At 42.3% G+C, this 246,479-nt stretch overlaps 1 protein-coding gene and 1 long non-coding RNA gene across 4 annotated transcripts; both read left to right on the top strand.

Annotated features, from left to right (window-relative positions):
- Positions 1-96,777: 96,777 nt before the first annotated feature.
- LOC133470382 (cadherin-12-like) lies at positions 96,778-229,656 on the top strand. Of its 3 annotated transcripts, XR_009785967.1 has the most exons (15): positions 96,778-97,059; positions 105,179-105,380; positions 127,526-127,961; positions 143,630-143,924; positions 151,404-151,523; positions 154,832-154,999; positions 159,088-159,275; positions 179,207-179,460; positions 190,823-190,959; positions 196,827-196,948; positions 198,876-198,993; positions 201,147-201,398; positions 205,053-209,251; positions 225,014-225,127; positions 229,459-229,656. XR_009785967.1 is itself a non-coding variant. In XM_061758733.1 (13 exons), exons 3-13 carry the CDS (start codon positions 127,704-127,706, stop codon positions 205,589-205,591), a joined length of 2,451 nt encoding a protein of 816 aa, XP_061614717.1. In that variant the 5' UTR covers positions 96,778-97,059; positions 105,179-105,380; positions 127,526-127,703; the 3' UTR covers positions 205,592-210,898. The 3 variants fall into 3 exon arrangements, 1 of the variants encoding a protein (XP_061614717.1); XR_009785968.1 differs by lacking the exons at positions 96,778-97,059; positions 105,179-105,380 and adding an exon at positions 112,782-112,995; XM_061758733.1 differs by lacking the exons at positions 225,014-225,127; positions 229,459-229,656 and having other exon boundaries at positions 205,053-210,898.
- A 1,013-nt stretch (positions 229,657-230,669) lies between these two features.
- On the top strand, positions 230,670-235,114 carry LOC133470189 (uncharacterized). The gene is made up of 3 exons (XR_009785905.1): positions 230,670-230,771; positions 231,700-231,784; positions 235,000-235,114. It is a non-coding gene; the product is annotated as an uncharacterized LOC133470189 (long non-coding RNA).
- The last annotated feature ends 11,365 nt before the right edge of the window (positions 235,115-246,479 follow it).

Here is a 246,479-nt window from a genome sequence, read left to right as displayed (position 1 = left end):
GACTCACCGGAAACGAGCTTTTAGCTTGGTTATTCGGGACTGGTCTTGTTGTGCTTTCACGCTACTAAAACATGCAAAGTGAAATATCGCAATGGAGCCCACCTGCAGTCCTTGTTCATGTCTTGTACCAGAGCTATTTTAAAAGACAGAGAGACAGCATTTCCTCAGAAGCTTTCATCTGACACGGAATTGGAGCCATTGGAATGTCTGAAAATGTATGAAAGATGTATTTACAAGTTGAAAGGTTGAGCCTCACTAACTGATCATGAATGCATTGAGTGGTTAGCACTGCTGCCTCACACCATGTCCCTGGTTTGATTCCAGTTTGGGCCACGAACTTCTGTGTGGCGTTTGCATTTTTGTCATCACCCCTGCATGGATTTTCTCCAGTTGTGTTCCAGTTTTCCCAACAACCAAAAACCTTTCCAGTCAGGTCCTAGATTAAGGCACTAACACAATAACTGAATTCTCAACATGTTTGTTGCCCATTGCTCCTAAGTGATGGGTTGGATGCAGCAAAATTCATTTCGCTGTACCTCGTACACGGGATATAAAGTAACTTTGCCTGTAACTTACCTATGTCCTTTGAGGAGATGTCAGAATGATTAGACAGGCAGGATACTATCAGGAATTGTTAAATCCAAAAATCCATTCAAGAGTCCCAAAAGGAACATCATAATTCTTCTGAGAATTTACTTCGAACCTAGTGTGAGTCTTTACCAAGTGAAGAAACTATCCAAATGACAATTAAATCGGTTGATCCTTTACATCATAGTCCAGGTCTTTTGGCTCTTGGGTTCGGGGGCATCTGCAAGTCACCAAGTGTCCTGACACCTTTCTACCACAAGCAGCGTCGAGGTTTTCAGGAGGTCGGAGTCCTGGGTGGGACAGGAGCAGACGGCATTGGCCTTCACACCTGCACATGCATTACTGAAGCTCCATCAGCCATGTGTTCACACCGCGCTTTTAGGACTTCCTGCCGGCTCCTGATAATTTGTACAAGCAGAGGAAGCCAATTGTGTACGTGTTTGTTGTTTATTTCCTGCTGTGCGTCGTCTTGAAAAGGCTTACAGTTAGCAGGTCAGCCATCTTGTGCTCTGCTCGAGCGACTTGCGGCAAGGGACCATGGACAGAAACCATGACCGTGAGGCGTAGCGGAATTGTGGAGTGTTGAAGTGTAAGTCATCCTCACCGCGCCTCTGATACTCCCATCTCGCCTTCATCTTTAACCCGAGTATGAATCCAAAGAATGACATTTTGTAGTGTGACGACAAGAAGCAAATTATTGGTTTGACAAAATGTTAGGGTTTAGATGTCATACTAAGATAATGTCATAGTAAATACATATAGAAACAGTTGAAGTATTGAGGTCAGCGTGCCTGTTAATAGAAAACTAATTCTATAAGACCATGCATTAGGGTCACCGGTGAGCTGGAGCCCATCCCAGCAGAATTTTTGTACAGCCTGGACTATTTAAAAGCACCTTGCGGCATCGGAATCATCCTTATTGGTCAAGTATGTTAAAACACACAAGGAATTTTTCTCTGGCAGTTGGAGTCACACACAAAAAAAATACACTCCAACAAAATATATATTTAGGACCTAGAGACAAATGTACAAATTACAGACTGTCGTCAAACACTATCAAGTATCCAATAGTACAGTAATACTAACAATAAATGTGCAAATGACACAGAGTGACGGAGCTACAATTATGAATCAAGTAATAATATCATGGATAGTTGTGCAAATTGGCAGAGTGTCACTATGAAATTACGAATCAACAGTTTAAGAACTTGCTGGTATGTCAGCTGGTTTTGGTGTACATCAAGACAAACAACTGTTCACAATCAAATTCCTGCCTAGGGACAATAGGTTAGTGCGATTGGCTGGCAACGAGTCGCCTCTCGCCCGAAGTTAGCTGGGACAGGCTCCAGCTCACTCACGACCCTAATGAGGATAAGCAGAATAGAAAATGGATAAAAGGACAGACAATTACAGTCTTCAATGAAGCTACCGTTTATGGAATGCCGAACCCTAGAACTTGTATTGTACTAGTCTAGTAGATTTTCGACATTTGTCGTTTCAGTTTGGGGATGCTCCAGTTCTGTTCCCAATGCACAAAGTAAGGTTCATCAGGACAAATGGGCAGACATTTCCACACTCCAAACAATCTTGAAGAAAATCTTCCCAGAAGAGTGAAAGCAGTTCTTGAAACAACTCCAACATTTTTATTCCCGTCTGTGAGATAGGCTTGTGCTGCAATACTTTTGCCCACATGGTATATTCACATGCACGTTCTTGACAGCACAGGTGGAGCGCAGCCTCCCCATCGGTAAGCAGGACGGCGTGAAAGGGAGTAAATCCGAGCGGTCCAGATGGCCTTGCAGGGTGTGACTTAAAACCGCATGAAGAGCAACCTGTCCGTGGCGGAGGTCAGCGTCCCGAAAGCAGCCTGCGAGCATTAACGCGTGCCAGGATGATCATCATCTCGCAACTTAGATTTTGCAAATATACTCGACTAGCCTTCATGTTTCTTGGCGCCTCGCTCTCGGGTTCAAAGCAATTTCAGTGAACAGACGTGGCAAGAACCTTAAAGAGCGAGAGAAACACAAGGCAGGCTATTCCCTTCAGGCGAGTCAAATGACTTGGGGAGCACAAAGAGAATGCATCAATGGCGTGGCGCCTACTTTATTATAATTACGTGCAAAAGCAATTGTGAATTGGCATCTTAACGAGCAAACAAATTGTTGCACGTTCTCAGCCCGTCTGGATCATTTTCTATGGGGAAATGTAAGTGCCGAACTGAAATGGGCAACAACAAAAAATAACATATAGGATGCATATTGCTACTCCCTTTCCCCCTGCTTGGATATTATTCTGTCAGATTGAATCAAATCCAGGTAACGTAGGCCAGTTTGCTCCTCTGTGTCTGTCAATTCAACTCTAATGGACAATAAAAGCTCAGACTGAGAGAGCATTTTTGCCCTAAATATATGTGGCCTTTTGGGCCCTGCAATGTAACCTCACGTGTTCAACACCAGCTAATTCCTCTGTTGACTATCTGGCTCCATCTCCTGGAAGATTAAAACCACAACAGATCCGTTCTGGGTTCCCTATCTTGAAATACTGAAGCCCGAACCCTTGTTGGAAACCCTGCTTGAAAACCCTAGTGTGAAGCCTCGACCTATACTTGAAACCCAAACTGCTAATCCCTAACCCCAAGGTATGAAACGCTAAACAAGGCTTTAAATTCTGACTTGAAAACCTAACCTTGGTTTGAAACCCAAACACTTATTTGAAACCCTAACTTCAAGCACTAACTCTGGCTTGAAACCCAAACCAAGACTGGAATTGGAAGCCTTAACCTAGACTTCAAAGACAAACTAGAAAACATAACCCTGGCTTGAAACCTTAATTTGAAGTCTCAACCGAGACTTGAACCCCAAACTGGAAAACCTAACCTTGATCCTAATGTTGTTATTTTTTTACATTTTTTTTAATCAGTGTTTCTTCTACTTTTATTTAAAAAAAAATGTAACCAATTTAAATTGTTTTCTATTCTTGCAAGGTAAGCGTGCGAGTAAGAATTTTATTGCATTTTATTTATTTATTTATTTTTTTAAAATCATATGCACATGACAATAAACCCCTTGAATCTTAATTTTTCATCAAGGCTTGAAACCAGACAAGTTTTTGACAGATTTTACAGTTCGATATTCACCAGCAGAGGGAAGCAAAGCTCTTTCGACATTTTGCATCGCTTCTCGTGGCCGGGAAGAATACCCATTAGCTCTAAATGTCTGAAAGTAGATGTTCATTGGCTTTGACTTCATCAGTAATATGATGACAGTAAATAGCACTCGATGTCCTCCATTATGCAGCCTTGACTTTAAAGGTAACAAACTATAAAGTCACCCTTAAAAATAAAAGTTTTTTTTTTTTTTTTTTACCCCGTGCCACATTTATAACTCATACTTCTGGAGATTATCTCATTTCTTTTGGAAGGTTAAAAGAACAGAAAATACATTTGCGAAAGTAACGGGCCCACACAGCCCAAATAACATGACCTTGGGGCCCAAGAAGCCGTTTAAAAAGAAATACAAGAAACACAAATGAGACGATTATGACGCCAGTTGGAAGGAAGAAACCCTTGGAGGAGAGTGGATTACAGTTGTACAGTAGTCATTCATGAGGTTGTGATATTTGTTGTTCGGAAAACACTGGTTCTCAAATATTTTACACCAAGTACCACCTCAAAAAATATGTTGCTATCCAAGCACCACCACATTAAAACACAGTAGTGTAGTGAGCCTAAGTGCTCATCAAAAACAAGGCAGAAGAAAAGAACAGTAAAAATACATAAAAAAGAAGCTTCACAGCTCAATTGTCTGAACGAGATCTCGGGTGCACTTAGCTCCACGGCTGGAAATCGTGTCTATCGCTTATCGCGGGGGTTACATTCCAGACCACTCCGCAATAGACGAAATCTGCCAAGCATCGCCCAAGTATTTATTGTATTACCTTTACTGTATATACAGCATTTTGAAGCTTCATGCATACACTACACTGTATTACCGGCAATAAGTATGTGCATGTAAGGGGAAGGTGTTATTTTTGTCCACTTGGGGTCACCAACATCACATTCTACACTGCAGTTACTGGGACGTTCAATGTGTACCTGCCTTTAAACTCTTTCCCTGCCATTGACAAATAAATTCGTCAATTTGAAAACCAAACGTTCCCGGCCAATGACGAGAAAACTCGTCAATTACGTTTTTCTGTGGGGAGGTTTTTCAATGGAGTAGGCCGCTCAGAAAACGGCTGGCAGTGAAAGATTTAAAAGGCGTGTCTGGCCTGTTGAGTGATGTGGACGTGACCGTATGAGGGCGTACAGATGGCTGGCTGTTTACTGGCTTTCGCTTTTGGCACTTTGTGTGTAAAGCGACGGCCTCAACTCGGCTAAGAATATGCTTGTCTTTATTGCATTTTGTTACCGTTTGTTCAACAAAACAATTGAAAGTGCATCAGCGGCTGTTTCCATTCTACGTCTATCCAAAACACCTGTTATGGATTACAATCTGTTTTAACTTGCCATTTATTGCAGTTGTGTAATTTAAAACAGTTGTACTTTCCAATAGGCACATTGCACTTTAGCTTCTTTTAGTAAGTGTGAGACAGTCTGTATGGAAAAATAATCACCACCACGTTCTGTGATAGAGTGAATAATCCAATGCATGAAAAATGAATTTAAATACAATAAAAGAATCTGATCTGCGTCAGTAACTCTGTCCATACTGTACTGTGGGACGCACACCTAACAGGTTTGTTGAAAATGTACCACAGCGAACTACTGTACTGCATATTTGCAGTTTGGCATTTGCAAATTTGCGTATTCAAAAAACTGCTTTTTGTACCATCTCTTAGCCAAGGCAACATGATTAAATAAAGGAGAGAAGCTTCATTTAGTCAGACCCTAGCCTTGTCTTGTCGGGGACCTTTTCGAGTGAGCGACAATTACTCGCTGGTAACATTGTAACAACCAAGCTGACTTCTTGCCAAACTTGAAAGAATTACTCTATTGTGTTGACATGTCGCACTGTTTGGGGTGTTTTTCGGGTGCCTTCCAGAGGTCATTCTCCGGCTCATCTCCCGTCCAGCGCCTCAGTTAAGCGCCATTCGACTAAGCGTGTCAGAAAGGGGTGATTTCGTGTTCAATTAGGCAGGGCAGACACAGAACATTCAACACAATGTCAATGAGACGTCGTTCAGTTGACGGGCAGTCAAAGAGGTGCGTAATAAGCTGTTGTACCAGTGGCACCCGAGGCCACGGAGACCATTGAATTGTAAGTCACAGCTCATCGCTCGCGGATGGACGAGAGCGGCTCGTGTAATTGTGCGTCCTTCGCAAAGCCCAGGTAAAGACACCCGCCGGGCTGCACAAAGCACTGCGTAGTCCTCAGGCAATAGGCCAGTGAGCGCAATAGCGTGAGGGATGAAAGGCACATGCACGGCGTGCTTGGGTGTCGCGCGGAGAGCCACATTTGACCGCCGCGGCGCCAGGCGGCCGGGCACAAAAGGACGCGGTGCCCGGGGAACCCTATCCGGCCAGGTTGCACGCGCTGATAAAAAGCTCAGCTGGTCTCCTGTGGCGCCGCGTAGATGTCCCAAAATGCAACAGTGGATTCAGGTCAGATTGTGATGCTCGGGATAATACTTTCATTCCAGAATTTGAAAGCAATTTTGCACGCCAACATTTAAACAAAAACAAACAAAACAAAAAAACAAACAGACCATTTTAGAATTTTGCGGGTCTGTGTATATTATATAGGTCGTGGTGGTTTTTTATGGTTGTTTTTGTTTTGTTTATTGTAGCTGATTTTTTTTTTTTTAAGATACTGCTGTTACTGATGTATTCATTTTTATTATTGTATTAATGGATCTCGAATAGGGTAAGGATATGTATATATTAATATTTCTGCCTTATTGTATTATCATTATTATAGTACTATATTGATGTTCTACAGGATTATAAGGGTAGGGGTAAATAAGTTATACTTCTTCCTACTCCTTTTCAAATATGTATAATTTAACTTATTTTTTGTTCAAATCTTTTTGTTTTTCTGTTACCTTTTTACTTTTTCACGTTCCAAACCTAAGTAATAAACTGTTATATAATTTGAATTTTTAAGAAATATTGAACTTGTGTTTAGCGCAGCCCTAAGAGACACTAAAGAACCTGTAAAAAAGTTTTTTTTTAAATAGTGCAGAATAATAAAGAGTGAAATTTCAACTGAATAAGAATTTAATGTTTGATAATACGCAGGGACGCTTACCTCGCTGCTCCAATTTGAGCACAAGGGTTGCAAGGGTCCAATTCCCCTCCTTGACCCGTCACCTTGTCGTGGTGGAGGGGTTTGTGTGTCCCAGTGATCCTAGGAGCTAAGTTGTCTGGGGCTTTATGCCCCTGGCAGGGTCACCCATGACAAACAGGTCCTAGGTGAAGGACCAGACAAAGCACGGCTCAAAGACCCCTAATGATGACGACAAACAATGGATTTCGTTTTCCCTTGCCCGGACGCGGGCCACTGGGGCCCCCCACTGGAGCCAGGCCTGGTGGTGGGGCTCGAAGGAGAGCGCCTGGTGGCCGGGCCTGCACCCATGGGGCCCGGCCGGGCACAGCCCGAAAGGGTAACGTGGGTCCCCCTTCCCATGGGCTCACCACCTGTGGGAGGGGCCATAGGGGTCGGGTGCAGTGTGAGCTGGGCGGTGGCCGAAGGCGGGGACCTTGGCGATCCGATCCCCGGCTACAGAAGCTGGCTCTAGGGACGTGGAATGTCACCTCTCTGGCAGGGAAGGAGCCCGAGCTGGTGTGTGAGGTCGAGAAGTTCCGACTCGATATAGTCGGACTCGCCTCCACACACACCTTGGGCTCTGGTACCAGTCCACTCGAGAGGGGTTGGACTCTCTTCCACTCTGGAGTTGCCCATGGTGAGAGGCGCCGAGCAGGTGTGGGTATACTTATTGCCCCCCGGCTCGGCGCCTGTACGTTGGGGTTCACCCCGGTGGACGAGAGGGTAGCCTCCCTCCGCCTTCGGGTGGGGGGACGGGTCCTGACTGTTGTTTGTGCCTATGCACCAAACAGCAGTTCAGAGTACCCACCCTTTTTGGAGTCCTTGGAGGGGGTGCTGGAGAGCGCTCCCGCTGGGGACTCCATTGTTCTGTTGGGAGACTTCAATGGTCACGTGGGCAATGACAGTGAGACCTGGAAGGGCGCGATTGGGAGGAACGGCCCCCCCGATCAGAACCCGAGCGGTGTTCTGTTATTGGACTTCTGTGCTCGTCACGGATTGTCCATAACGAACACCATGTTCAAGCATAAGGGTGTCCACACGTGCACTTGGCACCAGGACACCCTAGGTCGCAGTTCGATGATCGACTTTGTGGTCGTGTCATCGGACTTGTGGCCGCATGTCTTGGACACTCGGGTGAAGAGAGGGGCGGAGCTGTCAACTGATCACCACCTGGTGGTGAGTTGGCTCCGATGGTGGGGGAAGATGCCGGTCCGACGTGGCAGGCCCAAACGTATTGTGAGGGTCTGCTGGGAACGTCTGGCAGAATCCCCTGTCAGAAGGAGTTTCAACTCCCACCTCCGACAGAACTTTGCTCATGTTCCGGGGGAGGCGGGGGACATCGAGTCCGAGTGGACCATTTTCCGCGCCTCCATTGCTGAGGCGGCCGACCGGAGCTGTGGCCGTAAGGTGGTCGGTGCCTGTCGTGGCGGCAATCCCCGAACCCGTTGGTGGACACCAACGGTGAGGGATGCCGTCAAGCTGAAGAAGGAGTCCTATCGGGCCTTTTTGGCCTGTGGGAGTCCTGAGGCAGCTGATGGGTACCGGCTGGCCAAGCGGAATGCAGCTCTGGTGGTCGCTGAAGCAAAAACCCGGGCAATGGAGGAGTTCGGTGAGGCCATGGAGAAAGACTTCCGGACGGCTTCGAGGAAATTCTGGTCCACCATCCGACGTCTCAGGAGAGGAAAGCAGTCCACCACCAACACTGTGTATAGTGGGGATGGGGCACTGCTGACCTCGACTCGGGACGTTGTGAGTCGGTGGGGAGAATACTTCGAAGACCTCCTCAATTCCACCGACACGCCTTCCCATGGGGAAGCAGAGTGTGGGTTCTCTGAGGCGGGCTCTCCTATCTCTGGGTTTGAGGTCACCGAGGTAGTTAAAAAGCTCCTCGGTGGCAGGGTCCCGGGGGTGGATGAGATTCGCCCGGAGTTCCTAAAGGCTCTGGATGTTGTGGGGCTGTCCTGGTTGACACGCCTCTGCAACATCGCGTGGACATCAGGGACAGTGCCTCTGGATTGGCAGACTGGGGTGGTGGTCCCCCTTTTTAAGAAGGGGGACCGGAGGGTGTGTTCCAACTACAGGGGGATCACACTGCTCAGCCTCCCTGGTAAGGTCTATTCAGGGGTGGTGGAGAGGAGGGTCCGTCGGGAAGTCGAATCTCAGATTCAGGAGGAGCAGTGTGGTTTTCGTCCTGGCCGTGGAAGAGTGGACCAGCTCTACACCCTCGGCAGGGTCCTCGAGCGTGCATGGGAGTTCGCCCAACCAGTCTACATGTGTTTTGTGGACTTGGAGAAGGCGTTTGACCGTGTCCCTCGGGGAGTCCTGTGGAGAGTGCTTCGGGAGTATGGGTTACCAAACCCCTTGATACGGGCTGTTCGGTCCCTGTACGACTGGAGTCAGAGTTTGGTCCGCATATCCGGCAGTAAGTCAGACTCGTTCCCGGTGAGGGTTGGACTCCGCCAAGGCTGCCCTTTGTCGCCGATTCTGTTCATAACTTTTATGGACAGAATTTCTAGGCGCAGCCGAGGCGTAGAGGGGGTCCGGTCTGGTGGCCTCAGTATTGCATCTCTGCTTTTTGCAGATGATGTGGTTCTGTTGGCTTCATCAAGCCGTGACCTCCAACTCTCATTGGAGCAGTTCGCAGCCGAGTGTGAACCGGCTGGGATGAGAATCAGCACTTCCAAATCTGAGACCATGGTCCTCAGTCGGAAAAGGGTGGCATGCCATCTCCAGGTCGTGGATGAGATCCTGCCCCAAGTGGAGGAATTCAAGTATCTTGCGGTCTTGTTCACGAGTGAGGGAAGAATGGAACGGGAGATCGACAGGCGGATCGGTGCAGCGTCTGCAGTGATGCAGACTTTGTATCGGTCCGTTGTGGAAAAGAAAGAGCTAAGCCGAAAGGCGAAGCTCTCAATTTACCGGTCGATCTTCGTTCCTACCCTCACCTATGGTCATGAGCTGTGGGTCGTGACCGAAAGAACAAGATCCCGGATACAAGCGGCCGAAATGAGTTTCCTCCGCAGGGTGTCCGGGCTCTCCCTTAGAGATAGGGTGAGAAGCTCGGTCATCCGGGAGGATCTCAGAGTAGAGCCGCTGCTCCTCCGCATTGAGAGGAGCCAGATGAGGTGGCTGGGGCATCTGATTCGGATGCCTCCCGGACGCCTCCCTGGTGAGGTGTTCCGGGAATGTCCCACCGGGAGGAGACCCCGGGGACGACCCAGGACACGCTGGAGAGACTACATCCTGCGGCTGGCCTGGGAACGCCTCGGGATCCCCCCGGAAGAGCTGGATGAAGTGGCTGGGAAGAGGGAAGTCTGGGCGTCCCTGCTGAAGCTACTGCCCCCGCGACCCGACCCGGATAAGCGGTAGAGAATGGATGGATGGATGGATGGGTTGCAAGATTTGTGCTCAAGAGTACATGCTAGCTGTGTTAGCTGTAATGCTAACTGGTCAAGAACAATCAGCAATATAATTTTTAAAAAATGCCGTTTTGATAATATGAGTAAGAGTGTTGCATTGGTTAGAGTGACACGCTTGACGAGATCACTTGTGCTGAGTCGTTTAGCTCGCTTTTATTCCCCTTCCCCCAAATGGCTAAAACGTTTTTAGGTTTTGTCTGAACGTTGCAAGCGACTTCAAAGCATAATAAATACTACGATTTGAAATAGCGCCGTGATCAAAATACATCTTTTAACAATTAAAGTGCATGTTTTTCTATTTTGTGTCAGGATTATTTTATATTTTGTTTGGGTGGGGACAGAAAATGTCCTCCAATTCTGAAATTAACCTCTCCAGATATAAACAATTAAAATGGCAACGAAGATTTGACACTTTCATTGGGAGTCGATTTAAGGCCGGCTAACGATTTGCTGATTTCATTTAGCTGCTCGCTTCTTTTGTGGATGAAATTCGTTTGAGAACAAAACCCAGGCGCTGGCCTTCAAGGTCCACATGCAGGTTTTTTTGTGAAGACAATCTAGAGGCCCCACATGAATCACACCTAATTTATTTTATCAGAATCATCTTTATTTGCCAAGTATGTCCAAAAAAACACAAGGAATTTGTCTCTGGTAGTTGGAGCCGCTCAAGTACGACAACAGACAGTCAATTGACAGAGAATACTTTTGGGACATAAAGACATTTTGAAAAACAGTCACTGAGCCATAAAGGGTTGCTAGTTATCTGGTAATGCCGGTACATTTTTATTTTTTTTGACAATTGTGCAAAGAGATCCAGAGTCCTCTCGCACTTAGAGCAGTTCGAATGACTAATATAGCAATAGTCCGATGCAATGACCATTGTGCAAAGGGCGCCGAGACTTCAAGGAGTATATGCAGTTTAAAGTGACTAGTAGCGCGATAATCTGGGACAATGTTGATTGTGCAAATGTTGCAGATACTCCTCAGTCAGTGTGCAAGTGGTGCAGATGCTACTCTGGCATGAGTGGCCAGTATTGGTCAACAACAGATATGCAAATAGTGCATATCTGTTGTTGACCAATACTGTCAACAACAACAGACGAGTCAACAACAGACTACTCACTGTAGTAGTCTGTTGTTGAGACTACTACAGTGAGTGCACGAGTAATGTATAATTGGCCCGACAGAAATGTGACAACAAACTCAGACAAAAAAAATTGGCAACATGTTGCAATGGAATTGTAGGTTAGCTGTTTAAGAAGTTGATTGCAAGAGGGAAGAAGGTGTTGGAATGTCTGCTATTTCTAGTTTGCATTGATCGGGAGTGCCTACCTGAGGGAAGGAGCCGGAAGAGCTGGTGACCGGGATGGGGAGGGTACGAGAGGATTTTGCACGCGCTTGTCTTAGTTCTGGCAGCGTGCAAGTCCTCAAGGGTGGGTAGGGGGGGTACCAAAAATCTTTTCAGCAATTTTGATTGTCCATTGCAGTCGGAGTTTGTCCTTTTTTGTAGCAGCACCAAACCAGACCGTGATGGAAGAACACAGGAAAGATTTGATGACCGCTGTGTAGAACTGCCTCAGCAGCTCCTGTGGCAGGCCATGCTTTCTCAGAAGCCGCAGGAAGTGCATTCTCTGCTGGGCATTTTTGAGGACAGAGTTGATGTTGATCGCCCACTTTAGGTCCTTAGAGACTGTAATTCCCAGGAACTTGAAGGTCTCGACGGTTGACACAAGGCAGCTGGACAGGGTGAGTGGCAGCTGTGGCGAAGGATGCCTCCTGAAGTCCACGATCATCTCTACAGTCTTGAGCGTGTTCAGCTCCAGGTTGTGTCGGACGCACCGCAGCTCCAGCCGCTCCACTTCCTGTCGATATGCAGACTCGTCACAGTCACTCTTCTTTGATAAGGCCAATGACACTGGTGTCATCTGCACACTTTAGGAGTTTTACAGCCGGGTGCATTGAGGTGCAGTCCTTCGAGAGAAGAGCAGTGGAGAGCAGTGGAGAGAGAACACAAACTTGGGGTGCCCCAGTGCTGATGCTGCATGTGGATGAGGTGGTCTCCCCCAGCCTCACCTGCTGTGTCCTGCCCGTCAGAATGCTGTAAATCCACTGGCAGATGGCAGGCGAGACGCTGAGTTGGAGAAGCTTGGAGGAAAGGAGTTAAGGGATGATGGTGTTGAACGCTGAGCTGAAGTCCATGAACAGGATCCTCGCGTAGGTCCCTGCACTGTCGAGGTGTTCTAGGATGAAGTGCAGTCCCATGTTGACTGCATCAGCCGCAGACCTGTTCGCTCGGTAGGCGGTCCAGCAGGGGACCTGTGACGCTCTTGAGGTGGTCCAGCACGAGACGTTCAAAGGACTTCATGACCACAGATGTCAAGGCGACAGGCCTGTAGTCATTTAGACCCGAGATTGTAGGTTTCTTGGGGACTGGAATGATGGTGGAGCGTTTGAAACAGGATGGTACTTCGCACAGTTCCAGAGATCTATTGAAGATCTGTTTGAAGACTGGAGCGAGCTGGTCCGTGCAGACTTTGAGGCAGGATGGGGACACATGGTCTGGGCCTGCCGCTTTGTTAATCTTTTGTTTGAAGATGCGTCTCACATCCTGTTCGTGGATGGTCAACGCAGAAGTCAGGTGTGTGATTGTGGTCGTTGGTGCAGCTGGGTGGGTGTGGGGTGTGAAAGTGTCCTTTTCAAATCTGCAGTAGAAGGTATTCAAGTCGTTGGCTAGAGTGCTATTGTTCTCAGTTTGGGGTGATCGTCGCTTGTAATTGGTCAGCGATTGGAATGCATGCCAGACTGATTGAGTCGTTAGCGCTAAACAGTTTTTCCAACTTTGCTGCATAGTTTCTCTTTGCAATGTTAATTTCTTTAGTCAGCTGGTTTCTAGCTCGATTATAGAGGGCCATGTCCCCGCTCTGATATGCGCCCTCCTTAGTTTGGCGCATTTGCTTAAGTTTGGCAGTGAACCACAGCTTGTTGTTATTGAATGTGCGAAATGACTTTGTTGGTACACACACAATATAGGATGTGACAGTGTCCGTATATTCATCCAGGCCAGCTGAATTTTCAAAGACACTCCAGTCTGTCCAGTCTAAACAGCTTTGAAGTTCTATCTTTAGTTCATTGGTCCACTTTTTCACTATTTTCACTGTGGGCTTCAGCCATTTAAGTTCTTGCCTGTATGTCGGTATTAAGTGAATTAAGCAGTGAGGATTTCTGTGTTACCGTCAATAAAATACCAGATTTTATTTTGACACCTGTTTGCTATCTTGAAATCCGGAGTTATTTCTGGAGTTCTTGAAGGAACGCAAGGTCGTGTCCTAACACATGACACAATTGGCTGATTCACGTCTGTTGAAAGACGACACGCCGCAGTTTCTGTCTTTCAATGAGCGCATGTCAGCAATGGCCACTTGTTTAAAAACCTCCTTTCAAACCCCGAGGACAATTTGAGCCCACGCAGGGAACAATAATCCCTATCTGAAACCCTAATTTGAAACCTTAATTTCAAACCCTCCCCTTTACTTGAAAGCCTCACCCTGTCTTGAAATCCGGTATTTGAAACCCTAACCGAGCATCGAAACCCCAATTTGAAACTTTAAGCACTGTGTGAAACGCTAAATCTGGTTTGAAACTCTCATATGATACTTTCAACCAAACCTAATTTAGAAACCGAACCTAGACTTGAAACCCTAACCCTTGCTTGAACCCCAAACCACTTGAATCCGCAAAATTGAAACCCTAAAGGAGACTTCAACGCCAATTAAAATACCTGAGGCTTGTTTCAAAACCTAACCCATGTTTGAAAGCATAGTTGGAAATCTTAACCCTTGTTTGGAACCCTAACTCTAGCTTGACGCCCAAATTTGAGACCCTAACAAGAACTTGAAACCTTACTTCAAACCCTCACCCTGACTTGAAACAATTGGTTGAAACTGGAGTTTGAAACCCTAATCTGAACCCCTAAATCTTGTTTTAAACCCTATTACAGGCTATACCATAATTTTAAACCCCAATCCCCGTTTGAAACCATGACCTTGTTTTTAAATCATAATTTGAAACCCTTACCTTCGCTTTAAACACAAATTTGAAACCCGGCTTGAAACCTTAACTTGAAGCCTTAACCTGGACTTGAAAACCCAACCCTGGCTTGAAACCCTAATTTAAAATCCTGACCCTCGCTTGGCTTGGCCCACGAAGTCGACAATATTGATCTAGATTTCTGACTCAAGTCATTTAAACAGGTCGCCTTTAGGTCAACAACCATGGTTGAAAAGTAGACTTATCCATATTTAATAACGAATCAAAAAGTATATCTAACAAAGACGAGGTATCTGCTTTCAATGTCACGAGACCCCCAAACGTAGCGAGAGGACGTTCTTCCGCTCGTGTGCCGCTGACAGGTGCCAGCGTGGCTGCCCCTCGCCAATACGCTTCACATCTTTCATACTCATAACCCGCCTTGCATTATTTAGGCCGCCCAAGACAGTCCATTGAATCCAGATGACGCCTGGCCACCTTCAAAGGAGACATACTACTGTATGTTATACAGTGGCACCTTGACTGACAAGTTGTTCTGTGACCAAGCTTGTAACGAAAGTTACTTACATACACAGTATGTACATCGAATCGCTAAATGAATGGAAATGCCATTAATCTGTTCCAACCTTCCCAAAAACATCACATTTTGATCATCAGTCTGCTTTCAGAGGACTACAGAAATGTGAGAAAGTTAAAAGTTAAAGTTAAACAAGTTCTCTAAACGTGTGTGTGTGTGTGTGTGTAAAATGCTTCACAAGTTGGATTGGATAAACGATTATCAAGATATTTGTTGATTAATCTGCTCATCGATTGTTGTTGCACCTCTAGATACAGTACATTTAAGCACTAGAAATTGGAAATGAATACATATGAGAAAAGTTCCCACCCACCCTCGGGAAGTGTCAGGTGCTCAGGTGGTTAAAAGGGCTTCGGCCAATCACGCGGCTCCTATGCCGGGATTCACCTCCACTCCACCGAGTCCTTTCAATAAACATGTCAACAGATTGACCCAAAGCTATTTGGAGCCTCTGTCCTTTGTTTAACATTAAAGCTTCATGAATGTTTAATAGCCGCCGTGTTTCGCGCAGCCGGGGGAGGTTACAGCCAAGTAATATAACCTTCACGTGTCACATCTGAAGACCTGTCAATAGAACATCTGGATCAGCACTTCGGACGACGACGACAAACGCCTCCCTCCCTCTCGAGCTGTCTGTCCATTTATACGGCGTTTGGTGAAGGCTATCAGCGCCGGGACACGATAAGAGCGTGTCGATACAAGATTTATTGAGGCGACGCGGCGTGCTCTACATCATGTCGCACTTATCTGCGGAGAAGCGGGGAGGGTTTTGGGAGGACGGCGGATATTTGAGGTTCGACCTTGGCGGGGTTTTTAGGATGCGGCGCGTTATCTGGCGCCGGGATCAGGAGGGGAGCGTCGTCGTCACCTTTTGGATTCACGGAGCTGAGACGTCCACAAGCTGTACTGCACTTTTAAGGCCAAGTGACGCCAAGACAAAGTGCCAATACTAATGTACTCGCAGCAATGGACGCCTGCAGATTATCTAGTTCCATCTACCTTTGAACACCAAACCCACCTTGAAACCCTTAATTGAAAGCCTAACCCAGGGACGAAACTGTACCCCAACCTTATACCCTAGCTTGTAAATACTTTGAAACCCTGCCTTTATATTTTAACCCAACTAAAACCCAACTTCAAGTCTAAAATTTAACACAAATGTGCACCAACACGTCTCGTTACCATCAGGCTCGGGAAATACAGTAGTTTTGCTTTTGCCTTCTAACAACCGCCTGAAACGATAAATCGTTGGTCGAAATAGTTTCTGTTTTGTTTCGCCGCTCCCAACCCTCCTCCATGAATAATTAAGGACCAGAGTCAATACATCACACATTGGGACAAATTGCTTGGCAAAAAAGAGAACAGATGTAAAGAAATGTAATTCAGCAGTAAAGCGTGTGCATAAAGACGTCTCTGGCCACCCCCCCCCCCCCCCCAAAAAAAACAAACAAAAAAAAAACTTCAAACATAAAAAGAAGACAAAGCCTCTTAGCGCGCTGCAATAAAACCAATAACATCTGCTGGCTCTAGCGCCACCTTCGCGGCAGCTGTGTTGATTCCTTTGCAAGCCCCAAAAGAATATAACGGCACAACTGTCAGAGCTGTTTCATTAACACGGGACAAAGGTTTGTTTGGGCTCACTGTGTCCGTTTATTACAAATTACCTCACACGCGCTTTGTCGCCACTGTCAACTTTCAAGGCCATTTTGACTTATCACAATGGAAATTCACCATGTGAGCAGACGAGTGTCTTGGTGAAGCAGCACGTGGCTCATTATCCCCGATTATTTTCGAACGGCTGTTTACGCAGGAATTGTCAACAACTGGATGGTTGTGATCAGGGGGTCGCTCGGTGGTTTGTAAAAGTGAGTCAGAAGACCTTGTACATTGAATTCTGTATGTGGAATTTTTATTTTTTATTTTTAACAATCCATTTTCTATACCACTTGTCGTCAGTCAGTCAGTCCCAGGACACATACAGACAAATCACTACATTATGTACAGTGCATCTGCTCTGTAAAAGCTCTTCCCTTCCTTGCAAAAAAATAAGTGTTTTTCCTCAATAGGAGAGATGTTTATTACAGTGATTTTGAAAATATGCATGACGAGTATCTCCGTTAGCTACCTGAACTGTCCTTCAAAACCCATACTTTCTACTACATACCATCATTACACGAATAAACACGAATACATACAGCATTCCATGTATTTTGCTCTGAACAATCTCTTTTCTCCCTTCAAGGCTGCGTCAATCAAAAGTGAGCTTTTTTTTTTTTTTTTTTTTTTTATAATCTTTGTAAAGTCCGAATCTCGGCTCCCATTCTTGCCCTGGATCTCATTTGATTGGACTGGCTATCACCAGGTGGGATTCCAATTTAGGCAACTCAAATCAGACCCCATTTTCTTACAGCTTTAACTTCCGATTGCTATCGTCCGCTGCCCGTGTCGGGCAGCGGACGTGTTCCATGTGTCCGTCACAGCAGCGAGTCCACTTTTTCCTCGTTAAGTGTGATCAGATATCAGGATCCGGCAGCATCCGCCGTAACGTTTCTTGGCTAAAAAAAGGCTGATTGCGCCTCCTCGCAGCACCCCCCCCCCCCCCCCCCCCCCCCCCCCCCTTGAGGTCCCAGAGCACTCTTGTAAATTGGACAATCAGCACTACTATTTTACAGCATTAAGAGTGCAGAAGAAAGGAAGGACACTTGAGTTATCATCGGGATAATGGGGCTGCCGCCTTGCACTTTGTGGCCAATGAAATGGGACTACGTTAATTAGGCCTGCCATTAATTAGGCCATCCTATCAAGGAGAAAAGGGTTACTCTTCAGTGACAACGGTGCACTATATTGAATTACTGGCCTCCAGAAAAAGTTTTTTTTTTGTTTTTTTTTTTGGTCTCTTCTTGCAATCACTGTGGTATGTGCTTTAAAAATGTCGGGGCAAATGTTCACAGAAACAAAACATGACAGCACAGTGAATTACCATCTATTCTATTGTATTATTCATTCAACTTAAAAATGCAATCTTAAATTCTGAACCTCGACCTTTCACCGTGTTGGACAAAATCAAATCCGTCGACACTTGAATATTCCATCTTAATGAGAAAAGACAATATATGAAAAGACAGACAAAAATATTTTGTTGGAGGTTCCCTGCTCTAACAAGCGCTTGAATGTTTTTCCATGGAAACAGAGTTCTGCCAATGTCATGAAAGAAAGCTTTTGAAGTCACAAAGACATGCTTTCTTTTGAGTGGCCAATTAGCTTTCAGTATTTTTCAGACTGATCCAAACTGTATTATTCCCAAATCTTCCTATACGACAGAAGTATATTCATGGATTCATCATTTTAGAACTGTATAAAGACCACAGAAAACTACACAAACCTCCACCAAGGCTAAATCTGTTTCCTGGTTGATGGAGGAGGACGGCCAGACAGCAGGTGCCAAGTTGCATGGATGTTCATTTTGTATGTAAAAAAAACAACAACAAGAATTGAAAGGATGAGTCGTTCATTTCCGATATAAAAATCCAAATTTTCCTCCATTGGCATTGATATAAATGTTGTCTTTAGTTTTTACAAGCTCTGGATAAGCTTAAGTTGGCAAGAATACAATATTCTTGCAAGAAAGAACCACCACCATATGGGAAAAGGCTTTATCTGACTGCCATTTTCTTCTCACATTGCATGAAGATGGTCCAGTCTTTGTCATCCTTTGATTTAATCAAACAGGAACTGCCCCCCCCCCCCCCCCCCCCAACAGCAATTATTATTCAAGTGTCTAATCAGTCATTAGTCAGTGTTTATACAAGTGGGAGATATGCAGTTCTGTAAGAATATACAGAACTCAATCAATGGTTGTATACATTTTCCATCAACTGTCAACCAAGTAGTGTAAATGTAAGAGTCAAGACCATTCCTCAAATTCAAATGTCACATAAAACATGTTCTATAATCCACTTTTTTTCCAAATGGAGATGAAATGAAACATGTGACCGTCGAGCTAATTAAAGGCCTCGCTTGCACGTATATAGATGTCGGTGGGGGGATTCACGGGAGGACGCTGTGTTTATTTGATGGGTGGCCCAAAGGGTCCACTAAAGCCGCGCCACTCCCTTTATGCCTTCGCTCTACGAGGCCGCAGGCAGACGCTTTATGGTCAACACGTCAATGAACGCAGAAGCAGGGAGAGTAAGTGAAGAGCGTGTGCGTGACCGAGCAATCCAGACGAGCACTTTGTCTTCCTGCAAACTTTCCGGTCAGACCAGCAAGTGGGAGTGGACTCATTACAATGCGGGTCTCCAGGAAGCATTAGACGGACCCTTTGATCGCATTCTAACTCGATTCCAGGACACAAGAACATGCTTGGCACTTCTGGATTCCCCCTGCAATTTCATATATGTAAATGTATAATCTCCTCTTATTTAAAGATGCGCTAGGGGATGCAATTATACATTAATAAATACCATAATTTCTGCCTTGTGTGGTTCAGACTAGAAAGAAATATTAAAATGAGCTCATTAAGATCCTTAGAAAGGCAACGTGTTCTTCTCCCTCATTAAAAAAATAAATAAATAAATAAATAAAAAATAAAATATTCATCTTAAATTGCAGTGCTGAGTGGAGGACGTCTCCTCCATCATAAATAAGATGCTTTTTGGAAGCCTTTAAACATCCTTGTTGCTCAATTTTCCTTTTCCAAAAATCCATATTCGGTGTGTATATGGTAAAAGAAGTCTTATCATTGTTACTGTTGTTGTCGTCATCGTGCTACTGATTGGCTCTGCTGGCCTCACAATGAGGGGCTGTAGCGCCACCTGCTGCTGTCTGCAAATGTGTTTGCATGCAGATTAACACAATTCTTAATTGCCTGTCGGGGGGTTAGATGTTAGGGTTAGGGTATCTTACTGATGGTGAACAAGGATATGTGTGTTATGCTGAGGTTCCATTTTGGCTTAGGTTGGTTCAAATTAGCGTTAGGTGCTTAGGTTAGCGGCTAAGGATAAAGTAAATACAATTTTAAAACAAACACTGTTAATTACTTGTTCAATCACCCAGGAACCGAACATCTGGTTAAGGTTAGGTTTAGGGCTGACCGAAAGTCACAACAACCACCACAATTAACACGCCACCCACAAAAATAGCCAACGCATCTTTGTCATTTGCACTGAACTTCAAAACAAAACAAAACAAATCCAAGAGCTGCGTGCAATCCTGATCCCAGAATCAGAAACCCATTTTAATGAGAAAACTATTTTCTCCTCACTTTTGCGACAAGCTATTGGTCTAAAAATATCAATTGAAAATCATGTGAACAGGAGACGACGAGTCGATAAACACATTCTTGCTAATGAGCTAGACAACATTGCTTTTCACTAAACATTTGAACTCTTGAATTCTACGCTGTGCTTGTTTGAGCACATCCAGATGCAAAATATCAACAAGCATCCAACTTGAAATGATTCAAGTCCAACGTCTGACTGATCGTCAATTGTTGTGTCTTAACACTTTTTGTCCACATAATGTACCTACATCTCGTCAAATACAGTATGCACGTGCGACAATCTCTAAAAGGCCAATAAGTGATCCCAAACTTTTCTCTTCGTCCTTCCCCGCGGCCCGTACAATGTTGCAGCAACTTTGGCTTCCTCGTCCTGCGCTGCTATTGATTGCGGCGGAGAGAAGGGCATCTTTAATTGTACTCAAAGTAAAGCTCCCCGGACTTGCACTTGTCCCTCAGCTCGTTGCTGGCTAGCCAAGGATTAATTAACAACATCTACAAGCGGCGGAGAGTCACGTTCACCAAGCAGTCAATGATTATCTGTGACGGGCCCTCGCACCCTGGAGGGCAACGCCACACGGTCGACACCACGCAGGCAGACGCTGCGCTTTGTTTTACTTTTCAATAAAAGTGGACATGAGTGTGCTGTGAATATTTGTTTAGTGGGCAATTTGACTTGTTGGTTCACTGATGTTCTCGACACGAAGTGAACTTGCAGCACCGAAATCCTAAAAATAAAACTGTTAATTTTGTCAGCGCTTCAAGAATGATTGAAATCAATGAGCTGAGGTGGGTAGTTAGGTGCTGCTTGGATACACTGTACTTGTCAGAGTAGTTTTAATGCAACATACTTTTTACTTGAGTAATTTTATTAAGAAAGGCTACTTTTGATCCATTTCATTGAGCTACATTGCACTCGCTACTTTTATTTTTCCTTTCATCCATTATTGCTTGCACGAGCTACTTGGGTTTTTTTTTTCGGTTTAGCAGAGAGACTGCCTCGGGCGCCGACACATGACTCCGTTTCACCAATCAAAAGTAACCACTCGTGACGTTCGACTCCATTTCCCCAATCAAATGGAGCCAGGCAGTGACTTGACTGCACACAACGTCTCCGCGGCCTCGCACAGAAACAATGTTTTCAAACTTTCAAAGTGACATTTACATGAAGCGTGGCAGAACCAACAGCGCACGACTCTCAGTCACAAGAGGCACAAGTCTGCTGGCCTGACATTCAATCTAGGTTTCCTTTCCAGACTACGAAAAAGAACGGCTTTGTGACCCACTGTCTCTGTCTGCCTTAAAATGTTGCCATTTCAGCCTACAAGAAGGCCAGTTCAAACACCTTACGGTTTTCTATGTAATTTCTTCCTGGTGAGCCTATTGAGCCTTTTCACAAATGTCAACAAAGACAGTTAATGGAGGACCATTTCTTGTGGCTAAATTTGCCTTAATTTATCTTATTTCCTAAAGTTTTAATTTGTTATTGTTTTAGTTAAAGTGATATTGTTGGGCGCATATTATATTTTTGTCTATTTGACATTCATAATCTGATTTATTTGAGTCACATTTTTGTACAATTATGGCTACTCTACCCACCTCTGGCAATTATGTCATTTTAGCGTTCAGATTTTTAATCAGAATCCATTTTACAACCACACTCAAACAAGGTTTATTTTTCAAAAATTCACCAATTTTTCTTTTTTCGTCCTGACTAACATGACAGCTGTCTAACTTCTACTAAACAATGAAGCACCTCGTTATTGAAAAGAGAATTGTTGACAGTTACTTGGAATGGAGAGTTGAAAATAAACTTGTGTAACGAGCCTCCTGCTTTTCCACCAAATCGAAGGACCAAGACGTGCAAAATAACCTTGGCTCATGAGCCACATGCTGCTTCGCTGAGACTAAAGAAAAAGACTATCTGATCACATGGAGCAGACTGCTCTGGTGAATTTCCATTACATACACAAATGTACAAAGTAGAAAAAAACCCTCAGACAGTTTTGGATATTTACAGTTGTGTAAAGTCTTCAGTGTGACCATCACTCCAAATATGTTCAGCCAATCACTGGCTGTGTGTTAATTTGTGTTTGGCGTGTGATTTATCATCCCCGTGTTGGCAGCAGGAGCGGAAAAGATACGGCCTTAAAACCGCATCCGAGCAGTAATTCAAACCTCTGCATTAGCTAATGATGTTTGACAAGCTGTGCGATAAGATTCACTTTATTTCATTCTCCTGACCCCCCCCCCCCACACACTCGTTTTAATCTGGGAACATTATGCCTGCAGCGCGAACACCATATTTCACCTTGAGAGAGGCGTCATCAACAAGAGGAAAATGAAATTTCACAAGATGGACGATTTGGGCCTGCAAACCAGCGCGGCGTCGCATACCATAACGTGGGGAAAAAATGAGTGGAGGGATATCGGGGGGGGGTGAGTGATGGCAGCGAGGCAGCCTATAGACAATCTGTCCCACCGTATAATATCTGCGCAAATGATAATGTTAAAGGTTATTGTCATGCTTGGCTGCTGGCTGCAAATACAATGAGGCTGGCTGATCATTAAGTCAAGGTGTCAGGCGATGCAGTCTTGCTCAGTGGCATTCTCCCAAACCTAAAAGCTCTTCTGTGCCGTTCCCAGCGCGCCAACCCAGAAAAAAAAGGATGCCCCAGTTATCTCCGGAATATCAACCTCACTGCTGAATACTAATATTTTCTTTTAACCTTGAGAAAACTGGTTTGTCTCCTGGCATCTTAATTTTTTTTGTGGCACTACGAGTGCCAGGATTTTGTATCACAGCCTCCTACATCTACGCCGGGTGAAAAAATTTATCTGATTCCTTATGGAAACACTAATCAACCTCCAAACATGGGAAAACGGACACAAATGTATTTGTCAAAATTCCAGGCAAGGAGGGAACACAGTGTAACGATCCGGGGACGTGTAATTACACAGCGACAATGTAGCTTTGAGCTTGACCTTACGTGGGGGTGATGAATGACGGCGGTCGCGTCCGTGACATAAAAGCGCCGTGCCGTCAATGTTTGCGGACAACTGAGAGCCACGAGGTAATTAATCACGCAACACGCGGCCGGTGAGGCTTTTAATTAAACAAAAAAAATTTAATAATTTCTCGCATGTCCTACGGCACCGCAGTGAGGACCGGACCGAGCCGAGCCGGAACCGCCTGGCACCCATCATCGCAATCTTTGCTTTTGTGAGCCTACCAGTTTGAACTTTATCAGTCGGAAAACTTCTCTCTGGATCTATCAAGTAAATTCTCCACGTTTGCCATTTTCATCAAAAAAATCAAAGCTGAGAAAATGTCACTGAGAGACATTTTCCAGCACAGTATTGATTGTTTTGAGGGTCCATTTATTTCTCCTTGAAAACACAAATGACCTCAAATGTAGTCTATAATTATGAAGGAATGATTGTAGTGACATTTACCTCTGTACTTGGTGCACTGACCTGCCTGGTCTACTTAAATAGGTTACAGTCAAATCTGTTCCTAAATCCAACCAAGCACAGCACAGACCAACAAAACATGAAAATAGGTAATAACCGAAAACTAAAGGATTAGTACATTTGCGAGAAGGGCTTGTCTTTTTCGACCTAACCTCTAGTTTAGCCTCTAGCTGCCTTCCCTACATCAATGTTATCTTTTCCCATTGCCAGTATTTTTCTCCTGGGGGTAGCAATCCAATATTTTCCCATTTAGAGTCAATTAAATAGTTTTTTTTTTTCTTTTGAATAAGATGATAATTATATTATAATTATATTGGTGAATTGCTACTTCCTCTCGGCTGCGAACCACCCCGGTAAAGAGAGGCTGTTCAAGCCATCGATTTCTCCCGTCTGCATGGCGGAGGGACAACTCATCTGACAGCGATGATCACTCATGTCAAAGTGTTCCGTTGAGAGCAGCCAGTGTTCCTGGAAGAGGCGGGGAGGCTCCCAGCCGTGTTGTAGGTTAAATTACCGAGCCGAGGGACGTAATTGCATCATCAAGCGCTGTGCTGTTTTTTGCGTTGCTAGCGCGACACCTGTTTGAGCGGCGGGCCGGCCGGCAGCTGCGGGAACAGACGGCCTAGGTATGAAGAGAAAGTACAAGTTCCTCGCTTGGGTGACCCCTCAAACCTTGAGCCAAATTATTTACAATCAACGCACAGTTTCATATCTGCTTAACATTCCAGGTAGAGCTTTAGACGCCTAAAGCGGTGCTAAATGTCAACTGGAAAGACATCCGGCTCTGACGGGAAGAGCATCCGGCGAAGATGCTGGCAGGATGCTAGCTGCAATATAAAAGTAGTCCAAGGCAGCAGCTGTAAGAGTCTCTGGGGGAATTACAAGATGCCAGAATTAAATGTCTTGACTTTTGTTGTCAGGAAGCAGCAAATGTGCCTTTTTTTAAACAGAAGCTAAGAGAATGAACATCAACCTTGAAGAAGTTCGCTTATCAGACATGCATCTGAGTACACAATCACGCATACAAGCGCGAGCGTGAAAAAGCCCCTCTGGCACGGAGTTATTTGCTTCATTCACTAAACCCTCACATCCGAGCTTCATGCATATATTAATAACGCCGTGATATACGAGAGACGGGAGGGCGAGACGGGAGTGATAGCGTGTTCCTCGTAGCCAAACAAGCCATGCAGCATGGAAAAGAGTCCCGCGATAACGGAAAGATTGATGAACCCGACGGGCTTTAAAGCTGCCGGTCCGTGCCCTCGTGACTTCAATCACAGAGAGACAACACGCCGTGCACTCGTTTGTGGGCCGGAATCGGTTACCATGGAGTCATGGAAGTTCCCCGGGCGAAAGTGCAGCTGAGAATAAAAAAAGGATGTGAAGTGTGAAGCTGTCGAGTTTATACTGCACATCATGGACGGTGCAAGTCTTCGCTGATTAGGATGGATGACAATTGTTGTTTAGGGTTAGAGTAAGGGGCTAGGATTAGGATAGAGCGGTGAGGGTTGCGGTTAGTCTACATGTGTAATGGCTATCGTTTTTTTTTATCGTTTCCTTTTTTTAAAGGATATATCCAAGTTAAATATGGAACTACATGGATAAATTATCACGGAAGGGAAACAAATTGGCCCTGCGATTGGCTGGCGAACAGTTCAGGGTGTACCCCGCCTCTCACCCAAAGATTGCTGGGATAGGCTCCAGCACGCCCGCGACCCGCGTCAGGAGAAGCGGAAGGGAAGATGAATGAATGAATGAAACAAATTGATTATGTTTCGATTGATCATATAGAAGATACTCACACTCAGCAGCTAAATTTTGTTGTGTTGCATTAGAAAGTACGATTATTGCACAGGTGTGCCTTAGGATGCCCACAATAAAAGGCCACTCTAAAATATGCAGTTTTACTGTTTAAATTTAAGGTCTAGCAGTTTAGATTAGGGTTAGGTTTAGGGGTTAGGATTATGGGTTAGTGTAGGTACATTTATGCTTGCTAGTTGGCATTAAGGTTCAGGTTAAGGATAGAAACAGAGCACTTACAGAAAAACTCACCTTTTTGATCTGTTAAGCCAGCTACCACAAGTGTCTGCGATAGGATATTAATATAATATGAAATAATGGACTTAAAATGATCTCTGAAATTGTCAGGAATGCTTGGAAACTGTGATGGGTAGGCTGATAAAAATGTTATGATGATAAATGATAAAGTTATATTCATTGGACCAAAAGCATCCCCTTCATTTTCCACTGGATATAAGAAAAACTTCTGAGTGAGAAATAAAAGGTCTTGATGAATCTCAAGTAAATTGGTTGAAGAGGGTGAACAGAGTGTTTAATGAAGGTACCTTTTTGACATTTGATTTAATCATCTGATTTAGGGATGCTCAGAAATCCGTAGTCTGTAATTCGTGATTGAAACCTTGCACCAGTGGAGCGCTGACAGGAAGGTCCAACAGGCACGGGGGAGACCGACGCTGAATCCAATATGGTCCTGTTGTTTGCAGGGACAATAACGAGGCGACTGGCCCTGCAGCTAATGAATCCGCTAATGACAGCGGAAGAGCTGAAGGAGTGTCAACGCTAGTGTTTTGCTGAAGGCCGTTTGGTGATTTAATGCTTGCAACCCTTTTTCCAAATGTCTCAGAAAAAGGGCTTTGTCACGGTGCTCTGCGTCAACATTCCGAAGCACAATTTGCTCACAACAAACACAAATTGCAAATTGAGGAATTCTCACACTCCGACTGTAATAAAGATGGTAATTGGCCCGAGGTTGCTCAGCCGCCACCGTGATGCCCCATTTGGATGTTTCGGTTAGCCTTTGTCAAATTTAGCCATTAGCTGCAACCACAACTCATTCCGAGGAACATACAAATGGGGCTACTGTACTTTATTAGCATAATACGGACAGCCATCGGGCATCAATCCGAGCTCATTAATGTCCCCTCATGGCTGGCCGCGGAACACTTACCACGCCCACCTCTCGACAATAATGTGACCAATTGCGAGGACAAATAGGACTTTTCTGCTCATCCAGCTCGAGATGGGAACGTTACAGCAGATGGCGGAGGGGGCTGTAGGTGCGTGACCCGGCATACTGATGCACCGCTAACAAGCGGAGGCATGAGAGCGGCAGCGTCACGGCGAAGGCGGCATCCAAAGCCTCACCGCACCATGCTCAGATTCTAACAAAATCGGATTATTACATTTGCTAATTTGCTAGTATCGCTTACATCCAGCTCACATCTGGCTGCAATCAGGGATCCGTGGCACACGTAAAATGTAATAATGGCATGTTAGGGCTCGAGTGGGATCTCATTTCATGCAAGGCCACTCTGCAAATTGTTGCACAAGCAATCGCAATCAGCAAAGTGCTTTTACCCTTTGACGGACACATGCTGCCAGAGACGTCCTTCGATAACAATCAGAGTTGGACTCTCTGCTTTTTTATTGCTTTTCATTGAAAACACCATGCTGTCATTTCTGTTACCCCATACTCGAGACTCTCTGAGAGGGTGACGCAATGTCCTGGATCTCTGAGCCATGTTATTATTTTACAATAACCAACCAAAATCATTTCACAGTTGGCTTACACATATAATTATGCCAGGGCCACTCAAAAGAGCTATACTTATCTGCACTTAAAACATGTCAGACATCTCCTTTCACTTTTGTCATAGCAGTGGAGAAAGTACAAATTCAAGATGATGACCAGTGGTAAAGCATGTCATTTTAAGTCACTAAACAACATTTGCAACAAAAATAGATGAGCATTCTCCCTGAAAATGGATAATTAATACGGTAAATATATCAACCTAAATGCATCTTTAAAACAACCTCAAACTCAACTCTAGCCATTAAAACTTAAGTGATCAATGTTTTTTTTTCATGACGGGAGAATAGCAACAATACCTGTGCACACCAAAACAGAGTGGCACGATTTGAACCGATAGCCGCAAGAATGCAGACAGCCGGTTCGAAAAGAAGAGCAAATACAACTCAAAACCTGTTTGGAATGTTCCACAGGTAAGCAGCCCAAATAACTCTTTCACTGCCAGCCATTTTCAATGCAACCAAGTCTCATAGTTTAGGAAAAATACACTCTTGAAAGTCACTTCTACTGACAAACAGTTGTGAAGAGGTTCTTTTGTGGCCTGGTGACCCTCTATGACCAACATCTCTCGTCTTTCTGCTGCTTAACACCTTAACAGTCTGAGCTCGCTGTTTATTTTCAGGATGGAACCCAAAAATGACCTTGTCTTTGTTAAGCTAAACAAAAATAAACAAATAAATGGAACAGCTGACCCAAGCCCAGAACAGAAAGTGGCACATATCATCCAGGGTGCCCTCTGCTTTGGCGGTTATGACCAGCGTGACAAGTTGCGCCATGCGACAACGTGCCCTGGTGTCCCTGCTGCCACTTCCACTCTATGACATAAGGCCCGTAATCAAATCGGAGACACTGTTAAGTCACCGGAACCATACGGGCACTCGGAAGGACGCAAAAGTCTTCGCCTCGATGAGCAAGCTGAACAATAAGTTTTGGGACACAGCCTTTAATCAATGAACGAATCCATCAGAGGTTAGTTATTTGTCCATGAATTTTAATGGTTCGTCTTGAGAAATATTGGACCGTATTTGTCCATACAGTGTATTCGGAGGAGATTTGATGTCTAAACTGTTTTTCCAACATCCCCATCAGGATTTAAAGATCCACCTGCGTCCTGTCATCCGAGACATTCGCCCACAAAACTGCAGGGGTAAGCGCCGCAAACGCCATTCCACGCATACACAAACCTTAAAAACTAGCATTCCTCCTTTATCACTTCTGCTTCAGTTGCCTTGCGTTGCAAAGGCAAAAGGAAATGTCCAAATTCTAATAAATGCACGTTTCGATCCCCCGTGAATAAAAGCAAGCAATACGTGTCTTGTTGAAATAGGAATGATCCTGTTCACATTCAAGATAATAATGCTTTGATTATATATGCGAGTCAATCAAAACATGATTAAAATGCTTGACAACGCGTAGGCAGAAAAGTTCCTCAAACTATTCCAACAACTCCACCGAGGGTCAGATGTGTCAGTACCATTCACGTTATAGCCAGGCTGTGCAACAGTATACATAATTAAGGGAAAACTCATGTAAGCGGCACTTAGCAGCCGCTAAGGCGTGACCTCGGTTTGGACGACTAATGAACAATCTCAGTGTGAAAAGGAGAAGGAACTATTGGCTCGACATAAACATATTTCGCCTTAATAGTTGGTCCATCCGATGATTATTAACATCATTTGAATGTGTGTCTGTACACGTGCCAAGGCTCTTGGGTTGGGCAGTGTTGGGCGGAAGGGGCTCGGTCCACCTCTGAGGAGATATCGAGCTCCGATCTGTCCTATCAGCACATCACGCCCACGTGCGACAATCACCGCCGCAGAATGAAAAGCGCCATGAGGCAAACAAACTCCATTAATGTATCGAGCAGCACTCAATAAGACAGAGATGTCAGCAAACCATCGATTGAGAAGTGCTTTTCTTTCTGTTTTTTAATGATGCCTCGGCCAGGTGGTGGCGAGAGATTGATTTTATTAGGGGAGGAAAAATCATTTGAAACATAATTGAATGAAAATTTCTGACTTTGGGGCTGCTGATGGAAATGTTTATCTCTCCAAAGGAAAACACCGGAGCTTCGTTAGAAAATAAAGCTAATGCAAATCCATGAAAGGTTTGTTCATGTGCTGAACCATTCTTTCCACAATTATTCCAATCACAAACTACAAAATCTGCAATATTTTTAAATGTTAAACTGGAAACTACTGGATTGGACGATTGCGAGACATTATGCAAACTCTGCACAGGAAGGCCAGAACAGAGATTCAAACTCCGAAACTACTAACTTCAAGGAAAATGTGCAAACCGCTGCGTGACAGTGTTTCTTTCATTATTAAATTTTCCAAAAATGGAATGCTTCCTGTTGTGATATTAATATTTAGCTGGTCGGTAGCAGTTTTCTCTCACGTTGCCCAGGCTTCGTGATGCCAAAGAATAAACGAAATAAATGACCCGCTGCGTCCTTCCACTCTGGTTGCTCACTCGTCCACAGGGCCACCTTGTCGCCTGCGATTAGGCTGAAGTGAGACGTGCAATTACAAAGACAGGTGGCTGCTTCATCTTGTTACTACGACCGCGACGGGATGAGCGCTGTCACGAGCCGGAGCCTATCCCGCCATCTCCGGGGAAGACGAACGGCACTTCTGGAGGACTCGACTGTGTTTATTCCCAAAACGGAAAACTCATTTCCTGCTAATTTAATGTGCAATTTGAGGGTTTGTGCTCACTATCAGGAGGTCTTCTGGAGTTCACAGAGTTAGAAGTTTATCATCACATAACCCACTTGAAGATACATTTGGCAAACTTGAACAATCCCACTGATGTGTGACATTGTTGAACTATGACACCATGGACTTGGTCATCACTATTTTCCATGAATTCCTCAGATTATTATTATTATTTTTTAAATATATAATAACAATGAAATACAGGGGTATTTGTGGACAGGTAACATTATGATGTGATTATACATTTATACGGTTTTCAGTCATAATAGCCCTTACCAAACAAACTTTCAAGGTGATTTTTCTGCATTTTTACAAGAGCACGCCGCATTCACTGGATGTTTTAGCTCCAGCAACCTTTGCTTCTAAGGAACCCGTAAATATCCCATTTATGTTCCAACCCTTTATGCTGTCCCGGGAAGGTAGCGCACATGTGCTTTTTCCTGCCGAAATCAACTTCCTTCCACAGCTAAAGACGACGGCGTTTTGTGACAAAAATATACATATGAAGCAAAACTCGGCATGAGTGAGGTTGACTGCCGATTTGATAATTATCTTTGGGTTCATCTGCTCCGCCGAGCGCTTTCACGTGTAAGCAACCATTGATTCAGTATTAATATCTACATGTGGATTAAAGCCGCCTTAAAGCGCATCAATGGCCATTGAAAGCCTTTTTCCCGATGCAGACTCATCCGCTGCAGAGGAGATGGAAAGGCGTGCCAGGCTAATTTGACTAGGTGGCGACGTCAGTCATCAAAACCTGCCATCGCGTCCGCATTGACAAGGTTGGAAGCGGCGCCACGTTGTGTGAACGCACTGTAAAAGGCGAGCAGAATCGATAGAAAAGCCTGGCCTGGGAAAGGGTAAATGATGTTCTGCTTGACAGAGCTGCACTGGGGGGGGGGGGGGGGGGGGGGGGGGGGCGTCATTTTATATGGTGACACCGCGGCCATCATTAGGCCTCCCATTGCCCCTCCATCCCTCCGTGTGCTTCAAACTGGGATTTTTCTAAGACATACAGTATCTTCGCCCTCGTACTCGTGCATTCACAGACGAGAGCGCATCTCTGCAAACCAATTAGGAGGCTAATTCATGGCCTGCTTCCTGGTGGGGAGTCTCTTATGGCAGCGGACAGATTGCTTGACCTCTGAATCCTCTCAGCTGCATTGAATGCACTGAAATGAAAAGCTTGTTGGCAAACAACGGCGCGCGTTACCGAGCTAACGCCGCTTCGGCCGCGCAGTAAATCGACTCCTCCGGTGAAGCGATCTGGAGTGCACGCTCACTCCATATGGCTCGCAGGAGAACCCGAGACGGTTGAGCTTTTTCAGGTCTCGTTATCGTCACAAAGCCTCAGTGTTTCTCGAAGGCTAAAGAAGTGGAGGGTTGCTGCTGATTTGACAGTCCACGAACTATGCTATGCTGTGCTTGCAGAAAACCATCCAACTGGATTATTTCTGTCATATCCTGTTTTGTTTGTTTGTTTCCTGTGTGGAATTTTCTGTTGTGTTGTTGCAGTCCCTGCGTGCAGGTCGGTGGGCGGAGTCTCTCGCGATGCAGCTGCTGGTGATTTGTCATCAGCAGTTTATTTAAGCACGGGAGACGCAGGAGGAAAACGCTGAGAAATTGTACTTCGCTTGATGCCATTACCTTGCCAGCTTTGTTACATTCTCGCGCATTTCCACATTCATTCCGTCCTGCCAGTAGCTCTTTTCGTCTGCTCTTTTTCTAGTAAGTACTACCTTGTTTTTCTGTTCTTGTTTCTCTTCCTTGTGTAGGTTAGAGTTTATTCTCCTAGCTTCCTTTACTGTTTTCCTCCTGTGGCTCTCCGTCCACCGTCCTTATTTAAGTACCGGTCCGCTAGATGGTTTTCACGTTGCCCTCCTGTCACGTCACTTCCTGTTTATAGTCATCTTTTCACGTCAGCGTGCTCCCTTTGTTGAATAAAGTCTGTAAACGTGCATCTTGTAAACGTTGTTTTGCTTTGGGGTCCAAATATATTGTGTTTGACGCAGCCGTTACAATTTCTTCTTGTAGCCACAAGTACCATCCAGACCAGGGTGGTCCAAAGATTGGTCCAAGGGGCATTTTGTGTTTGGGGACTAAAAATACCTTTAAACAAATTGTAACGACTATCGGTTTTGCCTATAAGAAAAAGCCAAGCTGTAGGCTTTTTTTTCTTTCAATTCAGGAGGGGTGAAAATGCAGTTAAAGTGGTAACTTGCGTTACAAAAGGAAATTAACAGTATACCTAATTTTTCACCCCCTCCCCACCTGTATATTTACCCGCTGAGCATATCTTCACACACTGTAAAGCGGATTAGCCCTAGCATGTTTAAGAAAGCATCATGAAAACTAGCTAAGCGGTTTGTAGTTGTTTTGAATGCAGCAGTTCATATTTCACGGCTGGACTAAGACTAACATGAATTCTGCTTTCATAAGTGCACTTTGTGCCCAAGTATCCCTAAGCTAACATCCTTTGTATAACTTAAGTCAACTCGTGTCATCTTGCTTTAATAAAATGGTTAATCAAGCTTTCTAATAAATGAAAAAACAGTGATTCATCATCATTTTTGTGACCTCCACATAACTATGTAAATTAAATTTCAAATTCGGGTCTCCCTTTGCAGATATGACATCTTATCTGGTGCAGATGTGAACTTCTTGTTGCATCATTCATGAGCTCAATGAAGAGGGTGTGGTACCTGCTATTCTCCTGAGACTTCTTTTTTTTCTTCTGTTAGTCTTGCAATTGCCGTGTGGCCGACGTGCAACTGTACTCGTATATTTAATTAGCATTTCAAAAACACTGCCACCCGCTGCGTCAACCTGCATCTCATTAGTGGTCTCTCTAGTAAAAACAAAATTCTACACTTCCATCATTAACATAGGTAGCGTTCTTGTTGATGCCGTTTCTCCAGTGTCTTTTTTTCTTTAAGAAACTAGATATTGATACACAGAAAAGGATGGAATTCACTGGGTTTTTATCAATGTTTCCCAAAGGGACTCATGTCCGTGGGAGATTTGGTTTCGACTGCGAAAACACACTGCCAATTCCTCACATACTGTATCTACGTTACGTTTGTTGTTTTCAAGGCTTCTGTGAGAGGTCACTTGCTTTTGTCATGGTTTACAATAAACCAGAAAACCCGTACTACAAATGCAAACACTGGATTCTAAAAAAGAGAATGTAAAAACATCAGCATTCACATCATGCCGATGCTGCTTTTTGTGAACGTACAAGGACAACACCAATCACGAAAATGTTCCTACGAATATTTTATGCTGTAGTGTTTTCCCCATCTGAAAATGTACATGTACAAGTGCATTGGCATTGTTATGCTGCGTGGCTCCCAGCTACATCATTATGTACAGTGCTTAACAAATGTACTGTATAAGACCACTTGTCATGAGGAGACAATTCAGCATCATGAAGAACTTCAATGTGGACTCACTGAGTTCTGGATGTGGAGTGTAAATACTTGACAATCCGGGAGGAACACTGCTGGGAGATGATCAAAATAAAAAAAATTAAAAAGATGTTTTAAAATAGCCCCTATCACAGCACCCATCAAAGCCAGCTTTTTCCTGGGTCACTGTCCTGTAGGGCTGCAACGATTATTTTAAGAAAAAAAAAAAAACATCTCTCTGCCCCGAAGCTTTGCAGGGATAATTTTTCCACACAGACTAATGTTACTGCAGTCGAACACACCACTCAGTGTTGAAATAAGTTGGTGCGATGGTGGCAAGACAGGAGGAAGGATTCCGTGAAAGATTGCGAATGTCAAACGTTTGGGATCATGTTAGACTTACAAAAGAAGATTAAAGCGCAACGTGTTCCTCAACTGTATGTCTACAATTGCCAACACAATAGGTAACGTATCGATGTTAGCTAATTTAATATAGCTAACCGTTTCTCGTTAGAACCTGTAGACTTTATTGTGCACTTTATTGAAGAAAGGGTAAGAAAACAAACAGGTAATAAGCACATTTGTTCACAAGCTGCCGACGGCCACAACTAAAGCAACACGCGCATAAATGGACTACTGGGTTAGCGAGTTAACAACCAGCCAACTTTACACTCTCATTCACTGACGCCCACGTCACTCACCAGCCCAGGCTTTGCCTTTTAAAGGTATACACACTCAAAAGTCACAGATCCTCCAGTAGAACGTACAAAAACAGTACCTGCATCTCACATGTACGTTATTGTATTTGATAATGTGACATCAAATTTACATCTGATTACGCTAATTATCCAGATAATCAAAAGAATACTATGATAAAAATACTCGATACCTGCAGCTCATACTGTCCTGTATGTAAGGTACTGATATGGAATGGGGGTGTTGAAGTCGAGCCGCAAAGTTTGCAGCTTCCAACGTAGTTTAAGACGCGTAATGGGCAGAAAAGCCACCTGCGTGTAAATGGACAGTGGGAAGCTAGGAACGAGGGTATGCAGCCTAACACACTTACTGCCCACTATACATACAATAATGTCGGTGGGTTCTGTACAAAAGGAACTGGCAAATAAATGCCCGCTCTACACTTTGATGGAAAAGCAGTACAAAAGGGGCTAAGCAACACTTTCGCTCGGTTTCTTGGGAGAATGCTGATTCGTCCACACAAATAGACTATGCTAAGAAAAGCACCAAGGGAGGAAGGAGTTCAGCAAAGCAGATAAGAGATGGATTAGAGAAAACATCTGTTTATGAAATGAGACAGATGCCCTCACAAACTTTACGACTCATCATAGTAGCTTTCATCATCCACTGATTCACGAGCAGATCAAATTGTTTTGTTTCTTCCACCATTGCCCGAGGGAGGTGGAGACCATTTTTTCGCAATAAATACTCAGTAAAAGACTTTCAGTGGGGTATTTCCCTCGAGCGGTCATGTGGCTGGTCACAGTAAAGACATTTTGAAGCATTTCAGAAAAAGAGTAAGGCACCGTTATTACTAGAGATATACAGTATGATGAAATTTTTTTGGGGTCATTAATAAATGCTCCCTCACACTACCTGGTTTGAAACCATATCGAAATGTTATTATTGTAGCACAATTTGCCTAAACATCCTTTAGAGTGTTTAAACCCTTTTACGGCAATGCTTTTTGAACAATTTTCTACTCAATTTTTGGTTGTGTTTCAATTATATATTATATTTATCCATTGACCTCTAATTTCGAGTCACCACTGATCCAGTTTCAAAGAAATTTGCCCACTTCCCAAACATGTAAATGCGGTGCAGTCTGTTCCATGAAGGGACCAAGATGAACAATGTGTGCATGTTAATGAAGGCATCATTACCGCACACACAGCTACTAGAAAAGAGTAAATATTTACTCCTACCGGAGCTCCGTCATGGAGACAGTTGTGACCCATTTTGGCATGACACTTCCTCACAACGAGTAAGACGAGGAAGGGTTTTAAATGGGTTTCATTTGCAATAAAAATGATAAAATGCCAGCAACAACAAGACATGTGCCAAAGTCCTTGCAATGTGTCTTGATGCAGTCAAATAAAATAAACTCGAACAAGAGCAAGACTGCATAATTTTAAGAAAATTACCATACGATGTGTTAGTGTAAAGTAGGTTATAGATGAGAGAAGACAGTTGTTGATAGAATTGCTACTATGGCTTTAAACCACATTTTGGGGCTACAAAGTATGATTTTAAAGCAGGAGTAGGTTTTGAGCTAGTGTTATGGTTTCAAAACAGGCGTTAAAGGTAACGTTAGTGTTTAAAACGCTCATAGCGCGCCTGGGTTAGGTTTATAAAGTAGAGTTCCGAGTCTGGGTTAGGGTTTGAAACTTGACTTTCCAGACAGGATTAGGGTTTCAAGCCAGGGCTATGGTCCAAGACAAAGCAGGGGTTTCAAGCCCAGGTTAGGGCTTCAAACATTAGGATTTCAAGCCTTGAGGTAGGCTTGGAATGTTGGATTTCAAATTAGGGGATTGAAGCCAGCGTTAGAGTTTCCAAATCAGGTTTAGGGTTTCAAGTCAATGATCGAGATTCAATTTAGTGTTTCAAGCCAGATTTAGGGTTTTCAAATCAGGGATTCAAGCCAAGGTGAGGGATTCAAAGCAGAGTTTGAAACAAGGGTTAGGGTGTAGAATTTGAGTTTTAACACAGTGTTTCAAGACACAGGTTGAGGGGTTTAGATCAGGGGTATGCCAGGTTTATACAAATAAACTTGACAACGGTTAGGGTTTCAAAGTTATAGTTTCAAGTCAATGTCAGGGCTTCAAATTCAAGGGCTCGAGTTTGAAATGACGCTATCGAGACAGAGTTACGGTTTCAAAGCATTGGTTCATTTTATGGACTTTGGGTCATTCGCTAAAGTGAAGAGGTTGTCATCAAAATATTAAGTTGCAATACCTCTGCTATACTTTTGCTTTGGATTTTTGCGGCTTTTAGTGCACAAGTGGGAGCAGCTTCAACAAAGGACAACAACACATCGAACAAAATTGTCATCATTAACATCGCTCCAAGTTTATTTTGTGCCTGCTAACATCAGAATTAAATTGACTGCATGAAAGTATATCTACCACAATTTTTCCAGTACACTCTTGTGGGTGAAGAAAGTTTTCCCACACACTGTCAAGTTGTATCCTAAAATAAGTGTCACAACGACGTCCCTTTGAGACCGGCTGTCACTTTCTATTTAAAAGTGCGTGGCGTTCGACAGAGAAGTGTGATAAATTGCTTATGTTCCATTTAAAACGTCGACTGTTCCATGCTTGCGTGCACTTCAAGTGCGAGCAAACTTGTGACATAAAAGAGATGAGGATTTAAAAAGTTGTATCCCGGGAGGTCCTCTTGTTTCCTCCGGTAGCGCCCGACCCGCCAAGCGCCTTGGATCGGCGCTCTTAAAGCTAAGCTCATTATCCCAAAGACTTCAAGTGAAAAGTAATATCACCACCGGTCCCCGTCGTCCATGCCAAATACATTTAATTCACTCGCCGTCTCCGGAGGACCAGGCAGTAGTTGTACAGGACGAGCGCTAAAATGCTAAATCAATCAGCTGCGTGACTGAACGCTAGCTCCCGACACAAGTGACGTGTTCCACATTTAAAAAGATCCTCAAATGAGACGACAAAAAAATGTTTCTGTCCCATCTTTTCTACAGCTGGCCAAAAGCTAGCCCCAAAACCATTTTTTAAAAATGTTTTTACGAAATAAACTGTTAAGGCTCGATCAGCTACAGTGGTACCACGACCTATGAAATTACTTTGTTCCTTGACCAGGCTCGTCGTAACTCAGTTTACTTCAGCAAATCAAAAATTCTCCACCATTGAAATGAATAGAAATGCCATAAATCCATTCCAGCAGCCAGTAAGACACTTTGTAACCGTAAACAATTGTATGTTATGATTACAAGGCAGCTTCATGTTTAGTTTAACAGTGACAGCAGCCCCCTTGTTAGTCAGAAGACCTTGCATACGGCATTCCATGTTCCTGCTCTTTATACCATCTCTCCTGTAAGTAATAAACTAGAAAGATAACTTTTTTTACTGTTTCCTACCATTGTATAGAAAAGATTGCCATGGAAACTACTACAGGAGGCGTTGAATTGAATTCTCCTATGTAACAAAATAGCTCATTGGTATCACCTATTGACATTGACGTCACGATCGACATATAGTACAATAATCCCTATTCACCCTTAAATTGTTTTCCGGTCAAATGTGACCGATTTAAAGGTTTTACCGCTGAAAATTGCAGTTTATTTGTTCAGATTGACCTGAGATTTGACAACGAAGATTTAAACACACAAAATAAATGTATGTTGTATACGAGTGATGATTTTGGAATGTGGGAGGAAGTCATAACCAGAAATAAAACTCACACAGAGATATAAGAAAATACACTCAAACCCGAATCTCCTGACTGTGAGGCAGATGTGCTAACCACTACCGTGGCGTGCTGCCCAGGATATGAACTACTGCTAGAAAAACACAAAATGTGATCATATTCAACATGAAACTGGAAACTGCTGTATCTGAGTGAGACATAATACAAGGTATCTGCCTTAAAAAAAAGTGCACATTCCAGTGCAGTCATGTGGTCGGTGAACTGATGGCTTGCAGATATATCGGCCCCCAACATACGATGCCCCGTTGGTGAACCACCTCGCTGGCAGCTGACAAGAAGCGGCTGACCAATCAGGACATATTGGCCACGTAAGGGGAACGGCGCGCGGTGCCGAGGTCAATAGGGGGCGTCGGCAGGGACAAGGCCGAGCGCGGCCATGAAGTCTGTCATCGCTAAAAAGACCACGATGACGTCGGGGGAATAAAGTCACCACTCGTGAAAAAAGTGACAGCAGCCTCGCTGAATGACGGCCTCCATTCCCATGAAATATTGCCTGACACTTCATATTTAAATGGTCTTTCGCAACAAATCACTCTGAGTGCCTCCCCCACAAGCAGCATCCAGCGGCCACGACGTGTCTGATCCGAGCCGGACTTGAGTGACAGAATAATTCTCCATTAATAGAGAGGCTTGCTCGCACATTTATTTTTTTCTTTTTCTTCTTGTCTGCCACACATGACAATCAAATATCAAAACCAGCAGCAGAAAGAGAGGAAAAAAGGGAATGAGAAATATGTTTTATTTATTCCTTCATTGCTTATTTAATTCAAGCTTGCATTGCCATTCTTTTAGTCTAAAATGGATTAAAGTCTTTCCTACACTCAAATTACGCTTTGTAAGCATGTTGATTTTAACATCACGTTTTGAAGCACATTTTTGATCGGTAAGATGAGTGATGCTTCCATTTAAAAAAAAAAAAGATTATTAACTGTTTCTGAAATGCAAGCTTATATATTATTGAAATGTACATGATCTGTCAGAAATAATGATGAAGAATTAACACGCATCCAGCCTCACTCACAGTTGGTGGTTTATCGATTGCACAGAATAGAACAGAACAAAAGGAATGAGGCTGATTAATGGCCAGCAGCACTCTAGGTGGCAATAATTTGAATTCTGATGTTTCGGAACACAGTACATAGTTAAGTAAATATGATCAGAAGCAAAAATAGTCAGCAGCATTGTATGTAGCGCCAATGAAATAAACCCCACCAACACTAACTATCCAAGGGGTAAATGTGAACAGCAGCAAGATTAGTCAGCAGCATTATGTAGTAGAACCTATAAATAAATGAAGTTAACACTTGACTATCAGCAGATGAGTGACAACTATACATACGTACATACAGTAGATACCATCATTGTATGTTTGTAGCAGATGGTTATCATGACGACTGTGCGGTAAAAGCTACTCATCTGGAGTTGAACATTCCCGAGCAACTTTCAAGCAAGCAAATAGGGGCGGGTGAGCAGCAGGTCCGAGCAGGGCGTTTGTTATGAATGGCGCGAGAGAGGGCAGCTGTCAAACATGTTTGAAACCAAGGTGACACAGTAACGCTGAATTCTAATCGCAAGACACTCCCTTTTGAAGTTACTCGGTCGGGAGATGTGAGAAAGCCTTTTTTCCCGGCTAATTACAGAATCGTGGCAGAGATCTAATTAGAGGTCTGCTAACGAGACTTGTTTATTCTTATCAGCTGTCTGACTGAAAGTGTCTGCCATCCAAAGGAAGGTGCAGAAGTCTCTTCAGCATCTTTCGCATCTCTGTGTCAGCGTTTGTATTGTTTTTAAGTGATGGGATTAGAGTGTACTTAGACTTTAATACGGCCCGCCAGGACGCTGCAAAGATACCGCAACAGGTCCTCGTACTCATTTAAGTTAATACACATTTGAAATATTCCGGGAAAACAGTGGCTCTTATTTGCATGCATTTGCTTTTCCTGAGAGCTGCTTCTCATATGTTGTTTACTTGATTTAGCCACACAGGTCAACATATTAGGAACAGCTCTGCGTATTATGCGAGTGCACCTCTATACCACGCCGCACAGAAATGATTAACTGAAATATGAGGAATACAAACAGCAAATACCGTGAAGCTGTAAGATTGGAACGTCAACATACTATATATGTGTTACACCCCCCCCCCCCCCCCCCCAAAAAAAAAAACAACTTTGTACAACAGTTACAAATGTTGACATTTAAACATTGCCTGCATGTTTAAAAAGTCATGAAGGTGAAATTTGACCCTGGAGACGATTTATTCTTCTCTACTACACATTGTGTTAAACTTTAGAGGTTCTACTTAAGTTCCAAGTTCTGGGCTACAGTTCCTCCTTTCAGGGTAAAGTTCCTAGTTCCAAAGTAAAGTTTCTAGATCCATGGTAAGGTTCCTAGTTATGGGGTCAAGTTCCTTTTCAGGGTAAAGTGAACAGTTACGGTTTTAAGTTCCTATAGTTCCTTTAAGTTCCTAGTTTCAGGGTTAAATTCCCAGTTCTGGGGTTAACTTCCTAGTTTCAGGGTAAAGTTCCTAGTTTCACATTTAAGTTGCTAGTTCTGGGCTAAAGTTGCCGAGTTGCTGGCTAAATTCTTAGTTTCAAGGTAGTAATGTTTTTAATTTGCAGCTCAAGTTCCTCGTTCTGGGGTAGAGTTCATATTCTGGGATACATTTACTAGTTCTGGGATAACGTTGCCTGTTCCAGGGTTAAGTTCCTTGTCCCGGGATAAAATTCATAGTTCAAGGGCTAACTTTCAAGTGCCAACTTCAACAAAGGTTAAAAACGACGTAAAGGACCCAATGCTGCCTGATTAAAATCAAGATACAGTCAACCCGATTGGCCCACAGACTTGACACATGACCGGACCTTAGTCAGAATCAGAATCATCTTTATTTGCCAAGTATGTCCAAAAAACACACAAGGAATTTGTCTCTGGTAATTGGAGCCGCTCTTCTACGACAACAGACAGTCAATTGACAGAGAACACTTTTGAGACATAAAGACAGTCACTGAGCCATAAAGGGTTACTAGTTATCTGGTAATGCCGGTACACATTTTTTATTTTTTTTGACAATTATGCAAAAAGTTGCAGAGTCCTCTAGCACTTAGAGCAGTTCGAATGACTAATATAGCAATAGTCCGGTGCAATGACCATTGTGCAAAGGGCGCAGAGGGTCAAGCAAGTAGTGCGATAATCTGGGACAATGTTGACTGTGCAAATGTTGCAGATACTCCTCAATCAGTGTGCAAATAGGGCAGATGCTACTCTAGCATGAGTGGCCAGTATTGGTCAACAAAAGATATGCAAATAGTGCAGCGTGGCAAGTAATATATAATTGGCCCGACAGAAATGTGACTGCAAACTCAGACAAAAGAAATTGGCAGCATGTTGCAATGGAATTGTAAGCTAGCTGTTAAAGAAGTTGATTGCGAGAGGGAAGAAGCTGTTGGAATGTCTACTAATTCTAGTTTGCATTGATCGGTAGCACCTACCTGAGGGAAGGAGCCGGAAGAGCCGGTGACCGGGATGTGGAGGGTCCGAAAGGATTTTGCACGCTCTTGTCTTAGTTCTCGACTTCCTGTCGATATGCAGAATCGTCACCGTCCTTGATGAGGCCGATGACAGTGGTGTCATCTGCGAACTTCAGGAGTTTGACAGCTGGGTGCGTTGAGGTTCAGTCGTTCGTGTAGAGAGAGAAGAGCAGCGGAGAGAGGACACAACCTTGAAGCGCCCCAGTGCTGATGCTGCGTGTCAATGAGGTGGCCTTCCCCAGCCTCACCTGCTGTGGAGGAAAGGAGTTCAGGGATGATGGTGTTGAACGCTGAGCTGAAGTCCATGAACAGGATGCTCGCGTAGGTCCCTGCACTGTTGAGGTGTTCTAGGATGAAGTGCAGTCCCATGTTGACTGCATCAGCCGCAGACCTGTTCGCTCGGTAGAAAAACTCTAGGGGTCTAGCAGGGGACCTGAGGTGGTCCAGCACGAGACGTTCAAAGGACTTCATGACCACAGATGTCAAGGCGCCAGGCCTGTAGTCATTTAGACCCGAGATTGTAGGTTTCTTGGGGACTGGAATGATAGTGGAGCATTTGAAACAGGATGGTACTTCGCACAGTTCCAGAGATTTATTGAAGATCTGTGTGAAGACTGGAGCGAGCTGGTCCACGCAGACTTTGGGGCAGGATGAAGACAGATGGTCTGGGCCTGCCGCTTTGTTAATCTTTTGTTGTTTGAAGATGCGTCTCACATCCTGTTCGTGGATAGTCTACGAAGAAGACAGAGGTGTGATTGTGGTCGGTGGTGCAATTTGTCAGCGATTGGAATGCATGCCAGACTGATTTAGAGTCGTTAGTGCTAAACTGTTTTTCCAACTTTGCTGCATAGTTCTTCTTTGCAATGTTAATTTCTGTAGTCAGCTGGTTTCTAGCTCGATTATACAGGGCCCTGTCCCCGCTTTGATATGCGTCCTCCTTAGCTTGGCGAAGTTGCTTAAGTTTGGCAGTGAACCACGGCTTGTTGTTGTTGAAAGTGCAAAATGACTTTGTTGGTACACAAACATCTTCACAGTATCTGATATAGGATGTGACAGTGTCCGTATATTCATCCAGGCTGCCAGCTGAATTTTCAAAGACACTCCAATCTGTGCAGTCTAAACAGCTTTGAAGTTCCATCTTTGCTTCATTGGTCCACTTTTTCACTGTTTTCACTGTAGGCTTCGCGCATTTAAGTTCTTGCCTGTATGTCGGTATTAAGTGAATTAAGCAGTGATCAGACGAGCCCAGTGCTGCACGAGGTTTGGCTCGGTATGTGTTATTTAGCGTAGTATTGCAGTGGTCCAAAATGTTATTTTCCCTGTCACAGTCGATGTGCTGCTTGTATTTATGGAGTTTGTGGTTGAGTTTAGATTTGTTAAAGTCCCCAATAATAATGAGGGGTGAGTCCGGGTGTTTTTTTCAAACAACAACTAGCATTCGTTGGGGTGATTGTTGGTTTGGCTGAGTCCAAATGAATCTGCTGCTCATGCTAAATAAAGTAGCTGCTTCAGAACAACGACTCCCTGGAGAGAGCGTGATGAATGTATCAGCTCGCATCACCTGGTTAGACGTCGGATTAAAAATAATGCGACCCATCCCAAAATGGCGGCGGATGGGCAGAGAAGCAAGTCATGCTTGATGATGGCATTAAATGGATCAGATAATTGCACTGACCTTATTGTCTTCCCCTGAGAAAGTTTTTTGTTTTTTGTGTGTGCCGCGGTTGCTAATGTCCTTTATTCACTCATTTATTCTTATCGTATCTTTATTATTTATGGCATGCTGTTAGAAATGTTTTCGGGAGCATCTGCGCGGGATAATGACAAATATCGGCAGGGATATTGAGCTTCATTACCAAGCGTCCTGAAGATGATTACCTCTGCCAAGAAGGTGATGTTTTCATCAGTTTGCTAATTGGTTCTTGTTCATACTGGATTTTTTCAAGTCGGCTCGGTATTCACCTGAGGATTGTTGTTTTAATATTTTGTGCAAAACACACTCAAAATCAATCTTCAAAGTTCCCTATTTGCGAAAATGCTTAAAAATAATCTAAATCATCGTCCCTGTCAAAATGCATACGCAGATTTGCAAGTCGTGATCTCAATCCGGATCTGATCTAGACATGATACAGATTCAACACCAGTGTAAATATAACAAATTCAACAGGTTCTGACATTCATCTGATGAGACTGTCATTCATCTTGCTCGAGTATTATGTTGCTCCCTTGGACCTTTTGAGTTATTAAGATTCTGGATGGTTCCTTCATGATGACAAATGTTTAAGTCTTCACCTTCTCTTTCCAGTGCTCTTATTTAAAATATTTTTGCAGATTTTACAAACGAAATAGAAATCATCAAGATAAACCGAACTCATTTCAATGATGCTGACTTGGGCCGAGAGCAAAATCATAAATCATAACCGCCCACAACCCCCCCCCCCCCCCACCCCACAAATCATACCCCCCCCCCCTCCACACACACACACACACGCGCACACACACACATATATATAAATCATAACCCCCCCCCACACACCTTGTAATAATAATAGTTTTTGGTGCTGCATGTTTTGAGCTGAAACCATTTACTATGCAGACAACATAGTCTGAATACATAAAGCTCACAAAGACACAAGCAACACTTCACAATAGAAAAAGTGATCCGGAAAAACGTGCACCCTGAACATATTTCAAAAACCAATTAAAGTGGGGAAGTGAGCCAGATGGAGTACTCTTTGCAGGAAATCAAAGCATCAGGAGCAGAGTTATTACATGTATACATATCTGACAATAGGGGGCACCTATGACTATGACGTATTATTCAACTTTTTTGTTTAATTGTTTTGGCAGCCTTCCTGTGTCTGGATTCATCAGACGATTTTGTGGGTCTACTCATGATAGACAAGCCCACAAAATGTCATGACGCCAAGTGAAACTGTCTCTGACCTTGGAGAGTTGAGTTCTTAGACTTGCACATGCTACAGCAGATGATCAAGGTTTACTGTCATGACCTGCCCACAAGCAATAATAAAAAAAACATTATTTTTTCGGCACACATCAGTCTTCTATACGTGGTTCAAATTTAAGTAGCAATCGGACAAAATCTTGTGGTCGTGGTCTACTAATGATAGACATGCCTATCAAATTTCATCTTGCCAAGTAAAACTGGTTCCTGGGTCGGAATTTTCAAAAACTTCCAGGTATGAGACAGTCCTCAAAGTGGCGATTTATTTGGCCCATGAATAACAATGACAAGGAACCAAACTAATTTGTAGGATTCCAAAGTGGACCCTTGTCAAATCGGACAAGAGAAGAAAGGCCACTATACCTGAGCCTGAAGACAGAAAGAGGAGGCGAAATGTGGTCTCCTATAAATACGCACCAACACCCTCAGACAAAAGCTGGTTGACCCCAAAGACAAAATCCCAAAAAGGAAACTCAGCAATGTTGTTTACCCAGTGCAGCGCTGCAATGACCTCTACCTCGGAGAGACTAAGCAGCCGCTGCACAGGCGCATGGCGCAGGATTGACGGGATGGGTCCAAGTTCTGGATAGGGAGGATCACTGGCTTGAAAGGGGTGTAAAAGAAGCCATCTATGTTAAACTAGAAAAGCCGTCTCTAAATAGAGGAGGAGGTTTCAGAAATCAACTATCGTCTGCCTATGACGATGACCTGACATCTCTCTCCCACAAAGATCGCCTCATTCAACGCGAAGTGTGGCCTTAACTTGTCACGTACGTGATTAGGGCGAAGGCGAGGAACGCAAGGCAAGAACATGGTGGACCCAATTGCAGGGAAGCAGTGAGGCAAGGCAGGAGTGCGGGAATCTCAAAATAATATTTATTCTTCAAAAAGGGAAAACAAGGATATTGGATAAAGCAAAACTGAACGAAGTCCCACAACAGATAACAACCAAACCAAAGCAACAAAGAAACACTTGAATATCTAAAACTGGAAACAAACTATGACCTGTGAGTAAGACGTGGAATAGATAGGGAAAATGACACCTGACAATGAAATACCACAATGATAAAGACAACTGGCGACTATGACATGGCAAAGACATGTGACAACGACAATGAACCGACAAGAACTGAAAGAAACCAGGGAACTAAATACAAACAAATTGACGAGACAACGAGGAACACCTGGACAAGACACGAGTGGCTGGAGAGAGCTGATTGGTCGACACAAAGTAGACGAGAACAGGTGGACACAACAACCTAATGAGCACACGACAAACATGGAACACAAGAAAAAATGGAACAAAACTAAACACAACCCAAACCAAAACACAGGACCATGACAGTACCCCCCCTCTAAAGGAACGGATCCCAGACAACCAAAAAGTCTCCAACCCAGGGTGGGCGGAAGGGGGCCTTGAGGAGGGTACAGAGTCCACCCCTCAGGTCAGTCTGGTGGCCATCCAGGCCACCCGAGGTGAGGTGCTTGGCTGAGCGGTTCAGGAGGTCGTCCAGGACGCCAAGCACCAGGGTCTTTACAGGGCCATTCAGGCGGACGGCCAAGGTGCCGAACCCAATGGTAATGCAGGGGCCAGGCAATAGGGTTGGGTGGCGGCCGCTGGACGAGCGCCGCCGGAGCAAGGACGGGTGGCGGCCGCTGGACGAGCGCCGCCGGAGCGGGGTCGGGTGGCGGCCGCTGGACGAGCGCCGCCGGAGCGGGGACGGGTGGCGGCCGCTGGACGAGCGCCGCCGGAACGGGGACGGGTGGCGGCCGCTGGACGAGCGCCGCCGGAACGGGGACGGGTGGCGGCCGCTGGACGAGCGCCGCCGGAGCGGGGACGGGTGGCGGCCGCTGGACGAGCGCCGCCGGAGCGGGGACGGGTGGCGGCCGCTGGACGAGCGCCGCCGGAGCGGGGACGGGTGGCGGCCGCTGGACGAGCGCCGCCGGAGCGGGAAGGGTGGCCGCTGGACGAGCGCCGCCGGAGCGGGGACGGGTGGCGGCCACTGGACGAGCGCCGCCGGAGCGGGAGCCTGGCGGAGCTGCAGAGGAGCCGGAACGGGAGCCTGGCGCAGCTGCCGAGGAGCCGGAACGGGAGCCTGCCGCAGCTGCCGAGGAGCAGGAACAGGGCCTGCAGTCACTTCCTCAGCCTGCCGCCATTGAGGTTTGGGAGTTGAGGGTACGGGAGTGGAAGAGTGCACAAGGTCTCGGGAAGGTGAACTACGAAAAATAGCTGGTACTGAACATGGTGGCTTGGGGGCTGGTTTGACTAGACGTGACTTAATTGGAGCCGTGGAACAACGTGTGAGAACAGGTGAAAAATTAAGTGACTTGTGAACAGGGGGGAAAATACGAGGGGGCAAAATTTGACCTTTACTTGGGCGCCTCCGTTGGCCACCACGCGGTGGTCCCGGGTAGATGGCCAAACGGGTGCCCAAGAAAAGGTCCGAGGGAAAGGATTTGGACTCACTGGGGTTGGAAACGGGGAGACGTGACAAAAACTGACGAGGACGGGATAAACTAGGGAAGGAACCAGAAAAATCTAAATCTGTGTCAGATTCAGAATCAGACAGGAGGTTAACTAAATCGGGGCCATCTTCACAATCAGAAAAATCAGAATCTAAAGAAACGTGGATGTAAAATAGTAGGGCATGGTGAATAACTAGGACAAGTGGGGGGACCCGATGAAAAGGACAGAAAAGACTGAATGATAGGGCTTACTGGAGGAGGGTAGGTATGGATGGCAGGCTGAGGACGGTGGGAGGCAGTTTGGTGGTGTCCAGGGTGACGCCATGTTCTGCCCGCTGGGTCCTGTTCTGGTCGGTTCATTCTGTCACGTACGTGGTTATGGCGAAGGCGAGGAACGCAAGGCAAGAACATGGTGAACCCAATTGCAGGGAAGCAGTGAGGCAAGGCAGGAGTGCGGGAATCTCAAAATAATATTTATTCTTCAAAAAGGGAAAACAAGGATATTGGATAAAGCAAAACTGAACGAAGTCCCACAACAGATAACAACCAAACCAAAGTAACAAAGAAACACTTGAATATCTAAAACTGGAAACAAACTATGACCTGTGAGTAAGACGTAGAATAATGACACCTGACAATGACATACCACAATGATAAAGACAACTGGCGACTATGACATGGCAAAGACATGTGACAACGACAATGAACCGACAAGAACTGTAAGAAACCAGGGAACTAAATACAAACAAATTGACGAGACAACGAGGAACACCTGGAGAAGACACGAGTGGCTGGAGAGAGCTGATTGGTCGACACAAAGTAGACGAGAACAGGTGGACACAACAACCTAATGAGCACACGACAAACATGGAACACAGGAAAACATGGAACAAAACTAAACACAACCCAAACCAAAACACAGACCATGACATAACTTGCTGCTGTATTGCCTCAAGCCGAGTGAACGACTGATTGGTATGCAGGACGGTCATTTTTACTAACCACACCGAGCATCAGAAACAACCTACTGTTGACCACCCCCAAGGAAAACACCAACCGAGGCATAAATAGAGGAACTCCACACCGGAATTTAGAACTGAAGAAACCTTTTGGATTAAAGGTGAAACATCTTTAACAAACAAGAACTGTCCAGTTGCCTTTATTCAACCTTTGTGAATGACAAAGAAACAAAGCAATTTCCAATTGCTCCATTTCCATTTTCAACACTGCTAATCCTGGTTAGGGTCGCGGGGCCCTGGAGCCTATCCCAGCGGACTTCGGGCGAAAGACGGACTACACCCTGAACTGGTCGCCAGTCAGTCACAGGGCACATTCGACCATTCGCACTCACATTCACACCGTCACTGAGTAGGAACTGAACCCACGCTGCCTGCACCAAAGTCAGGCGAGTGTACCACTACACCATCAGTGACTTCAAAGCAATTTCTCTTTCTAATAAAACCGCTTTTACTTTTCCTTCCGACGGACTTGTCTCTCCAGACTTAAGAGCTGGCACGGGGGCCTAATGACAAGAAAAAGGAAGCACATTGACAAATGGCTGGCAAAAGTTACAGCACTGGAACATTGCGGCCGAGCTTCACGTTGGAGTAAAATTTGAAGTGCGGTGATTCATACCGGCGATCGTCACGGGCGCCAATACATCAGGCCATCTCATTTGTGGCGGTGTCAAATGGGTACAGCCCACTAAGACATTTCCACTAAAGGAGCCGTGTGGCTACTGCAGCTATAAAGAGATTACGATGACATCACTTACATGCCGCTGACAGCTCACCCGGACACAGCCTTGATGCGCCGCTAAGAAGGTGTCAATAACGCAGCAAATACTTTATGGAGGTGAAAACATTCCCTGACACCTATTGGTGAGGAGAAGATTCATTTAAAAAAAAAAAAAAGATGGACGACTGGCACCAGGGATGCAAAGCCGTATTCTTGCATGCCGTCTTTTTTTTGGGGGGGGGGGGGGGGGGGGGGGGGTGATGGGAGTGAAAACGATGGTTCTCATACATCACAGTCAAGGATTAGCAGCAATAAACATTCATCTTGCCACCCTCTTAAAGGGATATTTTAAAAGTCAACGGATTAGGGCAGAGCATGCTTGTAATGACTCGCGGGAGATAAAAGCGGTCACGTCTTCCAATGCCTCCAATTAGCCGAGATATACTACCTGTCAGCCTTTCAGCGACATTTTTACAATCATTTGTTGAGCCCAAATCATGAGGTCAGAGCATACTGTTTTTTTTATTTTTGTATGACATAATCGTCAATAAAAAGGTAACAAATGGAGTGTTCTCACGATGACAAACTGATTGGCGCCCCCCAAAAAAATCCTCAAAAAAATATTCGTTGAAAGGGAATAATTGGCATATTCAAATCTTCTAACTTGACTGTGATAAATTTTCATTTCCCCACGGTGATGTTTACGTTGACAATGTACAATTCAAGCCAGTAAAACGTTACAGCAACACGTGTGGTCTGTGGGGGATGGGGGAGGGGGGTGATCTCTAATCGTTCATGTGAACTTTCAGACATGCCAAGCCGCAACGCTCGGCTACGCTTATTCCTTTTCATCATGTGATGTGAAAAGTCAAGCTGATATGATAAGAAACTACAAATATTGAGTTACAACAAGAGCGGCGTCATAACTTTTGCCTTTAAACCAGTTTAACTCAGTTTTGACATATCTAACTGTCAATCAAGTGCAAAGAGAAGTACAATGAAAGTAAATACAAAAAAATAAAGTGAAAATACTCACCTTTTGAATGACAGACACGCAAAGCAGAGAGAACAGTCAGCTCATGGCATTTTATAGTAACTGATGGAATTAATTATTGTTCCGTCTGTTGAAAACGTGCTGACGAAAAAGCAAAACACACCTGTGGTGTTAACTTAATAGATGTTAAGTGAGATAAGGTCTCAAGATTTGTTTGTTTCAACTGAAAATCTGGGTTGAATCTACACTTTCAGGACGTTCGACAACTCACCATTTGGCCTTAATCTTGTCTTCCTTTGTATGATGTTACCGTGGCAACAAAATACATGACTCCTGCTTGAAACACATACGGATTTATATTCTATAATGACAATAACTCTCCAGTGCTCCAACATTTTAAAAAGCCACAGACGTTTTAGCCGTTTATTGAACACTGGCAAGCAGCTACATGTCAGCTACAAAACTCATGTCCGAGAGCTTACACAAAGACTAACCCGTGAAGTTCCTGATGTTAAAAATGTAAAAAAAAAAAAAAAAAAAAAAAAAAAAAAAAAAAAAGCATGTGGTGGTTATTGGACCTGGAACAGATTAATGCAAAATGTATTTTCAATTCATTTCAAGGTCTTCGATGAATTGAGCTACGAGTTTGTTCACGGAACAAATTAAACTTGAGAGTCAAGGTACAGTACCACTGTAATGGCATATTTACGGCTCAAGCATACAATATTTCCTGTTTACGATACAGAGGATTCCCGCTATTGGCGGGGATAGGGACTGGACCGGACCGCAAATAGCAAAAATCTGCCTATATTTTACATTATAATTGCATTTATTTTTTGAAAAAAAGTTTTAAACCCAAAAAATTGATGAAAAAGTGGGGATAAATTGGCCCACTCCCAAAAAAACAAAGGTATATTTTTTTAAATAAAAAAAAAGAATTGGAAAGAAATCTGTGACAAAGTGCATCCGCGGGTGCTGAACTGCAAATATGCGGCGGTCCACTGTATTGCCATACGTCAACATATACAGCAGGAATGCCAACATCTAGTTCTGGCTTTGCTAAATAAACAACACCTCAAGAGAGTTCCCTTAAATCCACATTGTTTCAAGAACACGGTGACTCCAATGCAGCCTCATCATCACATCTCCAGCATGTGTCCATTAGTCTTAAGAAAAGACAAAAGCCTCGGGGGCACTGTGCAGCCTCCCCATCCGTGCTAATGTGCTCTCTTATGAACAAATACATTAGCGAGCATTCATATCTGATGTACTGTCAACCGCTCGCTGCTCGGCCCCGATATTTACGCAAACTTCTGTCTTATTACCGCGCACCCTATAACCCCCCTCAGGAGATTGTTTCACGGGCCCGTGACAGCGAGCCGGTCAGTGCGCCCATTAGGGGAGCGGCGAGGGGCCCTGAGGGCGCGGCAGCCGCCAGCTGTCTTGCCTACGCGTTCATCTGACTGACGCGCAGCAGGGAGGCGAGGGCCAATAAACTAGAAGCAAAAAAAGTTTTTTTTTGTTTTTTTTTTATGCTGCTTTTAATTAAGTTTCTGTGTTTTTTATTCTGCTTGCGTTTACCGTTTTTATCCCCAGGAGAATTAAATGTGCCAAACAGATGAATTGGCCCGCGCTGCGCCTAATGGATGTGAGGTATCACCACAGACGCTGGAGCAACTTTGTAACACCTAAAATGTTTCATGTTTTACCAGACGTTCCCCGCCCGGAAAGCGGTCACGGTGGCCACCGAGGCCCATTTAGGTAATGGCTTTGAAACGCCAACGTGCAAGATAAATAGGGAGAACTGCAACGGTATAAAGAAAGCGCATTAAAAAAACCATGATTAAGAGGTTCTCTGTAGGTCAATACGTATCAACGCGAGTGTATTTCAGGTCACGGAAAGTGGTTTAATACAAACACGAGAACAGAACGCCGTGTGCGAATTATCACAAAAATATATGTTTGACCCATGGAGAAGTTTACTTTGTTTCACAGTAGCTGTAGCTAACTGAGTATTAAATAGAGTAATTATATTGTAGATACCAGATTTACATTACCTCCAACATGGAGATGTTGTCACAAAAGGTAAACACTGATTTTATAGCCAAACATAATATAAAGCTATTATGTGGACTCCGCACATTCCAGATTTAGCATTCGTGAATCCGTCTATTGTCAGTTTGGCAAGTTTGAGGGGAACCGAGTCGCCATTGTTGGCTGAAAATTTGCAATTTCTTTTTGAACAGGATTGCTTTGGCACCATCTGGTGGCATCTTGGTTCCGAACCGTTGAAGTGAGTTGAGGAGCCTCATTTGAGCAAAAGTAGTCCTTTGCCACCACCTTTTGGCATCCCAAGGCAATTACAGGATAAACCTGTAAGTATAAACCTTTTTTGGCAGAAGTCAATTCCTGGCGTATTTACGCCATTCACATCAGGGTTCGCTTCACATCGCCGCAAATATTGGATGTTCACTATATCAATATTTTATTATTATTTTTATTATTATTTTTTGACTGTTTCTGATCTGTATTTTTTTTTCTTAACTTCAAGTTACTTTTGGGGCAGGGGGTTCGCTAACTTTTTTTTTTTTTTAGCATACCATACAATTATGTGCTTAGCAAATCTGTCTCCCAGTTCTGAAATTCGGAATTTGCATGTTCGCCACGTGCTTGTGTGGGTTTTCTCCTGGCACTCCTAATCCCTCCCACATTCCCAAAATGTTATCTTCAGTGAAGACTCAGAATCAGAATCAGAATCAGAATCATCTTTATTTGCCAAGTATGTCCAAAACACACAAGGAATTTGTCTCCGGTAGTTGGAGCCGCTCTAGTACAACAGACAGTCAATTTACAGAACTCGAAACTGATTATCAGTATTAAGTGTACGTAAAAGCTTGTTTGTCTCTGATTGGCTAGCAACCAGTCAAGACTGCACTCTGCCTCAGGCCCAAAGTCAGCTGGGATGCAGAGCTAGATAAAATTAGGCCCACTGGGTAGCAGCGTAGGGATGACATTGATGCGATGTCACATTCTGATTGGACGCTAACTGTTTAGCTCGTTTGAATTGACTGAGCGAGGACGCTGCTATGAAGCAGGAGAAAAAAAAGTGCACAAATCCACGTGTGACTGCTGAACAAATGGCTAGGGAAAAATGTGGGGGGGAAATGAGAGTAAAAGCAGATTTAAGCAGTTGTAAGCTAACTGGCTAGCTGCTAAGATTCACAAAATGGAGGGAGCCACTGATGTTCGTACTAAATCTGGAGTTTGATTATTTGTATATATTATTCAGTAAATGCTCTAGCAATTGTGATGGATGTGGTCTAGTTTATTTCTTTGCAAGAAAGGAGATGATCAGAAGGTCTACTGACTAACAAAGGAGATGCTATTCTGTTCCGCCTCGTGATCACAAACATAGAATTATTTAGTTACTTGGAACAAGACAAAGACATCTGATGACATGTACATTTCCTTTACACACTTCGAACTCTTCAACACTGCAATATAACAATCGCAAAAGCTGATGAACGATGTTTAATGTCGTTTTCAAAGTTTGTTCAACTTGTTCGTTTTGGACTTTGGTAACCACAGGGGAGGGTTTATTTAGTCCCATGTAGTCGTGGCAAAATGGCAGTGCCCGGGGAGGCGCTCATCCATCAGCGAGATGCCCTTGCGGCACATTCCTATTAGACGCTGTCAGGTGGGGCGGGCTCATTATTGCATCATCGTAATGGTGCCATTTCTGAACTTCATCAGAGTAATTGCCGCAATTTGTCAGCCCCGATGGAGAGAGTGAAACGTAGCCCGTGGACGAAATGTTAGCCTCAAGACACAACACACTCGGGTCGTAAAAAGGAAAATAATTATACAGAACACGAAACATCTGGCGGCACATGATACAAAAACAAAACAACAACAGAAGTGAGTCGCCGATAGAGAACTGCGTGATGACAATTATCCTCATCTTAAGATAGATCAACTTTCTGTCCAAGTGTAACATTCCAATTTCATGCCGATATCCCATTTTTTGATCATCTATTTCCATGTACATCATGAGGGACGCATATCCCATATGACTATGTTTGCATTTACGGAACACAGGCAGGCATGGGTGCCATTGATTTAAATGAGAGTAACCTCCACATTACTGCACAAGTCATCGTTTGCCATTACTTTACTTAAGGATGGACACGTTAATGTAACGTTAATGTTCAGGCTAGGAGCCATGTCAGCTGTGTAGAGACACTTTGGCAAAACCTTGTTAGCCAATGGCCATTTATTATTTTCATTCATGTATTCTTATTTAATATGCTGGTGTTCTTTGAGCAAGCGTGGGTGTGTATATAACGAGTGTGTTGCTTTTCATTAGTGTGCCTTGAGAAATTATCAGGTGTGATGCGGGAAATTGTCATATTGCACTTAATTGGTCTGATTTTTAATCTATTTACTACAAATAATGTATCCTTGTTCATCTCGCTATGCCAGGGATGTTTAGTAACAGGCAGAACAATTAAATGCTCTTCCACTAGAGGGCAGAAGGCACAATTAACGTGTATACACCTTAATAAATGTGTTAATAAATTGAGACAGGATAATCGTTATTTTAGTATGTATACTTTTTTATCGACCTCGGTAGGCCTGATTCCGATTCGAGGCTATCCTAATTGTGCCAGTTGAGATCAAAAATATTGGAACTTTAACAAATCCGTGCAAATCCATCCTTAAACTATATTGGCATGTTTTTCCAAAAATGCTGATTTTGGGCTGTAGCAAGATGAAGAAGCATTGTTGTGGTCAGCGATGCTCGCGGACCGACCAAACGAGAACGCAATAAATGTCACAAAGGGAACAATGTTGCGCTTTTCAACAAATGCGCAGTGACAGGATGCCCTGAAGTGTGCAAAAAAGGGGAAAACTGGGTGGGGGGATTGTGCACTCAAAAAGGCCATTTAGATATTACCTACTGTCACAAAGACACTTTTGTGCTTTTAAAGAACAATAAATAATAGATGTCAAGCAGATGCTAAATCTCCTCCCTTAAAAGGTTGCAGAGAATTAAATGCATACACCTAATACTGTTAATGCATTTCACCCCCCCCCCCACACACACACACACACAAATAAAATGTCAAGGAAGTTAAATCTAATGCACCAAATTGTACGATAAAGCACTTACCATAACAGCGTTTGTCTCGTCTGCTTAAATTTATAATCTCATTTAATTCCGAGTGTTTAAAAGCATTTTCTTGAAGCAAAATATAAATTAGGTTGTCTTAGATCCACTGTAGCTGCTGTGCAATAAAAGGCAATTAAAAAGAGAACGTAATCAAAATGTTTATTTATTTTCTTTAGTTTATGTTTGTGTTTCATTAAATCTGCCTGAAGTCGTCAAGCATTTCATTTTAGAATAATATCTCACTGCATTGTATTTGCACGAAAATGACCGAGAATATTAATTTACCGGTTTGGTGGCCTCAGCATTGCATCTCTGCTTTTTGCAGATGATGTGGTTCTGTTGGCTTCATCAAGCCGTGATCTCCAACTCTCATTGGAGCAGTTTGCAGCCGAGTGTGAAGCGTCTGGGATGAGAATCAGCACCTCCAAATCTGAGACCATGGTCCTCAGTCGGAAAAGGGTAGCGTGCCCTCTCCGGGTCGGGGATGAGATCCTGCTCCAAGTGGAGGAGTTCAAGTATCTTGGGGCCTTGTTCACGAGTGAGGGAAGAATGGAACGGGAGATCAACAGGCGGAATGGTGCAGCGTCTGCAGTGATGCAGACTTTGTATCTGTCCGTTGTGGTAAAGAAGGAGCTGAGCCGAAATGCGAAGCTCTCGATTTACCGGTCGATCTACGTTCCTACCCTCACCTATGGTCACGAGCTGTGGGTCGTGACCGAAAGAACAAGATCCCGGATACAAGCGGCCAAAATGAGTTTCCTCCGCAGGGTGTCCGGGCTCTCCCTTAGAGAGAGGGTGAGAAGCTCGGTCATCCGGGAGGATCTCAGAGTAGAGCCGCTGCTCCTTCACATCGAGAGGAGCCAGATGAGGTGGCTGGGGCATCTGATTCGGGAGGAGACCCCGGGGACAACCCAGGACACGCCGGAGAGACTATGTCTTTCAGCTGGCCTGGGAACGCCTCGAGATCCCCCCGGAAGAGCTGGATAAAGTGGCTGGGGAGAGGGAAGTCTGGGCGTCCCTGCTAAAGCTACTGCCCCCGCGACCCGACCTCGGATAAGCGCTAGAAAATGGATGGATATTAATTTACATGGATGTTTTTTTGTTTTCTAATTTATGGTCTAGTTGTCCACATCAGCTCCATTGTACTGTATGATTTGGTTGCTCTGTTTAAAAGATGAATACATAATTAATGGGACATGGTCAATATAGTACCAGAAGAAAAAAAATAATCCAATCAAACCAAATAAAACGCAGTCATCGGGAGCATGCTCTGAGTGGTTGATGTAACTGAATGTGAAAGCGGGACAAGCCAAATTGGAGGCGAGTGTTTTAGGTTTCCATTACAGCACTGAGGAGAGCATTTGAAGGGTGTTTTGTCCATTGGGCATTGCCGGTGCCCACAGCTCTATCTGCTGCTCTCATTATCAGCGAGACAGCCACATGCAACCTGAAATGGAAAGAAGGAACGAACAAACAAAATGTTTCGAAATGATGGATGTGCCGTGGAAGCTGCCACATTTACAAGTTGATTCTATGAGCAGCTGCTGGGTGGCGTGGTGACTTGAGAAGTAGCCATTTTTCTTTTTTTCTTTTAAGAGACATTGAAGTTTTAGGAAGAAGTACATGCTGATCCAGCAACCAACAAGAAGGCAATATGGAGATTGGAAATTACTACACCGAAAGACAGTGAGTGTCCATTCTTCTCTGGTACGACTTTCTCCAACAATTTGGTGTCCATTCTTGCAGAAGGACATTTGTGAGATTCCCTCAAAGTTGGAAGCATACAATTGCTGAAAATATCTTAAGAATTCTGGGATACCTTAGGGCTCTCGTCCAACGTCTGATTGATTACCCACTTGATTAAGAACGTCCTTATACCTTTACACATTTACAGTAAGATCGCAGGGTCCAAAAGCCCTGTTAATTGAAAAGATGTTTGATGAATTGGAAACGTTCTCAAGGCCAAGACTGAAAAACATTTTTGTATAAATTCTTGAAGCACAACAGTGGTGATATAACAGACACATGTCCTGTTATTCTCTCGACAACTTTATTTGAGTATTGTATCGACACCTAAAATGTCAGCAATCGTAGTGTCCGTGGGGGGGGAATCAAGTCCGGACATTGGCGAGGCCAAGGAGCAAATGAATTTGTCATTGCTCCCGATGTAAAAGTAAAACGACTACTGGTGGAGAAAACAACCACGAGCTGTGACTTGTTTGTCCGGTAAGACAGACCTAGCTTACTTGAGTCAGTTTAAGGCCTTAATAGGCAGTGGTTTGACAAAACAAACACTGCCGGATAGAAGCAGACATTTTTAGTTAGCTGAAGTATCATTCTGTTGGAGCAAATCCATAAGATCCTACCTACGGAATTGTGGCTCTGTTGGAGGCAAGCACGAAGCGAGTCGACTCATTCAAGCTCATTATATATCTCACCGAGCATCGTTACTCGTGCAGTGGGAAGCTGGGAAACAAGGAACGATTCTCTGCTTCCGACTTGACCGTCGGATGAACTTCTTGCGCGTATGTGGACATCCTCAACAGTGATCTCGTAGAGTTGAAACAGACACGAGTGGTTTTCCCTTACAATTAGGTGAACAGTTGACTAAACTACAAAGGAAATCGTCCGTCTGTAAGCACCTACTGTATGTCTCTTTCTTTGAGTTGAGAACTGACAACTGAAGCACATTGCTTTGTTGTCTACAGAGTGTGGTAATTTCTTCTGGATTTGTTTTGACAGTTGGCACCAGTTAAAAAAACAATTATTAACCTACTGTATGTCTTTTGGGGAGCTCAAAGACTAGTCTTCTTCAATTAAACTAATGTATGGGTTATTCTAAACATCAAAGACAGTGTAGTCTTCGATATAGTTATGTCTCTCAGTCGGTGTGTATAGAGGGAGCACTAATTAGCTTTGACTCTCTTCGCAGGCTACTTACTCTGGTATGGTTTTTTATGTACAATCCCAATTCCAATGAAGTTGGGACGTTGTCCATCCATCCATCTTCTACCGCTTATCCGAGGTCAGGTCGCGGGGTCAGTAGCTTTAACTTCCCTTTCCCCAGCCACTTCATCCATCTCTTCCGGGGGGATCCCGAGGCGTTCCTGACGTCTGACGATAATTGGGACGTTGTGTTAAACATAAATAAAAACAGAATATAATGATTTGCAAATCATGTTCAACCTATATTTAATTGAATACACTACAAAGACAAGATATTTAATGTTCAAGCTGATCAACTTGATTGTTTTTAGCAAATAATCATTAACTTAGAATTTTATGGCTGCAACATGTTCCAAAAAACCTGGGACAGGTGGCAAAAAAGACTGAGAAAGTTGAAGAATGCTCATCAAACACCTGTTTGGAACATCCCACAGGTGGACAGGCTAATCAGGAACAGGTGGGTGTCATGATTGGGTATAAAAGGAGCTTCCCTGCATTGCTCAGTCATTCACAAGCAAAGATGGGGCGAGGTTCACCTCTTTGTGAACAAGTGCGTGAGAAAATAGTCAAACAGTTTAAGGACAATGTTCCTCAACGTACAATTGCAAGAAATTTAGGGATTTCATCATCAAAAGGTTCAAAGAATCTGAAGAAATTACTGCATGTAAGCGGCAAGGCCGAAAACCAACATTGAATCCCCGTGACCTTCGATCCCTCAGGCGGCACTGCATCAAAAACCGACATCAATGTGTAAAGGATATCATCACGTGGGCTCAGGAACAGATCAGAAAACCAATGTCAGTAAATACAATTCGGCGCTAAATCCGTAAGTGCAACTTGAAACTATACTATGCAAAGCAAAAGCCATTTATCAAGAACACCCAGAAATGCCGCAGACTTCTCTGGGCCCGAGCTCATCTAAGATGGACTGATACAAAGTGAAAGTGTTCTGTGGTCTGACGAGTCCACATTTCAAATTGTTTTTGGAAATTGTGGACGTCGTGTCCTCCGGGGCAAAGAGGAAAAGAACCATCCGGACTGCTATGGATGCAAAGTTCAAAAGCCAGGATCTGTGATGGTATGGGGCTGTGTTAGTGTCAATGGCATGGGTAACTTACACCTCTGTGAATGCACCATTAATGCTGAAAGGTACATACAGGTTTTGGAGAAACATATGCTGCCATCCAAGCAACGTCTTTTTCACGGACGCCCCTGCTTATTTCAGCAAGACAATGCCGAACCACATTGTGCGCGTGTTACAACAGTGTGGCTTTGTAGTAAAAGAGTGCGGGTACTAGACTGGCCTGCCTGCAGTCCAGACCTGTAACCCGTGGAAAATGTGTGGCGCATTATGAAGCGTAAAATACGACAACGGAGACACCGGACTGTTGAACAGCTGAAGCTGTACATCAAGCAAGAATGGGAAAGAATTCCACCTACAAAGCTTCAACAATTAGTGTCCTCAGTTCCCAAACATTTATTGAATGTTGTTAAAAGAAAAGGTGATGTAACACAGTGGTAAACATGACCGTCCCAGCTTTTTTGGAATGTGTTGCAGCCATAAAATTCTAAGTTCATGATTATTTGCTAAAAACAATAGAGTTTATCAGTTTGAACATTAAATATCTTGTCTTTGTAGTGTATTCAATTAAATATAGGTTGAACATGTTTTGCAAATCATTGTATTCTGTTTTTATTTATGTTTAACACAACGTCCCAACTTCATTGGAATTGGGGTTGTAAAACTAACACTTCTGAAATGTGCATGCTCGGCTTTGGAGGGAGTTGCTACTTGCTTCCGCCACCAGATTGCTCGCTCTTGTGTGCCTCAATTGGTTTCCTTTAAATGTATAAGATGTGTGGTTCTATACAGCTGCTCCATATGGACCTCAAGTGCCTTGCGGTAATGCCTGTTGTGAATTAGCGCCGTATAAATCCAGTTGACTTGACATTTGAACTTGACAAGAACGCCCTCAGTAAAGCAGCAACAATGGATCCAACTGACGAGCAAGCGCCCTAACCGGCAGACACGGCAGGATGTGCCGGGTGTCATATGCCATGTGGGTACGACACCATGATGAGTGACTGCGCGGAGCGGTCGGGAACGCTTGACTGAGAAGTAAACGCTTTGATCTCCCTTTATATTTTCCATAGCCGAGAACCCCACTTTGTCACGCCGTCATTTGCTCCGAGGGTGAAGATGAAAAAGCAGGTGAGACAAAGGCTAAATTGCTTCTCTCAATGACTCAACGAGTGACGGCGTGCGAGGGCGGCAGGTTGGGCTCGCTCAGGCACTTTCAGATTGTTCGCAGGCCCGCACATTTACAGCATTAGTCACATGACCGCTCCGGTGTCCGCCTGATGGAGAACCTGCGGGGACGACCCATTTCTTTTCTCCAGCAACTCCATCTCTCTCCCCCGCTCGCCGACACTCTCAGCCTTTATAATAAGGTCAGCGGGGATGCAATCATAGCCAACATGAATTTGGGACCAAAAGAAAGTTCTGAGTTCCAGGTAAATGAAAACCCCCCCCAGATCCCTCAATATGTGGACAGGGGCGAGGAGAGGTCGATAATGAGGACGATCCAGTGAGTGGTTAGCCGGCGGAGGCTCCACTGGTGGAGATTATTTTGATGGCTACTTTGAAAGCAGAAATGGCAATCCTCATTTTCCATCAGGAACTAATTTATGGGCCTTTTACACCCGTTTCTCAACTTATCGCAGTATGACATCCTAATAAATGTTTTTACACAGCCAAACCTCATCTCGTCTTTTTTTCTGTGGCGCTTATGCTGTGCAGAATTTTGGTTCAAGGAAGTTTGCACCAAATGACTAAGAGGCGGGGGACACCCATGTCAATCACAGCACATGCACTCAACCTTTCACAACTATACAACTATAAACAATTTAAAGCCTTTAACTTTTGTAAACAACAAAGAACATTACATATTCAATTAACCTAACTTTCAAGCTTCTTTGAAAGCTCTAAGACAATTTCAAAATGCAAAGAACCTAACGTACTTGTTTTTCTAAAGATCAGACAATTTTATTATTGAACTAACGTGCAGATGTTTTGTAAACATTGACAGCAGAATAGTCTTAGATACTCAGCTCCACTCAATTTGACCAAAACTACCACAGGCTTACTACCAACTTTAATGACTACATTTTTAAGTTTTTACTTAACTTACAGCCAATCTTTAATGAAACTAACATCCAAGCTTTTAGCTTGTACTTTATGCTTTTTCAAGCATAAAGTATAATTTAGTCTTCAATAAACCCAACATAAGTTTTATTCTATTTAAAGGCAATTTAGTCTTCAATAATCCTAACGTGTTTTTGTAAAGATCGACCAAAAAAAGTTTGAGGTAGAAACGTTTGCAAACATTGACGTCAATTTACACTGTATAATGTTTAATTACACTTGAACCTCACCCATCTATCTTCGAAACGGTTTGCCCACATTGCATATGCTGGTGAGCTAGTGTCTAAACGTGCGATAAATGCATTTAAATAAAATAGTATCTATGAATCACTGAGTCAAAATGTAATAAAATGGCAAATAGCAAAGTCATAATAGGTATTTTTACTATATGTAAGTATAGTTAGAAATGATATTACAGTGTTTTGGGATCATAGTAGGGGTATATTTAGGGATAAAGTACTACCATAGACAATAAAACAAAAATAAAAATAAGAGGTGAGCCCCTTACTTGCAAATTTTAGCTATTGGCATCTGGACTTGATTTGTTCCCTAACCTCTGGCTATAGTGAGGGTTCAATGCATCAAGTGCTCTGCCTCTCAAAGCCAACTAAAACATGACTCTGCACAAGTGGAATACAAAAACAGATGAATTAACAGATGTTTGTTAATTATTGGCGACCCCTTCCATCTCTACGAGGGGCTGTCAAATGCGTATTCAGCCAACGCGTGGAGCTGCCGGAGCCTCTGAAAGGCTACCAAGTGAAGAAAAGAGAACATGAACTTTGCTTGTCAGCCTCACAGTCCCCACGGTGACGTGGAAAGCACTTAACCTGCCAGCCGGTCGCTCAGCGGGGTTTCCATCTGAACACGGCGCCTGTCACGAGACGGCGGTCCTGGCGATCTTAAAACAAAGGCCGAGCGCACACAAGAGCCAAGCACTATCCGTCCACTCCTGCACTTATGCAACAGGACAACAGTGTCAGGCTGAACGAGACACCTCCATTTTTTTGTTGCATTCCAAAGATTGCTGAGGCGCACAAAAGATGTTTTCCGGTGGGATGTATAAATTGTGTGGGGATGAAGAAAGGCTAAGAGAGAGTCAGTTGTTTTCCCCTCACTAGAGGAATCATATGGGGCATGCACATCAGAGGAAATGTAGAAACTCTCATAGGTTGAGAAAGAGAAAAAAAAATAAATAGACACCCGAAGCAACAATTGGCACTGTGAAAGCATCTTAGAGCGACTCATCTGAATATGGATGACGAATTCAGCAGAGAGCACTGCATAATTGTCTTTATATAGGAGCTCCATGGCAATGAATCATTGTGGGAATGCAACGAGGCGAGCATTAAACACTAAAGCTGTCATGCTTTAAAATGTATCTCCCTTCTTTCATTCTTCTACTTGCTCCATTTATCCAGGAAAAATAAAGAATCTCCACAAATTCAAATTAAACCATGGGCAACATCTTCGAGCTGCACCATTTTGATCCATGGGTGGGCTCTTCCAATCACGCCATAGTGGGCCAAAAAGTGAAATTGTAAAAATATTATTTTGTACTGTATCCTTTAACGTGCCACAAACTTTAACCAGTGAAAGAAGACAACAGAAAAGCCACAACCGGAGTGTGAAAACCTGACACTCTACTTCTACCATCCGTTTGCATTGAAAGCAATTGTCGCAGTCCGCCAACTACTTTATTTGATGATGTCGCCGCGCATTAAATTATCTGATTGCGGGACGCTGCATCACCTATCCATGTAACAATCCGCATTGCGTATTAAGACGTGAAAGTTTTGACCAGGTGTTTCAGTTTTTAGCAGTGTTTTCAGCTGTTTGGCCTGAGAGCAAACTGTTTCCAGAGATGATTGGACGCACACTGGGAAACTTATTTCTATAAAAAATGAAATAAAAAAAAAAAAAAGCCCTTTGGTTGTTTAGCACAGAGTGTCTCATAAAGTTGATATAAATTATGAAAAGAGCTTCCAGGCTGACTTTTGTTTATTGGTGCAGGGGTAGGAGGCGGACAGAGTTCTGACCATCAGTGCGTAGTCTTCCTTCAGTTCTGATCACATTGTTTTTTTGGGTGCAAAAACTCACTTCCACAATTTGACCTCTTAAACATATGCGAGTATAAAGTGATGACTGACATTATTATAGTCAAAGCGCTCTCTCCACTTTGGAGAGAACAAATCAATAGAAGCAAGCAGAAGTGTGAGCTTTAGAAGCAATCAAAGATACACAGAATCAGAAGAGCGATGGCAGAGTAGGTTAATTAAAAGCAAGCAGAGGAAACGAGCAGGAAAATGAAACGTGGTGCGGCACATACATTCCATATTTCTCCCTCTCTTGACTCAAAGCTTAAAAATAAAATCTGAGGGGTTATTATAGTTCACGTAAAAAAAAAAACACTTTTTCAGATTGTAAAGGTATTTGGTAAGTGTTTAAATTAAGTGTGGGCTTCGTCATCATCGGTTATGCGGAGCGTAACAGACTGATTTCAATCAATGAGCAAGCGCAAGTTCATCTCGTGACCCTTGGTGATTACAGTGAACCCCTAGCGAATCACAATTCCCCATTTTCTGTAAGACCTAACTTACAAATATTCACTGAAAAAATGCTCACTTTGTTGTGGGGTTGACACCGGAGAAAGCAGGTTGGTAAACCTCTCAAGAAAGATCAGAATCACTATTGGCAGTGGTGGAAGTTGACAACTGATAACGACAAGCTGCTCAACATAAGGTACAGCATGGTAAGTGCAAAAACAGAATTATGTACATGCACATCAGAAACAGAATCCTCAAAATTCTCTTTCTTAAGCATGTCTTTCTTAGCCTTGAGCAATTCAATGGCAAGAAAGTGTTGGAGTGTCTGCTTGTTTTAGTTTGCATTGATCGATATCGCCTACCTAAGGAGAAGGAGATGGAAGAGGTGGTGACCAGGATGTGAAGGCTCCAAGAGGATTTTGCATGCTCTGGCAACGTGTAAGTCCTCAAAGGGTAGGTAGGGGGGTTCCGACAATTTTTCCGGCAGTCCCGATTGTCCATTGCAGTCGGAGTTTGTACTTTTTTGTAGCAGCAACAAACCAGACTGTGATAGATGAACACAGGACTGATTCGACGACTACAGTGTACAACTGCCTCAACAGCTCCTGAGGCAGGCCGTGCTTCCTCAGAAGCCGCAGGAAGTACTTACTCTGCTGGGCCTTTTTGAGGATGGATTTGATGCTGGTCTCCTACGTCATGTCCGGAGAGACTGTAATTCCCAAGAACTTGAAGGTTTCGACTGTTGACGCAGGGCAGTTGGACAGCGTGAGAGGCGGCTGTGGCGAAGGATGCTTCCTAAAGTCCACGATCATCTCTATAGTCATGAGCGTGTTCAGCTCCAGGTTATGTCAGCCGGACCGAAGCTCCAGTCTTTGATGATTTTCGATATTCATATTGGGGTTTGGTATCTAATGGCTTGGGTTTACTGTATTTGCTGTCATGCTGCCGCGTCGTCTCCTGAATGCACCGAACGCACCACCACTGCCGCCGCCTCCTCCTCCTGCGAGTGTCTGACTTTCAGAAACATCGCCACGCCAAAAGGTTGATGAAGAGTCAGGATGTTGGACAGGCGAGAATAGGGTCCAGAGGACAGGAAAAGAAATTAGAATGAAAGGAAACGAAGGCGGACAATTCGCCAGATGGCGTGACCCCGCGCTTAGCTGCAAGCTATTGGTGATATTAGCGAGCTTGTGGTTCATTGTAGTGACGTTTCATCCAGCGCACACACACACCCTCTCTCTCTCTCTCTCTCTCTCTCACACACACACACACACACACAACACACACACTCTGGCTTCAAACCCTAATTTGAAGCCCTAAACCTGACTTGCAACTCTCATTTGAAACCTTAAGCCTTGTTTGATATGCCAAACATGGCTTTAAAACCCCAATTCAGAACCTTAACGTAAAACCCTCACTTGAAATGCTATCCTTGTCTTCGAACCCTAATTTGAAACTCTAACCTAACTGATTTGAAACCCTAGTTCCAAACTCTAACCCTAGTTTCAAACCCTGAATTGAAACCCCAACCTTAGCTTCAAACCCTAATTAGAAACTCTAACCCAGGCTTGTAACCGTAATTTGAAATAATTCAACAAAAAATCTAATTTGAAACTTTAAACCATGTTGAGGTGGTTTACATTCGGGGATGTCGTCACCCATTGCCAACTGTGGGCCTGTGAAGCCCTTTGAGACTTGACTTGACTTGGAAAACCCTAACCCAGGCTTCAAACCCGAAGGTAAAACCCTAACCCCGCCTTTAAATACTGCCATTGGCTTAAAACTCTAATTTGAAGTCAAAGTCCTTGTTTGAAAATCCAACCCAGGCTTGAAACCCAAATTAGAAACCTGGAGACAGTAATGTAATGTAAATGTAATCTGTTAATTTGACGAGGTTGACGTGATGAAGCTTTTATTTTGGCGGCCTCGGTGCTCGGTGGGCATCGGAGGTCAAGCAGTCCAGTGAATTGCAGGCGGTAATTACAGCACGCCGCCGATTACCATGCCGGACACGTTAGGTGTGTTTGTGTAATTAACACAAAAACATTGCACGGTGGCTAATTAGCCAGCACGTCTAAAGAGGTATGAAAACAACAGTCATTCCGCTTGCCTTGTGAGACACTTTGCAACATTTTATTTTTCACCTCGTCACCCGTGTGCTGGAAAAGAGCCAGAAGGAGGCGGGCAAGGAGGTGCAGACGCGTTGTGGGTGGGGGACAGATCCCATGATTGCTATCCCGCCTCGCAGGGACGCTCGAGTCGAGCCTCCGAGACGCCCAAACTTTCCACCAGTGTTCCTTTCAGAGCCATTTATTACAAGTGGACTGAAAATGGCCAAATAGATCAAGTTTAACCGCGGCCAGGTGACTCCGCATCACATCACTTTCACACTGTTTGCGAGAAAGTGATTTACTGCTGTGGCTGAACTTCCCACCACGCTGCTTTTACGAGAATTTCTGTGCAGGAGAGTCACTTGAGTCACTTGACGCTTTCTGAGACAAAGTGCACTCGTCCACAAAGGGAAAAAATCTTCTATCAATCTGTTTATTTCAATAAAATGACATAAAACAATATGTATATAAATTTTAAATATTTTACCCAGTCCTCCTAATCCTGCCATGAAACCTTAATTTGAAACACCAAACTGAAAACGTAACCATGGTCGCCAACCCTACGTGGAAAACAAAAGAGGCTTGAATTTATAACCCAAATTGAAATTTCTTAGAACCCTAACCCTGGCTTGAAACCCCAAATTAAAAACATAGCCCAGACTTGAAACCCTGCTTTGAAACCCTAACCCAAGCTTTTAACCCTAATTTAACACATTAACATTTGCTTGAAAGCCTAATTTGATGACCTAACATTGCCCTTAAAGCCTATATTTGAAAGATCAAACTTGCCTTGAAAGCCTACTTTGATAACCTAACATTTTCCTCAAACCCTAACCCGGGTTGAAAACCATAACTTGGGTTTGCAACTCCTTTTTTTGAAAGATTTGCCTTGGTTTTAAACAATAATCTTATTTTAAAACCCTAACCCAAGCTTAAATTGAAACTAATTTTCAAATCTTCAAACCCTACACTGAAAGATTGAACTTGGCTTGAACCCCTAAATTTAAACCGCAACATTATTTTAAAACCTTAACCCAGGCTTAAAACTCTAATTCGAAACTATAACTTTGGGTTGCAACCCTGTTTTGAAAGCCTTGGTTTTAAACTGTAATCTTATTTTAAAACCCTAAACCAGGCTTCAAACCCTATATTAAAAGATTGACCTTGGCTTGAAACCCAAGTTTGAAGCACTAACCCTGGTTTGAAAGCATGAAATGAAATATTGAATCTCTCACCTTTTCTTAAAACTATCATTTGAAAACCTAACCCCGTCTTGAAACCATATTGTGTAAACCTAATTGTGTCTTGAAACTTAATCAAAACAATAGAGAGTTAATAAATGAAGTCCAACACGCTGTCCCAATAAAAGAATCCGTGAGAGTTGCTCTTTGAGTAGTTCTGCTCGCTCGCATTCTCCCTTTTTAGCAGAGAGAACAAGAGGCAGACGAAAGCAATTTGCCGTCTTTGTCATTCAAATTGATAGAATTGGTCGGCGCGCACACCTCTTGAAGGCCGGCAATATCGGAGGGCACGGCGCTATAATAGGACGGACGGGCCGTGCATACACGGACAAAGGAAGGAGGGCGGCGTGGGTGGGGGCGGGGTGGTGGAGGTGGGTCGCCAGCGTGCGGCCCGGTTAGATTAATCAACTTTCATAGGAGGAGCGAGTGCGGTTCACCGGCTTGATTATCGGATGGCAACGGAGGCGGTGACAGGCCACCTTTTCTTTGCTGGCTCTCAAACCTGATTTTGTTTGTTTCTTTTCTTTCTTTTTTTGAGAGCTGCTGATATTATAGCGCGCTCGCTGTCAACAAAGTATAAACATTACGCACAAAAAGTCAGTGACGGTTGGTTGGGCTTTCAGGTGGAATTTCAAGAGAAACTTCAAATGCACTACAGTATAACCTTTACAGCTGAACTTCATTTGAGCTTTTCTAAACTTTTGAATGCACTGCTCATTGTTCCAGTACTTTTTTGCACAAGCTGCCGCTGTCTAACAAAGAGCTGAACGGCAAAATTCACAACAGGTGTTTGAGTCTTGTATGGAGCAATTTGAATGTGTATGTAAACACACTGTAAAGTCAATTCAGAGATGTGTTTCTCCATACACGTTGAAAGATAATTGCTGAAAACATGGGCACAGACTTAAAACTATGTAGTACAGAACTCAGTTGTGGAGAGATAAGGTGCAACAATTAAACGAACATCAAATTAGACAACTATTTTGACAACCGATTAACGGTTGAGAGAGTTTCACAGCTCATTAGAAAGATGCTTGACAAAGTAGCATCCATTTGTCCAGGAGTAGTAGTGGTATTTGATTGACAGTTGAGCCTGGCGTGGTCTTAGCGCATTCAGCGGACACTCCCACAACACTTGAAAGCAGAGAGAACAGCATTTGGTTTTTTTTCATTATTTTGAAGCCTCGTTTTAAAAACTTGGTGATTTCTTGAACAAATTACATTTGCCAGGATAGTCAACAACACTGGAAGAGTCACAGAAAGGCATAGACGTAAAAGTCCTTGGAAATACTTTGTGTCCTGAAACATTGAGCAGCTGGATAAGCTTTCAAAACTTTAGAAAAGGTTGAGTTACTTTTGAAACCTATTTGTGAGTAGTGGACTCGTCAAAGTCAATAAACCAGCACCGTTTTCCATGCGTGCCTCAACTGTCCTTGAACGACATGCGTGGCCAATGCGCACACAGAAAAAAATGACCCGTAATAATTTTACCAACCTTCAAAGTCTTTTTTTGGACTCCATTAAATGTGCTATAATCACCATGCAGAGCAGGAGAGTGGAGTAATGTTTCAATTTTCAAAATAAAGGGTTATTTATGTTAGTTTGTGAGTTGCTAGGTTGTTACTTCCTGGTTGTTGTTTGATCAGACAAGCCGATACCATTAAGATTCGGAGGGGTGCTGTTTCATGTTCAAATCAATATCACAAACTTAAAGCTCACTCAAATTGCATACATAGCAGTACAAAATGATAAGATTCAGCTTTACCACTTAAGAGCTCATTCTCCTGTTTCTTAGTATTAGTAAATACTTACATTAGGGCTGATATTTTGGATGTCTGTTACATTTGCTGCCATTTTTACCCAAAATACACATCTGGGCTACACAAACCTATGTTTTGTTACCAGTTATAAAAGAATAAATTGTGATTTTTACCTCTAAAGATCTCATTTTCTTGCATGTTTCCCCTTTGAATCTCCAGGTGCATTGTGTGATTTCGAGCTAGCTGCATTCAGGCACATGCTGTAAATCATAGCTTCGTGGGTGCTCCATGCCACTGAGCTTGATTACGGGGCCAAGAAAAGGAACTAGCGTCATTATTCCAACAGCCATTAGAACACATGCAATCATCACAGTGAATCATTCCCCCTAATGAGTAAAATGTTACATTGGATGGCAAAGAGATGATCACATCCACTTAGTCAAGCAACTCATTATAGGTTTGCTATTCACAGCTCACCACTTGAAAACAGCAAAAAAGCAAGAGTCTAATGAGTATGGACGGAAGGACAAGGTGAATAAAAGCATTATGAAAGCCGGGCCTTCATGTGCAACTTGTGAAGCACTTATGGAGAAAAAGAAAAAGAAGTTGGCATGAGAGTATTGAATGATCGCGAACATTTGCTGGCTTTTGTAAGCTGACTGCGCCTCAAAAGCTCATCAGCGGCTCAAAGAATCCAAGAGGAATATCATACAGCAGCTAGACTTGAAAGCATCACCCTGGCTAGAAACCCGACTTTTTAAAACTAACCCATTTTTTAAACCCAAGCCCAGGCTTGAAACCTTAATTTGACCCCCTAACCTGACCGTGAAACTCTAGTTGGAAACTCTAACCCAAGGTTGTTTCAAACCTAAACCCTGTTTTAAAACCCTACTTAGTAAACCCACTTGAAACCATACTTTAAAACACTTAACCTGCCTTTCATCCCTCATTTGAAACCCTAACCATATCTTCAAATCCTAATTTTAAGCCCTAACCTTGACTGAAAACCCTAACTTTAAACTCTAACCCTTTTGGAAACCCTAACACTGCATATATATATGTATTTATATCAGGCTGAAGGTTGAATGGCCGATTGCCGGATTTTGGTGTCGTATTAATCTGTGAACTACGGCGCTTGTGTGCGTGCATCTCCACAGCAGGCGTCCACGCTGAGCACAGTGGGCGGCGGCGAAATCACAGGCCTGCACCTGAAAGGTTCGTCCACGCGAGGTCACAAAGCTCACCGACAGAGCAACTCTTTTTCCGGAAAGGCTTGAATAGATTCATCTCAAGTGGATTTCACCTTTGCTTACTGAAGGGAAACATTTCTCACATCAGGCGTGTCGCCGATTAAGCCGAGAATGTGGTTTATTTACAGCAAGAGAGGATTATAAAGAGTTCAAAGGCTTTTTATTTGAATCTTTACTTGAATGTGTGGGCTGTGTAGTGGAATACTCTCCTGGAATAATGTGACGATAGCTTACTAGCTAATTGTAAAGCAAGCCAAGCTTTTCTTTATTTTTGTCCATTCAAGTACAAGTAAATACCAACCAGTAGCACAGATACAGTTTCAGATTATGTTTTGATAATTATTGTGGATCATTCTCATCATCAAATTGCTGAATCTGAATGAATTTCCATCATTCCAAGTCAATGCAAGTCCTATATTGTCACTACCAAAACCAACGTCAATTATGTTTAATAATTAGGTGCACTGTCACCATCATCATCAAATTGCAACACATGGCCAGTATTACCGGTACCGATACGTACATCAATATCAACATTAACATTTAATAATTATCTGGCTCATCATCATCAAATTGCTAAATAAATCGGAATTATTTTTTTATGATACGAAGCAAATACAGGGCCAGTATTGTCAATGAGACATATGGCGACACCAACGCTGAAACGTGTTCATAATTAGGTGTATCATGCAACTTCCAATAGCTAAAACTGAGTGAATTTTCATGATACCAAGTACTATAGATACAGTACAAGAATCACCACAATTTCATAAATGTGAATGCATTTTCATGACATTTTGGATTTTTCCATTGGAAAACTAATACAAATTTGTCAAAACACCAGGCGAAAGTGTGGGCAAGTAAATAGAAAGAAATACTTTTGACTTACTCATAAATGAATTAGAAATATTCTGAGACAAGAGAAGAGTACCAAAACATTCTTAAGCGCACAAAAACATTTTGTTTTGTTTTTTTTCCAGGTAAAGTCATCAGAAATTAAAATGCAAAAATTCAACAACATTTCTCCGTTAATTAATTGCACTTATTTTCAAGACAAAATCACAGCTCAACAAAAAAATCTTAAAACATTTTCAAATGGCTTTTCAATTTAAGGAAATACAATACACAAAATAGATAATGAAACAAGATGTTCCCCTGTAGTGAATTTATTTCCTGGAACCTGAAACCTTCACTTCAAAAAAATATTGGCCTATACAGTATATGATGAAACCGTAAAAACTGAAGCAAAAGTATCCATGTAATAACACGGGTATCCATTGACATTAACGCCGACGTTGTTATGGATATTAACGACATTTGGATCAATCCAGGCACCACTACAACACACAATTGAATTTCAGGTTGCACACTCTCGTAAGCCGCTTCAACCTAAATGCATTCCCCGCTGGCTTCCACGAGAAGATTTTCCAGCGCCCTCGTGGGCCAACGCATACAGCACCCGTCTCCATTGTTGGCACAAAAGTACCATGTGATGACGATAGCGGTGGCACCGAGAGGTGCACGCTAATCCTGGCAAATGGAGCTTGCGCCATCTTGAAACGCCAGTTCGGTTTCAACAGGTTCGTCTAATATGCCAGATGGGGAAATCCCCTTCATTGCACACAGCCTCGAACCCCGAATTTAAACCCCATACCTTGGCTCGACATCCTAGTTTGAACTCCTAACACTGGCTTGAAAGTCTCATTTTAGTTGCCAGATGGGAAAATGGCATTCACTGTACCGAGCCTTTGCCTGGCTTATTGTGCGCAGGCTTTACACAGCACACGACATCTCACTTAAGCTTGTAAACAGCACATCCAAAGTTCCCATTACGTTTTATTTGTGTTGTGTGGATAATCCCATTATAAAAGAATTAATGTACTCCCTGTGAAGCAAACTCCTCTGACAAGTATTATGTCGGCACTAAGTGAAGTCCGGGTAACTCGGCGGGGGGGGGCGACCATTAAAAGCAGGGGGAAGAAAAATTACGAGCAGAGAGCGTGAATATTCTTGTTCAGGCAACACGGGAGCCTCTATCCTGTAACCTTAATTATTGCCCGACAAACATCATCGGTAGCGGCAACAACGCCGCGGTCCCCGACCACGGCGGTTCGTTATTAGGCAGGAACCCAGCGGAGCTCGTTAGTGGGATGAAGGCCGGCATGGTAAATAAGGTTAATTGGCCGCTCTGTCAGTCCCAGGAAGATGCTTACAATGACACGCAACAACTGGAACATGAATCCTCACACCCGCCCAGTCCTGTTTGGGATTATTAACTCTTGTGACGCCGTCACCGTGGTGATCGCCAGCAGGAGGAGATTGAATGTTTTTGTTAGTTCACTTTCTTGTACATTTTTCCGCAAAATGACCACATCACTCTTAACAGGAGAGCCCAATGCTACCCTAACCCTAACCCACTTACACAGCTGTGCCTTTCATACAGAACACAGCGAAGCAGGTTTTGACCATGTTTCACCTCTGACGGTAGTTTGGAAGATGAAAAATGTCAATGCTAACTTTGCGCCGTGTCAGTGGCTTCCTGTGAAAGTTTCTGCCAAATGGCCACATCAGACATAACAGTAGAGCTGGCATTTATTCACCTGTGCCTTACATGCGCAACTCGAGCAAAGCAGCACTCGACCACATTTACGCACACCAGCGTCTGGTATGACTTACAAAACAGCGACAATTGCTTTCCACAGAACAGGATGGGAGAAGTGAATTGTATTGAACTTTGCAGCCCTTTCTCACACCACTGTTACGCCTCCGATACTTATTTGCAAGATGGGGAATTTTGGATTTGCGTTTCAATCAGATGGCAATGCGATACGATTATATTACGATGCGGTCCAATCCAGATATGATGTGATACGATTCACTCTAATTACAATAATGAGAAACAATTATATTCAGATGTACTATGATATGAGTAATTCCAGATAGGATGCAAAATGGTTCATTCCCGATACAATAAGATACGATTTCCATGTAGGTGCCTTTCACACAGACAGCTTCTAACAATCATTATACACAAATTGAAAAGAACAATCTCTCCAGTCCAACTCTTCTTTTTTCTACTTTTGTGTTTGAGCACAAACGAGGCGAGCGAATGACGCAAATGTGCATGGTGAGGGAGTTGCGGACGGAGGTCGCGATGGGTGGGCGTGTCAGCAAAAAAATCGCCCGGCTGTGCTGCGGGACGTCCAATTACCATCTCCCGCCCGAGCTAACCTTAATGATACCGTTGACAAAATGGAGGGCGCAGAGCAAGCTGCAGAATAAATGACGCGCTTCAAGTCATCTGCAAGAAAATATTGTTTGGAAGTTTGTTCCGGTCGCTCAGCCCTTTTGCAAACTTTTTAAGCCATGCGCCCTCTTCGGCTTCCCACAGAGTTGTTACACCCCTTCTCCGCCGAGTAAATGTTTATATTTAACATCAAACACTGCAAATTACACTTTTAATCTCACCGCCTGGAGGGCACCCTCAGTTTGGGAATCCCTGCGGGAGATCAATGTATCATAAGCCTCTTTCACTGTGGCCATCCAAGACGGCTTTTTCCCAGCTCACAGCACTCTGTGTAAGGTACCGATGCGGGATGAGGGGTTGAAGTCGGCTCGGTAATTACCCGGCTTCTGACCTAGTATCAGAAGCATTACACTGTGAAGTTTAACACTCGAGACTCACTGGCCATGGCCATTTGCGTTGAAAGAGACGTCTGTAATTATCTGAATGCACAAAGCTGCAATGTCTTAGATGTCCCATTTTGGGGAGTTCTGTCTGAAAGAACGTAGACAAAGGGTCTGACGTCCAGATTTACCTCTCAGTTTTCTTGATGTTTCAGCTCTTGTATTAGGTTGCACTGATATTGTGGTCGCTGAGTTCCTCATATAGACTGCTGCTGTACTCTTCCATGTAAAGGTGACAGATATAGCAATTAGCCAAGAGAAGATAGAGCCACATCATTGCAAGTATGCAGGTTTGAATATATGGACATTATAAGCGCTGGTGTTTCTTTTTACACTCATGGTAACTAATCAAATGGAAAGTATGATTCGACGGGAGGGAGACGGGTGCCCTCATGGGCTCGAGACTTTCTGCTGCTCTGCCTAATGGCAAAAGACAGCTCATTAAAAGGTCTTGTCTGGTGGGAAATGTATCCCCCTCATTGTGCCCACTCAACCGACAGCAAGAATTCAAAAATGGGTGCAGGGTGATAAGTGGAATATTGTCATAATGCTTCACTTTTGATAGTTAAAAGGTGAGCAAAGTCATTTGAAAGAACCAGGACCAAGACAAGTATGGTACCTGAGGGGGGGGAGGCAAGTGACATGAAATGTAAACCATTATTCCCAGCTTTGTATTTGCTTGAGGTTGTATCTCTGCGGATATGAACCCACCAGACCTTTTCTCCCCATTAGCTGGTCCGCCTATGGAGCTAATGAAGCGTCCCCTGGTTATAGGTTCAACGAAGGGGCTTTGAACAGGCGAGCCATGCTACCGCTGGTCTTTTTCCAAAGAAGATGGTGCTGTTTTTTCCACCAGCTGGAAAGTTTCAGCGAAACTCACTTCTTGACTGATTGTCAAAGGGCGACCTGATTTAATGTAAAAGGAAGTAAAAATCGCTGGACTGTGGATGCAGCAGTGGACTAGTGCCTTTAAAATGTCTTTTCCCCCTCAGGCTGTTATATAATGCTGCTATTTAAAAGACCTTATGTCTTTTTTTTTCATGGTTCGCAGTTTGATATTTCCTGAGTGTTAATATCAACATTACTCCATATACTGTACAATGTGATACGATTCAGTCCAACTACGATGCAATTCGCTAGGAGTCCATTTAATTACGATGAGGTTAATGATTCACTCCAATTAGGGACGGGATACAATTCAATTTCAGCTATGATTCACATAGCTCCAGTTCTGATGTGATAAAATAAGATCCAATCATGACAGGACACGACTCACTTTAAATAATAATTATTTGGAATCTTAATTAATCGGATTGCGATGCGACACAATGTGGTTCGATTCAATTATCGAGTGGTACGGTTGAATTTATTTACGTTACACTCCAACTTCAATGTGATCAGGTTTCATTCAATACAATGTGATACAGTTCAATTCCATTGCAATTCGATTGACTCAGGTTTCAGTAATGCAATATGATTAAATTCAATTATGATGCAATACATTTCAATCAAATTACAATGCAAAACGATTTGATGAACTCCAACTGCGATACGATACGACTCACTCCAATTATGATGTGATATGATACTAGCCAATTCCGCTACAATCTAATTACGATGCGATACAGTTCAATAAATTACGATGCACTCCAATTCCGATCCAATCTGTTTCCAATACATCACGAGGGAATGTATTAAATCCAATTACGGTGCAATACAATTCACTCATATTTTGATGCTATGTGATTCTATTAAAATACAACATAGTTCAATCCCATTAATTAGCGATGCGATACAATCCCAAAATGAGAATGCAGACCTCAGCCAAGGCTAAACAACCGTACACCTTCTGACACCATTGAATGGAAAATCCCGACGTGTCGGGCGATACTTTTTTCACGCCGGTCCTATGGGGGGCAGTAATGCTTTGTAGCCCCAGTGCAAGCGGACTGTAACAATGAAACTGTTCTTCAAACTGTTTGACAAACCGTAATTTTCAGGGTTGGCAGTGGAAACTACTAAAAAGTGTCACAGACTATTATGTAGCATCACAGATATTTGACAACGTGATGATGTCATCCGAAGGAAGCAGGTTAAAGTGCTAGCGAGCATCCTGGATTTATTGTAAATCCTTAAATGAAGCACGCTAATGAACACCTTCGCTAAGTGTCTGACCTTTAGCACTAGTCAGCGTTCTTATATATGCAACCATTCTTTGTGATCACACCGCAATAAATCCTAGGTTAAACTACAGGAGCACTCATGTTAAAAAGACACGACGGGAAGAGTTTATGAGTGCCAGGAACAAAAGCTCTCATAAAACAGGAGCGCATTTAATCAGTGCTGGATGGTGGGGGCGGGGGGACGACGCATCAGTGGGACTCCCCAAAGGCAGAAGGCACGGTGCTGATCATAAATCAATAGTTAGCCATAAAGCGCCAATGCTAAATAGGCTACTGACAGAAATGTGCACTTTGGAATTTCAGCCCTGCAGCCTGAGAAACAAGATGAGCGGTGATAAGTCCTGCTAATGTGGCCGCTTTAATGAATTGCAGCGGATGTCGGGGCACGTTTCTCGGGGGCGCAGACTTCAGCAGTTTGATGATTGACTTTCACAGTCCAAATGAAGTTTTCACATTATGACACATGGTTCGATGCAAGCTGCTGATTTGTTTTTGTTTCGTGCCCGCTCCCTTGTTTTAACAAACTTTAGCCATTACTGTCTTGGTACCCCAATGAACAGTTGCCACAGGCTTGCACAGTATTTATCAGCTATATTGGTAGCTTTCACACCAATGACAATGAAAACTCAAATGTCTTGCAGGGACACTATTGACTTTGAAGTGATGTGGATCTCCATCACTGAGGCTGCTGCGATCCATAGCGTGATAGACTGCCAACGCTACGATACTACTTTCTCGTATAAAGCGATGTGATAATAATTTCGATGTGTTATGATTCAGTCCAGATATGATTCTCTTCATGATGTGAGATGGGATTCAATCCGTATATGATACGTTTTGATGTGACACGATTGAATCCGATTACGATGCGATAGTATTCGATCCAGTCAAGATGTGATTCAATGAAATTGCAATGCGATACAATTGATTTACGATGTGATACGTTTCAATCCAATCATGTGATCGACAACACTCTAGGGTTATATTACTACACGATACCATACACTCCAAATAAAATAGAATGCAAATGATCCTGATTACGATGCAATAAGGATGTGATAGGATTCAGTCAAAATTTGATTCAGTCACATGACAATTGGATACCATATGAATCCATATCAATCCCATTACAATGCATTGCATTTATATCACGATGTGTTACAAATCAACCCAGATATGATGCAATACGGTTCAGTCGATTCAAATTCCCATACAAAACCAATAATTCACTTGACAACGGGATACGGTATAGTAGGATTCAATCCGGTGGCAATGTGATATGATTACCGAATATTACCGTGCGGTCAAATCCAGATATGTGATACAATGCACTCTAAATTACGATGAAAAACAATTAAATTACGTGGTGGCTCATTATGATTCATTCCAGATACCTTACAATGGTTCGGTCTAATGATGTTGTGACAGAATTCGATGGAAATGGGATTTGATACAATTCACTCCAGTTATGACGCAATACGGTTAAATTACGGTGCAATACAATACAACTCAATCCTGATACGATTCAGTCAAATTACTCTAAGCAGAAGAAAGCAGCGCTGCGATACAATACGCTTCAATCAATCCAGAGCTTTGAGGAGATTTGGCCACTGGCGACAGAGATGATTTGAAAAGCAAGCGAGGATGAAACAATCTTAAATTACAGACATAGGGCCTTTAATATCAGTTACACATAAAAGGAAATTGTTTCTTCTAAGACTGCGGGACATCTGAAGTGATGCATCGTGATTGGAAATTATGTCCGAGACACCAACATTACCATCTTGAGCGTACAATGTACTGTAGTAGACATATTAGAGTCTTTCACGTCATAGAATACTGGTTGTTAACACACCTGCCTCACAGTTCTGAGATCCACATCCAGAAATATTCACGTTTGTACATCGGTGTGAATTTTTTGTTTCTCTATATGTGTCCATGGATAGTACCAGCCACATGGAGCCTGATGGCCTGTGCGCTTCTGTTTGCCGTTAAGATGGAAACCCTCTCGCTAGTCATCTTAATCTATTCACTTATCCACTCCTGCAATATATTTAAAAGAAGAGAAATAGCTGAAGAAAGTCGTGCCATTATGAGCCTTGTAAGGGTGGGTTCAGGGAAGTCTCGTGTTTGCCATCAGTTCAAATGCTCGCGGTCTTCAATTGATTGAGCGCTTTCAAGCGGCACGCGAATGCGCCGCGTTTAAACACTGATGCATTACGCCGCTTTGTTCCCCTCCTCGCCGGGACCAACATATGGATAAATAATCAGGCCATATTCATCACGGTGGCCATTGTCCTGGCTCGGCGCTCGCTAACGAGAGCCAATCAGCCAAAGCTAGACTTAATTATGCGGCGTGCCTTTTGTCCGAGCCGGCTCGATAGAAGATCTAAAGCGGCCTTAGATGTGCTCACGCTGATGAGATTCCGCTGCCTTTTTGACTCTAATTACGCCGATTACATTGACTGTATTGATGCATGCACTAGCAGGCCACTTCATTAGGTACAGCATCTAATTAGATACAAGACAAGAGCTGCTCTTCGCGGGGTATTTGCAGGTTGTTTATTGTTGTCTGTGGCATTTTGAGACATTTTTAAGTAGGATTTAAGGATTTTGTGGTTACGTGATTGTGATTATTCTTGGGGATTTACGGGCAATATTTACTGGAATGAACACCTTTGCTTCATTCTTACTTGCAGGGGTTGTTGTTGAATTATACTCATATTGACCCATATGGATAATTTATAGCAGAGGTGTTAAGCTCATTGCAGTTCAGGGGCCACATACAGCCCAATTTGATGTCAAGCGGGCTGAACAAGTAAAATAATAGCATACCGGAAAAACACATTTTCTTTGTTAAAATGCAAAGCTATAGAAGTACATGAGGAAAAAAATCATTGCTTCAGTTTATCATCGACATGTGTGGTTAATACCTGATCACAGTGAAAGTATTTCTTCTTAATTTCCCTGCGGCTTGTCCCGTTTGGGGTCGCCACAGTATATAAAGGTACAAAACTTTGGAACTGAAAAATATAGGATTGCACTTCAAATTAAATCAATTTATGAAGATCTTCAAATTATTTTCACTACATTTTCTACATGAGCATAATAATTATTAAAATTCTCCCCAACCCCAAATGTATTTTTCCACTTTCAAATTCATCCTGCGGGCCAGATTGAAGCCTTCGCTGGCCGGTTTTGGCCCACGGGCCATATGTTAACCCCCCTGATGTAGAGTACTTATTGAAGCTGACATGCATGTTTTTGAAATGTGGGAGGAGGCCAGAGTACCCGCAAAGTGTACAAGATGTGAACCCAGAAACTCCCAACTGTGAGGCAGACGTACGCACCGCTAGTGCGCTGTGCTGCTGAACTGGTTTACCGTTACATATATTTGCCTGTTCAGGCAAATTTCCATTATAAGGATAATGGACTCTTTTTGTGTTGCTTTTGGGAAAGGAGAGCCGCAAAACCCAAAATGAGGACAAGTGCTAGAGAAACTGGATGGATTGATGGACGTCTTATTTCAGGATCTGCTGGTTAGCATTCTTAGCATCGATGCTACATCCCCGAATGGACACTGCAGCAGGTGAGAGGAGAAGCTGGAGATCATATTGTAAAGGTTGTGTTTTATTTGATATTTTAAGAGGTTCCTCGGCCGGGCGACTGCTGCTGCTGTTTGCGCCACACATCTGCGCTGATGTCTGGTTTGAATACTAACAAGAAGAAGAAGCGTGGACGCTCCTGCAGTCCTTGACCTGAACTACAGTCATTAGCACGATCATAGCCTTGCGCTCGTCATCAGATGAATCATTTAAATAGCCACTTTTCTGCCAGCCGACGTCCTTGAAGGTTTCATGTTTTAATAAGACAGAGGCGGCCAGCGAGGAGCCTGCCCCCTGCTGACTTTTATTCACTAGTAATATTCTTTCTTTTTTTTTTTTTTTTCTAATACCTGGTTTTAATTTAAAAAGATAATTTGTGTTACATGATCTGCCATTAAATTGTGCTTTGATTAAACTTTGTGATTTTGAAGGCGTGCAGAGGTGAACCCTTACCTTTTTTTTTATTACTTTGCATTAAATGTATCGTCAGGGAAGCCGAGCTATAGCTTTTTTATATTGCTATTGTCCACAAGACTGAAGCGTGCACATAAATCATACTCTGATCAATTTAATGGAGGCATATTATATCAAATTAACTTTTAATCGGCTTCTATATAAATCATTGTGAGTCTGGGGTGCCTGATCACCCACCGAGTCTTAAAACTAAACAACCAAAGTAAATCTTTTGTTCGCTGCCTCTAGGAAAACGCAAAAGTGAGCGAGCCCTTTTTTGAATAAATTTGGTTTGGCAAATTTACATAATGCCCCACCTACACAGAATTTCTCCACCTGTAATTTGGCGACTAGATTTTGTGAAGATCCAAAGCCACTTTCAAGCTACGGCAAGCATGTTAACGCCAAAAGGTAAGCAGAGCGGCACCTAGTTTTTGTTTATTTTTTTAAACTTGAAATTTTATTCAATTACCCCCATAAAAACAAATCACCTATTTTCTGCACGCTAACTGGCAAGTGCATGAAGTGCTGCCACCACCCGTGAAAATGATTTTACTGTATATACGCTCGCTTGCTTTTTTTTTTCATCCTCAGGGCTTCGCTTCCAAAAGGAGAAGCTGATTGCCTTGTTGCAACCGCCCAGCACCACCCTTTGTTGTCAGGGTAACAAAAACCCTCCTCTCTCATAATAACAGACAGGACCGCCCCCTCAAAACAGGCTAATTTCAGCATGAAATTAAATAATGTACGAATAAATCTTGATCCTTGGGGTGTTTTGACATACTGGGAACTGTTTGAAATTCAGGGGAAAAAAATGCATAGCATGTCCTCTTGAATGAAACGTCTTTAACTAACACTCCAGTTGTCATTAATTGAATGACATCATAACCTTTTTAATAATCTCCATTTTTGGCAAATACACGTGTTGCTCATGCTGAGCCAAGAGCTCATTAATTACAATTAGAAACAAACAAAACAAAAAGAAATGGTGCCACCAGCATTGCCGCCGTCGTCGTCGTTTGTCAAATCAAACTTGGCAGCGAGAGATTTTGTTTTCTTCGAGCATCCTCGCTAATTAAAAGGCTGGCAAAAAAAAAAAGGGGGAAAAGAATGTCTCCTGGCGAACAAAGCTGCTCACTTGAGTACATGTTGAAGCGTCTCCTCTCTCGCCGTAAATTGAAATTTTGCCTTAAATGCCAGTTGAAATACATTAATATATATATATACATATTTAAAGACAGCCTCAGAGATTGCGTTATGTCTTAACAGGGTGCTTGTTAAAAAACAACTTGTAAAATTCCACATTTCACCCTTTGACTACTACTGAAATACATTAAAAGACCTTTTAACTTCAGAAAAATGCATCATTCTCATAATGTATTTTATTTCATTAGTATTCAAACCTGGCTCATGTCCAACTTGCAATATTCTTATCATACAGTATTGATTTTAACTTCAACTCTTGACAAAGACTGGATTTTTACACGACCTTTATACTTATTATTATTATAAATAAGTTATTATATAATTTTAATGTCCTCCAATGATCATGTCCAAACTGTCAATTCTCATGTTTATATTTTTTTTGACGTTTGACGACTGGAATGCATGATGAAAACTCATCATCCTAACAATGAGCGTTATTATTCAATCACATTGCATTGTAATATATGTCAAAACTCTCAACATTACCATGATTTTTATTTTATGTGTTATTTTAAACACTAACATATCTTACCAAATTACTTGAAGGTTAAATGTTAACTGCCTTGAAAATGTTTCCAAAAGCACTTCTACAATTCGATTTCTTGTTACCTGATTGATCAGTTTCTATTTTTAATGAAAACTATTCCTTCCGGACTAAAATATAGAAGAATCAATTTGGTTATGAATTTGAAATTGTGTTAATACTCCTGTCCTGCAGAGGGCGGTAATGTACATTGTAACGTGATTGACAGCTGCCACGCAAATTAAGTAAAAGACGATATTGCCGCTGTCTTCTGTGGTTAAATTTTCCCAGTAATCCAATTTCAAGAAAAAAATCACACCAAAATGAATTCTCTTTTTTAATAGTTAACATCTGAGGAGCAAGAGAGTCACTTTTATTCATGACAAAGTTTAGGCAGTTCGATGACGTGTTTTACGGCGCCGAATGAGGAAGTTTGCGTTGTGTTGAGATTACTTCCATCAATCACCTGAACGCCACGCTTCTCTCCACATAAAAAAAAAAAGAAAAGCTGCTGTGGTTTATTTATGTATGCATGCATGTCGCGGTAGTGTGCGGGATAAACACATCTGGCAATAAAAAGGTGGCAGTGATGAATATCCACCAAGGCCCACTTTTGTATTTTCTTACGTGGGAAAGTCCTAGCATCAATATCCAGTAAGAGGACTTCCAAGACTTTGCTGTGTGGACAAACACAGCAGGGGTGCGTCCACCATGCATGCAGGCAACAAACGGCTGGTTGGCACTGAAGCATGGTACCACATAATGATAATCGGGCCCAATTTCAGCATTTACCATCTCTTCCATTCAAAGCCAGCAAAATCCCGATGATCAGATGCTTCGAAAGATGATCCTGAATGACAATCCATTGGAGTGAGGTGTGTCAAGAGGGACTTTCCTTCCCGATCTGTCAATCTTACAAATGGTAATTGTTCAAAATGTCAACGCAGAGTTCAGCCGAGCAGCGGCCTGAAACGGAACAATCGGCAATTTAGCGAGGTACACACGCAGCGATAATCAGGCAGATTGTGAGGCCGATTTCTCTCCTCTGATCAAAGTCAACAAAGGCCTGATTATCGGATTTCTCTAATGAAGAACCTGAGTGCTTTACCTGTGTGACCTGTCACCGAAATTTTTCTTACACAATATGCTCTTTAATTGGTCGACGATCGTAAATGTTAAAACAGTTCAATATTTCCGATTGCAAATCCTTATGTACAGTATGTGTGTCATCCACACCAAGGTTAATACCGTACTGTCATCACTGTGTGTCAAACTAATCAATGAAAACAGATATTAAATATTTGTTATGTTCTACCTAAGTCCCATTAAAGATTATTTTTAAAAATAGACATACTGTGATAACTATGGAAAATTTTATTTTGATTTTATTCTAGATACATACGTTAGCCCCAAGTGGAGGAGTTTAAGTATCTTGGGGTCTTGTTCACGAGGGAGGGAAGAATGGAACGGGAGATCGACAGGCGGATCGGTGCAGCGTCTGCAGTGATGCGGACTTTGTATCGGTCCGTTGTGGTAAACAAAAGAGCTAAGCCGAAAGGCGAAGCTCTCAATTTACCGGTCGATCTTCGTTCCTACCCTCACCTATGGTCATGAGCTGTGGGTCGTGACCGAAAGAACAAGATCCCGGATACAAGCGGCCGAAATGAGTTTCCTCCGCAGGGTGTCCGGGCTCTCCCTTAGAGAGAGGGTGAGAAGCTCGGTCATCCGGGAGGATCTCAGAGTAGAGCCGCTGCTCCTCCGCATTGAGAGGAGCCAGATGAGGTGGCTCGGGCATCTGATTCGGATGCCTCCCGGACGCCTCCCTGGTGAGGTGTTCCGGGCATGTCCCACCGGGAGGAGACCCCGGGGACGACCCAGGACACGCTGGAGAGACTACATCCTTCGGCTGGCCTGGGAACGCCTCGGGATCCCCCCGGAGGAGCTGGATGAGGTGGCTGGGGAGAGGGAGGTCTGGGCGTCCCTGCTGAAGCTACTGCCCCCACGACCCGACCCGGATAAGCGGTAGAAAATGGATGGATGGATGGACGTTAGCTTTTGGCAAAATGTAGTTTCAATCGTACAAAGTATAGTATCATATCATTTACAACTCATCTTCTAACATTATCCTTTGAAAAACAAAATAACTCATGCGACTTGACCAACAACCCGGGCTAAACTTAGCTCCTCCCCAAAATATAAAACTCGCTTCTAAGTCCAGATGTTTCACTTAATAGGTGACTTTGTGAAAAGTGAACCGCAAATATGTGGGGTACTGTAGTGGTTTACCCTGCAACATTTATAGTTTGTGTTAAAAAAAATGTCAGTGAGGCTGATGGATGGATCGTGGGCGGGGCTGTTTAATGCGCTCGTCTCTGAGCGATATCAGAAGTTCTCTTTCAAGTCCGGCGGAGGGATCAAGCGGAACATTTTTAAGCACTTAATCCCTCATTTTGGAGCGGGCTACGCAATATCTGCTTAATTTCCACCAGCGAGGCGCTCCTAATTGTACCGCTCGCCGGCTCAGGCGCACATTTGAAGACCCCACTCGAGACAAATGGAGTCAGGGATGGAAAATATGTCCAATTAAGTCATTACCATACCTTTGAGTCACAAGCTTTTTTTTTTTTTAATTTAAATTTTTTTTTTCTCTTAATAGACACTGCCAGGTCACGCTCTGTGGGGGTGGTTTAATTAAATTTGCTGTAAATGAAGTTTACTGCAAATAAAAGTGGAATTATTGCCCATTTGGAGTGTCATCAGAGTCGAAAGCATACACATTTGAAGGTATTTAAGACTTTAACAAATAAAGCATTAAAAAACCTTTTTTTTTTTAATACATTGCTTTCGCTATGTCATCGCCTGAGTCCTTGAAAACTTTAGTTTTCCAAACTATATCATGATGAAACATTTGAATTATATTATTCTCATTTTAGGCTCCCCATTTGTGCTACAACAGGGAGCTTCAAGTATACACAACACTAACAGCAAAGACTATAAATCCATTTGACTTCACTCTAAGTTACACTATGTAAACACAACATTCCAAAAAATATAAAAGTAAAAAAAAAAAAAAAAAAAAAAAATCTATGTAAAAACTGACATACAGTTTAAAAATCAATAGTAGTGAAAAAAGAATGAGGTAACCTTAAGGTATAGTCTTTGCTGATGGCACAATGTGCTATATTCGATGGTATACCAGTTAGTCACAACACTAAGAACAATGTAAAAATCTGAACAATGTAAAAATGGTTATATAATTTCGAAATCAGTAAAGTGTCATCAGTGAGGGCTATAAACCAAGTTTTTCTTCTCCTATTTATGTCTACCGCAGAAAAAAACAGACAGTAGTAATTGAAAGAACAATGTCAAAACGAACAAAGCGTAAAGGGTAAAGAATAAAGTGCATGGTAGCATCAGGGAAGACGATCAATCAAGTTACCCCTCATTATATGGTATGCACAACACAAATATTAAATCAAGTAAAAATCAGAAGAACAATGTAAAAACAAACAGTTCAAACAGCAATACAACAAAGTGCCTATAAATTAAGTTGTTCTCTATTTTAATGTGCATCCATCGGAAACAAAGTTATAAATAAAAGGACAACTTAAAAAAGCAGAAGGACAATCTCAAAACTGACATACTGTAGGGTCAAAATCAATAGAGTAAAAAGCACTGTGACATCAGGAAAGACTAATCAAATCTTCCTCGATTCCAGTGTGCGTCGACGAAAAACAGACATCTGTATGTCGTAAAAGCTGACATACCGTGTAAAAAAAGAAAAACTAAATTTGAAAAAATCAAGAAAGGCCAAAGTGACATCGGTAAAGATTATAAATCAAGTTTACTTCTATTCCAGTGTGTATCGAAATAATGCAGCTAGTCGTAGTTGACAGAACAATGTCAACTCGAAAGGTGAAAGTAAAAATGTGCATGGTGTAAAAAGCAACAGACGCAAGGTGGCATCAGCAAAGAGTAAGCCATCTGTTCCTCTAATCCAGGGTGCAGAGACATAAAACACTTGTGATTGATAGTAGAAAGAGAAGACAATTCAAATAAATAGGAGTTATAATACGGTAAATTCCATAAATCACGTTTCCATGAGGCTTTAGTGTGAGAATTGCCGTTTTGCGTCCTTCAATTGAAGGGAATTATACGGCAAATGGGGGAGTTCAGAGGTCACTGATTGTTGCGGCAGTTCAAATATTGGCGAGCGCCGCCGTCGCCGTTCAACAAACGTTCGTGTTGGGAATTTCAAGTTAAAAGCGGCTCTAATGACGGAGACCTCCCATCAAATATTGATTGTGCGCCGGCAAAAGTCCTGAATTCGTCCTGGTGCATGTTAGCCAGATGCATGAAATCACATCTTTATTTATTCTTTTCCTCATCGCAGTTTCTTCAAGTCTCTGGAGGAGCGGCGGGGGAAAAAACCTACGTGAGGAAGCGAGGACTTTTATTTCCAACAATTTGCTGTTCCCCCCCCCCCCCCCCCTTTCCCTTTCATTTGTGGTGTGGTGCAGTCTGCAGTGAGCCATATAGACTTTTCTCCCAGGAGCCGGAGCGTAACGCGCAACAAAAAAAGGCATATGGCGACGCGTCTCTGGGAGGCATTTACAGAACTTTAGAATTCAAATACAAGCATTTTATTGCTCGTGACAGCTGACACACTCTCGTACGCTTTATATACTCCTGCCTCGTGCACAAAACTCTATAACAATCATTTAAGGCCTCTGCGGCAGGCCTGCAGGGGAGTGCATTAAAAGTGGCAGCAACACAACAGATGGACGGAAAACACACGACACGTGTACGGGCCAACCAATTAGCTGGAAATATGTAGCGGTTTAATGTGTCAATGATGATGCAACCTGCATTTCAATGCAAATTATGGATTGCCCCCCCACCCCACCCACGGCTGATAAAGTGGCCCAACCACAGTTTCTTTGATACACTAAAAATTTCGCAATCCAGACTCCTAACCCTAAACACTAACCACAACAACTGACCTAACCCTAAACCTAACTCAATTAATAAAAACTTCAACGGAGGGGGTGGACGATTATGAAAATAATAATAATAATCACCATTATTTTGCTTGATATTGAAATCACAATTAACAAACATGATTATTATGAATTTAATTCAACTCCCACCACTCGACTTTAAATATAATTTAAAAGAAGTGCAACTACTTTAAAAAGTTTTTTGGTCGCAAAAAATCCCGCCAAAGCCATAAATAAAATCGGTTTTACATCAAAATGTATACAGTCTGTACTACTTTTAAACATTCACTTATCGACTCTATGTTAATGTGTTAAATAAGGCGTGCACATATCTGTGTGAGACACAAAATGGAGTGTATAATATTAGCAAAATAATTGTGCATAATTACTCATTTCTGGCCCTCTTTAGGCCCCTTGTGTTAATATAATTGAATATACCATGTTCGTTCAAAGATTACACATGTAAATAAACATACCTGTGTATAACAAAAAGTTGTATCTTCATTTTTAAAATCAATTTCTAATGTTTTTTTTTTAATTTATTTAAAGTTTCCAACTTTTTCATTTTGACCCGCAACATCACAGGAGGCTTAAAGTAAAGAATGGAAGCGTGCACATGCATCATCCGTCCATTGTGCACTTTCTGTCAACAAAGTGGCTAAATGCATGAACGCGATAAATAAGTAAACGTCTGCGCTTAAGGTTCATATTCTCACTCCGTTTGGGCCGGCCTCTTCTTCGGAAAGATTCTCCCTCTGGTGACATCTAAAGTGCATTTGATACCCCGAGCAAAGCCGGACATTTGGCCCATAAATAAAATATAGTGTGAATTTCACAAAGAAAGCAGTCCACCGCTACTGCATGCCCGTCAACTTTGGACATACGAAAGAAAGTGACGTTTAAAAGTGGCTTTTACTTCGGAAAGACTTCCTCGCAGGACATGCTATGAGAGACACACACTGGCCATGTCATTTTGTACTTGCAGTATAAATCAGCCAGAAATCAACAATATCATTGTACCTTTTTTGCTTGAATTTTTTTTTTTCTTATATATTCTACATCATGTATTATTAATATTATTTATGTTCATTCCTCTATATTTTCATTCAATACAAATACAGAAAATATAGAAAACTTCTATATTTGTATTGGTATTTTTACGATATTTTTATTTTATATTGATATTTTCTTACATTTTGAATTGCTATGTTTTCTTTATTTTTATTTTTGTCAATATTTTCATTTCTTCTATTTGTATATATTTTGCATTGATATTTTCCTTTATTTATTTTTTTATATTTTTCTAAATGTTTTTGTAAATTAATATTTTACAGTATTTAATTTTTAGATATTTGTTAGTTCCAGAGTTTGCTTTTTCACAATGTATTGTATTTAAATGCTTTCTTCATTTTATTCTGTATTTAATGTTTTATATTTTTATTATATACTTGTATCTTTATGCATTTTAATTAGTTCTGTAGTTTCAAATGTGAACTATTCTATTTTAATTTAAACGGTTTTATATATGTATATATTTTTTAGTATTTCTTTAGTATTTTCTATATTGGTATTTGTCCACAGTTTTACAGATTTAAACATTTTATTTTTGTTTATTTTTCTATTTTTATATTTAACTCCACCTCAATTTGCCATCATTTTAAAAATGGCTTTTTTTAAATTACAAATATATATGTATATATATATATATAGATATATATATATCTATGTAATTTGCCTAAATTGACCAAATAATATAAATATTAATTGAGCTAATAGCAAGCACTGAGCCCGCTGTATGAAAAAAGAGCGATTGATTACAAACTAACGGCTAACATGATTAATAACAAAAGCATTTGTGTGGCAGAACAACAATAACGCTGGCGTGCACTTTATGACTTCATTTTGCAGTTAACGAGCGCGGAGGTAAACACCGGGGTGTCATATTATTTAGGACACGGCGTTCGCTTCATTTGGAGCCCATTTGCAAACAATAGCCTGGCAGCGGCCAGCCCGCCGCCCGTCGTCGCCAACACGCCATGCGGCCTGACACGACAGCATGTGATTGGTCGGGAGCTCAAATCCGTTTGTGTTTAAGCACATCTGCCGGTCGGCCACATCGTGGGAATTCAGAGCATAATCGTCCCGTGGAGGCGGCGGCGGGAGGGAGGGAGCGGGCGAGAGAACGAGCGAGCAAGCGAGCGATGCCGCCATGAAGGGAGATAAATCCCGCAGTCGCTGGCACGTCGCCGGATCCTCTCTTCGTCGCTTCCAAGTTGGCCCGCCGCCGACGCCGGTGGGACAGACCTCGACGCTTAGCCCGAACGCTCGAACAGAAAGACAGTTTGTAGCACGCTTCCCGCGGGAAAGGCGGCACCTGCATTCTCGTGTTCTCTTCATCTGTGTCATTTTGGAAATACGCTTACTGCTAAATTGGAATTTCAATTATAATATGAACATGAATCTGGGTTTGAATCTGCATAAAGATTTGAATCTGACTTTAGATTTGAATATGAATTGATTCTGAATTTAAATTTGAATCTGGATTTGAATCAGATTTTTAAACGATACAAATAATTCGAATTTAGAAAATCTAATTTGAATTGTGAATTTTTAAATCGATTTTGTTTTTAATTGGATTTAAAGTTGGATCTCATTTAAAATCTAAAATTTCAATATTTGAATTTTTAATCTTGAATTTGTATTTTTGTATAACATAGAATTAATGATTAAATTCATAATTACAATTTAGAATTTTAATTTTGAAGTTAGATTTCATTATTCAAATTGATTTCATTTAAAATATGAATGTCATTTTAGAGTACAAATTTGAATATTTGAATTTTTAAGACAAATCATGATTTGAATTTTGAACTTCAATTTTGTGTGTGAACGTTGAATTTGAATTCTTAATCATGACTTTGTAATTCAGAATATAGAATTCAATTTTTTTAATTTAGAATGTAATTTCTTTTTTTAAATGTATTTTTATTTTGTTTGGAATTCAATCTAAATTTGGATTTTGAGTATGATTTATACTAAGAAATGAACAAATTAAATCAGCTCCAACTGACTCTCAATGTGGATTTGAATTCGGCTGCAACATGCTTGGTGAAACAGTTTTAGAGACAAGTCAAATCATTTTGAAAATCCGATTCACTAGAGGCGGCACAGTGGGCGACTGGTTAGCACATCTGCCTCACAGTTCTGAGGACCGGGGTTCAAATCCCGGCCCGCCTGTGTGGAATTTGCATGTTCTCCCCGTGCCTGTGTGGGTTTTTCTCCGGGCACTCCGGTTTCCTCCCGCATCCCAAAAACATGCATGCAGGTTAATTGAAAACTCTAAATTGCCCGTAGGTATGAATGTGAGTGCGAATGGTTGTTTGTTTATATGTGCCCTGCGATTGGCTGGCGACCAGTTCAGGGTGTACCCTGCCTCTCGCCCGGAGATAGCTGGGATAGGCTCCAGCATGCCCGCGACCCTTGTAAGGAACGGAAGTTGAATGAATGAATGAATATTTGATATTTGCAATTGATATTTGCGTTGATATTTGCAATTGCAGGCGGACAGCAGAGCAACTTAATGGACCTCAGCCTCGCTGTTCAGTTCACTTTAGTGCACGCGGCATCCCACTCAGCACCTTAGCGGTCCCCCCCCCCAGCCTCACAGCCCCCGCGGGCCGTCCTCGTTCAATATCTCGCCCTATCCCCGCAGGCGCAGTGTTTCATCTGTGCTCCGTCCGCACTGTATTTAATGTGTTTCCAAACTGTGGCACAACGTAAGCGCACAGCCATCACCAGCCTTAGAAGAAGCAATATGGCCTCATTTTGCTCTTCTTCGCTTACGGCGTCTGCGCGCTATGATTAGCTGCTGATCAAATTGGTAAATCATCCAAACTTTGGAGACACTGCTTGGTCTCCACCTGCAGCAAATGTGACCTCATTTTGTGTGGCCACACAATTTAGACACTTTTTTTTTTACAGACGTGGCCTGATGGGACTCAAAATCAAATTGCTTGGTTTTTTTTCTCCATCCTCCTCCCGTCAGAATGATATTTTTCATCCGTGAAATTACATTTTTCTGTCGGGTGTCTTAAATAGCACTAAAGAATATTTGCGGCCTAGGAGAACGTTGATGAGATTGTTGTACAACCTGCATTGTCACACTTCAATTAGCGTTATTCAGACAGAAAAAAAAACTACATTTTTATATTTGCGGTTAAATTCCAAGCAAGTTGAGTCAAGTCAGGCTGGAGCTACTTGGGTTAAGGAAGTCATTAGTCAATTCATAGAATCTTGCTCAGTCACAACAAGTATTCCGACATTTGCAACTTTTTACGTTCAAAGTCGTCAAGAGTCTTTCATAAATTTTAGCCAACCAAGTCCCGAGTCCGAAAAGCGGCAACTTGAGTCTCACTAGAGTGAAGTTGCGTGACCGGAGTCCCCCAAGTGTGACGCTGGTTCCGTGGAGAGCAGAGCCGCTTAATTGGACGTCATCGGGGTTTGGGGGGGGCGACGTTGCACTCTGGATGGGAACGACGGAGCTGTTATTCAGCAGAACATTTGGTGCCTAGACGCGTTAGTGCTGACTCCAAACGTCTGCTCGCCACCCAGAATAAAAACAAAAATAATGACGATGCTGCTGAGCTTTTATTTTCAGCAAGCAGCTGGAGCGAAGAACATAATAAGGGATGTGACTTTTAGAATAGTATACATAATTGCATCGTCGGCTGGATTTTCACGAGCAGGTTTTGGATCAAATGTGGATAAACCGAAGGCTTCAAACCCGTAACCCTGCTCTCAAACCCTAAATGGAACTTGAAAATCCTGATCTGAAACCCACGCCCTGGTTTGAAAGTCCAATTTGAAACGGTCTTGAAATATTGCCACAACACATATGGTCTAAAAGAGCTTGTTTTTCAAAGACTAACTAACAGATACCCAAATGGGATCTGCTATAATGGCTTCAGTAGGGGGGGCTCCAAATGTCCCCTTCTGCTCCTCGAACCTCCTCCAGGGACAAGCCGGGCTTGTCTAGAGCTCCTTGATGCAGAGAAGAGAAGTAACCCGCTGATTGCATTAGCACCACGCTGGCTAATAGGAGCTGCACCTGAGCCCCCCTCTAAAAACTGCAAAGCCACACCTAACTACCACCCCCCCCATCCCCCCAACCCATCCTACAGAAGCCAATATTGACTTCAGAGAACAAAGGAACGCATCAATAGTTGACTTTTGAGATGGAAATTTCAGCGATGGTAAAACTGCTGCTTGTCACTGTTTATTTGAATGATTTAGATAGTGTATTTTCATGAGCATTACATTGATTGTACTGTATTTAGCGCAACATTATGTGTACCTAATGTTGTGTCCAATGCATGTAAAAAAAGATAGAAGCCGAGTTTGGTATGGAAATCTCCCGAGGGCTGTTTGAACGGGACGCTTTTGTCCTCTTTTGGCTGTCGGCTGACGCAAGAGAAGAGGAAAAAGGCGTCCGCCGAGAGACGAGCCGTCGCACTCCTCTGGCGGTCAATTAACAGATAAAGCCGACACAATTAGCGCACAATCATACGCGTGCGTGGGTTCTGCAGTGTAAATACTCCCTCCGTGGATTAGCCGTCATTATTCATGCCTCCTCTGATATGATATTAACATTTCAATACGGGAATCTCGAGGGTTTCGTGGAGCATTTGATCACGTGAGCAGTGCATGAGGTCACTAGCAGGGACGTGTTCGTTATCATGTAATGCAGCACACGTCTTCGTACACGACGTGGGCACAAGTTGGAACACTTACAGGAAGGGAAACTGACTAAGATTCTTCCCAAACAGTGACGTGCGCTCTGTGCCCTCCAGGGGGTGGGGGCGCAACATTAAAAGTGTAATGGAAAGCTGGTCGTGTTATTTATTTTTTTCGGTAAAATAAAAAATGTTTTGTTTTTGTCCGAAATATGAGCATTTCCTCAAGAATATGTTTTGTTTTAGTTTTTTTTAAACACAGAATCGACTTTTATTTGACTTGGTGAGAGGCGATGCGCCCAATTTGTTGTGATGGCTTAAGGACCTATATTACTGGCGGAGACGGCGCGGCGTCTTTCTGTTGGCAAGGTTCGCTGCTTATACTGTCACAGAACAAAATATACGTTTCGCATATTTTTCTGCCAAAATTTCAAACGTGTGGCAATGTCTTCACTCTAGGTGCTTTTTGACCTCATTGAGCATCCTACACTGTGCTCCTGCACTCATCTTTACCGGACAGCCACTCCTTGGAAGAGAAGCAACAGTGCTGCTGAACTTTCGCCATTTATAGACAATTTGTCTAACCATGGGCTGATGAACATCAAGACTTTTTGATATCCTTTTTAACCTTTTCCAGCTTTATGCAAGTTGACAGTATGCGTTAAGTCCTGACTTCAGGACATGACCTCAGGAGACACACCAGACATCCCAGGAATCTTGCATGACTGCAGCAATTTTATAAAGAGCAATGGTCCAAAAATTCATCCTTCTGCAACTACAGGAAATGTTAGGTTGAGATTATTGCTATTAAATCCAAGGGTTCACTTACTTTCCCCTCCTTGTCCTGTGAATGTTTACATTATATTTGATAAAATCATGAAAACTAAATTGTTCGTGTGGTATTATTTTAGGCAGATTCTGATTATTGTTGGGATTTAGTTGAAAGGCAGACCACATTTTATGACCAAGTTATGCAGAAATGTAAGAAATTCCAAAGGGTCCACATACTTTTGCCTCACACTGTAGCTGGGGCTTGTTGACATTTTTTTTCTCTCTCCCATTTGCCATCAGGCTGCAGTGTTTGATGACCTTCAGTGAAATGTCAGTGATAGCGGTGCGCCATAACGGTCAACGTGTTAAAGGCAGTGCATGACAAAATGTTGGTCCATATAAGATAAACATGGTTTGTTTAGATTTTTTTTATGCTTGGTATAGAGGTGCATTAACTCTAAAGACTGTTGAAAATCAGCTATATTCTAAATGGGGCTGGTTTACACAAGTTTTCTCTCCCATTTGGCATTAGGCTGCAGTGTTGATGACCTTCAATGAAATGTCAGTCAATCTTCACCATGGACGCACGCCAACATGTTATTTCGCCTCGGTTGGGCGCGTGCGGTTTGCGCGTGCGTCGCAGCAGCAGCATCGGGCCGGCGTGGCCTGACTGACGCCTGACTACAAGCATCCGTTCCACCTCTGGCTTAGCCCGGCCGGTGCCAAGAGGATTAAAAACAGGAGTCCTCTCGGGCCGCAGCGAGCCATCTGGACAGGCCTGATCCTGCAGCAGCGTTTAAAAGCCGCACAGCCACATTTAAATACAGCTTTCAGCGCGCTTTTTTGGACGGCGGTCCGCTCGCCTTTTACGCTCGCTTGGTGCGAAATGCGTGAACGTCTGTATTTACTGTATTTTGTTTGTAATTGCGTCGGCCCTCTGCTAGGCTCAAATGTGGAAATAGCATAATGGAGGCAAGCGTCCTAATCTGTGTTGTTATTTTTCCCATCTGAGAGGATGCCGAATGGCTCTCGCTGGAGCGCGAACCTCCGCCAAGGGTGAACAATAAAGAAAGACGGTGTGTTTTGCAATGTTATTATTGTGCTCATTATTTGTTCCGCTTGTTCATTCCATAATCGTATCCCTTGTATATATGGTTCCGACTGTAAATGACATGTACTCTTGGGTAATAGTCTCCATATCAGAAAGCTTTATTAGCAAACCACTTTTAAGGCAAATTCACATTAGAACTTGCCTAAGATGTCCTACGGTAAAATTAGTTAACTCCTGAATCTCGAGTCAATGTCTTTACCAGATTTAAGGTACATTAAATGTTCGCTACAGAAAGAAGAAACAAAGCTCAGGTCATGAATCTTGGATTAACACCATTGGCAAGCAGAATGAGCTAATTTTTGGGTGTTTACGAATACACAGCGGGATGCTTAAAAGTAATTTGTCTTGATCTTGGCACTGGTGTGTTCAATTGTACTTAGCACACCTGTTGTCAATGTTGCCTTTCAGCTCCTTGAGAACACCAAGTTGTGCGAAACATGTGAAACATTGGACGTGCATTCAAAAGTTTAGAAAAGGTAAAAATAAGTTCACTTGTAAAGGTTATGGTGCATTTTAGGCTCATCTTGAAATGAATGAATGCCCAGTCGTGTGTACTGAAATCATGATCTCGTCTTAATTTACTCACAAATGTACGTGCTGTTGAACTTACTGTTGATTTAATGGCAACAGTGGAATACACAGATTCATGAACCTTCTGCCAACTCTACGTTGCTGGTGTTGATGATTGAACAAAAGAGTCAGTATTTGTTGTGAATAAATAGCGCAGTAGTTAGGAATTAGGGTTCTAAGGTACAACAATCAGTTATTTTGACAGCTTTTGACAATTGAAATGCTAACAATCGGGTTGGAAACAAGACTAAGAGAATAAAAAGGTTATTAAATCACACCTCATGCCGAGTGTTTTATACCACAAAGTGGAATTTGACGGGACAAGAAAGCCCCGCAAATAAAAAAGTGAGAATGCTGATAGCCGAGTAACCTTTTCCGATGAGTGAGGTGTGCCACTACGTTATGTGCGGGTCTCGTTTTTAAAGGTCAAAGCCGCGGGTCGCTCCTCTGCTTAGCCAACACGGATGGCGACCCGGCGAGGCGCTATATCATGCAAAAAAATGAACATAAAGAGAATCCAGGTCGCAGACTTCAGAGAAACGGGTCGAGTTTTGATGTTTTCATGATGTAACTCTTTCCGCTCGCTCATCAAACGGGAGCTGACTGATCTCGCCACCAGACCCATCGAGTCACCTCCCTTAAAGGCAAATGCAGAGGACGTGCTTGGAAATGGAAACAATGTGGCTAAATGCAGAGCAAAAAAAATTTTTTTTTTTTTTTTAAATCTGCCTTTTCATCAACACTCACATTTAACAAAATGTTTATTACAGTGGTTGTACAACCAGATTAGACCAAAATCTGAGCATTATAACCCCGCCAACGAGATTATGGCCCCCATGGGAACGTGCTATCTCTTATGATTCATACCAACTTTCCATAACCTTTGTGGAAAATGTCATACGGTCAAGGACGTAGAAAAAGACAGCACAGTTTAAAATGAATGATATATATTTTAGCTGACAACGCAACACTTCTTAATGCAATTCTGATAAAAAATACACATTTTCATTTTCTTTCAATTTTGTAAGCTTCACGTGTACGAACATTGTCTGCTTTGACGTGTCCTTTTCACAAATACCTTGTTTCAGGATAGTGACGTAGCTCTTGTTCCAGGCCCGTGCACACACAGACTCCAAGTGGTGCTCAAGCACCTGCCCTTTTTTGCCGCAGCCTATATTTTTCTTCATCTACTGTATTTTAAACATAAAATAATCTCTGTGATCAATTCCTCCCAAAGTGTTTTGATATTTCAGGGGCATTTATATGAGTCCTTGGGAGAGTTATACATATGCTCCCACCTTGATTTATTTGAAGTTAATCGGAGACACTTTCAGTGGTGGCAGGTGTGTGCTGACCCTTTTTGAGTTTGAATGTGATTGCTTAATTCTGAACACAGCCACATAACCATTTATAAGAGGGTGTGTGTACTTGTGCAAACCTGTTATCTCAGTTCTCTGTTTTTACTTTTCCTCTCATTTTTTTCTTCAATTGAGATGAACGGGTTATAGGTAAACTAATGGTGGAAAAACAGTTCTAATGATTTGACTTCATTTTTTAACCACAAAAACCTGCCATTTGAACAGGGGTGTGTCGACCTTTTATCTCCACTATAGCTTGCCTTCACCTACATTGTTAATATTTGTTTCATTGACTGTGATGACTGAGTTAACAAAAAAGGTCAAGTTAAACATACACTAGTTTTTTTTTGTTTTTTTTTAATAGTATTAATAGTATTATTTTGGCGCTGAGGCTTGAACACCTGCCCCCAAAAACGCCTGCGCCTGTCGACTTGTACCGTACATCGTCAAAGCTGTGCGCAATATCACGATATCATGTTACAAATCATCGGGCGCTGGCTTACGCGGGTGTACCTAATGAAGTGACCCGATGTGAGTGTGTTAATCGTGTCTCATTGTGTGCAGACAAAAGCCAATCTCCCAGATGACCACTGCGAGTCACTGGGGGGAGGGAGGGTGTGTGTGTGTGTTTCTAGTGGCCTCTAAATCTGCTTCCTAACCCCCTTCCCGCAGAGGAGGTGTGTGTGTGTGTGTGTGTGTGTGTGTGTATATCTTCTTCACTCTCTCCCTCCTCCCTCCCTCCATCCGATTCACACACACGCACACACACACACACACACACACACACTAGCTCTCCGGCTCAGTCGTCAGTCTGCAGAGCGCGAGTGCAGCACGCCACTTTCTGCACGCCTCTCCAACACTCACACTCGTTGTGACAGTGGTGGTGGCGTCCACTGCGCGTGGAAGTGCACCCCCGGAGGAGAGAGAGCATGAGAGCCAGGCGGCAGCACGACCAGGTTGGGAATTAAACGAGAAGGAGAAGGTGGAGGAGGAGGAAGCTTCTGTGGAAAGCTTTCCGAGGAGACTTTGCAGGAGCAAGCTCGGACTCTTTGGATTTTAACGTGCTTGTCGAGCATCCCACTGAGGGTAAGTCAAGTGTATCAGTGCAGTGCGCTCTCTCTTTCCTCCTGTGAGGAGCTCCATACCTTGCAGGCACAAATTAGGGGGTGATGTGCCCTTGCGCGTCCTCCTGCTTCACATTAATTGAGCTGATTGGCTTGACCCCGTTTGTGGCAGCACTGATGGGAGTGCTTGTGGCACTCTGATCCCAAACACTAAAGTGTGTGTGTGCAAGTTGGGAGAGACGACCTACATGTGTAGGCTGTGTGTGTGTTGCGTGTATTAAAAACTCCTTCACTGCCATTGACGGCTGTTGAATTCAAATATCCACGTTCACATGGAGGACTGGCATCGAATGTTAAAAGTGCACTCAGTTGCTGAGCTTCTAAAAGCGTTTGTTTGCACACTCGCCGCATCCGAGCGACTTACGACGAGCGCTCCTCGCCCGCCGCCGAGCGGACCGGGATTAGGGGCAACAATCCGAGCGGCTTGAGGGAATCTGATTTGCAGAGAAACAAGGGATCATGCATGCAACACTGCCCCCCGCTCCATCACCTACACACCCACAACATCTCCTCCCTCCCTTCTGCAGCAAGCAGATGCTTATTTGGATGAACATCGGGTCAGCATTCCCAGAACCGGGAGCTGCGTTGACTGCTTATAGACTTCTTGCTTCCATTCGATTGTTCCATCACTGTGTGCACTTTGCATCGCTTTACATCCTCTCCCTGGTTCCTGCCTAATGCATCCACACAAATCACACACAAACAATTGTGTGAGCTTGTGGAGAATTGTTATTGCACAGGCACTACCTTCGCGTTGTCGCTTACAAAGAACACTCGGGCAAATCGGATGGAAGTCACTTGAAAGTCTTCCCGGCATTGCGCCTCGAACAAGCTGCTCGGGAATAATCAAAGGAGAGCGAGTTCGGACTGGCTGCGCGTCCCCAGGGAGGACAGTGAGGCTACTGTGCGCTAAGCAGAACCGCTCGGCCGGTGTCGCCTCAGACACAATCCTGGCGAGTTGTCTACTTTCCTTTACGACGGCTCCAAGTGTTAAACTCAAATCAGCAGACTCACTAACAAGGAACTAAAGGTTTCAAAAGTTAAAAATGGACACGTTTTTGGCCAGTGTTGAGTCTAATTGGATTAAATTTACCATATCACTGTCCAATAGTGGGGGCGGGGGGTGGGTTATCATTTTTTCCCCCCATTTGTCTATTTGATTTTTTAATATTTAAAACAGTCCTATTTTTTAAAAATTGGCAATAGCTTTTTTTTTTTCACGTAAAACATTCTTATTTTATGTCATTACAAAAATCTTAGACAGCCACAAAGTATGACATCTTTTTATTTTATTTTTTTTATTCATTATAGTCCTATTATACATTCCGAGTTAGTGATATTTTTAAAAAATGTAAAAGTCCTAATTTACCTCTTAAAAAATGTGGAGACATACTGTAGATTTGACAATTTGAATTTTTTTCCTTCATGAATTTGTTTGTATGAAGGATCGAAACGTTTGTATGAAGGATTTGCAACTTTTCTTTTAACGCAAAACATTCCTGTTTTAAATCGGAATTATGTTTTCATGTAAAAAAGTCGTATTTACGTCGTAAATAGAGTCATACTTTGTTGTAAAAAAAACATGCAAAAATTCAACAAATTATCCATCCATCCATTTTCTGAGCCGCTTCTCCTCACAAGGGTCGCGGGAGTGCTGGAGCCTATCCCAGCTATCATCGGGCAGGAGGCGGGGTACACCCACAACTGGTTGCCAGCCAATCGCAGGGCACATATAAACAAACAACCATTCGCACTCACATTCACACCTACGGGCAATTTAGAGTCGTCAATTAACCTACCACGCATGTCTTTGGGATGTGGGAGGAAACCAGAGTGCCCGGAGAAAACCCACGCAGGCACGGGGAGAACATGCAAATTCCACACAGGCAGGGCCGGGGATTGAACCCCGGTCCTCAGAACGCTGTAACCAGTCGTCCACCGTGCCTCAACAAATTATGTTATATAATTTTGTGTTTCTTCTGATGTCTGCTGTGCTAAGCCTCGTCCATTAGTCGATCGCAGAAGCTTCTTTGGTCTTGGCTACGCAAGTCGCCGTAAAAAATGGCCGCGTTCCCTAGCGGCCGTCAGGAAGTTTACGTGGAATCGATAGCGGAGAGAGCGAGTCTCCTCGCCCTCGTCTGTGACCACCTCCACTCTGGCGAGTCATCTTGAGACCGTCCTCTGACGAATTATCCTCAGATCGTGATCGTTGCTGAGTGCCCCACACCACTAGAGGGCCATCAATCTTTGGCCACCAATTAAAACAAAACACATTTTTTTTTGAAAAAAATATAACTTCAATCTCTGAAGATTACAACTTTTCGACTGGATAAAATATGATGTTCTTGTAGAATGACAAGTCTTTCTCGAAAAACAAGATTTTCATCAAAAAAATACATTTTAACATTTTAATCTGAAAACAAATCTGAATTTATTCTCATAGAGATTTCAAGACTCATTGTAAAAAAAATAAGACGTGATAATACCACAACTTTGTTTCCCCTTTGTTTCAGTCAAGCTCAAAGTTCCGATGAGTTGCAGCCTGTCTGCCGGCTAAACGGGCTGCAATAGAAATCGAAACGGGTAGTAAATATGAAGAGAGCAAAGTTTTGGTGCTTTAAAGAAAATATATTTTAGTTCCATTTTACCATGGTTAACTTCTGTTATGATTGTATAACAGTTCATTATGGGATACTGTATAACCTCTACCACACGGAGTTGAGTCGACAGAATGGAGTCAGGTTCCCCAAGCTGGCCAAGTTAGTGCATCCAATTGGTTGTTACACCTGTTGAGCATTTCGGGAGCGCTAGACTATTTTGCTGGTTTCTTACACCGTACTTAGAACATTTGAAGATGATCAGCTCTGAGCATTGTTGTATATTCTGCAGAGAAAAAAAAAAATAAGGACAATATAGAAACTATAAACTGTGGAACTCCAGGGCCTGCTAGAGAAATACAGTAGTAGAAAAACGTAACTAATTGCGTGTGAAGGAAGGCGGTCTTTGGAAAACAGCAAACGACATTTGAGACATCCAGTTTTATGGAATGGTGACTGAGCTATTTATTAATTTTTGTGGCATTTTAAGCGCTCAAGTTTTTTTGTCCTTTCGTTTTCCCGTTGTTGTGAACGTCGCAGGAAGTTAACCGAAAACTAATTTGCAGATCACCTAGCTAGATTGGAAGTTCGTCACGGATCTGGTGCACATATAGTCCATTACTTCCTTGACACCGATTCCTATTTAAACAAGGCATTGGCTCCCACTTGTAGCATCTGCAGCGAATATGCAAATAACTCCATTACGTAAATTGTAATAACAGCATTTAAGCCAGTACAGTATCAAAGTAGGACCCCCACCATGTGTCCCGCTTTGGTCCACAGATGTCTTAGCCAGCGTTTGTTCTTAATTTTCACTGGTAAGGTTTAGAGAAAGACGGCTTGTTCTCGACTTGTTTGTCATTCCCGCTCGGTCTCGCCGAGGAAAGTCTTTCGCGGGCCGCCTCTGAAGCCGAGGCGGCCCGCGGAGCCCCCCGGCGCCCGTGCTGCGCTTGGGTTTGGAAATAGACGTGGGAAGGATGCAGTTACCTGGAGACGCGTCGTTTTTTGGTTGTTTTTTTTCTACCCTCTGAAATCCGTCCAACGCTCGGGCTGAGGACACGTGGCTTGTTTGCTGGTTGAAGATCATTTTTCAGTCGTTTTGTGCATCACTTCACAAGGAGAGGCGTCAAACATTTGCACATTTCATTCACATAAATGCACCGTTTATCGGCTTTAAATGACTTTCACAACCGGCTCCTGCGCGGACACTTCAAAGGCAGCTTTTGTTGCCTTGCTTTAAACAGAAACTTGCTCCCTTTTTTCCCCCTTCTTCCTCTTACAGGCCCAATGCTGTCGATAAACTCTTTCTAAAATAGCCCAAAGAGACCCCCTGGGGCTCTTTCTGGTTTGCGTCCCTTATGAGAATTTCACCACAGATTCTCCACCACAGGCCACGCAAGAGGTTCTTCATCTGGATTTTTTTTTTTTTACCCTCGTAATGAACTCATGGAGGCTCCATCTTAACCATAAACAAGCCGACCAGACCCCAGTCAACAAGCACAACTCCCCCCCTCTGCCCTCCGTTGGCAAAGATTTGCTGTCACACACGTGAATGACTTTTATTCCAGCGAGCCTACAGGTAGCCTCCAATGATTTGTACCCAAGCTGCTACGGGGGGGGGGGGGGGGGGGGGGTTCATTAGGTTTCATTAGAACCAGACCACGCGGCACACTGGCACCTGCGGGTCAATGCAGCATGTGTACAGCGCTTAACACATTTATTAGAGAGCCTGAAGACTGCATCAGGCATCATCATGTTTTAATGCGGACTACCGTACTTTTCAGTTTCAGTGAGTTTCAGCATTTTCTAAGAAGGAAGTCTGAAATGAATCAAGCATGACAGTCAACCACTAAAATTAACCCTTATGTTCAGGATGGCCAATTAGTAACTATCCTTTCAGATCTAAACCAAGAAATAATCATGCACTTTAACACTTATTCATGTTTTTTCCTCTTAAAGCAGTCAATTGGAAGATTAATGTCTAACAATAATAATAGTATTTTAGCATTAAACACATAATTTGGATAAAAGAGCCACAAACATATTGCTGTATTAACCCTGATGGAAACATAAAAAATAAATGATTTTGCTAATTAGCAGGTGATGAACTTATTAAAAGAATTTAGGGTGCTATTAGAATTTCATTTCAAAGACAAACATGAGTGAGCGATAAAAGCAATCAGTATGACTTCTCACCTGGATGACGCACACTCGCTACTGTTTAAACAGAAACGACTGCAATTATTTTCTTCTTTAGGACAAAGTAGTGAGTTGCAATGTAGCATTTAGCATTGACCGATGCATCGTCACCAGATTTCCGAGCACATCAGGAAGAAAAAAAAAACACTAAATGCTGGATCGCTAAGGATAACCTTTAGAGACATCCGATAATCGGGCATTTGCTGACTTTGAGCGGAAGAGGCAAATCGGGCACAAATTCAGCCTGATTATCGTTATGTGTGTACAGTGTTCAATTCGCGGGGGATACAGACCGAGCCCTGCCGTGAACAGAAAAAAATCAGCGAGGGAATGAAAACCCTATACTGTATGTTGCCTATATAGGTCACAAAATGGCAAAGCACCCATTATGTTTCAAGGAGCTCCTCAACTCACTTGCCGTACCGGGGATTTGCTGGTTTATTTTTCTAACTGCCTTCATTTAGGTCGCGTGGCATTAAAAGTCATGACTTTATGCCACCTGTTGGATTTTCTTCTTTTTATTTCAATTAACGCAGCGGCAAAAGCCGTAAACACCATACATAAACGCACCGCCAAATCTCACCTCGGTCGGCACTTTTTGCGGCCGCCATTCATCACACCGCCGCTGAGGCCGCTGTAGGAAGAGCGCACTTGACCTTGAGGAAGTGGCGGCCAGAAGATTCCTCGCCCTGGCCTTGTGTCAAGATGATTTCTTAGTCTATTTAATGGAAGCAACGCCATGCTTTATCACTTCCACTGTTTTTTTTTCTTTTCGTCAACAATGCGAGGGAGGCGGTGATTCAGTTTATGTTATGCGCAAAAATAAGTAACAGATGATGCCCCCCCCACCCCACCACCTCCCTTCCTGCAGCCCCCAACCATGACATTTTATGTGAGGCATTTGTTGTTGCAAGATAAGCTTGAGTGAAGACTGGGCGAGTGTTTCTTTGTCCTTCTGCTCTCACATCAGGCTGAAAACAACAACGCATTGGACGTCTCTTTTTTGATTACTGTTATTATTATATTCATTATCAGCTCTGGGGCACACTCGTTCTTTTGTGTAATACATTTTTTAGGTCGTTATTTGGCAATAAACTCTTGCTAACGTTCCATCAGTCAGGTGAGAAGGAATAGCTACAGGTGACAAATCAAAACGAAGGCTGTTGAGCTTACCGCTACTTTGGTTTTACATTGTATAACAGCCTTTCCCAAACTTTAGAATTGCAGAAATTGAACTTATACACACATGAATTGAGGGTTACTGAAGAACACATGTGATGGTAACTATCATGTATTGCTAAGCTAGTTACCATAGTTAGGTAATGTGTCGCTAACTTGACCTAAAATGGAATGTGGAAACTAATAAGCATACACTGGCGTGTGTAATTGTTAGCTTGAATTAAGGTAAGGCTAACAAGTCTAGATGAAGGCTAATTTGCTACGAGACAGTCGTGCAAACCATCCAAGGCTAACAGCTTGACACCATTCTGCGACATTGAAAAAAAATTAGCCTAACATGCCATACTTGAACTGAAACGTGGAAATAAAAGCACAAACAAAACAGGATTGTGACTGTAAAGTGTTAGCATACGTGGTGCCAGGACTAACAAGGCTACATAAAGGCTAATGTGCTATGAAACAGTCGTGGAAGCCAAGGATATCCGGTTGAAATCATTACAAAATTGGTCAATGAAAATAGTTGCAATACTTAACGTATCCCTACGTTATTCTGAAGCTAACTAGCATAACTGATGGCAGGGCCAATCAGCCAGTGATGTAACATCAAGGCTAATGTGCCACGCACTTCAAATGTGGGAATTAACGTATGAAAAAATACACATTGTCACGCTGCACATTTTGCCACTTAATTAGCAGTTCGACACGTTGACAACGTTTGCGACGATGTAAATCTGAAGTGCCAAGTGACGAAGAATGTCATCTTCTCAAACAATTACAGCTACTCACTGTGCACGTATTAAAAATGATTTATTCCCTCTTACGAGAAATATGATGAAAGTGCGTAGCTGACGCTCTTGGTGGTGTGTTTGTTTCCCAGTGTGTACGCCCTGATGCGCAAACGTGGCATGATACCAAAAAAGAGGACAAAAGAAACAAATAAGTGACATGCGGCAAACACGCGCACACGCCACGTTATCTGGATATGAGCATGAATTACATAATTAACACTCACTCGGGGGAAATCAGCGTCGGCGTCTGGAGGCGGCCGGGGGAAAAGCGGCGGGCACGTGACGTGGTCTCATGGTGGCGGCTCATCAAGTCTTAATCATTTTCGCCCTACGCACACGTTAAAAAAAGAATCTGCATATAATCATCACCGCCATCATTTTTGACATTCATACATTTTCGCAAATCAGGGACATTCACCTGCAGTCAGGCACACATATTTAAATAAATACCAGTTCGATTTGGATTTATTTTGGTTGCTAAAAAAGTAGTATGTCCAGATTACTTTTTTTTTTTTTCCGGTCTTTGCCAGCAATGACCTTCCGTCAGGTTACTGAATATTTAAATATTTTTATGATGAGGAATTACGGCTGTTCTAATGTGTTTTCACGGGGATAAACTGTTTTTGTTTAAGATTTTCCCCGAAAAGGTGTGGTTATGGAGAAAACAGTTGTAATCTTTTGGGAATAATAAATATATGATGGGAATGACGTTGTAATGTTATGAAAATAGTACTTTTTTCTATTAACAAAAAAAGTTGTAATCTTACAAAAATGAAGTCATGTTTGTAAAAAAAAACTATGCTACAAGTAGAATAAAATCCTTTTTCACTCAAAATGTCACGTCTTTATTGTGATTATAATAATTATGCTACAATGTACAGGAATGGAAATGTGATGTACTGAAAACAAACTGGTGTTATCTGACTAGAAAAAAAGGCGTAATAGTAGTTTTTCAACTTTAATCTTGCAATATTGCCATAACTTTTTTCTCCAAATGTGAATTTCTTGCCATAAGATTCAAATAGTTTTCCTCTCAAAGAAAACTTTATTCTGTGATCATTTTTTTCAATAAAAATGATATTATTTTCGTATAATTAAATGTTTTTTTACTTTCATTATATTACAACAACAACACAAACTATTCTAATAATGTTCAGACTATTTTATTTTAATCTAGAAAAAAAAACAAATCAAACGTCACTGCATAATATATATATATTTTTTGCCATCAGTCATTAACAGCACTAAAGATGATCTAATTAGCATGGTTTCTTCTTAAAGGACCTGCCTGTGATTCTTCTTCTTCTTTCCTTTTAAGAAGCGGTAAGGAATATCCAAGAAATTCCTGCAGCAAGCCGCTTGATTGCCACAGCAGATCGGAGTTATTTACCAACCTCGCCCCGCTTTCTGAGCCGACTGGAAAAGATTGGAGTCTACAGTAATTGGCACTGGGCCGTCGGCGTGGGAGTGCTACAGGTTAGCGCGCCCGAAAGGTTGGAAAGAGGACGTCGAACGTTCAGGTGAAAATAATTTACGTTTATTAACGGTATTTACGTTTATTAACGGTATTGTTGTATGCTCGGCTAGTAACAGCTCATTTCTGTTGGTCTGTCTCTTGTGTTTTGCATTAAATGTTAGCATTAAGCTAACAGACCTTTACCTGTATTTGGTTTGGTTGGATATTTTGGTGTTTCAATACGCAAAGTTTAATTCTCTTTTGGTGTATTCTCTCATTGTATGTGTTGCTGCTTGGCGTGTGTTAAAGTAGCAGTTGTTTAAAGGTTCATAATTACTGTAACATCTATGCTAATTAACTCTAGCCCTTTGAACATTTTGGCGTTTAAACATAATTTGACAGTTAACGTCAACTGGGAGTGACTAATAATGCTTGAAAAGCATGTCTTACAATCTTATTTGTCTTCTTTCCGTTTCCTCCAAATAATGTTATACGGTAGCCTCCAATTTCTTGACAGTGAAAGTGTGAGAACAGACTAAATACATCCGTTAAAAATTGTATGTTAATAAATTGAAGTGTGTTTAAAGCATGTAAGAGAAAAAGTATATAATTTGTATTGTAGAATTTCATCGATTGTCAAGTGGGTCTGAAGTTTCAGACTGGTACGTTTCCCCCCATGAAAAAATTGGACGGTTCACTGTATAGCTGAGCAACGGCATGACAATAAACAAGAGCGGCGAAGTCGCAGACGTGTTTAATTTTCACCTGTCACGGAATTAACGTCGATTAGCGGCGGCCAGAGTGATGCAGCTGACAGCTGCTGTCGGCGGCAACGCGGGAGCTCGTTTAGCACGCCAATCATCTTTACTAATCAGAGAGGAAGCGGCGTCAGACGCGTTTACATCATGCGTCTGTTAGCCGCACTCGCTATCATTCTTGTAATAAACACGCCAGGACGGCTGTACGGCCGCAATGTCAACGCATCGTATCGTATTTGCATCACAGCCTGTGTGCTTTTTTTTTTTTTTTTTTTTTTTTACACCTATGATAAACATCCCATCCTCTCTTGCCTTGCCTGAAATGCTAATAAAATGCTGCATGATCCCACTTCCCCCAGTGTTTCTATTTGTATCGATATCGCAGTTTGTTTTTTTTCCTGTGGAATTTACCCTCACCTATTCTGATGCCGCAAGATGCCGCAAGATTGCACCAAAGGCCTGGCTAATAGGGAAGTAGTAATTGCTGTCAAGGAATTATTGTTGAAGTGATACATCGCAATAGAGCCTAAGAGCTTTGTATGTCGGGGAGGAGCTAGTTTAGCCTGGTTTGTCAGTGGAAGTTACCGAGTAGGTTCGCCACATGTGCACGTAGACGCGCACTTGGGTTGCATTTGTTCCAGACCGTATCATGTGTAAGCCATTTATTTTTTTAGGGTTAATGTGTGACATAATGAAAATGTTTCTATTGGTTGTTTCACTTTGCAGAATTAAGAGCACATTGACGAAAACCTCTGTAAGTAAAATAAAATAAATGAGCAATAATTATGTTGTTTTGTCAGCTTATAGAGGTTTTAAATGTGTGATGTAGGGAACCTGTTTTCATTGGTTATCTCTGGGATCAGTAGTTAAAAAAAAGAGGAGACTATTGACATTTGCATGATATTAAACAGTCAAAATGACCAGAAAGTGGACATACTTGTAAATAAGTCAGGTAATGGAAATGTTTAATGTGTGATGTAAAGGACAAGTTTCCATTGGTTATACACTGAAGAGATTATGGAAGATCTTAACATATAAACAAGTCAAAAATCACTCTTAATTGGACAGTTAAATTCAGTCTGCAAATGGAGGTTTTAAATGTTTAATTTTGGTTGCTCCGCTATGCAGCGTTGAGAGCACACTGAGGGGACGTCTATAAATAATCTAAATGACCACAAAGCGGACATATGTGGTTTTTTTTGTGTGCATTTCAATGGGTCAGCACTAATGTGCGAAAAAGCCTCATTGATTCACCCGACGATGATGTTGTTTTCCTCGGAGCGTTCCCCTCCACCTGAGTGGAGGCGCACTTGGGCATGCGGCGGCACGGCGCGCTATCGACCCAGCGAGACGGAGCCATTACAGAAAAGACTAATTCTTAATCTTGGATATTGCTTTCTCATTACTCTGCCTCCCTCTTGCCTCTGGCGTGATAACTGCTTGATTAGGGCACTTATGCCGCCGGGGAGCCCGAAAGAGCGCACCTTTTAATATTAGCCGGCTGACTGATGGCCGTGCCGCCGCTTCAGGCTAATAACACAAAAGCGGGCACCCGCTTGATTGCCAGCACTGATGGCCCTTGGGTGACGCGGCTGCCTTCAGCATCCTGGAATATTAATCAATAGGTGCAAGTAATTAATTTAACACAACTGCACCAATGTGGAAACTCAATGCCTGTTATTGGTTTAAAAAATAATAATAATATCCTTTAAAAAAAGGCTTAATCATTTGTCAACAGCCATCTAGGATCTTCAACATCCAGATTTTAATTATAAGTATCGATAAGATGGTCAAACGGATACGACTCGACATAAAAAAAAAACCTCACTAATGATTTGACGACATAATCATCATAACAAATTAGATTTTTCCATTGTCAATTTTAATAAATAATGGTTCAATCTAGAGTAGAACAGGTCGCACCACTACAGGAAATTGGTTGTTTGAATTAAATTAAAGGACATATTTATTATTGTTCATGTTGCCCATTTGACATTTTTAGAAATTAGTAGTTGGATTGAAATAAAAATAGATGGAAAACTGTATGACAATATACAAATCACAAACCTTAAATATTTAAAATCAGGAATGAAAAAAAAACTTGACCTCCATGTCGGATCCTCCAGATCTAGAACTTAGTAATTATTGATTATTAATTCAAATTAATAGGCTCCAACCTAAACAACCTGATTGATTGACAACAACATAATCATCAGCAAAGGGGATTGTCCATTTTTTATTTAAATTAATCATTTGTATTGGTAGCACCAACATGGAAAAATAGGGAGAATATATAATTTTTGCATTTTATTAATTATGATAACATTCTATTAAAATAAAATATGTTTTTAAATATATTACCTAACTGGATTCTCACCCAAATTTCATTGAAAATAATTACGATTTTGGCCATTATACTCTACATTATTACAAAATGTTCTATTCAAATAAAAAATAGCCATTTTTAAATTTTATAAATTAGACATTTTGTTAAAGTAAAAATGCATTTTTTTCAAATATATTAAACTGTGGAGTCTCACCCAAATGCCAATAAAATGGCCCATTATGCATGATTAAACATTTTTTATTAAAATGGGTGGGGGAAAAAAATCTTTTTTTTGTACTGTATTATTATTTTTTTATTATTAACGTATAAATATTCCATGAATCCATTAAACCAATCCAGATTGCAAAATGAAAGACACGAGACAAAAAGCTGCGTAGCAAATGGGCTGGACCAGATGTGTAAAAGGGAAAAACAATCAAAGCAAAGAGACGACAATCAAAGTCAGACTCATGCCGACGTCGTCCATATCAAGACGGGAGTGCTTTTTGTTTACTCGAGAGTGTGTCGGAAGAAAACCCGGATGAGTCACGAGTGGCGTGGGCGGCCACAACGCCGCTAAACCGGCAGTTGTGCCGAGCTCTCTCACCGGGGAGACTCCGGAGATAAAATGAACATCTGACAACTTACGAGAAAAGCCAATTCCGACATTTTTCTCATCCTGAGTCGCTGTTGAATTTTGAGTCAGAAAACATCACGCTGAAATGAAATGAAAGATGTTGCACAACAAGCGGGCTTCCATGTAGTGAACACGGAGCCAATGGGGCCTCGGGGCCAAACACGTTTGTTTATTAACATGTTATTACACTGCGATGCACCGTAATGTTACGTTGATGGGATTGTACAAGCGGCAAGCACAGGAAGACATTAGCATAGCATAATGTGATGATCATAACCGCAGAACATTTTGGACTCCCCCCTTTTACAAAGATAACGAGGCAGCGGAAAATGTGTCTTTTGTCTGCCATGATAGAAGGAAAAAAAAGAACGTGGAAATGTTTAAAGATGGCGGGGGTAACTTTGAGTGGCTTTCCCAGGTGCATTCACCCCATCTGAACCCACCTCTCCTTTTCTTATTCCGCCTCCAATGCCTCAACGGGAGAATTTGCTTGTTTTCTTTTTTTTTTTCTTTTTTTGAAGGGGGGGGGGGGGGGGGCTCACTGACGCTGCAAAAGATGTTTAATGAATTCATTTCCGAAGCGCTTGGTCAGAATTGGTTCAAACCAGGATGCTTTGTCTGTTACATCTGAGCCTTGGAGGAGCTCTCCTGTTCTATTAAAGTCAATATAACTTCTCATAACCTATAATTAAAATATATAAGTAAGAACGTGACATCCGGCGCACATAATGTGAAATCTATGAGAATTTAACAGCATACAACAATTTTCAATTGCCGGCCGGGACCTCGACGACACGGCCGGCGCAATTCGGCAGACGCAATCGCGACCGCAATAACCGTGAATGTACACACACTACACGGGCGGTTCTGACCCGCTAAGGTGGATCCATTACAGAAGCGAGGCCGCGGTCCACATTCATCCTGACTGACAGTATGCCGTCTCTGCTGATAGTGCCGACCGCCCATGTCCTGTCACCTTCACCCTTTTGCTCATGAAATGCGCTGTGTTTTTTTTTAGGTTATTTTACTAAGGTGATACATATTTAAAACTACTGCAATAATGTCTTTATACGCATGTGTCTTAAGTTGGACATCAGTCACTACAGTGTCCAGCAAATCAAAAGCGCTTTTCTTCTACAGGCATCATGTAAAAGTCCTACATCAGTCACTACAGTAAAAAGCTATACCAAAACCACTTCCCCTGTATGTGCGATTATCCATGAGTCTGAATGAATTAGACATCAGTCACTACAGTGGACAACTATTCCAAATAGTGCATCAGTCACCACAGTGTTCAGCTGACAAAAAGCTGTCAGTCAGTCACTATAGTGTACTGTGATTTAAAACCCTTTTTTTCTATATGCACAATTTCAAAGTTATGCATCAGTGACTACAGTGCCCAGCTAATTAAAAGCTGCTTTCTTCGATATGCATGAAGTCAAAGTCCGAGATCAGTCACTACAGTAAACAGCTATTCCAAAAGCTGTTTTCCTCTATATACAGTACATGCGTCTTAATAAGTTGCACATCAGTGACCACATGGTCAAGCTATTCAAATGTACTGTTTTCCCCATATGTATCATCCCGGCTTCCACATTCATCGAGCGGACCTCGACATGGAATCATCGGGGAAAACAAAGGGCGGCGGGATATGCCTCTATATCAACGAAAAATGGTGTACGGACGTCACGGAGCTCAGCACACACAGCAGCCCACATTTGGAGTCGGTGTTTTTGAACTGTAAACCATTCGACTCGCCACGTGAGTTCGCATCATTTATACTGGCTGGAGTATACATTCCGCCTCAAGCTAACACGAACACCGCATTGCTAACGCTCGCCGAACAAGTCAACGAAATTGAAAAAAAACACCCGGACTCATCCCTCATTATTCTCGGGGACTTTAACAAAGCTAAACTCAACCACAAACTCCCTAAATACAAGCAGCACATCGACTGTCCTACCAGGGAAAATAATATTTTAGACCACTGCTACACTACGGTAAAAAACGCATACCGTGCTATACCTCGTGCAGCCCTGGGCTCGTCTGATCACTGCTTAATTCACTTAATACCGACGTACAGGCAAGAACTTAAATGCGCGAAGCCTACAGTGAAAACAGTGAAAAAGTGGAACAATGAAGCAAAGATGGAACTTCAAAGCTGTTTCGACTGCACAGACTGGAGTGTCTTTGAAAATTCAGCTGACAGCCTGGATGAATATACGGACACTGTTACATCCTATATCAGTTTCTGTGAAGATCTGTGTGTACCAACAAAATCATTTCGCACATTCAACAACAACAAGCCGTGGTTCACTGCTAAACTTAAGCAACTTCGCCAAGCTAAGGAGGATGCATATCAGAGCGGGGACACAGGCCCTCTATAATCGAGCTAGAAATCAGCTGACTAAAGAAATTAACATTGCAAAGAGGAACTATGCAGCAAAGTTGGAAAAACAGTTTAGCGCAAACGACTCTAAATCAGTCTGGCATGCATTCCAATCGCTGACAAATTACAAGCGACGATCCCCGCAAGCTGAGAACAATAGCACACTAGTCAATGACTTGAATACCTTCTACTGCAGATTTGAAAAGGACAGTTTCACACCCCACACCCAGCCGGCCGCACCCCCGACTACAATCACACCTCTGACTTCTGCGTTAACCATCCATGAACAGGATGTGAGACGCATCTTCAAACAACAAAAGATTAACAAAGCGGTAGGCCCAGACCATGTGTCCCCATCCTGCCTCAAAGTCTGCGTGGACCAGCTCGCTCCAGTCTTCACTCAGATCTTCAATAGATCTCTGGAACTGTGCGGAGTTCCATCCTGTTTCAAACACTCCACCATCATTCCAGTCCCCAAGAAACCTGCAATCTCGGGTCTAAATGACTACAGGCCTGTCGCTTTGACATCTGTGGTCATGAAGTCCTTTGAACGTCTCGTGCTGGACCACCTCAAGAGTGTCACAGGTCCCCTGCTGGACCCCCTGCAGTTTGCCTACCAAGCGAACAGGTCTGCGGATGATGCAGTCAACATGGGACTGCACTTCATCCTAGAACACCTCGACAGTGCAGGGACCTACGCGAGGATCGTGTTCGTGGACTTCAGCTCAGCGTTCAACACCATCATCCCTGAACTCCTTTCATCCAAGCTTCTCCAGCTCAGCGTCTCACCTGCCATCTGCCAGTGGATTTACAGCTTTCTGACGGGCAGGACACAGCAGGTGAGGCTGGGGGAGGCCACCTCATCCACATGCACTATCAGCACTGGGGCGCCCCAAGGTTGTGTCCTCTCTCCGCTGCTCTTCTCTCTCTACACGAACGACTGCACCTCAGCGCACCCGACTGTCAAACTCCTGAAGTTTGCAGATGACACCACTGTCATCGGCCTCATCAAGGACGGTGACGAGTCTGCATATCGACAGGAAGCGGAGCGGCTGGAGCTGTGGTGCGGCCGACACAACCTGGAGCTGGACAGGCTCAAGACTGTAGAGATGATCGTGGACTTCAGGAGGCATCCTTCGCCACAGCTGCCCCTCACGTTGTCCAGCTGCCTTGTGTCAACTGTCGAGACCTTCAAGTTCCTGGGAATTACAGTCTCTCAGGACCTGAAGTGGGCGACCAACATCAACTCCGTCCTCTAAAAGGCCCAGCAGAGGATGTACTTCCTGCGGCTTCTGAGAAATCACGGCCTGCCACCGGAGCTGCTGAGACAGTTCTACACAGCGGTCATCGAATCAGTCCTGTGTTCTTCCATCACAGTCTGGTTTGGTGCTGCTACAAAAAAGGACAAACTCCGACTGCAACGGACAATCAAAACTGCTGAAAGGATTGTCGGTACCCCCCTACCTACCATTGAGGACTTGCACGCTGTCAGAACTAAGACAAGGGCGTGCAAAATCCTCTCGGACCCTCCGCACCCCGGTCACCAGCTCTTCCAGCTCCTTCCCTCAGGTAGGCGCTACCGATCAATGCAAACTAGAACTAGTAGACATTCCAACAGCTTCTTCCCTCTTGCGATCAACTTCTTAAACACCCAACCTACAATTGCATTACAACATGCTGGCAATTTTTTGACTTGAGTTCGTTGTCACATTTCTGTGGGGCCAATTATGTATTACTCGTGCACTCACTGGAGTTGTCTCGCCATGCTGCACTATTTGCATATACTGGCCACTCATGCCAGAGTAGCATCTGCTCCATTTGCACACTGATTGAGGAGTATCTGTAACATTTGCACAACCAACATTGTCCCAGATTATCGCACTACTTGTCACTTTAAACCGCATACACTCCTTGAAGTCTCAGCGCCCCTTGCACAATGGTCATTGCACCGGACTATTGCAATATTAGTCATTCGAACTGCTCTAAGTGCTAGAGGACTCTGCATCTTTTTGCACAATTGTCCAAAAAAAATAAATAAAAAATGTACCGGCATTACCAGATAACTAGCAACCCTTTACTGCTCAGTGACTGTTTTTTTTTGTCAATGTCTTTCTGTCTCCAAAGTGTTCTGTAAATTGACTGTCTGTTGTCGTACTAGAGCGGCTCCAACTACCGGAGACAAATTCCTTGTGTGTTTTTGGACATACTTGGCAAATAAAGATGATTCTGATTCTGATCATGTCAAATTTGCATCTCAGTCACTACAGTGGATGCTTGTGTCTCATCCCATACATTGCCACGCACTTGAATAGACAGATTTTAGTTTGAGGACGTTTTTTTTTTTTTTGCCTTAATGTTGCGTGGCAGTGTGAGCAATTAGACACTAGGTAGTGCCTGATGTGGGATTTTGACATGAAGGATCATGCAGCATATCATAGAAGAACACAACTTTTGAATGGCGCACCACTGTAGTGACTGATGTTGAACTTGATATCATGTATGCAGCACAAGAAAACAGTTTTTCAAAATATGCCCACTGTAGTGACTGATGCAAAACTGACATCACACGTACAGAAGAAAGCAGCTTTTGAATAGTCCAACCCAGCCACTTTATTAGGTACACCTGTGTAGTCTAATGAAGTCTAATACAAAACAATGTATTTACTAATAGCAATACTTTTTCACTTTTGTATTATTATTTGGTCCACTGCATCATATTGAGAAAAGTGTCTAATATGGTGATCCTCTCCAAAAAAGCACATCAGTCCATTATTCATCATTTGCACATTTGCCCTCCAGGAGTTATTAATTATTAAGAAAAAAATAATAATGACACAAACACAGCACATTTCCTCCACTGGTTGAAAATGGATGGAGAGTGACTGTGCTTATAAAAAGTGCTGGAATATTCTCCATTTCATGTACACTACTGAGGCCATTTGAGCCTATAAATAATTAACCAGACCTCTGGGCAACACACTGATTCACATTATTTATTCTAAATGCTTATTGGACCACAGCGGACGCGCCCTCAAATATCATCAGCGTCAACAATGTGCACTAGAAACTCCTGTGGAGTTGTGCCGGAAAGCTGTGTAATATTAATATTAGGCATATTACACACGACTGTTGATGAGCGTTTATGTCAGGTGCATTTAAACGGAACTTTCCGAAGAAATGGAGAAATGGAACATACTCGCATGCTCATCACTCAACTTACAACATGTTAGCACTTTGATTTACAGTATAGATACAGTAATAACCCTCATAGAGGTTTGATTTGGTTAATTTTGAAGCATAATACTCAGATTTAAAGTTACATTAGTTTCATAAATGTGGGCTGAAATCACCTCGATGGGATCAGAACGACATGGTTACAATGTATTCTGGTCCTGCACATAAATATTTGTTATATTGTAAAATATATATAAACTCAAATGGAATTTTAAGTTTAAATTTAAGTTGTATACGCCTTTAGACAAAAAAGGACAAAAATGAAAATTTAAATGAAATATCACACATATACCACAAAATAGTTACATTTACACAAAGCAAATGGTCCGTATGTCATATTTTTTTGGTCAACAGATTCAACAAAAATATGAACTTGAGCCAGCATTAAATTCTTATTCAGTGTTTTGTAAAATATTACAGGGCTTTAACTAATACTACAAATTGACAAAATAAAAATAATTTCAAATAAATACTGAAAACAAAAAACATTTAATACACATTTTTGTGTTCAACAAAATTATATAATGCAAAACATGACATAGAAAACATCACAGAAAAATTGTTCCGTTCACATCACTGCAACAAAAACTGATCATATTGGACTATTTTGTTACATTCGGACAAATATGATAAACTATAGACGTAATTATGGAGTACAAAACTATACTTTACTATAAGAGTTATGTTACTTGTCAATAAAAAAAAAATTGCAGGTAAAATATTTAATTTTAATGATAAAATAATCATTCAATAATTTATTCATTTATTGTTAATTTAATTAATTAAGACAAATATTTACCAAAAATATTGTACTTTGTCATTAATATTTTTTTCATTTTATTAATTACAAAAACATTTATTCAAGGAAACAAAATAGCTAATAAAGTTAGTTAAAATCAATAAGACAATTTTAATGCATCACATTCTAGAAAACGTAAGCTACATTAATGCAACAAACATTACAGGACTCTTGACAATGAAAATTCTCAGTGAGCCCTATTAAAGAATGGAGTGGGCCTTATGTGATTTAAAGCGTGAAAGTAACTTTTCAACTTTCGACAGTGTCAAGTTGAGAGTGTAAAAAATAAAATGCTGAGATCATTATTACAGTTTGATTGCATTTCAACACTTGACGACGCTCTGCTTAGATTTTTTCCGTATAAGAAATGCACGAAACATGACCCCGCATGGCCGCACTCTTTCCCCCCCCCCATCAATGTTTAATGTATTTGTTTTTTCTTATTGCATACACACACCTGATGTGGGCTTGAGATCCATGTGCGACGCCTCCACAAGCAAGCGCCAAAATGTTAATTGCGGCACTAAATCTTCTTTTATGTTGCGGCAACCGCACCAACTCTATGCTGAGACTGGAAAATATATTTAATTAGCCTCCAGTGGAGAGAAGACGAAAAAAAAAGGAAAAAAAAACTTCCCGTGGTTGTCAGTCTCTTATCGGCTACTTGAGGCGGCGCCGATGCGCAGAGGAGATTAAAACGTTGCTAAACAACCCAACGCCAGACGCTTGACGCCGATAAAAGTCTGCGCTCCAACTCGGTCGTATCTAAAACTCCCGACACTTCCTACTGAAATAACGACACAAAGAAATCAGCACACTGAGATAAAGCAGAGCAGATCTTTATTTTTATTGCCGCAAATGAATCCTATACGGAAGCTGACAGACTTCAGGCTCTTTATTTCTATTGTGCATGGTGCTGTTTATCATAAATAACTGCTGAGAGAAGCTATCGTAATAATTATATGACATGTGCATTGTGCCACAACATATGGTAGACCTTTTTTTTTTTTTTACTATATGGATTAATATTAGTAGTTTGGTTTATTTCTATTGTGCAAGGTGGCAGTTATGAATAAATGACGGGAGGAGGCGTCACATAATTACAGCATATGTTCACGTGCATGACCATGATTATTTCTGTGAGTTATATTTTTCTATTGTGCAAGGTGGTTGTTTTCATTCATGACGCAATCACAAATGTTTGACGTGCATTAACCTTTCTAACTTTGTGTCTTATTTTGAGTTCATTTCTATTGTGCAAGGTAGCGGTTATTAATAACTGTTGAGTAGCCATCACACGGTTAGGGTTAGAGGGTCTTTAATAATAATAAATTAATAAATTTAACAAATGGCAACTTTTCTATATGTTTACATGCGAGACCGGACATGCCATTGAACTTTTTTTTTTTTTACTTTTTTGATCATTTTGAGTATTTATGTTCATTTCTATTGTTAATGTGGTTGTTTTCATTCATGACGCAATCACATTAAACGTTTGACGTATATTAAGCGTGTAGTGGACTTTTGTAACTTTGTGTATTATTCCGAGTTCATTTCCATTGTGCAAGGTGGCAGTTATTATTTATAACTGGTGAGTAGCCATCACATAATTATATGTTTACATGCATGACCGGACATGCTCTTGACATGCTTTTTTTTTTTTTTTTTTTACTTTTTGGAATATTTTGAGTATTTATGTTAATTTCTATTGTGCAAGGTGATTATTATTATCCTTGATAAATGACAAGTGGAGCAAGCGCTTTTTGGGTGTTTTTTTTACTTTATGTATTTTTTTCAAGTCTTTTTTTTATTTCGGCTGTGCAAGGCGGCGGTCGTCATGAATAGGGGAGGAGCCACTGCATCAATTATATCACAAGCAAATTGTGCATGTGGACATGGTATGGATTTTTACTTTGGGTATTATTTAGAATTATTCTGCTTATTTTCCATTGTGCATGGTGGCACTAACCGTGAATTACTGGTAAGGGGAGCCATCGTATGAATGTACGTAGTACATTTGAGTGAGCATGCAGTGGCTTTTGGACTTATTTCTAATTTTTGCATTTATCTCTATTGTGCAAGTTGGTGTTTATCATAGCTAAGCGTCGAGAAAGGATGACAATGCGTGAAATGTCTACGTGCCAGAGGAGGGGAAGTGTGCTGAACTCGAGTACCAGCCAAATGTACTGGGCTCAAGCACAGTTCAAATGGCTTAGTGTGAGTACACAAATTAAGTAGGATGCACTTAAAGCTTGTAAATGAGGGCGGAACGGCATTTTGACAGGCTGACAAATGGCATCAATTGATTATCTTTTTCGATTAATGGCAAAGCTCAGAGGGAAATAAATATCAACTCCCCGAACAACAGGATTATTAAAATGTTTTTTTTTTTTTTTTTTTACAAAATCCAAATTGTCATGTTATAAAAACATTTTTTCCTCAAAGGATATTGTTGTTCTTGATATCTCACACAAGTTAGGCTTTGTTGCATTTTTGAAGGAACACAATAAGCCAATTTATTATGAGGACGGCTTTTCCAATTAAAAAGTACAAATGCTTGTGTTGTTACGCTGAGTCAATACGACAACTGCATTGATTTCCACATCCGCGCAGTAACAAATCATAAAGCAGGCTTATTTCCCTTTTCATTGTTGTGTTTCGTCTTTGCAGAAAGTCGGCTCGTAAACTCGCAGTCGTCCTGTTTTGCATCGCGTTTATAAAAGCCATGACATCACACAGGTCGCAAAAAAGCTCATCGGCCTCGCCGAGACGTCGCCGCCGCCTTGCACTCGTGTTCAATCTGCGGCATCTTTTCTCCCACCAATAAGTCAACACGATAAGCATTCTTTAGCTCAGATCGCATTCCCGAGAGAGCCAGAAAAGCGAGAGAGCAAGGCCGAGGAGCACGTCTCAATTCCGCCGCCGCTGCTCGCACACGCTGTGCCAGGAGCATCCTCCTGCCGGAGAAAAGGGACACTTCCCATTTGCATTTAGATGAGCACGGTAATAGAAAAAGCACAGTGATGAATCTGGCGCCCAAGATGAGGCTAATGTTGCTTGTATTTGGAATAAAAGTGCTGAATTAAACACTCTGGAGTGAATCGGAATGAAAGCGTGTGACTGGATGAGCAACACATGTGTTTCTAAACCGCTTTTAAACCACTTAGGTTTGAAATATCATCTATATCATTTCGAGTGAGGCATTTTATTTGTTTGTGGTTTCTTGGTACATGCCAGAGCAACAGGTGGCTCATCTGTTGCGTCTCCGTGGTTCAAATTTGGTTTGGCAATTGGAATAAATCTCTGGGACACATTTGATTTTGAAGAACAACTGGAAATTGTCTGAATTAGTTATCGCTTCAAGCCAAAATGGCAGACTTGCCCTGCCTTGAGACTTTATTATTTATCTACTCATGATAGCCATACCTACCAAATTTCATGTTGCTAAGTAAAACTGGTTTAGAACAACTCCTGAAAATGGCCAAAATAGGCCATGCCTTTTTGAGATGTTTACTCATGATAGCCATGCCAAGTAAAAATGGCTTCCGGGGCTGAATTTTCAAAACGTTTTGAACTAAAAGTGGCCAAAATTGCCCAAAGTGTCCACTTTAAACCAAAATGGCAGACTTCCTGTGCCTTGAGCTTCTTGAGCATTTTTTGCAGGTCTACTCATGATAGACTTGCCAACCAAATTTTATGATGCCAAGTATCACTGACTTTTGGGGTTACATTTTCAAAAATTCCCCAGGACGAACAAGAGTACGAACACATCTGCGAAACTTTGAGAGTGGGAAAGTCCTAAAAAAATTTCGATTTACTAGAAAAGCCTCTATATCCAATCAGAATCTGGAAGTCATTCAGGGAAAAGACACAAGTTAGCACATTCATTTCACTCGCGTTTCAAAGAATGGAAGACTTTGTTTGAATAACAAGAGCTTGTTTCATTATTCACAACCTTTGAACTTGCTGCTACACGCACACACACACACGCACACGGGTAAAGCTGAAAGTGGATGACTTGTCATTGTAGCTCCTCAACATCTGATTCGAACGGAGTGTGACACCTCGTCAGGGCGGCGGCTTGATTTTCTTCCACCGCTAAACAAGGTTTGGGATATATCGCTCGGCCCCTAAGCGCCCCCCCTCCCTCATACCTCCAGCAACCGCCCCCACCCCTCATATCTAATTTATCGCCATCTGCTCAGCTGGGCTGTAAATCCACACACCGACTGACTCGCTTGCCAGCGTTGTATCCGCTAACATTTAGCAACGTCTAATTAAGAGAAAAACGTGGAAGCGGCGATGCAGCAGCGTAATGGCGGTCATAATGGTCGTGATATATTGTGTGCGTGTGTTTGTGTTATTGCTGTGTGTGTGTGTTTGTGTGCGTGTTATTATTCAAAGGGGCTAATGAGAGGACGACAACAGCCGTAATGGTTGATGTGATTAAAGAGGCGACACGACATCCACTGTTTGCTAATAAAGGTTTTCAAGGTCAAGGGAACGCTGCAGAATTTGTCGCGTATGCTAACTGCCACACAGAAAGTTCTTTAGGGTTGTGGTTTTCAAACTTGGTTCTGGGGATCCCTGCGGGTCTGCAGAACAATTGGCAGTAAATTATGCCGTATCATTAAAAAAAAGTGCATACCTACATGTGAACTGGCGCCCCAATAAATAATAAAAAAAAAAAACATTGCATTACATTAGTTGCGGCCTGAAAAAGCTCTGAAATGATTGTGATGTATCATCAAATAAATCTGAAATCTGACACAATTTGACATTAAAGATGGCAAAGAACAACACCGAAATGGTAACCGTGTGGCAACGCTACATAAACTGTATATACAACAGCAACATTGTGAAAGCTACTTGTTTGAGTCAATAGTGGGTAGCTTTCTGTTCTGATGGGAATTTATTCGTGTTAACATTTGTTTTTTTCATCAATTGAAATTCTTTTGTTCTGCCCATTGTATAAAACGTATAAAAATGTTTTAATCAAAAGGACGTGCATTTTAGTACGAAAACGACAAAGCTGTTTCCATGGTTATTTACGTTTGACTTTCAGAACATCACAAGCAACTCATTTAGGTGACCATACACTGTTAATGCCTGAACATAATTAAACATGATTTATTTCAGGTCATGCAATATGTATCTACTTACAGCCCACAATCTTCCAATTTCTACAGCCACAAAATGACTAACCGTGCTGCAAAGCTATAAATCAATTATCTCTGAATAACTGTGAAGAGTGTCCATGGAATATTTATGTGCTTCGGTGTGATCTTCATCATTAATATACTGATGTCAATTTTGCATGAGCACCTGTTGTCTGCGTCAAACATAAAAAGAACCTTCACCGATGCCATTTGACATCTACACAGAGTCTATGTTGAATTTTTGTGAGTTTAAACTTTACATTTCCCTTCCTGGCAAATGTCAGCCGCTATCTTCCATGTTTACAAGCGCTCTTCTTGCCTACCGCCACTTTAATGACGCACGGCGACGGGGTCTGCAAATTCGAGCCACGGGCGTCTTTCCTTTGCTCAAACCTGAGCACCGGGGTTGATGACAGCAGGTGAACGGTGATTCCAGCCCGCCCCGCTGTCAGCCGCCGCCTCGGGGGTTTGCGAGTCAAGCTGGCAAGCTTTTATTGAATGCGCATTCACTCAGGCGGGATCAGTGGAAAACGGCGGGAACCGGCCATCACCTGCACCCATTATCAGTCCATTACATAGACACCTCCATGAGGGTTCCAACCACATGCTGGTGCTGTGAATGTAACCCCCGCTCAGGTTATGAGAGCATCCGACTCAGAGGGATGCAACACTTGGGTATCAGCTTTTAGACATTGTAGCCACTATCTGAGAAAAGTAAGAATCTGAGACAGAAATGGTAGGTAACGGAAAGGTACAGCCACCCTAGCCAAATGGGACGAGGAGAAAGATGGATGGACTGATTGATCGACTGAGTGGAACTTAATTCATTCTGAGACTGAACAGATGGATGGATGGATGGATGGATGGATGGATGGATGGATGGATGGATGGATGGATGGATGGATGGATGGATGGATGGATGGATGGATGGATAGATAGATAGATAGATAGATAGAGAGGAGTGCCTGATTGAAATGCAGATGACCGTATTTATCCATCTGGGTTAATTTGGGGTCTTGGAAAGAGAACAAAATGGGTCCCTTCAACCTCTTCACTCAAAGCAAAATTACTCTTTAAAAAGAGCTACATCACATTTTTTTCAAATCACAAAATGTATAATTATATTCAACAGAAGTGTCAAACCTCGGAGCGGCTTAGCAAAGGGTCAATTGTGTCATGTTTTTTATTTCGTATCAAGCCTCTTTTTAGATTGACCTTCTTGATCTCTATACTCATTTTAGACAACGTGTTCACATAGTATGAACTATATGCTACAACTGGCTTCCTGAATTTTCTCTGGCTTATTGAAAGGAGCTAACTGGCAGGCTGGCTTTTAAAGTGTTAACGTGTTTAGCAGCGTGTTCTCTCCCAAGGCTCTGACCTGAGCTATTTCTGATATCTGGCTCCAGGCTCGGCACGATGGATAACGTGGCTTGCACGTCTGCCTAAGAGTCAAAATATTCTGGTTTCAAATATTGGCTTTTGGTGTAAAACGAAAAATTATACAATTAGTTCTAAGTAGGAAGTACAGTGAAACCTCGGTTTAGGAACGATTCGGTTTATGAACATTTTTTTTTAAAAGAAAAATAACCTCCGGTTACACACTATTTTGGGTTTACGAACAGTCTTGGCATGGCCGTGGAAGGCTCAGAACTTTGTACTTTTTCCTCACATCGCATAAAACATGGTTGGCTCCGTGCTTCAGGTGTCTTTGTTTTTTGCCTAAAATGGCCGCCAACTTCCACAATGTAATGCAAAAGCTGCGCTGCATTGTGGGAGGTGGCGGCCATTTTGGGCTCGTAGTAACCACCGTGAACAGAAACATACTGTACCTGAAAAGGCTAAGACACTGCACAGCGATTTGCTAGCAAACTCAGTGTTATTTCATCTTCATAAATTGTGTTTCTATATTGGACAGTATTTACTTTTAACCGCACAACGATCAAAATAGGGTAAATGGTAAAATCTTTCTGCATCTGGAATGTATTAAGTGAAGTTCCATTCATTTTGATGGGAAAAGTTACCTCAGTTTGTGAATGTTTCGGTATGAGAACGGGGTCACGGAACAATTTAAATTCGTAACCTGAGGTCCCACTGTATAATATTATTGCCAGTAATATAGGAAACTTTCTCAACTCTCTCAAATCTGTTATTCAGGTTTGTCCCTTGCCCAAACTCCGCCTGAATAGCAGTTGGCTTCAGTTCACCTGTGACCCTGAAGAGGATAAGGGCTAGGAAATGGATACATTGTTGCGGATAGTCATATTCAAAAACAGCATTCCAGAGCCAACTTGAAAATTGTGTTAGCACGTCTTGACCGCACCGGCGTCCTCATAGCGTAAATAGCCTTGGCAGGAGACGCAGGCCGCCATATGTCACCATTAAAGAGCGTGTGTTTGTTGGCTCGCTCTTATAATGAACCTGATGAAAAGATGAAGACTTTCCAGGTCCTTGAACGTTATGGCATCCTCTCAACCAAGCTGGACCACCATTTATTTTGCTAATTATTCTCTGCACAACAAACATATCCCACGCCACACGATGGATGGACTTGAAATACTCGTCCAGGAGCTGGACGAAAATACGGCTCTTTCTCATGTGGTCCCGAATCGAGGTGCATCGAGGCATACTTGGAGGAATTTGGCATGGAAGAACAAGCCCATTAAACACTTTTCAGGTGAACTAGAACAGAGATGGCAAGCCAGCAGATAGGGAGGCAGACTACAGACACACACAAATCTTTTTCACACGCTTTTGGTTTTGAGGCATTCTATTTTTCGACAGGCCATCTTCGTACGACATCAGGAAATGATCAAACAATGAAGAAGCTAACAATTTTTGAACATTTAATTTTTTTATGTCGAGACTTTCACACTTGCCGTGTGGTTGTTTAGTTTGAAAGGCAGGCAGTACAGCAGCTGTGTAAAAGAGAATAGCAGAACACCCAATACTCACTTGTTCTGCACTGTTGTGTTGAAAGCAATTGTCACTGTGCAACAATTTTTTTATTTTCAGACGTTTTTATCTGATTTTGTCGCTCTTTGACCTACAGAAGTGATGCTTTTTGGGGCAAACCTGTGGTCATGACTACCCCCTCTCAAGGTGTTTTGGTTTTCTGTGTGTTCTCGACCGGAATTGGTCAAATATGAAGAGGCTAACAACTTTTTTAACAGATTTATTTTTTAAAAAGAATAGCCTGTCATACTGCCCGTCAAAGTCCAAACTCTGGTTGGGGCCCCTTAGATCGACAGCTGGCAAATATGACGGGTGTTTTCGTTAACTTCTTTGTGATGGTCCGCTTCAGTCACATTTGCGCACATCGCTTGGTGTGCAGTGGGCCTTTGAGAAATGACTACATGGATGTAAGGCAAACGGTAGGCCCCCCACACAGAGCAGGACACAATCACTCCAGGGTGTTAAACTTCACACTCAGGTTGCAACCCCACATATACAGCTATCTGTTATGTCTCAGATACTTCATTGGAAACAGACAAATTTGCAACATCAAAATCCTCAGCCTGCATTGGTACCTTACACACTGGACAGCAAGTCAGGAAAATGCGGCTTGGATGGCCTCCTGTGTGAAAGGTGCTTATGCCCTCCCCCCAAATTTGGAACGCTAAGCTGTCCGATGAGACTTCCTACAACAATGCAAGCGTGTTCAACTCCTGTAGGTGCCCCAATACTTTTTCATTGCCTGAGCGCGTTAGCTAATAACTACATGGATGTAATGCGAATTCTAACTGACCCTAACACAGTGTTCGTGGGCCGCAACATAAAGAGCGAGCACGATGACTCATGGGATGTTATTAACGTTTGTATTCTTTTGCGCTGCCCGGCGGGCAACATGCATGAGAGCGTCGCTAACGCCGCGACACGTGGGCCGTCAGCGGAACCTTCGCACGGCCGAGCCAGAGACGAGCGCGTGAGGACTTGTGCTAACGTTGCTACTTTTCATTAGCTCGCCTCCACCTTGGCGCCTCCCTCCCACTCTTTCCCCCGAAGGCCTCGCCGATATTAAAGTCTTATGGCTGCGGCGCTGCACCCACTGCGTCTTTGCACTCTTCTCATGCAGCAGGCAATATTGTTTGAAGCCTTTTCAGAAACAGCAAGTTTTCAACACGACTTTACAAGAAAAACATCATACCCGAGAAACACAATATTGGATACAGTCACAACCTGGATTGTGATAGTTTTATAGAACCATGTATTTCCTTACTTTTTAATTACAGATATTGATATTCTGTTTCTACCAACAATGGATTCTGATTAAATGTCATGCAGGATTACATTTTGAGATGGATACACAATATGATCTAAGAATTGAAAATGAATAGAATTTGCCCTTGAGTGATCATAATAAATTCGACTACAGTAACTAAACATAAACAATTAACTGAACATAATTGAATTAAAGAAAATGGAAAAATAAAAACAACTTGAAATTTGGGTTAATTAAATAATATGCATATATAATTAAATATAGTAGCCGTTTTTTGGTTGGATTCATAGATGCCCCTTAATAAAATATAATCTAATTTGCTTTCTAATGAAAACCCATTTAACAGAGTAAATATATTTTAAGCATTTGCATATATAAATAAAAGTACAAATATGTGTATTGACACATATTATTTTGATAACAACATTATGTTACCTTAGTATTTTTTATTATTGTATATAACTAAATTAAGTGAATAAAATCTAGAATTTTTTTACTATAGTATTTCATTCTCACAACTTAAAATTAGTACTCAGTTTGAGTAAGCATGTACTTATATGGTCAACAGGAAGAAGTTGATGTTGGCGAATTAGAACCAGCTACTATATGGGTGCAATTAAACGAGGAAATACATTATTAAAACAATTACTGAGCAAGTTTGCAAAGTAAACAAATTATAAAAACTAATAGCACGCTTTTATGCGCTATATCACTATATCAGTAAACACAGAGCACAATCCAGATCACAACTTTTTCCGTACTGATGACATTTGTTTGTCACGTTCTTGGCGCCTGGATGAAATGAGACGCTCTGCGGATTTCTCTGCCAGGTGCCGTTCCGAAAAGATCCGCATTGTTTTCAGAGAATCGAAGGCGACGTGCGAGACCGACGACGACGACGTGTCGTCAGCGACGGGTCAGAGCGCGCGACCGCCAGCCCGACACATGCTAATGAACTTAGCCCATCAAATATGCACGGAGCCCTCCCGGGGCACCCACATTTTGCAGAGGTTGCAGGAACAGTCATTTTACATTATGACTGCACTAAATGAGTAGCGACCTGCGGGAGAACCGCGTCTGACCCGAGTCAAACAAGTCCTCGCCGGCAGAACTTTTGCAGATCATTCTTGACTTTTTAGATAATGCGGTGTGAAGAAGAAATTGGTGGGTGCCGGTGGGGCACGGTAACCCCGGGATCTGCTGCCGTAGTCAATGTTCCAAGTCGGCGTAATTAATCAAAGGCCATCAAGTCAACGAGGGCTCCGCTTATGAAATTAGAGGCTTGTCCTCTTGCGTTGTTGGGAATCTCATTAGGTGATGAGGAACAACAAACCGGATGAAGACATAACAACACCACAGCATGATTGCCTCTCGAAGGAAACACACTTTGCATTTTTTTTTTCACAATTTAAAACAGTTCCCAGATCTCTTAATAGCATTACACTTAATGATTGTGGCCTAAGATGAACTATCCCTCAACTAGTGCAATCCAATATAGATGCATACAGTATATACAATAATATATGCAACAACGATCAAGAGTTGCAGCAAGCTTAATGCTGCATTATTGAGGACCCTTGAAACTTAGCCTGTTTTGAGGAAAATGAATAACTGGGCAGTGGTTGAACAAGGCAAGCGTCTAGTACTTGCCGAAGCGAAACCCAAAGCGTGAGGGGCGGGGGAAAACATGAATGCCCACGTAGACAAAAGTATTTTCACTGGTGGAGGCAACACTTCATACACTTCACTTCATGCACTTTTCAATTAATGCATTGACAACTTCCCCCAGCAATCAAGTATTGCCACTTATCAGACGCTAATATGCTAATATGTGCAACCAACAAAACTGAATGCACCTCTGCTTACCTTTTGGCTTTGTGTTTCAGACAGTGTATGTAGTCCGGCCGTTGCTTGCACCAAATTATCGCTCACTCAGTTTGCTCACGCATGTCTGTACATGGTTGTTGTTAAATGGAGTAATTTGGGTTAGGGTTATTTTAGTAATTAGTGTAAATCAAATAATTAAAGTGAGTGACTTTAGGCCCAAATCCTAAATCAACCACAGCTAGAAGTGGCATCATCTTGAAAAGTCTTGTACCATTATTTGTGTCTGGACATGATTCGATGTAGTTTGAGACTTTTAAAACATTTTTTCCGAGGCTTTCACTCCAGCCGCTTTACTTTATCTGGCGTGCAGAATGCGACTCAATAATGTGGCGTGACAAGGATGTGACAGGCGGCGTTGCGGTCTCGCCACAAAGGATACAAACACAGGCGAGTGGCAGAGAGAGAGCAGATTACGTATTAAATTGCAAGCCTGCAAGATGTATTATACCTTTTTAAGCCTTGTCCACCTCGCCTCTGTTGCAACGTCTGTCGATGGCCGTTTTTCTCATCAGGTAGCAAGGATCTTGATTGCGAGCTCAACACCCTGATGTTTGACCAAAGGAATTATTGTGGGGACTAAATTGTATGCAAATTAAGTTTGTGTAGCAAGAGATTTGTTTTAACTTCAAACCCTACTTTGAAATCATAACTCTTGTTGAAACCCTAGCTCAGGTTTGAAAACCTAATTTAGGCCTGAAATTCAAATCCAGAACCTTCGCCAATGAGTCTGCCTCCAATAAGATGTCATACAAATAAGATTTATGTGACAAAAGGTCTTAAATGTGTCTCGTCTTTTAGGTGATGACTGCTTGAAGTGACCTCTTCCTGACCGACGCGGGAAAAAGCACGGCGCCCTTCCTCGCCCGTTGGCCGCTGCCGCCGTCCCACCTCTTTCCTCGCCAAAGTGCTTTCACCGTGGCTCAGCTCTCGCTCCCGTGCCACTTCCACTTTGAGAGCTGACCCTCACAGACCGCCAATGCTAGCAAGGAACTGCCTGCTGCTGTTCCTTTGGTATCACCTCCAGGAAGGCTCGGCCTCGCCGCCGCCCCCCATACGGCCGCCCTCCTCGCCACTGGGACCCGGCAGGATGGCGGGGAGGGCGCGCGCCAGGAGCTTGATGGGCCCCGTAAGGAATGGTCCGGCTGGGTTCCAGAGGGTCAAGAGGGGCTGGGTGTGGAACCAGTTCTTCGTGTTGGAGGAGTACATGGGCTCTGACCCGCAGTACGTGGGAAAGGTAAACCCCCATCTTCTCAAACTTTTACTACTATTACTACTACTACCACTATTACTACTACCACCAATACTATTCCTACTACTACTAAGACAACTACTACTACTACAAGGACTGGGTAGAGAGAAACAAGTTTGTTAGCGATCCTGAAGATGATTATTGAAGATCTCTTGGATTTCCAGTTCCATAGTAAAATATTTGAGGGGATGATTTAGGATCCAGGCGGCACGGTGGACGACTGGCTAGAGCGTCAGCCTCACAGTTCTGAGGACCGGGGTTCTATCCCCGGCCCCGCCTGTGTGGAGTTTGCATGTTCTCCCCGTGCCTGCGTGGGTTTTCTCCGGGCACTCCGGTTTCCTCCCACATCCCAAAAACATGCATTAATTGGAGACTCTAAATTGCCCGTAGGTGTGACTGTGTCTGCGAATGGTTGTTTGTTTGTATGTGGCCTGTGATTGGCTGGCAACCAGTTCAGGGTGTACCCCGCCTCCTGCCCGATGATAGCTGGGATAGGCTCCAGCACGCCCGCGACCCTAGTGAGGAGAAGCGGCTCAGAAAATGGATGGATGGCTGGATTTAGGATCCCTGGCTTCAAAGACAAAACCTTGCTTGAATCCCTTACCCAATCTTGAAACCCCATGTTGAACCTCTGAGCCAATCTTGAAACCCTAAGTTGAACCTCTGACCCAGTCTTGAAACCCTACTTTAAACCCTGAAACTAGTTTGACACCCTAACCCTGACTTGAAAACCACATTTGAAACCCCAATACAGCAATGGAACCCTAATTTCAAGCCTAAACCTCTCTTGAAACCCTTCTTTGAAACCCTGAAACTAGTTTGACACCTGGGCTTGAAACCCAGATTTTAAGCCATAATTATTGTTTAAAACTATAATTCTTGAATGAAGCACTCACCCAAATCCAGTCTAGAAACTATATTTAGAAACCATAAACCTTATGTGGAACCCAAACTTTTGCTTGAGAAAAATCTTGTACCATGTTGCGTTTAGCTTCTTAGTTTAGTTTGTTGCTATGATGCCACATCCTCATTCACCCCGAGCTACAGCAGAATACTGATTGGGATTTAGTTATCCAAACTAAATAAAAAAAAAAAAAACATCAGTTGCCCCAGAATTCATTGTATCCATCCCTTCCTTACCTTTAGTTAGTTTAGTTTGGTATCAAAGAATTTGCGATACCCTGACCTTGACCCAATCCAACATCTAACTAGAACCCTAACAGGGAACCATCATTAGGCTTTCACGTGGACTTCACTTTGTGCATTGCTTGACAATGATTGACCTCTCTATGAAAAGCATCTGGAGACGAGAGTGGTCCTTAACGACGTTGATGGTGGCACTAGCTAGAGGGATAAAAGCTGAAGAGATGAAACCCGCTGAGGGTGAGGGCAGGGTGACAGTGACACGGTCTTTGACACAGTTATCAAGTTGACTTTAAAGAGCAGAACAGATCACAGACTTCCTTTCAAAGTCACATAAATGAACCCAAGTGGACCACCTGCTGGGCCACCATCTTAAAAGGTGCTCTTAGAAGGTATTCCGAGACCAACCTGAAAGTGACATTTCCACTCAACAAACTCGACTCTGTGTGTTTGTGTGTATGAGTGGAAAGGCAGGAGCAACCGAAGAAACAATTATCGCACTAATTGGCGCCATCGTTTTTAGCTGCCTGCATTTATTTGATTGAGACAAAGCAGCACATTTTCTCTCACCAACGAGCTTTTTAATGATTACGTACTTAACTAGAAGTAATGGTGTCACGCGGCTCAAAGTCCTTTGCCGCTGTCGTTTGATTAGCATTTTTACCATTCATAAATCACAGCATAAACGATCAGTCAGTCTCTGTAGCCGCGCTACACTTCTGAGATGTGGGGATTCTGTTTCCTTTGGGTAAATGCAGTTTGCAAATCCAAACAAAACAGAGATTATCAATATATTTTAAAGGCATACTGATACAGTTTTTATATTGGCTCTCCACTGAGATGTACGGAATATTGTAGCATCGGGGTGTGTATTTCCAGTGTCTTTAGGCTGATGCACCCCCATTATGCATGTTTAATGGGAAGCAATGATCTGGTCTCAATCCTCTGCTGCTGCTGTTATCACACTGGTTTGTTTTCATCTCGTCAGCCATTAAGACGCATAAGTACAACATCTCCCTCTGTGCGCGCGTGTCTGCGTGTGTGTGTGGTAACATTTGCCATGTCAGCCCACCTCACTCCTGGCACGCGCAATTCCACAGCACTTGCAGTCTCCTCCGTCGTCTTGTTTTAATTTACAATTTACGTACCCTTTGGGCTGATCCATAAAATTCAACGATTTGAGTCGCGTAGTCGACGAGCTCCCGAGTCAAATGCCATTTTGTCTGTTGTATCGCTCCCATTATTTTCTACTTGGTCAGTGCGTACAGACACTGGGAGATGCACGTGAGTAGATTCAACGTGGTCAGCACATTCCAACACACGGCTATGGAGGTCTCATCAGTGCACCCTAGTGCTCACGTGGATATTATTCACTGATGTTATAGATCACCCACTACGACTACATTAAATTCATTCAGAAAAGTAGGCCCAAAGGTCACACTACACCCCTGGATTCATCGCATGAATCATTGCACTACCAATGGCCTCAACCAAAGACCAGGAATGTCATTTTTTTTGTTCATGAGCTAATATCCGATTAGCATCAGACTAGGTTGATAGCAAGTAGGTTTGAATTTTTACTTCTACTACACCCTGGATTGGTCGACAGTCAACCATAGTGTTATTATGAATGAGGCATTGATTAAAACAAAATAACTGATCCAATGTCATCTACTTGAACCACTAACCTACTAATCGTCTTATCTCAAGCCAAAGAGTGTTGGTTCGTTCATAAGACTAGGTTGATAACCAGTAGGACCAAACTGCTACTTTAGTTTGCCACCCAGAAAAGCCGTCCCAAAAGTCTTACTACGGTGAACTCCTCAAATTCACAGTTTGACATTCGCATATCCTTGTACGCATATTTGTTTGCGTGATGTCAGGTCAGTTCGTGCTAGTGTATGATTTGAGCTTGTACGCTAGCTAATACTATTGATGAGATGGTTCATTTGTGTAGAATAATTCAAGTATGGAATACAGTCAATGTTTCGTTTATGTAACTTGGATTTATGATTGTGTGTTTTTAAACTCGAGCACACCCCTCAGTATCTTGCCACTCTGGTCACTTGGACCCCTGGAGATGTTTTTTTTTATCATCTTCTCGATTTTAAGTGTTTTACCGTGATCTTGTGTCATCCATAGTAATATGCAAACCCCTTTTTGGGGGGTGTCAATTACTTGCAGATTCACTGTCTAACCTGGATTGTTTGTATGTGAATCACTGCACTCAACCCCAAGTTCAAGAACATAATTTTTTGTATCATCAGATAATAGCTAGTGAGCACCTGTACCCCAACCTATTACCCCTTGCTGTCGAGTGCAATTGCAGCGTTGGTGCGACTAACAAGACGGGAAGTCAGCCATAACAGCGAGCAGAATTTGGCATCATGGGAAGTAGGAGGAGAAGGTGGCGGTGAGGAAGTCAATGAAGGCGTTACTGATCAGCTAGTTATGCTATCAGCGCTTGATATTTGTCCTTTGAGTTGAGAAGGAAGCTGCAAATAACATTTCTGTTCTTATTTTCTGTCCCCACAAACGGTAAGGTCATTTTGATACACGCAGTTTTCCTATTTGGAATTTTTCCACACACCTTAAATGTGCTCTAAAAATTTTGCTGTCAGTTCTGGTGTATCAGAGAAGGGCGGGGCTAAGCATGCAAAAAGAAATGCATTTAGGGTAAACGGTTTACTCGATGTATAACTTAAATGACAAAAGGCACAGTTCAATTGTGCAGTTTCTTAATGGGACTCATTCACCCCAGTTTCCCTGTAAATCTCTTTTTGTGAAATAATGACTAAAAAAAATGATAAAGATAATGTAACTTATCTTGACCACTTTCAACATACTACCTGGAGCAGGAATTTATTCACTTAATTTCCTTTGATAAAATCTGTTTAGAAATTACTCGCAGGTCCACAGTACTGATTGTGGTGAGTGCTCTTTGTAGTCAAATTCCAGGTAGGAAAACAATGCCGCAGTTGTTATGGTTGGAAAAGTGGCAATTACACAGTTGAAGACAATTATTTTAGTTGGTGAATGAAGAGCATTGTCTTGATGTGATATCATGAGCTGTTATCAGCGAATGCCTTGATGATTTGGCCTTGTACAAACGAGCGTATTGATAAAAGACATTCATAGAAAAAGCCGTCAAATGTCGTCTACCCGGGTTTGAATAGACGAGTGCAAGCAAAGCAACCTTTATGTTGACTTTCTTTGTGAATGCATTTACACTCAAAGTTACACCACCTTTCCCCGCGTCTGACCTCATTTAGCAAAAGTGGCAGCAAGCCAAGTGACATTTTCATATTGATTTAGCGCGCTAATAATTGCTAATATGTTTGCGGTGCGCATAGCCGCCGTTAAATGTGAAGGCAAACAACCAGCAGCTGCTGCTAATTGTCCTCACGGCTCACCAAGGTGCAAATAAGGTTATGCCGCCATCTTTACCAGCATCGCACACGCTCTTATTAAAGTCATCAAGCATGTTTACATGCTGCCACCTAGCCTCATCAAGAGACGCTTCACCATCATGGCATGTTGTTAAAAAAAAAAAAGTCTGTCCTCTTAAAGGGGAAATATCGTGGAAAATTGACTTTTAAATGTTAGGACATAGCAGGGGATAGGCTCTGCTGTGAATAAACAAGTAATTAAAGCCTACACCTATTTATTTTTTTATAATTGCCTATATTAATAGCTTAAACTGTAAATATACTCCAAACTATAATCCCCAAATGCTTTAATATCATTTCAAACTTATCTTACAACATTACTCAAAAAAAAGAAATTGTTTACAGATGATTTGATTTTGCATTTTAATTACCACTAACATTAACATTCGGTGAATACTCTGTAACTTCTACTAACAACCTGGCAAAACTTAGCTCTGACCTGACATATAAAGATCTTACAGCAGTCAAGATCTATCATGTCAACATACTTGCTTGACACCAATTACTGCTTTCCTTTCATCAAGGGCTGTGGTGGCATCTACGGCAATTCAGAAAGCGCACAAAGGTGATAAGTGAAGACAGAAAAAAAAGGTGAATAGCAAACAGACGGGAATTCACTACAAACAATTTCATACCTGGAGTGCCTAGCCCCCCATCAAGTGTGAAATTATTCAACTGAGTAAATCTTTTAACTGCCCATTTCTGAAAATGCATTTGTGCCCCTAAATCAAGCAGATTTCACCATGGCAAGAAATATGCTGTAAAATACTTCGATAACTCCTGATCCTCGGTTATTTTGACAAAAGTGTGCCACAGAAATGTTATTAAGACAACCATGAATTGTTTCAAATTGTAGAAAAAAAGGATAATATCAAGATATAACAGAATAATATAAAGAGGAGTCAAGGAGAAAATGTACATTACGCAACAAGCCATAACACAGTTCGGATCCATCCTTTTTTTTTTTTTTTTGATTAATCAATTTGTGCTATTAACAGCACATCCTAGGGGGGCGCGTCCTCCACATCATTGCATATTAGCGGTTCAAGCGGCGAGGACGTCAGGGGGTTAATCTGCCAATTAGATCACGCGGAACGCTGATGATGTGCGAGCAAACGTCAGCCGTCAGCGTTCCGACTGCTTCGCCTGAGCGAGCTGAGCCGTTAGTCTCTCGCATTTTGTTCTGATTGATTGGAATAAGAGTCACGTCGGTTTGGATTGCAACATTAATTTGATCCATTGGAGGTTAATTAGATTCTGAATAATCCCAAGAAGGAGTTAGAATATTGAAAGGAATAACCTGAAATCTTAAAGGAAACTTGAAGCGACGTTTTTACAACTTCACTGTAGATGTCAAATCCTGGTGGTGGTGTAGAACTTTTGGAAGGGACATTTTAGGGATAAATCACCAGGAACATCTGGAATAAAAGCTGTACAGGGCAGGAAGGAGACCAACAAAAACAGAGGCAGAGGCGTGTTATATTTAAGGCAAATCGAGATGGATTTGGGATAACAGGGCAAGTCAAAGAACAAAGGAAAATCCCAATTTTAATCCAAAATTGTATTTAAATAGTCAGGGATACCAAGATCAATCAAATCAAAATCCAAACTAATGGCTAATTAGCATCAATCAAGGTTGGTAGCCTGTAGGACCAAAATACTTCTTCAGTACTTCAGAAAAAGATTTGAAAATCCCGACTAAACCCTGGATTCGTTTCAAGTGACTCATTGCACTACCAGACACAAAGGCAAAGATTACATTTTCTGTTCATCATTTACTAGCCAGCTAGCACTAGGCTAGGTTAATAGACAATAGGACCAAACTACGAATTCAGCAAAATAATTCTGAAAAGTAATTCCACATCAACCACAACAGTACCAACTGCTTCCAACTCTAAGACCAAGAATGTCATTTTTGTTCAAAAATTACTATTCAATCAGCACCAGGCTAGGTTGATAACATGTGGGACCAAGCTATGATTTCAGTAAAGTACTGTAATCCCGAAATTAAGATTACACCCTTGTTTTTGAACCACTACTAACTGCGTCAAACCTACCACCAAGACTGTCATTTTTCATTCATAGGCAAGGTTGATAGCCAGTAGGACCAAATGACTAATCAAGTTCTACACAATACTACTCAAAAATAATTCAAATGCCCATAGAGCTAGAATTATAAATCTTGCAATATCCAATGTACGAATGCGGTGTCCCTTGGGTATGTTCACTGCAGTGCGATGACCATGTGACACGCTAACGCTTCTGACACTGGAAGACAAAAGGTCGCTCATTTAAATAAAAGTCAATAAAGCACCTTTACTGCAAAAGGGCAGTGCTGCATCTGCTTCCGACTTGTTTGCTTCGTCTCTTCCCGCTCGGCAAGGAATGACCATTCTGGCTTTTATTCCCACCACATACCCCGACTGAGATTTATTAGGAAGCTAAACTTCCAATGAGGAGTCATGAGGGAGGAAGAGGAGCACCTTTCCCGCCATGCGCCATTAAATGAGGTTTAGTTTAAACGCTTTGGAATTTTGTTGTAAAATGCTCTGGGACACGAAATGTCCCGTCGGACAAAAACATGTTTACAGTGGGCGGGTGGAAAAAGCTGCATTTCTTACGGCGCTTAAGTGAGACGGTCCATAATAATTAATCCCAAACTGGCGAGCAGACGCCTGCCCGGAGTGCTTGTTGCTGACCTCCAGCCTGTTGAGGACACGCCGAGCCTGACAATCATCATGTGTATCTGTGTGTGACATCCGGCTAACGGCATGGCTAATAGGCTGACACCACTTATCAGCAACTTGATGATCTTTAAATAAGATGGATATTTAACAGGACTGCAGGAAATATATGGACAAGTCACCTTTACGCAGACAGGACGTGAAAGCCGATAATGTCCATGATATCATTTTTTTGAAACCGTATCCTCAAAAGACTTTTACAGCTTGAGAACCTGTACCTATTTGGTACTGGAAAAAGGATACAAAGAGTTCCATTGTAGTTTGATTGACTTTGATTGACATCGGAACTCGATGATGAATGTCGCTGAAATCAAAAGCTAATGATGTCCATTTGTCTGCACCTGAATTTATGAGAATAGCTTTCACTCTTTTGTGAAGACTTTCTAAAGAAAAAAATTACCTTCCCTAAACAGCTCCCACAAAGTTAAATACAAAGCTTTTACCATGTTTTCTGATTGGTTAGTCCAGTACAATCAGTAAAAAAAATCCATGATTCACACATATAAGGGTAGACTACACCCTGAAATGGTTGCCAGTTAGTCACAGTGCGATTGGGAATGACCCATTGAATAGGAACTGGTCCCAAGTCAGCAAGGCAAGACTGAGTGCCTCAACCAAGAATGTCCAAGAATGTAATGTTTTATTCGGAAGCTGATAGCCAATTACCACTAGGCTATGTCGACAGCCAGAAGGACCAAACTACAACTGTGGTAAAGTAATTCATTCATTATAAAATAAAATTCCTAATAATCCCAAAAAGACCATCCCAAACATTGTACTACGCCCTGAATTGGTCAGTCAATCACAGTTCGATTGACTGTAAAGTGAACCACTACACCAGAATTACCTGAAGTTATCAGATTTGTATGGTCAAGTAAACAGACTCATTCAATTTGAACTGATCACCAATGCACTCTGCGAAAGGTAGCTATGTGAACTACTACATGACCACAACACCAACATCCCAAGACCAGTAATGTGAATTTCTTTTTTCAAGGTTTAATATTACAGTGTCACGATTGAGCAAAATAATTGTCGAATTTGCTGTATTCCTGCTAGTACAACTTTGTCATTTTCATAATTAATTGCCTAAGAACTCAATGTTTAATATTTTCGTATAAGAACAATTTCTGAGGAACATACTAGTGAATGAGACGTTGCAAATTCGTTGATGACTACACAGGAGTTTGCTCCTCGTTGAAATGCCGTTCACAGTCGGAACTCAATGATGAATGTCGCTGAAATCAAAAGCTAATGATGTCCATTTGTCTGTTCTGTCAAAAAAAAAAAAAAAACATTGTATGTTTTTTCTGCTTAATGGACTCAAACGTCCAGTCTCATATTTCTGTAGAGATACAGTATGTTCGCCATTAGTATCACTTACATTTGCGTCCGTCTTGTCCGCACAGTGACATTCACGTTTCATGCCGGGGGGGGGGGGGGGGGACAAAAAACGCCCATGTTGCTTAATCAAGTGTGATATAATAAAAGGCAATCGCCCCGATCAATAATGGTTGCTAATGTCGTATGTGGCAGGCGGGATGAGACGCCAGCAGCCATTTGAATGTTTGACTTCTGTGGCTACGTTGTCAATAAACACGCTAACTTGTGCAAACAGATGCAGTTCCACTCAGCTAACCCTGTCTTAATGGAGTAATTAAGACGAAATGCTAAAAAAAACAAAGAAAAAAAAAAACCTTAAAACCAATAATCATCTTGCATTATCAGACCAGTCAGAAACCAGTCCGTCCATTTACTTTATGGTCACTAAATCAGCTCTGTGACCCACTGCAAAATCAATTGTCTCAAACCTAAGACCAAGAATGTCCAAGAGTTTTGTTTTTGTTCATAAGTTAGTAGCCAATTAGCACTAGGCTACAGTAGGTTATTCAAAATATAGAGAGGCACTTTATAGTTTTACACCTCCTCTCTTTAAACACACTTAAACTTATATTTTAAAGGTATTTAAACCGAAAAATGTAATTAAAATATACTGTAAAAACCCATAAAAACCATCCCTATAAACCACAGATTTCCACCTTGTAGCGGGGATTTTCCCAACAGAAAGATAGATACGGTCCACTAAAAAAAAATTGCGAAAGAGGAAATGTGATAAAGCAGGGGAACACTCATCATGACTCCAGTCAAGTCCTGAGTCTTCTACTTCCAAGTCTAAGTGAAGTCTCAGGTCTTAATTTTACTCAAGTCACAAGTCATCAAAACAGTGACTCGATCCAAGTCGCTGTGACTCAATTCCACATCTCTGCGTTGCACTGAGCTAACACAGTCTCAGCTACCTGTCGTATCTATCAATCTATTCAATTTTGTGGCCTCGCTTACACACACACACACAACACGCAGATAGCATGTACACTTTTCATACGAGCCTACATTTAGTCCACGTGGTGCACAGAGCATCGCGCTAAGCCTGGCGGCGGAGGTGTGGCGCAGCTACAGATAGCGAGGGGGTGTCATCCGCCACAAAATGACCCACACACTGATATCGATCAGCTATAATAACCTCGCCGCGGCGTTTATGACGCCTGAGCTTTCTCGCCGCTGTACTGTACTTCCGTGCTAGCGCACGGCCACCTCGCTACAGCTACCTAGCTTCGAGAGATAAACAAGCAGACGTATCAGGTGTAGCTTAATCTCAATCCATTAATTCAAAGGAGTTAATTGAATCAGCGACATGAAATAACATTTATTACAACTTCTGACAAGGATTTTTTGCTATTTATAAGGGGTTAGCAATCAAAACCTGATGCAAATAGCAAAAATATGCTAATCATACCACTCTCTCCCCTAAAAATGTTTATAATTGTGCATTAAAACGTCCTTTTTGAAAGACAAGCACAGTTTTTGTCTATGAAGTTGAATTAATCAGAAATAGTCTTGACATTAGTTTTTTTTTTTTTTATTCTTTATAAACTTGGGCATTTAGTGTACCTTACTTTGAGCAGCTAGCCATTCGTTAACTTGCAATTGCGATCCAGACCTTTTTCTGTATTATTTTGCAAAGTTTATCACCTCTGCTTTACTGCTCTACTGGAATTTTCCATCACGCTGCTGCTACCTGCCAAGGCGACCGACTATCAAGCCAATGCTAGCTAACATTGAGCCTTAGAAGGAGCAGGGCATTTGGCCGGACATTTTAGAGCAAGACCGAAAGAGCAAAACAATATGCGGATTGACACGACTAGGTGAATTTTTCTGCAAACAGATTTAGTTACGTACGTTACAGAAAAACAGAACAGAGAAAAATGGTGAATCGCAAATCGGCGAGGGTTTCTTACATTGGGGGAGGGGGGGGGATGGGTGCTATGGACAATTTAGAGTCTTCAATCAACTTAACATGCATATTTTTGGAACGCAGGAGGAAGCAGGAGTACCTATAGAAAACATACAAGGAGAACGTGTAAACTCCAGATCTCCAAATTTTGCCTGTGGCCTTCCTGGCGGACCCCAAACTTCAAAACTGTGAGGCAGACGTGCTTAGCGCTCCTCTTCATGCAGCTGCTTACTCGGAACAGAGCATAGACAAACAACCTCGGGCAATGAGCCACATGCTGTTTCACTAAGATTATTAACTAATCACATATAACAGCTTGTTCCGGTAAATTCCTCTTAGAGAAAACAACACGTAAAATGTATTCCATGTTTTCCGCGATCACGTTTCTTAAAATGAACATTTTGTTGATTTCATGAAAAACCTCGATTCCCCCCCCCCCCACCCCCTCAGACCTGATGTGGAAGTAAACCTGATTGGTCAAGCTTCCCGGGCCCATTCCGAGGCTTCCCACACGCATTCCTGAGAGGTGCGCCATATAATCCCGGCTGCAGAAATCCAATTACGCCATTTTCCGCACAGGCTGCTTACATTCTGCGCCCAAATCAGTCAAATTAATCAATATGCAACCTTTGTGCATAGCAGATGAGAGGCGCAGTGTGGTGCACATCATGCGAGTGGAGCACGACGCGCCGCTATCTCCCCTGGCCGGGAACTTGACACAAGACTCGATTAATATGGATATCACGCTTATAATTCATATTCCTGGGTGGTGGTGAATACTGTGAGCATTATGTGGACGCAACTAATGGGACCCCCAAAAAAATTAATTGGATGTATTGGGGAAAATGTACTCTTTCATTCCTTGTATACAAAGTAGTTAGCTCTCTGGAGTGCCTGCACACCCGTTAATTGTGCAACTAAGTAACTTGTAGCTCCTCCATTTTCAAGCTACTACACAGAATTAATGTCAAAGTCAAAAGGTAAGCAGAGTTGCATTTTTATCACAGATTAGCATTAGATAAGTGTTATTAGCCTTAGCTTTTCATAACCAGCACATACTTAGATGCTCTGTGAAGTTGCCAGCGCTATTGCCGATGTGTCCACTGCATGCGCCACATGTACCGATGGCAGATCAGCACAGTAATTGAAGTGTTTGCGATTTAGTTTTGAAATGCTGCCTCCACCAGTGAAAATCTAGATTATTTTTCCCCGGGTGGGTTTTTCTGCTCACCTTTGTCATGTCTCGTCACAATACCCTAGTTCCACTGCCTCGTTGTCATGGGAACAAAAGCCCATTTAGCCCGTAAAACGGGGCGGGTGAACTGCATGAAACAGAACCACCCCCTTAAACCGAGTAAATTCAAGTGAATTAAAGTGGAGCATTCCAGGTGTTGTAAGAGTGTCTAATTATTTTCTTTGTGTGTTTTTTTTTTTGACCAAAAGATGACAGAGCTTTCATAAAAACACCTGGGAACTTAAAAAAATTGTTTTTTAAATGCATAATGCATAATGCATCTACTTTATGTGCAGTATACAGTATAGAATATGGTGTACCAGCTAGTCATACACACCTTCAAAAAATATCAATCAAATAATAAATTGGCTACTCAGCTGAACATTAAATCACGAAACATTATCAAAAAAGATCATACAATTAATATATATTTTTTAAAACTATTGTTTTATGAGGACCAATGTTGAAAATGTAAGTCGAAAAGTTTCTGTTTTGTGTAAAGCAAACCAACAAATTGGCTCACAGCACTGATTCAGAAATGCAAATCCAACCTGATTAATTTTATAAACAAAATGGTAGCGCCTTGACATCAATGTGGGGGGAAAAAAATGCCATTAATTTAACCAATGACAATCAAGTGTATAAGATGATTCATGAATTGGCACACAGAGGAGACGCATGATCGAAGGATTAAAAAAAAAAAGAAAAGAAAGTAATGATTTTCTTTTCACTATGCAGGGAACAAAAAGACTCTGTGGTTTTGGCTACAATTTGTGCGGATTAGACGATAAATCAGCAGAACACAGAGTGTGTGTGCGTATGCGTGTGTGTGTGTGTGTCACCTTCATCCACATGATGTGTTTGATTCCCACATCCTAACTCAGCTGCCAGCCGGTCGGTCGTCTTGCAACACATAAACAGCAGTTCAGAAGTGAGGAAAAACAATCGCCGGTTTGACTCGTTCCATGACTCACTGCTGAGATCTTTTTTATGTAGTTTAAGATTGGCACTGTTGACTGTGTGCGTGTGTGTGTGTGTCGTTCGGTCTCTTAACACAAGGGTGGCTCGCTTAAAAAAAAAAAGCTTGTTGATGACATTATCACGACTTGTTGCCATATTTTTTCAAATGTAGCCACACACCCCTTTCAACATCCTGTGAAAATTTTGTACTTGTCTGTTTTTGAAAAAAAAAACATTTTCTTGGAGACTTTTACGTTGACTTTTTACGAGCCTTTCGTTGCAGCCCTCTCCCACCAAATTGCATAAGACCGCACAGATGTTACACTTTTATCGGTTTGATTGTAAACCCGCTCGGAGGACGATTAGCATGCTGACGCTTGCGACAGTCCATCTGTAGGATTTGCAACGCGCTGCAAACAGTCTCAAGAAGAGCACTTTCATGTAACTATTAGCATCTGCTGCGGCCGAGTTCACGCGAAAATACACCAAAAATAAAGTGTAGATGGTAAATAAAGCAACAACAGCTTGGAAAATTTGTAAGTCTTCCCCCCCTGTGGGTACGCCTCTACAATCTGTTCAGCGCCCCGCAACAAACACCGTGTTTTATTAAAAACTTACAAACCTGCGAGTGCACGTTTCAGGGGAGCACCCCAGGGCCAAGACGCTCTTAAATTGGACGGCTGGCTGCTAAAAAAAAAAAATGCCCACAGGAGACGACAAACTTTGATGTGAGGCAACAAAAAAGATGCATGTCGGATGATTGCCTCGCTTACAGGAGCACAAACATCACAAGACAAGACAATGTTAACATCGTTTTTTTGAGCCTTTAATCTATCTAGCGATTAAAGCCTCGAGAAAAACAAACCAACACATGAAAGGATGATAATAAATATACAATGGACCCTTGCAACGCAAAGAGTTTCAACAAATGTAAAATATGGCCAAAAAGTCACCCAGAAATTGAGTCGTTTTGATCTTTTGATCACCTTTTCACATGGGTAAGAGTGATAATCAGTGGAATCAGGAGAAAAAGGTAATTAACCAAAAGTTGTAATCATCAAAGGTCTTGTTTAAGTTTTTTTTTTTTTACAGATAATGTCAGCTCATTGTATAGGACTTTTATGACCAGTTACTATTCTAAAACATCACAGATACCCTATTAGAAAGTTGATATGATGCTGAAAGCCCTGAAGGCTATCAAACAGGGTCCAAGCGTAGAGGTTTTTGAGACTGCTTTGTTTCATCTTATTATTATTTTTCATTGAACTGGTAGTGTAATTGCATCGTGAAAATATTGTGTTGGCGTGTTCCAAGGTTTACTGTTTTTCCGAGTTGCCCGGTTGGGCTTAGAGTTTGTGTACAAACAATCAAGATTCACCAAAGCAACCTGAAGCTCACTCAAATGGGACCTGGATACAAGTTAGCGTCAACTCCTGTGAATGTGGCGGACAGACTTGATTGTTGGACCTGCACTGTCAATAAATACACCCGTTACACCATGTCCGTCCCCAATCCAGGTAATTGTCCAAATCCCTTTCGTTGTTACTGTGTGAAAAGGCTCATAGCGTAAATAATAATATAATCCATCCATCCATTTTCTGAGCCGCTTCTCCTTACTAGGGTCGCGGGCGTGCTGGAGCCCATCCCAGCTATCATCGGGCAGGAGGCGGGGTACACCCTGAACTGGTTGCCAGCCAATCGCAGGGCACATACAAAAAAAACAACCATTCACACTCACATTGACACCTACGGGCAATTTAGAGTTGTCAATTAACCTACCAAGCATGTTTTTGGAATCGGAGTACCCGGAGAAAACCCACGCAGGCACGGGGAGAACATGCAAACTCCACACAGGCGGGGCCGGGGATTGATCCACCGTGCCGCCCTCCTTTTAATTATTTATTATTTTTACATTCTGCCGTTATCTGGAGGCTAAAAAAAGTAACAAGCAAATTTTTTTTTTTTTACAAAGAAATATAGATACTGTTTCTGTTTTCAAACGTGGGGATTCAAAGTAAATAGACATCAGAAAAATCAATATTCAATAAAGCACAGATATCTGAAAAATCTACTGAAGTATTTGTACTTGGTTACTTCCCACCACTAGTGGTTTACGCCTCCAAAAATGTGAAATTTTCTCTTTTTTAGGAATTACAACCATTCCAAGATTTCACCCGAAGTCAGGGCAGTCTCTAGTCAGTCGTAGGCTGCAGCACCTCACGACACTGAACCGGATAAGCGGTACAGAAAATGAATGATAGTGAAGAACTGATTGTGCCAATGATGTTTTTGCATTCACAAGACGGGTGTAATTTGCTAGAAATGTCAACGATTGAGTCTTTAGCTGAGACATTAGAAGCTGATAAGTTGACACTGACTCTTGAGTGAACCTTTAGTTTGATGACTAATCTGAAGTAAACTTTGTCGCTTGGCACAGGATGTATCGACAACCATGACAGCGACTAAAACAAAGACGGAGTCATACCGTAGGTCACTTAGTCCATTAGCTGAGAAGTATTTCCTTGTTGAGCTTTGAGACAAACATGCTTCACACCAAAGTGTCGCACATGCATAGAATCAGGTCTTAATCTCTGCAGTAAGCATGTATTATTTATGATAGATTTATCCTCATTAGTCAATGGAACATTCTGACAGCGCAATCATTTGCTTTTTCTCATGGCAGCATCAGCAGAGCTGTGAGTTTCTCTCGACTGTCCCAGATGAGTCGCATTCGGTGACAGGGCTTCGGGATCCAGAGTTCTCCCAGGGTCATTATCTGTGTCAGTGTTTGCGCTCAACCTGTCTTCTCCTGTTTTTTTTTTTGCTCGCAGCTGCACACTGATCTGGATCAGGGCGACAGCGTAGTCAAGTACACGCTCTCGGGCGAAGGGGCCGGCTCCATTTTCACCATTGACCAAACCACGGGGGACATCCACGCCTTACGGAGTCTGGACCGCGAGGAGAAGCCTTACTACACGCTACGCGCGCAGGCGGTCGACCTCAACAGCAACAGACCGCTGGAGCCCGAGTCTGAGTTTGTGATCAAGGTGCAAGACATCAACGACAACGAGCCAAAGTTCTTGGAGGGGCCGTATCGAGCCAGTGTTCCCGAGATGTCGCCCGTGGGTAAGACAACAAACACGACCAAACCACACTTTTGTGGGCTACTTCCTGTAGCTCAAGTGATTCGTGTTAAATTAGCATACAGAGGACACGTCTTCAAGCCAACTAATACAGTGCTCCGCAAAAGTTTAATCGTGTCAACTGGACTCTTCTTTGTTGTTAAAGACATTTCACTGTTTGTCCATATTGTTGAGGGTAAAGTGGCCACTAGAAAGTTTTGCATAATGGCCGGTCGTTCACCCGCCTGGTGGCAAAACAGCTTGCTAGTGGCCATATTTCCAACAACAACAAGCACAACCGTCATTCAGCAGCCACACCTGACAAAATATCCCATGTGACCACCCACAGGGGAAAACACCCACCAGAGACATAAACAGGGAAACACTGTATGGAAAATTTACATCTGAAGAAGCCGTTTGGATCACAGGTCTTCAAAAACTAGAAGAGCCCAATTTCCTCGATTAAACTTTTGTGCACCACCGTGACCTGGATGACTGACAATCTACTCAGACATACTGTATATACAGTGCTCGACATTTATTAGAAAACCTTGAGTCTGCTTTCAGTATCAATATTTTATATTGGAATCTTTCACCGCAAAGATTTGGGTCATTGACTGCACATAAGAGCGACTTTTTTCAAACGAATTCACTGAAGGCCACATTGAAAAAATTATTTTCACGATGAAAGTCTGAAGAACAAAGCTACATTTTAGACTACAAAATACTACGTAGATAATTAAGCTGGAAAGACATACATTTTTATGACATCTACAGCATAGCTCAGACTGGAAATGATATCTCCCTGGCATTTGTTCAGAGTACTTCTTGTGTAAGATCTAGGTCGATGTGTCATCGGCATGAATTATGATATTCCATTGGCCTTCATTATCTAAGCTACAGGGAGTAAATGCAAACAGAGGCCTGGGGAATGCCACTTTTAATTTTCAGCAGCAATGAGGTGTAACTACTAATCAACAGAAGGTGAATCCCTGTCCCATCCCAAACAAATCCTGCTGAAAGCCTTAAATGAAAGCACTGGCAAGCCGCTGATGCATCGAGAATTTCCCAGAAGCAATAAAAGCGTACAAAGTGCACTTTTTCCAGGCTGGTGGCAAACCAGAAGGGAAGCGTTAAAGCTTTGATGTTGCAAAAATAGAAAAGAGTTTTCTTTCTTTAATATACTCCAAAATCACCAAATTCTGCCTACACGTGTACCACAGGCCATTCATAGGGGCCCCTGATGCGATCCCCCAAAAATCCGACTCATTAGTGTTGGCAAATGTGAGCTTGGCTATTTTGTCCATCTCCAGGGCTCTTCCCTGAACTAAACCCTCCTTACTTTATTGCCAGCAGAAATGAACATGGTATATGAGTTATAGTTGTCACGTTATAGCAGAAAATCAATTCTAAAAATTCCACATTATTTCCATGTTGTGCTTTCTGGCCAGTTTTCAGAAAGGCGTGATATGTCTACATTTTGCCGGACGTAAGACAAAGGTACAAACTAAGTGCACTTGTCCACAAACAGCAGATGTTAATACAGCATCAATACATTTCTTTAACATAAATTTAAATTTTGCCAATACATATCCTGGTGAAAATGCAATTTTATTAATTTTTTTATTTTTTTAAAGTCCCCGACTGTGTCCAATCAATAGTGTTGGAAAACATTCGCTCCTGTTATAAGTCCGCGGAATTTAAAAAAAAATCTGGCATGCATGTTCATCATGATATGTAAGCAAGTACAGATATCAAATGAAGAACTTCAGCGGTGAAAAGTACCTTGCGTTTAAAGGTGCAATTATTTCATGCATTTTGCCAGAGGGGTCATTCCTGAACTAACTCCTCCTATCTAGGAAATTCACCAGATCACCACCAAAACGTATAGTTATCGTTGTCATTGGGAGAAAATCAAGAACCAAACAATTCAAAGGTAGCAGCCTCATGAAAATATTTGTTGCTGAGTTTCACGGTCTACTGTATTTCCAAGTTGTGCTGTCTGCTCAGTTCTCAAAAAGTTGGCGATGCATCTCAAAAGTGCATTTTTGCAAGCTGGTGGGAAAGTAAAGAGGAAACGAAGCTCTGATGACAAAGTTAAAAGTACAGTATTTTCCACAAAAGCCTTCAGGGGAGTGTGAAAGTGGCTTTTAGATGTTGTCTAATACATTTCAAATTGTAGCTTTCAAAAGGATCATAATGTGTCATGTTCACCTGAGTTACAAAAGACAGCGTTATCGGCAAAGGAGAAAAAGTTCATACTCGAGAGTAAGCGAGAGACGAATGTGTATAATTAGTGCAACATCAGTGCACTGCCTCATGTTTACGAGCTATAAATGTAGCATTTTTGTTGATAGCTTTCATAATGAAGATTCGCTTCCCGCAGTCAGCTCTCTTTGTTCAGAGTTTAGTCAAGTCCAATTTCTCCATGTTTTTCCAAGCAAAGCCTGCGTTCACCTTCACGGCGGATGCAGAATCACGTTTGTAATTGTAGAAGTGAAATCCTCTGCAAGGTCACCAAATCCCCGGGGAGAGCGGGATTGGAGGGTTGGGGGGGGGGCGAGTCTGAATAAATAATTCAGGTCATTTCCTTGTTTTGATGGAAAACACGACGACATCAGTCAACGCAACCTCAGGAATATTCAAAAGTGCCTCGAGAAGTCCAGTGTCTACTTGTTGTCTTCTGCAGAGTCAGTCGATACCGATCCAGAGCTGTCCTCTCCCTTCCTGAGTTCTGCTGCACCGGGGGCCGCCGAATCGCCGTCAACGATCACGCCGACAAAGTCAATGCATGCTAAACATGACACATATGCAGAGTCAGCAGAAGTTGAGAGGAATTATTATGTTGCTGGAGTTCCCTAAAGCGATAACCAGACAGACAATAATACACTTAAGAAAGATAGATGCCATAGACAGAAAACAGTCAGTGTGGGTTTCGAGCCAGGGTTAAGGTTTTTAAAATTAGGGTTAGACGCATAGGTTAGACTTTCAAGCAATGTGGGGGGTTTAAAGTAGGGTTCCAAGCCAGGGTTTGGGTTTCGGTTAGAGTTTCAAAGTGAGATTTGAAGACATGATTAGAGTTTCAACTTAGGTTAGAGTTTCAAACCAGGGTTTGGGTTTCAAGGTAGGGTTGCTAATCACGCTTGGGGTTTCAAATTACTGTTCAGGACAGGTTAAGGGTTTCACACAAGGGTTTGGCTTTCAATTTAGGGCTTCACATCAGTATTAGGGTTTCCGACGAGTGTTATGGTTTCACTTTAGGGTTTTAAACTTGAGAGAGTTTCAAGGGAGGGTTTGAAGGATTTCAAGCCTCCAAAGGCGTAAGCGAAGCGTGTTAAGGTACAGCGGACGTCTGAAAGGTTATTCTCTTGTCACACGGACATCAGCTCGCGTCCTCTCCGCTTGATCGAATAAAGACGACGATAAAGACGAAGAGTCGGCGGAGTTGGTTTGGAGAGTGGCAGGTGGCGGGCAATGGCGCCTCCTCGCTCGCCCCACGGGCTCCTGACATTTGAGAGCGAGCGAGAGGGCGCTATTCACGGCCGACCCCTGGGAGAGCAGATCAAGGTAACTCGCCGGAAGAAGAGTTCCTCTCCAGCAGAATGGCAATGACGCCCTCAGAGCGGGAACACACACAAAAAAAGCAAAAAAGAGGGAACAACAAACGCTGACAGTGTTTACCGCGGGGTACGAGTTGATCCAGCGACTTGTGTCGCCATGGCAACAGGGCTCACATTAATGGAATGATTGACAGACAACTAATTAGCTGAAACTGATTATCCCACAAACATGTCTGATGGATTTTTCCTTCCTGTTATCAACAAGTTTTCATAATATAAGTAATTTATATACATGACATATTTAAAACATCAGCTCACACTTGGCTGGAGATCACAATTAATGATAAAGAGTCATTAAATGATTAACTCACCATAGGATGCTCATTAAAATATATGTCTTATTGAACAATGCTACCTTTCTCATCTATAAAAACAAAACAATATGATATTAAATGGCGGTTTAGTGTCGCATATCCGTCGAGTATAGCTACTTCCAATAGGGGTCCTGGAATTTGCCCGGATTAGCTACTTCAAACCAAAATGGCCGACTTCCTGTTCAATTTCACACATGGGTCCTGGAGACTTTCTTGTGCGTCCGGTTATGATGGACAAGTCCACCCGATTTCTTGTCGCTCTGTGAACCTTGTTGGGGAATAATTTTTTAAACATCTTCCTAAGATTTCTCAAAATTATCACAATTTGATGCCATGCTCTGCACACAATTAGATATGATGAGATAACCTTTATTAGTGACCTTTATTTTTTGAATTACCTGCAGCTATTTTGGGCAAATTTAGTTGGTAGTGCCCATTGGAAAGAAAATAAACTGCCTCAGACAACAACCATGCTCTCAATGACCATGCTTAAAATTGGACAGGAACAGGAATTGGACATTTTGGGAAAATTCATCCAGTAACGCAGTAACCTAAGTAAAAAGAAAAAAAAGAAAAAAAAACTACACCAGTTTCATTAATGGTGCACGTCAACCACAACAAAAAAAAGTCTCAAGTGTGGAAGGAGGCTTGAAAGTTCATTTTCTTTCCTAAAGAAACAAAACAAAACAAAAAATGCAATTTTACAGGAAAAAAAACCTATTCCCCAAAAATTACAAAATGAAATACCGACAAACAACAGTTCTGAAAACGGCCGGCAATTGAGTCTAAAGGCTTCAGAACATGTTGCCCTTCTTACTCAATCGCAGTCAGTCAAAAATCAGTCACCCAAATGAATGACAACAGACGTGTGACATTCATATACTGTAAAACAAGGTTATATGTATGACAATATATACAATATATTGTATATATATGACAAGGGTATGGCCTGATTAAAGGAAGCTCCGCCCCCTCACAGCAAATAGGTGAGTTTTCAGCAAACTCCTAAAAACCGAACTGTGAATATGTTCACTGCACACTGAAATTCTTACGTTATTATAATTTTTTTTGTTTAACTGATGATCCCGGAAAAGTTACCAACTATGGCTTTTTTTTATTTTTGTTTTAAAGGCTTTGCAAACCTAAGGCTACACTCCATTGCAACGTGATAATTAGCTGAAGCACGTACCTTTAAATAAATAAATAACTAAAAAAACACACACACACACACACACACACCAAAAGCCACCGCACACAATCTGCATGTCACTTTGACGTTAAGAGTCTGTCGCCGCTAGTTATTCCAGTCTCCGGTTGCCAGGGTAACGCCGCAGCATGCTGTGCTATTAGACTCGTCTGTCGGTGGGGGCGGGGTGTCAGGGCGGACCTACTTTAATAGTCGCTTAAGTTTCACTCAATGACGTGTAAATTGGAGGAAGCCGCCCACCTGGCGTCGCCGCGCATTGTTCCCGAAGTTTAAAGTCGTTTTCTTAGGGAGAAAAAGTTGTTTTCTTAACAGCAAGACGTAGAGACAGTTGTATGTGTAAATTATTTCTATTAATATTAATATTAAGAGGTAGAAGTGAACGTTTGTAAACATAATTTAATGTGAATTAAAAAATATATATATTTCCATAATCTAATACCTTTTTTTCCTCAAAGAATTAGAAATAAAATATGCTTTTAGCTCTTACAAAAAGCAGTACTTTATTCTTTTAATAAAATGCCTTTTGCTCTAAAAAAAAAATTAAAATAAAAAATATTCCTGCAGGGATGTCAGATTTATGTGGCGATTCCTCACAATCATATCAGAGCTTTTCATTGGTCCAAATCTAAGGTATGGATGACTAATTGCTTTATTAGGGTTGTTTTATGAGTGCAAAAAGCATTTTTCTGGATTTTTGGGTGCTATTTCCAACTAGAATACCTCCAACCCTGTACCGAGCAGCAGCATTCGCCACATTCAGAACTGAAACAAAAGCAAACTGTAGCAAAGAGAGTGAATTTAAACAATCACAATTCAGGCTATTTTCTGCTGTAACTGAACAACAGTATCTACCTGCTACACTGCATAATGTTCCCAGCTTTTATTCCTGGTCTCTCACCTCGCCCGGGACGAGTCCTGGCCTCTGGCGGACACGTTCTATTTAAAGATGTGCAAACGCGGGAGCCGCTGAGGACTTTGGACGTCCTTTGCTCGGCCCGTGTTTGGGCGTTGTGTTCTGCGCACGATGGGAGATAGACGGCGGCGAGTTTGTTTGCCATTAATCTACCTCACCTAATGTTTTCATGTCGTTAAATGCCATTGTTGCAAGCTGCTCACAGCCAAAAAGCTGCTTTCGTATTACACATATTCCACCTGGACAGTGGTATATACAGTACGTACACCTCAAATTTGAAAATATGAGTATGGCTTATTGTGTCCCATTGGAAGATTCGGAAGCATATATTTAGGCTACACGTAGATGTATTTTTATATTGTTTATGAACAAAAATGTAACAAAATGCTCAGCTATACACTCAAATTTGTACAGATTTCAAATTGAATTTGTTGACCATAATAGGAGGGAAGAAATATTTTCAATAGCATTTACTTTAAATGTTAGTTATCTTTGTTCATTTTCTACTAATAATTGTTCAGGTTTGGAAAAAAAACCTTTTTTTTTTAAATTTAATTGAATTAATTAATTTTAGCAATACATAAATATATACATGATTTAAATTAATTTAAATCTAAAAAAAATCTGCTTTTTGACTAATAATTTTGTGCAGATTTAATGTTTGGAAATACAATTTTAAATTCTATTTACATTGAATTACTGTATATGTATTTTGATATATTTCTCAGTTTACTTACGTTTTATTCAAGTAATGCAATTACTAAAGTAATATATCAAAAAGTAGAACTACAAAATTTTAAGTTTAAAAGATTTTATATTTAAATAAAGTACTTATAAAGTACTAACGTGTTTTCTTCTTATTCTCATTCTTCTTCATATCTAACTTTCATCACCTAATCAAAACTTAATTCATCAAATTCTAAAAATTCAAACTTAAGTCATTCAATGATGACCAAAAATTTGCATATGATTCATTTGCTCCATCAATGACGACGAATCGCCATCTACCTTGCACAAAAGTAGCGCTGCCTTTCTCAGCAAAAATGGCCTTGTATTTTTATTTTTTTAATATTGAATCGCAATTTTACAGTATCCGACAGCACTAGTTATTCCGCAGCATCCATATGTTTACTATGATAAAACGATTAGCAACATGTTTGTTTTTAATTGAAAAGCCATGGTAGATAATGACTAATACTGTTAGGCAAGGTGGCTCCAACATGAAATCACGCGGCTTGGACGGCTGCCATGCTAACAGCATTGGCAAGCAGCATGGCTCTTTATTTTCCTCGGTGTCCTTCTCTTATTTAATACACGGCTGCACTGAATGCAGTGCGTTTAAGTTTCGGTAGCATCGGGCCAGTTTGTTCCGATGTTTGGATTTTCCCCTTTTCTCCGGGGTAACAAATAACTCTTGGTTTCTCCGCAGGGACGTACGTGACGCAGGTGACGGCCACCGACGCGGACGACCCGACGTACGGAAACAGCGCCAGAGTGGTTTACAGCATCCTGCACGGACAGCCCTACTTCTCCGTGGACCCCAAAACTGGTAACAATTCTCGGCGACGTCCTCGGCAGTTGCGGTGATTCTCAAAGTGCGGCATGCGGAAGAATCACTTGATTAAATGTTCAAACTGTGTGTAATGTTGCAGCATCTTAAACTTTATTTCAATCTGACACAGTACATTTGTTAAGTAAAGTTCAGTTGTATTAGAGTACATTTGCCGTTCGTTTTCATATTTGGAATGTCGCATTTTTATTTACTAACTTTTATGAGCAATACGTTTTAACTAAGTCATCATTTCATCTGGCAGATCTTTGTATGTCGGGGAGGAGCTAAATTTAGCCGGGGTTGGTAGCGGAAATTATGGCAGGGCTTCGCTGCATGGGTTTGGGTTAGGGTTAGTTTCTCTGCTGAATGGCTTTTAAAAATCTCGAGCATTTGTAAACCATTTGCTCCCCCATCCATGTTAATAATTGCCTACATTAATAGTTTAAACCTTCGATAGAGTACACCACAAATTACGCTGAAAACATTTCAATATCATTTCAAACTCATCCATAACATTACCCTTAAACATAGCACATGCAATATTTTACGTTAACCATTCTCCCACTTGCTAAGGCAAAAAAAAAAAAAAAGACGGTGCATTTACTTGACGTGTGACGTTTAACGCGATTTAAAATGACCTACTTTTTCAGTGTTACTGCTTATTATGTTACGCTAAAATATCTTTTCCAAGAACTTCTTTAAAGCATTGTACATCTGGCACTTATCTGCTACATTTGCAATGTGTTATTCCCACAGAGTCATTTTCTGTGAGGCACATATCAACATATTAGCGAGCCGGCAGCATCCAGATGTTTCCATCTCATCACTTCGCCGCTTTGTTGCTGACTAACTAACAACTGTTTACGGCCGCCGCTTGGAAATGACCAAACACAATTATGCCAAAACATTAACGCTGTTATTTATTTTTGTTGTTTATGCCCGCGCGCTGCTGGAGTCAATGCAGCAGAACAGCGGGCGAGCGAACTCAGTTTTTCATGCTGAACTTCAAGAAGATGTGGTTTGGACTTTTTTTCTTTCACTATTTGAAATAATAACCAGGTGTTTCAAAAGGTTTCTGGCATTCTCACATCAAAAGAATTACAGCAGATTTATCATTAACATTATCCGAGAAGGGTTAGGGCGTTGCGACTATGCGAGCGGCTCCTTGTTCTCAAACATAGTCTTAAGAGAAAGACGAGAAGGCAAATAAAGCAGGGAAAGTCACTTATGAACTCACCAAGTCGCCCAATTAGTGCCCGGATCATCGCATGTGGCGCATGCAGCAGACACGTGGCCAAATACAAATATCAACAACTGCATAGAACATTCGAGGACACTGATCACGTTTCTGTGCTAACACTGCAGCACTGCTCAATTTTTTATTTTTTTTAAACAAATATTCTGCATTTTGAAAAAACGTGACTTTTGAAAATCCGACAGCAGATAGGAGAGCAATCTAAAACTGGGTAAAAACTTCAGGGAACTTTATTGAAACTTCATAAGAGATGCTACTGAGCCTGGGAACCCCTTGCACTTTGTTTTTGTTTGAACTTAAAACAATCATACGTGAAGGATTTCAGTTATATTGAAATTTGGAAAACTCTAGGGATATATTTACAGTTTTTATTGAACTTTATAAGATGCTGCTGAGCCTGGGAGCTCTGCGCTTTTTGTTAGAATTCTAAAACTAAAATGTCTATTGTCATTATTATTAAAAAAAAATACTAACACATTGCAAATCTAAAAATAAAGATGCGTTTAAAAGCTATTAAACAAATGTAACTGTTGGAGTTTGTATTATTCAAAATTTTATTATTTATTTTTAAATATCTTTCCTTTTACTTCAAATGAATATCGCCTCCAGGTATCGGTTATCGACCTGAAAAAAAAAAAATAATAATGTATCGGTCTCTCTGTATTGCGAACAGTCACTTGAAAATGCCTGATTTTCACCCAGCCGAGCTTCCAAGTCATGGATGGCGAAAAAGTGTGGGGGCAGTTATGTAAATTAAACTAATCTTGACATCGTAATTCAGCAAAACTCACGAGGCATCGTTCTCAGACACATTTTCTGAAAAAAGCAGATAAAAGATTTACTCTTGCTGTTTAATTTCACACTTGATGGGCGTGTAGGTACTTCAGACACACTACTTTTTGCATACCAGCTATTAAAAACTCACATTTCCACATTATGTCCCCTTTAAAAGACACTTACACGACAGCGGCACAAGCGGGACACTTCTCAGCATATTAAAATCGCTTCACGCATATCACAAAGGCGACACGGACGGAACTCTGTGTTGCCGCTCGTCGCGGAGAGACGTGAGCGGCGCGCGCTAGCAAAGCGGCGGCAACTACAAACACAAATCATGCTGCGAGAGGAAATGTTTTCCCGGCTGGGCGTCCGTCTATATGTGCAAACACACGTCAACAAATGAACAATCAACACGCGGGAGGTGTGACATTATCGTCGCAACTAAACATACACTTTGAAAAGAAAATCATCATTGTGGGTTATTCACTCAAAAGGTGCATGCTGCAAATACTAGGCTTTAAAAGAAAGTGTGTAATGTACAACAAAAGAAGAAGGAATACACTGGTCAAACATTCCTCTTCATATTGTAGATTTTGCTCAATTTAATGTTCCTCATTTAATTACTTTGTTTTGGTTTTTTTTTTGCAGTGTAGTGACCATTTTGTCGAATCTTTGTTCAAAGACCAGTGTTGCAAAAACTGGGCTTAAACAACAACAAGTAAAAGTAATGATGGAAGAAATATATTACTTAATTGAAAGCAAATTAGTGGATTCATACAACTTACACCAATAGAATTATGGCATTATTTTCAGCTAAACTGATTGATTACCAGTAATAAAATCTCAATAGCAAGTTGTATTAGCTTCTGATTTTTAAGCAAAACAGTGCTTGAAGCAAGTGCAAAAACTGCCTGGCTACCAAACAACAAGTGGTTGTTGTTGTTGTTGTTTTTTTTTTCAAATTTGAGATATTTGATCTTGGTTAGCTTTGAGTTTTTGCCGCCGTCCATAAAGGCGCAGCGCAAACACTGCGTAATCTTCAACGAATCATTGCAAGTCTTCGCCACAGGTCGCTGTCTGAATGTCAAGTTTGTCAGGTGACCTCTATTCCCGTTCCTCGGGTAAAGATGCATTTTAAAATTTAAACAAAAATTGCGCTCGGCACGGCCGCATACTTGGCTGGCTTTCATATATTTACACGCTGTTCCTTGAAATGCCAAACTGGCCGTGCTGACATTTGCGCTTGTCGCCCGCTTGTGCTCCGCCGCAGGCGTGATCAAGACGGCCTTGCCCAACATGGACCGGGAGGTGAAGGAGCAGTACCAGGTGCTCATCCAGGCCAAGGACATGGGGGGCCAGCTGGGGGGGCTCGCCGGGACCACCGTCGTCAACATCACCCTCAGCGACGTCAACGACAACCCGCCCAGGTTCTCCAAAAGTGGGTGTGGCCTGTTTTAATGCTTGAATGTGATCGGGAACTCTCATTTTGACATGAGTTTCATTGAAAATGACCATTCCCAGTTCAGACCGGCTTTGACCGGAAGTAAACTCGACTCCCCTCAAACCGAATTAAAAGCAATAGTTTCACTTAAAAAGTATTTTTAAGTGGTCCAACGTGGATCCCGTTGTCTTATAAGTTGTTAAATGTGAATTTTGTGCTCATATCTATATAAACAACTACTTCAGACTGATTTTGTATTTCGGAAGGAAACATAGAAAGGAAACACCCAAGTCAGCAAGGACAGAAGGAAGAAATGAAGGGAGCAAAGGAGGAGGACAAGGTAGGTCAGAAGGGAAGGAGGAAATTAGAAAGGAATCAGTGATGGAAAGAAGAGGGAAATGGGAGCAGCACGATGATGGAGTGGGTATCATGACTGCCTCACAATTCAAGATTCAGGTTCGAATCCGTGCGTGGGACGCGAGAAAGAAAGAAACGAAGGAAAATGAATGACTAGAAGGTTGGTCAGAAGGGAAGAAATGAATTTAGGAGGGAGCAAAAGGAAGTGAAAAATAAATGTTTTTTGTAAATGAATTATAATTTGATGTTGCGTTAATGTACACTTTTGACTCATCCAAATCGGACCTGTGGATTCAAATCAGTTTGAACGCATCTCCCAATTGTGACACTTGAGAATTGCTATTGCGTCATTTGAAGCATGCGGTTTTGATGGAGCACTCTTGTCCTCACTCAAAACGCTGACGTAACTGACTGACTTGACTGTCTCCTCCCGCTTTGGGAATCAAAAGACACTCCGTCAATCAATCAATCAATCAATCAATCAATCAATCAATCAATCAATCATCACCAGGAGTCGTCTTCTTCATTCGCACGATTTGTTTGCGTGGCAACGATTCTACGTCGGATGCCCTCCCTGATGTAACACTCTCGTTTAAGGGGAGTAATCTCGGAGCACGACACGACAAAATCAATCAATCCAGTGGCGGAGAAAAACCCAAGCTGTTGTTGAGAATACTAAGTTGAGACTTTGACTTTTTGGTTCCTTTGCCAAACTTTCTTGGACCGCTTGGCAAACCTTCTGTGAAGGCACCAAGCACATTTGCTGGGCTAAAAAAAAGGGTTGAACACTGCTTCCACAACAAAACAATTTGTAATTTATTTTTCATAAGGAAAATAGCACTTTGTAATATTGTACATCCAGTAAGAACAAATATAAATATTTTTTTTGCACACATTGTTTGCTTTGGACATTGTGCTCCTCCTCCTGGTGTGCACGTCTTGGCCCCCTGGGGGCAGTAGTATAAAGACCTGGATATACGTACGCAGTAACTTTCTGTTTTATTCACAGAGGATAAAGAAAATCTCCCTGTGAGTTTTGATAGACTATCTGTCTACGTGTTGTTGCGCGACTGTTTGGGTTCAAATATCTGTTGCTTAAATGATTATAAACACAGGGACACCTGTGCCATTCGTCAGCCCGTCTATAGTGTTTCCCATTATGTGTTAGCATTAAGCTAGTGGTATGGTGAAAGACACAATGCGTAATTTTCTTACTTTTTACGTTTAGTTTGACAGTAAACTTCAATTGCGAGTGGCAACAAACAGCTCGAAGCCTCTTTTTTGAAGAATTGTTGACAATCCGCCAAACTGATGCTTCTTCATTTGCGTTCACTGCCACCTATACTGGGCTTGTATCTCAAATGTTTGCTTGCAAGTCAAAGCAAAAAAATAAAAAATAAAGCAGTTGCTTGTATCACAAGTATTAGGTGGACATCTTTAATTAATTTGGTCCTTAAACTGTCACTACGCTGTGATATTTAATTTATATCTAGTCAAAATTCATTCAAATAACTTGTTTTGGACAATTTTCACTTGTTAAAAGCAAATTTTTACTTGAAATAAGTCAAGGTGATCAGTCTTATTTTAAATGCAATCACATTAGTTTTGAGATTTTTAACTTGAAATTAGTCTAATATACTTGGTAAGATTTTGTGTGTTTGCAGTGTAGCTGCAACCCGCCGACACACACAAGACCCTTTGGGATTCGCCGCGCCGTCCAAACCTCAAAATCGATCAACGGACACAAGCCAGATGGTCAGAAAACGTATCAAGTTCGGCATTATCAGAAGTTTCCGCCACAGGAGCGACATACGTAATCGCGCAGTTTGTCACGATGACGAGCAAAAGGTTGACTTCTTTTCTTTTCGACAAGCTCCTGTAGGCAAAGCTTGTCGGCTCGCCGTTGTTTTTGCTCCAGGAGCATCCTTCCATATTTAGATTTAGGTTTTAGCACGATGCACTCAGGGGGCTGACTCACTGCATTTCAGCAAAACGCTGTAACTTGACCAATTTTCCATTTTATAGCCAGTTAAACCCCATGAATTTGCCTCACTCAATCAGCAGGTGAAAGCGGTGGGGGGAAAAAAAAAAATCAATTTCTATAAAGTCACTGATGTGTGAGTTTTGGCTACGTACAAAGATGACAGCCAAGCGCAAACCTCTGCAGTGAGCCAGACTCCTCGTCGAGCGCCGCGGAATGTAAATAGAGCTGAGCTATGGAAAGCAAAAGTTGATATTTCCATAATTCTGTCACAGCACAAAGGTTCGGGCCACGTGTGGATGCTCCCGTACGCCGCTGAAGATGTTTAAAAGTCCTCACAAGACCTGATGACATGGGGCGAGAGTTCTACTTTAGGCTTGGAATCACCGCTCATTTGAGGCAAACAAGCCAAAATCCATAGCAACAAATGTGTTTCTATGTACATCCACAAAGCAAATGTCCCCAAAACTGTGAAAATCAACACAACACCTTCAGAGTTCTTCATTATTTGTCGAGCATATAAGAGCCAGATTCATGCAGAAGCTCTATCTCGCTCCTCGGGGCGTCCCGAGGAATGACAAATGATGCATGAAATTTGTATATGCTTGTATGCGAGTGCACGTGATAGCGTCCAGCGGCGGCTTGTTCAGGTGTCGCATAAAACACAATCTTGTCTTCCTCCAATTAAAAAAAAAAATAAAAATCATAATCGTATTCACAGTTAGCGTTTGGATAAGGCCTTTCAAGAAAGGTTCGATTTTCAAAGTTGGGTTTCAAGCCACGGTTACGGTTTTAAAGTGTCAAGCTAGAGTCAGGGTTCAAATGTATTGTAGATTTCAAGCCATGTTTAGGGTTTCAAATTAGGATTTCAAGGCAGGGTCAAGGTTTTAATTCACTGATAGGGTTTCAAAGTATGGCTAGGGTTTGAAATTACAGTTTCTAGCCTTGGTGAGGGTTCCAAATTAGGGTTTAAAGGCAGAGTTAGGGGTTTGAAATGAAGGTTTTTTTAATTTGTGCTAGGGTTTCTCACAAAGATTAGGATTTCAAGGCACTGTGATGGTTTCAAACTAAGTTTAGGGTTTCAAATTCAAGTTTCAAGGCAGGGTTAGGGCTTGGTAAGGGTTTCCAATTTGGTTTTAAAGGCAGTGTTAGGGTTTCAAGTCTGTGTTAGGGTTTCAAATCTGTGCTTTCAAAGTTTCAAGTTAGGATTTTAATGCAGGGTCAGGTTCAAGGTTTCAAGGCAGTGTTACAGATCCATAATGTAGTCAGAATTTTAAATGAGGATTTCAAGCCTTGGTTAGGGTTTGAGATGAGGGTTTTAGGTCAGTGTTATGATTTCAAACTGCGGTTGAGGTTTCAAATTAGTGTTTCAAAGCCAGGATTAAGATTTACAATGTTTCTTATGACTGATATTGCTGGATAAAGGCTGTAGTGTGCAACCATTTTCTCAAAATGTATACACGAAAAAAAAAAATAATAATAATAATCCACCCCTTAAAGGTATGCTTTTTATTGCATTGGTTTTCGTGCAAAAATAAATTAAAACATCCTGTCATAATTTGAATCATGCAAGAAGATTTTTCTTTTCGACATGCAGAAATCAATTTGTCTGTTTGTGTAGGATCCCTCAGGAGGCAGAGGCTTGCAGACGTTTCATATTTGTTGCTCTGAACGCTACAGGATGACGTGCCCGCCGCGTATTTAGAAGATCCTATTAAATATCTGCGCTCGCTTAATTTGTTTGCAGGTTTTTTCCACTTGCGCGTTCCCGAGTCCTCGGCGGTGGGCTCGGCCGTGGGCAGGATCAAGGCCCACGACTTGGACGTGGGCAAGAACGCCGAAGTGGAGTACACCATCGTGCCGGGCGACGGGGGCGCCATGTTTGACATCACCACCAATGACCACAACCAAGACGGGATAATCGTCCTCAAACGGGTGAGCGCTCCGCCGGCAAAAATGGTTTTGTTGTCATGGAGAGCGGAATTGAACTTCAGCTGCCTTTCAATCGCCTCAGCGGGCTCGTTGCTTTATGTGCCGCGGGCTCTCGAAAGAGAGAGTTCAAATTTAAGGTTCCAAGACATTGATAGATGGATAGATTATTCATCAGCCAGGAAAATTTACTTTTTTATATGCTGTATGTAAATGGTGAGAGCATCGAATTAGGCTTTCAAGTCAGAGTTGGGGTTTTAAAGACAGGTTTCAAGACAAGGATAAGGTTTTTTAACAAGGGTTAGGGTTTCAACATAGGTTTTCAAGTTGTTAAAGTTTCTAACAAAGGTTATAGTTACAAACCAGGGGTTCAAATTAAGGTTTTAAATTATGGTTTCAAGCCAGGGCAATGGTTTGGACCATGGGATTAGGGCTTCAAGACAATGTTAGGGTTTAAATTTAGAGTTTAAAGCCTGGGTCAGGGTTTAAAAATTATGGTTTCAAGTCAGGCTGGGGGTTGGAATGAACAGTTGGTGTTGAAGTCAATGTTAAGTTTTCAAGCAAGGAGCCTAAACTGGCATTTCAAACAATGCCATTAGGGTTTCAACCCAAAGTTTAGTGTTTGAAACTAGGGTTTGGGTTTCAAGCAAAAATTAGGGTTTCAAATTCAGGTTTAAAAACTGGAGTAACCCACGCAGGCAAACTCCACACACCCAAGATTTGAATCCTCAACCTCAGAAGTGTGAAGCAGTTGCTACCACACTGCTCCCCTAGTAAAACAAACAAACAAACAAATGTTACAAATATTATTTTAGTGGTACAAAAACGCCCTAAGACGAGTGCATACTGCTTGTGTGGAAGATAGTGAGGCCGGGAGATGAAATACAGAAGATGTTTCTAATATATTATACATGGTGGAGCGGACTTTGTAGAAGAAACCAAGCGCCGGGCAGCGGGGCACCCCACCAAGGGCCCTCCATGACCCTTGAACCTTCATTAGAGACTCAGCGTGTCGGCGTCCCGGCTGCCCCCGATGCCAGCGAGCGCACGCCGTGGAGGAGCTCATCTCGTGGGCCATATGCTCTGCTCGCTAAATTGATTAAGACTCCCAGAGGTCGGCTTTGATCCGTACCGCATTTTATTTCCGACGCGAACCTACGGCATCGGTAGGAACACCATTTTGCTCGGCCAACTTTGTACCAAAGTGGCGTCGACGTTAGCGGAATTAATTACGTCGGGATAAAGCCTTCAAGGTCTATCATCTCTTGTTTGAACAAAGGAAGACGTTACGGGCGCGCACTAAAATTAGGGAGCGAAATGGAGCAGCCACTCGGAATATATTAAACACGATAAGACATGCGAGTTATTAACTTTGGCCTATATGCTTCAAAAAATATGGGGGCTTAAAATACGCTAACCTATGTCCATTGTATGACAGAATAAATGATTTCCCATTTAACTATGAGGAATGACTTGACAAACGGCGTTTCTTCAATAATTAATCATCTTAAAGGTAGAACATGATACATGAACAAATCATCAGAAAAATGTATGCCCACATTACAGTCGGCAAAAAAAAAGCTTTGAATATTTAGTATCACCCATCTGTCTGATATTTTTACTTCCGATTGGGGCACATTTGGCCAAATTCCAGAGTAGAAGTTGGGCGAAGTACGAGCCCCGGAATTTACCCATAGTGGCTGCTTCAAAGCAAAACATCTGATTTGCTGTTCAATTTAAGTGATGGTCCTTGAGACTCTTATCGTACGTCAGATAGATAGATTGTGTTGATTTTATTTTGATTTCTTTTAAAAACTTTCAGAAAATCCTTAAGCTGATCATCAAACTTTGAAGCCATTAACCCACATTAGCGAAAATCTTTGCAGTTTGCCAACGTCTATCTATTGAGCGGTAAATCAAGATTTGGAGGCAACATTTTTTTCCATGGGTCTGTCCGGACTGAGTGACTTTTGGAGAGTCAACTTTGGGACCTCTTAAAATATAGACATTCTCACCAGTATACCCACATTTACAAACATTTTAATTAAAATTCTGAGCCAAAACACAAAAGAATGGCCTTTACGCATTAGAACCTCATGAGATATATTCACTGATGTGATTTGGGGACCCCTAGTGACCGTAAAACGCATTAAAGTGCGTCTCCCATTGAACGATATTCCCTGAATTGTGAGAATTGGCGTCTCGTTGGAGATGCGCGCCATCCATCATGTCCAAATTCACTCAAGTCAAATAACGCCACGCTGCTTCCCACAGGCTTCACCGCGCCGTCTTATTTCTCTCTGGACGCAGGGTTGCGAACGCTGGTACGTTTATGAGCGCCACTTTGTTGTAAGAAATACACAAAGATCCTTTTTTAAAATTATTTATTTATTAAATAACCTCCATGGGACATGATCGCATATTGTATGACCAGAACTTTACACATGCACAACTTTAATGACTAAAGTGCATTCTTTCAATTCACAAGGAGTCCTATTGACAACTTAATCTGACAAAACCCAGCCTATATATTAAGGGCCATACAGTATTCTTCAATTTGCGTTTCCCATTCTATTAATGCAGATTTGTTATTGCCCATCCATATTAGGACTGTTTATTCCTGTTGGAGGTCTGCGCTCCCTTGAGTGCCATTCTCGTTGAACAATATGCTTGTGAATGTACTCGTAGATGTTTTGCCCTGCCCTGCAGCCAGGATATTGGAATCAGTTCACAGTTTATGATGCAGTGTTGTTGTATAATCATAATATCAGTATCATTAGCCTGTGTTGCTGGTGTTGTGTGTTCACCGCTGAGCAACACAATTGATTTGCAAAGCTCACATCTGGTGGAGGTCGGGCGAAACGCCGTCGAGCCGTCAGACAAAATAAATGCGGGGCTTCGCTGCGGCCCACACACACAGTCGCCCACGTACTGTAAGTGCGTGTACGTGTGTGTGTTTTACACAAGTGCTTCTGTTCTCCCTCCCACTCACGCAGAGACGCTCGCTCTGCACCTGTGATGATGTGACACTCACCGCCTAAACGTGCTCACTTACAATGGGCCCTCCCCGCCTGGGCACACCGACCGCGCACCCCTCTGGGCAGTCCAAATTCAATTTGTTGGTGCTCGCGATGAGCTTGAATGGAAATGAAAGCACTAAAAGTGTCACAGTCCTCACGCGTAATAGCACCACCGCTAAACCCGCCTTTGTCATGCAGGGAAAGAGAACATTTTTTGGAACATGTTAAGGCACTCCAATGAAGAGGCTCCCCACTGTTGCTTGAAACTCCTGGGGAAAAAAAAAAGCTTTAATTTTCAATAAGGACCTGCTTGAAATGAAAACTCAGAGTGAATAGTCGCTTGTTGAATGGATGAATAAAATGGATGATTATAAACCTGCAGATAAACATAGGACTATAAAACATGCTCACTTCCTTATTGTTAAATCAGTAAATCAGTTCATCTACGCTTACGGTGGTCACTGTTGCCTTTTATCAGTGATTCTCAGAATGTGGCACACGGGCTCCCACTAGTGGTAAGCCGAAGAATCACTGAATTGAATGTTCAAATTGTGCATACTGTTGAAGTGGACAACTTTTTTTTTTCATTTTTATTTTTCTTTAATTCTTTTAAATCTAGAGCAGTGCATTTAAGTTCAGTTCAGTTGTATTTAACTTTCTGTTTTACTTGGTTTTCAAACATTTAGATATTGTTCTTATGTGCAATAATTGGTGTCAAGGAAACTATGTTGAAGTGATACATCTCAACTAACAGATCATTGTATGTCGGGTAGGAGCTAAGATTTGTTAAGGTACAATTTTTGCTTTTATGCGCAATATATTTGAATTGAATCATTAATTGCAGTTTTATTGTCATATAACAGGGCAATGTTAACGTTCAAATTGTGCATCATGTTACACAGGGTTTATTGAGGTGGTACTTTGAGTAAAAGCTTGAGATCCACTGCTCTAGAAGAACACAGCGGTATTACAAGATGAACATTTTTTTTCACTTTCAAATGTGTAATTTATGTAAATCGCTACAGTGCAATGTTTAACATTCTAATAGAAGGAGTACATTTCACCTGATTGCAAAAGTCAAATGTACTTGCATGCCTTTCACAATATTTCTGATGTAAGAAAGTCAAATGTTCTTGGCATTGAGCAAAATGCCGTCTGACTATTTTTAGCACCAAAGGTGCACTCGATCCTTTTTGATCCCCACCAAAATATTCACACAGGCAGTAATTGATAGTCATTGTGTGCACTCTGTGCGCGCGTGTATTTGTGTGTGTGTCTGTGCTCTGTGATGTTATTGTTGTTTGGAAGCCTCAAAAGTCTACAGCTAAGGCAATTTTAACAAGGGAAGTGGGGACAATGCATCATAGGTGTCCGCCCCCTGCCGTGTCAATGACAAACCCAAAACAGCAGGAGGAAGATGACACGACAGTGAGCGAGAGACTGACTGACTGACTATGAGACTCTGCTGTTTAATTAAGTGCGCGTGACGAGTGACAAAGACAAGGATGAAGGTGTGAGGGAGCTGAAGATAAAGCCTTCATGAGCTACTCGCTGTGTTCTGACCCGCCCACTCCATTGTCTTATTCGGGATTGCTGCAATATCCCCGCAGACCAAATCCTTCTACTGCTCTCCTTTCCTCCCTCGTTTGACTTTCCGAGCATACACAGACTCACGCACACGCAGGCAGCAGGAGAGCCTCATTGTACACAGCCGAGTTTGGCAGAAGCCAAATTAGAGAGTGAGGAAGGTTGGCTATGATAAGAGGATCAGGCTGAGTAATGGGTTCAAAGGATGATCATCTGTTTCCCAGCCTGGTGAGGAAAAAATAAAAAATAAAAAAAAGAGAAAAAAAACAGACGTGAAGGGGCCTCGCACATCCCATCTGCTAAACATAAGATTACGTTAGACAATAGGTAAATCCGCCAAAGAATTCCCAGGGAGGCGTGCAGACCGATGACATGCATACGGCAAAGGACACGCTGACAAACAAGAGCCTCGGGTCGCCTCGCCGAAAATCACTTCCTCTCCGATTAAACGTCGTGTTTGTCCATTTGCTTGTTTATTTACCTTCTCCCGGCAGACAGAGGAAAGCAAGCGTTGGGCAAATCTGCTCCTGCCAGCCTCGGGGGGTGAACCTGCATTGTTTGAACACGGCATGTGTGGCATAATATTTGGCTGGCGCACTCTCTCTCTCTGGGAAGATATTTGAATAATACGGGTGCATCCGGAACTGAGTCCCGTGTACAACGTTCACAGTAGAATTTAAGCTCCCACATGCATCATTCCCTGAGAGATAAAGTTATCACTTTATTGTAGTCCCAATGCTACTGGGCTGGAACAGCACTGCAGAGGTGGCAGAAGTCGGTCGACTCTATGCATACTGTGGAATTTCTCTCGTGATGTCAGTGATGTTGGATCTAAGTAACGGTGTCCTGGTATGCTCGCTTTCAGGGAAGACATTTGAATAATACAGTCACATGTGCAACGTTCACAGTAGACTTTAAGCTTTGTCTTTACCTGACAGTTGTATTGTTATCAGTTTATTGTAGTCCAATGGTTTTGGAATTGCAGTTCATTGGTGCCAGAAGTCGGTCGACTCCAAGTGACACAGTTGAATGTCTGAATCGGCGCATATACTGCTAAGAACTATATTGTAGTCTTGTGAGGTCAGTGATGTTGGACCCGAGAGAGGCAGGCCATCTCGCGGTAGTTCTTCCACACCAAACGTAGCCAAGCGAGCCTTTCGTAAACCTTGTTTTGGGCAATGGAACCTCCCAAAACTGTTTCCACAAAGTTGGGAGATTACAATTGTCCAAAATCAACAATTTAGGACTTTAGTCCAACCTGTGACTGAGTGATTGATTTATTAGCCCTCAGTGTTCTATCCATACTATTCAATAGTGTTTTTGTTGTTGTTTTTTTGGCTTTTTACGGAAGGTGGGAAGGAGCTTTGCTGTTGCTATGGTGATGCTGATGACAGAGCTGTGACTCAGGAACGAGGTGGTTTCTATTTCGGGGTCCCTCATATGTTTCTCATATGTCAAAACACACGTCACCTGAGTTTTGAGCTAGCCAGTAATTATGTTAGCGTCATTTGTACATTTGCTCTCAAACGACAAATTCCATCTATACATTTTGTATAGAGCTTATACTGTTCTGAGTCCTGTGGAAGCTGGAGTCTAGCCCAGTTGAACACCTGGACTAATCGTCTGTCAATTAAACCCATCTGAGGTGAACCATTACACTACCCACGACAATGTCTCGCCAATGCAAGATGAGTCTCTTCTGTAAAAGCCCAACTAGCAAACATTGTAAGTTATTAAAAGCTTCAAAGCTGTTCAGCCTTCAAATGGAATGAAAGTAAGTCCATTGCTTTGCCAAACCAACAATCTATTGCATTTGCACACAACAAAGCGCTAGTATCGCTCACTAAATGTTTCATTTGTCTAAATGCTTTTTGGATGTCCCAAATCTTAAACTAATAAAAAGAGAAAGTACAACACCAATAAAAATGAGAGCGGTAAACTACCCTTAATCTTTTACGGATCAAACAGGGCCAAATCCTCACTGATGAAAAGCACTATGCGAAGAAGCTATTAAGGCCTTTTAGAGTGGGCCGCCCTCAAATTAGCGCATTGGGTTTGCACGTTTGTTTGTGCAAGGAGACATTTTGGAGATGTCCGGTTTTAGCGGTGAGTCCAACGAGGAACAGTTAGCATGCTTAACACACTCGTCGCACTGCTTTGCCCTGAGCATTGTGGAGCTGAACTTGGACTTTTTCCCGTGGACCCCATGGACTCATGATCCACTGCCTTTACGGGGGAATCATGCAGTTATTTATGAGGCACGAGCAACCGGAAGGAAGCCTCAGGGCAGACTTAAGACTCACTGGAGGGAACCTGTCTTACAGATGGCCTGGGAAGGCCTTGGTATCCCCCTGGTAGACCTGGAGGAGGTGGGTGGGAACAAGGGAGTCTGTGGCTTGGAGGAGTTTATAATAGATGGTTGGATGAACAACTGAATTAGGGCCACTATTCACACATTTTAAGGACAAAACCGCTTGACCCGACTCTTCTAAGCACAGCAGGTTGAATCTCTAATTACACCCTGACTAGACCAAGGTTGGAGGTCTGAGAGGTTGGTACCCTGCGCTCGGGTTTCCGGCTGCTCCTGAAACTTTAGCCTTGCCGGTGAAAATGCTTGTAAAAATAGAACTGTGTCATCAACATTCTGCTGGGGGGAAGGAAAACCCTCTGACGTCGACAAAAATGCACTTTTCTCAGCTTTTTAATTGGGAATGAGGTTATTGGATAAAAACCAGCAAGGTTCCACAGATGAACTGAGAAAAAAATGATTTAAAGCACGAGTTCTTTATTTTCATTTCCTGCGAGTGTACACTTGCACGGACGTGAGTATTCCGTGGGTGCGGGCCCGGGGAAAAGACTCAATGTCGGATCACTGCTATTGATCCCGGATGAGCTCCGTTTAAGCTTCTCCAGTCAAAGCAATTGACAGTATTGAGGCAAGAAGCCTTTTCATCCTCCCTGCCATTAATTAAGGATTTAATTTTACTAAAGCCAGCCGGTGAGCGTGGTCCACTTCCTCCATCATAAATGTCATTAGTGGTCGGACTGAGGGAGAAATCATTCCCGAGACAAAGAAAGAAGCTGCCTTTCACTCTAACCGTGAAAAGAAATGATAGCGCCCTGGGAATCGCGGCTGCTGGACTGCTATTAAAACCAATGCGTGACCTCGGCTACCTCGGGGCTCTTGGATCCCATGTGATTCAAAATCAGTAGGCGTTTAACACGGAAAAATATCCCTGACAGTATGAAGAATTTGACATGTTTAAGGGCTGAGAGGTGAAAACTAAACTGCATGGATATGATAAGGGATCTAATCCATTTGTGCAAGTATAGTGTACATTGAAAATCAATAGTGGCCAAACAGAAAAATATCTCTGGAAAACATGATGAGGTCAAAACCTAATACGGGAGTGTGAAAAGTAGCCTGCCCAGATGTAGCCTGTTTTGTACAAGAAACTGAACTTTCAAAATCAATTTCTTCATCGCCAGTCCCAGTTTACTGACAAACTCCACACCAAAACATTGTGTTTAAAACAACCACATAGCTTTGCCTCTGGAAAGCTAACAAATGCAAAACGCCATTGACGGGCTAACGAATAGCATGGGTATGGTGGTGTTGTAAGCCTTGAAGCAGTGGAAATTTGAACAGATGTAGGCAGATGATACAATAGCCACAGGCAAATATTTGTATCCTCTCTGAAAAACAGCTAATATATATTACTGCTGAGATGTTTTAATGTCTCCTTTGGCTCCATATATATCCATATGTCTATTATACTTCCCTCAAGTGTCCATGGCGCACCCACCCGAAGGAGCACCACAATGTCTATTAAATTGAAGAAAAAATGCAAAAAAAAATTTGAAATTCTTTACATTCTCGTTAACTGTCACGACTATGGGTTTTTATAAAGTATTATAGAGTGCTATTTTTGTATTTTTTTTTTAATGATTTTTGGAGGCGGCGGCACAGTTAGAGCGTCAGCCTCACAGTTCTGAGGACCCGGGTTCAATCCCCGGCCCCACCTGTGTGGAGTTTGCATGTTCTCCCCGTGCCTGCGTGGGTTTTCTCCGGGCACTCCGGTTTCCTCCCACATCCCAAAAACATGCATGAATTGGAGACTCTAAATTGCCCGTAGGCAGGACTGTGAGTGTGAATGGTTGTTTGTTCCTATGTGCCCTGCGATTGGCTGGCAACCAGTTCAGGGTGTACCCCGCCTCCTGCCCGATGACAGCTGGGATGGGCTCCAGCACGCCCGCGACCCTAGTGAGGAGAAGCGGCTCAGAAAATGGATGGATGGATTTTGGAGGCTGGAACGGGTGGCACGGTGGACGACTGGTTAGAGCGTCAACCTTACAGTTCTGAGGACCAGGGTTCAATCCCCGGCCCCGCCTGTGTGGAGTTTGCATGTTCTCCCCGTGCCTGCATGGGTTTTCTCCGGGTACTCCGGTTTCCTCCCACATCCTAAAAACATGCATGGTAGGTTAATTGACAACTCTAAATTGCCCGTAGGTGTCAATGTGAGTGCGAATAGTTGTTTGTTTGTATGTGCCTTGCGATTGGCTGGCAACCAGTTCAGGGTGTAACCCGCCTCCTGCCCAATGATAGCTGGGATAGGCTCCAGCACGCCCGCGACCCTAGTGAGGAGAAGTGGCTCAGAAAATGGAGGGATAGATGAGGCTGGAACAGATCCAAGGAATTTCCTTTTATTACAACGTGGAAAGATGATGAAGATGATCCGAGTTTTGAGGAACCACTAGTTTGATCTGAAACGCCTCACACATAGTTCTGTTTCTTTCAAATCAAAAAGGTTCTTAAATTGACAGCCATAAAATGAGAGCCTAAAATTCACAAAGTTATCGCTGGTAAAGGAAGGCTAACTTGACAAATCGTTAAAAACCAATATGATACACACCCATAGTGTGATCAGCAGAGAACCGAGTCTGTCGTCTTTTCCCTTTGCGGCGGCGGAGACACTTGTGAAGGTCACAATAAATCATAAATAATGTGGTGGTGATTTTACATCAGTGGAATACCCGTCGTGTGGCAGAAGTTTGGGAATTGCTACAGCGGTGCCAGTTAATGACACATGATAGCGGCCGAGGGTCATCCAGCGGCATCCGAGCGCTGGCTGCTCGCCCACGGACCCGACTGGGAATTCATCCATTGATTACAGCGCTGAAGGCTTCAGTGGGAGGTGAGGCTGGCTATTTTTGGCTCGGCGGTGATCGGAGGCCGGCCAAGGCGCTGAGAGGAAACAATACCTCGGAGCGGCAGGGGATCCGGAAGGCCGGTTCGGAAAAATAACACCTCACCAGGTGACTGAGTAGGTAGTATGGTATTGGAGTGTGTGTTTTTGAGCTGGTGCGCACGTGATGCTGAAGAGCTCCATTCTAGGGATTACTTGGGTTGGCGAACACTGTCCATTAACACTAGACCCACATTTAGACGCCATTTTTAAAATGTCTTAGTTTCTATGCCCCCGCCCCCAGAATGTTCTGAAAATTCAGCCATCTGAGTCAGTTTCACCGAGAAACATGAAAGAGTAGAGTAGAAACACACAAAGGTTTCAGGAACCCATGCCCAAAAAGATTAAGAAAGTCGTCCATTTTGGTTTAAAGTGACTATTTTAGGAAAGTTCAAGTAAATTCGACAATTCAGCCCTGCAGCCAGTTTCACTTAGCAACATGAAATTTGGTAGAAATGTCTATCATTAGTAAACACACACAAAAGTCTCAGGAAGCTATGCCCAAAAAGATTTGAAAAATAAATAAATAATCCATCCATCCATCCATTTTCTGAGCCGCTTCTCCTCACACGGGTCGCGGGCGTGCTGGAACCTATCCCAGCTATCATCGGGCAGGAGGCGGGGTACACCCTCAACGAGTTGCCAGCCAATCGCAGGGCACATACAAACAATCAACCATTCGCACTCACATTCACACCTACGGGCAATTTAGAGTTGTCAATTAACCTACCATGCAAGTTTTTGGGATGTGGGAGGAAACCGGAGTGCCCGGAGAAAACCCACGCAGGCACGGGGAGAACATGCAAACTCCACGAAGGCGGGGCCAGGGAATTGAACCCCGGTCCTCTGAACTGTGAGGCAGACGCTCTAACCAGTCGCCCTCCGTGCCGCATAAATAAATAAATAAATAAAAAATTTCGGTTTGAAGCAACCAAATTATGGAAATTATTGGGTGTTGGAGCAAATTGAAAATTCAGGCCCTAAAGCCAGGTTAACTTAGCAACATGAAGTTTGGTAGCCATATCTATCATAAGTAGACCCACCAAAAAGTCTCAGGAAGCCATGCCAGAAAAGTTTCAGAAAGTTGTCCATTTTGGTTTTTAGGCAGCCATTTTGAAGCTTATCGTGGCCATTTCCAGTGATCATTCAAAGACAAACCACTCCTTGAAATTTTGTCCGATTGCTGCAAACTTTGAGCTGCGTACACGCAACAAACAGATAAGTGACGCTAAATTGCGAGACATTTGCATTTTAGTTATTGAATGCGAGTGGAGAATGGCAGCGACATTTCTTGATTTGACTTGAAATGTGTAACCCTAATAACTTCCATCTTAACTTGATCTTGTTTCTATGAAGTAAATTTTATATTCAAGTGTCATAAGTTCACTTGTTTATGTTGTTTCTGTATCTTATCCCAAAACAACTTTATTCATCTGTTTTTAATTGTTTTTATTTTCTATAAAGCCCTCACATTTGTTGGTTATAGTTTGTGGACAAAGGCCAGTAGTGGTTTTACCACAATCAGTAAGAAGATGAGATGCTCCTGCAGAGTTTTCATGTGTTCGTGGTCTAAAAGCGGCATCAATAGTCAGTCTCAGTGGGTCCAAATGCAGTCTGGAAAGAATGGGGCCACTGCCAAGCGCTCAGAAAGGTCCAGTGTGATGCGAGCAGAGCGATGGAGGCAAGAGAGGACACAAACTGATGTGATTGATGGCAGCACAATAAAGTGAGCATCCCTCCTTCCTCGCTGGTGCCTGTGGCGGCGGAGGAGGGTTCTCTTTGGGCCATGTAATCTTTTCTCTCCTGATGACCATCTTATTGAACGCAGTCTACTGCCCGCGGCACACTCGGCCAAAAAGAAATCTCTGCTGCGTATTCACTCGCTCACCGTAGAAAGGTTATGTTGGGCTCAAAAACACTCTTGATTCAGTTTGACGGTCATTTTCTCGCTTGTTGCTGCTGCTGCTTCTGATGCTCTTTATTGGCGCTCTGTCCAAACTTTGAATCCAGCTTTATATTTTCAAGGGTTCCTATTGAGTTTTAACTACAGTTGATGTGAGACGACCAAGGGAAGCGTGACACGATATAAAAACGATATTACGATACAAAGGGTGTTTCAAAATGACACTTGGAAACATCATTATCTGACTAACTATATTGTGTAGGTAAACAACAAAAACAAGATTTTTATGCAGAATGTAAAGGCACCTGGGAACGGTCTTAAATTTTGGAAAAAATGCACAGTATGTCCCCTTTAAACTTAAATTAAAAAAACATTTCTCTTCTAATTTCACCACAAAAATACAGCCTAATAAAATGCTGATAAATCTCGAGTATGGAAAGAACATTGTGCTGAAATAGAGGGAAAAAAACTACTGAAAAAAATGATTCAATTAAAATGTATTGCCTATAAAAGTTAAACATTTTACCTGAATGTTTGATAACAAACAATTCTAAATCAAATGCAAATTAGTGAACTTAAGTTAAATACAACTGAACTGTACAGAACAAATGTACTGAATTTTTTAAAAAGTTCATTTTACAGAGTTTGAATTTTTAATTCAGTTATCCTTTCCCCTCCCACTAGAGGGAGTACCACACTAAGAATAACATCATTGCAGGAATTTATTCCTATTTTTCCTCTCCTGAAAATGTGAGCGCTTGTTAAGGCCTGACTTCATATTGGTACACTTTGGGCACTGTTCTACTTTTGGCATCTTTCAAAAGATTCTTTCCTGACCCATCGGCAACGTCTCGAGTCGACGCACCGTCACCTGACACCGTTTGCCGATTTAAATAGCACAAGCTGCGCTCGTGAGTCACCAGTCTTAAAAATGCAAGTCGTTGGTTTTTGCTGTTTGCATTTTTCAGCCCCGCACGGGGAATCAGTTGTTCAGCTCCGACAAAGAGCTGCGCACTCCACAAATGTACTGTACTATTTATCGCTATTTGGAGGGTGCATTATTTAGCCATATGGCCTGCAACTGGGATTGCTAATAACGCCCCAATGACAAATGTGGAAAAAAAGAGCATAGCTTAGCATTGACAAACCTTCAATGGTGGCTGGTCGCTGTGGATTTTGGTTAGTTGTAAGCGGTCCAGAATATCACCAAGACCACAATCACTGTGCTCCAACCTTCAAAGTTTTGACCACCAAATGAAATCCGACAACATTTGCCAGCACCCGCGTCATTCAATTCGCTAGTTAGCTTGACTTTCAGTCACTCCAGCTGGATAAGTCACGTGAGACATGTTAATGATTCACAAGTGTCTTTGTAAATATATGATAATGCGCTTTAGCAGATTTAACGCCGCTGCCGCACGGCTGACAGATTCAATATTTTTGACGTTTTTTCTGCCGCTCTTTAATCTCTCCACGTAACACCTTTTGCGCTGCATTGCAAACAAATGGAATCAGCCTGCTTGTGATTCCAAGTGATGCTGACTCCCCCCTACGGGCCCTGGCACAAGACCGCGGCGACCCCCCTCCCTCGCTCATTATAATGGCCGGTGCCGGTGTGAGGAGAACATTCAATATTCCAAAGCGGATTTCTCTTTTACGCCTGCGTCTACGCAGCAACTGACGCTTTTTTTCTGGCACTTGACTTGCAATGAAAACATGCTTCTTGTCAACTTGCTGGACTTTCCTCTCATTTCCACTCAAATTCTTTGCAGGCATTTTGCCACTACTACTACTCAGAATCATCTTTATTCGCCAACTGTGTTTGAAACAAACAAGAGATTTGCCTCCGGTATTTGGAGTCACTCCAGTACTTTTGTAAAAAAAGACCAGATACTCATACCAGTATGAGTATTCACTGAAGTACTCCCAGATACCAATACCACTCGTACTTTTGATACAAATGTCAATTAACACAATGACAAATTGGCCTCTCTTTCTCTCTGGCGCACATGATTATTCGACAGTGTGTCAAACCGCTGAAGTGTAGCATCAACTACTGGCGAGGAGGACTTACTCGATGTCAGTCCTATACCGATCGCCCATTCTACATTTTCCCCATTGAAATAAATTAAACTGATATCAGTTGCAGAAAAACAGCACTATTTTCCATTGTTTTTAGTAAAGAAATGTATTGAGAAATATAACTGAAAACAAAGTATAATTCAGCCGAAAGTCTTAGTCTTATGTGTGTTGCCATGTGCCATTAAGGGGTGTGGCCTTGTGAGTGGCATCAGCTCCGGTTGGCCATTAATCACGCAGTTATTTTGTATCTGTTAGTTTTTTGTTGTTGTTGTTGTTGTTTTGCCTTGTGCTTTCTTCTCTCTTTGACCGCGCCTCTCAAACCTCGTTCCGTACGACTTCATTTCCAAGGAATGAAAGCTCATTTGTGCATCTACTGGTTGGCCGCTGGGAAAAAAGCGGCAAAAGGCGCGATGCCTTGATTAGCTCATGGTCCATATTAGGAGCAACTCAGGTTCTATTGTGAAGCGCGAGGATGCTTCATTCGGCGTCAGTGGCGGTGCACTGAAGGTGCACATTTGCATATCAAAGGGCATGAGAACCTGTCTGGAATTTCAAGTGACTGCAGTTGTGATGTGCACTCGACACGCGACGAGGAAAAGCGGCAAGCAAAATTTGGCCGTCGATACGCTTCCTCGTGGCATCCGCACCGGGCTCGGACTGTTATGAGAAGCTTGAAACCCGAGCGCAGGTGGACGCCCGCTGCCTGGCAGCCAATCACGTCAAACTAGGTCAACCTCCTGGAAAAAGTCGGAGAATGACTTCCTGGGATATTTCCCTTATGGCCACCACATCTAGTTTGATTCTCTGACACGTTAGCTCATCTTCTCATTAACACAAAGCTCCTCGTCGCCCCCCACTGGCCTCATGTTATTCCTGTTAAATGACAAACATGTTCCGAGACGACGACTCTTTCATAAACTGGAGTGAAGACATTCTGCTTGTTAGTCATGTCGCCATATGCAACTCTAAACTCATTTGTGTAAGACAAATTCAAGTAAATTTAAATTATTGTCTCGTGGCAACGTAGATGTAAACCAAAAACAATATTAATAATTTTGTGTTTATTTTCTAAAATTACCAATACATAATGAAATGTGCAATATTGTCACGGTACAATATAGATGTGCCAAAGAATCAAAGGTATACAGTATTTCAAAATGGGCTGAAACAGAAATTTGTGGAGTCAATATTTACACTTATGATTCACAATTTTCACCATGTGTATAGTTGATTTTGTCAAACTTAGAATGTCCACTGTGTCATAGTGAAATATCAATTTGGTATAAAAACCTTTCAGAAATTCAAAATATGTTTGTAAAACAGAACACAGTCAGCTTGTCACAGTCAACGGAACCATGTTGCTAACTGATGGTCCACTATGTGCTTATTAAATGCTAACATTAGCCAAACTCCTCCAACCTGACAGCTAGCTCACATATTTTGGAATGGAACATCCCAACTTTTTTGGGTGAAATGGGGAAGTCTCAAAAGCACCTTTCAGTGAAGTTGAAGCCGGAACACCTGGAGAAAACCCCGAACCTCAGGACTGTGAGGCAGACATGCTAACCACCAATGCTAGCTAACCAATGCCTTTAATAAAATAAAACAAGCCAGATTTGGCGATCATCTTCTGGCGGAATAATTTACTGATTTACTGAATCATATGTGGTCAGTTTTGAACATGCAGCATTTATTTTTCAAAGAATGTAGCTTCAAAAAAAAAAAAAAGAAAAGAAAAAAACCTGTCCTTTGTCATCATGGCATCCACCGGCCCAGAACAACAACACCCCCACCCACCTCGCCTTTAAATGTATTTGCAATTATATGACCTGAAAGGTTGTTTGTCAGGCCGGCTGCGCTTTCTACATGGTAGAAAATGTAGCACTGATCTTTGCGTGCAAAGGAGCGCTCGCTCCACACTGAGAGGACCTATTTCCCTCTTTTTCCTAACGGTGGAGATGCAGCGCGAGACCGCTAATGAGGTCTCGTCCGCGCGCCCCCCTGCTGGCCAACCACCCGGCACTGCCGCCCCTCTTCCACCCACGCTTCAGCTGAACCTCACGCGTGCTGCTTCCCTTTACAGTCAATCGCAAGCCCTCAGTACCAGGTCACTATCCATACACCAAATTAGAAAACAAAACAAAAAAACAAAAACAAAAGTATATCATCACTGCAGGGTGGAAGCCTATGTCCGTATTTGGTCAATTTATTACTTTTTAGCCAAAATGTATGCTATATACTATTAGTAATGTTATTTTTACAAATTAGCGACCAATCTATAGCGTTGAAAATAGCTTGCACTTTTTAGCAATCCCATGAAACCCTACAAATAATGCTTTTGGAAATACAAGGATTCTGCTGGATGGCAGTGATATACACTATATATAGATATATTTTTTTTAAATAATGGCAATACCAAGACTGTATTAAAAAAATCAATATCAATTAACCATTAAAATAATTGCAAATGCAAGATTTTTTTATATTTTTAAATCAAATTATTTTTATTTTAAGAATACTTACATTGAAACTTTTTCTATTTATGTATGAATGTATAAATAAGCCCCTCTATATTTTAAATGTACATTTTTATCAAGAATGAGACTAACTAAAAAAGGCATTTTTTAAATTGTATAAATAAAAAAATATACTAAATTAAAATCATTTGTAGCTGTCCCAGCACCAGTATGTGTAAATCAATGAGCCCCAAAAATAATCTGTATTAATCAAATTAATCAAGAAGCCAAAATATACATTATATAGTTACAAATGTAAATGTTGCTATGTAACTATGCAATATTACAATGCATTTGTGTTATAATAAATACATTTATTGTATTTTATTATTATTCATATAAATACAAAAATGGATTATTTTGGGTCAAAATAAATACAGTAGCCCAACATAAATAGAAAGACCTACAGACTACAGAACTGTAATATTTATGTGCTCAATGTTTTCCTTCATTTTAATTAATAGTGATGTATTATAGTCTGTTTTCTGCTAATATATCTTAAACTCTGCCACTCATAGCCCTGGTAGCCACATTGTGCATGGTGGTCTCGCACTTGAATTAAGAGCCAGTGAAGTCATCAAAGGCCTGCTTCGCTATCAGCGCAAAAGCACTCAAGGACTGAATTGAGTTGGCCTGGAGGCATTTGAACCCCAGTCACCTCGTGTTAGTTTGATCAAAACAGCACTCTGACCTCCTTAAAAACGGATCCTACAACGTGTTACCACAGTGTTGGGACGGAATGTTCAATCTCTTTCTGCTGTTGCTGATTTCCGATACATGCCGTCGTCGTTTGTCCAGGCGTTTGAGGCCTTTTAGTCGGGAGCTTTGAATACCAGCCGCAATGAATTCTGTCTTCTAAAAGGGAGATGTTGAATCTGGGAGGCGAGGCTGTCAGCCTCCGCCGTGGAAAAGGACAGAGTGTATTTCCTGCTGCATTTCCCCAGTGCGGCTACAAGAGCCTGGTGCGGTTGCATCTGCTGCGCTGTAATCAAACCAATCACGGCAGTTGATGGTCAGTGATTGCTTTTAGATTGGCAGGCCTCGGCGTCTTTTTTTTTCTTTTTTTCTCTTCTCCTCCCCACCGCCTTCCTTTAACGGACACCTGCTCCACGGGAAGACGACCATAAAATTAAGAAGACTGACGACTTGACGAACATCTGAGGATGCCTGTGACATCTCAAGTCTCACCTCAAACCGATGCAATTTATGTTTAGGACTTGGAAAAAAATGCACTTCGAGTATATAGTATAGGAGACTAAAATATAGTAGTGTGTGATTGCAGGTTACACAAAAAAGCCAGAGCAATTTTGAAGAACTACAGAGAAAGGCAGAAGAGCGAGGGCATAAAAAAATAATAAACAGTCCCATTTAACAGCCAGCGTGTGGACAGGGAGCTTTGTGCTGGCGTGGCGGCACGGTGTACGACTGGTTAGCACATCTGCCTCACAGTTCTGGGGACCGGAGTTCGAATCCCGGCCTCGCCTATGTGGAGTTTGCATGTTCTCCCCGTGCACTCCGGTTTCCTCCCACATCCCAAAAACATGCGTGCTAGGTTGATTGAAGACTCTAAATTGCCCGTAGGTGTGAATGTGAGCGCGAATGGTTGTTTGTTTGTGTGTGCCCTGCGATTGGCTGGTGACCGGTTCAGGGTGTACCCCGCCTCCTGCCTGAAGATTGCTGGGAAAGGCTCCGGCAGCCCGCGACCCTAGTGAGGAGAAGCGGCTCAGAAAATGGATGGATGGATAAAAAAAGATTGGAGACAAAGTAGCATCCATTTTTCCAGGTCATTTTCAGTAACTGACAGTTGAGTTTGTTAACATTTTGGCCTTGGGTAAGGTCATGTGAACCAGCCCACTTAACCTCCTGGGACCACAATTGTAAAGTTATTGTGCAAAAAGTCCTACTTTCGTAAAAAAACAAACAAAAAAAAACATAAAAATCCAGATGACAGATAGCTTGGAAAAGCACACTATATCTTCGAGAAGCTGCACTCCGACTAGTTTAGGTTGAAGGTCACACAGAAAACAATCACTTCCCCTCATTCAAAAGCTATCGTAACCGTTTTCCAAACAAGCTGCCAGAGAAATCAGGTGTCCCAGGACGGGAAGGCAGGTGGCGTTGTTGCCGAGGTGCCGCCTTGTTAGTCCATTTGAAGTACACGGAACGCAAACGTCTCTCGTGCGACTGCGGGGCCGGCGGAGCGTGACCGCGGTGAGGTATCGCCGAGCGTCGGTGGTCTCACATGAGAGGGCAGAAGACAGGCGGAGGCGAGAACAAGCATGTCACCGCTGTCAGGACGTTCACGCCTCAGACGTAGACATGTCGGCGATGCGCATTCGTCTGCTCGCGTTTGACAAATTGACCCTGAGCTGACGTGTCGGAAGCTGCTGGAAGGTTGAACACGTGAACCTCTCAAAAACTTATCATTCATGAGAAGTTTTGTGCACGAGGGGAAAAGTTCAGCTATTTCTATTGGAACGCTAAATTTATAAGTGTCACTCGGCAGCTTTGTGATAAACTGCTGCCTCCTGGAGTGAAAATGTCAGGATTTATTTTTCAGCTTTCTCTTCTAGTCTCTCCCTTCACACTCCGGGCTATTTCAGAATAAATAGCCGCTTGCTAGTCCCCCGGTTACTGTGGTAACAAAGCCCCACTGGTTCATAATTCCAATTTTGGCTCGTTTGGCTGATCGAGTTGGTTAAATTACGACCCTTGGAATTGGCCAAAATTACGGCGTTGAATTTAAAATGGCAGACTTCCTGTTCATTTTAGACTTTTTATGCATCTTATCATCAACAAATTAATCTGCCGATGAGATTTTTAAAATTATTTTTTTAACATTCCGGCGGGGTCCTAGCTTTCTTTTCCACCAAGCTCTGCTCACAGACCGTGAAGAAAACTCACAACTTTGACAATTAAGACAAATTATATTATCTAACACCCACTCCCGATTGAATTTCCCTAGGAAGAGTCTGGTTAGGCACAACCAGGAAATGGCCGTAATACTCAAAGAATGACACCTTTAAACCAACTTGGTTTACAAACTGTTTCACAACATAGATTATCTCATCCAGTCATGAAAAACATGCTTTCCAAATTTGATGTGTTTTGAGTACTGATAATCAAACTTGTCAGAGCCACCACGTTTGCTCATGTTCAATCCCTGCAAATGGCCAAAATTCTCGTAGAATGACACCTTCGAAAACAAAATGGCCAACAAACACTGCATAGGTTCTTGATTGATTTTCGTGAGTCTTTTCACGATGAACAAGTTCGCCGGATTTCATGTCCATCTCACAAATCAGTGGCAGATGCTAATTTGTTTTCTAGCTATCCGGGGGGTGCTATTATTGTTATTATCACTTGTATGGGGGTTCTAAGCGTTTATTCTGCGGGAGCAGAGCATAGAAACGGTTGGCAACCACTGATCTGGTCCATCCAGCTTGACACTGACTTCCAAAAACAACTTATCAAATGGATGTTAAGGGGTAATGACACCATAATGGCTTGAGATGACAAAGAACCGGCAGTTGCTGGTGATTGTTACTTGAACCCGTCTCGTTTTCTTATTTTTGTCCTCCAGCCGCTGGACTACGAGAGCAAGAAGGCATACACCTTCAAGGTTGACGCGTCCAACGCTCATCTGGATCCCCGATTCCAGACCTTCGGGGCCTTCAAAGACACGGCGACGGTGAAGATTAACGTCCTGGATGTTGACGAGCCTCCGGTGTTCAATAAGCCCGCCTACGTGATGGATGTGTACGAGGACACACCGGCGGGCACCATCATTGGCGCGGTGACGGCGCAGGACTTGGACGCCAGTAGCAGTCCAGTCAGGTGACGTTCAACTCCAAGAAAAAAAATAATAAAACTTCCTTTCTGGAAGCCGGTCGTCCGCAGACGTCAACTACAGCAACAGTATTTCCATTAAGCAAACTGCATGGTTGTCATGGTTACAAAACGGAACAAACCACTCAGGAGGTATTTGTAGCTTTGCAAAATAATTAAGTTAATTGAAAAAAATAAAAAAAAGTCATTACAGAAATGAAAATGTACTTTGATGATCTAAAAACAAATGTGACAAAACAATAAAGGGATTTCAACAATGATTTTGCTAAGCCATATTGGATTTCAAAAGAGTGTTAATGAAATAAATTAAACCCCACGCTGAGATAAAATGTTATATAAAAAAAAGACAATGAAGAAAACATTGAAAAAGAGCATAAGACTGATTTAAAAAAAATCTGTTGTCGTATTTTGTTAATGATGTGATGGGGTGGGGGGGGGGGGGGGGGGGGTCATCATTGTGACTAAGATGTGCGTAAGATGGATTCAAGAAATTTGCCTGAGAACAAACATGAAGTCTGGGCAAAAAAATGGGTAATAATTTGTTGTTAAGGTGAAAAAATGCATTGTGAAAAATGTGGTTCGGCATTTGCGAATTCACCCATTTGTAGATTTGTTTTTAACCTATCCTTTGTTATTCACTGAAAAACTCACTATTTACTGTTTTTGTGCTCAGAGGCACCATTTTGAGTGAGTTGAGGAGCTCCATTTAGACAAAAGTAGTGCTTTACCACCACCACCTTATGGTATCTATAAACAATTACAAGCCTTTTAGAGGGGAATCATTTACCCGTGGGTGTTGTTAGATGTCTTGCTATTTTAGGAAAATATAACAGTCTTCTTGAAAAAGTGTGCAAGAAAGATTTAGGGGGAAAAAAAATTTTGTCCTGAGAAGTCTTAGCAAACGAGGCCCAACATTTCCAGCCCATTCTAACAATGGACATTGACAAACATGAAGATGTAATGCAATTATTTCCAATTATAAATCTAAATATAATTATGAGAACAAATGAAGCGCTTTGGCCTCCTAATGAAGTGCTCTCTAAACGACACTGCTTGGGAAGAACACAATGCGGCTGCTCGCTATTGGACGGACCGTCCTGACGCTTTCTTTCCGAGCCGCGTGATTGAAGCGTTTAGGTCTTTTAATCTGCTCGTCGATGTCTGCGGTCCTTGTTCATCAAGGCCGCCGCCGCCTTCCAAGTGGAGGACTTTTGTCATCAACCGCAGGAACAATCAATCAATCAATGCCGGCCCAACATCGCAATCACATTAGCGCCGTCGCTTGGCGGCTCTGAACTTGTCTCGACCTTACGAGAGCGCCGACTTTCTGAGAGGTAGTCAGGCTTCATGTTGACATTCAAACATTTATCAGTATATTTTCACAAGAAGGATTTCAGAACAAACCAGATGTCTTGGTGAATAAGACCCAATATTTTGGGGTTCGTACAGTTAGAAGACAATGAAATGTAGTGAGGCTCGATTTGCGATTGGCTGGCGATCAGTCCGGGGTGTTCCCAGACCTCTCGCCCAAACTCAGCCAAGCTAGGCGCCAGCTCACCCACGAGGATAAGCGGTACAGAAAATGGCTGGATTTAAGAACAAATCTGATGTCTCGGCAAGTGTTCCATCAGTAAAATCTCATAAGAAGAAAATAATAATAAAAAATAGTCCCCTCGATGCAATCTTATTGTTAAAAGAAGCCAAAAATATGTCGTAAAAAAAATTGCAGTCTTCTTGGAAAAAGTGAGTAAAAGAGATAACACATTTTTAATAATTGAAAGAACACTTGGTGAATCAGGGCCCGATATTTGGTTACTGATAAGAAGCAGAAAAAAATGGTCATAAAAACAATGCAGTTTTCTTTCAAAAGTGCTTAAAAAAGAACATTTTTTTGTCCGAAAAAGTATTTCTGGATAAGACCCAATATTTCGTTTTTGATTAGATTAAATAAAGCGTAAAATCAATGCAGTCTTTTTGAAAAAGTGCATAAGAAGGATTCAAGAACAAGTGTTGTCATCACAAGTTCTGTTAAATAAGACCCAATATTAAAAAATGTTTTAAAAATTTGCTGTTCCTGAAAAAGTGAGTAAGTTTTTTTATTTATTTTAAAAAGTCTTGGTGAATATGTCGTAAAATAACTATGCAGTTGTTGAAAAAATGTGTAAAAGGGATTTAAAACGCAGCAAAATTCCCAGAAAAAGAGGAAGAGGTAAGGAATGGTTCAAAATGCATAGGCATCTCGCACAGCCATAGAACAAGAATTACTAAAGTTTGAAAATACTTCATTCTAGATCACACAATATAAACATTTAACAGTGTTAACAGAATTTTTACACTGATGTCATGATCATACATTGCTAGCACGTTCCCACCAAACGACCGCTGAACACGAGCTCGTGGCGATTTGACATTTGAACTCGGCCCTCGGGAATGCATACCCTTCAGAATCTTTCCTGTTCTTACTCTGACAGAAGAACAATAACACCAATAACGACGATAGCTCATCATTTTGACGTCGGACTCAAAATCAATCCGGTTCCTGCCTTGTTACAATATCTTACAATAATCTCAGCCGAGTGCTGAAAAAGAAACGGACGGCAGGTCAAATCCGTAAGGACAAAATATAGGCAAAACTAATAAATGTTTCCGACTGATGTACCAAAGCGGATTTTCTGAAGTTAAACTGAAGATGACAAAGCTAACACTTCCTGCACACGCAATCACATTGTTGTTGCAGCAGTGCAGCTTTTTCGACATAAAAATAACTCTACAGAAAGTGGATTACACTGTGCGGGGGGAACAAAAAGAGCACTACAAGTAAAACACTGTCCACTCGTGCGATAGGATCTTAATAGAAGCTCAAGTCTTGCACTTTAGTGTTGCTCCGTCTCGAGTAATTACCAGGGGAGACGTTTAAACATCAGCGGCCCGTTATGGATGTGACAAGAGAAGCTCAACTCTTGATGCCCTCACACTTTCACGCCATCACGAACCCCCCCCCAAACGTCGGCCCGCCTGAGTGCCGCAACAATAGACCGGTCTTAAAAATGGATGAGAAGCCTTTTGTTCTTCAAATCTATTAAAGCGCAGAGATGGCTCGGGACGTGCTGTCAGGGTATGACGGACAAACGCACCATGCGTTACGCGGTCCGGAGATCTTTTTAAATGAATATTTTACCATGGGACTAAACAAAAACAAATGCAAGGAGCTGACATTTGGCCAGCAAAAAAAAAAAAAAAAAAAAAACTACAAGGTCACTCGCTTGTAAAACTGCACTTTGTCTCCTGCATGTTAAATATTCATCCGTAGCGTTGACGACACGCCCATCGATCAGTGGTGCATCGTGCAGTAAAAAACAATAGAGAGCTGCGGCCGTCATGCATAGGCAAGCATGCTTTTAGGTCGCTATGCTATTTAGCAGCAGTGCGTGCTGTTATCCGGGAGACAAAAGACCATGAATGTTGAATGGTGGTCAGGTTTTAAGGAGCTTTTCTGCATTAAAACGCTCGCCTCCAAAAAGACCGCGGTTGCTGGTGAACATTCATGGTGTAAAAACTAGCGACTACCGAGAGTGAGCATAATGTTTTCCCCCTCTAGTACAGTGTGTGGTGTTCTCTGGAGCCAATTAACACCATCTGTCATCAACGGAACAGAGGATAGGACCCAAAAATGCACGACTCCAAAACAAATGGACAGTTTCAAAAAGAGAGGTTTAATATACGGGCAGAGGTCGGTACACAGGCAGGCAATCCAAAAAAGGCAACAGTATCCAAAAACGTGAGGCAAAAAGGCGAGGTCGATAATCGGAACAGGGTCTAGTCTTACTGTGAGTCTGTGACGTGGAAACAAGGATTGCTGGAATGCGATGACAAGGTACAACGAACTGGCAACGAGAAAGAATGAGACACGAGGTTAAATGCAAGGTGTAATTAGGCTGAACGAGGCACAGGTGGTGAAGATGCTCTCAGGAGCACGTGTGTATGAGACAGTGGGAAGACAACAACCGGAACACACTCCCATGACAGTACCCCCCCCACCCCCCCCACCCCCAACTGCCGGCCCGAGGCGGCCCCGGAGCACCTGGATGAGCAACGTGGAAGTCCCGAATGAATGAGTCAACCACGATAAACGCAGATGGCACCCATGAACGTTCCTCAGGCCCGTAGCCTTCCCAGTCCAGCAGATATTGAAACCCCCTCCGACGAGACGACAACAGCCGCCTCACAGTGAAGACAGGGCCCCCATCCACGAACCGGGGGGGAGGAGGGAGCCTGGAAGGCGGGACCAGAGGGGACTCCCGGGCGGGCTTGAGCAGGCTGACGTGAAAAGCAGGGTGGACCCGCATCGACCTTGGGAGCCTAAGCTTCACGGTGACAGGGTTGATGATCTTTGTGATGGGGAAGGGCCCAATGAACCTGGGAGAGAGCTTCCTGGACTCCACCCGGTGTGGAATATGTTTGGTAGAGAGCCAAACTCGCTGACCCAGGGTTAGTGTTAGCGGTTTTGTAGGACCGTCCCTGGTACAGCAGCATCTGGTGGGCTCGCTCCCAGGTCCTCCTGCAGCGTCTCACCAAGCTCAATGCCACTGGAACTGTGGACTCTGGGGCTATGGCAGGAAATAGAGATGGTTGGTAACCATGCACAACGTGAAAAGGCGATAGACCAGTGGATGCAAAGGGGAGGAAATTGTGAGAGAATTCGACCCAAACCAGTTTCTGAGACCAGGATCGTGGCTCCTGTAAAGCGAGACATCGGAGCCCAGTCTCCAGGTCCTGGTTCAGCCTCTCGGTTTGGCCGTTGGTTTCAGGGTGAAACCCAGATGACAGACTGACTGTAGCACCTATGAGATTGCAAAACTCCTTCCAAAATTGCGAAATGAATTGGGGACCCCTATCGGATACCCCATTCTTGGGGAAACCATGGAACTTGAATACCTGGTGTATCATTAACTCGGCAGTGTCTTTAGCTGAGGGGAGTTTCGGGAGTGCAATGAAGTGTGCCATTTTATAGAACCTGTCCACGACTGTGAGAATGGTGGTATTTCCTTTCAAGGCCGGTAATTCCATCACAAAGTCTACGGAGATGTCTGACCGAGGACGTTGTGGTATTGGCAGGGGTTACAACTCCTCAGAAGGACGTTTACGAGAGAACTTATTAGCAGCCCATACCTGGCAAGCATTGACATAATTGGTAACCTCCCTTCTAACACTGGGCCACCAAAAGCGCTGTTCGACCACAGATTGAGTCTTGGCAACGCCTTGTGGAACTCACATTTCTCAGCCTTGATATGTAGTTCATTCTGCAGTAACTGCTGCAAAACAGAGCGAACATGAATGTTGTGAGTCTCCTCATCCGGGGAGAATATCAAAATATCGTCCAAATATACAAAAACGTACACATTCAACATGTCACGCAGGACATCATTGACAAAGTTCTGAAACACAGCTGGAGCGTTAGTTAGTCCAAAAGGCATCACCAAATACTCGTAATGTCCCATTAGTCTGTTGAGTGCTGTTTTCCATTCATCCCCCTCCCTTATCCTGACTAAATGATATGAATTTCTTAAATCGAGTTTGGTGAAAACCTTGGCTCCCTCCAGGAACTCAAAGGCGGTGGAGATGAGAGGAAGAGGGTACCTGTTTTTCACCGTTATGTCGTTGAGACCCCGGTAATCGATACAGGGTCGCAGAGTATTGTCCTTCTTGTCCACAAAGAAAAATCCAGCTCCCGCAGAGGATGAAGATGGGCGAATAATCCCGGCTGCCAGTGATTCGTCCACATACTCCTTCATAGCCTTGTGTTCCGGCCCTGAAAGAGAGAATAACCTCCCTCGTGGGGGTGTGGTTCCAGGCAGCAAGTCAACAGCACAGTCATAAGAGCTGTGGGGTGGAAGGGATTTGGCCTTGGACTTGGGAAAAAAAACTCTTTAATGTCCTGGTAACAGGTGGGCACTTGAGATAAGTCAGGATCCCCAGATGGGGTCTGTGGATTGTCATTTGAAACATAGCCCTGAACATCACATGGAAGCTTAAAACAGTTCTGGGGGCAATTGCTCCCCCATGACATAACCTGCCCAGAGGACCAGTCAATGTGGGGGTTATGTAATTTCAACCATGGGTTCCCTAAAATAAGGTCATGATTCATGGCGTCAAAAACATGAAAACTAATGCGTTCCAAGTGAGAATCAGGAAATGTCAATGTGAGTGTTTGGGTCGGTGAGTGATCTTGCCCATAAAACTGCCATCTGCAGCATAGGTGTTGCGGTGGCGTTTTATTTGAAAGGTTCTAAAGTGCATACGTCTAACGAGGAGGGAGTTGAGTAAATTTGCACCAGAACCAGTGTCAATTAATACAGGTGTATGGATTTCTTGATCAGGAGAGCATAGTGTCACTTTAGAACCCGGGCAGGGTCTTCCATCCATCCATCCATCCATCTATCCATCTTCTACCGCTTATCCGAGGTCGGGTCGCGAGGGCAGTAGCTTTAGCAGGGATGCCCAGACTTCCCTTTCCCCAGCCACTTCATCCATCTCTTCCGGGGGTATCCCGAGGCGTTCCCAGACCAGCCGAAGGATGTAGTCTCTCCAGCGTGTCCTGGGTCGTCCCCGGGGTCTCCTCCCGGTGGGACGTGCCCGGAACACCTCTCCAGGGAGGCGTCCGGGAGGCATCCAAATCAGATGCCCCAGCCACCTCATCTGGCTCCTCTCGATGTGAAGGAGCAACGGCTCTACTCTGAGATCCTCCTGGATGACCGAGCTTCTCACCCTATCTCTAAGGGAGAGCCCGGACACCCTGCGGAGGAAACTCATTTCGGCCGCTTGTATCCGGGATCTCGTTCTTTCGGTCACGACCCACAGCTCGTGACCATAGGTGAGGGTAGGAACGTAGATCGACCTGGGCAGGGTCTTCCTTAATGAAATTCAGACTCACCTCTCCCGTGCCCTTGCTACCGGCACCGGCAACCTTGACGTGACAGTTACTCATGGAATGACCCAACTGCCCGTAGTAGAAGTACCGCCTTTCCCTCAGCCGGCGTTGACGTTCCTCAGGGGAGAGACGGAACCTGCCCAGTTGCATGGGTTCATCCGTGGTGACGCTAGCCAGTGGATTGAGACCGGAAACAGGGATCTGCCTTGGTTTGGCTGGTCACCGAGGCTCATCCTCCAAGTGCGCGGTGACGCAGCCCTCCGCCGAACTCCGTCCATCCAAAAGCCTCTTGTCGATCTTCACGGCAAGAGCGATGAGAGTGTCCAAGTTGGTCGGCAGGTCTAGCGGGACCAAATGATCTTTGACGGCGGGGGATAGTCCAAAAAAAAAATGCATCGAGCAGTGCCCTATTATTCCACTGACTCTCAGCTGCTAGAATGCGAAACTCAATCGCGTAATCTGACACTCTGCGCTTGCCTTGGTGTAAGGTGACAAAGGAGCGAGCTGCCTCACGATCTGGTGTGGAAAACTGAAAAATTTGCTCCATAGTCTTTACGAACAAAGCCCACGAATGACACGCGGCGGAATAGAGGCTCCATTCAGCAGTAGCCCACTCCTCCGCACGACCAGTCAGGTGGGAAATGACGAAAGCGATTTTTGCCCGCTCGGTGGGGAAGCCAGCTGCCTGCACCTCAAAGTGGAGTTCGTACTGAGTGATTAACGGCTTAATAGAATCCCAGAATCTCCAGAGAACCTCTCCGGTCAAGAGAGGTGTGGGCAGACAGCAGCGGAGGTGGCAGGTGGCTGCATGGTGAGTGCTTCACCTGGAAACGGTGGTACAGTGGCGGCATTGGGTGCTGTGCCAGCTGGTTCCTTCTTCTGAAGCATATTCATTAGCACTTCAAACTGTGAGGCTAACTGTCTCATCATATTGTCCTGATGTTCTGATAGTCCCTCTAGATGAAGGTGGAGGGCAGCAAGCTGCTCTTCCTGCTTCGAGAGGCGTTGACCCTGCGCTTGAAGGGCTTCAAGGGTCTGAGTCCACTAGATCCATGTTATGGCTAGTTCGTTCTGTCATGAACGGAACAGAGGATAGGAAATCCTCTGTTCCGTCCAAAACAAATGGACAATTTCAAAAAGAGAGGTTTAATATACGGGCAGAGGTCGGTACACAGGCAGGCAATCCAAAAAAGGCAACAGTATCCAAAAACGTGAGGCAAAAAGGCGAGGTCGCTAATCGGAACAGGGTCTACTCTTACTGTGAGTCTGCGACGTGGAAACAAGGAATGCTGGAACGCGACGACAAGGTACAACGAACTGGCGACTAGAAAGAATGAGACACGAGGTTAAATGCAAGGGGTAATTAGGGTGAACGAGGCGCAGGTGGTGAAGAGGCTTTCAGGAGCAGGTGTGTATGAGACAGTGGGAAGACAAAACCGGAACACACACCCATGACACTATCAACAATGGCATTAAGTTTATGAGTCACAACTAGCGACATCTAAGGTAGTGGTGCAAATTACGGGAAATTAATGTGCGACAAAGCGTGATGGGCATCATAATGAGTGTTGGACCTAAAACATCTACTTAAAGTTTCGTACTCTCAGCCTGATGGAAGAGATGGAAGGTTAGGATTAGCAACCTTCCATCATTAGTGGGCTCCTCAACAATTTATGATGAATCATTTGCAACCTGTGTACAATGAACCACTAATCACGGAGGATAGGGACCAAGACCTGCCGCCAAAAGCGAAATCAGAGAGGAGCCGACGCCCCCAAAAGGTTGACAATCGCTTATACAGCAAAGCAAACTTTTGTCTAAGTGAAGCTCCTCTCCTCACTTCAATGCACAGTGAAACTTCGGTCCATGAATTCTTTCCCCGACTTCATTCACGAACCGAAACATTCGCAAACCGAATTAATGTTTCTCATTGAAATGAATAGAAATACAATTAACCCGTTTAAGGCCCAGAACATTGTTCTATTTACCTTATTTTAGAAAATAAATACTGTGTAATTGAAAAGTGAAAAGACACTTATGAGGAAATAACATGGTGCCTTCGCTAGCAAATCACTGGGCAATATTTTAGCCTTTTCGCATACAGTACTATTTACGTTCATGGATACCGCTAGCCCACAAATCCACAAATGTGAATTCACAAATGCCGAAGTGCAAATATGCGGAGGTTCACTGTAATCAATAAGTGAATGCCCGAGCCTGATCAAGAGTCAATCAGTCCTAAATTGCATTTGATGTTGTTCCACTCCAATCCCGCAGGAGGCAGTAGCATAGTGAACAATTTAACAACTGTCAAAACAAATCAATAATAATGGGGAAATTATTCATCAGTTATGATCCATTAGTTAACTGATTTTTATACAGGTTTAAAATGAGGAAAGATTTCCTCCCTGAATGTTTCCAGGTTGCTGATAAATGAGTGAAACAACACCGCCTCTGCTGTTTGCGGCCAATCCGCGCACTCCATTTTGCCTCCATTGCGTCAAGACGCGATTAATCGACAACCAATTCCACGTTGATCCATTAATCTATTATTAAGTCCATTCCTCCTCATAATAATTTGTCCACAAAAATGGCACTGACCTTTCCATGTATTTGTTTTGTACGCAACAATAAAATGACTTCCTATTTCAAGACAATTCAAGAACCTGGCGTTCAACGAAAGGACGAGTAACAAAATGGAGGCAAACCAAAAGTAAAACATTTAGCGAGAACTGCTTCGGTCATCATTCTCTCATCTTGTGCACATGAGCCAGACCTCCTCCTCCTCCTCCCGCCATGCCTCCGTCCATCCACTTTGAGACTCAGTGGGAAAGACAAGAAAAAAACGTATTAATGAATATGAATGAGAGGATCAAGTAGCTCGCCACACGATGAAGAAAAGTCAGGATGGTGGCATAGCGAGGTGGTCTTCAAAAAGTCCAGGCTGGATTCTCAAGAGAAATGACAAATACTGCATATGCAGTGCAAAAAGCCCTCGGACCGCAGTCCCCCATGCGGTGATTGGACTGCTCAAGTACAACACGAGTGGGCTATGATCAATATTTAAATACTTTCTGACATTGGTGAGTTTGTTACGGATGATTAAATATGCAGCTCTACAACTAAAGCCTGTCTGCACAAAAGAATGACTGAATGCTGGAAATTAGAATTATCTTGGCTCATTTATGTTATTATATTATACTCCTTTGCATTGGAATAGACGTTGAGCAATGAATCCACCAGAAAAAGGAGCTCTAAATCCAGATTTTCCCAGAATATGAAGACAAAGTTTTTGACGAGAAACATGACAGTAGAGGATACATTTACAATCTCATTAACTGTCATTTTAAAGGTTCTGGGTTCGAATCCGGAGTCAGGCCATTTCGTGGAGTTTGCATGTTTGCCGAGTACCTGGAGAAAATCCACCGTGCTTGCGTGGGTTTTCTTCGGGTACTCCGCCTTCCTCCCACATTCCAAAAACATTCCAATACACTTGTGTACTCAACACTGCCCCCACGGGTTTCATGCCGGTACTGCAACATGTGATCCATAACCGCAAGCTTCCAGGAGACGAACAGAAATGATCGCAGAGTGTGGATGTAAAACTGTGTCAAGATTTACCAGAGCATAAATTATTAAAGCCAATATATACTGGAATATACAACGGCATGATCTGATTTTCATGCCGTTGTGCATGAAAATTTGATCTGATTTTCTTTTCAATTTTTTTTATTTATCACTTTTTTTTCTTCTTTTTTGTGGGGAACCAAACCCACAAATGCTTAGTAGTGGTTTATCCCTGCATATTTAAGATATTTTTTTGTGTTTAAAAAAAAATAATAAAATAGAACAATTCCGTTATAATGGCCGTCAAATATCCGGGGGTCCACTCTAATCCAAATAGGAAAACTACACCAAAATCAGATTTAAAAATGTAGCTGTTAAATCCATTTGCCAACATTTTGGATTCCTTAAACATACATTTATACGACCGGGTTGTATAAATTTCGGGTTTCACTTGTAAGAAAGACAACGGCTATTTACCGCTGAGTGACAACACCATCCTTCTCCATTAAGACCACCTTTTATCAGCTGACTGCGTTCAAGTCTCACGCCGCTTCCGTAGGAAACATTTTCTGCCTCTATTGGTGATTGGCTGAGAGATTGATGCCTACTGAATGGAGCCCCCCCCCCCACCACCAACCCACCCAAAAAAAGTAATTCACTTATGCTCGCTGAGGAAATGGTTTGTTCAGCATAGCCCTAAATGCATGTGGCCCATTAGCAGATTGGAATTTATACGTCGTCCTCGGCACATTGGCTGGAAATGAGCATTCCCAAAGATTAATGAACACTTTGACAACATGATTATTGCCCGAGGCGGCAGAGGGTGGGAAAAAGTAACTTTATTTTGTCTCCCAGGTACTCCATCGACTGGAGGAGTGACCTGGACAGCTACTTCGACATCGACCCGGCGGAGGGAACCATCTCCACCAATGAGGTGCTGGACAGGGAGAGCGTGGCCTGGCACAACATCTCCATCGTGGCCACCAAGCTCAGTGAGTACCGGTATTGGCAAGTACGCAAGTAGATTTTTCAGGTATCTGTACTTTCATAATTACTTTTATGTCACCTTTTTACTTTGAATCTTTCTTTGAATCTTTTACTTTGATACTTTCTGCATCTTTGTCAAAATGGGCTTTTTCCCCCCCTTAACTCCTTGGATGGCGACATGACGTAAATAAACATGTAAATAGGGAGAGGTAAAGTGAACCATGGTTGAGATCTTGATTGATTAAGCTCTTAAATAATAAAAAAAATAAAAATAAATGGGGACAGCAGCGACATGGAGAAATGTGAACTAGGGAGAACTTCTCCTGAAGTACGGAGTGCGATTACTTTTGCCTCCGCTGGTGAGTCCTTGCAACAAGATTGCGGCCATGACTGATTGAACACTTTTACTGCAGTCAATATTCAATCGCGTTTTTTTTTTTTTTTACAAAAATCTTTATGGGCCACGATAAACCACAACGGCATCCCCCGGGGCTCGCTCATCTTCACTGTTTTCATTATTTAACATCGGTTTGCTGACGACCTCAGCCGCAGTAAAAACATGAGCCTCACAGAGTTTTACGGCAGATGAATTTAAGACACACCATCAAGCTAATTATTATTATTGGGTTTTTTTTATATCAACGGAAGGAAGGAAGTGCAGCAAATTTCGGGATAAATAAGCAAATCCATCGTCATCAAGTCATCCTTCTTTCTAAGAAGCGTCAAAGTCATTATCCCCGAGGCAGGCCGGTGCTCAATCAAAATTACCCACGCTGTATATTCATTAGGGCTCTCTGTGAAATACGGCGCTCTCGTCATCTCCGTCACCTTGGAAACGGATATCGCCCGCCTCCTATCAAGGTCACGGCAGCGACATGCCGGTCGTACTTGCGATGCGTGCGCACGGCGGGGGACTTTGGCGTTGCGGAATTGTGTGACGGGCAGCCACTCGGAGCTAACGGCTACACTGAAGCCATAAATATACAAATTAAAATTTTAAATTAGGATGATCATTGAGGGGCTGGCTAGTTAATTGACTTTTCTGTTGCTCGGATTAATAGCGAAGACAAATTCTTTTGACGCTTTAGCGCTGACATTAGCTAGCACGGTAGCCAATAAGTTTTGCTAAATTACTCAATAAAAAACAGCCCAGCCAAATATTTTATACATACCTGTGGAAAAAAATGGATTCCACAAATCCGATAATGAACGTTTGGGTCCCCGTATGTCACTTTCATTGTAGCTTGCGATCTTCTCCGTCAAGCTTGCGATCTTCTCCGAGATCCACTCGATTTGGATGTGGATGCTAGACTAACATTTTTTGGAAGGGAAAAAAAAAAAAAAACTTTTCGGAAATATCTGGTGGTGAAACCCCAAACTCTACAAGTTTTTTGTCATTTCCAGTTTCTTCGTCATTTTCAGTTTTTTTTTGTCCACCTGGAAGCACCCTGGCGCCCGTTTACAAACATTATAAAAAGTTCTCTAAACCGCAGTCGTCAGCGATATATCTGGAATTTCCTCACAAAAAAAACAAAAACAAAAAAACGCAGGAGGTGAACCACCAAACAGCGGGGGAAGACCATATTCCCGAACGCATCGACCTCGCCCACCTGCAACTCACTCGCTTTCTTATCTCGCTTCCACGAGGCGGCCTCGGCCGTTCCTCAAGAGGACGAATGACACACGGGGAGGCTGCCGGGGGAAAAAATAATGGCCGCACACTTTCCCGTATAGACAGAGATAGACTCGCCGCCTCCGACTTGAGAGCAGAAATGTGCCTTTGACCTTGAACGAGATTTGGCAGGAGGTTTAGCTCGGGGGTATTGATGCTTGTTTTTGCACCGTTGTTGAAGTCACAATGAAGTCTACGAGTTCCTGGGAGGAGGCAGCGAAGGCGGACGGCCATGTCGTGACACAGCAAAACATTTTGCTGCATGCGGGAATTGACTTTTTCCGATTGGTGCTTTTACAGTTGAAACACACCCTTTTGTGTTTGTGCGCCACACTCACTAAGTCTTTGTTTCCACCTGACAATATGGCTGGGTTCAGTTCTGTAAAGTAAAAAAAAAAAAAAAAAAAAACTTGCTACTACTGTAAAAGGTTCCCAAATATGCAACCTAACTTTTCAGTACTCTTTCTTTCAGGCGCAAGTTGCAGTGAAAAACTTCAGTACACGAGACGTTTATAATCACCTATAGTAATAATTCAAAGCTAAATATACCACAAATTCTGATCGCTGAAGCTTTTTAGCTGAATTTTATTTCCAAAAATGCACCAGAAGTGCACATGTTCATGCAGCGGCGACTCTCCATAACTTCCACTAACAACCGAGGCTAAACTTAGCTCCTCCCCAACAGCTTGGCTTAGTCGAGATGCATTACTCGTACTTCCTTGATACATATTACAGTACTACTTTCCAATTTGGAACATGGCTGTTGCAGTATCAGAGCATTTCAGATACAGCCCAGAAAACGCCCAAATCTGAGTTTCTCGGAAATTGCGGCTTTATTGTCAATTCTATATTCACGTAACTATGTCTATCTTGCCAAAACAGCCGACGGGCGGATTGCGAGCCTGATCAGGTTTTAACAGATCTAAACCATTATGAATCGAACCAAACTGGAAAACTGAGCTGTCGACGTGACTTAAGCGAGTACACAGCTCTGACAAAATGAAGTCCATCAGTTAAACAGATGTGTTGTTTGGACAGTACTTCAGGCCTTCACTACTTTATTTGTTGTAAAAAACACACAAAAAACACTTTTAATCCATCCTCGTTAGTAATGAGCTTTCTTGGGGGTGTCAATTATTCACAGATTTTTGTGCAACAGGGCTCAGTTCCCAGCACCCAGTGAATTGTGGGGGTTTGTTCTATATAATTCCCCTCTCTGAGGGCATGAAGTAATCAAGACGCTTCTCAGTTCGGTCAGTGATAGAAACGTCTACCATGTTCCCTTTTTGTTCCACCTTGCCTGGACAAAGCGAAAGGACAGAAAACAACGACAGCCGCTCTCCCTCGATCCCAGGGGACTTGCCGTGCAGCGCCGCCGCAGTCATGCAGCAAAATGAGAGCGCCATCTGCAGCTCTCCAGAGACACGGGAGTAGAAGGCGCCCTAGAGAGGGCCAGAAGCCTGACGAGGGCAAGGGAGAACCACGGCGTGAGCAAGAACAGTCCCGCTTGGAGGCCATGAGGAAGCTCGTGTAGGATCGCATTGGAGCGATTTCTCATCATTGGATTTTCATTTCTGTGTTTTACGCTGTCCTTTATTGCGGCCGGATTTTATTGCGATTAGCTTGACTGAGCAGTTACCAAAAGAAGATTCTAAGTTTTGTCTCGCTACATTCTCTTGTAGTGTTTACCATCCTTTATTGAACCGAGGCACATATTTTACATTTGCAGAATTTCATGGCACACCACCAAACCAAAATACACAAACGTATATATCGCTATTTACGCGGTATAGAGACCAAGCGAGCCCTGTAAGTAATAGACCCCCCCCCCCAATTGCCTAGAACTGCCACAAAAAGGTGCCAAAGTCAAATCACTACTTTTGCCTAAATGAAGCTCATCAACTGTTCCCCCGTTATGTCCCAGCTCTCCTACCGTGGCCATGCTAAATCAGATTTGTTTGTGGAACGCATCTACTTGCGAACGTATGAAACAAATTCACGCTTTATCACGGAAATAGAGTGAAAATGTGTGGTGGTTATTTGTGATGGGTTTCCACACTTCAGTGAAAAAGTCCGCATTGAAGCACTTCCCGTTTCTGGATGGTCTCAGTTCTGGCACAGGAGGTCTAATAAATGCTAAGCCGTGGACTCCATCCGTTTTCGATATCGCTTATCCTCATTCGTCTTTCGGGTGACTGGAATCTACCCCAATCTAAATTTATGCTTTTGGAATGTGGGAGAACATGCCTCCGAACTCTGAGCCAAACCAATAGCCCCACAAATATATTTACCGACATGATTTATGGCTACATATTGATAGGTATGTCCTTAACAGGTCCATTATTTGTGCATATTTCGATTGCCGTGGCTCCCAGTCAATATTTTCTTGTAGTTTTTAATATTTACAGTGACTAACGTGCACCAGAAAATGTTTGAGAAATACTGTATTAAAGAAAGTTGAATTTAAAATGAAGTGATAACCCATGGAAATGGTTCACTGGCCTCTCAGGAATTCTGATTCATAAAAACAACTCGAGAATGTGTTATGAGGCTCAGGAGGACACTCAGAGATTGTGGTACAATTGCGCCACCTCGTGGTCTGTATGGTACACTCAGGATTACAAGGTTGTACTGTAGTCATAAAACCTTTTTTTTTTTTTGAAACAGATTTTAGTGGTGAAAGCAGATTTGAAGGTCTACAAAGTATCAGGCACCTCGGCACTTTCCCAGCAAATCTCGAGTCGCGCCTCGCTCGGGAAGATTGCTTTTCGCACAGAGGTCATAGGCGGGTTACTAACCGAGCCCGGGGTCTTGCATCTCAAATCCCCCCTGAGACGACTCGGCCAGATCCCCAACCTCTGTCCATCCGCCTCCCTATCTTCACCTCAGCAAGCGGAGAAAAGCCTATTCCCACATCAAATCCATAAAGTTTACCTTTCTATAAAAAAAAGAACATTTCCCCCCCTCCACGCTGATTGAACACTGTCAAAATCTCCTGGGGGCTCTCCCGCTTCCATTAACGCAATGAGGCAGACCTTCCGACCGCTAGTCCACTGCTGTACATTTTACATGCACACGTAGTATGTTTTGGGCCAAGAAAATCTTCACAATAAATGTCTATGTCAAATAATGACCTACTATACATACAGTATCTTTGAAAAATATATGAATAACTTGCAGGCTCGAGGCAAAAGACCTAAAGGGATCAACTTGTGCACGTCCCTGGGACTCATTAGGATTTCGCCATCGAGATCGTCCTCTGGCACGCGAGGTTTATTGGGGAGAAAGCAAGCACCAATAGTCCTTTTTGCCATTGTTCAACGTTTCCAAGAGTTGTGTGAAACCTGCAGATTTGCGCGGTAACCCCAAGACCCGCCTCTTTTCAGACATTAGCCAATTGCAGTGGTCATCTTTGGTCATGGTCAGCTTTTGCTGCTGCAGATCTCGTGCCTGTCAAAGCACCCTCTGTATGACTTCTGTTCCTTATTTGTAGTAACTATGATTATTCCTATGCCTCTTTTACTGATTCGAGATTCCTCTGTGACCTTTCATAGACCAACAGGTGTATTTTTCTGAGGGAACCTTTGCAAATGTGGCGGAAAACACAGACAGTTCTCAGGACTATTTCAAGCTCCCGCTTGACGACTATTAACACTGTCCCATCAAAAGTACACACATTTATGTCATGATTCCCACAACTACCACAATTTTTGAATGTAAAGTTCGGATCAGTCTCCGTCTACACAGACTTTGTAGATCTTGTACAAAACAGTGACATTTTTAAACATTTTCACTTTTCCGTGATTTGGGTGACCCTAAGAAAGGATGAAAAGAAGAGATATGGATTTTTTGTTTTGTTTTTGCTGTCACAGGTCAAAATGGGGCACAGTACGCATGCGTTAATACGGCCGGCGAGTATGTTGGCTTCAAAGAACGGGAGCGAAAATATTTCATCAAGCGACAATATAAAGACGGCTTTATTTCGGCCCACATTCATTCATGAACAATATCATAAAAATGCTGCATTTGGGTGCCCTTAATGTGACATTGGTTGGGATGCTGACTGGACTGAACCTCTTGTCCGCTGCATTTCCAAAGAATCTCCACATGATGTCAGTGTCACTCTCTCTTGCTGCGTTCACGTCCTCCTCTCACATCTTATTTGTTTTTTATTTTTTTGATTGTGTTTCCCCAATCCAGACAGTCCGGTTCTGACCAGCCGCGTGGCCGTCTCGGTCCACGTGTTGGACATCAACGAGTTCCCGCCTGAGCTCGCCAGTCCCTACGAGAGCTTTGTGTGCGAAAACGCCAAAGTGGGACAGGTGGGTCTTGACCTCTGATTTTCCTACAGTCTTCTCTTTGCCAAGTGTCTATTAAAAAAAGTGCCTTTGTTCAACATCAAATCTTTAGTTAGCTATTTGTTTTAAGGCTTATGTTGTAAGATGAGTTTAAAATGATATTCAAAAGTGTTTAGGGATCATAGTTTATGGTATATTTATGATTGAAACTGATAATGTAGGCAAGAATAAACACATTTTTGGAGTGGGCAATGGTCAATTATGCATTAAAATCTGCAAGTAATTGACACCCCTCCCCCTGCACCCACAAAAAAACGTTTAGAACTGCCTATAGGTGCCACAAGATCATGGCAAAGCACTACTTTTCTATTAGACAAGGCTATGGCCTGACGAAATGAAGCGCCTTTCCTTACGTCGACATAGTTCCTTGACATCAAGATACCACAAGATGATGCCAAAGCAATATTTTGAAATTAAATTCAACAGAGCCTTGGCCTAAGTACTAAAAAAAAAACTCTTAAGCTCTTAATTAATGAAATAATCAGTGTTTAATTGTACGTCCATGAATCTTAATTGTTCATTTTACCAAGACATGTTTGGGTAATTGCTTGCGTCCAAGTTTGTCGTAACAAGGTCCTTAAAGGCATCCTTGGCGTAGTAGTTTTCTCTCCTATTACTTTTGTCCACACAGCTCCTCAGTCATCCGAAGTAAAGTTTTTAATCTGACAAGGATGGAATATTTCATGGAAATTGAAAGTCACACCACGTGCGCATCCAGCGGTACTTTGCGCATGATGTATTTAAGGTGGCCCCCATCTGAACGTGCTAGTAAATAAGGACTGTAAAGCACCCACGCCTGTAAATTAGGTCATTAGCTAGCATCTCCACGCGGCGGGCATCGTTCGGCACTCGATCACATCGCCGCATATCCACGAGGTTGGGTGCGGCCATCGAGAGACGTGACGCATTTCACGGCCGGGAGACTGGCTCCTGGGATTCTCGATGACGTCCGAAAGAAGTTATGCCGCAACTTTGTAATTGAGAGATGATTGCCACTCGAAGCTCTGAGGATATTATTGACGCCGCACAGCTCAGCGGGGCAGACGAATCAGACGTTCAACTAAAGTGCGAGGACGTATCGACTTGTTTAATCAAATACGATCACAACACAGTCATCATGTCCGAATGCAGCCTCAATCATTGCGCACAAACATCCCCTGACCTACAACATTGATTGTAAATGTTTTGTTCTTTTAGATTTACTACAATCAACTTTACCTGCCTTTACAAAAATAATTTTTTGATTGAACTTATCTGATAGGTATTGATTTAATATGTTAATGTGGTTCAAAGTTGGTCTTGAAATGGATTGATCATTAGTCTTAGATTTGGCCAAATAAAAATAGTCAATAGTCATTTTGAGGCAATTCGCATACTGGAAAAAGGCAGCTCATCCTGACAAAAATTGACGGAGGACATCTTTCAAAATTCAGCCCCAGATACAGAACTCTTTCGTAAGCCAAGCACCCCCTGTGCTAGACAGATTGGAAATGCTAAGTTGCAAAATTAATAAATATTCTTGCCATTGGGTGTGGTTGTCATAGAACAAAACTGGACCAAACGCTGCTCTTGACGCTCAAATTCCCTTCAAACGCTGATTGAGTCATCCTGAGTGTACTGCATTATACTGAGAGTCGTTTCTAATATTTTATTGGGTCAAAGCAAGGCGGCTGAATCGGCGACTGTGTCTAAGAGTTTATGACACAACCACACAGAGCAAACATTATTTTACGATCCAATTCACGGTTGCGGTGCAGCAGTGCGGCGAGTGATCGATGGTAGCCTCCAAATTTCGGCTGATTCTACTTGAGCTGGGTCTACTTTGAAACAACTCAATTCTGCGCCTGGCACAGCACAAATAGTTGAATGTGTTTGGTTGTCATGCCAACAGGTGATTCAACTGTTCAGTGCCAAGGATCAAGATCTGCCCAACGCCGGACAACAGTTCTCCTTCAAAGCAACAAAAGACGAATTAAGGAACAAGAACTTCACTGTCAGAGACTTTGGAAGTAAGTGAATCAATAAAAGAAAGAATAGATGAATAAAGCTCAACATGGCCTCCGATGGTCACGCGTCATTCAAAGCAAAACTAACAAATACAAGAGCAACCAGCTGAGAATTAAGCGTACATCCATACAAATCAAAACCGGGATGAGAATAAGGAAGAGATCCAAATACAGGGCCATTTTGAACTCAATTACCCAAAAAGTTCAAAATAAATATGCCAAGAGTGTATGTACTTTAGCTACAACACATAGTAAAGTGAATGGAGTGAGGTTCCCCAGACTGGTCACGGTACCATGTCTAAAACTTGAACCTTTGTTTTTTTGCATCTACCCAACTACTACTTGGAAACACCGCGTAGAGGCCTCACTTCATTCAACAAAGTATTATATGGTATACAAAAGCTACAACACAGAGTCATCATTCTGCGGATTTTCTCTGAATAGCTCTCCTCAGCCTCTTTCTCACAAAGATTCCCTTCTTTTTGTAGCGATAGCAACCGCTAATGCCCCCGCAGTGATGTCAAACGGTTCAACGTTAAAAATATCTCAAAGGTGCGCCGTCGGACGCCGTCGAGGGCGTGAATGGCCGATGTCTTTGAAGTGGAAAAGTGGGACGTGCCGGGATGAGGTCTGAATGCTCGGGCCACTTTTACCTTTTAGACCCCGCCCCCCCCTCTCCGCCCCTTCTTCCCTTTAGCGGCCCTGCAAGCACATTGTGCCGGTGGAGACGTGATGGGCAGGGACAGGAAGTAAACATCAGCGGTGCCACCGGCAGGTTCATTGTGAGGCACACAGCGCGAGAAGAGAGAATGCTGCGAGGTGTGCTAAAACGCCCGACCTCCTGTCAAGAGGAAGCGGCGGCCTTGTTGCGAGGAACAAAGCAGCCATGACAGCGGGTCAGGCGGTCCGGCGGAAGCGGGCCGCTCCGATCTGACGCCTTCGCGCGGTGTTACGCGCCACGTCGACCTCCATCGCCTTCACACGTCGTCGCCCCTTCTTAATTTTCTTCGTTGCCTGTCATCGCCTGTTTTTTTTTTTTGTGTGTGTGTCTGCCGCATTAAGCTCAAAAGCTGACTCACAACTTTTACATTTACAGCCCACAATATGACTCATTGTAGTACACTGAACTCTCACCTAGTTGCAGGTTGCTATTCACGGACTCACCTGCTCCTACTTTTGTGCTCTTTCTGCAATACCATAACATGCCACAGATACCCTTTCTAATAGGAAAGTAGTAATTGGTGTCCAGGAAGTACAGTGGTGCCCTGAGATACAAGTGTCTTGATCTGAGCTGTCGCTTGCTAGATTTTTTTTGTCTTGAGATGCAAGCAAAAATCTGCAATACAAGTGCGCTTCAGACCCCCACTGCTAGATGGCGCCAGCAAAAAAGTCACATTGGTTTCATTGCCGCAGATGGAAAATATCAGTTGGGGGTGCGTAATTAGGAATCCCACGAATCGTAACGCACCCCAGCCCTAACCCATTGTAGCCCACCCTAACCCTAACCATAACAAACTTGATTGTTTTTATTTTGTGCAAATGTCAAGAAATGTGTAGAATGGTCATCTCGTTACATCTGCGTAGCCTGCCCTTCCCGCGATGCTGGAGCCAATCATGCTGCAGCGGGGCGTGTCCTGCCTAGAACACAAGTGAGATCCCTAATAATGCACCTTTAAGTTATTTTGCCAAGCACCAATAAACCCCACGGAAGAGGAACAAGGAAGCACAAAACATTACGCAGTTGTGTGTTGTGTGGTTGCACAGCAAATAATGTGTATAATGATTTTAAATGATCAAAAGTTACACAGTCTTTACCGCATGTGTATGTTTTCACTCTGCTGAGTGGCTATTACAAAGCTCAATCATCTCAAAGCCATTTATCTGTAACAGTAATGCTGTAAAATGAGTTTGAGACCATATTACAGTGTTTTGTGATCGTAGTTTATGGTATTTATATGGTTTAAACTAATATAGGCAATTATAAATTTGCAATTCGCAGCAACATTTTGTCAACTCAATCAATTCATCAGTTTTTGATTAATTGGTATTACTCTGACATTTCGTATCGATGACGTTTTGTCGTGATTTCACTTCTTGAAATATTTCAACAATGTTCAATAATGTATCGTCTGTTCCACCTTTCTCCTCCCGTCTAGACAACACGGCCGGCATCGTGACCAAGCGCGGCGGCTTCCGGCGGCGCTCGCAGGAGATCTACCACCTGCCCGTTGTGATCGAGGACAACGGCTACCCGTCCAAGAGCAGCACGGGAACGCTGACCATCCGCGTGTGCGGCTGCGCGGCCGACGGCTCGCTGCTGACGTGCAGCGCCGAGGCCATCTTCCTGCCCGTGGGCCTGAGCACGGGCGCGCTCGTCGCCATCCTCCTGTGCATCGTCATCCTGCTCGGTACGCCGTCTTACACGTTCGTGGACAGCTATTCAAAAGCTGCTTGATTCTGCACGCGTGACGTCACAGTTGCGCCTCAGTCGTTACAGTGTGTATCGACACAAACTAATACGAGCACAGATACTGAGTGCAAAGTGGCGAGGGTGCGAATATAATGAATTCCTGCAGTTTCTCAGTTTTTTTGGGGGAAACTATCTTCCGTTATTCGCTGAAAAACTCACCTATTGACTGCTTTTGTGCTCAGGCCAAAGATATTGCTTCACTGCCATCTTGTGGCATCGTGGGGCTAAGGAACTAAGTTGAAGTAAGTTGAGGAACTCTATTTTGACCAAAGTAGTGCTTTGCTGCCATCTTATGACATCTACAGGCAATTCTAAATGTTTTTAAGTGGGACATCAAATACTCTATGATTTCCGCAGGGCTGGGTCCCGATACCCCGCGGATAGTGGTAGTACACTGTGTATTTTGTGACTGAGCAGGATTGTATGACTTGACCTTTGACTTGTTAAGTAATGACTTGCTTAAAATTTAGCAGGGACTAGGTACTTAGACTTGAGACTTACTCCCACTCCTGCCTGGTAGTCACTCCGTATAGCTATGTAGTTTATTTATACTCATTTTTTAATTATTATTATTAAAAAAATACATTAAATGGGGGGGAGGGGGGGACAACAACAAATGTGTAATCATTATGTCCGACTGCCATTACATGCCATCTCATGGCTCAATTTGGACTCAAACAGCTGATAATGATGTCAATCAAACGTCTTCAAATTTTGTTGTTGTTGTTTTGTCAGGTAAGAAAAGATTTACGGTCACAATCTTCTGATGGACAGCGTCCAAGTGCGTGCGTGCATGATCTATCCCTGTCTTTCCAAGACAGCAGGTTGCTATAGCAACCTGCTGTCAATACCCACAACAAGCCACCAGAGGAGGGAATCCACATCATTTCCCAAAGAGCTCTTAAGTGTTTTCACTGCTTGGTGCACGTCTGGTCATTTGGAAGCGTGTTGACTTAATTAGAGGACACAAAGTAGATGAACGTGCTCATTTATGAGTTAATTCTGACTGGAAGAAGGAGGAGGGTTAGGGTGCTGAACTACATGACCCGGAACCAAAGTTCCCTGCACGCATTTCCAACAAGGTCATGGCGGCGGCTCCTTAATCCCTAGCAGTTAATGTCCAAACTCGTTTTGCATATGAGGGTGGGGGGCGATAATGGCGAGCTTTATGGCGTCGTTTTGCCAAGCGTGAACGTTGGATGGCCAGTGCGTTGTAGAAGTTAATGCGTTAGTGGGATTCAAGGACAACTCTTCAAACTGGACTTTTACTTTCCAAAGCGATGGACACTGTGCATCATGCTATCATAGTGCGCGGCCCAATTTAAACAAAACAAAATTTTGCCCTCAACTAAGCAACATGAAATCGGGTAGGCGTGTGTATCACAAAAAGTAGAGCAGCAAAAAAAAAAAAAAAAAAGACAGAACGTCAGCCATTTTGGTTTGAATGGACCATTTTAGGGTTCATTTCGCCATTGAAATTGTACAAATTCAGTCCCCGGAGCCAGTTTCACTTAGAATTTAGTTGGCATGTCAATCATGAGTGGACTCACAAAAAAAGTCTTGAGAAGCCATGGCCAAAAATGCACAGGAAGTCTTCCATTTTGGTTTTAAGCAGCTACTTTTGTGTCAATTTGGCCATTTCCAGGCTTCCTTTAAATTGTTCAATTCAGCCCCCAAAGCCAGTTTCACTGAGCAAGATACAAATTGGTAGGCATGTCAATCAAAAGGCGACTCACAAAAAGTCTCAGGAGGCCATGCCCAAAAATGCACAGGAAGTCTGCCATTTCGGTTCGAAGCGGCCATTTCAGGGTGACTTCTGCCATTTCCACGAGTCCCTTAAAAATAAACTTTACCCAGAGTTGTTTTGTTTTCTTATCATCACTAAATTTGAACCACATATACTAAATAGATGGGTGACAGTAAATTCTGAGATTTGGGGGGATTTTCATTATTGTGGGCAGGCGCAAAGTTTGGACAGAGCCAAAGTTTGATGACTCGCCATAAAACACTCCAGGCTTTAACAAAACAAAACAAAACAGTGCTCACTACTCGAGCGTCCGATTGAAGCAAAATCCGACACGGATGTTCATCAGGACAGGTTGCACGCAAATCAATGCAGAACCTATGCTGCGAAATGCAGGGATCGTCAGCCATTTTAGTTTAAAGACGCTGACTTCTATGGGGTGTCGGCTATTTGCTAGTCATCACGTATGTATTCAACGCCAAGGCCGGAGCCGTCACGTGGCAACAGGGAAGCGAGCATTCCCACGGAGAACACGTCCACACTTGGATTCCGGAGCAGGATTAGTAGGGATGACCGGCGAGGTCGAGTGATGAGCTACATTAAGGAGATCTGCGTCCTCTCATTTGCATAGTGGAGCAGCTGCTAAAGCTGCAAGCCAGGTTGGCTTATAAATGAGTGATGCCTTGTTGTTGCGTTCTGCACAGGATCCACTAGGGGACGCTGACACACTACACATCGGGGAAGAGAGAAGAAAGCAAGCGAGCTCGGCGCAAGACCTACTTAGAGCTTTATTTTCTCCATTTATTTATTTCTTATTTTATTTTTTTATTGGGCTTGCATCTGCAGTTTTATCATGTCTGCTTATACATACATTTTTACCAGTAAATTCCCAACATTTGAAACACAATACATTGTAAACGTGCACAACCTCGGAACGCTTGCGTGTTTAACCTCCAAATGAATGCTGGGTAGTGGCCCACAGTGCACAATGTTATTTATATGTTTTCTTTTTCAACCGCTTGAGGCAGCCAGAGAAGTACAATTCCTAGTGAGCATAGGCGTGCGGGTCAAATGTGCGCACGTGCAGGTTCAAGCGAGGCTGAGCGTGCGTGAAAGTCAAAAGGGAGGAACGACATCACCGGGAGCTATTTTTTATTTTTTGTATTTTTTTTATAACAACTGGTTTGAGCTTTTCTGCAAAAGTCAACAAAGTTCAAGTCGTTCACGGTGCTTGATGCATGATGCGTAGCTACAACGTGGGGCCGCATCACGTGCTACATGCACGTGGTCTTCAAATTTCTACAGTCTTCAACTGTAGCCTGTCACTGTTGATTTCTGTATTGTGGTGTAGTTATGGTTTAAATTGTTAATATAGGCAATATATACTTTTCCCCCCCCACTCCTTGCGGGGATAGGGACCAAGCCCTACCGTGAATAGCAGGGTATTACTGTATCCTAACAACTTATCAAATACCCTAAAATACCATATACAGGGAATCCCTGCTATTTGTGGGCGATAGCGAAACTCTGCAAGCAATTGCCGCCCACACGAAAAGGGTTGTAATTATAAAATGCCACACGATGGCAGGCAGCAAAGCTTCCCCCCCCCCCCATTTGACAAAGCTATGGCCTGGCAAAATAAAGCTTGTCCCTTCAGTTTAGCATCGGTGCTTGGCACCGAGAAGCCACCAGATTGCGCCAAAGCAATGTTTTTTAAGTCTGCGAAGAAGCGAATTCACTAATGCCAAACCGCAAATATGTAGAGATTCACTGTTCTACAAAATAAGATGATACGGGGCAAGTCTTGTACTGTAGGTGTAACCTTATTTTCCGTTTTGTCCCCACAAGTCATCGTGGTCCTCTACGTGGGCTTGAAGCGGCAGAAGAAGAAGGAGACGCTGATGTCGTCCAAGGAGGACATCCGGGACAACGTGATCCACTACGACGACGAAGGCGGCGGCGAGGAGGACACGCACGCCTTCGACATGGGAACGCTGCGCAACCCCAAAGTGGTCAAGGACAACCTGTTCCGCCGGGACGTCAAACCCGAGATAAAACGGGGTCCCAGGGCGCCCGCCTCCAAGGACAGCGCCGACATCCGGGCGTTCATCGACCAGCGGCTGAAGGACCACGACAGCGACAACTCTGCGCCGCCGTACGACTCGCTGGCTACCTTCGCCTACGAGGGCAACGGCTCGGTGGCCGAGTCGCTCAGCTCCATCGAGTCGCTGGCCGTGGACGCGGAGGAGGACTACGATTACCTCAACGAGTGGGGGCCTCGCTTTAAGACACTGGCGGGAATATTCGGGGAGCAATCGGAAGCTCGCTCGGACTCTACGAACACGGAGCAACGAGGCTACTCGGCCACTCCACAAACAAACATGTAACCTTGTTTTGTTTGGCGAAGTCACCTTTACGGTGGACATTTTAGGACATCCTTGGCTGTCAGGGTCAGGTGTCAGATTGGAAATGTCTCAGGAACATATCTGTCAACCTTATTCGATGAGAGCGTCCGGTATTGGACGTCAGCGTAGAAGTCATGAAGGTGTCAGGAAAACGGTCGTCACGTTTATGGAAATTCACCATCGGACATTACGCCCAACAGTTTGAGTCGAGTCTAAAAAGTATCTTACAATAGTGAGCACACCCCTCACATTTTTTGTCGATGTTTTTTCATGGGACAGCACTGAAGAAATGACAGTTTGCCACTATGTTAAGTAGTAAGTGTATAGCTTCTATAACAATGTCAATTTACTGTCCAGTCAACACGCACTAAACTGCTTGCAACAAAAGTGAGTACACCTAAGTGAAAATGTCCAAATTGGGCCCAATTGGCCTTTTTCCCTACCGGGTATCATGAGACATGTTAAACTCTATTCTTGCTTTCGGCATCTGTAAAAATCGTCATCCATCCCTGTGCGCGCAAAACAGTTTGCTGAACTAAAAATACCAACATGTGCTGTGACATAGTGAAGCAGAGTACCATCCCCTCCCTTTGGAAATTGGGCCGCAGGGCAGTATTCCACTAAATAGTGACAGCGTGGCAGCATAGTTGAGTTATCCTCTGTGCAGTTTCTGTTTCTTTGTGACGTCCTATCGTCCTATTGCGTAATTCCATCGTCTTGACAGATGTTTTCCTGAAACCCTTTTGCCTCAACTCAGTGGTGCAATTCCACATGAAATAACCTTTTTCCTGACTTTTAAGCTGACGTCTGATACCTGACGCTGTAATTCAATAAACTTGACAGGTACATTCCTGATTCTTTTCGACGTCCTATTTCATACCCGACTCTGAAACACGAGTCGGGTATGTCCTAAAATGCCCGCTGTACACCTTTCCATCTTTTTTCCGGTTCTGTCTTTTACGTTGTTTTCATGATTGAAGTGTGAGAGAAAAAAAAAAAAAAAAATGAGAGCATACAGTGACATGATCGAATCACTCATTCAATTGGAATGTTGTCTACGAGTATCCGTGGAGATGATGTCATTTCCGTTAACATCCCTAAAAGTGCCTCAATAGAAGATTTCACGCCACACGTCCGATGTTTTTAGACGCGAGCAAAACGACCGACGACGTCACTTCTGTGGCGCCCGTCAGGCCAAAGATGTTTTGAATGTTATTTATCCCTCTATTTATTTATTGGCTGATTGATTTGCTTGTGTATTTATCTATTTATCTCGCAGTCATACAATTTTTTTTATTTTTTTGGAGAATCTTTTTGTAACAGAGGCCCGCGTGAAGAAAATGGATGTTCCTGTTAGGTGGGTCATGTGAATAGACTTGTACTAGACTTGTTTAAAAAAAAAAAAAAAAAAAAAAAAAAGAGAGCGAGAGAAAAGAAAAGAGACACTTTAGGGCTAAATATTGCAGTTCTGTCATGATATAAACATTTTTCTTAAATAAAAGACACTTGGACAAACTTTTGCGTCAGCTAAAAGTTTGTTCAAACCTGAGACTTACAACCTTTTTCAACAAGCGCTTAACCTCTTCACACATCCTCGTACCTCCTTTGTCATCCATCAGATAAACACAATGTTACATTTTCCAGGTAATCCCTGCAATAAGATGTTCAGCCATATCTCACTTGAGAAATAAATCCTCCTCTGAGTCGCTTTTTCTTCCCCAATGACGAATCAACAATTAGCCCGCTGAGGTTGTCGGTAATGGAGAAAAAGCGATGTTTGCGTTGTTATAAGAGTGTCCTTGTTGTGGTGTGCACTCACAACATAATGGAAGGCCTGGAGGGAAGCCAGCGCAATAAATAGCTTCTTGTTTCTGTCGCTCATCAAGTCTCATCTTCCAGACATTTTCAGTTTGATTTCACCCAAGAGCAATTTCGCAGGGACCGCTGCATCAAAAACACAAAGGTTCGGAATGCTCCAGAGATATTACTTAAAGTAACACATTAGCCCCTTGACAATGCGAGATGCTCATGTTGCAGTCTACAGTACAACTTCACTTACTCTACTCGTTGATTCAAATTGTTTTGATTGATTTACATTTCTTTTTTTTTAACATCTAATAAATCAATCCGTCGAAAAGCGGAACATCAGGGGTCTCCAAACAAGAACATGAAGCTAGTTCCTTAGCTAGCGCATTTTTTGAAAGGTTTTTGGAACTATTTGTGGCGTGACGTCAATTTGTCAACCAAACAAAGAACGACTAAATCATTTCCTGGAAGAAGAACAAAGACAGCAGCGTCGAGAGTGTAGCCGACCGGTGTTACTTTGTTGAAAAAGAAAAAGAGAAAAAAGATTCTAAAACCTTTGGCCCGCCGCGCACCGAGCGACGTGGCCGACCGCGACTCAACTGGATAATCATGAAAAAAAATGCAGTCGGCGATTCACAGCCGCACACCAGGCGAATTACCCTTGCGCACGAAACCAACTCGCTCCAACAGAAAAACTGCCACTTCTGGTATTGTAATTGGGAAACAACATTTTGAGGCACATATACTGCTGTAACTGTGTAATTATTATTTCTTTATTTATATTGTGAGCTACAAAGAAGAAGTGGAATGCCCTGACCGCTTTCGCCGCATTTGAATAATACAGAGAGGAAACAGGCGAAAAATATTGTGGATGTTTGCGAGACTATTGACAATATAACCGCCCCCTTCATTGACTGCACTCGAGTGCTTCTGCAACAGGAACTCTCCATGCTTCACTTTTTAGCCAACTGTAGTGGTACAGTTTTGCGGTGGCCGGCTGGATCTCGCTTCATACCCGGAAACAATTGGAATCGCAGCAATACTAATGGCCGACAGTCGGCCCATTCCTAAAAACTAGCTGCAGAACCCGACAGTCCGGTGGCGCTCAGCCAAAAACTGGTATGTTAATTGTTATCGTTCCCACATCTAATTGAGACTGTCCAATAACTGTAAGTGAATGCAGCTGCCAGGGGGCATCCAGTCAATGCAGTAAAGTGAAAAGGACTGGCTCAATGTGTGAAATAGCCGAGGGGCAGTCAACACTGGCAGCAGCGAGTGATGGCACTGAAGCGGTTTATACTGGAGCGGGTTCAAGCGTCTGCCCAGCGCCATTGTCCAGCCTCATTGTTCATTCCCGCTTAATCCCGCGAGTGGAGGGAGTCCATAAAATCAAAAATGTCCTCGCTCCGGCGAGTCAATCACAACAATTAGCGTTACTCGTCCCCTGGGAGAGGATGAAAACATTGTCGGGAACGTTCGAAAATTTGCAGCGAGCGATTGTTTGGCTACGAACAAAAGTGTTGACAGCGTTCAATTTATGCGCGCCGGAGTCGTCGAGACAGACGGGTTGTCAAACATCATCGTCGTCGCACTCTGCTTTCGGATTGACATAAGTAAACAATTTCCACTGAGCCACGAGATTTACGGGGCCGAGTGCACTCTTTAACACCAATTAACAACACAGATTGTGACTGTGATCTGGTCTGACAACAGCACACTTAGTGTAGTTATGCCCTCTCTCTCTTTTTTTTGGTTTTTTTTTGGAAAGAAAAGCACTAGTGTACCGTCATGGCTAAACCAATGGCCAACACAAGAATTGAGGCCGACATCTTGTGGGTAAGCGATCTGCTTTCTTTACTCAAGACAATTTTCTACACGGTCGGGACACAAAACAATTCCACGAGGTCCACGCCGATTCTTGGAAGCGTGAGGCTAATCAAAACAATGAGTGGAGGTATTGCCCTAAAACAAGCTCACTGTGTAAACTACTGTGTTTCAGTAGAGTTACGCAACAGGTCGGCGTAATCTAACTTCTGTCATGGGTTCACCTTAGTTCATGCTAACATATATTCCCCCACTTTTGGGGACAATAACTCCAAATCAAGCTAATGTTTCCTCACTGTCCCAATTTTAGAAAACTGTAGTGGATAAATAAATGTTTTTCTGACTCAAGACCACTTTTTTTTTTTTTGCAGTTGTTTTTAAATCAGATTATGCACAATGCAAAATGAATACATGTACCCAACATTGTAATAGCTCCTACTGTAAAGTCGTTATTTGTGTTGGCTTGTATTGTGTAACTTTGCTTTTACCATAGCCCATTTGCGAGACCGGTCGAGGATTAGCGCTCACCATTGTGAACCCATGCGAAATGGCGAGGTACACGTGAAGTGCATTTACATGGAAATATCCTAAGACGTCTACACCACTACTGCTATAGAAGGCATTGAAAAGACAGGGGTAAAAACTTCCACCTATAAATAAAACATTTGTATTTATCAATTTGACTTTTGAGCGCATTACACCGAAACTAAGCTGCAAAGAATTTTTTACATTCTCGCTTATCGGCAATACTACTTCAAAGAAAGCGAGCAAATGTTGCAACATAACAAAATTAGCATCACAACAGAATGCTGAAAGTCAATTGTCAGATTTTTTTGTTCGCTTTTCAGCTAAGTAGCCAAAAACAGAGTTCGTTGTGTGCCAGTCATGATTGTCATACCAACTAAAGACGCATCCAGTCGGCTGCCCGCTGGATTCATTGAAACACACACACACACACGCGCACACGCAGCGGGAGAACGAGCCCAAGGGAGCATTGGTCCTATTTTTAAATCCAATAAGAAAGCGGCTGAGCTGCCTCGCAGGAACAGAACGTGCATGCGATTACGGAGAATAAGACGGATAATATTGGTCAGGGTCGCCTTCTGCTCACAGTCTTCCTTTCTTAACACTTCTTCCAACCTAATTACACTCATATTTACGTGTCACAGTGGGAGGCGGCAAAGCTGGAGCTGAGGGTGTCTTGCGATGAAGCTGTACCCCATTCCGTTTCGCGACCCTGGTGCAACTTCGATTTTTCATTTGCTCCAGAATCCAATCTGTTGCCATAATCAAACATTTATTTACAGGCAATGTTTTAACTAACCGTGAACGCCATTTCTTTTAACATTAAATGTCACACGTACAAAATGAAATAAACCATTAATATAATGTACCATGAACCTGAGCTAGAAATATTAATTATCGCCATCTTGTGGCCTCATTAGGCAATTACACATTTTTAGTAGAGGGCTTCAGTTGTGGATCTTGGCCCTTTGCGATGTGTTGTCGTGTCTGTGTGTTAGCGAAAGGGGCCTGGTAGGGTGACGTGTGACATTGGCCAGTCTGCGTGTGAGTATCTGAGCGTGGGCTGTGGCTGACAGCAGGTCCTGTATGAGTTTGTTTATTGCGTTTGTGATTTACACATCTCCCTGCGTTCAATAAACGGCTGAAAAATACATAGCAACTGTGGCTCTGTGGAAGGAGCAACCAACAAAATGACAAAGTGTAACAGTGGAAACACATTTGTGGTGTTAAAACCTCCCTGAACCAACAAACATAATAAAGCGCATTGTTTTATGGGGCGTCATTCACCTGGCCACTTTTGGCATCACATTTGGAGCCGCTGACAGCGACACCGATGCAAAATTGGATTTAACAGCACGTGCCCGCCGCGAGCGCAACTCCACAAGCCACCGACGTCGCCGGGAAAGAACCTGATGCCAGCGCAGATGTGTGAAATTGAAGCGATTACTGATTAACACTCCCGACTACAGGCCGGAACGCCCTCTCATTTTCTCCCAATACGAGTTATGGCGGCTCGTCGAAGTTTTGATGACACTCAGACGAGCCGTTTCAGATGAAATAGATTGAACTCTTAAAACAATTTTGTACTGCGGGGGGGTTTAAAAGTCAAATTATTGGAACAATTGTAAATTAGAGCCGTAGAATCACGATTTGTTTCAAATGTTAGCCTCCTCATCTTTGAAATCCTTTAATCTGCATTATCATTACCTTGGGCCATCCTTGAAAAATAAGCACATTCATAATAAATAGCTGAGCGTGTGCATGAAAATTAAACATATTCAGGTTTATGCAGATTCCATCCGTCCTTGGCAAAATTTTGTTCATAGTCATGATGGACCACATTCATTTTTGCATTATAGAATGTCCAGTAAATTCTCTAAATTGTGCCACTGTAATGTTCAGCATATTATTTGTTGTTAACTTTTGATATTTAGTCATTTGTTATAAAATTAGAATCTTGCGTTTCATCCTCTTCTCATCATTACACACTTTTTTTTTTTAAAGTTATACTATAATTATATTAGATTTTTTTTTTCAGTTTAAATCTAGGTAATATATATCTTTATGTATGTATCATGAATTCAGAATTTATGAAAATATACAATTCAGATTTAACGAGCTCATGATAATGAGAAAATATATTGTTTTATTTAGATAACTTAGAATTAATATATAGTTAGAATTTTTTGTGAACATTGTTTTTGAAAAATCTTGAAATAATGTATAATCTATTTGTACTTCACATACTGTATTGTACAAAAATATTTTTTTTAATTCAAATTATATTACATCAAATTTACATGACTGATATATTAATAACTGAATTGTAATTTATAGTGTAAGTAGTGTGTCGTTTTGAAAAGCCCACTGCAAATCATTGAATTATGTGTCAGGTGTCATCATTTTCGCTAGCGCTCTCCCAGTTAGCATCTTTAGCATATCATTTTAACGTTAATATTTGGACTGTAGTGAGGCAAATAAACACGATTAATGCGCAATTGACGGCTCGTTACGCTCCCAAATAGGACTGATGAAGTATTAGTCCTGGCAAACCGCTGGCGGACTCGTCTAAATTCACAGGTTCATGTCTAATAACGGCTTTGCCAAAAGCAGAAATGGGAAATGAGCAAAAGGCATTACGCTGTCACTTTTGTTCACTGATGAGGCGCGCACTCCTCCAACTCAACAAGCGCCCGCGGGGCTCCACGCAAAGAAGGAACGTAGCCGGCCTGAAATTGGACACTTTATTCAGCGCTAAGCTAAGCTGCCGACGTTTCCATTTTGGCACTTTTCTCATTACGACGCCAGCAAATGGAGCGAGTTCAGCTCATTGCTTTCAGCCAGGAAGTGCTGTGTGCTCACAAACGCTTTATTCTAGAACTTTGACTGTTTAAACTCCGCCAGTGATTTTTAACGGTTAGATTACACAGAAAACAACAAGGCCAAATCGAGCTGAAGTTGGTTGGAAGGGTAAAGGATTTGTTAAAGAAGAACGCATGTACTTTTGGAGTAAATATAGTATAAGTAAAACAAAAAAACTATATTTTTTTTATTATTATTTAAAAAACTTTTTTTTTTTTTTTACATAGATTTTGGTTGAGCGGATGAAGTTAACATGGAACTTTGTGAGCCGTCAGGAATTTTTTGATTTCTGGTTCTTCAAAAAATATTTGAGATTCTTTTGCATTTAGAAAGATTTATGCCAATTGGGAAAGCCACTTCTGAACCTCTTAAGACCTTTGTGAATTCTGAGACATTTGGTCTGACCTGGTTTCTTGGTTTATGCCGAGCCATCATATTTTGCAGTCAAGTTTGAAGGATGCCTGAAAAATGGCTAAAATGACCCCAAAATGCATACTTCAAACTTCCTGTGTCTTTTGCCTTTTTCACACTTTTTTGGGTCTGCTAATAATAAACACTCCTTCCAAATTTCATGCTGCAAACTGAAAACAGCTTTGGGGGCTGAGTTTTCAAAACATTCATGAGCTGAGTTTTATGCTGTGTCATCAATCTTTGCTGTCATGCTCAACCCACACGCAACAATGAAACATTATTTGCAATTTAGTCTCAGCCATCTCGATAGTGCACGTGGTTCAAAGTTGGTAGCAATCAGATAAAATGTCTTGAAGTTTGAATTTGGAGCACCGTAGAAATGGCCAAATGACCCCAAAATGGCCACATCAAACCAAAATAGAAGACTTCCCATGACTTTTCTGGCATGGCTTTGAGACTTTTTTTGTGGGTCTACTCATGGCAGATTTGCCACCCAAATTTCATGCTGCTAAGTGAAACCGGCTTTGGGGGCTGAATTTTCCAAACGTTCATGAGCAGAGTTGTTCGTTTTGTGTTTCAGGGTGAGTCGTCAATGTTTGCTTTCATCCTCTTTCTACACGCAATGACAAAAATGGAAATGCTTTGCAATTTAGTGTCGACCAAATGTTATGCTTCTTTGTGAAAGTGGCTTCGGGGGCTGAATTCTAAAACAATTCCAGGTGGTGGGCGCTAGCAAAAAGAATTTTTGAGGCTCTGCCTACGACGACGACCAACTGTTAGGTTTTACCAAGATGAACACGCCTGACAAATTTGGTGAGTTTTTGCATGTGGGCAATCTCTCCAAATGTTGGCTTATTTGGCCTAAGAACAACAACGACAAAGAAACGACGCAATTAGAAGACCCTAACAACAATTAATACAAGCACAGGAGACACCTTAACGTAGCAACGTGTTTACACAAAACACCAATGCTGTTCATTGGATTCAACTTCCGGGAAGAAGTCTCATTAGCGCTTCCCGCGGATGACAGATAGCTAAAGCTACTGGCTTTCAAACTTCCCCCGAGTTTTGGACAAACTTTAATTCTGACTTTAGGGGAGATGAGGGGAGAAGAAAAAAAAAAAAAAAAAAAAGTCCGCACTTGACACCTTCTGGGAAGCGCAACCGTCTGCTATCGGGACCGAACCCTTGGAAAAGGAAGTCTGTCAGTCCGCCAAGGGCCGCCAATGTCGATCAAACCCCGCGCTTGAGAGCCCATCTTCAAGTGGAGGACATTTTTTCCCCGACACGGTATCTCTCCCGAGGGCCTTCGCTCCCTCGCTTGCCTGGAGGTGTAATTAACAAGCCGACATTATGCGGGCCAGCTGACAATCAACTCGCACCTCTGAGAGCCAATCTTTTGCGCACAATTCCTTCCTATCAGAAAACTCATCAGTGTTGTTTATTCTTAAGAGTTCCTCAGGGTTCCGGCGAGGATAATTAGCCATCAGCGCGCCGCCCCTTGGAAGCTGTCGGACCATATGGAAAAATGCCTGAAGCGGCGCTTCGTTCATGTGCCGATCAATCACAACAAGAAGAGCTTGTCCCCATTTATGCTAAAAAGAATTCGTAAGCAGTTAAAAATGACACAGAGCTACATTACGTAGTGAACCCGCTGATGATCTTTTATTTATGTTTTGGGTAGAAACTAACTAACGGATTTTTGTGCTCTTCCTGTATGCTAGCTGGCCGGCTTGACAGCGTGAACCGGAAGATTCCATTTGAGGTCCAAGAGGCAAGCCGAGCTCCTTGTACGCTTGTTGCCGGAGAAAGCAAGGTGGTAAACCTTACAAGATGATGCAGAGAAAGGTCCGAATCACAATTGGCAGTGATGGAAATTAACAGTTGATAAGCTGCTAACAGCTAGCGTCTCAACGTAAGGTACACCAAGTGTCCAACTAAAGTTAAAGAGTTGTTTGTTACGATCGTTCCTAAGGTTGGGGTCACTTAGAAATGTACACTTAAACTTTGAGAACACTTCCATGTGTCAAGTTTCTGTAATACAATTTTTTTTTTTAACCTCTGGCAGTTAACCACTTTGTACTATTTCAGGCTATTGTTCGGACTTGAGCTGCTTGACTTTCAATTTTAGTTTTAGCTTTTTAGTTAATTTAAGTTCGACAACTTTTGACCAGGAGTGTACAAATAAAATATATATATTTTATTAAAAAAATAATGGTAGTTTATATAGTGCAGTATAGTGTTCAATGGTGTGTTTTCATGGAAAACATGAAATTGTCTGGTTGACCCCAAACTTTCACACAATAGTGTGTGTATATCCAAAATGAGTATTTATGCAACACCGAGTCAAAAATGGAACAAAAGGTTTCATAGTAACCGAGCGTAACTTTCTTTGCGAACACTGACTGGCAAATATTTTAGGTTTCTCTAATGCAGGGGTGTCAAACTCTTTTGTCTCGGGCCGCATTGTAGTAATGATTTCCCTCAGAGGGCCATTAGAACAGTGAAACCATGTAAATGTTTAATCATCACCAAAACATATTATTACCATTACGCAACAAATTGAGGGATAACTAGTTTTGAAAACAGAAGACAAGGATAATAGTTTGGTCATGTATTGTTTAAGAAGAAAAAAGAAGGGTTTGGTAACAGAAAAATGCAATATCTCAACATTATTGTTTATTATTATGACAATTTGGAATTTGGGTACAGATTTGAGCAAAAATCACAGAAGTTGACGAAGCATGATTTGCTTTCGCGGGCCACATAAAATGATGTGGTGGGCCGCATCTGGCCCCCGGGCCTTGAGTGTGACACCTATGCTCTAATGCGTACTGTTGTAGAATCTCTCCACTGTTGGAAAAAAGGCGGGCTTCGCTTCGGCCTGTACGAGCCGGCACGGGAGCAAACACACGGCACGGGCGGAACGCTCCGGAATGTCGAGCACGGAAACGGCAGCTTATCCCGACAAGGTGACCCCGAAGGACGCGGCTGCGGCGGGCAGATAGGAAGATCAGAGAGGTCGGCCGTGACCGCCAGACTTCACAAGCTTTTGCCCTCACGCGTTCCGGAATGCCATAGCGTCCCTGCACAGACGCTGATTGGAGGGGTTTCATCTCAGATTTAAAAAAAATATATCAAAAAGCAGTACTGTACTTATGTCACAGGATTGACCACGTGGAAAAAAAATTAAGTCATGGACAAAAGTGCGGAGAGATGAAATGGAATGAAAATTACCACCTCGTACTTTCTGCGCATCGCAAAAAAATTTTTTTTTAAATCATCCTGAGTGACGTCTCGGTCTTCTTTTTTTGTCCGTTCGCTTGTGAGAAGCAGACAATGACACCTCTCAAGAAATGCTAAATACGGTTACAACAATAATTAAAATTTCAAAGGCTGATAACCATCTGAAATGTTATCAAAGAACGTAAAAATGAAAAGATATCGCTGTCATCTTGTCTACATTCCGCCACGTTTTGCAGCACCCGGACATTTGAGTTGTCGTCTCGCCATTGGAGTCGCGTCCACTTTTCCAACAATCGTCCTCTTCTGTTTTCTTTCTTCTACGACGACTCTTAGGAACCCTCAATATGGTAGTGACACTAACCGTCTGAAATGCTATAGAAGGCGGAAATACTACTATCCTCAGGGACGCTCAGGACATTTTGAACGCAATTCAATTTTTAAATGGTAATATAGTGATAAACACCTGAAATGTTATCAGCTCATCTGTAAAAACACAATGGATCTCTGTTTGTTTAGGGGAAGCTGAAGAACAACTACTAGTGATGCTAAATACTGAAGTAATGACCATTTAAATCTGAAAGGCTAATGCTAACCTCCAAAATGTAATCATAGTTTATTAGATGAAATTGTCACATAACGCTGTCCCCTTGACTGCCTTCTCCCACTTATTGTTTCTTTTCCGTTTGTTTGTGAGAAGCTGAAAAAAAAAAAAAAAATCAACAAATAGTTGCTAAATATGGCTGTAGCAATGATTGCAATTTGAAATTAATGCTAACTGGCCGAAATGTTACGGCATCTGCATCGTCTGAGCTCCGGTCGCAGTGCTCCATTGCATCGTTAAGTTTTGTAGCTGGCGTCTTTGCGGTCGCGTCCAACTTTTCATCTACGTTCTCCGTTTGTTTGGAAGAAAAACTCCCACGAAAACATTAAATAAAAAAAAGAAAAAAAGAAAAATTTTTAACGGTAACAATTCCCAGTCTGAAATGTCATCAGTAAAAATTGAAATCGGCAGTACAGTACAGTAGGTGTGATGTCATCATCTCGTTTGCTGTTGCAGTTCTTTCCTTCGTCTTCTTCGAGGCTTTGCTTTTTTTGGGGGAAAAGCCAAAAAACACAATACCATAATAATAATACAGTAATTGAAAATTGATGCGGTAAAAGTAACATTTAACAGGGTTTACGAGCAAACCATGATCAAATTTCATCCCGAACACGGAGAGCCTTTTATTTTTTATTTGTTTCCCCCCGACAGGATTTTAACATAAAGGTCAGCACGTGCCGGCGTGACTTATCTTCTTCGCTGACACAAAACTGTTTGATGAATATGTCAACAACATTCTTTGACCTTCAAGTCATCAGCACACCCTCGCACACTTCGGACGCCATTTTTCGCTCTTCTTTTTTTACCCTCCCGTTTTAATATCACATTGACAAGACATACAGTAGTTCTGCTAAAACCACCACGATTCTTTTTCCCTTGCTTCGCCGCGGCTTAAGTCCCGTGTAAGCGCTTTTAACTGACGCCACGTTCACAGCAAGCTCATGTTCCTCCCGACGCCAATGCACGTCAGCGGCGCCGACTTTCAACGCTCGTCAAATTCCCGTTTTTGTTCTGACATCTCGCAGAGATCATCTCTTGTATTTGGCGTCCCTCAAGGAGTCTCGCGGAATCGTGTCGGCGCGTTCAAAGCGCTTCAGCCGGCTGATGCCCCACTTAAGTGACAAGACAAGCGAGGGGGCCGGCGTTTGTCTCCCAAACGACGAGCCGCTGTGGAGAGACTCTCAATACTGAGAGTGAAGGCTGAGATGCATTCAACTTTCACAGCTCGGAATCAGAACATTTGCCCTGGACCACATCCCAGCTGTCCTAAAATCTCTAAATAGAATTTTAAATCTCAATATATATATACACACACACATCCATCCATTTTCTGAGCCGCTTCTCCTCACTAGGGTCGCGGGCGTGCTGGAGCCTATCCCAGCTGTCATCGGGCAGGAGGCGGGGTACACCCTGAACTGGTTGAGATATATATATATATATATATATATATATATATATATATATATATATATATATTAGGGACTGGTGGCCGATAAAACATGATACATGAACATGATAAACCTATTACCTATTACTCTTCCTTACTTTCGTTTTGGCCCAATTAAAAAGTGCTGATGTTTGGACATGTGACATGAATCTGACATCGCTACATGAGTTTTAATTAACAAAAGGCACTTTAAAGTGATGTGGACGCAGTCTTTTTTTTTTTTTTTTTATGGGGGGGGAATAAAAGTCGTAATATAATATTCCTAGAATAAAATTGTATTTTTGAAATTAAATATGACTTTCTTCCCTCATTAAACTTTGACTTTAATATCATATTTAACTTTATCTCAGAAAAATAACATTTTATTCTTTATTATTATCTTTATTCTTGTAAAAATTCAAAATATTTCCTGAGAAAAAATAAGATATATATATATTTATTTATTTTTTTTTTGAAATGGGCAACATTTTAATTCCTACGACATTTAGGGGTACACATAATCATGTTTAATTGGCGGTAAGATTTTAAGTACTGATTTTTCAATGTGTTTTGTCTTATTTTTTCACTTATCCTGCTTTTAAAGTGGGATTGTGTCTTGGTTTTCATTTAATCTTGTTTTAGATCATCAGCCTTTCTAGAGCACGGCAGTTTAGCTTACTGTATGAATTATGCTGTAGAAATAAAGCTGCTTTGCCTCGGCTGATTAGGGTCAGGTAGCTCCAGCCTTGACCAGGCGTTCCCACACTTCCCTGCAACCGAAACGTGCTAAAGTGCAACATGTATTACCGTATATCCAACGTACAAAATCAATACATTGGATGAAAGTTCTCGCTCACAGCAACACCGAACGTGCCAACTGTCCGCTCGGCCTCGGCATAACCCCCAGGGGCCGCCACGACGGCGTGCAAATCATCTTATGGCAGCAAAATCATGCTCGCGGCCTCCCGCTGAAGAAATGTCAATAATCCATTCACTTTGTTTTCCAGGGAAATAATTGCGGGAGGCTCGGGCGACAAAGCGGGGCCGACCTCTGCTTGCTGTTGGTTATCTCTTAATGAAAGACGAATACGGGAAACGCCACCTCAGCCTTTGTAAACTATATAAACGATGATGAAGAACAAAAAAAATAAAAAATAAAAAATGCCATCACGCATGAGCGGGTTCGAAGCTAATGCAGTGTAGGCCCCAAGTGTCTCGTTCCTCCGTTGGAGCATGTTAATGTCCTCGCCTGCAGCCTTGTCCTCATGTAGACTTTGATCTCCGTTAAGGAAACGCGGTTCATCTTCCACGCTTTGAACACAACTTGAGAATCACTTGAAGACAGCTATTAACTCATTTACTGATGCGGACGTTTCTATTGGTCAACAGGAAGCCAAACGTTGACTGCCAATGAATATATTCCTCGAGAACGTATCGAAGTACACAAAAAAGAGGCATTGTTTGTAAACCACCACAATGACGAATGGCATTGCTTTGAGCACAGCTCCTCAGTTGAAGACAAAGACTAGGCGGTGCATCTTGGCTCGTCACGACAATTACGCGGGGAAACAAACGTCAACGCGGAAGTCGGACAAGTTTAGGCACCGCACACTGACAAAATATGTATATGTGCGGGATAAACAGAGCATGTCGCGGTAGCAACTGACGTTCAACTCAAGCCTTGTGGTGAGTCACCGTCACTCACGACACATTTCTTAGTAGCATATCTGTAAATTGATTATTTTGTCATTTTGTTGGTCTTGTTCTTGTTGTTTCATGGTTTGACGTGACACAAAAACAAAGCAATATTAGCATCAAGGTCACTGTTCTGCTTGACATGTTTCTTTTCACAACCAAGCCATGTGCTACTGCGGATTACTGCAAAACAGAAAAGTGTAGAAAACCTTTTTTTTTTCCCCTGGTAAAAGAATAACAGTACCCGGAAATGTAATTTTTGTTGTGAAAGATCATGTGATACAACATTGCATTTCTGATTGGCCGTTACATCTGTAATTTTGCGACGACATTCACCTGCGTTTCAATTTTCAAGTCGCAGCAAAAATCGTTCCTGACGTTCGGCCACTCACGAGAAGTAGTTGCACACTGGCAAAAATAACCTCAAAACAAGAAAAGATATTTTTTAAAAACAAGACATTTCCTTTGAGAGTCACTGATGGTGTAGTGGTGCACGTGCCTGACTTTGGTGCAGGCAGCGTGGGTTAAGTTCCCACCAGTTCGAATGGTTTTCCGTGTCTATTTGTGCCCTGCGACTGACCGGCGACCAGTTCAGGGTGTAGTCTGCCTTTCGCCCGAAGTCAGCTGGGATAGGCTCCAGCGCCCTGCGACCCTAACCAGGATACGCGCTGTTGAAAACGGATGGATGGATTTTGTTTGTTTGTTTGTTTGCTTGTTTGTTTTGGAACTAGCATGAATTGACTTGATACGATTATGCCTTTTTTTTCTTGCTAAATTTATTTTATTTTTTTTTAAAGTCCGAACTGTCTTAAAATAAGTACAGTTTTCACTAGAAATAAGATAAACGCACTCGGTAAGTTTCTGCGTTTTCGCAGTGCACAACCCTACGCGCTGCGTGACAGTTCAATCGCGTTCGACCGTGTCGCTTGGTGTGCGGTGGGCCTAAGTCCAAGAAAAAGAGGCAGAGAAGATCCCCTACTAAACCTACAGAGCAGAGAGAATATATGCCTGGCTCATAACTTTGACTAACCCCTACAGAACAAAGAGCGGCACAATTATTCCGACTGTGCTCTCTTTTTTTTCCCCCTTCAGAAATCTTCGGCGCGTCTTTGCGTCAGAGCAGAGTTGACCCGCTGTGTGGTCGTGTTACTTTCAAGCACCTTCAATAATGTAGGAGCTCTCGGCGTCAAAGACGGCAATCGTGTTTCATTTTGCCGCCACGCCGCGTCCAATTTTCATGAGCCTTCGTTTACGGGGGTGAATAATTCAACTTTGATGAACGCCTGCCACATTCGTCACGTTTCGCCGCGTGTCAACGGCGTGGTACCCAATTGCAGTCTGCACGCCGCCAGCCTAATTATTCGCCTTTTATTTCTTCAAAAGCAAATATATGATTTCTGTCAATGTTGCAGTCGTCTAAAAAGAGAAGAGTGGTTCTTTATTCCCGATGCCCTCGAAGTTCACATTAATCTCCGCAAGTGTTCTCTTTAGAGCTTTTTCTCAAATTATTTTTCTAACTTATCGATGTCTTATTTCTTGGCTTGTCACATTGCACTTAGCCTCGGAGGAGCTGTGAAGAATATTATATTGAGTAAAAAAGTGCTTCTTCTCTGCTGACCGAGATCATGTACAAAGTACTTCACACAACGTTTATCAGTGTTTTGTTGTAACTTGGTCGTAAGCATGATCAATAATAGCAACAAATATGCTGATAAATAGAAATATTTAATAATGTGTCATGAAATTGTACATTTTGAAGTAAGTATTATGGTGATTTCTATTGCATTTTAACTATTTATTCATCATCTGAAGGACACAAATATATTTTCTTTGTGAGCTGGTTTCATGCGTTTTAAGTTTTAGTTTACTTAATTAAATGTAAGTTTATTTTTTATTGATTTTAAATTTACTTTTTTTATTATTTTTTATTTCTTCTATTTTCTACTTTTTTGTATTTTATTGCAAGTAGTTGCACTGTAAAATGTAGTGTATTTATTTTGTAATAAAAGTACTTTCGATCACAATACTAATACAAAACAAATGAAAATCAAGTATAATGAAACAATCATTTTAATTTCTCTTTAACCATTTTGTTGGTTAAAGAAATGTAATTAATGGTAGCTTGAAATGTTTTGTCTACAGTTTGACAAGAAATAATATAATAACAATTAAATTAGAAATTGAATTAGTAATTAAGTCAACATTTGATTGTCACAAGCAAAAATTGGTGGAGGATATTCAGGCCAATCCGAAGCCTCAAGAAAGGCAGTAGTCAAAATGTGAAACTTGTGAAAATAATGTGAATACAAGTTATCAATAAAACACACAAAAGACAACTACAGAAAAAAATGGGCAGTGCCGCTGAAGAAAAAAAAAAAAAAAAAAAAGCAATTTAGTCGTATAGCGCTTCATTTTTTGACTCCCTGACATACTATATCTTAAAACTCATTGCCAAACACCTTGACCCCCGAACATACTATACATTTAGCGTCTATTCTCGCTCATTACTTTTGTATCTTTAGGTCATACTCCCACTCGTTCATTCTATAGTAGGCACTGGGCTCGCCCCCGTACAAACTATATCACACCTGACATAGTAGGACCTTTTCTCCTGTATCTATTGTATTTTTTAGCTCATAGCTTATTAGTTTTTGTCCTGGGCTTTAGATTTTGCCTCGCTCCCTAGCAAAGTGTATTTTTAACTCCAAACTATCTTCTTGGTCGATCTTTCACACTAACAGACAATTAGCTCATCACGCGATGATTAGCTGGTAAACAAATTTGAAACTTGGCCGAGGAAGCGAAGATTCTCGGCCAAGTTGGCCGGGAAGCGCTTGAAGAGCCTTGAAATGTAAGCGAGTTAAAAGCACAGCTCATATGTAACATTTAACGATAGTCTTCAAAAGGAAGGGAGGCCGTAATTGCGTCAGATGATTAAAGATCACATTAAAGTTTTTGCTAAATGGACCTTCACGCGGCCGGCGCACTCGCGCTCTCTCGGCTGTATTGGAATAACGCAAGTGTGCACTTAAATTGATGAATATTATGAATGTTAGCATGTGCAGATTATCAAGTTGGTGATAATGAACGCAGTCAAAGTTGACTTTGAAGCATCTGAATCAGCATAAATGGTCGCCGGGAAAACGGCCACACAGTGATTGCTTTAGCTCGTGGCCCCATGCCTCCACGAGCTAGCCACTGACAGATAAAACTGAAGAGAATTAAACATCGTGCAGCATATTTAAACACCGATATGTTCAAACAAACTATATGCTAAAGTCAGCTAGCTTATTGCTAACATGGAATGCGAAACACCATAAACAGGCTAATGAAAATTAGCATAGATGTTACGATAACTATAACCCTTGAAAGAAATGCTACTTGAACGCACACAGAGCAGCAACACATACAAACAGAGCCAGAATTTATTTTCCTCTTCTTCTTGCTGTTAAGTACATCACATCTCTCCCAGTAGAGCAGGGACGCCAAAGGTCATACATTTGGTGGGTCATAAGGTTTGCTGCTTTTGCTATTAAGTCCAAGTAGTGCGACGATGGCCTCAGGTTGAACTTTTACCCGAGTGTGACATCATCATGGAGACGCGTGAGACGTTTCCCGGGCTGTCTGCGGTTGTCTTCTTTAGACATTCTCTGTCTTGTTGTTGTGGTTGTGTTGCATGCTGGGACATTCCTGGCATTTGTTTACGTGGCGTTTCGCTTCATTTCAGCGCTGAGGCGGCCTCCTGGCTCCTCCTCCTCTCAGGTGGAGTTGCAAACACTTCAAGTTTGTCCCGCAATGATGCAGAAGCTCATTTATGTGTTCTCTCTTTTCTCTCTAAAGAATCCGCTGACCTAAATCGCCTGTGATGGTGCTACTATTAAGGAGTTATTTTTAGTCCAATCAAGCCTCCAATGTGAATTCTTCCCTTTGTGATGCCCTCATTTTTTTTTTTTTTTTTTTAAAGACAGAAACTTCTCTATTGTTTTCTGTATCGCAACAGTAAAATAAAAACAAGGGCAGCCTGAGAGCTTTAAATGTGAGCTCAGACACAGTCAGTGTCAATAAAATAAAAGATTTTTAGTCCATTGAAGTTACAGAACAAGCAACCTGAATACTTTTTCATGAATTTTGCATAAATATTTTCCATATTACGGTTTTATGACGCCAAGTTGTATTTGTACTTTTTTATTTTTTTATTTTTTTATTTTTTTGTATTTGTACTTCATTCGGCAGCTGTTCTCACACTAAATTTATACTAAATGGGCAGTTGAAGGCCAAACGACTGAACAAAAAAAAAAAAAAAAAAAAAAAGTTGAATACATTTTTAGTTTGCAAAATAATTTCAACGTTTGTAAAAGGCTTGGAAAGTGTTTTTAATTTAGAACGTTTTGTTTATTCATTTATGTATTTATTTTTCCCAATTGAAAGTCAGTTTTTTTTTCAATTTTGTCCATTTGTTTTGAATTTTGTAAATGCATTTCTAATATCATATATACATCAATAAAATTTTGTAACATATCTATTTTGTTTTTTAAAAAATAGATATTTTTTAGACAATTACAACTAAATTTGTTTCCAATTTTGTTAATGTAATATTTCACAACATAATGTGTTGTGTTTGTCATTTTTTTACTAGTTTTTAATTTTGTAAATTGTGTGTTTTATAATGTAATTTTATTTTGAATGGTGTTATGTTTTTTTTATTACCCTTTATGGATTTACTTTCAGATATAAGAGTGATTTTAATTTAGCACATCTTGTATTTTACTGTATTTTATCTGTTTTGACCCAAAATCATTCACATTGTGCTCTTTCTCCATAATTTTTATACTTTTCAGCCACTGTAGTAGATAGCGAGTCTTATATCACCCAGTGACCAACAATATTCCTGAGAGACACTTCAACATGTTATAGACCATCTTTCCTGAAGACTGGAAGATGCAAATTGTCCCATTATGTGAAATTGTACCTGAAAGTAGCAATTGATTATTCTTTTTTTAATTCCCAGAAATGAGAAATACAGTGGGGGTCTTCCCGTGTGGCCCTATGTAAGACAGAAGCGGTGTTGTTGCTTCCAGGAGAGCCCTTGGATGCCGCAGACGCAAGGTCACGGCGTTCCCAGGTGAGCACATCAGTGGCAGGAAGCATTTGTACGGCGAAGCTATGAAGCACGGCGACGGGACGAGTCGGAAGAGAATTAACGTGCAGAAGGCGGGGAAAAAAGGTTGCGGGTGACCTCCGGTGTCCTCGCAAAGCTCCAATTTCCTTTTTGTAATCCCCCGCAGAGTAACCTGGGGGGGGGGGGCGGGATTTTCACGCAATTCCCCTCGGGAGCAAATGTCTCCTGAAATGTCAGATGGCTGCGAAGATAGTCGCACCTTCGGCACTGTTAGTCCAGGAAAATAGAGTCAGTGTGCTTCTTTTTCAGGCACCGCCGTCACGTTCTCACTCGTTGCTTCTTTTATTGGGTTTTTGGGTAACATATTGCCGTCATGCTTTCGCTCTCTATTTGCTTTCCGGACATTTGCGGCCTCTGCTTCTTTTTCAGTCTTTCAAACGGATTTGACAGGAGTGTGCTACATGGAAGCCTGAACCTGAAAAAAAGTCCTTTGAATTGACTTGTACTGTACATCAGGTGTGCGCATGATTAAAATGTGGTAAATTCCTGTCATTAACGAGGGGAAGAAAAAAAAAAAAGACAGTTAACCAATGTACATTTTCAAGTTACGTAAATTCAAAAGGACTTTTTTTCAGTGCGCAAGAGTGCAGCAAAGCACCGCTGTTGTCTAAATGAAGCTCCTCAACTCACGTCAACATTTGGCACCAAAATGAGGCAAAAGCACTACTTTGTGTCGAAATGAAGCTCCTCAACTCACGTCAACATTTGGCACCAAAATGAGGCAAAAACACTACTTTGTGTCGAAATGAAGCTCCTCAACTCACGTCAACATTTGGCCCCAAAATGAGGCAAAAACACTACTTTGTGTCGAAATGAAGCTCCTCACCTCACGTCAACATTTGGCACCAAAATGAGGCAAAAGCACTACTTTTGGTCTAAATGAAGCTCCTAAACTCTCTTCAACGTAGATACTTGGCACCGAGCTGATACAAAACACTGTACTACATACAACACAACCAAGATGCAAAGTAGCAAAGCACTACTTTTGTCTTCATAAAGCTCCTCACCATGAAATGAAAAAGGCAGAAAATAATTTGAGAATGTGCTGATGTCAATTTCAACTATTTATAAAATATATATATAATAAAATAAAGATATGGCTTTTGGCCTGAGGACAAAAAAAAATAATTCAGTGAATAAGCAAGGATCGGCGAATATGTGCATTTGCGAATGCCGAACTACAAATATGCGGGGATTCACTCCATACACTACATAAACATCGCTTTCAAATCTCTTCTCCACTCCACATACCGCCAATCATGACCACGATCATATTTTTGTTGCATTGAGACTTGCTGAAGGAGTAACACGTTTTATAACCAAATTCCGGGAGGCGATGTACAGATGTGAGGAATGTGTGGTGATTGTGTTTCGATCTGCAGCGGCCGTTCGCCGGTGGTCTCGTTTAGCGGCTTATGAAAATCTCCTGCGGCGCGGCCTGTCCCTAAAGATGCCCTTAACCCCCGCGACGCCTTCGCCAGGCGCTTTATTATCAGAGGGAAGATCAGGCAACATATTCCAAAGCTTGGAACAAGAAGAAGAAAAATCCGCAGTGGCGGGTCACAGCGGTCCCAAAAATAAAATTAAAAAATAGTCAGCTTTAAGGGAAAGAATGTCACAATGTGAGCAACTTGACATAGATGGAAGCTGTGGGTTTTTTTTCTTCTCTTTTGTTCTTTCAGCTTCCAGACAAAAAAGGCCACAAGGTGTTCTTCCTCTCAACAAGAAGAAAAAGACAGAATGTGCTCACAGAAATTCAATGTGATCTTTGTCCATCAGAGCAGACTTCAATTTGTCCTGCAGACAGAACCGCGCTCTCTCTTTTCTCTTTCTCCTTTTATACGCACAATCATATGGGTCCAATTTCAATTTACTACAGCAGGCTGCTATCTGCTACATGCGATCAGAAAAGGTCTTTAAACTGGGTGAAGCAGCATGAGACTCATTAGCTAAGGTTACTTTTGTGATTCTGTGTTTCAAGCAACTGTAAACAATTTGTTGTTTTAGCATTAGTAGATCATTTCAAGGAAATTTACAAGAGCAAGCAGCTACAGTACGTGATCAGATATGTCTTGGTGAAGCAGCATTTGGTTATGTTTGAACTCTCTGTTGCGAGTAATTGTACAATTGTGTGTTTGTGATCACGAGACGTTAAGAATTTTGCCAGAGCAGGATGCGACGTGATTGGATAATTTGAGTGTAGCAGTATGTGGCTCATTGTATGAAGTCATCTTTAAATGTCCTCTATCAAATAATTGGAACCTTTGAAAATAAATTGTTTGCTTGTTTCAAGTTATGAAAATGCATTTTCTTTAGTGTAATTTAAATTTACAGCAGGGCACTGAACTGAAATTGATTCATTTTGACCAGAAGATTTCTTTAATTGAATGTGATTTGCACATGCATTGTGGACTTGAATGAAATATGAATCAACATTGAATCTTGGTACTGTTACAGGTAGTTCAAAGTCATTTTTGTCCTAGATTGGATGTAATATTCAGCCCCCGAATCCGACTCACTATTGTCCGGCGAGCGCAGGCCAGCTAGACGCTAGCCTACTGGTGACGGGCGGAACTGCTGCTTAAACGTTTATATTTCTCTCAGATAAAACAGAAAGACGCCATAAAACGTTAAATAACGACGGTAAAAGCCTGAGACCTGCGTGATGCTTGCACGCATGTATACGAGACTCAGGCGGATAACCCGTCTGGCTAGCCTCGCTCATCTTCGGGAAATTTCCCTCCCTCCACAGACTCCCAAAACTCATAAGCGTGGCAAAACAGACAACGTGCTTGCTCAACGTTCTTCCTGGGAAACTTGTTAAGGAGCTCTTTTTAGTCTTGGGACCTTCCATCTTAAATATTGTTCTCATGTTTCTCACTCTCCTCTGGCACTGTACCTGCAGCTTTCAAGACTGCCGTTATTCGACCCTTACTATGAAGACCCAGTGTCGACACTGACAGTCTCTGCAATTAAACGTTCAAGAAATGACACTAAATGAATCATTTTGATTGAATCAAAATATTAACTGTGGCAGATTCCATTTATTTTGTTGGTTTATTTTTTGGGTTATGCAGCGTTTAATTTTTTTTTCAGTGTAGTGAATGCAATCATAAGGCACATACTGGTACTACATAAGGTGGGCAACAACATAGTGCCCACACACATCGCTAGCCAGACTTCGCGTGTAGCTACTCCACATTATTACATTTCCGAGGGTTGCAAGGAAGCCATTCTTTTGTTTTTCCCACCCTAACACATTCTGACTGCAGCTTCGACACCCGCTGCCTTGTTGCTGACCGACTCAAATCTCAACCTGGGAAAAAAAATGAAATCATTCCCACGTGATGGACCCTGGTCACATGATCGCGTGCATTCATGTGACATGAATCATCGTGGCGGCCGCTACGAGAGTGTCTGCGAGCCAAAACATGCCAGCACCCATAAGAAGCTAATTGACCACCTGATGGACTATTTTGCTCTCCAGCGCTTCCAAAATGCACGCAGTGTGCACCTTCAGTGTGTGTGTGTGGTGTGCAGTATGTGTGTGTGTTGTGTGTGTGTATATATACCCCTCAGCTGTTTGCATATTATGACTCATGAAACATCCTGGCAGGTAATTGGAGGAGAGCCACGCTCAATAAATTTCTCATAATGATTCATGTCTTTGGCCTGGCAGCGGTGTGCCGTCTAAACGCGACAAAGGACTCGCACCTCGGCACAGAACAAAAGAAATAAAGATTCAAGATGGTAGTTTGAGTTTATGACGAATATTTCAAGCCCATGCTTAAACTGACGAAGTTTGATTGGATTCATCGTGGCGGAATCGTAGCCACTAAAGTAAAAGTACACACGTACCGATAATCGGGCAGAATTTGACCGATTCCCTTCCAAATGAAGTCAACAAATGCCTGATTGTCGGATGTGTCTAACGATGATTATCCTATTGTGTTGGGTGTCTTACCCTTATGTACAGTTCAGGTCAAATTTGACCTGTTTTGACATTTGACAGCAAATAAAAAAATTTAAAAAACATTTCTTTCATCCTAAAATGTTTTGCCTTTTGCTAAAGTGACCCAAAAGACACACAAATTGAAATATGTAAAATTGCCATTACCATAAAATGCTTGATCCGTGTCTACTAAAATGAAATTTAACATTTACCAGTGTGTGGTAAATCAAGGAAAGCTATTGTACCGGTATGGTGGGTATCTTGAAACTGTGAAACTGTACATGCCATAAGTTTTTTTTGTGTTTTTGTTTCCCCCCCACAGATGGTGGTGAGTTGTCGCAGTGTTCAAGAGGGAGCCTGAAAAAGTGCCGGGAACTGTGTGCGTTTCCATGACATTTGTTGACGTTCCCGCAGAAACATGCACCTGCTGGTCTTGGAAGGGTCATGGGGGAATCTCAAAACAGTCAAAGACTACAACAGCATAAGAATGACCACGCAGGGGGTGCCTTAACACAGGCGTGAGATCTGCACCTGCAAAAATAAATACCTGCAAAAATACACTTTCCTTTTTCTCTGCAACTGTGATTAAGGATTAATCATCCATTTAGGGTTATCATTTCTGTCGACCCAATTATACATTACTCGTGCACTCACTGTAGTAGTCTCGCCACGCTATACTATTTGCATATCTGTTGTTTACCAATACTGGCCACTCATGCCAGAGCAGCGTCTGCCCCATTTGCACACTGATTGAGGAGTATCTGCAACATTTGCACAATCAACGTTGTCTCAGATTATCGCACGACTTGTCACTTTAAACTGCATATGATCTGCTCCGAAAAATGTCAGGTACGGCTGTGCTGTACGAAGGCAATCTAGCAAAAATAGAGTTATTTGGCTCTGAAGTTGCTTAAAAGATCTCAGTGTTGCATTTTATTTTTTATTTTTTATAAAAAGATGCAACACCTTTTTATTACTTTGCTAACGTCATGGCTGAGTGTTTATTGTTTCTTTGTTTTAATGTCAGCAAGGGTTGACTTGTTTCGACGCTTGTATGACAAATACGATTTTAAAAGTGAGATTTGAGGCAAATGTGTGACACAAAGTAGCAGTGTTTATAGTGTTAATCTATTTTTACACTTCTATAACACTTAAAAACGTACCCAAAAAATTTTTTTTCACACATTGCCGACAGGCAGTTTAACCTATTACAGTTATTCGACAAGTCATATATTTGTAAAATTTAATTTTCGGGGGGAATTACCCTCTGTTAGTCACTGTTAAAGTTACATATTCGCTGTTTTTTTTTTTTGAGGAACCCTTATTCGCTGGAAAAAAAGAAATACAATTTTAAAAAACTGATCTACAAAGCCCTGTGTAAAATATGAGTATTGTTTTGGGGCCATCTCAGTGTTAATGAACTATTTTGACATGAGTGTGGAGATTCATGTGTTTTGACATGTGTTGTCCCCCGCAATTAGCGGGGGTTCATTATATATTCAAATTTTTTTCATATATATATATATTTTTTAGGAAATCAGATGGATGACGTTCCGCTGTGTTTCGTTGACCTTATTTCAGCTACAAGTGAGGGTGAAAATAGTACAGACAACGGTGAACGCTATACAAAAAAAGGTTGGTAATTGCCAACAGATGCCACAAGGTGGCTGCAAAGCACTTTTTTTCTATTCGACAAGTCTATGGTCTGACTAAATGAAGCTCCTCCCATCAGTTCAACATTCATTCATCACTCAAAAGTGAGGAATTTTATCATTTTCATTTGTGTAGGGCAGATTGTTGTACGTTGGATTGGTGTACCTAATGTGTCCCGTGCGTGTAATTGCCTGACATTCTTCCCACGCTTTCTCCCTCCCGATCGCCCGTCGTCGCCGTCTGCAGCCGTGCTCGTCAGACCTAACGAATTGTCATTCGGCCGTGCCGCGAGCGTCGTGTCAAGCTCGTTCTGTTTCAAGCTGAGTGTCAAATTGACATTTTGGGCAGACGAGTATTTTGTCGAGGAGCGCCAAACTTTTTCTACCAGGCGGCAAGAAAGAGTCAAGAGTGTGACATCCTGTCTGCTCATTGCGCAGAGGAAGGAGATCTCGCCGCTGTTGCTGAGGAGATTTTAGACAGGAAAGACAGATCAGAGTGGTGTAGGCCTTACCTCCACCAAGGCAAAACTTTCCTAATTTTGGATCGGCAGCAGATTGTGCATCGTTGTGATGAACGCCTCCTGTTTATGGCAGGATTCAGATATTATTCCATGAAAAAAATTAAGCAAAATAAAAACGTCTGGAAAGACAGATTGTCCCCAAATTTGGAATGTAACCAATTATGGATGTTTTTTAAGGTTTAAAAGAAAATCTATCCTCAAATTGCGCCACGCTGCTACTAAATATTGTGTAAAAAGTATTATTTTTCATAATCCTGCTAACATAAACGCAAATGCAAACATAAGCTCTTTAGGGAGAAACAAATCAATAAAGTATTTTTTGATGATTCCATTTAGTTTATAGAAAAGTGTCAACCACTGTATTCTTTTTTCCCCCTCTCTTTGGGCCAGCTGACCTTGATTAATCCCCTGCAGCTATTTCTGCATTCCTCCGACGAGATGATACATGGCTCCGACGGCCGCGCGGCTGCACAAAGTGAGTACATTATTATTGGGTTTTTGTTTATTTTTTTTGAGGGGCTGGGGTATTTTTTTCACACCGAGAGATACCGGGGTCTGCAGCTGCAGACTATCAATGATTGCACATGGTAAAAAGAAATTTTAAAAAAGGTGTTATAAGTGCTGGGTGTAGCGCGAGGTAATAAAAGCCATTCATCGTGGTGTCGCTGAAGCGTGCGGCCGACCGAACAACTTGCGCTAAGCTGCCAATGAAGCCGCCCATGCTGGTTTTATTAAAATGATCAATAAAGTCACTTGATTAAGGATGGAGAGCATTTGGGGGCGACAGAGGGCAGCTCTGTAGCTACATCTCGAAAACTAATAGCAAGAAATGTGTGATTAATGCATCCTTTTTTAAAGAATATATGCTATCATTTTTCACAAAGTAATAACTGGAAACAAAAATAATATGAACTGATCCTCATATTATTTGATTGTGCAGTGGTGCCTTGAGATTTGAGATCAATTCATTCCGCAACCACATTCACATCTCAAATCATCGTTCCCCATTGAAATGAATGAAAATGCCATCAATCTGTTCCAGCCTCCCCGAAAAACCCAACAAAATTGTTTCTGCACTAACGAAAATAGCTCTCTCTAATAATTAATTTCATAAAAACATTGTGGTAATATAATTAATAGACTGTAAAGAATTAAACCGTTTGTGCATCATTATTAATTAATTGCGGCTCCTCCTGTTGGCCAGTGGGGGTAGTATGATAGTCATTAAGAAACAAAGAAATGACGAGTTTCACAGTTATTCATTAAACTGCAGTAATATTAGTCATTTTTTGCAGACGATTAAGAAAATATACCTGTGTGTATTATTTTCTCCATGTACACTTTTTGTGTCCAAATATCCGTTGCTAAAAGAGATAACGCCAGAAATATCGATGCTATTCGTTAGCTTGACTTTAGCATTAAGCTAGCGGAAGGCAAAGTCATCACTGTATAGCATTTTTTTCCCACTGAAAAGTATTTTTCAAGTTAATGAGACACAGTTTACATCGGAAAATTCCAAAATACGTCACAGTAAAATTTTCATTTTGACCAATAAATATCTTAAAATAGCCCAACAGTCCATAGAATGAAAAATTACAGCATACATTTCACCCTCTCCCAACAGACATATTGAAATCAGTCAGTTTTGTGAGTGTCTCCACCCCTTACCCTACCCCCCCCCCCCCCCCTCGACTGCAGGGTTCATCTTTGCATTACTATTGGCCAAAATTTGGCCCAATTGTTCATCTGTGTGTCCTGAGATTTCGTGAGCAGGTAATCCAGAGACCCAAATATGCGTAAACAAGCATCAAAACAGAGCTACCCCATAGCATCCTCGAGCTAGCGTGCGTAACACTGGGAATGAAACCAGTGTCTGTTGCCGTTATGCAAATGTACTCCATCACTAAAGTGATTTGATTGGAAAGGTGCTCGGCAACACAGCGCAATAAAAGATCCAAGGGAGACTTCCAAGAGTGCCGACTCGGCAGTTTAACAGGTAAACACGGAAACCCATGCAGGCGCGGCTCCTGCGGCGTCGCTTGTTAAGCGCGAGGCGAAGGTTATTGAGAAGGAGATCCACTGTGAGTAGAATGAACTCTGACCTCCAACACTGTCTGTTTATCAAGATGCAGTGGGGAAAGCTCGTACAGCAAAACCCGGAACGTCCAATAAGATAAACACATTTCGACTATCTCGCCGGAGCAGATCGAGCGCCGCTGATGAATAAATGTAGCGCGCGGCCTCACGCTCGCGGGCCTCATCTTCAACGCTGGACAGGAAAAGCTGCAAAAACGGGATCAGGCGGCCCGGTGGATGTCATCCCAGTGGAATTTTTCATTCACTGAATAAACGCAACATCTGGAAGTTTCTCATGCCTAATTCACAGACTTTTTAATGCGGGAATATCATATTAATAAAAATGTTTTGTAAAAAAGTTACCATCCATCCATTTTCAACACCACTCATCCTAGTTAGGGTCGCTGGAGCCCCCTCCACTCCCATTATTAAAGCAAGCACAGAATGCAAAATTAATAAAACCCTTTATACAGACAGGTGCAAACCCAAGTGTGAACAACTAAATACAATAATAATAATAATAATAATAATACAAGTTCAAAAAGTTGCTAACTGAAACTGGCTTTGGGGGCCGAATTTGACTGAGCTGGCTGAATAAATGAGTAAATAAATAAATGTTTGTTATTTCTGCAGAGTCTTAAACATATTACACATTCTTTATTTAAAATACAGATATGTAGACGTACAATATAACAATCCTCACAGGTATATATTCTTTATCCTCTGCAAAGAACGACTAATTTTACTGCAGTTTACTGAGTCACAGTAGTTGCGAAACTCTTCTTCGTTTGTGTCTGCATGACTGTTTTATACTGCCCTCCGGTGGCCAAGTCATGACCTCGCCCGATCCCCAAATCCGCAGCTAATTGACGCCCATCATAATTGCCTTGGAAAAAAAAGTTGACATATATTTTTTTTTAACCCATAAAATTCTTGAATATGCAGGGATATACTGACAATTAGCATTTTCAGAGTTGGTTCCCCCCAAAAATAAAAAGAAAATATTTAAAAACAATTCAAGGATGTGTGCATCATATTTTATTATGATATTACGATTTGTTTATATTTTACTAAAATATTATAGAGAGCTATTTTTCTTATTTAAAAAAACATTTTTGTTGGGTTTATTTGGAGGATAGAACAGATTAATGGCATTTCCATTCATTTCAACGGGGAACGTTGATTTGAGATCATCGCAAGGGAACTGTGTTGGAACATTTTATGAAGTCTCAGTAGGAGTACCGTAAAAGTACAAATGGGCATTGCTACTCGACTGTATCTGTATTGCTGCATCCCTAGCGCCAAAGTTCCATTTTCACCAGGAAATGCTTTTGCGCAATGGAGAGTTCTCAAAATCATGTTTTATTTTGTTTCAGTATCATATTGATGAATAAATGAATTTCAAGAGGGCTGTCACAATGCTCTGGGTGTAAATAAAAACCCTACAAAGGCTCCGATGTTTTCCATCACAAATAGTTTGAAATGGAAAAGAAAATAATGTTATGTTCTAAACACAGCGCTTTGCTGATATCTCAGCTTGCTTTCCTCTTTATTAATTCCTCCGCCCACTGCAGAGGGTGAAGCCATCCATCATTTTTCTGTGCTTCTCTGCAGCGCGCCACTTTTTCCTCCCCTCATGTGGAGAAATCAGCCCAGACGTGAGAAAACACTACCTGGCCATTTCACCGTCAGCGCGGCATTCAGTTGGAAAAGAAAGCCGAGACGGAGATGACGAGCCGTTTGCTTTGGCTGTCACTCACGTTTAGCCGGCGGCCAAGTGGGAGCGGGATGCTGCTCTTCTGACTCACTAAAACGCGGAAAAACTGTCTATGCGAAACCATAATCCAACTGTCTGCTCTGCATTAGCCGCGATATCGCATCAACATTTGGACGTCGCACTCGCAAACGCAGATGGCGGCTCGGAACGCCGCTCCAAATCCAAATGGGAGTGAAAAATGGCTGCCATACAAAAACGTCGATTCCAGCCTCCAAATGTGGTCTTCGTGCCGTTATTTTGGATTGGAATGAAAGCAAACGTAACCCCCGACGGGAAGAAGTCGCAAAACAAACGTCTGTTCGTATTGTTTTCCAGCATGGAAAACAAGCGGTCAGGGGAAAAGGCGAGATGCCGAGGCGCACATTAAAAACAAAGCAATAAAAGCGCGTTCTCAGCTACTTAGGTGAAATTTCAATGAGAAAAACCTGAAGATATGAGAGGCCTTTGTCGTTCAGCCAAGAAAATGATTTCCCAAATGGAGTCTGATAGTGAGGCCAAAAGACAAAACAAAAAAATATCACACTAACACTTTTCTGATGACGATGATAATAATATCGTCTGCTTTTATAGACGCCCTTGAATGATTTACTCTGCCAGCAACATATTCGCAACATAAATAAATACATATACATCATAAATGAACACAGACATGACACTTTAACACATCAGAATCATCTTCATTTGCCAAGTATGTCCAAAAAACACATAATGGGAAACACTGTAGACGGGCTAACGAGTAGCATCTTTGTGGCGGTGTTATAACCCTTGATGCAACACAAACAGTGGAGCAACACATCATAGGCATATATTCTTTATCCTCTGCAGAAAACAACTAAACTGCAACTAGCTGAGGCACTAAATGTAGTTGAGTGAAATTTATTTTTTTTTTTGCACTAGAACCTGACTCGTTTGGAACCTTACCTTGGCAGATGGGTGAAGCTAATAAGAATCAAAGTTTAGTTTAGTCTTCAAGCTTTCGTGTCATATATGAGAAATAATCCTATTTTCTTTGATTCTATATTTGGTAAAGTTGGTTCAATTTCAAGAAAAGAAGGCCTTTCTGATGATGATGATGATATTGTTTGTATTTTTTATGCTGCTACACTCATGAATCATTAACACCTGCCGGCGGCATATTCACAATATTCTGCAAATGAACACAGACTTGAAAGCATCATGCATTTTAAGTAAAAGAAAGTGTGAGGAATACTGTCAAGATCCAGCGGGGAGGAACATCCTGCAAATTTTCCCCTTTTTGAGGCGCTGGTGCTACGGCATCTTCCTGCAATGAAGAGGCACAAATACTCCTAAATACACTTTAAATGGGTAACAAACATGTAATAAAAGGTGTAATAAACATTAAAATGTTTTATGCAGAAAATATATAACTGTCACTGTTCTATAAGTACACTGCTTAGTAGATCATTTACAACATAAAAGTATCTTGATCAGACCCAGTACAATATCATTGAAATCTTTTTCCAGACAAAGAACACACGAGATAAACTGGCTATCATTAACACTGCCATCTTCAGTAAGTCCAAACAAAAAGGGTTCCTGTGCTCAGGATAACAATTTATGTCTTTGCTTTCATTCATTAACACGACAAAACCCAGGGTTTTCTTACTCCAGTAATCATATTTAACCCCAATGTTGATGCAATTAGTTAAATAATATATACCTTTAGTCATTCCACAGTGCTGTTTTAAAGCCGGCTTTAAATTTATGGTGAATTATCCTACTTGGGCACGAGATGCAAAGTTGTTTCGGTGTAAATCAAACGCAAGATGGCCACAATAATGAAGTCCAAAGGTCAGATTAGTAGGTCACAGTTTCCTGTTGCTGAGTGCAGTTTTTAGCCAACCTTGAAAGGTTTGGTCCAGTGGCACTCAAATCTTAAAAGGGCCTCAAAGATTATTTTCAATGAGTCAAAGGTCCAATCATTGAGTTGGATCAGGCCACATGTGATAATGTCATGTTCAAAACAAAATTTCCTTTTCATTCAAAATAAGAACAATTCTGCTTGCATGTCATGGATATGACGATGTCAGGCTTTTGTGACGATGGGGAAAAAAGATGAAGACCTCAGCGTAGAGAAGGCAGGATGAATCTCAACATGACGAAATTAGGAACGGGACTTGCAGAAGCAACAATGAGCCGACACAGACTCAACAAACCCAGGGAACTAAATACAAACAAATTGACGAGACAACGAGGCACACCTGGACAAGACAAGTGCTTGGAGAGAGCTGATTGGTTAACGCAGCGAGAACAGGTGCAGATGAAAACCAAACAAACAGACGAGGCCACAAAAACTTGTCAAAATGAGGGGGGAAAAAATAATCTAATCTAACCACAACCAAGTAAATAAAAACAAAATCATGAAAGATGATTTCAGTGCACCAATTTTTTAAAAACCATTAACTATTGGGCACCATTTCTGACACTTCCTCAAAAAGTTTTTTTTTTTTTTTTTTTTTTTTTTAATATATAGTTGACTAACTGTCCCGTATCAAGAAGGCTCTTCATTTTTAAAAGTCTTTTTAAAGAAAAGCATCAATAATTCTTGCTTGCTTCATTTTGAAAGTCGGACAAAACAAAATGGTCCAAGTTGGTGAGGGCAAGATCAAAGCTGGAACAAAGTCTTACTTTCCTTTCAGGATGAACCTTTGGAGTAAGTTACGTATTCGTTCTGAACCATAGCTGACGAGTTGAACTCGCTGCGAGGTGCACATTTAGTAAGAATCACATGGTCACTTTGACTCATCACAAGCTCAAGTGAGTTGGGGAGAAAGAAAAAGCGCTGATGAAAATATTACGTGCAATTTATGCACAGTATCTAGTTTGCGCGCCGCTAAATTGATTACCCGCTCACGATTGCACATTGAAAAGGAAATTGAAAGCAGCATGAGACAGAATTGCTTTGTCACTAGAGGAAATGAGTGGACAATAAAATGTTCTGAACAATAACATGCCTTTAAAATTTATTTTAAACATACAAATAAAAAAAGTGGTTATTATATAGTCAATGTTTAATTTTTTTTAAATTCCTAAAATCAAAATCTAAGAGAAATTTGTAAAATGTGAACGCAACACTAATAATGATTCACAAATTAAAAAGATTCAAAATAGAAACAGTGGATAATTTATGAATGCATTTGTAAAAGCCTTAGTAGAAACTATAAGTTAAACAAATAGTACTTTAAGGTACCATTTATAAATACATTTGCTAAGCTATATTAAAAAGAAAGAACAAAAGTTAAACTGAAGTAAACATGGTTAATTTACACATAAAAGAAAAATAAGTTCAAATAAAGTAAAAGTGGTTTAATGTGTCGATAAATGTGCTACAATTTACTGAAATTAAAGCAGAAATAAGTTAAAACATACGTACGTTATAAATACCTGAGCTACATTTTACTAAATTTTGTTTGATTAGCTTTAGTAACAAATTATACTAAAAGAGTGTCTGAAATGCAAAGAAATCAAGTAAAAATTATAAATACACTGTATATAAATACCTTAGCCACAACTTTGCAAAAAATAAATCAAAAAAATCTCCCAACATTGTTAGGCACTAAAATGGCAAAAGAAACTCGCAAAAATTATGGGTTTAAAACAAAATGAATATAAATTTTAAATCTATCAATCCATTGGCTAGAACCTTAAAGGCATCTTGGTCAACTTTTAAATTTGTCGTTTTAATAATCTACCAGCGACTGGGGTGAATTACATGCTTGAATAAAAGAGAAACTAAATGTCAAAGAAGAATTAGTCTGGCAGTAATACGACTAATAGACAGCAGGAGTTTCTCCTCGTCGTGTCGTAAAAGTCGAACCTCCCCGACGCCAAGAAAGCGAAAGTCCACGGAGCTCAAAGGAAGGAAGCTGCCCAAAAAGGGTGAGTATGGATTTGTCGCTGGAAAAATGTCAGCCCCCTCAAAAACCACATCTCGTCGTCTCCAGGCACTTTCATCGTCCACTTTGAGCCCGCCGGGACAACAACAAAATTTGCTGTCTAGAAAAAACAAACTCACTGCTCGACATTTCACGCATGATCGCAAGCTGCATCATTTTTAATTGTGTGAATTTATCCTATTCTGCACCCAAAATTTTATTTTTTTTGTTTTGTTTTTTTTTAATTATCCCGCCATTCATTTGTCCTTCCACATTTCTCGACCGATTCAAACCAATTTTCAAAATGCAATACACCTTGGGAAATATTTTTCACAGTCCAACAATTCCCACTTTTTCGTGAATTCCACGAAAACAAATTCACAAATTAAGAGACATTTATCATATTTACCTCCTCTTTCCACATTTCTCGACAGATTACTTCCATTCCAAATTGCATTCATTCTGGACATCTTCAGAACTTGTTTTCACATTTTCTATGCAGGTATTTTACAATTTCAACCATCCTTCCACATTTCTTCACCGATTCCAACTATTCCAACTTTGAAACATTCAACATCTCGACATCTTAGGAACACAATTCCCCAAAATGTTTTTCAGTTCTCCACATTTCCCTTTTTTTTTGTCCTCATGTTGTTCTCCACATTTTTCATGACAATCCGAAATTTTTGTTTTCATCCGGCAGTCATCGAATCAGCCGCTGATTTACACCCACGGCGTTCGCCGATAGTGTTGATGCGCAATCAGCTCACAAGATTCGTGGACGAACACTGAAAACGAGTTCAAATCAAGGCCTATTCGAACGACGTCTGATTGGATAATATGCTGGTATGAATATTATAAACACACAAAACATTTAATGACAAGACGAAGCTGTCGCAAACAAATCAACAACAAAATCAATGCGAGGAGTATTGAAGCGCTGGAAAAATAAAGCTAACTTATTCCAAAACCTCCTAATTTAATGCCCAACATGGCAGATGATGTGTTATGAATTATGTCATATACAGTCAAACACAATGCACAAAAAATGTAGTAGTAGCCTTTCTTTGGATGATGACTGAAGCGTTTATGCTAAGCTCTCATTTGTGATAGTTTTGTGATTTTGATTCAGTGGGCAGATTCTCATTTCCGGAATGATTTAAAAACGGCGAGATATTTGTAGTTTACGCTCGATTTCGGGATAGCAATCTCAGGCCTGGATTGTATTTGTCGACTTGTTTGGCGATGGAAGGAGCATTTCCACCAAATGTTGTCTGAGGTCTACCAGACGTCTAGAATAGTTCCGCCCGCTTCCAACTGCAAATCTCTGATGCTCGTGTGTGTGTGTCGCATGCGCAGATCCCTGTGAAAGAGTTTTCTAGATTGTTTGTACACTTCAATGACGGCTTGAAGTAGGTCAATAACGACGGGATGGAGCCTGACTTGCTTCCCGGGGATAACAGAATCACATCCCGAGTAATGGGGAGGCATTGGGAAACCTCAATCACCGGAGAGGGGCGGCTTGCATTTGCACCGTCGCCAAAGGTCACAATCGACGGCGAGGAAAACGAGAGGCGACGCTGATTGGCCTCAATCGCGACGTGACGACAGCAGGCCATATGTTCCGCTCTCGTCTCATATATGATTTGCTTCCGCTTGATGTACGCGTGAATGGAAACCACTCCAAAATAACCACTTTTTTTTTTTTTACTCAAGTCATCTGAATCCTAGCGAATGAGGTATCACTTCCTTTGAAATTGCTATAAAGATATATACAACTGTCTATATATTGGCGCACTGGAACCATGTGAATCCTGCCAACCAATGCAGAAACATATGTACTGTAATTAGAAGTACAGAAATTCCTGGTTTATCGCAGGGGTTGGGTTTCGGATCACCCCCGCAGTCGTGAAACCCGCAAAGCAGCGACCACAATTTTGGAGGATTATTCATACATATTTTAAAGAAGCATGAACCTCCCCAGACTCTTATTAATCTTCTCCACACCCCTATTAACTTCTACCATACGCTTAGAAACACTTTCTATACTCTTAAACATACAGTAACGCGCAGTAGTACTGTCCACTATCTACATTTTATTCCTCGTCATATGTGTTTTAATGAAGTTTTAGTTGGTTTCAAGCCTGCGTTAGGATTGAAAATTAGGGTTCCAAGCAATTGCTAGGGGGTCACACATGGGTTAGGGTTTCAGGTTAGCATTTCAAGTCAATAATAGTGTTTCCAATTGGGTTTTCAAACCTGGGTTAGGAATCCAAAATGTGGTTTGAAGCCTAGGTTATGGTTTGAAATGAGGGTTTCAAGGAATTCTTAGGGTTTCAAATATGAGTCTAAAGCTGATGTTGGCATTTCCAATTAGGATTTCAAACCAGGGTTAAGGTATTAAATTACTGCCTAAAAAGAAATAAATAGCTTTAAAACATCCATTTACTTTACCGCTTCTCCTCACGTGGGTCGCGGGTGCGCTGGAGCCGATCCCAGCAATCTTCGGGCAGGAGGCGGGGTACACCCCGAACTGGTCGCCAGCCAATCGCAGGGCACATGGAAACAAACAACCATTCGCACTCACATTCACACAAACGGGCAATTTAGAGTCGTCAATCAACATACCACGCGTGTTTTTGGGATGCGAGAGGAAACCGCAGTGCCCGGAGAAAACCCACGCAGGCACGGGGAGAACATGCAAACTCCTCACAGGCGGGGCCGGGATTTGAACCCCGGTCCTCAGAACTGTGAGGCAGATGTGCTAACCAGTCGTCCACCGTGCGACTGGTTAGCACATCTGATTAAATTACATAATTAGCACATAAATTAGAGGTTTTGTATATGATTGACAGTTACGCAAGTTTTACTTTTGTACTCTAGTATATTTTAGAATCTGCATTTTAATTTTTTGTTTGTTACAAGTGTGTACTACTTGAGTACATAGTGTGAGTACTTTCGCCACCCTCTGTTCATGCTACGAGCTAAAGACTGACTCAACAGGAAATAGAAATACAAACAAAGGAAAATAGCGGGTAAGAATCGAATGTTGGTGTCCTGCAGACGCACACAAGAGCGAGCGAGCGGACAAAATGCCGGCGATGACTGCTGAGTGACCTTGAGCAGCCGCAGAAGAGTAACGCGACACCGTGTTTATCTTCGAAATTAATGACTGAGAGGTGCCAGAAAACCAGCAGCGCCTTCCTCCTCTCTTGCAGAATCATTGTTTGGAGAGAAAAAAAATAATAATAATCCGATTTTTTACAGTAGCTGTAAAAATGTATGTAATGAAATGTGGGTTGTTAATGAACTTTTTCTGCTCCAAAGGCTATTCGCGCACATTGCATCATCACTCTGAAGACAATTAACCGGGCTCTTCATGCTTGCGTTTGAGCTGATCTTGAGTGACTGAAGATACAGAATTATTTCCATACACTTATACACTTGTGTGCTGTTGGCGTTAGTAATTAAACACTTTTCTAAGCCTTAGCTTTGGCTCAAAATTCATTATGATGTTTTTCCCGCCGTGAATCCTAATTGGCTGTCTGGTGCCGTCCACCCTTTAACACTGTTTCCATGGCAACAGCTTACAGGCCGCAAGCATTGTTGTTGTATTTAAACGAAAGATGCTCAGTTTAGTTGCTCGTCAGTATCCCGCCCTCCCGACGCGCTCACGCGGTCCGTGATCAATTGCCACAATTGAAAAAGGGAAAACAAATTTACTGCATGAATCAAATCTGCGCACGTACGCTGATACTTGTACTTTTAAAAAAATATATAACATTTGTAGGCTGTCAAAGCAGCAGGTGGCACTGTGACTCATAACTGTAAGGAAAAATGACATTTCTATAGAGTTCCAAGAAAATCGCATTTTATTCCCCAAAGTCCACACACCAGAGTTGAAAATGTTTTCACTCTGACCTTAGTTTTCCAAAATAGCAGGCCAAATTAAACGTACAAATCGACATGGTTGGGATACAAAGGTCCAAAAGCTTCTGCTTGTAAAGCAATAATTCAAGCCTCGAATCTTACAACAGAGACAAGGCCCAAAAATGTCCGTTTGTTCCAACTACAAAGTGGAAAATCTTCACCCTGACCGTATTTTTCCAAATCATGCATTAAAATATACATTTGAAACCTTAAAAAATAAATAAAAACAACAATAATAAACGTTCCTGCAGAATGGGCGTCAGGTGACAATTTAATTGCAACATCTCATAAAGACGCCAAGTCCACAATGTGGCAATTTTCGGAATTGGAATATCTTCACCCTGACCGCAGTTTTTGTTTTGTTAGGTGATATTTTAAGAGCCATTTTAAAACCATGTCAGCACGCTTGCGTTGTGCTGGCCGGCGGGGGGATAGGGGGCGGGAGGTTCAACAAGGCGGAAAAGCAACAAGGCCGAAAACACAGGTGTAACTTGCGCCCAATCACCGCCGAGGCCCGGCAGGGAGACGGACGCTTGGTCAGGAGCGCCGATGGATACTTGATGAAGCGCACACTCAAGAAGCTTTTTGTATCTTATTGCAGCGTTTATCCAAAACAGGAGAATTCCAAATAGTGTTTCAAGACAGGGTTCAGGGTTTGGGGCAAAGAGCGCACATCTTTCACGCAGTTTAATTTGAAGCGAATTCTCTGATCTTCTCAGTGGGTGAAGATGCTTTTTCTGTCTCCAACGTTTAGTGCCGAGTGCACACCCGTCCTCTGACTGTGAATTTAGGAAAATATCTAATACAAAGAACCACAAAAAGTCCATGCAAGAGGTTTTAACCATTTTTTTTTTATTGACAGTTTTTTATGCATTTTACGTTTTTGTGCTCTTTCTGAAACACCCAAGATGCCGTATGTTGCCACCAAAACCCTGTCGAGAGAGGAAAGTAGTACTATAATTGGTGTCAAGGAAGTATACCAGACGGATGTCACAGAGGAGTTAAGTTTAGCCTGGGCTGTGAGTGGAAGTCACAGTCTTCACCGCACACCGACTGGTGTTATTGCCTTTCTCGACTCATTTTGCTTCAGTATAAAGCAACTATCGTAGAAGTACGACAATGAGCTCGCACTGCTTCACTGATTCAACTGCATGTGCGCCTCACTCATGTTTTTCTACAACCTCTTCTTCTCCGCACTCACTTTTTTTGGGACCCATGGTTAGAAAAAAGACATTTTTCAAAATGAACAAGAACAAAAAAAAAAAAAAAAACGAAAATACAAGCACAAAACAACAGGCACTTGTACCTTCACTGCGCGGTTGGTGACATCGCTTTTTAAGAACAACAAACACAAACGCGTGTCATCTTGAGGAGAACAAATGTATTGCGTGTTTTCCACAGTGGGCTGAAGTTAACACGCATTCCCACTTTGCCGCCGTGTTCAAGGAGCTGCTCTCGGGAAGCCATTTACCAAGCGGAAAGTAATGGCGTTGTTGTGGCGAGTGAACGAAAAGACAAGCCCGTAATGTGTTTCGGATGGAGATAGCATTGGGTAAACAGACGAGGCTCACAGCGGGTGCGGCGATAAAACGTCGCTCCTCTTTGCGAGCACAAGGCATCCGGGAGCTGTTTTACGCTGGCCGCCATCTAAAAGCAAAGTGTCGGAACAAGACTTCTTCGCTGCGGCGCTCCAGATCACGGGGTATTTTTATTTATTTATTTATTTTACGAGAAAAACCGTTTACCAAAGTGGAAAGTGCTCAAGCAGCACTGCTCGATTATGTATTATGTATAACCTCGTGGTGCTTGTTGTGGACTCCGCTTTATTGATTGATTTATTTTGCCTAAGTGGCCGACATGGATTTACATGCACCTTGTCTAGTTTCCAAAATGTGTCTGTAAGCAAGCTCGTCAACTCATTTACATAATAGCCATGCCCAGTTTCCCCACCCATGACTTGGCAGTCAGGCTGGGCGTATATCTGACATGTTCAAGTGACTACAAGGCAAAATGTTATCAAATCTTTACTGTACTCGCTTAACTTGAATGATATAATTGAATTAGCCAGTCGTGGCCCTCGCTTTTGCCCTAACTCCCCCCCAGTCGTCATGGTAACACAGAACTGCCTCCCCATAGTCGAGTGATTTCAACCAGAGTGAGCGTAATGGATTTTAAGTGAGATGCAATTCTTTATCCTTTGTGTATTTTGATGAATAGTATCAGAGAACTTTTATTAAATCACCCAAGAACTGTTTTTTTTTTTTTTTTTTTTTAAATGAATCTTCTATCTCATAAGACAGAATGTCATCTTGTCACTTCTACCAAAGGTTCTGCTTTTGTACGGTTAAAACGTCCCCACCTCGACAACACACTTGTACTGTGATGGCCCTGGAAATGGAAACAGCGGCCCTGGAGTCGATTAATTAGACCTGAGGGGGGACAGAATTGGCCTCCAACTGCACCCGGAGTGCAGATCTTCAAAGATTGCTTGCCATATCCGATGCAGAAAGACTGACTGAGCATTCTCTTAGCGTTAAATTGGTAGAGAACCATTCTGAGAACCTCAAGTATCGATCCCCCTGTGTTAAAGGAAGACTCTTAGCTACGCTTCATTGCACTGTTACACCGCACCGGCCAACGTACCCTGTTATTTTGCACGGATTCTCAGCACAGAGCTGCCGTGGATCAATTCCTGCCAGGGAGGCGAGTGGCTTATTATCAGACTTTTGCAGCTAAAGGGCGGATCATTTCCCATTGGAGCTGCGTACTGGCTAGCAGCTAGCTTGCCTAGATTATCCGTGACCCAATTTGGAGGCACAGGACCCCCCTCCCCTCCGATGACACCTTCAGAGGCATGACAACCCTTTATAAATGTGACACAAAGGCCTCAGTTCAGTTCCTGGTCAACTCATGTTTCCACTATAGCACTTCAGGATCAGGATGCTAGGTGGCTACATGCTATACTCGCATAGTTAGACACCAAATTGTGATTGTAGCCATGTATCCTCCAAGGCAGCATTGAAAATAACTTTTGTATTATCATCACTCGTACTAAATAGGCTGTAGTGAGCTCAACTGGGACACAGCTTGTGTTAGCTTTGCATAGCACGAGCAAGCAACTGGTGTGTTTTAGCGAAGAGTCATGGGGCACTAAGAATAAATGGATATTGGCAACGTTATCGGCCTCCAAACGTTGTAGCCCCTCAGTTGGGACACAGCTGGCGTTAGTGTAGCAGCGAGTAGCCAATTATGAAAGGTATTGCTGTTACATTTTGGGTTGTGATGGGCAGGTTAACCGCGTTTCTGAGGAGAGCAGTGGGTCTCTAAAGGTTGGAGAGCCACAGCTGGTGTTAGCATGGCAGCGGGTAGCCAGTTTTAAAGATAGCGCTGCTACATTTGGACCTTTCAAGGCGAGTCGGCGGCCTGCAAAAGTGAGAGCCCGTCAGTTAGTTAGCTAGTCTTAGCATAACAACGAGTTGCCAACTGCAACA

Source organism: Phyllopteryx taeniolatus, chromosome 20 (genome assembly GCF_024500385.1).
Source record: "Phyllopteryx taeniolatus isolate TA_2022b chromosome 20, UOR_Ptae_1.2, whole genome shotgun sequence".
Classification (NCBI taxonomy): Eukaryota; Metazoa; Chordata; class Actinopteri; order Syngnathiformes; family Syngnathidae; genus Phyllopteryx; species Phyllopteryx taeniolatus.
This window is presented reverse-complemented; position numbering and strand designations above follow the sequence as displayed.

What these genes read in the sequence shown, in the direction of transcription:
- LOC133470382 (XM_061758733.1), top strand. Translation starts at nt 127,704, where the DNA reads ATGCTAGCAAGGAACTGCCTGCTGCTGTTCCTTTGGTATCACCTCCAG. An exon ending in TCCCGAGATGTCGCCCGTGG is followed by an intron (nt 143,925 to 151,403) that starts GTAAGACAACAA and finishes GTTTCTCCGCAG; the next exon opens with GGACGTACGTGACGCAGGTG. An exon ending in GGATAATCGTCCTCAAACGG is followed by an intron (nt 159,276 to 179,206) that starts GTGAGCGCTCCG and finishes TTTGTCCTCCAG; the next exon opens with CCGCTGGACTACGAGAGCAA.